Below are 288,358 nucleotides of genomic sequence, written 5' to 3'. Positions count from 1 at the left end.
CTGCCAGCGCAGATTCATTCCATTGAGTGAGCACGGACCACTTTCTAAATTTCTGACAATATACCTCTATCTCATCCTGACCCTGACAAAGAGCCAGCAAATTTTTCTCTGCCTGATCCACTGAATTAGGTTCATCGTACAGCAATCCGAGCGCCAGGAAAAACGCATCGATATTACTCAATGCAGGATCTCCTGGCGCAAGAGAAAATGCCCAGTCCTGAGGGTCACCGCGCAAAAAAGAAATAACAATCAAAACCTGTTGAACTGGATCACTAGAGGAGCGAGGTTTCAAGGCCAGAAATAATTTACAATTATTTTTGAAACTCAGAAACTTAGTTCTATCTCCAAAAAAAACAAATCAGGAATAGGAATTCTTGGTTCCAACATAGCTTTCTGATCAATAGTGTCTTGAATCTTTTGTACTCTTGCCGAGAGCTGATCCACAAATGAAGACAGACTTCTAATTTCCATCGCTACACCTGTGTACTGAACCACCCAAATGTCTAGGGGAAAAAAAAGGCAAAACACAGTGCAAAGAAAAAAAAATGGTCTCAGAACTTCTTTTTTCCCTCTATTGAGAATCATTAGTACTTTTGGCTTCCTGTACTGTTATAAAAGGCAATTCAGTACTACAATGGACATAGCGGTCAGAGCACATACAGTGATCTGACAATAACCCAAAATCATAGAACGAGCTCTGAGACGTGGGAACTCTGCAGACCGCAATCCCTAATCCTCTCCAAACAACACTAGAGGCAGCCGTGGATTGCGCCTAACTCTGCCTAGGCAACTCGGCACAGCCTGAGAAACTAACTAGCCTGAAGATAGAAAATAAGCCTACCTTGCCTCAGAGAAATACCCCAAAGGAAAAGGCAGCCCCCCACATATAATGACTGTGAGTTAAGATGAAAAGACAAACGTAGAGATGAAATAGATTCAGCAAAGTGAGGCCCGACTTTCTTAACAGATCGAGGATAGAAAAGGTAACTTTGCGGTCTACACAAAACCCTAAAGAAAACCACGCAAAGGGGGCAAAAAGACCCTCCGTACCGAACTAACGGCACGGAGGTACACCCTTTGCGTCCCAGAGCTTCCAGCAACAAATTAGACAAGCTGGACAGAAAAAATAGCAAACAAATAGCAAAGAAGAACTTAGCTATGCAGAGCAGCAGGCCACAGGAATGATCCAGGGAAAAGCAAGTCCAACACTGGAACATTGACAGGAAGCCAGAATAAAAGCATTAGGTGGAGTTAAGTAGAGAAGCACCTAACGACCTCACCAGATCACATGAGGGAGGAAACTCAGAAGCCGCAGTACCACTTCCCTCCACCAACAGAAGCTCACAGAGAGAATCAGCCGAAGTACCACTTGTGACCACAGGAGGGAGCTCTGCCACAGAATTCACAACAGTCCACCCATTTCTTCTGATACATGTTGGCACCAATGACACGGCAAGGAAGGACCTACCGACAATCTGCAAAGACTTTGAAGAGTTGGGGAAGAAAGTAAAGGAACTGGATGCACAGGTAGTTTTTTCTTCTATCCTTCCAGTAGACGGGCATGGCACCAGGAGATGCAACAGGATCCTTGATGCAAACAACTGGCTAAGACGATGGTGCAGACAACAAGGATTCGGATTCCTGGACCACGGTGTGAATTACTGGTACGATGGACTCCTCACCAGAGACGGACTACACCTCAACAAACCTGGGAAACACACATTCGCCAGAAGACTCGCTACACTCATCAGGAGGGCGTTAAACTAGAAGAAGAGGGGACGGGAAGAAAAACATTAGACTTGAACAAAGAAGATCCAGGAAAACATACTCAGATGGGAGGTAAAAACATTTCTAAAACAATCCACAGTGAGGAGATTGGAACAAAACAAAATCCTCTAAACTGCATGCTCGCAAACGCCAGAAGCCTGACAAACAAGATGGAAGAACTAGAAGCAGAAATATCTACAGGTAACTTTGACATAGTGGGAATAACCGAGACATGGTTAGATGAAAGCTATGACTGGGCAGTTAACTTACAGGGTTACAGTCTGTTTAGAAAGGATCGTAAAAATCGGAGAGGAGGAGGGGTTTGTCTCTATGTAAAGTCTTGTCTAAAGTCCACTTTAAGGGAGGATATTAGCGAAGGAAATGAGGATGTCGAGTCCATATGGGTCGAAATTCATGGAGGGAAAAATGGTAACAAAATTCTCATTGGGGTCTGTTACAAACCCCCAAATATAACAGAAACCATGGAAAGTCTACTTCTAAAGCAGATAGATGAAGCTGCAACCCATAATGAGGTCCTGGTTATGGGGGACTTTAACTACCCGGATATTAACTGGGAAACAGAAACCTGTGAAACCCATAAAGGCAACAGGTTTCTGCTAATAACCAAGAAAAATTATCTTTCACAATTGGTGCAGAATCCAACCAGAGGAGCAGCACTTTTAGACCTAATACTATCTAATAGACCTGACAGAATAACAAATCTGCAGGTGGTTGGGCATCTAGGAAATAGCGACCACAATATTGTGCAGTTTCACCTGTCTTTCACTAGGGGGACTTGTCAGGGAGTCACAAAAACACTGAACTTTAGGAAGGCAAAGTTTGACCAGCTTAGGCTACGTTCACACTAGCGTTGAGCGCCGCTGCGTCGGCGACGCGACGCACAATGCACCGAAAAACGCGTGCAAACGCACGCAAAAACGCTGCGTTTTTTGACGCGTGCGTCGTTTTTTGACGAAAATCGGACGCAAGAAAAATGCAACTTGTTGCGTTTTCTTGGTCCGACGCTAGCGTCAAAAAAGACGCACGTGTCGGAAAACGCAACAAGCAAAAACGCATGCGTCCCCCATGTTAAACATAGGGGCGCATGACGCGTGCGTCGCGGCTGCGTCGCCCGACGCTAGCGCGACGCACACTAGCCGAACGCTAGTGTGAACGTAGCCTTAGAGATGCCCTTAATCTGGTAGACTGGGACAATATCCTCAGAAATAAGAATACAGATAATAAATGGGAAATGTTTAAGAACATCCTAAATAGGCAGTGTAAGCGGTTTATACCTTGTGGGAATAAAAGGACTAGAAATAGGAAAAACCCAATGTGGCTAAACAAAGAAGTAAGACAGGCAATTAACAGTAAAAAGAAAGCATTTGCACTACTAAAGCAGGATGGCACCATTGAAGCTCTAAAAAACTATAGGGAGAAAAATACTTTATCTAAAAAACTAATTAAAGCTGCCAAAAAGGAAACAGAGAAGCACATTGCTAAGGAGAGTAAAACTAATCCCAAACTGTTCTTCACCTATATCAATAGTAAAAGTTTAAAAACTGAAAATGTAGGCCCCTTAAAAAATAGTGAGGAAAGAATGGTTGTAGATGACGAGGAAAAAGCTAACATATTAAACACCTTCTTCTCCACGGTATTCACGGTGGAAAATGAAATGCTAGGTGAAATCCCAAGAAACAATGAAAACCCTATATTAAGGGACACAAATCTAACCCAAGAAGAGGTGCGAAACCGGCTAAATAAGATTAAAATAGATAAATCTCCGGGTCCGGATGGCATACACCCACGAGTACTAAGAGAACTAAGTAATGTAATAGATAAACTATTATTTCTTATTTTTAGGGACTCTATAGCGACAGGGTCTGTTCCGCAGGACTGGCGCATAGCAAATGTGGTGCCAATATTCAAATAGGGCTCTAAAAGTGAACCTGGAAATTATAGGCCAGTAAGTCTAACCTCTATCGTTGGTAAAATATTTGAAGGGTTTCTGAGGGATGTTATTCTGGATTATCTCAATGAGAATAACTGTTTAACTCCATATCAGCATGGGTTTATGAGAAATCGCTCCTGTCAAACCAATCTAATCAGTTTTTATGAAGAGGTAAGCTATAGGCTGGACCACGGTGAGTCATTGGACGTGGTATATCTCGATTTTTCCAAAGCGTTTGATACCGTGCCGCACAAGAGGTTGGTACACAAAATGAGAATGCTTGGTCTGGGGGAAAATGTGTGTAAATGGGTTAGTAACTGGCTTAGTGATAGAAAGCAGAGGGTGGTTATAAATGGTATAGTCTCTAACTGGGTCGCTGTGACCAGTGGGGTACCGCAGGGGTCAGTATTGGGACCTGTTCTCTTCAACATATTCATTAATGATCTGGTAGAAGGTTTACACAGTAAAATATCGATATTTGCAGATGATACAAAACTATGTAAAGCAGTTAATACAAGAGAAGATAGTATTCTGCTACAGATGGATCTGGATAAGTTGGAAACTTGGGCTGAAAGGTGGCAGATGAGGTTTAACAATGATAAATGTAAGGTTATACACATGGGAAGAAGGAATCAATATCACCATTACACACTGAATGGGAAACCACTGGGTAAATCTGACAGGGAGAAGGACTTGGGGATCCTAGTTAATGATAAACTTACCTGGAGCAGCCAGTGCCAGGCAGCAGCTGCCAAGGCAAACAGGATCATGGGGTGCATTAAAAGAGGTCTGGATACACATGATGAGAGCATTATACTGCCTCTGTACAAATCCCTAGTTAGACCGCACATGGAGTACTGTGTCCAGTTTTGGGCACCGGTGCTCAGGAAGGATATAATGGAACTAGAGAGAGTACAAAGGAGGGCAACAAAATTAATAAAGGGGATGGGAGAACTACAATACCCAGATAGATTAGCGAAATTAGGATTATTTAGTCTAGAAAAAAGACGACTGAGGGGCGATCTAATAACCATGTATAAGTATATAAGGGGACAATACAAATATCTCGCTGAGGATCTGTTTATACCAAGGAAGGTGACAGGCACAAGGGGGCATTCTTTGCGTCTGGAGGAGAGAAGGTTTTTCCACCAACATAGAAGAGGATTCTTTACTGTTAGGGCAGTGAGAATCTGGAATTGCTTGCCTGAGGAGGTGGTGATGGCGAACTCAGTCGAGGGGTTCAAGAGAGGCCTGGATGTCTTCCTGGAGCAGAACAATATTGTATCATACAATTATTAGGTTCTGTAGAAGGACGTAGATCTGGGGATTTATTATGATGGAATATAGGCTGAACTGGATGGACAAATGTCTTTTTTCGGCCTTACTAACTATGTTACATGTTACTATGTTACTATGTTACATGATGAGAGCATTATACTGCCTCTGTACAAATCCCTAGTTAGACCGCACATGGAGTACTATGTCCAGTTTTGGGCACCGATGCTCAGGAAGGATATAATGGAACTAGAGAGAGTACAAAGGAGGGCAACAAAATTAATACAGGGGATGGGAGAACTACAATGCCCAGATAGATTAGCGAAATTAGGATTATTTAGTCTAGAAAAAAGACGACTGAGGGGCGATCTAATAACCATGTATAAGTATATAAGGGGACAATACAAATATCTCGCTGAGGATCTGTTTATACCAAGGAAGGTGACGGGCACAAGGGGGCATTCTTTGCGTCTTGAGGAGAGAAGGTTTTTCCACCAACATAGAAGAGGATTCTTTACTGTTAGGGCAGTGAGAATCTGGAATTGCTTGCCTGAGGAGGTGGTGATGGCGAACTCAGTCGAGGGGTTCAAGAGAGGCCTGGATGTCTCCTGGAGCAGAACAATATTGTATCATACAATTATTAGGTTCTGTAGAAGGACGTATATCTGGGGATTTATTATGATGGAATATAGGCTGAACTGGATGGACAAATGTCTTTTTTCGGCCTTACTAACTATGTTACTATGTTACTATGATACTACGTGGCTAGGCAATATACTACGTGGCTCTGTGCTGTATATTACCTGGCTGTGCAATATACTATGTGGCTGGGCAATATACTACGTGACTGGGCAATATACTACGTGACTGGGCAATATACTACGTGGCTGGGCAATATACTACGTGACTAAGCAATATACTACGTGGCTGGACAATATACTACGTGGCTGGACAATATACTACGTGGCTGGGCAATATACTATGTGTCTGCTGTATACTACGTGGCTGGGCAATATACTACGTGTCTGTGCTGTATACTACGTGACTTGGCAATATACTACATGGCTCTGTGCTGTATACTACGTGGCTCTGTGCTGTATATTACGTGGCTGTGCAATATACTACGTGACTGGGCAATATACTACGTGACTGAGCAATATACTATGTGGCTGGGCAATATACTGCGTGGCTGGGCAATATTCTAGGTGGCTGGGCAGTATTCTACATGGCTGGGCAATATACGACGTGGCTGGGCAATATACAATGTGGCTGGCCAATATACTACGTGGCTGGCCAATATACTACGTGGCTGGACAATATACTACGTGGCTGGGCAATATACTACGTGGCTGGGCAATATTCTACGTGGCTGGCCAATATACACGTGGCTGGCCAATATACTACGTGACTGGGCAATATAGTACGTGGCTGGGCAATATACTACGTGGCTAGGCAATATAGTATGTGGCTGGGCAATTAGTATGTGACTGGGCAATATAGTATGTGACTGGGCAATATACTACGTAGACATGCATATTCTAGAATACCCGATGCGTTAGAATCGGGCCACCATCTAGTAATTTAATAATTATCTATTTATTATTGTGAAGTTAATTACGGCTTGGAATAAATGTCTGCAGTCACTTCATGTGACTGCAGACTGCCAAATCATGACAGGGAGCACCTGCTGCATGAGCCCCTAATATCACAAGCGTTATCAGGCGGTCATGAGACCCCATGTTTGATTTGTGCATGTATCGACTAGAAAGGTTTAATTTCTCACAATAGAACTGAGAGAAGCCGAAAGAGTCGTCACATGACCATCTGCTTGAATCTGTGATACTGGGGCCATTATTACTATACATGGGGAGACTCAGGGGACATTATTAAATGTTAAGTGGGCACTTAAGTATTATTGTTATAGGGGCACTCAGAGTATTGTGACCATGAGAGTTGCATATGGGGTATTATTACTTTTTAGGGTCAAAATGTGGAGGGCACTAGCACAGGGCATTAATATTTTTTTAATTGGGAAATTTACCATCTAGAGAGGCCAAAGATGGAATTATTACTATGTAAGGGGCACAGTGGTGGCAGTATTATGTGGGGCGGTAAGAGGAGTAGTTATTGTACCACACAGCAGGTACAGTAATAAGGATGCATATGGCAGCAGTGGCTCAGCATTGTGGTATCAGCAGAATGAGTAGTTTGCACAGGTTGGGCATAGATATGGACGGTGCAGGAAATGTGAGAAGTCATACATGTATACTCTGCAGATGAGTCCTGGCTGGAGAAGTCGTCATGTCGGTCTGGGCCAGATGGAAAATAGGGGAAAAGTGAACTATTCCTTCAGAAAGAACGTCAGTGGTAAGTTACCATCTGTAACTGTGCTGTGATCTCTTATATATTGTGTAAGACTAGTATCTACCACTATCTTGTCTCCATATAGTAATATCAGTGTTCACTTTTGTATAAAGATCTGTTTTCAATCACAGCGCAGTCATCTGCTGATGTTTTTCTATACTCACAATTAGGGCGCGCCACCGTAGCTGTAGTCAGGATTACCTGGTTAGGGTCCCACTCAGATTTATCACTCCCCCTAAGCTGAAACCCTAGCTACGCCTCTGACGGGCTGCACCATGTATCCTGATCTGTTCCTGTACTAACTTCTGCAGACAAAGTTTAACCCATATTCAAAGAGAGTCATCCGTTCTCAGTTCGTTGGATGGGTTGGAAAAGAAGTGGATGAAAAGTAAAGAAAGCTGCATGTGTCCTATAAAAAGATACAAAGACTTTTTTGTCTTTACTTGTATACTAGTTTAAAAAAAGTTTAGTTACTCTTTAAAATATTTTAACAAGTTCTTTGTATGGCTCTGAAAAAGAGCACCTATCATATTACTCAGAATTGGATTACATCTTCATGAAAACTAATAGAAGGTAGTGACAGACACATAAATGAGGATCAGGCTAGAACAATTAGTGCATCTTTCATCCTCGACTCTACTTTCATTGATAGGGATAGAATAAACCATAGACAATCATGTAAATGAGACGTGGACAGTAATATAGTATAAGGGCTTGTTTTCACTTGCGAGGAACACGTCCGTGTCTCGCATGTGGAAACGAAGCTCTGGTGCCGGCACTCCAGAGCGGAGCGTGCGGCTGCATGTGTTCCTATGCGGCCGCACGCTCCGCTCCACAGTGCCGGCACCAGAGCTTCGCTTCCACATGCGAGACACGGACGTGTTCCTCGCAAGTGAAAACAAGCCCTTAGAACGGTACACCACAGACATTTTAATCCAGAATGAAAGTCGGAGATTCGAGGAAGATCAGAAGTTCGTAGTTCGGATCATAAATGATGCCAACTGGCGATCCGGCAGCGTTATTCCAATGACCCGCCGAGCAGCGTCCGGGAAACCTAAGTCTTTGGGTTCCGGGGAGAGTATGGTTGCAAAGCTGAAACTTAAACTATTTTAACAATTCAAACCCCTAAACAAGCTCTGAAGTGTTTAATATTATTAAAGAAATATTTAATCAGGAGTGAAACAATCATAGGAGATATACACTGTGTGCAGAATTATTAGGCAAGTTGTATTTTAGAGGATTATTTTTACTATTGATCAACAACTATGTTCTCAATCAACCCAAAAGACACAGAAATATCAAAGCTTAATATTTTTGGAAGTTGGAGTGGCTTTTTTTTTTAGATTTGGCTATCTTAGGAGGATATCTGTTTGTGCAGGTAATTATAAGGCTGCCGTCACACTATCAGTATTTGGTCAGTATTTTACATCAGTATTTGTAAGCCAAAACCAGGAGTGGAACAATTAGAGGAAAAGTATAATAGAAACATATGCACCATTTCTGCATTTATCACCCACTCCTGGTTTTGACTTAGAATTACTGATGTAAAATACTGACCTAATACTGCTAGTGTGACGGCAGCCTTAAGGTACCTTCACACATAACGATATTGTTAACGATATCGTTGCATTTTGTGACGTAGCAACGATATCGTTAATGAAATCGTTATGTGTGACAGCGACCAACGATCAGGCCCCTGCTGGGAGATCGTTGGTCGCTGAAGAAAGTCCAGAACTTTATTTTTGTCGCTGGATCTCCCGCGGACATTGCTGAATCGGCGTGTGTGACACCGATCCAGCGATGTCTTCACTGGTAACCAGGGTAAACATCGGGTAACTAAGCGCAGGGCCGCGCTTAGTAACCCGATGTTTACCCTGGTTACCATCCTAAAAGTAAAAAAAAACAAACACTACATACTTACCTACCGCTGTCTGTCCCCGGCGCTGTGCTCTGCACTCCTCCTGTACTGGCTGTGAGCGTCGGTCAGCCGGAAAGCAGAGCGGTGACGTCACCGCTCTGCTTTCCGGCCGCTGTGCTCACACAGACAGTACAGGAGGAGTGCAGAGAAGCAGAGCGCTGGGGACAGACAGCGTTAGGTAAGTATGTACTGTTTGTTTTTTTTACTTTTAGGATGGTAACCAGGGTAAACATCGGGTTACTAAGCGCGGCCCTGCGCTTAGTTACCCAATGTTTACCCTGGTTACCGGCATCGTTGGTCGCTGGAGAGCGGTCTGTGTGACAGCTCTCCAGCGACCAAACAGCGACGCTGCAGCGATCCGGATCGTTGTCGGTATCGCTGCAGCGTCGCTTAATGTGAAGGGGCCTTTACTGTGCAGAATTATTAGGCAACTTAATAAAAAACAAATATATTCCCATCTCACTTGTTTGTTTTCACCAGGTAAACCAATATAACTGAACAAAATTTAGAAATAAACATTTATGACATGCAAAAACACAACCAAAAAAATTAGTGACCAATATAGCCACCTTTCTTTATGATGACACTCAATAGCTTTCTATCCATATATTCTGTCAGTTGCTTGATCTGTTTACAATCAACATTGCGTTCAGCAGCCACCACAGTCTCCCAGACACTGTTCCGAGAGGTGGACTGTTTTCCCTCCCTGTAGATCTCACATTTTATGAGGGACCACAGGTTCTCTTTGGGGTTCAGATCACGTGAACAAGGGGGCCATGTCATTTTTTCTTCTTTCGGACCTTTACTGGCCAGTCACGCTGTGGAGTAGTTGGAGGCATGTGATGGAGCATTGCCCTGAATGAAAATCTTGTTTTTCTTGAATGATACCGACTTTTTCCTGTACTACTGCTTGAAGAAGTTGTCTTCCAGAGACTGGCAGTAGGTCTGGGAGTTGAGCTTCACTCCATCCTCAACCCGAAAAGATCCCACAAGTTAATCTTTAATGATACCAGCCCATACCAGTACCCCACCTCCACCTTGCTGGCGTCTGAGTCGGCCCATCAAGAGTCACTCTCATTTCATCAGTCCATAAAACCTTTGAAAAATCAGTCTTAAGATATTTCTTGGCCCAGTCTTGACGTTTTATCTTATCTTTCTTGTTCAAAGGTGGTCGTTTTTCAGCCTTTCCTACCTTGGCCATGTCCCTGAGTATTGCACACCTTGTGCTTTTTGTTACTCCAGTAACGTTTCTGCTCTGAAATATGGCAAAACTGGTGGAAAATGGCATCTTGGCAGCTTCACGCTTGATTTTCCTCAATTCATGGGCAGTTATTTTGCGCCTTTGTTGCCCAACACGCTTCTTGCAACCCTGTTAGCTATTTGCCATGAAATGCTTGATTGTTTGATGATCACGCTTCAAAAGTTTGGGAATTTCAGGACTGCTGCATCCCTCTGCAAAACATCTCACAATTTTGGACTTTTCAGAGCCCGTCAAATCTCTCTTCTGACCCATTTTGCCAAAGGAAAGGAAGTTGCCTAATAATTAAGCACACCTTATATAGGGTTTTGATGTCATTAGACAACACCTCTCCTCATTACAGAGATGCACATCACCTGATTTACTTAATTGGTAGTTGGCTCTCAAGCCTGAACAGCTTGGAGTAGGACAACATGTATAAAAAGTATCATGTGATCAAAATACAACTTGCCTAATAATTCTGCACACAGTGTATAATAGAAACTAGTGCACCACTTTTGCATTTTTCACCCACTCCTGGTTTTGGTTTATATATACTGATGTAAAATACTGACCAAATACTGAACGTGTGAATGTGGCCTAATTATATTATGGTGTAGGACTGTTTTACAAGGTTAGAAACTGGGATTTGTGCTTATAGCCCCCTTCATGACCTTGCAATTTTCAATGTTTTGCACTTTTGTTTGTTCCTCCTCTTATTCTAAAAGCTATAACTTTTTATTTTTTCCATCCTCATAGCCATATGAAGGCTTGTTGTTTGTGCGATGAGTTGTACTTTTGAACGACACCATACATTTTATCATGTGATGCACTGTAAAAGGGGGAAAAAATCCAAGTGCCTTGAAATTGCAAACAAAAATGCAATTTCACAATTTTTTTAAATTTTTTTATTAACCACGTTCACTATATAGTAATACTGACCTGGCAATGTGATTCCCCATGTCTGTATGAGCATGCAGATTCCAAACATGTATAAGTTTTTTTTAAGTCATGAAAACAGAATTTGGCAAATTGTAAGAACAAAAAGATTGCTTATGTCGCCATTTTCTGACACATTTTCATTTTTCAGAATCTGGGGCTGGGAAAGGGCTTATTTTTTGAGCCTTGAGCTGACATTTTAGCGATACCATTTTAGGGTAGATGCAATGTTTTGATCGCCACTTATTGCATTTTATTGCAAGGCTGTGGCGGTGCGAAAAACATAAATCTGGCATTTTATTTTTTTCTCGTTATGCCTTTTACGGATTGGATGAATTTATTTTATATTTTGATAGATCAGACTTTTACAAAACCAAACGTGTATTTTTTATTGTTTTATCTTACATATTTTTAAAACCTTTTTTTTAAATCACTTTTTACTGCATTGAATAGTCCTCTTGGAGGACTTAAAGCTGCGATCGTCCAATCGCTTGAGCTATACACAGCACAATATATGTGGTATATGCTATATGTATAGCAGAAATCACAATCTACTATGAATTCCAGCCATGGGCCGGCGTTCACAGGAGGATTGTGATGACAGGCATGGCAGTCATCAGCAGACATCATCAGCTGCCATGACAACTCATTGGCGCTCCGAGATCATGTGACGGGTATGCCGATGGGTGCGATGAATGACGTGATTCCATCTGGCACATGTTAAATCCCGCTATACCTGCAGCTGTTAAAGGGACATCATGGCTGCGTAAATCAGCCCCTATATACTGGGAAAGATGTGGGCTCCACGTGCTAGAATAAAAGGCAGGGGCACGATCTTTAACATAAATGTACTTCAAAGGTCGTGAAGAGGTTAATGTCCTGTCTTCAGGAATATATCACTCCCCTACCTCACAAAGTCCTGCTTGCCTGAAGATAGTGTGCTCATTATGATTGACAGTTTAGACCAACCACATGGCTGCTCCGCTAGCCTAAATTGTACACTCTCCGATGCTGCAGTCAGAAGAGCAGCTATACCTCTGCAGGCGCACAGGGGCAATCCAGTGATTCAGCCAGTTTCAGGGCAATACTTACAATCCCTATAGCAAAGAGTTGGGCTGAAGCCCTGCTATGTGTAGCACAGGTGATCGGATGATGGCAGCTTCAAGTCTCATAAAGAAACTATTGAAGCAAGTAAAAAGTAAAAAAGAAAAAAAAATGGTTTAAAAAATATAAAAAAATCAAAAGACATAAAAGTTCAAATCACCCTCCTTTTCCCATTCAAAATGAAACAATAAAATAACACATATTTTGTATCGCTGCGTTCAGAAATGCCCAATCTATCACATATCAATATAAAGCAAATGAATCTGGTCGGTAAACGGCGCAATGAGACCAAAAAAAATCTAAACGCCAGAATTATATTTTTTGGTTTGCTACAACCTTGCAAAAAATGCGATCAAAACATCATATCTGCACCAAAATGATATCCATAAAAATGTCAGCTTGTTGTACCAAAAATAAGCCCTCACCCAGCCCCAGATCACGAATAATGGTGACACTACTGGTCTCGGAAAATGGTGCCATTTTTTTCACCACTTAAATAAAAAAGAACCCATACGTGTTTGGTATCTACATACTCATACTGAGCTATATAATCATAATGGCAGGTCAGTTTTAGCATTTAGTGAACATGTGGAATTGCATTTTTTTTGCCACTTCACCGCATGTGGAACTTTTTTCCCATTTTCTAGTACACAATATGGTAAAATCAATCATGTCATTCAAAAGTACAAATCGTCTCGCAAAAAAACAAGCCCTCAAATGGCCATATTGAAAGAAAAATAAAAAAGTTCTGATACTGGGAAGAAAGGGAGGGAAAAACAAAAATGCAAAAATTGAAAATTGCAAGGTGGTGAAGAGGCAGTGCACTAGTGGACAACGCCTTCTTAAAGGGGTTCGCTGGTGAAAACATGCTATCACCAATCTACAGGACAGGTGATAACTTATTGATCAGTGGTGGTCCGACTGCTGAGACCCACAGTGACTGGCAGAACGTGAACCTTTTACACTCATTAGATTGCAGTGGCATTGTGTCTGCTCCACTGCTGTTCTGTTCATTCACTATGGGGCTGCTGAAAGCCGCACTTAGCTTTTTCTGGAAGCCCTGTAGTGTCTGAATGGAGCTGTGGTCGCGTTATCGCACAACTGCTCCATTCTAATGGGGGGAAAAGTGCGCCATCGGGTATAAGAACTCCCTGTTCTGTTAATCGGTTTGGGTCCATGAGTCGAACCCGCACCGATCTATCAGTTATCATCACCTATCCTGTGGGTCGGTGATAATGGGATTCTCCAGTGAAAACAAGTTAACTGATAAAAGTGCCCTATATAAAAGAAAGAAAACCTTCAGACCGGCGCCGTTATCGCGATGTTGGCGCTGAGTCTCCCACCAGTCACGTGACATTCTTGTCACTACATGACATTTTTTCTCTTTTATATGGGGCACTTTAGTAATTGAGAAGGAGCTGTCCAATAGTGGACAACTATTGTAATAAGAAAAAGAAAGCAGAAGTCGGTTCAGCTGTAACATTTTACCAATTGACACAAAATGGCTAAAAATAAAAAAAATACACAAATAAGAAATAAATATGTAAAAAACTAAGTATACATAATTCTAGTCTATAGAGAAAGTAATCTCTGTGTGAATAATATATGATGGTGGCAGACCGCATACTAAGCATATAGTCCGGAAGCTTCTGCTGCACTGCGTCAGCCGGGAAACCTCTGTGCAGCACATAAACACTCAAAAGAGAAAACGGCAGGAAATGCATGAGCAGAAAACTGCAAGTGTGAATGGATGGTTATGCTTACTCACCGGTTACGCAGATAGATTCCAGCATTTTGTCGCCCCTGCTCCTTGCTGGCTGTACTGTGTGATGGTGGCTGTGATAGCTGTGCGTACAATGAGCATTAGTGTGAGTGTGGCCAGTGGTCCAGCATTTTGCTGTATACAGACATTTGGACGATGGGTTTGGTGCAGTGCACGAGAATTCCTGGTTTATTTCCAATAGACAGATGGAGATCCGAGCTCTCTCCTCGCATTCAGCCTGTGGCTATTGTTCCTCTCCTGGTGACAGCAGTGGTGGAGCGCTGTATTCTCTACCTTGGTCTCCATGACAACAGCTGCACTACGTCACACATCAAATAAAAAGGAATTCATTCCAGAGCTGAACTTTTACAGGCGGCCAACTCCCACCAATCCAGGATCAGATAGTATGAAGAATAGCTATGCAAGTAGTGGCCTACAGGGACATGCGTCACAATGCTCAATGCACCCTCTCAGGGACTTATACTTCCAGAACCATAATTGAATATGTCATACATACATGCAGACACATCAGATTTTGTTATTTAATACAGAAAAAAAGCATAAATCAAATAATAATAAGCACTGCAAAATGCAGATCACGAAAAGTGCAGCTGCTAAAGCTGAGACGTGTAGCCGGCAGCTGTCACTGACGATAACACCTCATTGCTGGGAGCTAGAAAAGCCACATCCACTGCTATGATCTCTGAGCTTATCTTTTAGTTATTTTTGTTATGATCTCCTTAAAGGGAACCTGTCAGCAGGATTGTGCACAGTAACCTACACACACTATCAGGTTGGTGCCGTTATACTCATTAAAATGATCCCTTGGTTGATGAAATCCGTCTTGTGGTTGTTGTTTAATCTTTATTTTCAGTTTTGAGTTAATTGATATGCTTGTGCTCCGGGCGGCCTGTGGGGGCCTTCATGTGGTGCTCTGCTTAGCTATTCATGTGTATGGCTTCTGATAGGTCACTGATCCCTCACTGACCTGCCCCCTATTTTACATAATGAATATCTTTACATACTGCAAAATAGAAAAAACCCTTCTGCAGGTAGTCGTGGCACCTGCACTGCAGCATAATTGCATGATTACTGTGCTGTTAATAAATATGCTTGAGGTTTTCCTGAGGAATATATATATATATATATATCAATTTTAAAATGGCATCCATCATGCCTGCGCAGTAGCAGCTATCAGTGGCACCATCTTGGAGGAGGACATTTTTTTTCTTCTCCAGAAAGATTGCGCCGAGTGCGCCTACACAGTATGTACATATATTCATTATGTAAACTAGGGGGCAGGTCACTGAGGGATCAGTCACCTGTCAGTAGTCTTCATTATAAATACCTAATCAGAGCACCACATGAAAACCCCCACAGGTCACCCCATAGCATGAGCATATCATTAACTCTAAACTGAAAATAAAAATTAAATAACCACAAGACAGATTTCATCCACCCAGGTATCATTGTAATCAGTATAAGGGTATGTTTCCACATTCAGGAAACGCTGCGTGTTTGACGCTGCGTGGGGCCGCAACGTCAAACACGCAGCGTCCAGATGTTCCAGCATAGTGGAGGGGATTTTATGAAATCCCGTCTCCACTATGCGTGGTAACACGCATCCGGCGGCCCTGTGACTCCGGACATGGGGTGCGTCTTTTAAGATTGCAGCATGTCCGTGTACCTTGCAGCGATGCTGCGCCGCCGCAAGGTATAACACAGGGCCCTATGGTGGGGTGTGATGATCCCGGATGTGTGCTATGAATACATCCGGTATCATCACGTCACAGAAGGGGGCGGAGCTTAGCGCGGAGCGGGTTTGCCGCTCCGACCAAACCGCCGGCCATCCTGAAGGTGGACACGTACCCTAACAGCGCCGACCTGACACTGTGTGTAGGTTACTGTGCACAATCCTGCTGACAGGTTCCCTTTAAGCACCATATCTTTCTTTCTTTTTTTGCCACTGGCGCTATGTAGTTCAAAAAGCACTCCTTCCATCAAAGTTTTTCTCCTCCTAACATTATTATTATTATTATTATTTATTGTTATAGCGCCATTTATTCCATGGCGCTTTACATGTGAGGAGGGGTATACATAATAAAAACAAGTACAATAATCTTAAACAATACAAGCAGGTATGGACTAGGGCTGAAATTCAGCCCTGGCATTTGAAATCACACAGGCCCTTGCGGTCCCCATCCCCAACCACCAGATGAGATATATTATGCCAACATAGTTATTAAGGTTGAAGGAAGACTATAAGTCTATCTAGTTCAACCCATAGCCTAACCTAACATGCCCTAACATGTTGATCCAGAGGAAGGCAAAAAAAACCCATGTGGCAAAGAGTAAGCTCCACATTGGGGAAAAAAATTCCTTCCCGACTCCACATACGGCAATAAGAGTCATTCTCTGGATCAACGCCCTATCAAGGAATCTAGTGTAGATAACCTGTAACATTATACTTTTCCAGAAAGGTATCCAGTCCCCTCTTAAATTTAAGTAACGAATCACTCATTACAACATCATACGGCAGAGAGTTCCATAGTCTCACTGTAAGTAAGTAGGTAAGTAAGATTACCCTGGGTGGAGGAATCAAGAACTACTACAACACCAATATTTCTAATGTTCCCTATGGCCTGCTGGCACTTTGTGCTTTGTCACACCTCTTAACAGTATGGGTGTCTTGAGAACACAGATTCTATTAACAACATAGCAGACAATGCGGCCCACGACCAGACAGGCCCTTCTGGTATTTGCCAGAATTGCCCAATGGCAGTCTGGCCCTGAATACAAGTCATAACTGGTACAGGAGGAGAGAGGACCCTGTCCGCGAAGGCTCACAATCTACAATGGATGGGTGAGAATACAGTAGGCGAGGATAGAGGTGGCTGTGCAGTGGTTTGGTCGATCGGTGGTTACTGCAGGTTGTAGGCTTGTCGGAAGAGGTAGGTCTTCAGGCTCTTTTTGAAGGTTTCGATGGTAATGGTAATATTGTGCAATCATCATATTATACAGCACTGTGTACTTAAAATTGCTCATTTTCGCTTCTACTCAGCTAATTCTTCTGTTTTCCATTAGGTCTATGACATCAAGTGATTAAAAATTGGCTAGCTGAATCCTTCTAAGCTCTATGTTGAAACAGGAAGTCAATGTTTCTTGTGTGAGTTATCAGTCACTGAAAAAGCCAATGGCAGGGGAAGGACCAGCTGGGAGAAGAGACTTCCTGTTTCTACATAGATCAAAGAAAAGAGAAGAATTATTTGGGTAGAAAGTCAAAATGAGAGCATAACTTTGATGGGAGGAGTGCTTCCTTAACCCCTTACTGACATCGGATGGAATAGTATGTCCGACATCAGTACCCCTGCTTTGAGATGGGCTGCGGCGGTGAGCCCACCTCAAAGAAACAACTTGTCAGCTGTTTTTGACATGCGCCCGCAATAGGTGCTGGTGGAATCGTGATCCGCCCGCACCTATTAACTAATTAAATGCCACTGTCAAATTGACAGTGGCATTTAACAAGCGCATCCAGCCATCGGGCCGGAAATACGCGCACTGCTGACCCCATCATGTGATCGGGGGTCAGCAGTGCATCGGCATGACAACCAGAGGGCTCCTGAAGACCTCTATGGTTGTTGATGCCAGGTTGCTGTGAGCGCCACCCTGTGGTCGGCGCTCATAGCAATGCTGTAATTCTACTACATAGGAGCGATCTGAGCCACTCCTCTATGTAGCAGAGGCGATCGAGTTGTGGCAGCTTCTAGCCTCCCATGAAGGCTACTGAAGCATGCCAAAAGTAAAAGAAAAAGTATTTCTTTTATATATGAAAAAAATAAAAACCCATAAAAGTTCAAATCACCCCTCTTTTGCTCCTTTCAAAGTAAAACAATAAAAAAAAACACATATTTGGTATCGCCGAGTTCAGAATCACCCGATCTATCAATAAAAAAAGGATGAACCTGATCGCTAAACGGCGTAGTGAGAAAAAAAATCAAAATGCCAGAATTACGTTTTTTTGGTCGCCGCAACATTGCATTAAAATGCAATAACAGGCGATCAAAAGAACGTATCTGCACCAAAATGGTATCATTGAAATGTCAGTTCAGCACACAAAAAATAAGCCCTCACCCAACTCGATATCACAAAAAAATTTTTTTAGCAAGTTTGGAATTTTTTTCTTACCACTTAGATAAAAAATAACCTAGACATGTTTGGTGAACTTGTAATGATCTTGAGAATAATAATGGCAGGTCAGTTTTAGCATTTAGTGAACCTAGCAAAAAAGCCAAACAAAAAACAAGTGTGGGATTGCACTTTTTTTGCAATTTCACCAAACTTGGAATTTTTTTCCCGTTTTCCAGTACATGACATGCTAAAACCAATGATGTTGTTCAAAAGTACAGCTCTCCCCGCAAAAAACAAGCCCTCACATATTAATGGAAAAATAAAAGAGTTATGGCTCTGGGAAGGAGAGGAGCGAAGAATGAAAACGCAAAACCGAAAATAGCTGCGGGGGTTAAGGGGTTAAAGCCAGTGATGTAATGGGCTCAAATTCACAGTGGGTGTCTGCTGCATATTTTAGCTGGCAGTCTGCCGCAATGGTCAGGTTGGTATCAAAGATAACTCCAATGCTATCTGATCAGCTTTAGGTGTCAAATCGACCACAGCATCTGATTGGCTAGACAGGTAAGGTGTAACCTATCAATGCAGCACCCTAAAACAGCTGGGGCCTAATATTCACCCTCTTCTGCCATGTATTTTTGTTAGTCCCTGAAAGGCATATAAGGCCGGGATGACACATGCGAGAAACACGTCCGTGTCTAGCATGTGAAATCCAAGCTCTGGCGCCGGCACTCCAGAGCGGAGCGTGCGGCCGCATAGCAACACATGGAGCTGCACACTCTGCTCTGGAGTGCCGGCGCCAGAGCTTGGATTTCACATGCGAGACACGGACGTGTTTCTCGCATGTGTGATCCCGGCCTTAAAGGGACACTGTCACCTGAATTTGGAGGGAACAATCTTCAGCCATGGAGGCGGGGTTTTGGGGTTTTTGATTCACCCTTTCCTTACCCGCTGGCTGCATGCTGGCTGCAATATTGGATTTAAGTTCATTCTCTGTCCTCCATAGTACACGCCTGCGCAAGGCAAGATTGCCTTGTGCAGGCATGTACTACGGAGGACAGAGAATGAACTTCAATCCAATATTGCAGCCAGCATGCAGCCAGCGGGTAAGGAAAGGGTTAATCAAACACCCGAAAACCCCGGCTCCATGGCTGAAGATTGTTCCCTCCAAATTCAGGTGACAGTGTCCCTTTAAACTATAAGGCCGGCTTCACACTCAGCGTATGAAAATACGGTCCGTATATTACGGCCGTAATACGCTGAAAAGTCCCGAAAATAGTGGTCCGTAGCTCCTCCGTAGGCAGGGTGTGTCAGCGTTTTTTGCGCATGGCATCCTCCGTATGTAATCCGTATGGCATCCGTACTGCGTGGTTTTCTCGCAGGCTTGCAAAACCAACATACCGCTATAGAAGTGATCCATGTGTCCCAAAAAGAAAAAAAAATATATATATACTGTCTATATATATATATATAAATATATATATATATATGTCAGTGAGACACATATATGTATATATATTAATATTTATTCCAGCGCTATACAACTTGAAAGCCGGTAATTCAATTACCGGCTTTTTCTTTCTCCTTCCTAAAACCCGACATGATTTGAGACATGGTTTACATACAGTAAACCATGTCTTCTCTCCATTTTTTTGCAGATTCCACACTACTAATGTCAGTAGTGTGTATCTGCAAAATTTGGCCGTTCTAGCTCTTAAAATAAAGGGTTAAATGGCGGAAAAAATTGGCGTGGGCTCCCGCGCAATTTTCTCCGCCAGAGTAGTAAAGCCAGTGACTGAGGGCAGATATTAATAGCCTGGAGAGGGTCCACGGTTATTGGCCCCCCCCTGGCTAAAAATATCTGCCCCCAGCCACCCCAGAAAAGGCACATCTGGAATATGCGCCTATTCTGGCACTTGGCCACTCTCTTCCCATTCCCGTGTAGCGGTGGGATATGGGGTAATGAAGGGTTAATGCCACCTTGCTATTGTAAGGTGACATTAAGCCTAATTAATAATGGAGAGGCGTCAATTATGACACCTATCCATTATTAATCCAATTGTAGTAAAGGGTTAAATAAAACACAAACACATTATTTAAAATTATTTTAATGAAATAAAAACAATGGTTGTTGGAGTATTTTATTCTACGCCCAATCCAGTCACTGAAGACTCTCATTCTGTAAGTAAAAAACATAATAAACCAACAATATACTTACCCTCCGCAGATCTGTAACGTCCAACGATGTAAATCCTTCTGAAGGGGTTAAAACATTTTGCAGCAAGGAGTTCCGCTAATGCAGGCTGCTCCTTGCTGCAAAACCCCGGGGAATGAGGCTAAATATAGATCAATGATCTATATTTAGCTTCATTTGCGGTGAGTCGCCCTCTGCTGGCTGTTCCTAGATCGTGGGAACTTACCTAGAAAGCTCCCTGGCTTTCTAGGAAAGTTCCCACGATCTATGAACATCCAGCAGAGGGCGCCTCACCGCAAATGAAGCTAAATATAGATCATTGATCTATATTTAGCCTCATTCCCCGGGGTTTTGCAGCAAGGAGCAGCCTGCATTAGCGGAACTCCTTGCTGCAAAATGTTTTAACCCCTTCAGAAGGATTTACATCGTTGGACGTTACAGATCTGCGGAGGGTAAGTATATTGTTGGTTTATTATGTTTTTTACTTACAGAACGAGGGTCTTCAGTGACTGGATTGGGCGTAGAATAAAATACTCCAACAACCATTGTTTTTATTTCATTAAAATAATTTTAAATAATGTGTTTGTGTTTTATTTAACCCTTTACTACAATTGGATTAATAATGGATAGGTGTCATAATTGACGCCTCTCCATTATTAATTAGGCTTAATGTCACCTTACAATAGCAAGGTGGCATTAACCCTTCATTACCCCATATCCCACCGCTACACGGGAATGGGAAGAGAGTGGCCAAGTGCCAGAATAGGCGCATATTCCAGATGTGCCTTTTCTGGGGTGGCTGGGGGCAGATATTTTTAGCCAGGGGGGGGCCAATAACCGTGGACCCTCTCCAGGCTATTAATATCTGCCCTCAGTCACTGGCTTTACTACTCTGGCGGAGAAAATTGCGCGGGAGCCCACGCCAATTTTTTCCGCCATTTAACCCTTTATTTTAAGAGCTAGAACGGCCAAATTTTGCAGATACACACTACTGACATTAGTAGTGTGGAATCTGCAAAAAAATGGAGAGAAGACATGGTTTACTGTATGTAAACCATGTCTCAAATCATGTCGGGTTTTAGGAAGGAGAAAGAAAAAGCCGGTAATTGAATTACCGGCTTTCAAGCTGTATAGCGCTGGAATAAATATTAATATATATACATATATGTGTCTCACTGACATATATATATATATATATATATATATATATATATATATATATACCTATTCTATGTGTACACATTTATTCTACCTATTGGACTGTAAGCTGTCAGTGTGATTTTACTGTACACCGCACTGAATTACCGGCTTTTCTCTCTAACAGCGCTGCGTATTTCTCGCAAGTCACACTGCTTGTCCGTGTGTAATCCGTATTTTTCACGCTTCCATAGACTTTCATTGGCGTATTTCTTGCGCAGTACGGTGACAAACGCAGCATGCTGCGATTTTGTACGGCCGTAGAAAGCCGTATAATACTGATCAGTAAAATACGGCAGATAGGAGCAGGGGCATAGAGAATAATTGTGCCGTATTTTTTGCGAGTTTTACGGACGTAGTTTCTGCGCTCTTACGTCCGTAAAACTCGCAAGTGTGAAGCCGGCCTAATACAAAAGCATTTCAGCACCCATAGCATCAGTCCAGTGATCAAATAATACTAAATAAAGTGTTTCTGTTGAGAAAAGTAGTGAAAAAATTCTAACATCAGTATTGCAATGAAAAGCAGAAACTCCAAGTTTTTGAGGAGGATTTGGAGAATTTGCTCTCCGTTTCTGCACCCCAAAGGCTCAGTGTGCACATATCCTAAGACTGGAGAGCCCATTAGAGGCTTGTGATGGGCTATTAGTAGCATGTATACTGTTAGTGGCTGTCCACACTGGAGATAAGCAAATTGATTCAAAGCAAATTGAATTTGTGTCAAATTTTTAGGAATGCTCAAGCCGGTAAATTCAAACAATTTTTGATATTCATTTTGCTGCTACTTTCACGGCTCAACGTCATTTTAAACATTTTATCAGCCAGACAAGGATCCCATGACTGCGAGTGCCGCCAAGCAGACTTCCACATAATGATGTGATGGTCGTGGGAAGGTCACCTGGCAGTCCGGACTAATTATGGGTGAGCATACACTTTATCTCATTAATATGTACTGTTGCTAGGTACTCTATATAAGGCCGGTTTCACACGTCAGTGGCTCCGGTACGTGAGGTGACAGTTTCCTCACGTACCGGAGACACTGACTCACGTAGACACATTGAAATCAATGTGTCTCTGCACATGTCAGCGTGTTTTCACGGACCGTGTGTCCGTATGCAAAACACGGAGACATGTCAGTGTTCGTGGGAGAGCACGGATTACACGGACCCATTAAAGTCAATGGGTCCGTGTAAAACACGTACCGCACACGGACGTTGTCCGCGTGCAGTCCGTGTGCCGTGCAGGAGACAGCGCTACAGTAAGCGCTGTCCCCCCACATGGTGCTGAAGCCGCGATTCATATCTTCTCTGCAGCAGCGTTTGCTGTAGAGAAGATATGAACAATCCTTTTTTTTGTTTCTCGTGTTTAAAATAAAGATCCCTGTCCTCAACCCCCTCCCACCCCCTGTGCGCCCCCCCGCTGTTATTAAAATACTCACCCGGCTCCCTCGCAGTGTCCTGTCCTGGCCGCAGCTTCCCCTGTATGCGGTCACGTGGGGCTGCTCATTACAGAAATGAATATGCGGCTCCACCCCTATGGGTGGAGCTTATCTCTAGCGCTGTCTCCTGCACGGTGCGTGTGGTACCCGGGCGACACACGGGCGGCACACGTGTGCCACACTGATGTGCCACAGAAACGCACGGGCACACGGACACGGATAATTCCGGTACCGGAATTATCTGGACGTGTGAGACTGCCCTAAGATATTACCATAGGAGAATAACATATGAAAGACATTTGCACATGACTATTTATATCTAAGTATCCTTATTTGCTCACCCTGGTCATACAGTGGACCTGTGCCCTATCCTCAATGTTTTTCTCTTTTTTTCTTTTATTTTGTTTATTGGTAGATGTGATATTGATTGATTTTTTATCGTAACGATTTAATAAAGCCTTACGTTTTATTTATTTGTTTAGTGTACATATTACTCCGTTTCGCTGGTTTTCAATATGACTCAATTGGAGTAGCGCACCCATCATAATTTATTATTGACTTCTGGGAGAGCTAGACTTTTGAATTATGCTCTCGGCTGTTGATATAAGTACGTTTTTTTTTATTATTGTGTTAACATATGGATGTCATTTGTGTGCTCTCCGTGTTTTTCATGTAGAAAAAACATAAACGGCACTCCAGTGTAAATGGATGAGGTGCCGGAGAAGGGTTCCAATCCATACCAGTAGTAGTAAAATTTGCTTTATCATGAGCTATTGGACTGCAAAGGGCCCATATATTGTTCTTGCACAGGGGCCCTCTTTTTTCTGTCCGCCACAGAGTCACTGGCTTTATCAGCACATATGCCCGAATCCCATTTTTCAGCAGTTCAGACATGAGCACCAACAGAGCCACTGAATGTAGGGGAAACTCAATCTACAGTATATCCCTTTTTGCTGTTTGTTTGTCCCAGTGTTTCCCAAACTCCAGCCCTCACAGCCCCCAGTAGGTCATGTTCTCAGGATTTCCTTAAGGCCCCTTCACATTAAGCGACGCTGCAGCGATACCGACAACGATCCGGATCGCTGCAGCCTCGCTGTTTGGTCGCTGGAGAGCTGTCACACAGACAGCTCTCCAGCGACCAACGATCCCGAAGTCCCCGGGTAACCAGGGTAAACATCGGGTTACTAAGCGCAGGGCCGCGCTTAGTAACCCGATGTTTACCCTGGTTACCAGCGTAAAAGTAAAAAAAAACAAACACTACATACTTACCTACCGCTGTCTGTCCCCGGCGCTCAGCTTCTCTGCACTCCTCCTGCACTGACTGTGAGCACAGTGGCCGGAAAGCAGAGCGGTGACGTCACCGCTCTGCTTTCCGGCTGACCGACGCTCACAGCCAGTACAGGAGGAGTGCAGAGCACAGCACCGGGGACAGACAGCGGTAGGTAAGTATGTAGTGTTTGTTTTTTTTTAACTTTTACGCTGGTAACCAGGGTAAACATCGGGTTACTAAGCGCGGCCCTGCGCTTAGTTACCCGATGTTTACCCTGGTTACCAGTGAAGACATCGCTGGATCGGTGCCACACACGCCGATCCAGCGGTGTCCATGGGAGATCCAGCGACGAAATAAAGTTCTGGACTTTGTTCAGCGACCAACGATCTCCCAGCAGGGGCCTGATCGTTGGTCGCTGTCACAAATAACGATTTCCTTAACGATATCGTTGCTACGTCACAAAAAGCAACAATATCGTTAACGATATCGTTATGTGTGAAGGTACCTTTAGTATTGCCAAGGTGATAGATTATCATCAAGGCATCAGGAATACTCTCCCCTGTGCAACCCTATGGAAATGCTGAAAACATGACCTGTTGGGGGCGTTGAGGACTGGCTTATGGGAAATACTGCCAAACTTTTAATTCTGAATGTTTGAAAATGTCCTGTATGTAAATGTACACTGAGAATTGTAAACTATTTAACCCCTTCGCGCCACGCGCCGTACTAGTACTGCGCTGCCGACACTGCATTTGTGCCAGCAGCAGTACTAGTACGGTGCACCGATCACCGCGGTCTCGCGCTGAGCGCCGCGGTGATCGGGTGCGGGTGTCAGCTGTATATGACAGCTGACACCCCGCAGCAATGCCCACGATCGGCGCTATCGCCGATCGCGGGCATTTAACCCCTCAAATGCCGCTGTCAGTAGTGACAGCGGCATAGAGGGGGATCGCGCAGGGACGGGGGCTCCCTGCGCTCTCCCACCGGAGCAACGCAATGAGATCGCGTTGCTCCGGTGACCCGGAAGGAGTCCCCGGATCCAAGATGGCCACGGGACTCCTTCCGGGTCATGAAATGACCTGGCTAGCCGGCGCCTGCTGAGAGCAGGCGCTGGAAAGCCAGCTAAACTGCCTGTCAGATCGTTGATCTGACAGTGTGCTATGCACAGTGTCAGATCAACGATCTGATCTAATACAGAGATGTCCCACCCTGGGACAATGTTAAAAAGTAAAAAAAAAAAAAATCCCCAAATTAAAAAAAAAAAAACATTTCCCAATAAATCCATTTATGTATGTAAATTAAAAAAAAACAATAAATGTACACATATTTGGTATCGCCGCGTCCGTAACGACCCGCTCTATAAAACTATCCCACTAGTTAACCCCTTCAGTGAACACCGCAAAAAAAATAAATAAAAAACAAGGCAAAAAACATTGCTTTATTATCATACAGGCGAACAAAAAGTGGAATAACACGCGATCAAAACGACAGATATAAATAACCATGGAACTGCTGAAAACGTCATCTTGTCCCGCAAAAAAAAAGCTGCCACACAGCATCATCAGCAGAAAAATAAAAAAGTTATAGCTCTCAGAATAATGCGATGCAAAAACAATTATTTTTTTATATAAAATAGTTTTTATTGTGTAAAAGCGCCAAAACATAAAAAAATTACATAAATGAGGTATCGCTGTAATCATACTGACGTGAAGAATAAAACTGCTTTATCAATTTTACCACACGTGGAACGGTATAAACGCCCCCCCTAAAAGAAATTCAGGAATTGCTGGTTTTTGTTCATTCCGCCTCCCAAAAATCGGAATAAAAAGCGATCAAAAAATGTCATCTGCCCGAAAATGTTACCAATAAAAACGTCAACTCGTCCCGCAAAAAACAAGATCTCACATGACTCTGTGGGCCAAAATATAGATAAATTATAGCTCTCAAAATGTGGTGATGCAAAAACTATTTTTTGCAATAAAAAGCGTCTTTTAGTGTGTGACAGCTGCCAATCATAAAAATCCGCCAAAAAAACGCTATAAAAGTAAATCAAACCCCCCTTCATCACCCCCTTACTTACGGAAAAATAATAAAATGTAAAAAAATGTATTTATTTCCATTTTCCCGTTAGGGCTAGGGTTAGGGCTAGGGTTAGGGTTAGGGCTAGGGTTAGGGCTAGGGTTAGGGCTATGGTTAGGGCTAGGGTTAGGGTTAGGGGTGTGTTTGGATTAGGGTTTCAGTTATAATTGGGGGTTTCCACTGTTTAGGCACATCAGGGGCTCTCCAAACGTGACATGGCGTCCGATCTCAATTCCAGCCAATTCTGCTTTGAAAAAGTAAAACAGTGCTCCTTCCCTTCCGAGTTCTCCTGTGTGCCCAAACAGTGGTTCCCCCCAACATATGGGGTATCAGCATTCTCAGGACAAGTTGGACAACAACTTTTGGGGTCCAATTTGTCCTGTTACCCTTGGGAAAATAAAAACATAGGGGATAAAATATCATTTTCGTGGAAAAAAATTTTTTTTTTATTTTCACGGCTCTGCGTTATAAACTGTAGTAAAACACTTGTTGGTTCAAAGCTCTCACAACACATCTAGATAAGTTCCTTGGGGGGTCTAGTTTCCAATATGGGGTCACTTGTGGGGGGTTTCTACTGTTTAGGTACATCAGGGGCTCTGCAAATGCAACATGACGCCTGCAGACCAATCCATCTAATTCTGCATTTCAAATGGCGCTCCTTCCCTTCCGAGCTCTGCCGTGCACCCAAACAGTGGTTCCCCCCAACATATGGGATATCAGCGTTCTCAGGACAAGTTGGACAACAACTTTTGGGGTCTAATTTGTCCTGTTACCCTTGGGAAAATAAAAACGTGGGGGCTAAAATATCATTTTCGTGGAAAAAAATTATTTTTTATTTTCACGGCTCTGCGTTATAAACTGTAGTGAAACACTTGTTGGTTCAAAGCTCTCACAACACATCTAGATAAGTTCCTTGGGGGGTCTAGTTTCCAATATGGGGTCACTTGTGGGGGGTTTCTACTGTTTAGGTACATCAGAGGCTCTGCAAATGCAACATGACACCTGCAGTCCATTCCATCTAAGTCTGCATTTCAAACGGTGCTCCTTCCCTTCCGAGCTCTGCCATGCACTCAAACGGTGGTTCCCCCCCACATGTGGGGTATCAGCGTACTCAGGACAAATTGGACAATAACATTTGTGGTCCAATTTCTCCTGTTACCCTTGGGGAAAAAAAATTGCGGGCTAAAACATCATTTTGTGGAAAGAAAAAATGATTTTTTTATTTTCACAATGCTACATTCTAAACTTTAGTGAAACAATTGGGGGTTAAAAGTGCTCACCACACATCTAGATAAGTTCCTTATGGGGTCTTCTTTCCAAAATGGGGTCACTTGTGGGGGGTTTCCACTGTTAAGGCACGTCAGGGGCTCTCCAAATGCGACATGGCGTCCAATCTCAATTCCAGCCAATTTTGCATTGAAAAGTCAAATGGCACTCCTTCCCTTCCGAGCTCTGCCATGCGCTCAAACAGTGGTTTATCCCCATATATGAAGCATCGGCGTACTCAGGACAAATTGCACAACAACTTTTGGGGTCCAATTTATCCTGTTACACTTGGGAAAATAAAAAATTTGGGGCAAAAATATCATTTTTTGTGAAAATTAATATAAATTTTTTTTTTACGGCTCTACATTATAAACTTCTGTGAAGCACTTGGAGGTTCAAAGTGCTCACCACACATCTAGATTAGTTCCTTAGGGGGTCTACTTTCCAAAATCGTGTCACTTGTGGGGGTTTCCACTGTTTAGGCACATCAGGGGCTCTCCAATCGTGACATGGGCTCCGATCTCAATTCCAGTAAATCTTGCATTGAAAAGTCAAATGGCGCTCCTTCCCTTCCGAGCTCTGCCATGTGCCCAAACAGTGGTTTACCCCCACATATGGGGTATCGGCGTACTCAGGACAAATTTTACAATGACTTTTGTGGTCCAATTTCTCCTGTTACCCTTGGTAAAATGAAACAAATTGGACCTGAAGTAAAAATTTTGTGAAAAAAAGGTTAAATGTTCAATTTTTTTAAACATTCAAAAAATTCCTGTGAAGCACCTGAAGGGTTAATAAACTTTTTGAATGTGGTTTTGAGTACCTTGAGGGGTGCAGTTTTTAGAATGGTGTCACTTTTGGGCATTTTCTGTCATATAGACCCCTCAAAGTCACTTCAAGTGTGAGGTGGTCCGTAAAAAAATGGTTTTGCAAATTTTGTTGCAAAAATGAGAAATCGCTGGTCAACTTTTAACCCTTATAACGTCCTAACAAAAAAAAATTATGTTTCCAAAATTGTGCTGATGTAAAGCAGACATGTGGGAAATGTTGTTTATTAACTATATTATGTGATATAACTCTCTAATTTAAGGGCATAAAAACTAAGAGTTTGAAAATTGCTAAATTTTCATAATTTTCGACAAATTTTTGTTTTTTTCACAAATAAATGCAAGTCATATCGAAGAAGTTTTACCACTATCATGAAGTACAATATGTCACGAGAAAACAATGTCAGAATCACCATGATCCGTTGAAGCGTTTCAGAGTTATGACCTCATAAAGTGACAGTGGTCAGAATTGTAAAAATTGGCCCTGTCACTTAGGTGAAAACAGGCTTTGGGGTGAAGGGGTTAAACCGTTTAATCCAGTAAAACAAAATGCAATTCTGACAAAGCGCCAACTACCTGTTAAGACTAAATACACTTCTCACTGAGACTTATTGTCTCTCAAGGTTACGTGCCACAGGTTATTTAGTTGTACTAATTATATGTGACTGGGAAATCCTATTGTATTATATAACTACACATTTAATAGTTTCACATGAGATACGGTAATACAGTAAAGAACTAAACAATGACTGTAAACAATGGCGCTGAGCAATTCACTGCATTTACAATTGAACTGAGAAGAGTGGACAAACAAACAGAAGTTGCTAAGTGACACTTTTTCCTATTGCATGTATGTGCTGAACTATGGACTCTGAAATAACCTCAGGGCCAGTCTGGGATTAATATACCGTATATAGGGTTTGTAGTTTGTACTTTACAACGGCTACACTTTTCGCTTGTGATAGTCTGTAAATATATGGATATAGTATTGAGTGGGAAAGCTTAACCCCTTAGTGACAGAGCCAATTTGGTACTTAATGACCGAGCCAATTTTTACAATTCTGACCACTGTCACTTTATGAGGTTATAACTCTGGAACGCTTTAACGGATCCCGCTGATTCTGAGATTGTTTTTTCGTGACATATTGTACTTCATGTTAGTGGTAACATTTCTTCGATATTACTTGCGATTATTTATGAAAAAAACGGAAATATGGCGAAAATTTTTAAAATTTTGCAATTTTCAAACTTTGTATTTTTATGCCCTTAAATCAGAGAGATATGTCACGAGAAATAGTTAATAAATAACATTTCCCACATGTCTACTTTACATCAGCACAATTTTGGAAACAACATTTTTTTTTGTTAGGGAGTTATAAGGGTTAAAAGTTGACCAGCAATTTCTCATTTTTACAACACCATTTTTTTTAGGGACCACATCACATTTGAAGTCATTTTGAGGGGTCTATATGATAGAAAATAATGAAGTGTGACACCATTCTAAAAACTACACCCCTCAAGGTTCTCAAAACCACATTCAAGAAGTTTATTAACCCTTTACGTGCTTCACAGGAACTGAAACAATGTGGAAGGAAAAAATGAACATTTAACTTTTTTTTGCAAACATCTTAATTCAGAACCTGGTTATAAATAAAGACACTGGCGCTCACCCAAGTGAGTAATTCAGAACCATTTTTTTTTATTTTCACATGTGTAAAAACAGAAATGTAACCATAAATTTTGTTATGCAATTTCTCCATGTCACGTTTAGAGAGCCCCTGATGTACCTAAACTGTGGAAACGCCCCACAAGTGACACCATTTTGGAAACTAGACCCCTTAAGGAACTTATCTAGATGTGTGGTGAGCACTTTGAACCCCCATGTGCTTCACAGAAGTTTATAACGTAGAGCCGTGAAAATAAAAAATCGCATTTTTTCTACAAAAATGATCTTTTTGCCCCCAAATTTTTATTTTCACAAGGGTAACATGAGAAGTTAGACCACAAACGTTGTTGTGCAATTTCTCCTGAGTACGTCGATACTCAATATGTGGGGGTAAACCACTGTTTTGGCGCACCGCAGAGCTTGGAAGAGAAGGAGTGCCGTTTTACTTTTTCAATGTACAGTAGAATTGTCTGGAATTGAGATCGGACGCTATGTCACGTTTGGAGAGCCCCTGATGTGCCTAAACTGTAGAAATCCCCCACAAGTGACCCCATTTTGGAAACTAGACCCCCCATGGAACTTCTCTAGATGTGTGGTGAGAACTTTGAATGCCCAAGTGCTTCACAACAGAAGTTTAGAATGCAGAGTCGTGAAAATAAAAAATATTTTTTTTCCACAAAAAAGATTTTTTAGCCCCCAAGTTTTTATTTTCACAAGGGTAACAAGAGAAATTGGACCCCAAAAGTTGTTGTCCAATTTGTCCCGAGTATGCTGGTACCCCATATGTGGGGGTAAACCACTGTTTGGGCGCACGGCAGAGCTCGGAAGGAAGGAGCTCTGTTTTGGAATGCAGACTTTGATAGAATGGTCTGCGGGCGTTATGTTGCGTTTGCAGAGCCCCTGATGTACCTAACCAGTAGAAACCCTCCACAAGTGACCCCATTTTGGAAACTAGACCCCCCAAGGAACTTATCTAGATATGTGGTGAGAACTTTGAATGCCCAAGTGCTTCACAGAAGTTTAGAATGCAGAGTCGTGAAAATAAAAAAAAAAAATTTCCACAAAAAAGATATTGTAGCCCCCAAGTTTTTATTTTCACAAGGGTAACAGGAGAAATTGGACCACTAAAGTTGTTGTTCAATTTATCCTGAGTATGCTGATGCCCCATATGTGGGGGCGCACGGCAGAGCTCGGAAGGGATGGAGCGCTGTTTTGGAATGCAGATTTAGATAGAATGGCCTGTGGGCATTATGTTGCGTTTGCAGAGCCCCTGATGTACCTAAACAGTAGTAACCCCCCACAAGTGACCCCGTTTTGGAAACTAGACCCCCCAAGGAACTTATATAGATGTGTGGTGAGAACTTTGAATGCCCAAGTGCTTCACAGAAGTTTATATTGCAGAGTCATAAAAATAAAAAAATAAAATTTTTTCCACAAAAAAGATTTTGTAGCCCCCAAGTTTTTATTTTCACAAGGGTAACAGGAGAAATTGGACCCCAAAAGTTGTTGTCCAATTTATCCCGAGTACGCTGATGCCCCATATGTGGGGGTAAAACACTGTTTGGGCGCACGGCAGAGCTCAGAAGGGAGGGAGCACCATTTGACTTTTTGAGCGCAAAATTGGCTGTCGTGTTTGGAGACCCCCTGATGTACCTAAACAGTGGAAACCCCCCAATTCTAGCTCCAACCCTAACCCCAACACACCCCTAACCCTAATCCCAACCCGATCTATAATCCTAATCACTAACCCTAAAGATAATCACAACCCTTACCCCAAAACAACCCTAATGTCAACCCTAACCATAACCCTAATCAAACCCTAAATCCAACACACCCCTAATCCTAATCTCAACCCTAACCTCAAACCTAACCCTAATCCCAATACACCCCTAATCACAACCCTAACCTTAACCCTAATCCCAAACCTAACCCTAATCCCAAGCGTAACCCTAATGCCAACCCTAACCCTAATCCAAACCCTAACCCCAACTCTAACCCTAACTTTAGCCCCAACCCTAGCCCTAACTTTAGCCCCAACCCTAACCCTAGCCCTAAGGCTACTTTGACACTTGCGTCGTTTGGCATCCGTCGCAATCCGTCGTTTTGGACAAGAAACGGATCCTGCAAATGTACCCGCAGGATGCGTTTTTAGCCCATAGACTTGTATTGCCGACGGATCATGACGGATGGCCACACGTCGCGTCCGTCGTGCACTGGATCAGTGTTTTGGCGGACCGTCAGAACAAAAAAAGTTCAATGTAACGTTTTTTTGTACGCCGCATCCGCCATTTCTGACCGCGCATGCGTGGCCGTAACTCCGCCCCCTCCTCCCCAGGACATAGATTGGGCAGCAGATGCATTGAAAAACTACATCCGCTGCCGACGTTGTGCACAATTTTCACAACGTGCGTCGGTATGTCGGGCTGATGCATTGTGATGGCCCCATACCGACGTAAGTGTGAAAGAAGCCTAAACCTAAATTTAGCGCCAACCCTAACCCTAAATTTAGCCCCAACCCTAACCCTAAATTTAGCCCCAACCCTAAATTTAGCCCTAACCCTAGCCCTAACCCTAGGCCTAACCCTAGCCCTAACCCTAGCCCTAGCCCTAACCCTAACCCTAGCCCTAACCCTAGCCATAACCCTAGCCCTAACCCTAACCCTAGCCCTAACCCTAACCCTAGCCCTAACCCTAGCCCTAACCCTAACCCTAGCCCTAACCCTAACCCTAGCCCTAACCCTAGCCCTAACCCTAGCCCTAACCCTAACCCTAGCCCTAACCCTAATTTTAGCCCCAACTGCTCTTCTCCTGCCTGCCGGCAGATGGAGACAGATGGCGGGAGCACTGCGCATGCGCCCGCCATTTTCTTTTCCCCGGCGGCCAGGAGGAGCAGCAGGAGGACCCAGGGACACCGGTGAGTATGATAGGGTCCCCGAATCCCCCTATTTCTCTGTCCTCTGATGTGCGATCACATCAGAGGACAGAGAATTACACTTTTCTTTTTTTTTTTTTTTTGCGGTCGCCGGTAAACAGTTAATTACCGGCGATCGCAAAACAGGGGTCGGTAAAACCGACCCCGATCATGCTCTTTGGGGTCTCGGCTACCCCTGGTAGCCGAGACCCCAAAGATTCTCCCGGGGCCGGCCGGCGGGCGCACAGTGCATGCGCCCGCCATTTTGAAGATGGCGGCGCCCATCAGGAGCCACGAGGAGCACCGGGGGAGACAGGTGAGTATCGGGGGCGATCGGGGACCCCTTTTCTCTGTCCTCTGATGTGCGATCACATCGGAGGACAGAGAAATTAACAAGAAATCGCTTTTTTTTTTTTGCGATTGCCGGTAAACGGTTAATTACCGGCGATCGCAAATGTGGGGTCGGTACAAAACCCCCCGAATCATGTTCTCTGGGGTCTTGGCTACCCCCGGCAGCCGAGACCCCAGAGAAAATCCGACTCTGGGGGGCGCTATTCACTTTTTCCACAGCGCCGTCAATTAACGGCGCTGTGGTTTAAGTACCCTTAGTGGCCGTCGTTAAAAGGCGTATCGGCGGTCGCTAAGGGGTTAAAAAGGTAGTCCAACACCAATATATTGATTATGTGACACTAGTCACTACCTACGGACGCATAGAGTATTGGGGAAGTCCGGGAGTCCAGGGTCAAAAGCCAGGAGAGCTCATCATATGCAGATTGGTGAGGCAAAGGTGTAGTCTGGTCACAGTCCAGGGTCAGAATTCCAAGAAGATAGCGGATGTAGACAAAGGGGCTGTTACGATCCATTTTTTTAATTCTTGGCAGCTCTGGTTCCACTCTGTTTTAAATGTAGCTTTTTTCCTTTCAGGACCAGCGGGGGTTAATGTCGGTTTTTCCCTCGCTGGCAATCTACTGCAGGTACAGAGTTGTTGGGTCAGCTGATGTGGGTGGTGACCACTTCCACTCTCCTTTAAATGGTCACCTGATGCATCAGCTGACTGTTGGTGATAGTTTCTCTATGGAGACCAGCTGTGCAGCTGCAGCTCTCTGGGGTCAGCTGCTTCTGGTGTTTGGAGTCCTGTTTCTGTGTCATCTGCGGTGTGGAACTTGGCAGCGGTGTCTTGAAAGTAAGTGTTGTGTTTATTTTTTGTCCCTTTCGTGTTTGTCACTGTCTCCTGTGTGGTACCAGGGCTGCCACTAGGAATTTTGGGGCCCCATACTGGCAATTTTCGGGGCCTCCTTAAGACTCTGCCCAGGCTCCACCCCAAACACACTTCATCATTTGCAGCCCCCTATCATTTCATCATCTGCAGCCCCCTATCATTTCATCATCTGCAGCCCCCTATCATTTCATCATGCGCAATGCCCCCTCAAAAACACTTCATCATCTGCAGCCCCTATCATTTCATCATCTGCAGCCCCTATCATATAATCATCTGCAGCCCCCTCAAACACACTTCATCATCTGCAGCCCCCTATCATTTCATCATCTGCAGCCCCTATCATATCATCATCTGCAGCCCCCTCGAACACACTTCATCATCTGCAGCCCCTATCATTTCATCATCTGCAGCCCCCTATCATTTCATCATCTGCAGCCCCCTATCATTTCATCATCTGCAGTCCCCTATCATTTCATCATGCGCAATGCCCCCTCAAAAACACTTCATCATCTGCAGCCCCTATCATTTCATCATCTGCAGCCCCTATCATATAATCATCTGCAGCCCCCTCAAACACACTTCATCATCTGCAGCCCCCTATCATTTCATCATCTGCAGCCCCTATCATATCATCATCTGCAGCCCCCTCGAACACACTTCATCATCTGCAGCCCCTATCATTTCATCATCTGCAGCCCCTATCATATCATCATCTGCAGCCCCCTCAAACACACTTCATCATCTGCAGCCCCCTATCATTTCATCATGCGCAGTACCCTCTCAAACACACTCCATCATCTGCAGTCTCACTCCCCCCCACCTCACCCATTTAAAAAAACAAAAATGTTTTTTATACTTTACCTCAGTCGTTCCCGTGCTGGCTAGTGTTTTCAGCAGTGAAGCAGCAGCTAGAATGTATGGGCTGCTGAGAGGACCTGACAGGAGCCCATACATTCTAGCACATTCTCTACTGAGACTGTTAGAATGTATGGGCTGTAGTCAGGACCTGCAGGGAGCCCATACATTCTAGCTACAGCCGAGCAGGAGCTGCGCAGCCGACTAGGTGAGACGGCTGTGCACAGCTCCAAGAAGGCTCCCGGGCCCCAGCGCCGACGTGTGCGCCGCAGTGCACAGTATTTTAGTGCACGATGGGGCCCGATCAGTAGAAGCACAACAGTGGTGCCCCGGATCTGCTGACTGGGCCCCATACAGCAGTAAGGTCAGTAATGCCCTGTGTGGTACTATCTGCAATGGTGAGGCGCTAGCCCTTTGCTGGCCAGTGCACTCTTCAGGGCAGTATTAGGTGACAGCAAGAGAAGAGGTTCTTGACGGCCGTGAGGGGGAAGGATCCACTTAGGGCATTAGGGGAGTGCAGGGACAGGCTCAGGTTTGAGCTCAGGTGGTGACCATCCCCCATTTCCCTATCAGTAGGGCCTTCCTCTCCCCTATACCATCCAATTGTGTGTTTGTCGTGCCATACGCTGACCCGACCCACTGTGAGGTCATTATATATTCCATGAACTTATCACCAACCCTACTTTTTTTCTGGTGAACCCATGGCTCAAGCTCAGGCTTTTGCTCAGCTGATCCAGACCCTCACAGATGAGGCTAAGGAGCTGAGATGTCAGGTGGTGCAGCAGCTCCAGCAGTTGTCAGAGTTCTGACACTCAGCTCATGTGCAGGCTCAACAGGAACCCAAGATTTCTCTCCCTGACAGGTTTTCTGGAAGGAGAGATAAAGCTCTGGCAAAGATTAAGAGGCCAAGACATCAAAACCCTGTCATGGGCAGCCCAATCTCCAGACCTGAACCCCATTGGAAACCTCTGGAATGTAATCAAGAGGATGATGTATAGTAACAAGCCATCAAACAAAGAAGTGCTTAAACTTTTGCGCCAGAAGCAGTGTGAAAGACTGGTGGCAAGCATACCAAGACGCATGAAAGCTGTGATTAAAAATCATGGTTATCCCAAAAAATATTGATTTTTGAACTTTTCCTGAGTCAAAACATTAGCGTAACAGGGATATCATGCCAAAATGCAGCATTTTAATCCTTATGATCTAGACATTTAACAAGATATACTGTATATCCAGGGCCGGACTGTTCATCTGGCAATTCTGGCAAATGCCAGATGGGCTGGTCCAAGTGTGGGTTACATGAATTATGACTTAGTTACTTTTAGCAGCTGTGGAGGAGCATACAGCCTCTGGCTCCATACTCCATCGGTTACTCTGGGAGGCCTCAGGTTCCTTCCTGCCTGCTGGAGGCCGGCCCCATACAGGTGTAATTCTGCAGCGCGATGTTGTCACTACCATGACTGAGGTGGAAGCAAAGGCTAGATTAGGTATTAGTATTTATTTATTTTGTGGGCCGATAATACTGTATGGTACATCATCATACTATATAGGGGCCTGTGAGGTGGAAATACTAAATGGAAAGCTGTGGGAGGCGCAGCATACTATATGGAAAGCTGTGGGGGACCATTGTACTATATAGGGTTCTATACGGGAGCCATCATACTATATGAAAAGCTGTGGGGGACCATCATACTACATAGGGTCCTATGGGTAGGACAATTATACTGTATAAAAAGCTGTGGAGGATCATATAGGGGGCTGTTGGGGGACAATCATACTATATAGGGTTCTGTGGGGGCCATCATACTATTTGAGGGTGTATGGGGGATTCCCATACTGTATTGGGGCTGTGGGAGACCATCATACTATATAGAGGCCTAAGGGAGTCTATAATAATATATGGTGGGCTGTGGTGATCATCATATTGTTTCAGGGTTATGGGGCACCATCATTCTATATGAGGGACCATCACCATATGGAAGGCTGAGGGGGGCCATCAAATCGTGTTGGGTCTGTGGGGGACCAATATACTACATGGTAGGATGTGGGGGCACATAATACTGTGTTGGGATTTCATCCCACTGTATTGGGGTTGTGGTGGGACAATCATACTGTATTGGGGTTGTGGGCGAATTATCATACACTATATAGGGGGCCTGGGGGAATCATATTATATAGTGGTGTGGGGGGACCATCATACTATATGGGGGTATTGGGAAACCATCATACTGTATTGGGGTTGTTGTGAACCATCATGCTGTATTGGATCTTTGGAGAACCATCGTACTATCCAAAGGGTCGTGCTGGGACCATTTTACTGTGTGGGTGGATCATCATACTATATGGAAGGCTGTAGAGGGGGCCCACCATTATGTGTATGATGACCATCATACTATGTGTAGTGACCATTAAACTGTGTTGGGGCTGTGGGATAACCATTATAACGTGTGGGGAAACCATCACACTGTGGTGGGGGCTGTTGAGACCATCATGCTGTGTAGGGACCATCATACTGTGTGGGTTGGGGGCAGGGGTAACTATCTTAATGTATGGTGTATATGGAGGAATGTGGGAACATTATTCTGTGTTGGGGCATTCTTTGGGGTATCATACTTCATCGTAGCAATGGAAAGGATAACATAGTGGGCAAGAATAGTAAGAGGATTGAATAGGGGCAAAATAACTGTGTAAGGGCCGAAATACATTTGTTTCTCCTAAAGTTGGAAAGTCTGCTCTACTGTTACTGAGCCTATGTTCTGTGAGGACTTTGCAAAGAGTTCCTATGATTTGTACAGTATGTGCACCTATAATATTATAGGGAGAGCACAGGCGGTATAATTCTTAAAAGAATGTACAGGGGTGTTTGTACTATAAGGAATCAAGGGAAATTATTATAATGAGGCACACCAGGACATTATTACTATAGGGCGCTGTATAACTGTGAGGACTGGCATTGTAACTATGATGAACTCTATCGTAAGGCAATTGTCTATGCTGTGAAGATACAAGATGTGAAGCATCTGAAACAACAGATGCTGCAAGCCTGTGCTAGCATTTCTTCTTCAGTGTTGCTATCAGTGTGTCAAAAGTGGGAGAAGAGAGTTGCATTGACAATCCAACACAATGGGCAGCACTTTGAACACATTTTATAAGTGATATAAGAAAAACACGGCACTCCGTTGTTGAAATTCTGTTGGTGTTCAAGTAGGGTATCCGGCCCGTAATCAATAACTTGGCACTCAAAATTCAAAGAAAAAAATGGTTCATTTATTATGCATCCAGACAATAATAGTTGAACTTTTTCGGGCCTTCTTCAGAACAAACTATTTCAGCGGTGTGGATCTATCCTTAATTATACTGTCTCAGTGGGAGATAAAAAGTGCCTGTTGCCTGGGTTAAATGCATATGGGAGCTGAGTGTCCACGTGATATGTTAGCCCGGGTTCTGTACTGTGTGTCCAGTAAGAGGAGTCAGCGCTTCTGTTTGCTGCGAGCGGTGTTGTTGTGGGTCCACCCCACCGTGTAGAGGGAATATTATTATTGTGTAGGTACATAGATGAGCCACTGCTATTGTGTGAGGCACAAAAGGAGAGTAATATTATTGTACAGGGCACAGATGGGAACTACAGTATATTGTATATTCGAGTATAAGCCAACTTGAATATAAGCCGAGGCACCTAATTTTAACACAAAAAAATGGGAAAACTTTTTGACTTGCGTATAAGCTTGGTATGCATGGCCCCTCCTCCCTATCCTGGTATGCATGGGCCCCTCAGCCCTAAAATACTATGCATGGCACTCTCATCCCCATCCTGATATGCATGGCCCCTTTATCCCTATCCTGGTATGCATGGTTTCCTCATCCCCATTCTGGTGTGCATGGCCTCCTCATCCTTATCCTGGAATGCACGGCCCGCTCATCCCCATCCTTGTATGCATGGCCCCTTCATCCCTATCCTGGTATGCATGCCCCCCATCAGAAAAACAAAAAAATAAACCATCCTACTTACCTTCCCTGCACTCCCTCACAACGTTCTGTTCCCATTTTAGCTGCTGATTTATATTTGTAAGCAGGGACATCATGTGCCTGCTATTAAAGAGAAATTAATGTTTTTATGAGTGCAGTTAACCCCTTCCCGACCCATGACGCCACGTAGGCGTCATGAAAGTCGGTGCCAATCCGACCCATGACGCCTATGTGGCGTCATGGAAAGATCGCGTCCCTGCAGGCCGGGTGAAAGGGTTAACTCCCATTTCACCCGATCTGCAGGGACAGGGGGAGTGGTAGTTTAGCCCAGGGGGGGTGGCTTCACCCCCTCGTGGCTACGATCGCTCTGATTGGCTGTTGAAAGTGAAACTGCCAATCAGAGCGATTTGTAATATTTCACCTATTATAACTGGTGAAATATTACAATCCAGCCATGGCCGATGCTGAAATATCATCGGCCATGGCTGGAAATACTAATGTGCCCCCACCCCACCCCACCGATCGCCCCCCCAGCCCCCCGATCTGGCCGGTACACTGCTCCGGCTTCCCTCCGTCCAGTGCTCCGCTCCCCCCCGTGCTCTTGTCCGCTCCCCCCGTGCTCCAATCACCCCCCCGTGCTCCAATCACCCCCGCTGCACTCCGATCCACCCCCCCCGGTGCTCCGTTCCACCCCCCGTGCTCCATTCCAGCCCCCCCGTGCTCCGTTCCACGCCCCCATGCTCCGTTCCACCCCTCCCGCGCTCCGATTCCCCCCCCGTGCTCCGATCCCCCCCCCCCCGTGGTCCCCCCCACCCCATCATACTTACCGATCCAGCCGGGGTCCCGTCCGTCTTCTCCCTGGGCGCCGCCATCTTCCAAAATGGCGGGCGCATGCGCAGTGCGCCCGCCGAATCTGCTGGCCGGCAGATTCGTTCCAAAGTGCATTTTGATCACTGAGATAGATTATATCTCAGTGATCAAAATAAAAAAAATAATAAATGACCCCCCCCCCCCCCTTTGTCACCCCCATAGGTAGGGACAATACAAAAATAAAGAAATTTTTTTTTTCCACTAATGTTAGAATAGGGTTAAGGTTAGGGTTAGGGGTAGGGTTAGGGGTAGGGTTAGGGGTAGGGTTAGGGGTAGGGTTAGGGGTAGGGTTAGGGTTAGGGGTAGGGTTAGGGTTAGGGGTAGGGTTAGGGTTAGGGCTAGGGTTAGGGTTTCGGTATGTGCACACGTATTCTGGTCCTCTGCGGATTTTTCCGCTGCGGATTTGATAAATCCGCAGTGCTAAACCGCTGCGGATTTATGGCGGATTTACCGCGTTTTTTTCTGCGCATTTCACTGCGGTTTTACAACTGCGATTTTCTATTGGAGCAGTTGTAAAACCGCTGCGGAATCCGCACAAAGAAGTGACATGCTGCGGAATGTAAACCGCTGCGTTTCCGTGCAGTTTTTCTGCAGCATGTGTACAGCGATTTTTGTTTCCCGTAGGTTTACATTGAACTGTAAACTCATGGGAAACTGTTGCGGATCCGCAGCGTTTTCCGCAGCGTGTGCACATACCTTTAGAATTAGGCTATGTGCACACTGTGCGGATTTGGCTGCAGATTGGCCGCTGCGGATTCGCAGCAGTATTCCATCAGGTTTACAGTACCATGTAAACATATGAAAAACCAAATCCGCTGTGCCCATGGTGCGGAAAATACCGCGCGGAAACGCTGAGTTGTATTTTCCGCAGCATGTCAATTCTTTGTGCGGATTCCGCAGCGTTTTACACCTGCTCCTCAATAGGAATCCGCAGGTGAAATCCGCACAAAATACACTGGAAATCCGCGGAAAATCCGCAGGTAAAACGCAGTGCCTTTTACCCGCGGATTTTTCAAAAATGGTGCTGAAAAATCTCACACGAATCCGCAACGTGGGCACATAGGGTTAGGGTTGGAATTAGGGTTGTGGTTAGGGTTGTGATTAGGGTTATGGCTACAGTTGGGATTAGGGTTAGGGTTGGAATTAGGGTTGTGGTTAGGGTTGTGATTAGGGTTATGGCTACAGTTGGGATTAGGGTTAGGGGTGTGTTGGGGTTAGTGTTGGAGTTAGAATTGAGGGGTTACCACTGTTTAGGCACATCAGGGGTCTCCAAACGCAACATGGCGCCACCATTGATTCCAGCCAATCTCGTATTCAAAAAGTCAAATGGTGCTCCCTCACTTCCGAGCCCTGACGTGTGCCCAAACAGTGGTTTACCCCCACATATGGGGTACCAGCATACTCAGGACAAACTGCGCAACAATTACTGGGGTCCAATTTCTCCTGTTACCCTTGTGAATCTAAAAAAATGCTTGCTAAAACATAATTTTTGAGGAAAGAAAAATGATTTTTTATTTTCACGGCTCTGCGTTGTAAACGTCTGTGAAGCACTTGGGGGTTCAAAGTGCTCACCACATATCTAGATAAGTTCCTTGGGGGGTCTAGTTTCTAAAATGGGGTCACTTGTGGGGGTTTCTACTGTTTAGGCACACCAGGGGCTCTGCAAACGCAACGTGACACCCGCAGACCATTCCATCAAAGTCTGCATTTCAAAAGTCACTACTTCCCTTCTGAGCCCCGACGTGTGCCCAAACAGTGGTTTACCCCCACTCATGGGGTATCAGCGTACTCAGGAGAAACTGGACAACAACTTTTGGGGTCCAATTTCTCCTGTAACCCTTGGGAAAATAAAAAATTCTGGGCTAAATAATTATTTTTGAGGAAAGAAAACGTATTTATTATTTTCACGGCTCTGCATTATAAACTTCTATGAAGCACTTGGGGGTTCAAAGTGCTCACCACACATCTAGATAAGTTCCTTTCGGGGTCTGGTTTCCAAAATGGGGTCACTTGTGGGGGGTTTCTACTGTTTAGGCACATCAGGGGCTCTGCAAACGCAACGTGACGCCCGCAGAGCATTCCATCAAAGTCTGCATTTCAAAACGTCACTACTTCACTTCCGAGCCCCGGCATGTGCCCAAACAGTGATTTACCCCCACATATGGGGTATCAGCGTACTCAGGAGAAACTGGACAACAACTTTTGGGGTCAAATTTCTCCTGTTACCCTTGGGAAAATAAAAAATTGCAGGCTAAAAGATCATTTTTGAGAAAATAATTTTTTTTTTTTATTTTCATGGCTCTGCGTTATAAACTTCTGTGAAGCACTTGGGGGTTCAAAGTCCTCACCACACATCTAGATTAGTTCCTTTGGGGGTCTAGTTTCCAAAATGGTGTCATTTCTGGGGGATCTCCAATGTTTAGGCACACAGGGGCTCTCCAAACGTGACATGGTGTCCGCTAATGATTGGAGCTAATTTTCCATTTAAAAAGCCAAATGGCGTGCCATCCCTTCCGAGCCCTGCCGTGCGCCCAAACAGTGGTTTACCCCCACATATGGGGTATCAGCGTACTCAGGACAAACTGGACAACAATATTTGGGGTCCAATTTCTCCTATTACCCTTGGCAAAATAGGAAATTCCAGGCTAAAAAATCATTTTTGAGGAAAGAAAAATTATTTTTTATTTTCATGGCTCTGCGTTATAAACTTCTGTGAAGCACCTGGGGGTTTAAAGTGCTCAATATGCATCTAGATAAGTTCCTTGGGGGGTCTAGTTTCCAAAATGGGGTCACTTGTGGGTGAGCTCCAATGTTTAGGCACACAGGGGCTCTCCAAACGCGACATGGTGTCCGCTAACAATTGGAGCTAATTTTCCATTCAAAAAGTCAAATGGCGCGCCTTCCCTTCCGAGCCCTGCCGAGTGCCCAAACAGTGGTTTACCCCCACATATGAGGTATCGACGTACTCGGGAGAAATTGCCCAACAAATTTTATGATCCATTTTATCCTACTGCCCATGTGAAAATGAAAAAATTGAGGCAAAAAGAATTTTTTTGTGAAAAAAAAGTACTTTTTCATTTTTACAGATCAATTTGTGAAGCACCTGAGGGTTTAAAGTGCTCACTAGGCATCTAAATAAGTTCCTTGGGGGGTTTAGTTTCCAAAATGGGGTCACTTGTGGGGGAGCGCCAATGTTTAGGCACACAGGAGCTATCCAAACGCGACATGGTGTCCGCTAACTATGGAAATAATTTTTCATTCAAAAAGTCAAATGGCGCTCCTTCCCTTCTGAGCCTTACCATGTGCCCAAACAGTGGTTTACCCCCACATGTGAGGTATTGGTGTACTCAGGAGAAATTGCCCAACACATTTTAGGATCCATTTTATCCTGTTGCCCATGTGAAAATGAAAAAATTGAGGCTAAAAGAATTTTTTTGTGAAAAAAAAGTACTTTTTCATTTTTACGGATCAATTTGTGAAGCACCTGGGGGTTCAAAGTGCTCACTATGCATCTAGATAAGTTCCTTGGGGCGTCTAGTTTCCAAAATGGGGTCACTTGTGGGGGAGCTCCAATTTTTAGGCACACGGGGGCTCTCCAAACGTGACATGGTGTCCGCTAAAGAGTGGAGCCAATTTTTGATTCAAAAAGTCAAATGGCGCTCCTTCCCTTCCAAGCTCTGCCGTGCGCCCAAACAGTGGTTTATCCCCACACATGAGATATCAGCGTACTCAGGACAAATTGGACAACAACTTACATGGTTCAGTTTCTCCTTTTACCATTGGGAAAATAAAAAAATTGTTGCTAAAAGATAATTTTTGTGACTAAAAAGTTAAATGTTCATTTTTTCCTTCCATGTTGCTTCTGCTGCTGTGAAGCACCTGAAGGGTTAATAAACTTCTTGAATGTGGTTTTGAGTACCTTGAGGGGTGCAGTTTTTAGAATGGTGTCACTTTTGGGTATTTTCAGCCATATAGACCCCTCAAACTGACTTCAAATGTGAGGTGGTCCCTAAAAAAAATGGTTTTGTAAATTTCGTTGTAAAAATGAGAAATCGCTGGTCAAATTTTAACCCTTATAACTTCCTAACAAAAAAAAATTTTGTTTCCAAAATTGTGCTGATGTAAAGTAAACATGTGGGAAATGTTATTTATTAACTATTTTGTGTCACATATCTCTCTGGTTTAACAGAATAAAAATTCAAAATGTGAAAATTGCGAAATTTTCAAAATTTTCGCCAAATTTCCGTTTTTATCACAAATAAACGCAGAATTTATTGACCTAAATTTACCACTAACATGAAGCCCAATATGTCACGAAAAAACAATCTCAGAACCGCTAGGATCCGTTGAAGCGTTCCTGAGTTATTACCTCATAAAGGGACACTGGTCAGAATTGCAAAAAATGGCAAGGTCTTTAAGGTCAAAATAGGCTGGGTCATGAAGGGGTTAATATTCATTTCTCTTTAGCAGCGGGAACAGGTGTTAGCTGCAGCAGCTGTCTCCTGCCTCCTGTAACCTGCTGCTCTGCCGCTGCCACTCCCCCTCCTTCTGGTGGGACCCTGACTCAAGTATAAGCCGAAGCCGAAGGGAGCTTCTTCAGCATAAAAAAGTGGTTAAAACCTTGGCTTATACTCGAGTATATACGGTATTACTGTCTAGGACATTGCTTATAGCACTATGTGGCTTGGGAAGAGGTGGGGGAATGTGAGGAGGGGGCTGTGTTACATTTTGCTGGAATGAGTTATAGATGGAAGAAGAGCTAATAGCTGTCTGGGACGATTTAAAAAGAAAAAGGATAATGAATGACAACAATCAGTAAAAACGTAACTTCTGAGAACCTCTACAGTACACATACTCTATATATGGTCTGCAGAGCATGGTGTATAACTGATATTAATAATATATTGTCATTGTATGGTCTAGTACAAATATTTTGATTAATGAACAGTATAGCGGTATTATCACCACCAGGGCCAGACTGGCCATCTGGCAAATGCCAGAAGGGCCTGTCTGGTCATGGGCTGCCTTGTCTGCTATGTTGTTATCAGAATCGGTGTTCTCCAGACACCCATAATGTTAAGAGTTGTGATGGAGCTCAAAGTCGCTGACTCCATCACTTACCCCAGCAGGCCACGGGTATCATTAGAAATATTGGTCTTGTAGAAAATCTTGCGTTCTTCCATCCAGGGTAATATTAGTAATATATCCCATCTGGTTCTTGGGGACGGGGACACCATGGGCCTGTGTGATTTCAAATGCCAGGGCTGAATTTCGGCCCCAGTCCGTACCTGATCACCACTGTATATTTGGTGATATTTATCTGTTACATTGCAATGTTATTAAATATTACATAAAGTTATTATTGGAAATATAGATAGTAGTCTTGATTTCCTGTAGGCAGGGTGCTATAAGTAATAGATACCTTAATCTGGGGAAGGTGGCAGGTACGAGATGGGCCTGTGTGGTTTCAAATGCCAGGGCTGAATTTTAGTCCCAGTCCATCCCTGTATATATCCATCTTGTAAATGGCCCTAAGGCTGCCGTCACACTATCAGTAATTGGTCAGTATTTTACCTCAGTATTTAGAAGTCAAAATCAGGAGTGGAACAGTTAGAGGAAAAGTATAATAGAAACATATGCACCACTTCTGCATTTATCACCCACTCCTGGTTTTGGCTTACAAATACTGATGTAAAATACTGACCAAATACTGATAGTGTGACGGCAGCCTTAAAGGATCTAGTGCAGGAGACCTTGTGATAGGAAACAACGAAATCAATTATTACAATAACAGGTAGTAATGAGCGAATATATTCGTTACTCGAGATTTCTAGAGCACGCTCTGGTGACCTCTGAGTATTTTTTAGTGCTCAGAGATTTAGTTTTTCTTGCCGCAGCTGAATGATTTACAGCTGTTGGCCAGCATAAGTACATGTGGAGGTTGCCTGGTTATTAGGGAATCCCCACATGTACTTATGCTGGCTAACAGATGTAAATTATTCAGCCGTGGCAAGAAAAACGAAATCTCCGAGCACTAAAAAATACTCGGAGGACCCCCGACTAGGCTTGAGCGAAACGGATCGGACAAATTCAAAAGTCGCCGACTTTTGGCAAAGTCGGGTTTCATGAAACCCGATCCTAGTGTGTGATCGGCCATGCGGTCGGCGACCTTCGCGATAAAGTCGCGTTTCGTATGATGCGTTTGGTGCCATTTTTTCAGCCAATGAAGGAGCGTGGGCAGAGTGATGACATAGGTCTTAGGGGCGTGGATGCTTATCGCCATCTTCTCACTGTAGCACTGTAGCACTGTTTGCAATGTGTAACACCAGTTTTCTGTTCAGGGACGGAGGGGGGAGAGAGAGAGGGGGAGGGGGAGGGGAGAAGGAGAAGAAGATTTCCCACCCGACTTTTCGCCATAGTCGGCCGATTTCACTCGACTCGACTTTTGAGATAGTCGGGTTTCGCGAAACCCGACTCGACCCTAAAAAAGTAAAAGTCGCTCAACCCTACCCCCGAGCATGCTCGAGAAATCTCGAGTAACGACTAACGAGTATATTCGCTCATCAGTAATAACAGGACATCCTCAACAGCCAGGAATATGATGCAAGATTATGATGTCAGAGTCAATAAGAGAGTCATCAATAGCGACAAGATAATATTGATGACAATACAGGTGAACACGACGAATCCTATGGGAAAAGAATGTGAGTGATGTGATTTACAAAATCCCTATTAACCCCTTCAAGCCGCAGCCCTTTTTCGTTTTTTCATTTCTGATTTTCGCTCCCCTTCTTCCCGGAGCCATAACTTTTTTATTTTTCCGCCAACATGGCAAGTTGAGGGCTTGTTTTTTGCAGGATGAGTTGTACTTTTGAAAGACATCATTGGTTTTACCATATCATGTACTCGAAAATGGGGAAAAAAGTTCTAAGTGCGCCGAAATTGGAAAAAAGTGCAATTCTACAGCTGTTTTATTTTTTTTACCATGTTCATTTTGATGTGGATACAATCTTTTGATCGCCCGTTATTGCATTTTAATGCAATGTTGTTGTGACCAAAAAAAACGTAATTCAGGCGTTTTGACTTTTTTTTTCACGCCGTTTACTGATCCGATTAATTCTTTTTATAGCTTGATAGATCGGGCAATTCTGAATGCAGCGATACCAAATATGTATATTTTTAATTTTTTTTATTTATTTTATTTTGAATAGGGCGAATGGGTGTTGATTTGAACTTTTATATATTTTTTTAATTTTTTCTATTTTTTTTTACTTTTTGCATGCTTTAATAGTCTCCATGGGAGACTAGAAGTTGCCTGATGTCTGATTGCGTGTGTAGCAGAAATGCTCACTTGCTATGAGCGCTGACCGCTGGGTGGCACTCATAGCAATCCGGCACTGACAACCACAGTGGTTTCCTGCAGACCCCGGTTTGTCATGCCAACCCATCAGTGACCCACGGTCATGTTACACTGGCGCCGATGGGCGGGATTAGTGACGTTCTTCCGGCGCGATCATAATAAATGCCTCTGTCTAAGATTGACAGCGGCATTTAATGGGTTAACAGCCATGGGTGGATCGCTATTCCAACCACAGCTGTTATGGGCCCATGTCAGCTGTTCATTGCCGGAGCCCACATCAATGGGAGGGACAGAACATGCGCTGAACATGTACGGTGTATGCCATGAAGGAGTTAATATACTGAACTATTCACTTCCTAACGCACCCCCCACCTTACCCTTGTTCCAGACTATCCTAAAGGAAGGAAGCAAAAGTAAGCTGTTCATTAAGTCCATTAGGATTCATGGTTTGTAGATGGAAAATCCATTTTGTCTCTCTTTGTAAAGGCCCCGTCACACATAGCGAGATCGCTAGCGAGATCGCTGCTGAGTCACAAGTTTTGTGACGCAACAGCGATCTCAGTAGCGATCTCGCTATGTGTGACACGTACCAGCGATCAGGCCCCTGCTGTGAGATCGCTGGTCGTGTCGGAATGGCCTGGGCCATTTTTTGATCGTTGAGGTCCCGCTGACATCGCTGAATCGGCGTGTGTGACGCCGATTCAGCGATGTCTTCGCTGGTAACCAGGGTAAACATCGGGTAACTAAGCGCAGGGCGGCGCTTAGTAACCCGATGTTTACCCTGGTTACCATCCTAAAAGTAAAAAAACAAACGCTACATACTTACCTACCGCTGTCTGTCCTCGGCGCTTTGCTTCTCTGGTCTGGCTGTGAGCGCCGGTCAGCCGGAAAGCAGAGCGGTGACGTCACCGCTCTGCTTTCCGGCCGCTGTGCTCACAGCCAGACCAGAGAAGCAGAGCGCCGAGGACAGACAGCGCTAGGTAAGTATGTAGCGTTTGTTTTTTTTTACTTTAACGATGGTAACCAGGGTAAACATCGGGTTACTAAGCACGGCCCTGCGCTTAGTAACCCGATGTTTACCCTGGTTACCGGGGACCTCGGGATCGTTGGTCGCTGGAGAACGGTCTGTGTGACAGCTCTCCAGCGACCAAACAGCGACGCTGCAGCGATCCGGATCGTTGTCGGTATCGCTGCAGCGTCGCTATGTGTGACGGGGCCTTAAGATATGTTTGTCCCAGTTGCCTCCTTCTTTAAAGAATGGGTAGATCCTATCTATCCCCATGAATTAGATAACTCCTACATCCTCTCAATGTGTCAAGTTGATGTGATTTGCTACAGGTGTGTCCCTTTTGTTCAGGGTATCTCTCAGATGTTCGCCCACCCTTTTTCTGAGCTCTCTCCTGGTTTTCCCAATGTATTCCAACCCACAAGTGGCCTTGTAAACTATTCCTTTTGTGTGGCAATTAGTGAAATGGTGGATGGGGTATGCCATACCAGTTACACTACTTTTGAACTCTTTTCCCTGAGAAATAGCTTTGCAGTTCTTGCAGCTACCGCACCTGTAGCATCCTTTGGTATTGTTCTTTTCTTTTTTGGGAGTAGGAATGAGGAATTGTTTTCTGTCCTTCCCAATTTTTTAGAGCAGACCCTCCATATATTTCTGGTTTGCATGATTGGACCCAATAGGTCTATAGGACTATTGAAGGGGAATTGTAAGCCCCATGCCAGATCAGGGAGTTGGGGTGAGATGGTGTGGCACCTCAGGAGTCCAGTTGCATTGGCTTCCTCACGGGGGGGGGGGTGATGTCATGCCTGGAGGTAAGAAGGGATCCACTTAGCAGGTAACACAAACATATGACACCTTCCTAACTCCAGACCAGAAGGGGGAGCTCTAAACCCGGTTTCAGGGTAGCTTCCCTATAAGTTCTGGTCTGGAGGGGGGGATTAGGGAGTTTAGTGTGAGACGCTAAAGGGAAAGGAAGCACATGAGGAGAGAGACTGGGAATGGAGCTATAACTGAGCTCTTCCCAGGATTAAGCGCGAAAGAAATCGGACACCGGAGTACTAAAGGCCCAGCAACTAGAACCGGAGGGCAGGAGATTGCAGGTTTCCTGGCCCATCTAATATCTGGAGGCACCACAGCAAGTCAGGAGCCTGGGGCTGCCAGTGAGAAGATAGTGCCCATGCAAGGCTCATGCTGTCAACCATATGGGTTAGGAGAAACAGACACTGAAAGGAACTTGTTTAAGGCTATGTGCACACGTTCAGGATTTCTTGCAGAAAATTCCTGAGAAAAACCGGACATTTTCTGCAAGAAAACGGCATGCGTTTTTGCCGCGGTTTTGACGCTTTTTTGCCGCGTTTTTTCCGGACACTTCCCAATGCATTTTGTAGTGGGAAATCCGCAAAAAACCCGCAAAATTAATGAATATGCTGCGGTTTTTACCACGATGCGTTTTTTTCGTGGAAAAAACCGCATCATGTGCACAAAACATGCGGAATTCATTCTAAATGATGGGATGCTTATTGTATGCAGTTTTTTTGCGGTTTTATAGCGTTTTTATCGGGAAAAAACCGCAACGTGTGCACACAGCCTAAAGCTTCAGGCAGCAAGGGACAGAGAATTCAGCGCAGAAGGAAGGCCTCCGAACTCACCTGGCTAGGTGAGTCCCAAGTTACCTCCAGGCTGCACGGACCCCATCAACACCTGCAACCTGTGCCCCGGACTGCACCTGCACTTCACCAGTAAAAGGTAAAGGAAACTGCAATCCCTGTGTCCTCCAATTATTTCCAGCCCCCTCAGACCTGCACCCCACCATCTATCATCCCTTATCAACTGCATCGGTAGCCCTGGGGACTAAGCTCTACCTGTGGGGAGCTATACCAACTTTGCTGCAACACCATCAGCCCCAGTGGTCCCCTTTGAGCAGCGTTGGCCATCCCTGGCCGAGTACCACAGGTGGCATCACGAACATTTCCCCATAGACTTTATTGTTCACTACACTTCATCCCCTTTAATTGGACGCCCATGGCCATGGACCGGGTCACCGCTTCCGTGACCACCCCTTTAAGTACCGCCAGACCCAGTACTGAGCACCCCACGGTCCTAGCCGGTGCTCTAACCGGAGTAACCATCATTTTTCAATCCCCATCCATTTTGTATTGTCAGATGTAGAAGACCACGATGGGGTCCTGCAGAGGTGCGATGCCCAGTAGTAATGAACAAAGTTAGGTGCCACTAGACTTCCCATCTTTGTATCAGCTAACATTAGTGACTTTTTAGAAAAAAAACCTGAGTTTCTTGGTTGGAAACAATAATTTTTGGAACTCTTTGTTGATGTGTAATGTGTTTGTTGAATTGCTTACTTACGGTTTGGGAGTCGGGTAAGTTAGATAAACGGACAAGGTGAAACCGTTTACTAAATCTGTCCTCCACCCAAATAATAATTTTCTCCTTGCAAGATACAATATGATTTAAATTTATGGAGAGGTAGGTCCAAGGATTTAGGATTAGGAAAAAAACTGGAACAATCCAGCAGGACGGGATTAAGGCATTTTGGTTAAGGCAGAGATTTCCCATGCTATTACATATTACCTACAATCATGAACAATGGCTGCCACCAAAAGTTCTTAGTTAGTATTCTTACTCCCATGGTGAAAGTACTAAATGATGGGATTCCTGAAAAACCTGCAGACGAAATTGAGGTGGAACAAACCACTACCATATTTTACAGATTATAAAACACACCTGATTATAAAACGCACCCCAAATTTTGGATATAAAAATAGGAAAAAATATTATTTTAATAAAAAATCTTTGTACATTTGATAATACGCTTTTACCGTAGTTTACCGGTGGGTGGGTGGCCACTGCAGTAGAGCGGGGTCACAGGAGGCAGAGTTCCAGTGGCAGAAAGAGGGGGGCGATGCTGTGGACCCCAGGCTGGGAGGAGGGGTTCTTTGGACGTGAGATGTTGTGCATCCCAGACTGGTAGAAGGGGGTGTTCGGCGGTGCTGGGTTTCCACTAATATTATGTGAATGCTTGGAGCTCTGCACTTTCCATGGTTCTCAACACAGTGGACTTCGGGAAAATGGCCATCGGAGGCGGCGCATGTGCAGAATGAGATCTCAATCTGCCCATGCACCGCCTTTGGCACCCATTTTACCTGAAGTCCATCTCATTGAAAAACATGGAAAGTGTCATGGCTCCAGGCTTTCACAAAATACCGTCAGAGCCCCCACACCACCGAATACTCCTCCCTCTCTGAATCTTTAAGGTATATGCACACAATAAGTAAACGCTATGGGTTGGATGCTGCGTACTTGTGCAGTGTTCCACCTGCAGCGGACAGATGTTACAACATAGTAGATGGGATTTCAAGACATCCCGTGCCGACTATGCATCCACAGATGCCTGCGGCTCACCCGTGGAGAAAGAGAAGTGGCGCGTCCCTCCAGACCACAGCATGTCAAATTCTCTTGCTGAGAAATTTCACCCATAAAAAGGCTCAAGTCACCAGTCATACAGGTTATGTCCTATCCTGTATTGGGGACAGAGAGAAGAAATGTGAGGACCTTATGTAAAGCCATAGGCAGTAAGGGACTACAACACCACCACGCTAGAGGAAGGCTTTTAACTCCACCTGGTAAAGGGGACTCTGGATTCGCTTCCAAACCGGCTGGACTCTGCCTGCCCTGTGATCTGGTACCCTGGACTGTGGCTGCCTGAAGTCTTCAGTAAACCAGGTAAACAGACTGCAAAATGCTGCAAATCAGCGGTAATTCCGCAGGAAATCTGCAGTGCGGATTACCTGCGGATTTACAAAAATCAGTCCGGAAAAATCTGCAGAGTAATTCGCAGCGTGTGCACATAACCTTAGTCCTTCACAGGACACAACATCAACTAGCAAACCAAACATGTGGCATATTGTTACACCTGTCTTGGGATTAGCCCCCTGGATGGGAAGAAGTGCTTATACCCACCCCCTTAACCATCCGTTGCATTTAATTCAGAAAGGAAGAATATCCTAGAAGTCAAGTCTCCAGCTAGTCTGAAAAGTTTTGCATCAGCAAGGCACCTTGCAGAGAGGAACAAATACACAAGTGACCCCACCAGATGCAGGAAATGCTAAAGGTACCGTCACACTAGACGATATCGCTAGCGATCCGTGACGTTGCAGCGTCCTCGCTAGCGATATCGTCCAGTGTGACAGGCAGCAGCGATCAGGCCCCTGCTGGGAGATCGCTGGTCGGGGAAGAAAGTCCAGAACTTTATTTCGTCGCTGGACTCCCCGTAGACATCGCTGAATCGGCGTGTGTGACACCGATTCAGCGATGTCTTTGCTGGTAACCAGGGTAAACATCGGGTAACTAAGCGCAGGGCCGCGCTTAGTAACCCGATGTTTACCCTGGTTACCATCCTAAAAGTAAAAAAACAAACAGTACATACTTACCTACAGCCGTCTGTCCTCCAGCGCTGTGCTCTGCTCTCCTCCTGCTCTGGCTGTGAGCGTCGGTCAGCCGGAAAGCAGAGCGGTGACGTCACCGCTCTGCTTTCTGGCTGCCCGGCGCTCACAGCCAGACCAGAGAAGCAGAGCGCCGAGGACAGACAGCGGTAGGTAAGTATGTAGCGTTTGTTTTTTTACTTTTTAGGATGGTAACCAGGGTAAACATCGGGTTACTAAGCGCGGCCCTGCGCTTAGTTACCCGATGTTTACCCTGGTTACCGGGGACCACGGGATCGTTGGTCGCTGGAGAGCTGTCTGTGTGACAGCTCTCCAGCGACCAAACAGCGACGCTGCAGCGATCCGGATCGTTGTCGGTATCGCTGCAGCGTCGCTATGTGTGACGGTACCTTTATGTAGGCATGATTACAGTAAGGTGCATGAAAACTGGCTGGGGATGACACTCTGTTGCAAACCCCTTCCTCCTTCAACTTGTGTACTGATAAGCAGCAGGTCAGTTGTCAAGGGAATGTTTAGCTTGCAAAAAGGAAGGCTAAGAGGAGACTTCGAGATGTAATAGCTGTGTACAAATATCTGAAGGGCTGTCACCGTGTAGAGGGATCATTATTCTTATTTGTACATGGAAACACAAGAAGCAATGAAATGAAACTGAAAGGGAGAAGATACAGATTAGATATTAGAAAAAACTTATTGACAGTGAGGGTGATCAATGAGTGGGACATGCTGCGACAATAGGTGGTGAGTTCTCCTTCAATGGAAGTCTTCAAACAGAGACAGGACAGACATCTGTCTGAGATGGCTTAGTGAATCCTGCATTGAGCAGGGGGTTGGACACGATGACCCTGGAGGTCCCTTCCAACTCTAACATTCTATGATTCTATGAAGTACACGTAGATATGACTTATAGCTCCTCCTATCTGAACAATTCATCAGCATTTTGATGTTGGTCTCCTCTTCTATATTATATGTTAAAGTTGTAGGGTACAAGGGCCGGGCTCCATTTCACATCTTCTTTGACTTAAAGTATGCTTCCTGCACCCACAAATCAGCACTGTAGATCTCCCACATAATTTTCTAGAATGTTAATCGGGCAGATCACGCATGAGCTCAACCACGAATTGCTTGAACGCAAAAGCCAAAGTCCAGTTCTACACTTGCTTTTGGGATATTCAGCCATTGGGCTCGAGCAAATTCAATGGTAATCCCAGGGCCTTGCTGTTTCGCCATTGGAACATACAGCTATGGCGAGAATTGCCCCAGAGACTCAAAAACCAAGAACTCTTGGGCCGTCCAGCACAGCCGCCTGTGTTTTCTTTGATGATTAGAGGAACTCATGGCTGTGTCCGCACCCCATAAACCCACAATAGTCAAACATGGGTTTCTGAGTTATTTGGCAAGTTAACTTGTAGTGGTCACACCTCTTCCTCCGTTGTTGGCTGCAGATAATTAATAGGCTAATTTGGTGCAGGTTCATTTGTCAATCGACAATAAAGGCAGGTGTCTTACAGATGCCCAGGCCCACTTCCATAACATCTGCACTGTGTCGCATTCCTTCCCATTTGCATTCTGGAGAAGGAGGTAAGGGAACCTGGAGGCTGATATCAATGTGACGGTGCATGAGCTAGTTGTTGGGCTTGAGGACAACTCCTCCATTGAAGAGCTGGGCATGTGGCCAGCAGATGCCCTGGATGCCTACAACTATAATGTATGAACTCTACTACTTTCTCTTCTTGTCACATTAGAGGATGAGGTAGGGCTAGCTGGAAGGAGATTCACATGGTTATCAACATGAGGTGATGGATTAGTGGGACAATGAACCTTGGTGACTGAACAACAAGGTACTGGTATTTTTTTCTCCATCCCCATTACCTTTTTTCATTGATGCTTGACCGTGTATGGCCAATATGGCTCCCTTCTTACCCAAAAACACCACCCACCACCGAGTAAACAAACACCATAACTACAAATAAAAACATAACACAAAACTTCTTTTGGATAATTATGGCCACAATGGCCAGCTTATTAACAAACAAAACAAAACAAAACAAAACATTTTATTTAAACATTAGCATAATTTATGCAAAAATTTGAGGGGAGGGTTCTTGGAGCCACACAGGGAAACTTCTGGCTTAAAAATATTTTGGCAAAACCAAAAAACATAACTCCAACACCTCAACTTACCCTCAGCCGTGCCACCAGCTCGAGGGCACCATAATTCCCGTATTGGGAACAATTAACCACCACCAGCTCCCAGGGTAAACACCCCGTCCAGAGCCTGTAACCAAAATGCCAGAACACCAAACTCGTTTAACTGTCTGGAATTTCCTTCAAATTCTTTCACCGCTTAACCCGCATCAACTCCAAGAACCCCACCCACAGCCACTGTGACAAGATAATAATAACCCTCACATCTGTCGCAACCGTGAAACCATGTTCCCAACTAAATATGACCCGTGATCAATAACTACCTCAAACCATATAACAAAACAAAAAAGGGGAGGGCGGGTGGGTCTCTGTCCGAGGCTTCCTTGGCAAGCAAGTGTGCCCTTTTCCCGCACTTTTCCTGATATAGCCCCACGCCTCCCACTAACAACCCCTCCCACACCTCCTATCACCCAATCATTTTGACCCAGCACCATTTTTAAAAATATACAAGCCCATGTCCAAGCACAGTCATGGGGGGCTTCCATATAGCCCTGCTTATTCCTGCCCCCTCCTATATGGTGAGAACCTCATCAAGTAAAGCGGCAGTTTGTTCTACCATCACTGGTTTTCTCTTACGCATCCATTCCCTGATCTCAATGGGACATTTGGCAAATGACTGTTCTTTTAGGATGACCTGGAAGATGGTTTCCCAAATTAAGGTCCTCTCTTCCTCCAGCCAGCAATGACACACCTGTTTGATTCTATGGGTATACAATTGAAAAGAGCTTACCCTGTTACAGGCATACGCGGAACTGAGTCCTGTAAGTGTCAGGAGTGTCCGCATAATGTTCCAGGATGGTTTCCTTAATGTCCTCATATGTGTGGTTCCACCAAGGATCCATAGCTCGATATGCTTTCGCAGCTCCATCCTATAAGAACCCCACCAGATGTCTGACCCACTCCATTTCTGGAACTTCCATTAACTGACATTGAGGATTCTTCTAAGATTTTGAACACCAATGTCCCCTGAAACCACATTAAATGGCCTTGCGGGACACTCTTGGGAATTCCCTCATGGTGGGTGTTGTGGTGAATATCTGCCTGGAGCTTCTAGCTGCTACCACAGCGATCTGCCTTTCATGAGCTCTCTGAATGGCCTATGGTGGCTTCATCCTCAAGCAATGCCACCTCCTACTCACACCACACAACCCACTTACTTTTACTGGTATTTACCTCCAGGTCCCATCTTTCCTCTAATTTCTCTAGGAATCCTTCTCCAGTGTCATCTTGAAGGCTACCTCATTCCAAAAGCTCAATTAGTTGATCTTTGGACAGTCCTTTGTAACAGTTAATTTGCGTGCCTTTGTTTGTAGGTTCCTTACAGTCCAATTCTTGTATTCTGTGTTACAGGTTCCATTCGTTGCCAGGCAGCTGTTTTCCATTCCCTCTGCTCTGATGTATCTGCTGCCAACCAGTTTGTGATATGGTGTGACAGAGCAGGCAGAGACAGCACAATGGTGAACAATCCAAAAGACATTTATTAAGACAGGAAGAATACAGCAAACATAGATATGGTTCTTGCAATGTGGCCGCACAAAAGGAAAAAAATTTGGGAGGTGCCACCCAGTAATCTGAAGCCAAGTAAAATGCAACAACAGTCCTTAGACTAGTTCCTCAAATCTACTGTAGAGGGTGGGCAAGACATCACAGTCCCATGTAAAACTGATCTCCAATCTCTTATTGTCCATGCACTGGCATCAGGATCTGGCCTCAGCAACAGATCCTGGATCTTCACAGGACACAACACCAACTACCAAATCAAACATGTGGCTGATTGTTCTACCTCTCATCAGCCCCCTGGAAGGGAATCAGCCCCATAGAAGGGAATCCGTGCTTATACCCACCCCTTAACATCAGATACAATTAATTCAGAGGGAAAAAATGTCCCAGAAGTCCAGAGTCCAGAGAGTCTGAAAAGTTGTGTATCAGCAAGGCCCTGTACAAAGACTCATATGCCCCCATCAGATGCAGGTAAGAAAATGCTAATGTAGACATGACTATACTATGGTTCATGAAAACAGTGACACCCTGGGCATGACACTCTTTGTCACAATACCTAAGGCCGGTTTCACATTTGCGTTTGGCTGGTCTGCGTATGGCTGCGTACTTCCTCCCTTAAACTCCGCCTACGCTCTGCCTACTTCCGCATGCATTTTGCGTACCTATCTTTAACATTAAGTATGCCGGGACATGCGTTGTATGTGGCATTTTGACATGCCCACCGACCGCACGGGAACGCAAACAGATCAGATCTCCAGAGCTGTGCTTGTGTTAAAGCTGAACCTTGTTTTTTTTCCCTGAGCGGGTGGATCCCCGCAGCCACACAGACTGTAGTGTATGCTATTTTAATTTCCCATTATATAAACCTAATTTTGGACTGGTTTATGCAGTACGATTTTCATAAACCAGTTGAAAACTTAAACTTAAAGTGTTCCTATGATAACATCTTTGAGCAGCTGAGTGAGTCGATCTACCACAGTTGATGTAGAAGAGCAGGCAACTTCCCCAGGAAGCACGTTTGACGGCTGTGGACAAACTGCATGTCTTGGGTGAAGGCGGCTACAGGATTAAAACAAAAAACATGGAGGAGATGTTAAAGCTTAATCTCCAGTGGCAACAGAAACAGCAGCAGCTTCAACAGAAACAATTCCAGCAGCAGTTAACGCTCCTGATCAAGGTGATCTGTGGCAAAGCGACCACCCCTCCCGCAAATGCAGGTGACATCTCATATGTGCGGTTGAGTGCCTTGTTATGGACAGATTTATCCGCTTCCTTCCTAGGCCGGTGCAGACCTGGTTTGCGAAGAGAGCCCTCCAGAATGCGGATGATCTGGTTGGCCTATTGGAAATATACCAGGTGGTTGAAAAGTCCTTAAGTAAACTGGTTTTTGTCACATCACTGTACTGAGGTACTCAAAAGGGGCCTGACTCTCAAAAGAAGGAAATATGGAGGACACATGAAGGTACGCTGGTTTAGGTAGGAAGAGCTAAGTACATCCAGAGCAAGTTATCTATCAATGACCGTAATTACATAATACCATCCGCATCAAAAGCTTGACCGCTAAACGCGCGTCAGGGGGCTGCTGGGGCAAGTGGGAGAGCCATCCACTTGCTTATGGTTAAGCATGTATGAATGACCAATTGACTGGGAGTGATTTGCGGGATACTGCCTTCGGCACCCATTTAGATTGTCAAACCTTTCTGCCATGCGGATGGTATTATGTAATTACGGTCATTGATAGATAACTTGCACTGGATGTACTTAGCTCTTCCTACCCAAACCAGCGTACCTTCATGTGTCCTCCATATTTCCTCACTGTATGGGCTACAATGTTTGTTAATTATTGTTTTGTATTCATAATTGTATTAATAAATTCCCTTTTTTATGATTAGTATGTTTTGTGGGATTTTTATACTCCGTTTCTTCGTTTTATTAACTGATGACACACAAATGGGAAAAGCCAACACATGGACCGTACACTGATGACACACTGATGGGAAAAGCCGACCCATGGACCGTACACTGATGACACACTGATGGGAAAAGCCGACCCATGGATCGTACACTGATGACACACTGATGGGAAAAGCCGACCCATGGACCGTACACTGATGACACACTGATGGGAAAAGCCGACACATGGACGGTACACTGATGACACACTGATGGGAAAAGCCGGCCCATGGACTGTGCACTGATGATACACTGATGGGAAAAGCCGACCCATGGACCGTACACTGATGACACACTGATGGGAAAAGCCGGCCCATGGACCGTACACTGATGGGAAAAGCCGACACATGGACCGTACACTGATGGCATACTGATGGGAAAAGCCGGCCCATGGACCGTACACTGATGGCACACTGATGGGAAAAGCCGACCCATGGACCGTACAGTGATGGCACACTGATGGGAAAAGCCGGCCCATGGATCGTACACTGATGGCACACTGATGGGAAAAGCCGACCCATGGACCGTACACTGATGGCACACTGATGGGAAAAGCCGACCCATGGAGCGTACACTGATGACACACTGATGGGAAAAGCCAACCCATGGACCGTACAGTGATGACACACTGATGGGAAAAGCCGACCCATGGATCGTACACTGATGAAACACTGATGGGGGAAAAAAAGATACATGGACCATACACTGATGGTAAAAATGGGCACAAGGACCATATGACACTGATGACATACTGATGGTAAAAACAGACACACCGACCAAACACTAATGGTAAAAATGGGCACATGGACCGTACACTGATGACACACTGAGGGTAAAAATGGAGACACAGTCCATACACTGATGGTAAAAATGGACACAGGGACCATACACTGATGCAAAACACTGATGACACCGATACCATTTTTTCATGTACGTGTTTACATACAAACGTGTGAATGAGGCCTTGCACAGGATTGATAACTAGCATCAGAGTCACAGATACATGGTACGAGCACACAGAAATTATATACATAACTAATATATGTTCATTTTTTCCATCTTCAACCCATGGAGTATAGTAACTGTCAAGTTCAGTGCAGTGAATGACATATCCCGAGGTTATTCTCTTACTTCATATTCTTTCATCTGTACATTTCTAGATGGAATTGTCCTTAGTTTCTGTTTTGTCCTCACCTTTTTTCTTTGCTGATGACCCTCTTCCATCCTGTATCATTTCTTATCTGCCATCTCCACTAGACCATGAGTATTGACATTATCACCTATCACCACTAGGTGTCACTATTGTATATATATTATGTACCAAGTCGAGTGGGGCAACATGGATTGGTTTCTGCTCTGCAAATGTTTTCGATGTAAACTCAAGAACACATAGAACCTGTCACAGTCAGACTATGATCCAGTGATGGGTCCTGGCTGCCCGATCTGCAAAATCCAAGTAGTCAGGATGTTTTAATCCACATATAAAATTAAAGGATCGTTTACATGGACCACCCAGCAACATAAGACCGCCTAACAGTAAACTTTTACCGATCAGCGGTCCTTTAAATGCCTATTTTCACAGTCAGACCAAAGTGAACGATGCACACTGAGCGACCTAAACTAGACCGCTCAGTTCACATCGGCTGCCATAGTTTTTGGCAGTGAGAGTGCCATTTACATAGGACAATGCAGAGCTGAGAACTATGATCTCTTGTGCTGCTCAAAAGAACGTTTTGCTCCTTCATCGGATGATCGGAAGCTTGTGTTTACACAATATATTCGTGAGACTAGTGCTTTTAACAATTTCACGTATCAGTGTTAGTCTTTGAGTATAGAAAAGATATACCTATATCACTATGTACAATCAAATAACATGGTGGACCTTTACTGTTTACTTCCGGGAATTATAAATTTGGTCTCATGTAATAGACAATTTTTTACCTTGTTAAAAACAAAGCTCTAAAATCCATCAGTCTTGCACAGAGGCGTAGATAGGGGTTCAGCCCAAAGTTAGGGTTGGCGTGGAGATCACTTATGAGTGGTCTGCCAACCTGGTAATGCTTTTTTACAACTGCAGAGGCACACCAATTAATTTGCACAGGTTATGGATGACATTAAAGGTGGAAAAAGTTTAGAAATTATTCTTGGCATGTTTTTTTTTTTTCAAGACAAAAGCCCGACATTTTAACAGGGGTATGTAGACTTTTTAAATCCATATTTTTTGGACTATTGGAAACACTTTTTAGCAAGAAAAAAACTTGCTTATAAGTGTGTGCATCTTATAGTTCAGAGGCAACTTCCTGTGATGGGGAAGGACGCTGACAGTCTCCATCCCAATCACTGAGAGAAATATATATACAGTATAGTTCCTCAGTTTTTCTTTTTTGTGTACATATCTCCCTGTGAATAAGGCCAGTTTCAGGTGACTGTAATTACTAGTTTGTGTAAAGACCGCAATGCCCAGAGTGACCTTACCTTACATTAGCTGAGATCTCAGAGCCTCATATGTGTACCTATGAGGCCAAGTGCGGACATACCGCCGTTGTAGCCATTGCAACTGCATTAGGGCCCGGAGGTGGAGGCAGGCAGGGGCGTACTGCCCATAGTGGCAGACCACGCAGCCTCTATGGGGCCGCTCAGTCAAGATTATGGGTGGCAGTGAGAGGGGCCTGGTGTCGAGCAGCTCCAGGCCCCCCTCACTCCTGCTCGTAATCATTCTGATACCTAGAGCCAGCGAGAGAGGGCGGTGTGCAGAGTGCAGGAATTGAAAAAGGGGGCGTGTCATGTAGGGAGAGAGACGCTGGCCAATGAACGCTTTCCCCTCCAGACTGATGAGAGCACTCGCTGGCTGCCAGCTCTGTCCTCCTGCATGGCGCCCCCCAATGGTGAGTACTCACCTATAGTCAGCGGGCCCAGGCCACACAGCACACAGGAGACATTAGTGGAAGAAGAGCAGGACTTCCAGTGTGTATTCTGCTCCCTCCACTGTTCCATTCCAGCAGCATCTCACAGAGAAGAGGTCAGGGGAGGAGGGCTCACTGTATGGGACAGCACTGCAGCAGGGGGCTGATATCAGTCCTCTCTGCTGTGTCCCCATCCCCCACAGTGGTTTCTGCAGCCCTATCCAGCTGATCTTTGAACTTTGTGGCCGACCTCCTCCACTGTTCATCTGAACACCTGATATTATAGATTAATATGTGTGCTTTTGTATGTGTATGTATATGTGTATATGTATGTGTCTGTGCTTGTTTTTTATGTGTGTGTATGTCCACGTGCATCTCACAAAATTAGAATATCATCAAAAAGTTAATTTCTTTCAATTCTTCAATACAAAAAGTGAATCTCATATATTATATATAGTCATTACAAACAGAGTGATGTATTTCAAGTGTTTATTTCTGTTAATGTTGAAGATTATGGCTTACAAAACTCATACATCATTATCTCAGTAAATTAGAATACTTTAAAAACACTAGCATAAGGAAATGATTTTAAAATCCGAAATGTTCGCCTATTGAAATGTATGTTCAGTAAATGCACTCAATACTTGGTCGGGGCTCCTTTGACATCAATCACTGCATCAATGTGGAGAGGCATGGAGGCGATCAGTCTGTGGCACTGCTGAGGTGTTATGGAAGCCCAGGTTGCTTTGATAGCAACATTCAGCTCGTCTGCATTGTGAGGTCTGGTGTCTCTCATCTTCCTCTTTACAATACCTCATAGATTCTCAATGGGGTTAAGGTCAGACGAGTTTGCTGGCCAATCAAGTACAGTGATACTGTTTGTAAACCAGGTATTGGTACTTTTGGCAGTGTGGACAGGGGTATGTAATCTTTTGTGCACAACTGTAAATAAAAAGCATCATAAGGAGGTGGAGTACTACCAAAATCTCAAAGCAAAAGAACAAAAGATATATTAACATGAACCACCAGTTAGAATAATAAACAGTAATTTTATTAATAAAAGCACTTACAAATACATTACATATTAAAGTGCGGTCACATCCAGGAGGAAAAAAGGGGACACTATCCATGTACCATATAGTCCTTTCGTCCAAGTATAATTTGGGCACAACAGATTAAAAAATACAGAGTGTATAACCAAGATAGATTGTGAGCTAATAACCAGCAATGTGGTTATAATAAACCAAATATCATCTTACCATAGCATATACACAAATTATAATCAAGCAGAAGGAACAGAAAAAGGAAGCGTATTTTGTCACAAACTTTGCCCACAATTGTACCCCTTACAAATAGAAACAGATGTGAGTCACATTAATGTACTAGAGCTTACCCATGGTGCATAAGATAGGGATTCCCCGCGCTACCCGGTATATGTGTGTGTGTATATGTGTGTCTGTGTATGTATGTACTATGTGTGTGTATGTATGTAGTATACTGTATATGTATGTATATGTGTTTAAGGCCAGCTTCACACTTGGCGTATGAAAATACGGTTTGTTTTTTACAGGTGTAATATGCAGAAATTATCCCAAAACAGTGCTTCGTATGTCATCCGTAGGCAAGGTGTGGCTGCATATTTGCACATGTAAACCTCCGTATGTAATCCGTATGGCATTCGTAATGCGTTTTTTTTCATGCAACCTTACAAAATGGACATTTAACGGTTTTGAGGCCTGAAATTAATTTAAATCTTCAGCATAAACCTATTTAAGGCCTCTCCAACAAGTGGAACCCTCCCACATGGCCATTTTGTTGCCGTGCTTGTGTAGGTTATTTGGTGGTAGTTGGGCAACATGTGTGACCTCCTGCATTTCACACCAACTCAGCGAGTGTTATTTAATTGGGTCTTGTCACGCAGCTTTGGGCAGCCATACCCCCCCGTGATAGTTGATCCGCGAAGGAGGAGAAGAAGAATGTGGGTGCATCCACTTTTGGGGCAACGCCTCACTAAAGGGCATTTTCACCGTCTCTATTCATCTCTGCGGACACATTCGGATAAATTCTTCCAGTACTGTCGCATGACAATACCCACCTTTGATATCTTGTTGGAGTCAGTACGTCCAGGAATAACGTATCAGGATACCAGGATGCGGAAATGCATATCCGCAGAGCAGCGTCTTCTCCTTACCTTACGGTATGTATTCACCATCCTCACATACTGTATGTTAATGATGTTTTTTGTACTATTTTGATTTTCCTAGCATCAGATTTAAATTATATTAATCAATTTGTACAAAATCAGATACAAATATGTAGTGTGATGCAGTGACCCCTGTAACAGGTAGGGGGCGCTGCATAGTCTGCGCACAGAGGTGTATTGAGAGTGTCACATCATCAGTCATTCCTGTGATTCCTATGCAAAGTCCGGCATTGTGGTGAATGGCCGATATATGTGTCGCAGAGGAGGGGACTCTGCGCTGCCAGTCTGAAGCGATATAGTGTTCTGGGACCTGTAGTCCTATAGTTATAGTGTTGTATAATAGTCATGGGAGGTTTGGCAGGGCTAGTTATGTGAGATGGGCGGGACAAACTAGCCACACACCCACACTCCCACCCAGGGGAGTGGTTTAAGGGTATATAATGTGACCAGGGTGTGGGTCACATGGTCCTGTTTATGTTCCTGTGTTGTTAGACCTGGGAGTAGGCTTCCTGAAAAGCACATGCTGGTGTTGGGAGGTCCTGGGAGTAAGACCGGATCCCTGAGCAACGCACAGTGACACTGAGGACCTGTATAGTCTGTGTTGGGGAAGCTACTGTCCTTCGGTGGGTCTGGACTGACTAATGTGTGCCGACCAGGCAAGTTGGTGATCCCCGTAAGGCAGTTTCCCGGAGGAGAGGACTGACGAGTCATCAGGTGGAGCAGGAGCTCCCATAAGGTACCATTGATTGTTGGTGCTTCTTATGTTATATGAACTGCGTGGTAACCCACGGCAACTGGTCAGAGGAGGCCCAACATGACTAGTTGCTGCAACCTGTTAATGTGAAGACAATGAGTTAAACCATATCTTGCTGTGCTAAAGAATGGGCTACATGTAAGTAAGTGATATGCCACTTGGCTTACGATGCGGTTTATGCTGTATAAAATAAACCATATGGACTGTTTTTGTGTTCAAAAATCGTGCCCGTGTGCTTGATTCCCGTGCCAAGCGAGTAATCCCCTACCCGTTAGTAAGTGCAATCTTACAGTAGTTAATATTAAATGTTAGTAGCCAGTGTACATTTTGTAAGCTACACTGGTCTCCTGCCTTTTTATATCCTCATATTACTTTGCTTTACTATGGTTTTTAACAAGCATTGTAACATTGCTAATATTTTTTTGTGTGTGCTTTCAGATTCCTGTCAACTGGATTGTCTTATGCCGGAATACATCTGGAATTTCTGATGGGGCGGTCCACAATTTCCGGCATTGTGCGTAATACATGTGTTCAAATATGGGACAAACTACATGAACTTGTGATGCCGGAGCCCAAAAGGGAGGATTGGCTGAAAATAGCCGGTGGATTTACTGACTCTTGTGAAGTTCCTCACTGTATAGGAGCCCTGGATGGGAAGCATATCAGGGTGCATAAGCCGCCGAACTCGGGCTCCCAATTCTACAATTATAAGCAGTTTTTCTCTGTAGTTCTGTTAGCTGTAGCTGACAGTAACTACAGGTTTATAATTGTAGATATTGGGGCCTATGGGCGAACTGGAGACTCTAGAGTCTTCAATTTGTCCATTATGGGTCGGCGGCTACGTGAAAACTTGTTGGACCTCCCACCACCACAACTCCCAGGCTCCAATGCTGAAGCAGTCCCTTATGTACTTGTGGCAGATGAGGCCTTCCAATTGATACATATATATGTATGTAAAAGACTGTAGACTTAGGTGTTTAATAAATATTTTTTACTCAGTATATAGTGTATAATTAATATAATTAGTCTCAGCACATAGTGTAAAGAACAGATAACGTTAAGTCATCACTAATATTTGTATATTAATTAATGGTCAAGTTCAACATTAATAATGAACATTGTACCCCAATACCCCAATAGAGATGCAGTCATTCCCCTGAACATTGTGTGGCAGGTTTTACCCCTATTACACTGACTTACATTGGTTGAAACATTCTCAAGACTGCACAAACAATCTCATGTCAAGGGATGATATCTTATTTGTTATAACTCTTAGGTGAGGGTAATGGAAAGTGTCTGATGGCATTGGAATCTCTTCTGTTGATTGGTATTTGGCTTCACTCGATGGGTGTGTCAGGTTGTGCTCAAGAGAAACTAATATGAGACATCTATAATACTATTACTTGTACCATAGGTGTCAGGGTAAGCATTTTGCCTTAAAATTAAACAGATCTAAGAGTTCTGATCTTGCAAGTGAACAATTTGCTGTGACCATGCATGATGGCATACACCTTTAAAATTCTTACTCGTTGACTCTTGAGGTATACATTGACTGGACCAATCTTTGTGCAGGACTTTTACCAAAGAACTTCTGTGCATCAAAAACATACTTTGTTAGGATCTGATGCTTAATCTGGATTGTCACCACAATGCTGTGTTGCAGATGAATGTGTAGGCGGTGCAGGGCTGAGTTGAGTAGGATTGAGCCTCTAAACATGGTTCAAACAGCAATACTCTATAGACTTAATAGCAGCTTTACAGTTGTTAGGAAAGTGTTCAGTAGAAGCACATCATCTGAAATATACCCTATTTGACGACACAGCATTTTATTTTAATTAACCAGACGTCTATTTTCAGGAAGCCAGGAGGAATAGACTGTTATCTATATGTTGACTTTTGAATCTATGCGTTTCTTTCTTGTTGGTCAAGAGTCTGAAATGTTAACTCGTCTTGTAGATTATATTGATATGTGAATGACTAATGTTTGCATCTTATATCAGCTCCTACAACTTATTGTCTGCTATCTTTACAAAACAGTGATACAGGGTAATTGAACAATGATGTTTGCTGATATGTTGATTGCACATTGTCAAGGCCAGTCAGTTTGTTGACTTGAAAAATAGAAAAACTATGCAATAGATTAAATAATTAACCAATGTGAGTTGATCTTGTCACCATTCTTCCACTTAACCTCTGGATGCTGACTTGAAGGACAGTTAACTATAAAAAGATGATATACGCCTGTGTAACATATAATTTCAAAAAAGAAGGCAGCACTCCATTTTCTCAGTAAATATGCAGGTTTTAATCAGACCCAAATGTCTGGGCAACGTTTCGGCTCCAAATGAGCCTTTATCAAGGCTTGAGAAAGGCTCATTTGGAGCCGAAACGTTGCCCAGACATGTGGGTCTGATTAAAACCTGCACATTTACTGAGAAAATGGAGTGCTGCCTTCTTTTTTGAAATTGTATGGACTAAGGGATAACGAGTGGACAGGTTACCTGGGGGATTTGCACCCAGAGATAAGTAGAAGATTTGTGCTGTTCCATTTTTTTGAATATGTGTAACATATAGAGATACATCCAGTCATCCAAAAAATCCAGAGATCCAAAGATTCTTTACAAGACAGCAGTTATGGCTCCAGCACGAGGGACACAAATTTGACATTCTACAGGATGCCAGCTTAGGGGACCACTGCTAAGGCAGAAAGAATACAGATCTGCTCCATAGACCATCATTGAACCATGGATATGTTTTGTCAGGATTTGGACCCACCAGTCACCTGAGCCCCATGGATATGTTTGGGAAAGCCAGGAATGGGACCCACAGGTCTAACTTTGCATCATCTTGGGTATTTTGCTGGGGCAGTTATATGTTATTTGCCTGTTTTGTGGTTCAATGAAGTATTGCTACACTGTTTTACCTTCACTCCGTCTTGTCTGAGCAGTATTGTGCCCACGGTAAAAGGACAGCAGACGTTCGGTGGGATGATCCCTGGTCCATGCGGTTTCGGCTACCGGCCTATGGCACCAGCTGACCCTGTTTCCACACCCTATATTTCATTTGCATTTCTGAATCGATTTCTTTTCTAAGCCAATGCATTTCTTGAGGGAACATGGCTTCTTATGAAAAGGACATAAGCAATTAGGATTTTCAATTGCACGATATTAGTTGATCTAGCCCAAAGCTGATATGTCCATCACTGGACCATAGTGGCTTCTTTAGTTCTCTTAAACTTAGGAGATAAACTAGAACTGTTGAGCTCACTGTAGGAAAAGCCTGGGTAGTGCTTGACTCTGCAATGTTGCTGATAAAGCACAGAAAAAATAACTTGTTTTTCGTTTTTGCTACTTGTCACAAGTCTAGCCCACCTTTTTTTGGAAAATGGAATAGTTGTTTTGATACTATTGGGATTACAACACTCTGTCTAAGTAACTGAGGTCAGGCAGATGAGTGTTTGCCTTTGATAGCTGGAGATTAAAGGTTTTATTCAGATATCAGTGATTTTTCCCATGTGAAAAAACAGGATGATTTTTATCAATGTTTGGTCAATGTGTCAATTTTTATCAACAGTTTTTTTATCAGTGATTATTCTAATAAAAATTAAAGAAATTTCAAAGTTTCTCCTATCTGTTGCACTGTTAACGACAGACCGCACATGGGCAACACAGTGATGGTATCCATGTGCTGTCCATGATTTCATAGACCCATAGACTTCTACAGGTAATTCAGATAAAAATGAATTTGTTTCCATGATTTCTTTACGGACACACAGCCTGCAAAAAACACAGACATGTGAACAGCTCAATAGATTATTATGGGTACAAATGGGTGTGGAAATAAGTTAAAAAAATGCAGAACACATACAAAAAAATGGACTTCTAAATGAGTCCTAAGAGTAGGTTATTGTGTTCTTGAGATTTCAGTCTGTCCTTCTTGCAGCTGCTTGAATAGAGCATTATGTATGGCTTCAATACTGTGAAAGCTTAATTCTGGTCACACCCAATCATCTATAGACCCACGGCTGGATTATATGAGTTTCATGACACGCTCTGGGGATTGTCAGCCGAAACACCTGATCAGCAGGTGCTACTGAAGCAGTGACTCGTCGCCTCCTGAACAGAAGAACAATCAAGCCAATGCCAATAGAAGGGTGGAAAATGTAAGTGTTATAACGCAAGTGCAGGGTGCAGGCGCAGGATTCTGGGGCCACCAGTACATATCACAGGGTCCTGTGATGCTAATGAAAGGGAGATGGTACGTAAATGGACACAAGAGGCAGAATTTTCTTCCAGTAACCACAGGCCTGGGAGCCTGGAAGACGTCATTAACAAACATTTTTAAAAGATGATTTCTCAACAACAAGACAGCAGCAATAAGGCTTACAGGTGAACAATTCTTGCACCTGTATGCCCATAGTAATATCTTAAAAACTTCCCAGAATATCCTTGCTGTCCATAGGTCATAAATAAACTTTGACCAGGACAGTGATGTCGGCAATAGCGCTTATCTGTGCTTTACTGTGCATAAATCACTAATATCACATTTTTTCTTCAATACAGTTGTGCTCAAAAGTTTACATAATCCAGCAGAATTTTTGCTTTCCTGACCTTTTTTCAGAGAATATGAATGATAACACCAAAACATTTTCTCCACTCATGGTTAGTGGTTGGGTGAAGCCATTTATTGTCAAACTACTGTGTTTTTTTTCTTTTTAAATTTACTGAAATAATGACTTTTGGGATTTAATTGGCTGTAAGCCATAATCATCAACAATAACAGAAATAAACACTTGAAATAGATCACTGTGTTTGTAATGTGTCATGATCCAGGCCAGGTTTTGAATCGTGTTTTCCCCTTACCGATCTAGTCATGTCAGGGGTTAACTTTTCGCTGCCTCGTTCTGGTGACTGGTCGGCTATTTCTCTTCACTGCATCCTGCAGGCAGTGTCAGTTATAGATTCTGCCTACAGCGTGAGTAGCTGACCCTGTTTAAACCCCGATTTGTCCTGCTGCCTTTGCTGACTGTGCCTGTCTGTTTACTCCCCTCTTCCCATCCCAACACTGTGTTTCCCCTTCGTGTGTGGACTCCCAGGTACTTGATTCGGCTTGGACCCGGACCTGCTTTTGTCTCTTGTCTTTGGTATTTCTGCTACTGACCGGGTATTGACCTTTTTTGGCTTGTCTCTGACTGTTTGTTTATTCCTTTGGTACTGCGCTACTGACTAATATCGACCCGGCTTGTTTGACTATCCTGCTGCCACCAGGTTGTAGCCTTGCTGCTTTGCTGCAGGTCTGCTCTGGCATTGTGCAGTCCTCCCCCTACTCTATTGCCATCTAGTGGAGCTTGCATCTCCCTGCATTGCAGCAGCATGACATAATGACTCTATATAATATATGAGTTTCACTTTTTATATTGAAGAACTGAAATAAATTAACTTTTTGATGATATTCAAATTTTGTGACAAGCACCGGTATGTCTGTATTAAACCAATGCTCACAGCAAGAAATTTTGTCAGACATTGTCAACTCAGCTGCAGAAGATGCATCTATGAAGATTCCAGGAGAGGTTTATTTTAAGGACTGGCGCAGACGAGTGTATTTTTGGTCTGAGTGTGATCCAACAAAACATCGGATCGCACTCAGACCAATGTTCGTCTATGGGGCTGTACGTATGTCTGATTTTTTTCCTCTCAAAGTCAGAGGAAAAAAACATTGCTGCATGCCCGAATTTGATCCAATATTCGGATTGCACTCTGCCTTGAATGTCGATGAGTGCGTTGAAAACAACAGACTGTGACTGGATGACATCTGAGTGCAGTGCGATTTTTCACACACTGACTGAATAGAGACGATGGATACATTTTTTTCGTCCATCATCTCATCCGAGAGAATCAGATTAAACTACGGTCACACTCTAATGAGAGTTTGATCAGAGTGTTATTTGCATAACCGACTCGATTCTCCCAGGTGAAGAGAATCTACAGTGGTCTTCTCCGGCCCTAAGGCTGAATTCTAGCAGATATGCACTTAACAGAGGGTAAAAAGATGATACTTTGCCAGAGTTGAACAGATAATGAACGCCCTCCCCTGAGTTTATCTTAGGGGGGTCGCATGAGAACACAGCCCCCTTACAACAGGTTTATTTATTGGTTGTATGGTAAACATTAAAGGGTTAATATGGTGGTTTTTCTTCTAAGTAAGCTGTGCAAGGCACGAGCAGGTTTAAACCGGTTTATGCAGGTTCATCTTCTGTGAGTTTCCCGCAATTTTTAAGCATTTTGATTGGTTATCTGATTTTGTGCGGGAAGAATTCGTTGATATATAATCAGCTGTTTTGGGACCGTTTCATCAATCGACCTCAGGAAGATCTGAAGACCGGAAGACGTCAGATGGAAGCACTGATGGAACAGCTGCTGAGGAGGGCCGAAGAGGAGGGCGGCGCCGAGTGGCTACAAAGCTGCCTGGCTATAAAACCTGCTATATTACCTACCTCCGCTCCGGAGGCTATCGCAGCTTGTGGTCCTCGGTCTCCGCTCTCTCCAAGTGTCCCTCCAGCGTCTCCAGCACCTCAACGTTCTTCACGCAGCTCCGCAAGGAACCGACAGCCGAGGAGATCTTTTTCGCCGCCGCCATCTTCGTCAGCTGACCGGACCCGTGACAGTCGGAACAGGAACAGGAAGCCATCGCGTCTGAACTCTCGCAGCCCACTGCGCGACTCTGCCGGAATTCATCAAGCGACGCCCCCGTCATCATCTTCCATGGCCACTTCCGCCTTAACTCACGGTGGAAGCCGGCCGGCAAGCAGAGGACACATCGGCGGGGATCCATCTAGCTATCGCACCCATAAAAGAGGTGCGATAGCCCAGGGAGTGCCGGCGCCTGAACCACAAAGGATGAAAAAAGCCGCTACAAGAAAACCGAATGCTGCCTGCGCTGCAGCGGCCGCCTGGAGATCCATATCGCCTGGCTCGGATGAAGAGCAGGAGCTCCCTTTGCAGCAGCATTCGCCCTCTGATACGGGCTTGAGTGCTTCTGCTCCCACAGACAAGGACGACATCAGACCGGATAGGGGTGAGATTTTAAATGTGCCCCTGTCTGTCCCCCCTATTGATCTAAAATCGATGGTAAAAGATATTATTAACGAATATTTATCTAAAGGGTCTCCTCAGATCTCTTCAGCACCTGCTGCACAATGTGTTGCAGGTAGGGTTAATCTTATACAAAAACCTGGTCTACCTGAGGTATTTTTAAAGGAGTCCCTTACATGTGAATTGTCACCACTTGGATTCCATCTGAGCTCTGCGTTAAAAGAGCAGATATGGAATAGGGAGTATGTTGATTTATTCTCATTACTGCCATCTGTAAAAGAACTGCAGCATAGATATGAGAGGAAGGATGAGACAGAGGACAAAAGGAAATATTCTCAAGTTAAATCATTTAACAATTGGCTTCAAGCCTTTTCTATCTATGCTGCAGTTCTTGGAGAAAAATTCCCTAACATATGTTCAGGTCTCTTTCAGCATTTGGATACTATTTTAGAAGCCTATAGGAATTTTGGGGGCATGGCTTGGCTCATCTATGATGAATCTTTTAGGCAAAAGCTAGCCATGCACCCCGATTTATCCTGGGGCAAGAAGGACATAGGACTTTGGATTAACTTGATGCTGCCCCAAAAATTCTCGTCATCTAGACAGGGAGTGGCTGCTCCCGCTAAAAAAGGAGTCTGCTTTGCATTTAATGAAGGCAATTGTAAATGGGCCCTTAATTGCCGTTTTCGGCATGAATGCTCCTTTTGCGGAAACAGCCATTCCATGTCCAAATGTTATAAAAAGCAATTCCAATCTGGTCAACAAGCCCTTAAGGAATCCATTCCAAAGGGCCCCGACTCCGGTGAAGCTACAAAATATGGTGCCGTGCCTAGAGGTATTTCCAGATCGGGAGATTAGCTCAATGATTTTTCAAGGTTTTTACTATGGATTTTTTGTTCCGCAGTTTAAAGGGGTTGGTTGTTCTTTTGTTCGGAACTTACCATCTGCTTCCGAATTCCCTTTAATTGTGAAAGAAAAAATCTTTAAGGAAGTTGAGTCGGGTAGGGCAGCTGGCCCCTTCGATTTTCCTCCCTTTGTTAATTTTAGGATCTCCCCTCTTGGGGTAGTTCCTAAAAAAGAGCAAGGCTCCTTTCGATTGATACACCATTTGTCGTATCCGAAAGGAGCGTCACTTAATGACGAAGTTGACTCATCTTTATGCTCTGTTAGGTATTCTTCTTTTGATGAGGCTTTGGAATTATTACAAAAATTTGGTTCTAATGCTTTGATGGCTAAATCAGACATAAAATCGGCATTTAGACTCTTACCAGTTAATCCAGATGGGTTCAATTCACTTGGTTTTTGTTTTAATAATAAATTCTTTTTTGACAAATGCCTCCCTATGGGTTTTTCGTTATCATGTTATTATTTTGAGTCATTTTCCTCGTTTTTGCATTGGGTGGTCCAATTTTCCCTTTCTGATGGCGGGGTTCTTCACTACCTAGATGACTTCTTGTTTATAGGCCCTAGTAGTTCAAATATATGTAGTTTCCTTCTTGATAGGTTCCTTAAAATTTGTCTCCATTTTGGCGTTCCTATTGCCGTAGAAAAAACAGTCTCTCCCTGCACTTCGTTGGAATTTTTAGGCATTCATATTGATTCCTCCAGCATGACATGTTCCCTCCCTTCTGACAAGATAGGTAAAATGTGCTCCTTAATTAATTTATTTTTAACAAGGGAAAGTGTTACCCTTAGGGAGCTTCAATCTCTTTTGGGTATGCTAAATTTTGCGCTTAAAATCATACCTATGGGTCGTGTTTTTTCCAAGCGTCTTTATGAACTTACATCCAGTCAGTCTTCTCCTCGCTCTCTCATATTTTTGAGTAAAGAGGTTAAGGATGACTTACGGATTTGGCTGCAATTCCTGCGTAACTTTAATGGAAAAAAATTATGGCAAACACCTTTTGCCTCTGATGAGGATCTGGGTTTGTCCATTTTTACTCATGAGCACTTAGGTATGAGCCTTTCATTTTTTTCTTACTGGGCCTTTGAGTCTTGGCCCCAGTCATGGGTGAATGCTAAGGTCACTAAAAACCCATCATTTTTGGACCTGTTTTCCATTTTTTTAGCTATTCAGTTTTGGGGCGCTCATCTTTCCAACAGGCAAATCTTATTTCACTCTGACAAACAAAACTTGGTTTTCATGTTGAATACCCTTTCATCAAAGAATAGGCAGTGTTCCATCATCCTGAGGCATCTTACTCTTATTTGTTTGAAATTCAATATCTGGTTGAAGGCTGTTTTTTCTAGCAATATTAATATTTATAATGCGCAGTTTATTTGTCACCGCCAGGCGTCTCGTTCTTTGGATCAAGTTCCAGAAGAGGTCATGGGAAGATCAATTTGTCCTCGGCAGTTATGGGACTTGATTCAGGTTTAATTCAACATTTTGTGAAAAATTCTTTGGCAGAAAAAACTTGGGCCGAATATTCGGCTGCTTGGAAGTTATGGGTTAATTTCTGTCAATTACACAATTATCTCTTCAACGAGTCAGACCCGGCTGTCGCATTATTTTTTATTGAGCAATTAGTAATAAATGGTTCATCTTATTCTGCCATATATAAGAATTTAGCGGGAATATCGTTTTTTCTTAAGGCCTTAGGTAAGAAACCTTTAACTGAGTATTTTTTAGTTAAGCAGTTTTTAAAGGGTTTTAAGAAAGCTACGTTTTCTGCAGATCGTCGCCGCCCGATATCAGTTAACATTTTAAGAGACATTTGTCTAGCCCTTTTCACAGTATGTGATGATCAATTCGAGGCCTTCCTTTTTTCTGCGGCTTTTTCTCTTTCATTTTTTGCAGCTTTACGGGTGTCTGAAGTTGTTTCTTTAAGTAAATCCTCCCCATCGGGTTTGTTTTTTGAGCATGTACAAATAGTAGATCGCTGCTTGCACTTATTTATTAAAAAATCCAAGACAGATCAATTGGGCAGAGGGTCATCGGTAAAGCTAAATTCTGTGTCAGATTCGATTATTTGCCCAGTTTTTAATGCTACGAGATGGTTAGCTCATCGGCCGAATTTTCTCGGCCCATTTTTCGTACACAGGAATGGGCAACCTGCGACGGTGTTTCAATTTAACTTTATCCTTAAAAAGGCATTAGAGCATTTAAATCTTGGTGGTCAAAATTTTTCTTCCCATTCATTTCGTATTGGTGCGGCTACAGAAGCAGCCAGTTTGGGCCTAAATGAAACCACTATAAAGAGAATTGGTAGATGGGAATCTAACCGCTTTAAGCTGTATGTCCGTCCAAATTTATACTATCATTAACGTGTTATTCATTTCTTAGGTATCATCACAATATGGATCATCGGACATTCCTTTGTTTATTGGGCGGAGAAGAGGGCTACCGTAAGATGTTATACACAGAACTTATCATTTGATAGTTCCTCGTTACAGATTTTTTGGCATAGCAGGAGGGGTATGGTTTGGCGGGACTTAATTTTGGAAATGCATAGACTAGCAGAAAGAAGCCCTCATCCAAATTTAGTCATTTTTCATTTGGGGGGTAACGATTTGGGGAAAATAGCTACTCTTGACCTTTTAGCATTTATTAAAAAGGATCTTTGCTTGCTAAAAACAGAATTTTTTGATTCAACTTTTGTTTTTTCGGAGATCGTACCAAGATTTTTATGGCTTCAAAATAATACTCGTTTTTTGGAGCGTATAAGGAAGAGGGTTAATAGAGCGGTCCAGAAATTTATGCCTTTGATTCATGGGTTTTCTTTTAGGCACTCTAATCTTGAGGATCCGGTTCCTGGGCTATATAGGAGGGATTGGGTGCATTTGTCGGATGTTGACCTGGATATCTTCAATTTAGATCTCCAGGCCATTATTGAACTTTGGCTGCGGCGTTTTGGGGGGGCCATCCCTCAATGAGGTCTGGCTTTTGGGAAAATCGCCCTTTTGGGTGGATTTGGACAATTTCATGGTATTTGGCTTTTAAATTCATGGAAAGCTTTTTAAAGATTTAGTTAGTTATAATTTATTTAAATTATTATTCTGGTTACTCAAAATAAACGCCACGGCCAAAAAATTTATTTATTCCAAACCTATATTTTGTCTCTTTGTTTTTATTTATTAGCAATAAGTGGGGCTTGTGTTACCATGAACGCCCTCCCCTGAGTTTATCTTAGGGGGGTCGCATGAGAACACAGCCCCCTTACAACAGGTTTATTTATTGGTTGTTTATGGTAAACATTAAAGGGTTAATATGGTGGTTTTTCTTCTAAGTAAGCTGTGCAAGGCACGAGCAGGTTTAAACCGGTTTATGCAGGTTCATCTTCTGTGAGTTTCCCGCAATTTTTAAGCATTTTGATTGGTTATCTGATTTTGTGCGGGAAGAATTCGTTGATATATAATCAGCTGTTTTGGGACCGTTTCATCAATCGACCTCAGGAAGATCTGAAGACCCCACCCGCCCTCCCCTTTTGGACTGTTAATTCCCCTTTGCCGTGTCGTTTGTTTGTGGGCAAATCGCCCTTTTGGGTGGATTTGGATAATTTCATGGTATTTGGTTTTTAAATTCATGGAAAGCTTTTTAAAGATTTAGTTAGTTATAATTTATTTAAATTATTATTCTGGTTACTCAAAATAAACGCCACGGCCAAAAAATTTATTTATTCCAAACCTATATTTTGTCTCTTTGTTTTTATTTATTAGCAATAAGTGGGGCTTGTGTTACCATGACTGTAGACAAATGAGATTTAACACAAGAGTGAAGCTAGACACAGAAAGAATGGGGGGGCTGACGGCAGCAGAGCTTGACTAGAGGGAGGTTGACAGAACAAAGCCAATAGATTACATAGCAATGAAAACAACTCCCACGTCATTGAACATGACAGCTTCACATCATCAGAGACCATCATAAGTATATATTGGGAACGGGAGTATTATTTTCTGTATATACTCTTGACAGAAGGTTGCAATGTTCCCCTATGTGCTTGAAAATCCTTATGCAGGAATTGAGCCGATTTCAATAGCTGACAGCTCTGTACGACTATATTGGTTGTCACTGTAGTAATAACCATATGGACAAGAGCCGATATCTACCTACCTGGTGCTATTTATATTAGACTATCTAGGAAAAAGATCATTTCATTTTGTCCAAAGACATCGTGTTAAATAAACATATTCTGAGCGTTTTTTATTTGTAGCGCGGTTTCATCACATTTTCTAGCCATCTGGCTCCAGTAGCTTTACAGGGGTTAAAAGTGCATAGTTAAAAAGTTGAATACGATCTTAACACATATAAAAAAAAAGCATGCCAGGTAACCATATTAATTTAGCTAATAATCACTGACAGTGTTAAAGGTCTTCTTATACAGTCTTGAGTTATTGCAACACTTTTTTTTTTTTTCAAGAATCAGTTCAAAAAGTTTCTTTCTCTTCCATTCGTTGCCTGCGCATGGCACACAGGTTGGCAGGAGCAGGCGGTTAGAGCAAGCGGCATTCTACAACATCCGGTTGGTAACCTCAGTGGTGATGGAACGTGTGCATCCAAATGGTATCACTTGGGCTATGCGGGTGCAGCAGTTCTGGTTCACAGTACAGTCCGTATAGAAGTAAATATTTCTTGCTTCTGAGATGAAAGAGGTACATTCATTTTTTATCTTTCATGCTTAGAATTAGCTACATTACGTTCCACACTGACACCATTGGCTTTAGATGTGAGCTCCTTCTTATTGCAGTCTTTTTCTAGGTAAAACTCTGCTAGTACAGGGCAGTGCTCTGATGCCACTCCTCCCCATGACCAGTTGTCTGGAATCCATGGATTTGTTAGGCCTTCTCTCACCACCAGAGAATAACCTGCATAAAAGAAAGAGAAGGTCAAGTACTGCCTTAGGAACCACCTAAAATAACATATAGGCCCAGAAGCAGGAGTTTTGCTAGTGTAGGTTCCCATTTATAGAGGTTACCTTTTCACTAGCACATGGGCTCACAAAATTTTATCAAAATATGAGATAAGAATCTGATATCTAAGTATAGTCTAAATAGCAGTAATATAATCCCAAATTCCACTATTCACTGTTTGCATATATCTTAGCATAGTCAGAAAGCGGCTGCATCTCTTTGTATGCTACGAAAACAGGGTTTTATCATTACCCATGTCAATGGGGTTTGACTCCAGACACCTGACATTGCTCAAATTAAGGTAAGTGCTGATGCTAAACGATCAATGGTAAGGTGCGTTAGTGATGGTTCATGAATGGTCCAAGTCATGTAGGTGAATCTCTGGTAATGCCACTTTATGCTTCCCATAGTTCGAATCAAAACTGTAAAGTTAATATCTCTGCAGTGGAGAAGAGAAATAAAAAAATAAGATGTTTTATTCAGCTCTGCAGCCACTATTCCATGATGTAGCCAGTTCAGCATGTTCCAACTGGTGAAAGCTATAAGGAACTGGTTGCAGCTTTCAACTGCTGTGTGCCACAACCACAAATATTGCTTCCCTCAAGAGTACATTTCTGTAATAATTTATGCCACTTGATTGGCCATCCCCCATCTTTAAAAAAAAATTGGCAAAATAAATGTCTGACATTTCAAGCAGTTTTACTCGCAAAGACTGGCAAAATCTGAATAGTTGTCTTATATACCTATTTTATTTATAATTGTGGGCAGAAATATACATCAGCCTAGCTGTCCATTTGTGAAATTCTGCAGGATACAGATATAAGGTGCAGCCACTTACCATGTGCCATCAAGTGAAAAATATAAACCAAGCGTAACAATACGACTAAGCTTCAGAGAGCGGAAATATAAGGAAGGGTACAACTAATGGCACTGCTGGGATAAGTAGGAGTATTGTGGACAATTCTCAGGCCGGGACATTTGGAAGTTTACTGGTAGAGGAAGGAACTTCCCACACCAGAATGAACACAACTGCATCCTGTCCCTGAACGTCAATTAGTTTAACGTCTGGTAAAATAACACACAGTTCTGAAACCGACCTGTGAACACTTTCTTCAAGCTCTTGCTGATCCAGATATTGTCTAATGACTTGTTGCCCTGTGGACTTTTTGTGCTGATATTCGTATGTGTGTTTGCTGGCAGCAAGCTCTGAAACTTTTCTTTTCTCAGAGAATCAAAGTAATTGCTATCTGGTGGTTGGCTGAATCCTCCTAAAATGATCACATCTTTTTCGCCTGAAACAAATAAAATAAACATCAACCACAGAGAATCAAACAATCGTGCATGGGGTAAATATTATAAGACACACAGAAAGATACATGCGCACAAGTGATGAACACATTACTAAATGAATTGCTTATTGATGTGCATTTGTACTAGTGTTAGTACCTCGTATTATTCGCATACGCTCCGCCACCTTGCCTCTTCACTCACAGACATTAGCACACAAAATTATTTTGATGCGACACTCACCTCACCCCTCATGGGCACATCATTTTTGCCTATCATTGCTCTTCACTCCCAAGAACTATTCTCATTGCTCCCGCCGGTGGTGGACATCCTCACCTCTCACATAACTTCTCTCTCACACGGGACAAACTACACAGACGGTAGAATAAGCTGGAGCTTCCTGCTTTGTTCCTCTATGTCCCTTATTATAGTCCTGGTGAGCACACCATAAGTAGTGAGTACCACTCACCCCAACTTCTAGATTGCTATTACGCAGACACATTGTACTGAGCTCAACTCTGTCTCATGTATGTGATCTCTACTTGACAGCAACATGTCTTTTTTAACTACTATGTTAGGTTACTGGGGGTAAGGCCACAGATTCTAAACCAGACCCCACGCTGCACTTTGACCAAGCTGTGTCACCATCAGCTCAGTGCATTAACTTTTTAAAGACACAGTGAAACTTTCACTCCTAATGAGCAGCTTTACAGACATACACTACGGACAACTTTCTTATAAATTGTTATTGATTGTTATTTACTTGCATCACTCATGCGTCACTTCATCTGTCTGCCACCCAATAGGACATACCACATTTCGAATTAACATCAGTCAACATTATAAAATATAAGCATGCATATACTGTATATACAGTGTAGGCCATTTATATTGATACACCTAAATAAAATGGGAATGGTTAGTGATATCAACTTCCTGTTTGTGGCACATTAGTATATGGGAGGGGAAAACTTTTCATGATGGGTGGTGGCCATGGTGGCCATTTTGAAGTCGGACATTTTGGATCCAACTTTATTTTTTTCAAAAGGAAGAGGGTCATGTAACACATCAAACTTATTGAGAATTTCACAATGGTGTGCTTGGTTTTAACTTTACTCTTTTATGAGTTATTTACAAGTTTCTCTTTGTTTACAGCCAGTGACATGTTGCAGAGGTTAACACTAGTGTTGAATTGGGGCGTGATTAACGAATGTTCGTTGAACATTCGACGAACACCATCGAACCCCATTGAAACCAATGGCAGGCAAACACAAACACATACAAACACATAGAAAACACATAGAAAACCCCTTAAAAGGTGTCCAAAAGCTGGCAAACTGCTCAGAAGACACAAAAAAACACATGGAAAAGTCACAAGTACACATAGTCATGAGAAAAGAAAAGAGTTGGAGGAGTAAAAGGAGGAGTAAAAGGAGGAAGAGACACAGATATAGGCATGTCATGCCCTTCTAAAATCAAGAAAAGCTGGAGCAAAAATCTAAAATCAGCCTACCAACACCCAGACGTCGTGACTCGTGACAAAAAAATTTAAAAAAGAAATATCTTTAGGTAGAATGGAGGGTCCATTTAGAACACTTTCCACTTTCCTTAGAAGATGTAGTGGTATCCCCATTGGGAGTCGTGCCAAAAAAGGAACCCAATACATTCAGACTAATCCACTATTTGTCATATCCAAGGGGCAGGTCAGTAAACGACAACATCGATGCGGAACCAAGTACAGTACTATATACTGTACCTCCATTGACGAGGCAATCAGGCGGGTCAAGAAGTTGGGAAGGGGTACCCTAATGGCCAAAACAGACATTGAGGGGACGTTCCGGTTACTGCCTTTGCCTCCGAATGGTGTTCGCCTATTGGGCTGCTTCTGTGAAGGAGCATACTACATAGATCGCTGTTTGCCCATGGGGTGCTCCATATCCTGCTCACTATTTGAGGCATTTAGTTGCTTCCTCGAATGGGTCGTCATGGACATTTCTAAGGGGGCACATATTTTCCATTACCTCGAAGACTTCTTATGCCTGGGCCCAAAAGATTGGCCACAGTGTGAATACATGCGGTAGTCCACCTGTGAGAAGGAGAGAGCTGGAGGAAGAGCGGACACCCCAGAGCCGAGGGGTTAGACTGAGAAAGGAAGAAGGCGGTGTAGCTTGCTTCATGGGTGGGGTACTCAGCTGAGTAGCAGACACTGCTACTAGGCCCAAAGTATTGCCTGGGCCAGATGCTGTTAAAAATTAGTAATTAGATAAACAGATGGTGTAGCTTGCTTCATGGGTGGGGTACTCTGCTGAGTAGCAGAAACTGCTACTAGGCCCAACGTATTGCCTGGGCTAGATGCAGTTAAAAATTAGTACTTAGATAAACAGGCGGTGTAGCTTGCTTCATGGGTGGGGTACTCTGCTGAGTAGCAGATACTGCTACTAGGCCCAAAGTATTGCCTGGGCTAGATACAGTTAAAAATTAGTAATTAGATAAACAGGCGGTGTAACTTGCTCCATGGGTGGGGTAGTCTGCTGAGTAGCAGATACTGCTACTAGGCCCAAAGTATTGCCTGGGCTAGATGCAGTTAAAAATTAGTAATTAGATAAACAGGCGGTGTAGCTTGCTTCATGGGTGGGCTACTCTGCTGACTAGCAGACACTGAAGCTTTGGAGCAGGCCTCTGAATCTCAGGCCACAGTATGAGTAAACAGCTCTGCAGACTCAACCATCTGTGTTACCTTAAGCCATAGTGTATGTAGTTTCTAAAGGTTAAAAGGGGGGGAGCGACCCCACCCACCTGGAATTGACGATACCAACGTCATGTAAAACAGCAAGGGGACTCCAAAAAGAGTCGCCATTTTTTCCAAAAATTGGGCCACAGACACCACTTAAGTGGCATCAATTTCGCCAGAGTTTCTTAAAATGGTTGGTGAGATGATTTTCAAAAATCATCAAGCTTTTAGTTTCCCCAGGATGACACAGGGGGGGGGTGAAGGAAAGTCCTTGCGGATACAGGATTTGTTCATTTTGATGAACTTTAGTCTGTCTACTTTGTCAATGGACAGCCGCGTGCACTTATCTGTCAGCACATCACCAGCAGCGCTGAACACACGTTCAGAGAGAACGCTGGCTGCAGGGCACGACAAGATCTCCAAGGCGTGAGTGGCAAGCTCAGGCCAGTTTTCCTGTTTGGAAGCCCAAAATAAGCAAGGGTCCAGTTCCACAGTCATGGCATCGATGTTAACTTGGAGATACTCATGTACCATCCTCTCTAGGCGTTGGTTATGCGTCAGACTTCTTGTCTCCTGTGGCCTTGCAAAGGATGGTCTAAAAAATTCTTGAAACGATTGGAAAAAATTGCTGTTACCACCAGATACGATGTTACTGTTACGGTTTGAGTGATGACTCGACAGTCCCACGGTTGGCAAGTTAGAACTCAGAGATTCACTACGTGCACCACTGGTGTTTTGTGGAAAAGCAGAAGTAAGATTCTGTAACAGCCTCTGCTGATACTCCTGCATGCATGAATCCCTTTCTATGGCAGGAATTATTTCACCAAATTTACTTTTGTACCGGGGATCTAAGAGTGTGGCAACCCAGTAGTCGGCATTACTTCGGATTCTGACAATCCGAGGGTCATGTTGCAGGTAGTGCAAGAAGGCACTCATGTGTCTTGCACATCCAGGAGGACAAAGTCCTTGTTGTCATGCTTCCTTCCTCTGCCCTCTCCTCCCCAACATCGCACAACAGAAATTTGATTAAGGTCTCCCTCATCTGATGAGTCTTCCATGCCCAGCGCCAGTTCGTCCTCCACTTCTTCCTCGGCTCCTGCACCTTCCTCAACAGTTTGGCTGCTACCATGCGTCCTCGGTAATCCCTCTCCCCCACCCTCCAATGCCAGCCACCTTGGTGCTGCCGACCGTCTGGACCTTGGAGATATTATCCCTTCCGCATACCACTCCTCCTGTTCCTCCTCCTCCTCCTCTTGTCCCACCACCTGACTCCGAATACTGTTTAAGGTGTGCTCCAGCATGTAAATGACCGGAATAGTCATGCTGATAATGGCATCGTCAGCACTAAACATCTTCGTCGCTATTTCAAAACTGTGCAGAAGGGTGCATAGGTCCCTGATCTGAGACCACTCCTGCAGCGTGATTTGACCCACCCCTGGATCTCGTTGGCCCAGGCTATACGTCATAACGTTTTGCACCAGGGCTCGTCTGTGCTGCCACAGTCGCTGCAACATGTGCAGAGTTGAATTCCACTGTGTGGGAACATCGCATTTCAGCTGGTGAACTGGCAGGCCCAATGACTTCTGTAGAGATGTAAGTCGTTGAGCTGCGAGATGTGAACGGCGGAAGTGAGCATACAGCGACCGTGCCCTCTGCAGAAGCCCATCTAGTCTGGGATAGTGGGATAAAAATTGCTGGACAACCAGGTTCAAAACGTGAGCCAGACAAGGCACGTGTGTGACATTGCCCCAGCGAAGGGCCGCACCCAGGTTTGCAGCATTGTCGCACACGGCCTTCCCTGGCTGCAGGTTCAGTGTAGACAACCATTGATGGAACTTGGTTTCCAGAGCTGACCACGACTCCTCAGCTGTGTGACTCACATTTCCAAGACATTTCAAGGTAAACGCCGCCTGATGCCGTTGAGCCCTGGTAACAGCATTGTAAGGAGTTGTGCAGGATTCCTTCTGTGCAGTTAGAACACGGGTGGCATTACCAGACAGGCTTTGGGTGCAGGTGGAGGACCGAGAGGAGGTTGAGGAGACAGAAGCAGTGGAGGAACTTATAGATACAGAGGATTGATGCACAACTCGTGGGGACGGCAAGACTTGGACAGCAGCCCCTTTTGCTGTCACCATAGTTACCCATTGCCCAGTCAACGACATGTAACGCCCCTGTCCATGTCTACTCATCCAAGTGTCTGTGGTGAAATGCACCCTGTCACACACAGAGTTTCTCAAGGAAGCAGTGATGTTGTGTGCGACATGCTGTGTACCACAGGCACAGCTTTCTTTGAGAAGTTGCGACTGGGCATCTGGTACTGGGGCACTGCGACGGACATAAGGTCTCGAAAATCCTCTATGTCCACCAGGCATAAAGGCAGCATTTCTGTAGCCATCAGCTTGCAGATGGTGAAATTCAACCTCTTAGCTTTGTCATGGCTAGGAGGAAATGGTCTTTTACTTGTCCACATCTGAGGGACCGAGGGCTAGCTGCCGTGCTTAGACAGGGTTGAGTAGGGTGTCCCCGGCAAACTGCTGGTCTGTGTGGAAGGTGCAGGCGGAGATATTATGTTGCCTTGATCAAAATGTGGTGGTCTCGATGTTGGAGAGCGCTCAACACCAGCAGGTGTTTCCACTTGCAAATCTACTGATGACCTGCCAATCACACTGGCTGTTGCGGGTAAAGAGGTGGAAGGTCTGCCTCCAAAACCATGTGCAACTGCTGTCCCCACAGTCACAGAGGATGAAGAGGCCGCGGATGCACTTGATGGGGCAGACGGTGGTTGGCCCGGCCCACTAGGCCGCATTGTAGCACAGTGAGCTTTCCACTGCAACTTATGCCTCATATCCATGTGACGGTTCATGCATGAAGTACTAAAAGTATTCATTTTTGGGCCTCTACTGAGATTTTGGTGACAAATCTTACCGACAACATGAGTTGGGTCATCCTTTTCGATCTCAAAAAATGCCCAGGCTATGCAAGGCTTAGAGCCCATGCGACCTGAAGAGCCACCACGAGTTGTGCTTAGAGGCACAGTTGTGGTTGAGGATGCAGTTGTTGACGTGCTTCCAGTACTCCGTCTCTGTCCAGGAAGGTGCAACCTAACCTCGTCGTCACTAGCATCCTCCTCCACCTCCTCTGCTGACCTCATGGACTGGCGGACTGTGGGTTGACAGTAAGTGGGGTCTCCAACCTCGTCATCATCACCCTGTGTGTTCTCACACCCGTTGTCCTCAGAGCCAACCTCTTCCTGCCCTGACCGAAAAGTCAAGTTTTTGTTCCAATCAGGTATCTCAGTCTCATCATCATCTTCCTCATTGTCTCCACCAACAGGAGTTAAAGTTTGGGAACGAGGGTCTACATTATGCTCAGAACCTTCTTCATCTAGGCCTGGATCCGACTCACAAAGATTCTGGGCATCAGTGCAGATCCTTTCCTCATCTGGATTCAAAGAAGCTCTGGAGCAGACCTCTGATTCCCAGGCTATAGTATGAGTAAACAGCTCTGCAGACTCAACCATCTCTGTTACCCCATACCCAGACGGGCGGCTGGAGACTTGGGAGCTGTGAGGAAGCAAGTGCGATTGGGGTGACACCTCTGAGGACTGGAGTATTTGTGATGTTGAGGTGGAGGAGAGCCCACTTGAACGAGCACTTGATATCCATTCAAGCACCTGCTGTTTTTGTGCCTCATCTGGAATTTGTAGCGATGCTCGTAGCGATGGTCGTAAGAAAGGGATCATATCAGACTGTCCAGTAGACATCTTACTTTGGCTGGAAGATGGTCTTTCTTCTGCAGATGTTACTGTTGCTTTACCACCTACCCCATGGACACAACCTTTTTTTCCCTTTCCAACACGCCTATTCCCCCTTTCCACCAGCAGCAGGCCTTTTGCCACTCATTTTGGTGCTTAACTAATTGGCAGCTCTGTAGTTGTTGGCCCAAAAAAACGATGGATGGAAACCGAGCAGAGCTGAGTGGCCAAACTGTGGTACTAGCCCAAAACGATTTACTGGGTTAGATCCAGTAAAAAATTAGATACACAGGTGGTGTAGCTAGCTTCACAGGCGGGCTACTCCGCAGACGTGCACACTGCTACTAGGCCCAAAACGATTTACTGGGTTAGATGCAGTAAAAAATTAGATACACAGGCGGTGTAGCTAGCTTCACAGTCGGGCTACTCCGCTGTGCTGACGTGCAGACACTGCTACTAGGCCCAAAACGATTTACTGGGTTAGATGCAGTAAAAATTTGAAAACACAGGCGATGTAGCTTGCTTCACAGGCAGGCTACTCCGCTGACGTGCAGACACTGCTACAAAGACAAAGCCCTAAACGATTTACTGGGTTAGATGCAGTAAAAATTTAGATACACAGGCGGGCTACTCAGATGACTACCAGACAATGCTACTAGCCCAAAAGGATTGGCTGAGCTAGATTACACCAAATGCTGTGACAAACACTTGAACAGCACTGGCACAGACCTGCCTGGCAAAAAGTGCTATGAACTGCTGTAACCTACCCTGAAAGGGGCTGATATTACAACTAGTCCCGACTCCCTAAACCTATCTCTCTCTAACTGCAAATTCACTCGCAAAAAACACTCATAGGCACACGTTGCAGATTAGCCTTAGGAATTCCTGGTGTGGATTCTGCCTCTCCTGGCAGAAAATGCACCTGCGGATTTGTCGCGTTTTTTGTGTTGATCCGCAGCATTTTTTGTGTGTTTTTGCTGCGGTTTTCTTGTGGATTCGCTGCGTTTTTTACCCCTGCGGTTTTCTATAATGGAATGGGTACAAAAACGCTGCAGATCTGCAAATAAGAAGTGACATGCTGCTTCTTTTAAACCACAGCGTTTCCGCAGCGGATTTTCCGCAAAGTGTGCACAGCATTTTTTTTTTTTATTGATTTACATTGTACTGTAAATCAATTGCGGATCTGCAGCGTTTCTGCACCTCAAAAAATGCTGCGCATCCGCAGAGAATTCGCAACGTGTGCACATCCCCTTAGACTGTATAGCGCCAACAGCAGCAGCGGTTTTTGGTCAGTATTTTACATCAGTATTTGTAAGCCAAAACCAGGAGTGGAACAATTAGAGGAAAAGTATACTAGAAACACATCACCACTTCTGTATGTATCACCCACTCCTGGTTTTGGCTTACAAATACTGATGTAAAATACTGACCAAATACTGCTAGTGTGACGGGAGCATAACACTAAGCTGCCGCAGTGAGGAAATGGTGGCGACGGGGAAAATGGCTCGTTCTTATAGGGCAAGGACATGTGACATACACAGCCAATGACACGTGCCCTTCAGCACAGATCTATCTCCCGCCCCCCGCCCACTATACACTGAAACAGTCTATTAACAATGATAAACAGTTTTACTGTGAAAATCAAGTTAGGCTTTTGGTGAACGAACAGTTATCGAACAGAAACTCGAACAGCCGAATTTTAAGCAAATTGTTCGAGTTCTTCGAATGACTCGAACACCGCCCAAAACAGCTCGAATTTGAAATTGGCGAACAGTTCGACTCGAACACCGCTCATCTCTAGTTAACACGTGAGGAGCGGATAGAAATTGTGTTGATGTCTGGTGAATGCAGTACCCGGGTCATTGCAGCAGATTTCAATGCAAGACACCCTACGCAAGAAAACTGTCACCATTCCCATTATATTTAGGAGTAACCATATAAATGGCCCATCCAAAAAGTTCGCCTCATCACTGAACATAATGTTCTGTGTAAACTGAGGGTTCTGTTCCAAGTTTTGTTTCGCCCATTCTGCAAATTCAGCACGCCGATCTGGGTCACCAACCATTCCCATTTCATTTAGGTGTATCCATATAAATGGCCCACCCTGTATATGTATATACAGTGCCTTGCGAAAGTATTCGGCCCCATGGAACTTTTCAACCTTTTCCCACATATCATGCTTCAAGCATAAAGATACCAAATGTAAATTTTTGGTGAAGAATCAACAACAAGTGGAACACAATTGTGAAGTTGAACGAAATGTATTGGTTATTTAAAATTTTTGCGAAAATTCAAAAACTGAAAAGTGGGGCGTTCAATATTTTTTGGCCCCTTTAAAAGGAACCTGTTATCCCCAAAATGGAAGGTGAGCTAAGCCCACCGGCATCAGGGGATTATCTACAGCATTCTGTAATACTGTAGATAAGCCCCGATGTATCCTGAAAGATGAGAAAAAGAGGTTAGATTATACTCTCAGGGGCGGACCCGCTGCGGTCCGGTCCGATGGATGTCGCGGTCGGGTCCGAGGCCTCCCATCTTCATAGGATGACGTCCTCTTCTTGTATTCACGCTGCGGCTCCGGTGCAGGCGTACTTTGTCTGTCCTGTTGAGGGCAGAGCAAAGTACTGCAGTGCGCAGGCACTGGGCCTCTCTGACCTTTCCCGGCGCCTGCGAATTGCAGTACTTTGCTCTGCCCTCAACAGGGCAGACAAAGTACACCTGCGCCGGAGCTGTGGAGTGAAGACAAGAAGAGGACGTGATCTAAGAAGATGGGAGGCCCCGCACCACGACGCCCATCGGACCAGACCGCAGCGGGACCGCCCCTGGGTGGGTATAATCTAACCTGTTTTTCTCATCTTACAGGATACATCGGGGGCTTATCTACAGCATTACAGAATGCTGTAGATAAGCCCCTAATGCCGGTGGGCTTAGCTCAACTTCCATTTTGGGGGTGACAGGTTCCCTTTAACTTAATACTTTGTTGCGCCACCTTTTGTTGCGATTACAGCTGAATGTTGCTAGGGGTATGTCTCTATCAGTTTTGTACATCGAGAGACTGAAATTCTTGCCCATTCTTCCTTGGCAAACAGCTCGAGCTCAGTGAGGTTTGATGGAGATCTTTTGTGAACAGCAGTGTTCAGCTCTTTCCACAGATTCTCGATTGGATTGAGGTCTGGACTTTGACTTGGCCATTCTAACACCTGGATACGTTTATTTGTGAACCATTCCACTGTAGATTTTGCTTTATGTTTGGGATCATTGTCTTGTTGGAAGACAAATCCTGTCCCAGTCTCAGGTCTTTTGCAGACTCCAACTGCTTATTTTTTGCACGCCGAGCTGACGTTTTTAAAGATACCACTTTTGTGCAGATACTTTCTTTTGATCGCCCGTTATTGCATTTTAATGCAATGTCGCGGCGACCAAAAAAACGTATTTCTATCGTTTTGAATTTTTTTTCTCGTTACACCGTTTAGCATTCAGGTTAATCTTTTTTTTTTAATTGATAGATCGGGCGATTCTGAACCCGGCGATATCAAATATGTGTATGTTTGATTTTTTTTTTCATTGTTTTATTTTGAATGGGGCGAAAGGGGGGTGATTTAAACTTTTATATATTTTTTACATATATTTTAAAACATTTTTTTTAAACCTTTTGACATGCTTCAATAGCCTCCATGGGAGGCTAGAAGCTGGCACAGCCTGATCGGCTCTGCTACATAGCAGCGATCATCTGATCGCTGCTATGTAGCTGAATTACAGGCTTGCTATGACTGCCGACCACAGGGTGGCGCTCACAGTAAGCCGGCATCAACAACCATAGAGCACTCAAGGAGACCTCAGGTTGTCATACCGACGCATCGCTGACGTGATCATGTGACGGGGGTCGGCGATGCGTGCATTTCCGGCCCGATGGCCAGAAGCGGTAGTTAAATGCCGCTGTCTGCATTTGACAGCGGCATTTAACTAGTTAATAGCAGCAGGTGGATCGTGATTCCACCTGCTGCTATTGCACGCACATGTCAGCTGTACAAAACAGCTGACATGTCGCGACTTTGATGTGGGCTCAGCGCAGGAGCCCACATCAAAGGGGGAGACACGACATGCGCCGCACTAGTACGGCGCATGTCGTGAAGGGGTTAAAGGGGCTGAATAATATTGCACGCCCCACTTTTCAGTTTTTGAATTTCCACAATCATTTAAAATAACCAATAAATTTCGTTCAACTTCATAATTGTGTTCCACTTGCTGTTGATTCTTCACCAAAATTTTACATTTGGTATCTTTATGTTTGAAGCATGATATGTGGGAAAAGGTTGAAAAGTTCCAGGGGGCCGAATATTTTCGCAAGGCACTATATATGGCTATAACGTTTTTTTTTGAGGATTTGCATCAGTTTATGTAAATAACATGCCTGCAACTGTGAACATTTTGTTTTCTTTTTTGGTTTACCTTTTATTGTGAAGCAAAAAACAAATAGGACAAAATAACTTAAATCTTAAATGTGTATAACTATTCACCCATAGTGGGAGTAACTACAGTACAGTATGTGTAAAGTAAATAAAAAATAAACAACCAAAAAAAACAGGTAAAAAATAAATAAAAATGTGACCATCAATCTAAGTTGCTGCTACTAGCCCTACCCCTGTAAAAAAAATAAGAAAAAAAATAATATGTAAATATATTTGTTACAGAATGGGGAATAAATGTTCAAATGTATTTTCGTATTTCTATTTGGTCATAGAAATAAAAAAAAGTAAAACAATGGGAAAGTAGACACTTATTTCCTTTATTTTTCCACTGATATGGCTTGATATCAGAAAAAAAGAGAATATGACAGTGACATAAAAATGAAGCCAGGAAAAAAGAGGAATATTTGAACAAGAAAAAATGTACAACTCTTTAAAAAAAAACAAAAAAACACAAAAATGTGCCTGGTCAGGAATGGGGGTGAATGGCCCAGTATTGAACTCGTTAAGCTGTGGTTTGTCCAAAACCTTTAATGTCATCAATTATGTGAAGTGCACAATCATTTAAACTAACTCAAAATTTGCAGATGGCAACTAAATCCCTAACTAAGGACTCCTAAAATTAAAGGTACCGTCACACTAAGCGACGCTGCAGCGATACCGACAACGATCCGGATCGCTGCAGCGTCGCTGTTTGGTCGCTGGAGAGCTGTCACACAGACCGCTCTCCAGCGACCAACGATCCCGAGGTCCCCGGTAACCAGGGTAAACATCGGGTAACTAAGCGCAGGGCCGCGCTTAGTAACCCGATGTTTACCCTGGTTACCATCCTAAAAAGTAAAAAAACAAACGCTACATACTTACCTTCTGCTGTCTGTCCTCGGCGCTCTGCTTCTCTGGTCTGGCTGTGAGCGCCGGGCAGCCAGAAAGCAGAGCGGTGACGTCACCGCTCTGCTTTCCGGCTGACCGACGCTCACAGCCAGAGCAGGAGGAGAGCAGAGCACAGCGCTGGAGGACAGACGGCTGTAGGTAAGTATGTAGTGTTTGTTTTTTTACTTTTAGGATGGTAACCAGGGTAAACATCGGGTTACTAAGCGCAGCCCTGCGCTTAGTTACCCGATGTTTACCCTGGTTACCAGCAAAGACATCGCTGAATCGGTGTCACACACGCCGATTCAGCGATGTCTATGGGGAGTCCAGCGACGAAATAAAGTTCTGGACTTTCTTCCCCGACCAGCGACAGCACAGCAGGGGCCTGATCGCTGCTGCCTGTCACACTGGACGATATCGCTAGCGAGGACGCTGCAACGTCACGGATCGCTAGCGATATCGTCTAGTGTGACAGTACCTTAAGTTTTATTTGTGCTATTAAAATGGAAATAGATAGATAAAAAAATTGCACTTGTCAGTGTGTACAAGATGGGTACAAGCTTGCTATTATCAAGACAGGTGTCTAATGAAATTGCTCATAACCCTATTCATTGACGGTATCCAGGGGTATGGAGTAGGGTGCGGCCGCTACCTATATCCCATTAAATCCTCCTACACATTCACTGGTTAGCGCTATTAAAATTTGCTCCTATGCCTCCCCAACATGTTTCACCAGCTATACTGGCTTCGCCAGGGGGTTGAGGCTGCAGTTGATAAAAGTTAAAGTTTTAGAGTCCTTAGTTAGGACTTCGAGCAGTGCACGGGTATTAAAATTTGTCGGATCCAGCCAGCGTCAGGGCCATGCAAGCGGGCTGTAAAGCATAGAGCCTGTGTGCACCCCTTACTTAGGTAACCCGCCAGGCTGGGACTGCAGGGTGGTCGGTAACCTAGGCAACGAGCTGTAGACTACAGATTTAAAATCTCTACGTTCTTGGAAATTGAAGACATACAATAAAAGCAAAATTGCAAAGTTGTTAGATTTTAAGAACTTAAACAACCCCTATAACAGAAGGAACACTTTAAAGGTCACAATAAAAAAAAATGTATGAGTAAGGGAGTGTGCATGTTTTTCTTTTTATTTTCTGTTTGTTTTTTAATCTTAACATGCTTAGGCCACGTTCACACGTTCAGTATTTGGTCAGTGTTTTACGTCAGTATTGCTGAGCAGCTAAAAGGGTGCCCAAACTTTTGAATCTGCCCATTTTCCTTTTTGTAATTTTTAAAACGTTAAAAAATGACAATATATATTTTTTTGCCTTAAATGCAAAGGAAATGTGTCATCTTTAACTGTAGCCCTTTTAGAGGTAATTTCATCTGCAACTTACTTAACTGTTCACAATAACAGTCATTTTGACCAGGGGTGCCCAAACTTTTACATGCCACTATAAGTATCTTATAAATTGCAGGCTCCTGACTATAAGTCTAGAAATTGCGCAGTCATTGATTTGTCTACAGCCAGAGATAACATTGCCTGTACCAGCAAGCATTCCAGGCATGACTCCCAGGGACAGGCTAGATCATGCCCAGGTTGCCCGGACCTTGCTGCGCTGCATACCTCTCAGGGTCTCCTGCAGTGTTTGTCCAAAGGTGGATGATTTGTGGCTGTCGCTGTGCTGCTTTCCACCTTCATGTGAGGGAGGGCGCAGATGAATATTCACCAAGGTGACATCACTCGTTCCAACCTACGTAACATGGAGAAAACAGCATTAGCCAGTTCTATCAGTAGTAAAAGAATTAGATCAATGACAAGTAATAAATATAATAACACCAAAATGACCTGTGCTGTGCGCCTGCTCAATATAGATTTAGGTTGCGAAAAGTAAAGATTTAAAAAATCATTAGTCGTCACAACATTAAAAAGTAACTGTCTGCTTAATTTTTGCATCAATGGTACACATAAGAAACTATGTAATTTATCTCATTGGAGAAATCCGCTTCTTTCTCCTTCATTCATTCTTAAAATTCTTAACTTCACAGGTAAAATGTGTCTTTAGTGAATACAGATTTCCCCATTACTAAGATAAGAGATGACGGTTGGTGCTCATAAAGTTCTATGGAGAACTGTAACTGTGGTTTCAGGAGAACTTGCAGCAGATTGTCTGCGTCTACCTCTAGCTCCTCCTCCCTCAACTTGCTCCTCCCATCTGCATAGAATTTTAAAAATACCAACTGTCATCTCTTATTTCAGCAATGACAATAGATAATCCAGGAGAAAGAAAAAGATTTATCTGATTAGATATATTACAAAATTGCCTATTTTCTTTTGTAGTATTGTTTATGAAGTAAAGATTAAAATGACGGTTACTTTTTAAGCTGACATGTTTGCCAGTCTTTACCGTCACTATTTCAACCAAGGTAGTAAAATAAGTGGAAAGGCTGACAGCTTGGCGTCCTAGATTGGATTTCTACAGTGAACTCTTCTGATCTCATTCACTAATTTTTCAATTAAAATATGTTCCTTCATCCTTTACAGCTCTGTGTGCTGCTCAGAATTTCCCTGTTAGTCCTCATCCTATGAACATGTACGGGTTCAGGTCATACAGAGCAAAACACATGATGTTCCTTCTGGTGTTACTGAAGGAGTACTTAAAGAGCGATAGCCACAACAATTTTTTATTTCTTAAATGCATCACTTTAAGACTAAAAATTCATACTTGCAATTGTATTTCATTAATAATGTTTGCACTATTTGGCTTTTCCGGGCTCTTTGTTTCCCTACATATTCAACTTTGAAGTTGTCTTTGGCTATAAATCAAATGAGAGCAGGTCTGAAAAGACAGATGAAACAGTTGCAATCTCTCCCATCAGGCCTTTACAAAGAGCAAGGCAAATGATGCAAAATGTTTAAGAAAACCATTTGCAAAAGTGAATTTTTAGCCTCAACTACACGTACTTTAAAGAAGCACTTCCATCAAAGTGTTTATCCTCTTAATATATTGCAGTCATCATATTATATAGCACTGTGTACTTACAATTGCTCATTTTGCCTTTCTACTTAGTGAATCCTTCTCTTTTCTTTGCTCTGTGTAGAAACAGGAAGTCTCTTGTCCCTGCAAAAATCATTCCCCTCTTCAACTTCTGACCCACTTTCTCCCTCCTCCCCCTGCCATAAGCTTTTGCAGTGGCTTATGACTTGTGCAGAGCTAGTAAGTTTTTAATCATGTGATGTCATAGACATAATGGAAAAGAGAAGAATTATCTGGGTAGAAAGGTAAAATGAGCAATTGTAAATACACAGTGCTATATAATATGATGATTGCAATATAGCAAGAGGATAAAACTTTGATGGGAGGATGGCTTCTTTAAGGCCCTTCCAGGGGTTAAAGGACTGTAGCAAGTCTTTACATATTGTGATGTACCAACTAGTTGTATCATGAGAGACATGTATGTATCGCACAGAGGGCTGCTGCGATCTAAATCCAGGACAGTTTGCTGGATCTTGTTGTCCCACAAACCTGTATATTTGATTAGGGCTGGATTTAAGGGTTAACCTGAAAGTGATGTGTGGGTGAGGTTAACCACATACCTCCCAGGGGGTGCGGACCAATATGAAGCTAGTCGCTGAAGCCTGAAAAGCTGTTAAGCGTGGGGAATTATGTGCACTGACGGGTGTCAGTTACTGAACTGTGCGGACACAACCGTACTGGAAATGGACTAATAGGACAGATACGTATCTGTAAAGTGACCGATGTATCCGCTGAATAGAATGGACTGTATGTCGCTTATGTGAGGTTTACATGGCCTACAGTGGTTTATGGTTGTGTAATAAACCAGAAATGGACTCACTTAAATGAAGAAACTGTGGCTGTATGTTTGAATACCGCTGCCAAGCGAGTGTACCCCAACCCGCTTCATGATCACAATATGTACAGGATAAGTAATAACATCTCAAGTGCCAAGTATCAAATCATTAGTGCCCAAACTCATTCAGGGAAGGGGGTTCTGCAGAACCCTTATGACGACAGCAATATAGTAAGAGGATAACAATTTTAATGTGAGGAGTGCTTCTTCAATCACAGGCTAAGTTTCTTGCTTATTTGACTCTATACTTTACAGAAGCCATCATTTTTTTTTTTTCATTTTCAACCAGTGTGGCTGTATGAGGCTTTGTTTTATGCATACAAACTATTATTTTGTCTATAGGTACATATAAATGACTTGCCTTGGGCGTGGCTTAGCGAGGAATGTGAGCGGACGTGCGACTGATCTCTCTCCCCGCACCGCTCTGAAAACTTACTTTTGAAGGCGCCGAACGCCAAAAATCGGGCAGAGAGGCCCCGCAAGTCCCCGGCGAGGGGGAGAAAGCACCGGTGATAACGAGCGGTGAGGAGCGGAGATGCCGCGCCGCAAGCAGTCGGCGCCCGCAGCCGGCATGAAAATCCAAGATGGCGCCGTGGCTGAGGAGGAGGCGGCCAGAGCCAGCGCTTCATACCGCTGGAGGTAATAGCCCAGCTGGAGCGATTTGCCCGCACGGAGGAGGGGGAAGCCCTGCTGTTGGGTCCAGAAGGACTTGATGAGGTGGAAGCCCTGATGAGGCAGAAAGGTGGAGGGGAAGTTAGCGCCAGTGAAGTGGAGGTGCAACGTTCCCCAGGGAGGGCGCAGGGAGTGCACAGTGCAGAAAATGTGACACCTGCTGATAGCCCTGTGCAGATCAATGATTCTGATGAGGTGCAGCAGCCAAGTATGGGGGAACCAACACTGCAGGACATTTTCTCTGTCGTTATACACTGCAAATCTGCTTTGGCCGCGCTGAACCTAAGGGTGGATGATCTCACAGTTGAAATGAAGTCCCTTAACTCTGCTATGCGCAAAGTGGAAAAAAGAGTGGAGGTGGTGGAGGAGCGTGTGGGCAGTGTGGAGGATCAGACAAACGAACTGTTAAAAAGAGAAAAGAAATATATTCAACGAATCGCAGAGTTAGAATTTAAGACAGATGATTTGGAAAATCGATCTCGGAGAAACAATTTAAGAATAATCGGGGTGCCGGAGAAGGTGGAGGGAAACAACCCCACTGAATATATTGAGGCATGGCTTAAGAACTCGGTGGGAGGAGCAGACCTTACCAACCATTTCTCGGTGGAGAGGGCTCATCGGGTCCCCACTCGTCCTCTGCCGCCTGGCTCTGCCCCTCGAGCTATATTGGCAAAAATTTTAGACTACCGGGATCGGGAAACTCTACTGAGGAAGGCTAGGCTGAGTGATGGCCTGAGCATAAACGGAAATCGGTGGAGACCTGGGAGAGATGATTCTCATCTTATATCTTTCTTTAAGGAAATGGGAGGGAATGTTAATATTATAAGTTGGAATGTTAGGGGGCTAGCGGATGCCACTAAGCGTGCGGCAATATTCCAGTACCTATTGAAACAGAGGCCCTCGGTGATATGCCTGCAAGAAACTCATTTAGTTGAGGGAAAAGTTGATATGTTGCAGAAAAAATGGGTGCGCAGGGCGTATCACTCGACGTTCTCTAATTATGTAAGGGGGGTATCTGTTTTGATCCATACAAGTACTCCATTTGAGGAAATTGAGGTAAAAATTGATAAAGATGGTCAGTATGTCTTTTTAGTGTGTAAAATTTTTAACCGTTTGATTTGCATTGATTCACTATATATACCCCCGCCGTATTCTGGCAAGAAAATTCAAGAGATTTTGGAGCATATGAGAGGGTGGGTCGGGGTTCCCTTTCTGGTGGTGGGAGATGTGAACAACATTGCTTACGATCATTGGGATAAGAGTAATCACGCTCCGCTACGCGGGGACGGGAACGGCACTCCTTTTGGGAACTACCTTAGAGAAATAGGCTGGATTGACTTATGGCGGGTTCGCAATACTAACACATATTCTTATTCTTGTTACTCGACCACGTATGGTTCTATGTCTCGAATCGATGTCGCCTTGGGTAATGATGGGATGAACGAATTACTAAGTGGGGGGGAATATAATCCCAGGATTCTATCAGATCATAGTCCGGTTCGGGTCTCATTAAAGCTATCTGAACAGGTTGGGTCACGGAAGATGGGATGGAAGGTTCACCCCTCCTGGCTACAACTCCTGGACATGGAAAGTGTGGGGGCAGAGATAGAGGAGTTTTTTAAGATTAATGAGGGTAGTGTGGAATGCCATGTAGTATGGGACACTATGAAGGCGTATTTGAGGGGTATTTTGTTTCGGGACATTTCACGACACAAGACTAGGACTAGTGCACAGGATCAAGCTGTCCTGGAGGAACTGAAGGCAGCTGAGGAGGCATTGGGGGCCCATTGCACTAAGGAGTCTCAGAGTCGGATGAGGAAGGCTCAACAGGAGGTCAATCAATTGTATCTGAGAAAGGCGGAGAGATTGCGGGCTTTTCAAAGAGCATCTTTCTATTCAGAGGGGGAAAAGGTGGGGCATTTACTTTCGGTAGTGGCGTCCGCACAAAGGGACTCCTCGCACGTCTACTCCATTAAGAGGGAGGATGGAACATTGGTTACTCGGGGGGAGCAGATTCTGGAAGTGTTTAGGAAATTCTACGATAAATTATATACTTCTAGTGTGGAGAGGGGGGCTGAGAACATGACGGGCTACTTGGAGAGAATTGACCTGCCTAGGTTGAGCAGAGAAGAATGTGAGTTGTTGGAGGAGCCTATTGGGGAGGAAGAATTGGGGGCCGCTTTGGCGGGGGTTGCTGGGGGTAAGGCTCCGGGGGCGGACAGTATTCCAGCCGAGGTGTACAAGGTACTGAAAGAAACATTGTTGGCCAAATTGTCGGAGGTGTATAATAGCTCACTGGAAAGAGGGGAGCTACCTTTATCAATGAGAGAGGCTATTGTGGTCATTATCCCTAAGGCCGATAAGGACCCACAACTACCAGAATCCTATAGACCAATCTCACTTTTGACGGCCGACATTAAGATTCTGGCAAAAGCTCTGGCAAATAGGTTATCCAGGGTGATTGACAGACTGGTTCACCCGGATCAGTCAGGCTTTATGCCTGTGGAGACCAGACTGAACCAAAGAATCCATCTTGTCTTCCTCCTGAGAAATCTGCTTCTAAACAGCAAACTTGACATTTCCTTTTATGGAAGTAATCACACGCGCATTCCTTCTTGTTATCATAGTCCTTCACCCACATACCAGATATTGTAACATTTCACTAGTATAGACTTGTTTTGTAAGAGATTGTGAAATATGTGCGCATGTCTGTAAATGCCTAACTTTTTACTATATAAAGAAGGGACAGCACCCAGTGAGGCAGGCGTGCTCCGGGGCTACCCCTGTTTATGACCACACAACCTTTGTGCTGCGTGTCATTTACTTGGATCCCTACATCCAGGAAGCCAGGGACGGAAAAGGACTCAACATTTCTTGGCGCCCGAAACAGGGACCCGAGGCGAGAGTATCTGCTCAAGATTCACCTGCGGATACGGACAACGGAGATCTGGGATAATGGACGGCAAATGAACTGAAAAACCTGGCCAGGTAAGAGACATTATTAGTTCTCTTTTATCTGCCCTGTATTATCCGAAAGATCTCTACGAGCCGTGTCACGCTGGGTTAGTCTAGTAGTGAGTAGATACCTATAAAACTCGGGTTACCATATTGTATAGATTTATGAGTCCTGTCCCTGGCAGTGTGTGAACAGTGTGAAGGTTGTGGCATGTTATGAAAGAAGGATAAAAGTACGTAAAACAATAAGCCGAAATTGTTAGGACAAGTCTTATTAGTGAAGTCAGCCTAACTGGGTCATGTGGTTGCGTCCTTTCGGGGAGACCTCCGCCCATGCTTGACTCTCTTTAAGAACTTGTTTCTTCATTTCTGGATAAGAGTTTGATAGAATGAGCCCAGGACACGGGTCCATGAGCCTGGGACAAGTATGATAACAGAGACGGAAAGTTTGGTGATCTGTTTGGTGGTGCTGATCCTGTTTGCGTGCATTGTAGGAATAAAGTTTATTCTGCATATTAGAAAGAACGGAGCAGATCAGCCCTTCAATATTTTAGCTCCCTAGGAAGAAGGCAACGAGACATCACTCCAGAGAGGTGGTTGTCCAAACGTCACCTAGGATAAGTGTAGCTATTATTGAAAAGAAAAAATGGGAAATAAACAGACAAAAACCGTCTTAGGACAAGTAGAAGCAAAAGATATCATACAGGAAAGATGTGGAAAGACAGTCAGAAGGCAGATCAGAAGGGTAAGAAAAAAATTGGGAATTTCAGAAGCACTTATGTTTAGCACTGAATGGGAAAGATTGAGTAAAGAACGAGGTGGAATTATCAGGGATAATGGGTGGGAAGAAATCATACACTGTATGATAAAGGTCTCAAAAACAGCTAAAGAGGAGAATTGGAAGTATGATCCAGACACTTCCAAATGGAGTATGGGTACGAGAAAATGTTGTGCTACGACTCATTCAGTTCCTCCTCCTTATCTAGATCCGAATGTTCAACCATTTGTACCTTCAGGAGGTACAGAGGAAGGGAAACCCATACCAAATTTATATCCTGGGTTAAGCGGGGTGGAAGGATGGGTATGCCAAAATTGTGGCCAGCAGAATCCGGATTGGAGAACTGAGTGTTCCGCCTGTGGGGCCCCTAAAGGCCATCAGTTATTAGCACCTGTTAGGATAATAACAAAGGGAGTGAGAGAAGCTGATCCCGAGAATCCTAATCAAAGAATTACTAGGCAAATTGAAACACAGCAGTATTTTCCATGGACACCAGCTGAGGGTATGTCTCTTCTTATGAATGCACCAGATCCAACTCGATACCCAAATAGATTTGCTAGTTATATAGAGCAAATAATTCGCACACATAATGGTTCATGGATGGATGGAATGGAATTATGTAGGCTAAAAATGCCATCGGGAATGTTTCAGGAGCTGATTGTAGCAACACAGGCTCAAAGACCAGCAGGAGAAAATGTAAGAGCACCTTTTGTGATAGAGTCAGGAAACCGGTTTGTAGAGGCTCTAAATCAGTTCATGCAAGGAAAACAGAGGGAGAGAGGATCCACAGGCATAGTTATGCAGAAAGCAGGTCAATCCATAGATGAGTATTCCCGGGAGCTGGAAGATAGCTTTAGGGATGAGGGATTAAATATTGCTGATCCAGGAGTCCTCCGGCTCTATACTAAACAATTGATTGAGGGACTTGAACCAGGCATTAAGGAAAGATTCAAGTCAGCTACGCCAGATTGGAGAACTCTAGAACAACCACAGATAGTGAAACAAAGATGTATGGGCATTGCTATGGATTTAAGAGAAAAGAAAAAACCTGTCAGAATAGCGCAAGCAAACACAACAGGTGGAAGGGCAAGACATAATTTTCCCTGTCATTACTGCAAGAAACCAGGACATTTCCAGAGAGAATGTAGAAAGAAGCAGGCAGACATAAAATCAGGAAAATTTGTACCAAAGAATAAGCCCTCAGACACCCAACAGACATCCATAGTGGATGGTCCCATACCAGACTCAGATTGACTCAATGTGTTACAAACTTCCCTACCAGCTAGAAGACCTGTAATACAGGTGAATGTGGGGGGAAGAGAGATTCCATTTTTGATAGATACAGGTGCAACTTCCTCAATTTTGAATCAAGATTTTCTTCCGAACCCAGAAGATGTTTCACAGCAAACAACTTTGGCTGAGGGTTATGAAGGGGTAATTCGAACACTACCATACACTGTGCCCCTAGAGGTCTCATTAGGACCTAAATGTTTTGCATCCAGATTTTTGTATGCCAGAGGTGCCCCAACATGTTTGTTGGGAACTGATGTCTTGAAGAAATTAGAAGCTAACATCAATTTTAGGGAAGATGGCACAGTTATGCTGACTATCCCTGATGATGCAGAAATATTAGAACAATATGTCAGAATTCAGGCTTTTGAGGATTATACTGAAGAAAAAGAGTACACCACAGATCTAGACCTCTCAACGGTCCCAGAAACACTGTGGGCACAGGGTGACACTGATGTGGGATTATTGCATATCTCTCCTGTAAAACTATCTGTGCAACCAGGAACTGTTCTCCCACAGCTCAGACAATACCCTGTGAGTGCCCAGCAGGAACTAGCGATTACAAAACAGATAGAGGGATATAGAGAGAAAGGAGTTTTGGTAGAGATACAATCACCTGCTAACACTCCTCTGTATCCAGTCAAGAAGAGAACTCTTGATAAGGGTTCTATGCCCAAATATTGTATGGTACATGATCTAAGAGAAATAAACAAAGTTCTAGATCCAATCACCCCAGTTGTACCCAATCCTCATACGTTACTATCACAGATACCAGCCAGTTCTCAAGTGTTTACTGGAATAGATCTCTCAAATGCATTTTTCTCGGTTCCTTTACACCAAGACAGTTGGCATTTGTTTGCATTTACATTTAAGGGCAAACAGTTGGCGTGGACACGCCTTCCACAGGGAATGATACACTCCCCTACTCTTTATTCAAATGCCCTACAAACAGTCCTCCAGAGGTTTGAACCCGAACCACAGGTAGTAATTTTGCAGTATGTGGATGACCTACTACTTTGCTGCCCAGATCTAGAAACTGCAGAAAGGTCCACTGTGAGTTTACTATGTTTTCTAGAAAAAGAAGGGTGTAAAGTGAATAGACAAAAGCTACAAGTTTGTCAGACCAAAGTGGTCTTTTTAGGTCATTGCATTTCTCAAGGTAAAAAGCATCTTACACCTCAAAGAACTGAAGCAATAAGACAGATGAATGAGCCTAGAAATCATAAACAGCTACGAGCATTTTTAGGAATAGTGTCTCATTGTAGACAATGGATTATACATGCCAGTCAACTAATGCAACCACTGTATGACTGTGTAAAAAGTGAACCTTATTTGTTGACAAAAGAAGGTCAGATTTCGTTCCAACAATTAAAAGATGCCCTTGTTTCAGCTCCAGCGTTAGGGCTACCAGACTACACCAAACCATTTCAGCTTATGGCTGCAGAAGTTGATTCCCATGCTACAGGAGTTCTTACCCAGAAGCATGCAGGGAAACAAAGACCAATTGCATATCTTTCAGCAAGGTTAGATCCCGTAGCTAGAGCAGCGCCAACCTGTGTACGTGTAGTTGTTGCTGTCTCACTATTGTTGGACAAAGCATCAGAAATTGTCCTAGAGCATCCACTCACAGTTCAAACTACACATGATGTTTATGGGATATTAAACCAGGTTCAACCAAAACACATTTCCATGGCCAGACATTTGCGGCTGCAGTGTTCTTTGCTGCTCCCCTCTACTATCACATTTGCTAGGCTTCAGACTCTCAATTTAGCTACACTGCTACCTCTCGAGTCTGAAGGGGGGAATAAGGACACTGATCCATACGCAAATTTTTTCCCTACAGACACACATGATTGTACAGAGCTCATTTTACAAGAAACGGTAGGCTTACCCAATGTATCCGAAACACCACTTCAAAATCCAGATTTAGAGCTGTTTATAGATGGTAGTAGATTTGCAGATGACACAGGTAACTTCCATACAGGGTATGCAGTTGTGTCAGAATCTGAAACTCTCAAAGCAGAACCGCTTCCACCGAAACAATCTGCACAAGAAGCAGAACTAACAGCATTGATTGAAGCTCTAAAAATAGCTGAGAATCAGACAGCTAATATATACACTGATTCTAGGTATGCACATGGTATTGTGTTTGATTTTGGAGTAATCTGGAGAGCTAGAGGTTACATGACAGCGTCAGGACAACCTGTAAAACATGCTTCTCTGATCAAACAGATCTTAGAGGCTGCACAAGAAACAAAAGAAGTAGCAGTAATCAAGGTAGCTGCACATGTGAGACTCGACACTAGGGAATCTAGGGGAAATGATAGGGCTGATAAAGCAGCCAAAGCAGCAGCAGTCAAACCCTTACAACAGGTCCATACTGTAAATCCCACGGAAAATACTGAAGATAGACTGAGACAAGCACAGGAAGATGCAGGAGAAGAGGAGAGGGACAGGTGGAAAAAGGAAGGGGCAGAAGAACAAGCGGGAATTTGGAAGAAAGATGGACTAATATGTCTACCTAGAGCCTGGTACCCGATTGTAGTTGGTGGATTGCACCACCCTACGCATGTGTCTGCAAATGCAATGACACTACTGGCAAAGCAAGTCTGGTTGGCTCCAGGTTTTGGCAACTACGCAAGAGACTATTGTGCTGCATGCGCTATATGCCTGACACATAATCCCGGACAGACAGCAAAGACCCCTATGAAGCACCATGTCCGACCTCTCTACCCGTTTCAACGGTTGCAGATAGACTTTATCCAGCTGCCAAAGAGTAATGGGTATGAGTATGTGTTGGTGTGTGTGGACATGTTCTCGGGGTGGCCAGAGGCCTATCCAGTTCGGAAGGCTTCAGCTAAAAACACTGCTGTAAAGCTAGTTGCCGAACTGGTGCCCCGTTATGGTCTCCCTGAAGTGATCGAGTCAGATAGGGGTACTCATTTCACTGGAGAAATATTTCAAAATGTACTGAAAATGTTGGGTGTTGAAAGTCAGTTACACACTCCGTATCATCCTCAAAGTTCTGGTAAGGTGGAACGCATGAATGGAACTTTAAAATTAAAAATACAGAAAGCCATGGCTGAAACAGGAAAGCCTTGGACAGAATGCCTTCCACTGGCCCTTTACTCAATACGCAATACCCCAAGGGGTAAGACTAAACTGTCTCCATATGAAATTTTGTTTGGCAGGACTGCCAATTTAGGATGTTATTTTCCACAGCAACTTGTGTTAAATATTGAGTCATTGACTTCTTATGTGCAAAATCTTCAGAAACAATTAACTAAGGTGCATGCACAAGTTTTTGCTTCCCTTCCAGATCCTGACAACACTGAAGGAAGTCACAAGTTGGAACCAGGTGATCAAGTCTATGTAAAAAGACACACCAGAAAGGCTCTTGAACCAAGATTTGACGGACCCTTCCAAGTCCTATTGACAACACCTACATCAGTCAAGCTTGAAGGAAAGGCATCATGGATACATGCAAGTCATTGCAAAAAGGCAGTATAAGACTCATGATATTGATGTTAATAATGTTAACCTCAACGGAGGCATGGGAAAGACTGAATTCTCTAGCCCCTTTTAACAATAGATTCGTGCAACATCATAGAAAATTAGTGCATGACTTGTTAAATAATACGCAACCCCTGGCAGATTGTTGGATCTGTACCCATTCACCAGTATAGCTGTACAGAATCAGCTTATAATAGTCACTAACCAACATACCCTGGTATTGGATTACCTAACTGCCTCACAAGGGGGTATGTGTCAAATCATCGGACCCACCTGCTGTCATTATATAGACCCTAATAGTACTATGAGTATGATATTTAAATTAAAAGACGTACAACGACTCAGGGATCAGTATGACAAAGACAATGACCAAAATAAGGATAGCTGGTGGTCAGATACCTTTTCTTTTCTTAACCCGGCCAATTGGTTCAGAGGGATCGGTGGGTGGGTTACCGGAATTATGCAAAGCCTAATACATATAGTTATTGTTATTGTAATTATATATGTATTGTTCAAGGTTGTACTCAAGGGTATCTCGGTATGCACAAATAAATTTTGTGATACGAGAATATAAAGTTTTTTATATGTTTCCGATCGTCATATTAATCCTTGTCATTTTTTTTTTATGCTTGAATTTGTAATGTTTTAGTATACTGCCGTATAAAGAAGAGAATGCACAGACTTCATGCAAGAATTTATGATAGATTATAAAAGAATATGTCAAAGGGGGGAATTGTGGAGACCAGACTGAACCAAAGAATCCATCTTGTCTTCCTCCTGAGAAATCTGCTTCTAAACAGCAAACTTGACATTTCCTTTTATGGAAGTAATCACGCGCGCATTCCTTCTTGTTATCATAGTCCTTCACCCACATACCAGATATTGTAACATTTCACTAGTATAGACTTGTTTTGTAAGAGATTGTGAAATATGTGCGCATGTCTGTAAATGCCTAACTTTTTACTATATAAAGAAGGGACAGCACCCAGTGAGGCAGGCGTGCTCCGGGGCTACCCCTGTTTATGACCACACAACCTTTGTGCTGCGTGTCATTTACTTGGATCCCTACATCCAGGAAGCCAGGGACGGAAAAGGACTCAACATGCCCAACAAATCAACGGCACTCAATCTGAGAAGGTTATTTTTAAATTTGCAAATCCCTTCTGACAATGTCGGAAGACGGGTTGTGATATCCTTAGACGCCCATAAGGCTTTTGATTGCGTGGAGTGGAGCTATTTGTGGTCAGTACTGGAACGAATGGGGTTTGGACCTAAATTTATTTCATGGGTGCGGCTGTTGTACTCTTCTCCGGTAGCCAAAATTAGAGTGAATGATGCTCTCTCTGAGACCTTTTCTTTGTCTAGAGGTACTAGACAGGGCTGCCCTTTGTCCCCACTGCTCTTTGCGTTGGCGGTGGAACCCCTTGCTGCGAAGATCAGAGGTTCCCGGGAGGTGAAGGGTTTTATGTACGGGGAGGCAGAGGAAAAAGTAGCGTTATACGCTGATGATATTCTGCTATTCTTGGAGGATTCTGAGGAAACCCTGGTTAAGACGGAAGCCATTATTGAGGAATTTGGGAGTTACTCGGGCCTAAGGATCAATTGGGACAAATCGAATATGATGTTGATAGATGGGGATAGTGGCGACGGTGGTGGGGGGGACTCTTTTACAAGGTTGAAGCTAGTTGATAAATTTAAATACCTGGGGATTCAGATCGCTCTCCCTTTGACTAGTTTTGAGGAACTGAATTTGGCACCTCTTCTGCGTAGGATACGTACTTATGTCCAGGCGTGGAGGAAATTACATTTATCAGTAATCGGCAGGATAAACTTGATAAAGATGATTGTGATGCCGCAGCTACTTTATGTGCTGCACAACTCCCCTATATGGATATCGCAGAATAGATTTCGGAGGATTAGATCTTTGTTTGGGGAGCTGATTTGGGGTGGAAAGAGCCCCAGATTTAAACAGGAAACCCTACAGAGACCAAAGACGGAAGGAGGGGTGGCACTGCCTAATCCGTGGTTGTACTTTTTGGCTTCACAGTGTCAGCATTTCAAGGGATGGGGAGATGTGTTAGGTGGGACGCGGGCACCTTGCAGCCTGAGATCACTGATTGGGACGAAGGTATTGAGTGAGGGTCTGGAGGGGGGACATTTCCGAGAGAAGGGCTCTAAATTTTGTACTATCAGGCTCATTCACAAGGTTTGGAACAAAGTTAAGGGGATTAGGGGTGTGCACGCACTCACTAGATTCTCACCCATTTGGAATAACTGTGTCCTACAGGAGTTTAGACAGATGGAGGGATTTCATATTTGGAGGGAGGCAGGCATCTCTCGGATGGGCCAGATTCTACATCAGGGCAGAAATAGAGACTTTGAGGCATTGCAGGAGGAGTTTTTACTACCGGGCTCTGAGTTGTTTCAATACCGCCGTCTTTCTCATGCGCACCGGGCACAGTGTAGGAGAGGACCCGTTGAAATCCAGGTGGACCTTATGCTGGATTTTATCCTTGTAGGGGGTGGCACGAAGGGGGTGATCTCGGGAATATACGAATTCCTTTTATTCTCTTTCTTGGAGGAACACCCTATTAGAGCAAGGGCGAAATGGGAGGCTGACCTGGGGGCGATTGATAATGATCATTGGGAATCAGTACTGGACTATGTGCCCAAAATATCAATGAGCGAGCCTAGGAGGCTGTCACAATTATTTGTTATTCATAGGGCATATAGAACTCCGGATATGTTATTCAAAGTTCAGAATGCCCCAGTTCAGTTCTAGTTCAGAATGCCCCAGATGCTCGCAGTCCGAGGCGGGCATCCTTTATATGCTGTGGCAGTGCCCCAGGTGGTCCTCCTTCTGGGTGGTGGTGCTGAATAAAGTGGGACTGGCATATGGTTGCACTGTGCCGCGTGATCCTTTGGTATGTGTTTTGGGCTATGTTGAGGAGATTATAACTGATAAGTTGTATAAAATGGTTATTGCTAGACTGTTATTTATCGCGCGAAAGTTGATCGCCAAATTCTGGATTAGAGAAGAGCCACCAACAAGGAGAGACTTTATGAAGCAAGTGGACCATATTATTGCTTTGGAGAGGAGTATCTACGTTAGGAGGAACAAGACTGACCTCTTTTTGACAGGTTGTGGAACCCGTGGCTTGAATCAATGTGATCTAAAGACCTTTTGCCCCATTGGGAGGATTATTGACAAGTCATCTTCCTTTTCTTGTACTTTTATATATGACAAAGTAGGGGGGGTCGACTCTTGACAGGTCTCTAGAGGGGGGGGGGAAGGGAATTGGGAGTTTGGTTTGGGACTAAATATGTTTTCTTTAAAAAAGTATTGTACATTGGTATATTGCTGATAACAAAGTATCCCTTTTATTGTTTATGTGCAATATTTATGGTTTAATAAAAAATATCTGATTTAAAAATAAATGACTTGCCTTTGCTCGTTATCAGGTCCATAGGGGGCAGTGACAGCTAAAGGCAGCCTTATATTTGCCAATTACATTGAAACTTACAAAGAACTCTCTCAGAGTTCTTGCCCTGATCTGCTGAGTACACAGGGTGGGGGAAGTCAATCGATCAGATTGGAAAAGCTTGAAAATCCGTAAGTTAGGTAGTAAAATTAGAGGTGGGGACAGAACCAGTGGGGACAGGACTTAATACATTCTGTGTACAATGCAAGATTATCCATTGGCAATAAATATACAGTGCCAAGCGCTCTGCCAGAACCGAACCGTGATGAACTAGGAAAATCTCCAGCAAAACTCAAAAACAGTAACTCATTGAAATTATTCATTGCAAAATCTTTTAGGAATCCCAGTGAATCATTTTCTTAAGGGTATTCGGATTGGTAAGCAGGGACTCACAGGACTATAAAGACACAGAGAATATGCCATATACCATATGTTTGCTAGAGACAGGGAACCAAATCACAGGATTGTAAACTTCCACAGTTTATATGTGTATATTTTGGAGGGGGCTGGTGGTGGGCCAGCAGGGAAATTAATGAACAAATGCATATAAGTTTTACTTTTGACTGAATTTAATGGCTAAAAGCCCCTATGGGTCGGCAGTCTAATATGTATGGAAGCCTCCTGATGTTCTCCGACAGATGATATTCGGGAAGAGAATGAACAGGCCTGTTGTATTTCTAATAGCCAATGCTTTTTTTTATATCAGGAGATAAGCCACAGCCAAAAGAATATTAGAAAGAACAGAGGAAAACTAAGTATTGCTGAAAGTTCTTGTGTATAGGGGAAGACGGTGGACAAAGCTGTCAACCAAACAATAGTTAGGCTGACAGCTATGTAAGCCAGTGGTCCCTAAACTTTTCTACCTCGAGAGACACATTCAGCTCTGAGACAGTATCACGAGCCACATCCAGAGCCCCCGACCCACCCCCCAATAGTGACAGAGCCTCAATTTTCGGCATAATGGGAGACAAAGCTTCTCCACAGAAATCATACCAAGGCAGTGTACTTACATCCAGGGGATCACACCTTACCCTCATTTGGTATTCGTTCGGCAAGTACTCCCACCACACTATCACATCCAGCTTCAAGCGCCCCCTATTTCTGTATCATCCTATGTCCACCTTAGAATTTACTTAATCTCTCCAAATACAAGACTGGTATATGTGCATCCAGATCTGCTCTTCTATGTGAGCCTACTCACAAAAGTCACCATCTGGAGACCTTCTCTTCATAGCTTTTTGGTAGACCTGGTGCGAATACAGCAAGTTGGAAGAGAGTTGTGAGTCACCCATCATAGCCTCATGTATCACAGGTTGGGAATCCCTGATCTAGGCCAACAAGTGAAGAAACTGGAAACACAAAGAGTCTTTGTATTTCAATTGTTTGTAAATTTATGAAACCTAAAAATATCTTCCACGTTTAGAACTTCTGATATTTCTCTTATCAATTCTTCATCAACAGGATACAGTTGTTTCACAATAGGAAGCGCTATCAACAAAATAAAATTCTTCTATTTTAATTATGGTCCAGAAAATAATTCAATATTTAATCAGCAGCTTCCAAAATGTGATTCCTACTGTGCACATAAGAAGCCAAGTCGATATCTTAAAGTGCACCAGCAGGTTTATATGGTATCAAGGTCTCTATATGCTGAGCACTGTGAAGCATTCAGTTCTTCAGAACATGTGAATATATAAATGCAAATATACATATTATGATAGAGAGGATGCTGCCATAAGCTGACATATGGTGCTCAAAGTATGGTTTGTAGATGGCACCTGTTCTCTGCTGTTGGAATTATGATATATTGCATTCTCCTAATATCTAAAGTTATCCCAAAAGTAGAGATTCAGTTTCTTAATCTTATTAGATAAAGGCTGCCATCACACGTTCAGTATTTGGTCAGTATTTTACATCAGTATTTGTAAAACAAAACTAGGAGTGGAACAATTAGAGGAAAAGTATAATAGAAACATATGCACCACTTCTGTATTTATCACCCACTCCTGGTTTTGGCTTAGAAATACTGATGTAAAATACTGACCAAATACTGATAGTGTGACGGCAGCCTGAGTCTTAGAATTGTGTGCATCACCCAGTGCCCTGTTGTATCTGATGTACATTAGTGGCAGTGGTCTCTTACCTTGAAATGTGCAATGTAGGGTAGTGAATGCAAGTGCTTGCCGTTGCCATTGGTTTGATGGGCTTCATGTAAACTAACATTCTTCAGTTCAATGCCAGCCGTTGTATCCCACAGAAATCCAGAATAAATTACTTTCTGCAACAGAAAATTGGAGAAGCAATTAATGACCAGAACAGTTTCTGATAAACATTATTTACTACCTAAACCCATCGACAAATGTGTAGATGAAAAAGAAACATTGGCAAAGGATATACATGAAGATAGAAATAAGACACACTCATGGGATAGAATCATAGAATGTTAGAGTTGGAAGGGACCTCCAGGGTCATGGTGTCCAACCCCCTGCTCAATGCTGGATTCACTAAACCATCTCAGACAGATGTCTGTCCAGCGTCTGTTTGAAGACTTCCATTGAAGGAGAACTCACCACCTATTGTCGCAGCATGTCCCACTCATTGATTACCCTCACTGTCAAAAAGTTTTTTCTAATATCTCGTCTGTATCTTCTCACGTTCATTTTAATTCCATTGTTTCTCGTGTTTCCATGTGCAAATGAGAATGATGATGATCCCTCTACACTGTGACATCTCTTCAGATATTTGTAGACAGTTATTAAAGGGAACCTGTCACCCCGAAATTCTGTAATGCTGTAGATAAGCCCCCGATGTTACCTAAAAGAGGAGAAAAAGACGTTATATTATACTCACCCAGGGGCAGTCCCGCTGCTGGTCAGGTCGGATGGGTGTCTCCGGTCCGCTGCGGCGCCTCCCATCTTCATTACAAGACGTCCTCTTCTGATCTTCAGCCACGGCTCCGGCGCAGGCGTACTTTGCTCTGCCCTGTTGAGGGCAGACGAAGTACTGCAGTGCGCAAGCGCCGGGCCTCTGACCTTTCCGGCGCCTGCGCACTGCAGTACTACCCTCTGCCCTCAACAGGGCAGAGCAAAGTACGCCTGCGCCGGAGCTGAAGATCAGAAGAGGACGTCTTGTAATGAAGATGGGAGGCGCCGCAGCGGACCAGAGACGCCCGTTTGACCTGACCAGCAGCGGGACCGCCCCTGGGTGAGTATAATATAACGTCTTTTTCTCCTCTTTTAGGTAACATCGGGGGCTTATCTACAGCATTACAGAATGCTGTAGATAAGCCCCTGATGCCGGTGGGCTTACCTCACCCGCAATTTTCGGGGTGACAGGTTCCCTTTAAGTCTACTCTAAGCCTTCTTTTTTTGCAAGCTAAACATTTCCAGATCCTTTAACCGTTCCTCGTAGGACATACTTTGCAGTGCACTCACCATCCTGGTAGCTCTTCTCTGAATTTGATCCAGTTTTTCAATATATTTTTTTTAAAAAGAACTGGACACAGTATTCCAGATGAGGCTTGACCAAGAAGGAGTCAAAGGGGATAATTACTTCACAGATAGCTGACATGATGCGTTGTTTCCCACTTGTGAAAGTCGTTCACATCCCTACTAGTGATGAGCGAATATACTCGTTACTCGAGATTTCTCGAGCACGCTCGGGGGTCCTCCGAGTATTTTTCGTGCTCGGAAATTTAGTTTTTTTTGCCGCAGCTGAATGATTTACATCTGTTAGCCAGAATAAGTACATGTGGGGATTCCCTAGCAACCAGGCAACCCCCACATGTACTTATGCTGGCTAACAGATGTAAATCATTCAGCTGCCGCAATAAAAAATAAATCTCCGAGCAGTAAAAAATACTCGGAGGTCACCCGAGCGTGCATGAGAAATCTTGAGTGTCGAGTATATTCGCTCATCACTAATCCCTACGTCTGCCCGTTTTTTCCCAGCTTCTAACACATCAACTTCAAGAACTGTCTGTTTATAGTTTTTGTTTTTTTAATATAAAAACGATGAAAAAACAAACTCCCAGGTCCACACGGACAGAATGTGAACTTCTCTTGTTACATCATACAAATATTTGCCTGACTGAAGTTTAGCTTCGCTGCCTGTCATATTGAACTGACATATCTGTTACATGCCAGACTGAATCAATATCACCAGGTGACGTCCAAGGACTACATGAAATAAATGTCACTGGCCCCGGCATGAACTCATATGCTTCAATCGATGAAAAGTTTATGCAAACTTCTAAAAAGGAAAGCGCACTTTTCCTAACCAATTTATGTTGATGGAACATTTGTATGTTTTTTAAGTGTAACAGTCACCTATGTTGTAATGTAGTCAGCAGAAAGGAGAGAATACATTCAAGTGGAACTGAATTCTACTTGAATTTTACAAAAAACCCACATTCGCCAAACTGCAGTTTTTTTTGCAATTTGTGAAAATTCAGCAAAATGGCAGCTCCTGACGGAGAAGTAGGCAAGCTGGGTTACTGAAATTAGCTAGTCAGCCTGTCCCATCTCAGGGCAGTCTCACACGTCCAGATAATTCCGGTACGGGAAAAATCTGTACCGAAATTATCCGTGTCCGTGTGCCCGTGCGTTTCTGTGGCACATCAGTGCGGCACATGTGTGCTGAATGGGTACCACACGCACCGTGCAGGAGACAGCGCTACAGATAAGCACTGTCCCCTGCATCTGGTGCTGAAGCTGCCATTCATATCTTCTCTGCAGCAGCGTTTGCTGTAGAGAAGATATGAATAATCCCTTTTTTTTTTTGTTTCTCGTGTTTAAAATAAAGATCCATGTCCCCACCCCCCTCCCACCCCCTGTGAGCCCGCCCGCTGTTATTAAAATACCCAGCTCCCTCACTGGCGCTGCTTCCTGTCCTGGCCGCACCTTCTACTGTATGAGCGGTCACGTGGGGCCGCCCATTACAAAAATGAATATGCGGCTCCACCCCTATGGGAGGTGGAGCTGCATATTCATGACTGTAATCGGCGGCCCCACGTGACCGCTCATACAGTAGAATATGCGGCCAGGACAGGAAGCAGCGCCAGTGAGGGAGCTGGGTATTTTAATAACAGCGGGCGGGCTCACAGGGGGTGGGAGGGGGGTGGGGACATGGATCTTTATTTTAAACACGAGAAACAAAAAAAAAAAAGGATTATTCATATCTTCTCTACAGCAAACGCTGCTGCAGAGAAGATATGAATGGCGGCTTCAGCACCACGTGGGGGGGACAGCGCTTACTGTAGCGCTGTCTCCTGCACGGCACACGGAGTGCACACGGACAACGTCTGTGTGCGGTACGTGTTTTACACGGACCCATTGACTTTAATGGGTCCGTGTAATCCGTGCGCTCCCACGAACACTGACATGTCTCCGTGTTTTCTAAACGGACACACGGTCAGTGAAAACACGCTGACATGTGCAGAGACACATTGATTTCAATGTGTCTACGTGAGTCAGTGTCTCCAGTACGTGAGGAAACTGTCACCTCACGTACCGGAGCCACTGACGTGTGAAACCGGCCTCATAGAGGACTTTCCATGTGCTGACGCAGGTCACAAGGAGCAGCTAATGATTCCTAGAAGATTGGGGGAAGCCTTGGTTACCTGAAGTGTATGAATAAGCTCAAATCTGTATGAAATAGCAAGATATACAAGGTTGTATTTCTCAAACTGGACAACCCCTTTTATGTGTTGTATTTTCTGCAACCATGGTCATTGCTCGTATGCGTCCAATTTTTATTTTCATTGTTTTACTCCAGAGAAAATATCATTGTCTTGTAAACACTCACATTTTTATAATTATGTCCCAAACTGTTTCTTTGTTTGCTTGAAAACACATTTTAGGGCTTCAAGCCCCTTTTTATGACATGGTACAGAAGATGACCTGGAGCTAACAGTATAGTGCAGCTCTCTGCTATGGAGGACAGTCATAAATGGAGTACAGTAATTCGGCTGTAATAATAATATACTTATTGACCAGAAATGCTCTAAGGAAGGTTCAGAGGAGATCCAAGGTACTGTAATGAGACTCTGTCAGTGACCACCTGGCAGCTCTAAAAATGGTTACCACTGACAGCCTTAGTGCTAGCCACTCTATTTAACAGATACAAGGGGTTTCCGTGGCCTTCTTCCTTTATCCTCTGTACGCGGATCTGGACCTACACAGGGGCCCCTTGGCTGGTGCCATGGAGTAGGCTGCTGTCATTGGTGGTAAGTTCGTCAGGTCAGAATCAGGTACAAAAACACTAGACAGAAAGATATTCAGTAAACAGGCCAAGGTCAGAACAACAAACCTACAGCTAAAAGTAGGAGCTGAGAAGCAGAAGCAAACCAGGGGAAGAACTAACTATATTTGGCAGATATCAGCAGTACACTGGATGCTTTAGCAGGGAGTGGTGCTGTCCAGTGGGCCAAAGCTGGACTGCACATCCATACTGCCAGACAGTACAGCACTACAGGTCCCAGCTACATTAAGACCTCGTTCACACTGGTTTATAACACGGCTGAGTGCTATCCGATGTTGGAGAAACTCGGTAGGCGGAGAAGAATTATGAAGAAACTAAGGCTCCCAATTGTCGAACTTTCCTTCATTTATCTATATGTACAACAGTAACTGCTGATTGATCTGTGAATGGGTAAACCAGCCATTAGTTTTCCTATTAGAAATATCCTCTAACCAGCATGGTGGACTGTGGGTTGATTTTCTGGTGTTGGATGGGGCACCTTTAGTTTGCCCCGTTCTCGGACACTGATAGGGGCCAGGTCTTGTCCCTTGTCCACGTACGCCTCCTCTCTTACTCCGAAATGTGTATTCCTTTTCTCCCTTTGGTGTCATGATTACAGTGACACACTATGGGAATATTTCGGATATCAGAACGCTTTCTGGTTTCTGATATAATTTGAAACCCTACTTGTTAAATTGTCTCTACCCTATGGCTATATTGCATACACTTCTCATTATTGGGGCATATTAAAATGTCACGATTGACACTGCTTTGATTAAGGATTGGTTCTGACTTTGTCTGCAACATTGGGTATATCCCATTTGACCCCCTCACACACTGTGTATGGGGGTTACCAATACACCCTCAGATTTGTGTTAGTAGGGTTTCCTGCACTATACTACTGACATATGGCGGGATATTTTTGCGGTGTCAATTCTGATATAGCCCTTTGACTTTGTATTGGGTGGATTTAGTAGCTAAAGAAAACCAAACAACTGAAAAATATGGAACCCTAGAGCAAGAGAAAACCAAACCAGAAAACACAAGGATCCCTAAAAAATAACTTTTAATCACAATAGTTGAAAATAGAAGACTTTATATATCACATATAGTAAAAAAGTACAAAGTGTACCTAAAGAACCCTATAACGGACTACAATAAATCCTGCCTGTCAGAGACAGGCAGGATTTATTGTAGTCCGTTATAGGGTTCTTTAGGTACACTTTGTACTTTTTTACTATATGTGATATATAAAGTCAAAAGTTATTTTTTAGGGATCCTTGTGTTTTCTGGGTTGGTTTTCTATGGATTTAGTAGCTGCATTTAATAACTTGTTGCGCCATATGCTTTCTGGGAGTGCGAAGATGTACAGTGGGGCAAAAAAGTATTTAGTCAGTCAGCAATAGTGCAAGTTCCACCACTTAAAAAGATGAGAGGCGTCTGTAATTTACATCATAGGTAGACCTCAACTATGGGAGACAAACGGAGAAAAAAAAATCCAGAAAATCACATTGTCTGTTTTTTTATCATTTTTTTTGCATATTATGGTGGAAAATAAGTATTTGGTCAGAAACAAACAATCAAGATTTCTGGCTCTCACAGACCTGTAACTTCTTCTTTAAGAGGCTCCTCTTTCCTCCACTCATTACCTGTAGTAATGGCACCTGTTTAAACTTGTTATCAGTATAAAAAGACACCTGTGCACACCCTCAAACAGTCTGACTCCAAACTCCACTATGGTGAAGACCAAAGAGCTGTCAAAGGACACCAGAATCAAAATTGTAACCCTGCACCAGGCTGGGAAGACTGAATCTGCAATAGCCAACCAGCTTGGAGTGAAGAAATCAACAGTGGGAGCAATATTTAGAAAATGGAAGACATACAAGACCACTGATAATCTCCCTCGATCTGGGGCTCCACGCAAAATCCCACCCCGTGGGGTCAGAATGATCACAAGAACGGTGAACAAAAATCCCAGAACCACGCGGGGGGACCTAGTGAATGAACTGCAGAGAGCTGGGACCAATGTAACAAGGCCTACCATAAGTAACACACTACGCCACCATGGACTCAGATCCTGCAGTGCCAGACGTGTCCCACTGCTTAAGCCAGTACATGTCCGGGCCCGTCTGAAGTTTGCTAGAGAGCATTTGGATGATCCAGAGGAGTTTTGGGAGAATGTCCTATGGTCTGATGAAACCAAACTGGAACTGTTTGGTAGAAACACAACTTGTCGTGTTTGGAGGAAAAAGAATACTGAGTTGCATCCATCAAACACCATACCTACTGTAAAGCATGGTGGTGGAAACATCATGCTTTGGGGCTGTTTCTCTGCAAAGGGGCCAGGACGACTGATCCGGGTACATGAAAGAATGAATGGGGCCATGTATCGTGAGATTTTGAGTGCAAACCTCCTTCCATCAGCAAGGGCATTGAAGATGAAACGTGGCTGGGTCTTTCAACATGACAATGATCCAAAGCACACCGCCAGGGCAACGAAGGAGTGGCTTCGTAAGAAGCATTTCAAGGTCCTGGAGTGGCCTAGCCAGTCTCCAGATCTCAACCCTATAGAAAACCTTTGGAGGGAGTTGAAAGTCCGTGTTGCCAAGCGAAAAGCCAAAAACATCACTGCTCTAGAGGAGATCTGCATGGAGGAATGGGCCAACATACCAACAACAGTGTGTGGCAACCTTGTGAAGACTTACAGAAAACGTTTGACCTCTGTCATTGCCAACAAAGGATATATTACAAAGTATTGAGATGAAATTTTGTTTCTGACCAAATACTTATTTTCCACCATAATATGCAAATAAAATGTTAAAAAAACAGACAATGTGATTTTCTGGATTTTTTTTTCTCAGTTTGTCTCCCATAGTTGAGGCCTACCTATGATGTAAATTACAGACGCCTCTCATCTTTTTAAGTGGTGGAACTTGCACTATTGCTGACTGACTAAATACTTTTTTGCCCCACTGTATGTGTGTGAACTTGTACCCTGGCCAGGGTGGTTGGATGGATACATGTTTGTGTAATGAAGCTCTAATATTCTGCTACAGCCATGACGTGGAATGGATGCAAGTCCCCATATACTGTGGGATGCAGGTACACGATGCCTGAGTGTCGCACCTATGCTTTTGGACTTGTGTGCACTTGAGAGATGTGTAATTGGGCGCCATGGGCGCCATGAATATGATGGGTACTGATGGTTCGCATGGTTACCGGAGTAACCATACATTTGTTTGACGCATGCGCATTAGTTTGTGTAAAGCCGACTGGGACGTCCCCCAGCCGGAGTGTACCTTGTGAATGGGGGTGGTAGTTTCCCTTTCGGGCGCCTGCGTGGCCCACTGTGATGAGGGACATGCTAAATTCGCTCGAGCTTGTCTGATATGGCTGCTCCCACGTCTGAGTGCCATACCGGCGCTGTTGGACTCCTGCATTATCATTGATGGACACTACGAACATTGTGAACGCTGGCGGTTCCTATGGTTACCGGACTTGAGACTTAGCCACTCTGCGCATGTCCTGATTACCGTGAGTAGCCCTTTGGGATTTTTTGCAAGAGCTTGCGCAGTTAGTCCATTACCACGCTGAGCTGAATCACTGACGCCGCCATTGCCCCTACACAGCTGGTAGGTGCTGTTGCTGTTATCTGATTATAAATACTTGGGAACAACTTGAGGACTATCATACTGACCTTGAGAAAGACGCCTTGAGCGTCGATACGCGTGGGTCTTGGCACCCACACAGCTTTTCTGACCTGATATGCCTGCCGGCTTAGGATTGTCCTTAAGAGTTGTTTGCACTGGGTCGGGTAAGGGACACTTTGGAATCTAGCAGGAGGGTGAATTGGTGGTAATGATTGGGGACTAGTGCCTCTATACCATACCCCCTAGCAACCACGCTAGTTAGTGGTATATTTGCTATATCCATGATACAACATGGTCTTTACTGCACCCATTTTCAATACTCAAATATTTCTGTATCATATAATTGTGATTATATAGCTGGATTTGTTGTTTCTAATTAATTGTAATATTGCTAGATGTGCATTAATAAATATTAAATTTTTATCTGTACTATTTGAGTTGTTATACTTCATGTTTTTTGGTTATTGATTAGTGGTATATTTGTATTAATCCGACTGCCTGGCATTTTGGAGCATTTATTTATACAGTGCGCACTATTTTGTATTATGTAGGCTATTGGGATCAGATGTTGTTTATGTCTAATAGTAACGGAATATTTGCATTAGATGTGTAGGGTGCTTTTGTTTGTCAGCAGTTATCTGTTATTACGGTGGATCCATTATTCTTATCTATGTTTTTAGATGTTTTTAATGTTTTTGTGTATGTTGTTCTCTCAATAAAGATTTTTTTGTTATTCTTAGTTATTTGTGGTGATCCCTATTTTTATGCATACGCTTGCTCTTGTTTGCTGCTACTGTTGTTTGGTATGCATATGGTGATCCCCGTTTGTGCTTTAATATTTGGATGGTGCCCGCTCAACAAAGTGTTTATGTGAAAAACGCAGGTTTAGGTGCATTTTTGGTGTGCTTTTTTGCGGTGTTTTGGCAGCATTTTTGCCACGTTTTTTTCATGCGTTTTTTTTCTTTGTGCATGCTAATAAAGTTGAGTGTACACAGAGAAAAAACTTCCTGTAGATAGAATGAATAGATAGAATAGAACGAATAGATAGATTAATAGAATAGGTAGAATAGAATAGATACATTACCTGCGGTATCCTCTTCCCTGGCGTTTTCCCACGGTGCAGAGGTTACCTCTGGTCAGGCAGTGAGGGAGCGCAGGCTCGGTGACATCACTGCTCATTACTGAGCCTGCACCCGCTGCGTCTCATTCATTCCCCAGTACTGACAGCCGGGAGCGGTCACATTAGCAGCGCTCCCGGTTATAAGCTTTATCTCCCCCAGATACTGCGTGGGACACTCAATATATCGGACTGCGACGGATCAGGGAGTATACTGTACTTTTGCTTTTTCATTTTATTTTTATTACTGAAGATCGATGGCTTCACTTTGGAATGGCAGAATAATAAAAAGACGGTCAAAACTGTGTGGTGTTTTATTTCATTAAAATACTTTTTTCTGCATGTGTGTGTTTATTTAACCCTTTAATTACTATAGGATTAGTAATGGATAAGTGTCTTATTGACGCCTTTCCATTACTAAGCCGGCTTAATGTCACCTTACAATAGCAAGGTGACATTAACCCCTCATTACCCCGCTTGCCACCTCTACAGGGCAAGTGGGAAGAGCCAGGCAAAGCGCCAGAATTGGCACATCTAATAGATGCGCCTTTTCTGGGCAGCTGCCGGCTGCTAGATTTAGGCTGGGAGGCCTATATCAATGGCCCCTTACCAGCCTGAGAATACCAGCCCCCAGCTGTGAGCTTTAGCAAGGCTGGTTGTCGAAAATGGGGGGACCCCATGCCGTTTTTTTTTAATTATTCATTTAAATAATTTAAAGCGTGAAGACACCTCTATTCTTGATAACTAGCCTTGCTGAAGCTGGCAGCAGGGTATTGCAGCCCCCAGCTGTGAATTTTTTCTGACTGGTTATCGAAATTAGGGGGGAACCCAAGCTGTGTTTTTTTAAAGTATTTATAGCGCAGGAGCAGCAGATGAAAACTCCTATCCACCGCTCTTGCTGTCACTGTAATTAGCATTAGCACGTGTCTGATGATGGGAGCAGTAGTCCCATCACCTGACACCAGTGATCAGAGGTGAAGTTACATCTCCGATCACAGCTGAGCTCTCCCTCTGTCTTCTCACAGCGGGGAACCGCGGCTCTCTGACTGGAGGGGAGGATTTCCCCATGGATCAGAAGCGGTGTTTGCTGCGCTATCATGCATATGACAGCGTGGCAAACACTAATGTCGGACCCCCCAATCCAGGTAATTAGGCTTCAGGTCCGCTCTGCTGGATGACAGGCTTCATGGACGCATCATGCAGCCTGCCACCTAGATGTAGCAAAGCCGAGTGTGACGTCACATCCGGCTGTCCTTGACGTTTCTGCAGCAAATACGCTGCAAGAAAAGTCAACCTAGCGTATTTGCAGCGTTTTTTCACCACCCATTCAAGTCAATGGGTGAAAAACGCTGAAAGAACGCTAAGAAAATGCTGAAAGAAGTGACATGCCCTATGTGAAAGAAACGCTGCAAAGCACAAAATACTGATCACACAAAAACCCAATGTGTGTGCATGAGATTTCTGAAATCACATAGGCTTTGTTTGTACTGTAAAAAGCAGCTGAAAATTAGCATTAAAAAAAAAACGCAGCAAAAACGCCCTGTGTGAACTTAACCTAGTAATTCTTTCCTGTGTGACTGCAATGCTTGTACAAGGGTAATGAGGTACCGCAAAGGGGTTACAGATAGCTGAAAGTGAATATTCTGAAAATAATACATAGTCTAGCAGACCATAATGTTATGTCCATTTGTCCCCATACAGACGATCGCAGGCACTTTGTAAACTATTAAAAGAAATGATGCCGCTGCCAAATGCTAAAACAATATAGTTGCTTAATCGATAATATTCCATTAAAGTGGTATTAATGACAAGCAAACTTCCTGCCAAGTTAGAACACTCATCAACAATGCATAGATTGCATCTCATCTCATAAATGACGGCAGCTTGAAATAGCATTGCTGGCAGTTGTCTTTCCATGCAGGTTATATGCAATTCTATGCAAGTAAAGACTTTTTAGTTGATCATTTCACTGGATCATAGTGCTGAAGAAAGGGATAAATGGAGAGGACGAAGTACTAAGAAATATTTATCATTTATTATACTTTCATTATATAGCACCATCATATTCCACAGTGATTAAACAGACCTCATCATCCCCATCCCCACTGGGGCTCACAATCTAAATTCCCTATTAGGCCGGTTTCACACGTCAGTGGCTCCGGTACGTGAGGTGACAGTTTCCTCACGTACCGGAGACACTGACTCACGTAGACACATTAAAATCAATGTGTCTCTGCACATGTCAGCGTGTTTTCACTGACCGTGTGTCCGTTTGGAAAACACGGAGACATGTCAGTGTTCGTGGGAGTGCACGTATTACACGGACCCATTAAAGTCAATGGGTCCGTGTAAAACATGTACCGCACACGGATGTTGTCCGTGTGCAGTCTGTGTGCCGTGCAGGAGACAGCGCTACAGTAAGTGCTGTCCCAGCCATTCATTTCTTCTCTCCAGCAGCGTTCGCTGGAGAGAAGATATGAAAAATATTTTTTTTTTGGTGTTTAAAAAAAAGATTCCTGTCCTCAACCCCCTCCCACCCCCTGTGCGCCCCCCCGCATATTCATCACTGTAATGGGCGGCACCACGTGACCGCTCATACAGGAGAAGCTGCGGCGAGGAGAAGAAGCAGCGAGGGAGCTGGGTAAGCATTTTATTAACAGCGGGGGGCACACAGGGGGTGGGAGGGGGTTGGGGACAGGGATCTTTTTTTAAACACCAAAAAAAAAAAAAAAAAGATTTTTCATATCTTCTCTCCATCGAACGCTGCTGGAGAGAAGAAATGAATGGCGGCTTCAGCACCAGATGCAGGGGACAGCGCTTAACTGTAGAGCTGTCTCCTGCACGGTGCGTGTGGTACCCAGTTGGCACACGGGCGGCACTTTGATGCCGCACGTGTGCCACGTGAGCACACGGACACATGGACACAGATAATTCCGGTACCGATTTTTCCGGTACCGGAATTATCTGGACGTGTGAGACTGGCCTTATTATGTCTTTGGAGAGGGGGAGGAAACCAGAGATCCCGGAGTAGCCACACATGGGATGACACACAAGCGTCTCGCAGATGTTGTCCTTGGTGGGATTTGTACCCAGGACCCCAGCTCTGCAAAGCAACAGTGCTAACCATTGAGCCACCGTGCTGGAGGAGCCTATGATATATGAAGCTTCCTCATAGGCTTTAGCGTACACTTACACAAGACATTTTTGAACATGCAGTCAAAACATCATTACATACTACTTGTAAATCCAGAACTGTTGTCTGTGTGGCCTCTGAAGAGGTAATTTGCATATTTAATTTCCCAGAGGTGCATGCATGGTGTATAAGTCTCATCAATCTGACATGCCAGGCCTGACTTGTCCACAAGGAGAAACGTTACCCCTTAGATCCCATTCAGAGGCCTCTCATGCAGCCAAATCAGATCTCATGCTTTGCACTGATGAGGGGCAATACTCCGAAACACTGCATCTGCAAACACTGAGAATTTGATTTGGCTTTTATCCGGAGTCGTGTGACAAGACTTGGTAAACAGTCGATATTGACTTTTAGGATTGCTACTTCCCATAGGAGGCACTAGTCCTCACTAGGGTTGAGCGACTTTTACTTTTTTAAGATCGAGTCGAGTTTCGCGAAACCCGACTTTCTCAAAAGTCGAGTCGAGTGAAATCGGCCGATTATCGCGAAAAGTCTGGGTTCGACCGAAACACGAAACCCAATGCAAGTCAATGGTAAAAATTCTCTTTCTCTCTCTCTCTCTCTCCTCCGTCCCTGCACCGAAAAGCTGGTGTTACACATTGCAAATCGCTACTACAGCACACAAGCAATAAGATGGCGATAGGCACACCCCTAAGACCTATGTCATCACTCTGCCCATGCTCCTTCATTGGCTGAAAAAATAGCGCTAAACGCATCATACGAAACGCGACTTTGGCGCGAAGATCGCCGACCGCATGGCCGATCCCACACTAGGATCGGGTCGGGTTTCATGAAACCCGACTTTGCCGAAAGTCGGCGACTTTTGAATTTGTCTGATCCGTTTCGCTCAAGCCTAGTCCTCACCTCTCTGAAAAGGAAATTTGCATATCTCTTTAGGTTGAAACACTTTTTCAAAGAGGTTATTTGTCGTTCCATTTTTACTGATGATTTTTTCTAAATGTGTCAACAGTAAAAACTATGACATTTGGCAGTAAAACATGTGGTATTACATGCAGTTTTGATTCCATTTAATGAATTAAACTCTGAATTTAAGTAATTCAATCTCAGTTGCCAAATGTCAATGTTTGCTTCATTTCTTGTCCAAGGGCAGCAGAGGAACTCCTGACAATCTGTGAGGAAGAGTAGACTTCAAATTTGGCATCCATAATTGATGGTTGTACTCTTGTGAGCAGTGAGCCATCATAATGTTCACCTTCTCATGAACAGAACCTATTACAACTGATAAATGATGCTTCCATCCCATTTCTCTTGCAACGTGTTGTAAAACAGTATATTATAATGGTCATTCTATTAGTCAATGAAATTGCCACTATTGGTAAAATAGCAGAAGAAAAAGCAAATAAAAATTGAAGGTAGCTATAAATGAGTAAAACATGTAAAATCCTTTGTTATAAAAAGCTATGGCGACAACACACAGATACCACAGGTGGGATTAGACAGGTGAACCAGGTTGGAGAAAGGTATTTCAATTCAGCTATGTCTAATTAATAATCGGTTTCATTGGCTTCTGGCTACAGATTGACATTAACCGGCATTGCCTTTATAACGCTGGGGATGGGCAGACAATGAGAAAGGTTCTCGTACACATGTTGGCTGAACTTGCTGATATTGATGGGTTTGGCTCACAATCTAATGTGTATGAGGACCCTGCACAACTGTTCATTGGTCAAGATGTTGATTTCGGACGGCCGATTGCTTTGTTCTCTTGGAGATAAGACGTAAGGGAAAGCTGGCGGCGGGGGTTGCTGGCCAAACCATCACTAATCCAATAGCCATCTGATGTATATGGCGGGCTTTATGTATTACTTCAATGAAATTCATCATTTTTTTCTGAAGTAGATTCCAGAAACCCATTAGTAAATCGGCATGAATTACCAATTTAATACACTGTGGAAAACATATCATAAAATTATTTCAGATCTGTTGAAAGTACATTTTAGTGTGGTTCAATTCCATGGCGATTCTGTGGTTTGTGAAACCAGCCCTACAAAATCCGCAGAAGCGATTCCAGCTTTCTACAGAATATGAACATCATATAAATCTGAAACTAATATGACATGATATTAGTTCATCGTTTGTGTCTGACGTTTTACACACAAACCCAGAAATGGTTCTACAAGGAAAACTATACATGAAAGATTCATACTTCTGTTTCTTTTGTATACAATCCTTGTTTTGTCTTTAAAAAAAATTGTCAGATCTAATGACATGATCTAAGGGCTGCTTTAGACATCTGTGGTCCGCAACACACGGCCTCCCTACCCGAGAGTATATCAGGCTGTGACAGTCGGGTTGGGAGAGCCATGGCCAGTCCATACATTGTGGTCCATGCTCGGACCGATTTGCATAGATCTCGTCAGTGATGTTTTCATAAATAAAAATATGCCAAAAAAATGATTCCCTTACCAATTAAGATAAGTTCACACAAGCGTATAAAAAAAGTTACATTTTTATCCAGAAAAAAGAATGATTTTTTGTCTATTGTCATTCGTATGTCCATTTTTTACATCCATATGGCATCCGTTTTTTATACATGCGAAGTTAATAAGATTTACAAGACCAAATAGTTCCCTGTATTATACAGTATAATTACAAAGCATCTGTAAAAATGTTATGCTACACGGATGATCTGTTTAGATCTCATTTTTGGGGGCTCCCATAGACTTGAATAGGTGAGTCTCATGTAATTTACGGAAGCGACTAGTACATGCTGCAATTTTGTTTTCAGACGGACATTATGTCCATGAGAAAAAAACTGTCATCTGAACCACCCTATTAAATAACATTGGCCCTAGTGCTGTCCGTGTGAGGAGGCACTTGGACCAAAAATATGGTCGTGTGAACTTAGCCAAAATTTGTTCTGTGACCTTTATCAAAAACAGATATTAATTTGCGATTTTTTTTGAAGAGACTATAACAGGTATTAGCTTTATCCATGAAAAACATGGATAGAACACAAACGTGAAAAACAAGGCTTTACATTGAGCAGGTATGGGGTTATTTAATTAAGGAGAATATCTTGAATGCCTACCTATCAGTTTGGGAATACAATTACAAAACAAAGGCGGAGGACTCTTAGGCTGCCGTCATACTAGCAGTATTTGGTCAGTGTTTTACATCAGTATTTGTAAGCCAAAACCAGGAGTGTGTGATAAATACAGAAGTGGTGCATATATTTCTATTATACTTTTCCTCTAACTGTTCCACTCCTGATTTTCTAAATACTGAGGTAAAATACTGACCAAATACTGATAGTGTGACGGCAGCCTTAAAGTAACAAAACATAGTTGAAAACGTGGACGCACACGATTATTTGCGCTACTTCAGATGAAAGCTGGCTCAGATTTCCAGGACTCGAAAAAGAACAGCCAGATAACTATCCTATGCCAAAATATTATGAGAACAACAATACTGGAGAGAGAGCTGCCAAAACAAATTAAAGCCAACTCCCATGTAGCAGAGGAAATATTCACATAATAGAAATAAAAGTGTTGCATACCTCACCGGGGCTGGATGATGGCTTTTCTGAAACCACGCACTTCCACGATCCTCTGATGCCTTTCCACTTGCGAATGTTGGGTAACGATGGTTGATTCAATTCTGAACAAAACTGCAATAAAGAAATAAAAAAGCTGACTTAAAGGCAAGTTATAGGCACGAGCATATAACATACAGTACAGACCAAAAGTTTGGACACACCTTCTGATTTAAAGATTTTTCTGTATTTTCATGACTATGAAAATTGTACATTCACACTAAAGGCATCAAAACTATGAATTAAAGTGTGAAATTATATACTTAACAAAAAAGAGTGAAACAACTGAAATTATGTCTTATATTCTAGGTTCTTCAAAGCAGCCACCTTTTGCTTTGATGACTGCTTTGCACACTTTTGGCATTCTCTTGATGAGCTTCAAGAGGTAGTCACCGGAAATGGTTTTCACTTCACAGGTGTGCCCTGTCAGGTTTAATAAGTGGGATTTCTTGCCTTATAAATGGGATTGGGACCATCAGTTATTTTGTGCAGAAGTCTGGTGGATACACAGCAGATAGTCCTACTGAATAGTCTGTTAGAATTTGTATTATGGCAAGAAAAAAGCAGCTAAGTAAAGAAAAACGAGTGGCCATCATTACTTTAAGAAATTAAAGTCAGTCAGTCTGAAAAATTGGGCAAACTTCGAAAGTGTTCCCAAGTGCAGTGGCAAAAACCATCAAGCGCTACAAAGAAACTGGCTCACATGAGGACCGCCCCAGGAAAGGAAGTCCAAGAGTCACCTCTGCTTCTTAGGAGAAGTTTATCCGAGTCACCAGCCTCAGAAATTGCAGGTTAAGGCCATGTTTACACCATCCTTTTTTTAATGCGGAACCGCCGCGATTTTCCCGCTGCGGGTCCGCAGCTGTTTTCCATGCAGGGTACATTACAATGTACCCTATGGAAAACAGGAACTGCTGTGCCCACATTGCGGAAAATCCCCAAAAAAGCCGCGCTGAATAGCTGCGGTAAAAATGAAGTACCACGTCACTTCTTTTTGCGGAACTGCAGCGGTTCTGCACCCATTGACCTCCATTGTGAGGTCAAACCCGCAGTAAAACCCGCAGACGAAAAAAATATCTGCGGGTTTTCTGCGGTTTGTGGTGCAGAACCGCTGCAGTGTGGCTGCCCCCCCGTGCTCCAATCCCACCCCCCCGTGCTCCGATGCCACCCCCCCGTGCTCCGACGCCCCCCCGTGCCCTAATCTCCCCCCCCTTATACTTACCGGGCCTCCCGGTGTCCGTCCGGCCGTCTTCTCCCTGGGCGCTGCCATCTTCCAAAATGGCGGGCGCATGCGCAGTGCGCTCGCCAAATCTGCCGGCCGGCAGATTCGTTCCAGGCACATTTTGATCACTGTGATAACCTCACAGTGATCAAAATAAAAAAAAGGTAAATGCCCCCCCCTTTATCACCCCCATAGGTAGTAACACTAATAAAATAAAGAATTTTTATTTTATTTTATTTTTTCCCCCACTACAGTTAGAACTAGGGTTAGGGTTAGGGGTAGGGTTAGGGGTAGAGTTAGGGGTAGGGTTAGGGGTGGGGTTAGGGGTGGGGTTAGGGGTAGGGTTAGGTAGGGTATTTTCAGCCATTTTAACCCTAAAAAACTTCCTAGACTCTGCAGAGAAAACTGCATAAAAAACTGCACTAAAAACCGCATCAAAAAACGCATCAAAAAACGCACCAAAAAACGCACCTGCGTGTGGACATGGCCTAACAGCAGCTCAGATTAGAGACCAGGTCAATGCCACAAAGAGTTCTAGCAGCAGACACATCTCTACAACAACTGTTAAGAGGAGACTTTGTGCAGCAGGCCTTCATGGTAAAATAGCTGCTAGGAAACCACTGCTAAGGACAGGTAACAAGCAGAAGGGACTTGTTTGGGCTAAAAAAACACAAGGAATGGACATTAGAACAGTGGAAATCTGTGCTTTGGTCTGATGAGTACAAATTTGAGATCTTTCGTTCCAACCACCGTGTCTTTGTGCGACGCAGAAAAGGTGAACGGATGGACTCTACATGCCTGGTTCCCACCATGAAGCATGGAGGAGGAGGTGTGATGGTGTGGGGGTGCTTTGCTGGTGACACTGTTGGGGATTTATTCAAAATTGAAGGCATACTGAACCAGCATGGCTACCACAGCATCTTGCAGCTGCATGCTATTCCATCCGGTTTGCGTTAGTTGGACCATCATTTATTTTTCAACAGGACAATGACCCCAAACACACCTCCAGGCTGTGAAAGGGATATTTGACCAAGAAGGAGAGTGATGGAGTGCTACACCAGATGACCTGGCTTCCACAGTCACCAGTCCTGAACCCAATCGAGATGGTTTGAGGTGAGTTGGACCGCAGAGTGAAGGCAAAAGGGTCAACAAGTGCTAAGCATCTCTGGGAACTCCTTCAAGATTGTTGGAAGACAATTCCCGGTAACTACCTCTTGAAGCTCATCAAAAGAATGACAAGAGTGTGCAAAGCAGTCATCAAAGCAAAAGGTGGCTACTTTGAAGAACCTAGAATATAAGATATAATTTCAGTTGTTTCACACTTTTTTGTTAAGTATATAATTCTACATGTGTTAATTCATAGTTTTGATGCCTTCAGTGTGAATGTACAATTTTCATAGTCATGAAAATACAGAAAAATCTTTAATTAAGAAGGTGTGTGCAAACTTGTGGTCTGTACTGTATATGGCACTAAACACCCTCTCTAAGGGCAGGTTCACAAGACCAATTTCTCCACATCCGGAAAAATGGTCCAATTATTCTAATCAGACATTGATGAGCGTTTGATCAGAGAAGTGTTAGTTATTCTCAGAGATGGAGACAGAAAAAAATAAGTTTCTCCATCTTCTCCATTCCATCAGTCTGTGAAAATGTCAGATGTGATCTGAGTGTGGTTAGATTTTTTTCACAGACCCATAGACTTGCACTGCCAATTTTGATTGGGCATGGCTCCGTTTTTTCCTCTGACCACTTGGTCCAAGGAAAAACATGGGATATCTGCACAGCCCCATAGAATATCATAAGTACGAGTGTTATCTGTGAAAACCATGGTTAGCATTTGTAGGAGAAAACCGGTCGAGTACACGAGCACAAAGCTCCAGCAACACATTCTCACTACGGACAATGAAGTGTCCCCACCACTGTGGTCAGCCCAGCAGTTCTTCTTGTATTTTTTGTTTCTTTCCCCATATATTACCAAGAACAGAGCATAAATGTTGTTATTAGTGGTATATCATACGGTGTCATATGCAGCATGAATTTCACTATGGATATTTTCCACTGAAGTCACCTTAGAAGTGGAACATTACACTTGACTTGCTATTTACACATAAAACTTGAAGACAGCTTTGACTAAAGCTCTGACGGAGAAGTTACCACCAGAAAAAAAGTTCTGTTCTTGTATCCTAAAGGACAATTGGAAATGCAATGGAAAATCAGTGTCAGGCCATCACATTCAGACCTAGTGATGATGGCGTGTAGTTGTGCAAGGATGGGCAAACAAACAGTCCAACCCCTCAACGATCATTCCTGGAAGAACCGGTCAACGTTTTTTATCTTTGCCGCTCTGTTTTACAGCAGCCGTAACGTTTTATATTTTCCACGCCAAGGCTGTATGAGGCTTTGTTTCATGCAAGACAAAATCTATTATTTTTTAGCACTCTTTTTTTTTAGCAATGCAATTCTAAAAAAAAATATGATTTTAGTGTTTTTTTTTTTTGTTGCTTATGTTTTTTTTTAAATTCTCCAGGTTCTTATGGTCATTTGAAAACCAAATAACGGTAGGTTTTTGTGCATTTTATTATATGTATACAATAAAAAATATTTGATATGAAAAAATATATATATTTTTTTGCAGACGTGACTTTATATTTTTTTACTGCTATTTTTTATTATTTTGCACAAGTGACAGAAGGCACTGCCAGAGCTGATCTGGTTCTGTTAGGACCCAGTAGTTTTGCTATGCCAGCAGACACCCAGCAATCTTGTGATTCGAAGGTCCTACAGAAGCATCAGTAGTACCAATGCTTCTATTAATTCCATATTGCTCCCTCAGCACTATGTAAGGCCTGTCCCACACGTCCAGATAATTCCGGTACCGGAAAAATCAGTACCGGAGTTATCCGTGTCCATGTGCTCACGTGGCACATCAGTGTGGCACATGTGCGGCAGCCTTGTGCCGTCCGTGTGCCGACTGGGTACCACACGCACCGTGCAGGAGACAGCGCTACAGTTAAGCGCTGTCCCCTGCTTTGGGTGCTGAATCCAGAATTCATTCCTTCTTCCCAGCAGCATTCGCTGGAGAGAAGGAATGAAAAATCATTTTTTTTTTGTTAAAATAAAGTTCCCAGTAATCTCTCCCCTCCCTCCCCCTGTGCGCCCGCCCGTTGGCATTAAAATACTTACCCAGCTCCCTCGGCGCTTCCTCTTAGCGTCGCAGCTCTTCCTGTATGAGCGGTCACGTGGTGCCGCTTATTACAGTGATGAATATGCGGCTCCACCCCTATGGGAGGTGGAGCCGCATATTCATCACTGTAATGTGCGGCACCACGTGACCGCTCATACAGGAAGAGCTGCGACGCTGAGAGGATGCATCGGGGGAGCTGGGTAAGTATTTTAATGCCAGCGGGCGGGCGCACAGGGGGAGGGAGGGGGGAGATTACCGGGAACTTTATTTTAACAACAAAATTTAAAAAAAAAAAATGATTTTTCATTCCTTCTCTCCAGCGAACGCTGCTGGAGAGAAGAAATGAATGGGGCTTCAGCACCACAAGCTGGGGGGACAGCGCTTACTGTAGCGCTGTCTCCTGCACAGCACACGGACTGCACACAGACAGCATCCGTGTGCGGTACGTGTTTTACACGGACCCATTGACTTTAATGGGTCCGTGTGATCCGTGCACTCCCAGGAACACTGACATGTCTCCGTGTTTTTCAAACGGACACATGGTCCGTGAAAACACGCTGACATGTGCAGAGACACATTGATTTTAATGTGTCTACGTGAGTCCGTGGCTCCAGAGTCTAGCGTCATGTACCGGAGCCACTGACGTGTGAAACCGGCCTAACAGGCACAAGAGAAGACAGAAGGGGTAATAAACTGATCCTGTCTTCTCCCCAGGGTCCCCTGCTGTGTCTGATACCTGGAGACCTCACCTGCTCCTGCACAAGAAGTGATTCATTATTTTGGTGAAGCATGTGAACAAGGAGTAAGTTTTTTTTTTAGAACAAACTGATACTGTGAAAAATCAGATTATTGGCCAACTACTTTGTAAATATGACAAACAGGTATAAGTGAAATCAATGTGTTTATTTACTGGCAGAAAGAACATATTAATGCCAGCAAAATGACTTAGAAAGCAAGAAAAGCTTGAAGAAGAGAACATGAGACTAAACTGAAAAAAAAAAAAAAAAAGAGAACACGCTTTGACACAGTAACCCCACAATTCAGGAAATGTCTCTTATAATATTATTTGACATATTAGCATTATGTCATAATATGCTTTTAAAAGACTCTTACCAGATGGCCCCATTAAATATTAGTACTTTATAACATCCTATTGACAGTGAATCAAGATCAGTTCTTTATGCTTCCTTGATATATTCAGGATTTTGGGCATTTTTTCTGGCTCATTAAAACGACAGAATTTTAAGAGTTTTTTTTCCTATACAGAAGCCTATCAGAAAATCCATAAAAAATGCCACACCTAGAGCATGCTGGGTTTAGTAGTAAAATGCCAAGAAGTCCCCAAAATCACTTAGGCTATGGGCACACGCTGTGGAATGGTGTGCAGATTTTTCCGCACTGTTTTTGCAAAATCCGCGGGTAAACTGAATTACCCGCGGATTTCCCACGGATTTACCGCGTTTTTTCTGCAGTGTTTGTGTGAATTCCACCTGCGGTTTTATACCTGCGGATTCCTATTGAGGAGCAGATGTAACCCGCTGCGGAATTGACATGCTGCGGAAAATACAACGCAGCGTTTCCGCGCGTTTTTTTTCTGCAGCATGCGTCAAGTCCGCTACGGATCCGCAGCAAAATCTGCAACGTGTGCCATTAAATGTGAAGAAAAAAGAAATAAAAATTGCACTTTTTAGTAGTGCGGCTGAGATATCCACTCTACAATCAACATCTGTATGCAATGTTTTTGCAGAAAAAGAGTAAGAAAAATTAAAAGTGGCATTTCTGAATAAAACCCAAAGTAGGAAGCTGCTCTTAGGTCGGTGTCACACGAGCGTATGTTGTTTCATGCGAGAGAATTGAGACGATTGTGCAAATAACACTTGTTTCAAACTTTGTCAGGGTGTGATCTGTGAATCCATTTCCTCCATTGCTGACATCAGAAGAAATCCGAGTGCAGTCCGATAACTATAAACTTGTATAGGTGTGTGCGTCCTGATTCTCGGATGCACTCGCTGCATGCTGCGGTTATTCTCTCATGCCGATTCGCAGATCTGAACTGTCCCATAGAATAATAGTGGTCCGAGTGCCATGCGCTAAAACATCAGATGGAATTCAGCCGTGTTATACGCTAGTGTGAGCGATCCCTTAGAAGAAAACACTATTTTTTATGTTTTGTAAATCATAAATGCTGAGAAAATGCTCAAAAAGCCTCCCGGGTATCTTCTACATGTCTTTATAGACTTCCCATTGATATCTATTGCAAAGTGTTTAGAGCCTTCGAAGAAGAAAACCTTTGAGGGATGGTCTGCTAACCATTATTTGCATTTTTAGAAATCAAAAGTGGTTAAAAGACGCCCATATGTACAGCAAGTGTTTGGGGTTTTCTTTACCTAGAAATTAATGTTCTCAGTTTTTTTATCGTTTTGGGGGAGTTTTCGCAGCAGATTCACTACAAATCTGCCTGAAAAAGCGTTATGTGAACAAACCATTAAGAAGGATTCCTTATAAAAGAGCATTTCCCCCAGTAATTAGGTCTTGTATCACTGTAGAGCAATAGATTAGACTAGGTTATCCCAGAACATTACCATTCCAGCTTCCACTTTGCTTATCCCGAGTCCTGGAGGACATTGAGGATTAAACATTAATGGACTAACAAACGCTACTTGTTCTTCCTTGTTTGTGTATGTAGCTATTGATTGTACAGAAATGTAGCACCATGGAATTAGTAGATGCCTACAAATAGCAAATTAGAGCGTAATGTAAAACCTTGACATAAAAGGATGGGTTATATGGACAACTTGGGAAATGTCGAGATTACAATGCTCACCATTAATAGTTATTGGAGAAAGTTTTTGTACTTCAGGCCGAAGAAGGAGATTTATCAGTAGCGAATTGTTAATTTCTATCATTTATGAACTGGCATAAAAATGTTGCAAATGGCACAAAACACCACACAATAAATAATATTTTTGGAGCAACTCACCCTTAATATACTGCCATACATATATGCCAATATTTGCACCAAAAAACATGCACAGCTTTTATAAATATGCCACATTCATAGGGTATATGCACACGTTGCGGAATGTTGTGCGGATTTTTCCACACTGAATAGGTAAATTCGCAGGAAATCCGCAGTGCGGATTTCCTGAGGAATTACCGCGGATTTCCCACGGTTTTTCGACGGTTTTTGTGTGGATTCCACCTGCGGTTTTACACCTGCGGATTCTTATTGACGAGCAGGTGTAAACCGCTGCGGAATCCGCACAAACAATTACCATGCTGCGGAATAAACAACGCAACTTTTTCGCGTGTTTTTTTCCACTGCATGTGAACTGCGGATTTTGTTTTCCATAGGTTTACATGGTACTGTAAACTCATGGAAAACTACTGCGAATCCGCAGCGGCCAATCCGCTGCGGATCCGCCGCAAAATCTGCAGCGTGTGCACATACCCTCACTCACCTTGGCTTGAATGGGTGAATCCGACCCATCATACGGATGAAACTTTGATATTTTTTTTTTCGCAGGCAAATTCAAACAATGAAAAATAATGGTCATCTGAACAGCCCAATTGAATCACATTGGTCCTAGTGATGTCCCTGGACAGCAGTTAGACTGAAAAGAAACTTGTGTGAACCTATCTTTTGCTACACTTTTCTACATGCCTAAAGTTGTTGTAAAAGGATAGCACACGGATGTCATGTAAAATAAGTACACACAGATGACAATATGGATGAAAATTGTTGGAGTTTTCTAGATGAAAATCAGATAATTTTTTTCATACTCTCATCTGATCCTGGCCTAAAATGATAGGACCAAGATGGAGGACAGCAGGGAAAGTGACTATGCATGCTAAATAGGATGGGGAGAGGGTCACTTTAATGGGTCATTGCTTATAGAATATCAACCTCCAAAGCACAAGTATCCACCTGCTGGCCAATACGTCGCAAGTGAGATCAACTTGCTATATTGTGATAAGTGATCCACCTACTATGGGGACTGAATCATTTGCTAAAACTTTCCCTAAATAATATATACTGTAAATTCCAATGTAACATATTTATAATGTAATTCTTGACTTGAAATCAGACTTACTGCAAAATGTACTGCCAAATTAGTATAGATGTTCTATTTAATAGCTAGGACTGTAACAGTTTGTATTAGTACAGAAAACCTTGCTGGCCAGAGACTTGCTGTGCAGAAATTCCTTTAAAAGTGACTTTCAGAATGAAAAACTGTTTTATAGATTAAGTTCAAAGTGACCTTGCGAAGCTAAGGCCCACAGGGTATTATTAACTGGATATGTCATGCTGTAAAATGAAACACTGCCTAAGGCCGGTTTCACACGTCCGTTTATTTCCAGTACCTGAAAAAATGGTGCCGGAGATATCCGTGTCCGTGTGTGTAACACTTGCGGCACACATGTGGCAACCGTGTGCCACATCAGTACCACACTGCTGGCTGCCGGGAAGAAGCGCTACAGTAAGCGCTGTTCCGCGGCACCAGGTGCTGAAGACGGCTGTCATCCTTCCCTGCTCTGCCGGCAATCGGCGCTAGCAGAGGAGAATGATGAGAGTTATATTCAAATCATAACAATGACAGCAGGTGGGGCTTTTGGGACTATTACTACCATCAACCTATATCTGCTGTCGCTAATAACAGTGACAACAGGAGTGGATGATGGGGGTATTCCTAACCCGCCGACGGCGATATAACTAAATGAATGAAAAACCCGGCGTGGGTTTCCCCGTATTTTTGATAGCAAAACTCTCACCTGGGGGCTGCAACCCTCAGCTGTCAGCTTCAACAAGGTTATTTATCAAGAATAGAGGGGTCCCCATGATGTTTTTTTTCAATTGTTTAAATAATTTAAAAAAAAACAATGTGGGGTCCCCCCTCATTTTTGACAACCAGTCTTGCTAAATCTGACAGCTGGGGGCTGGTATTCTCAGGCTGGTAAGGGGCCATTGATATAGGCCCCCACAGCCCAAAAATAGCAGCCCACAGCTGCCCAGAAAAGGCGCATCTATTAAATGCGCCAATTCTGGTGCTTTGCCCAGCTCTTCCCACTTGCCCTGTAGCGGCAATTGGGGTTCATATTTGTGGGGTTGATGTCACCTTTGAATTGTCAGGTAACATCAAGCCCACAGCTTAGTAATGAAGAGGTGTCTATAAGACACCTATCCATTACTAATCCTATAGTTACATGGTAAATAAAGACACAGCCAGAATAAAGTCTTTTATTAGGAATAAAACAAAGTACACTTTTCCTTTTTTATTTAAAAATAACAAACACAGTTATACTTACCTAACACCTATTCCACCAAAGCCCTCGTTCTCCTGTAAAGAAGAAAAATATAAAACAACAATATACTATACCTGTCAGTCATTCTCTCCCACGCCGTAAACCATGTCTGGATTATCACTGGCATTTTCCACGATCCTGAGGTTACCGTAGTTCAGCCCGGCTGAGAACACAGCCTCAGTGACGTCACTGAGGCTGTGCTCATCATGTGATGTGTGTCACACGGATAACATCCTTGTGTGTTCTCTGTGTGCATGATGTTTTGCCAACCGTGCTGACGTAAAAAATGAACATGTCTACGTGTGGGGCACAATGACACATGGTCCTTGGAAACACACTGACATGTGCACAGACCCATTCATTTGAATGGGTCTACGTGTCTCCGGTACATGTGAAAACTGTCACCACACGTACCGGAGACACAGATGTGTGAAAGAGGCCTAAAACTCCATTTTTTTCTCCATAAGGCCCCCTTCACCTGCAGTGTCTCCAGAACGTGTGGTGACATCTTGTGCGCACGTCAGTCACAGACACTGTGCGCATCTCTGTGTTTCCACGGACTGTGTGTCCATGTGCAAAACAACTAAACAAGTAGTTTTTTTTCTGGTAGCGCGGTCTGCAATATGTCCAGCACATATGCACACTAATGACACATGGATAACATCTGCTCTCTGCAAGTCAGAGGAGATAATACGGCGCCATGCTACTGGTAGACCATTGCAGCAGCAGCTACTCGTGTTTCTTTTGTCTCTGTATGTTGTCTGTTCTTTTGGACATTCTTTTGGACTTTCTACTGGTTTTGGTACCTTTATGGACTCCTAATTTGTAACCGTGGATTGATGGATGGTTTATACTCTGTGGATCGCACTGTTCCAGTATGACGGACCATTGTGGGAAGGCGGAAACCATTCACCCATACAACCAACTGCCTCTGGACACACAGCACTGGATCAGCACCCGGATCTGCCACTACTTCGTACATCCCCCTACAGGTACATGCAGCTCCTAAATGGATACCAGTAATGCGACGCACCCATGGACATGTATCTAATGCAACCACTACCAGCTACAGTTCCCTAATACACACAGCTTCTACCTTGTTGGTTAGTGATGCAGCCATCCGTGTACAGAGGAGAACACTGGAAACAGTCAGATACGGCGCGGACTGGAGCAAAGGACAAGGACACTGATCTGCTGGTTACCCCTAAGTCTGTCACTAAACATGTTGTGTATTCAAGGGATCGACCTCTGGAGCTGAGCAGGATGAAGGCTACTCCAGCCGTGGCCATACCACTTGTTCCCCGTGAAGTGTGGAGACCTTTCAGAGGCTGCAGAGCAGGAAAAAAGGTGAAGTCCAGGAGAACAAGGTTTAAACCAGCAGTCCCATCCATTATCATGGGTAATGTACGCTCGCTGGGAAATAAGACAGATGAACTGTTAGCTCTGTGTAAAACCCAGATGGAGTTCAAGGAATGCAGTCTCATGTGCTTTACAGAAACCTGGTTACATGGGGAGGTCCCTCATTCAAGTGTCTCGATTCCAGGGTTTCACATGGTCCGGGCTGATAGAGACAAAGCTAAGTGTGGTAAGAGAAAGGGTGGTGGGGTGATATTATACAATATGCAATCAGCGTCATATTACTGTTAAGGAAAGTCACTGCAGTCAAAACATTGAACTCTTAGCAGTTGGCCTCAGGCCCTATTATCTACTTAGGGAATGTTCCATTTGCATTACAGTGGTCATGTATATACCTCCATCCGCAAACCAAGGGGCAGCAGGGGAAGTATAGTCTGGGGTGTTAGACCGCATTCGGACAAAGCACCCAAACTCGTTAACTGTAAACTCTGGGGACTTTAACAGAGCCATGATCTCAAAGGCTCTTGCAAAGTTCTATCAATATGTAAAATGTGCCACAAGGGACAACAGTATATTGGATCTCCTCTATGCAAATGTTAAAGACGCCTATTTATCGTCTGCACTGCCCCCCCCCTGGGGAAATCAGACCACAACCTCATACTATTGTTTCCATCATACCAACCTGTTGTCAGTAAAAAACCTGCGACAATAAAACTAATTAGGAAGTGGTTCCAGAGGCAGAGGAGGCTCTACGAGACTGCATTGACCTCACAGACTGGGAGGTGATATGCGACAGGGGAGAGCATGATGATGTAAATGATATTGTTGGGCGAGTAATGGATTATATAAAGTTTTGTACTGACACTGTTGTACCAGCTAAAATGATTCGATGTTATGCAAATAACAAGCCTTTGGATTACAAAAGAATTGAAAAACTTACTAAACAAGAAAAAACTGCCATTTAAAATGAAGGATACAAAGAAACTGAAATTGATACAAAGGGATTTAAAGGGGAAAATTAAGAATGCCCGTGAGGCGTTCCGAATTAAATTAAAAAATAAATGGTCATACAACAATTCCTTGGAGGTGTGGTCAGGCATGAAACAGCTAACTGGGTTTAAGGCAAAGCCGGAGCATGGGGAAGTGGATCTGCCCTTGGCTAATGAAATGAATTTTTTCAACAGATTCACCAACATACGTACAGTGTCATCAGGAATGGGGGATGGAGCTGGGAAAACATCGGCAGCATTGACATTGGGGGATAAGCTGACTGCTTTCACTGTCTCCCAAAGCAACGTGAGAAGACAGTTTAGTAGACTTGTTATTGGCAAAGCAGCTGGGCCTGATGGCCTCAGTCCACGTGTCCTCAGAGCATGTGCAAACCAACTGTGTACGGTCTTCCAGCACCTGTTTAGCTGGAGCCTTCAATCACAGGGGGACCAGAACTGTGGAAGACCACCTGCCTGGTGCCGGTTCCTAAGACCACTTTTCCTACTTCCCTACAAAACTATCATCCAGTGACCTTAACATCACATGCTATGAAGTCCTTGGAGAGAATAATACTCGACTACTTGTGTCTGAGGATGAGGGCTTTTACTGACCCCCTGCAGTTTGCATACCAGCAGAGATGGTGGGTGGATGATGCTGTAGTGTCTCTGCTACATACAGTACATTCATTCTTGGACAATGATGGAACTGCAGTGCGCGCCATGTTTTTTGACTTCTCAAGTGCTCTCAATACCTTAAAGCCGCCCTTACTACGTAATAAGTTGACTGATATAGCGGTAGATGAGGGGATGGTGAACTGGATAAATGACTATCTGACGGACAGGCCACAGTTTGTAAGGATGAAGGAGGTGGTATCTGGCAGTGTACTATGGCAGTGTACGGAGTAGTGTTGGAGCACCTCAGGGTACAGTGCTGTCATCCTTCCTCTTCACATTGTATACAGCTGACTTTCAGTGTAAATCAGATTTTTGTCACCTCCAAAAATTCTCAGATGACTTTGTGGGGGGCCGGGGGGAGGAGGAATATAGAAGGGTGGTTTCTGACTTTGTGGATTGGTGCTAGACTAACTGTCTAGAACTAAATGTAAAGAAAACCAAGGAGTTGGTGGTAAGTTATAGAAGCAAAAAGGAGGATTACTTACCGATCAATATTGCTGGCCAGGAGGTTGAGATTGTTGAGAGCTACAAATATTTGGGGGTTCACCTTGACAGTAAACTCGATTGGAAGTGTCATACAGAAAAGGTTTACAAGAAGGGAATGAGCAGACTGTACTTTCTTCGGAAGCTCAGGTCATTCAATGTGTGCAGTAAAATGCTGGAAATGTTCTACCAGTCTGTTGTGGCAAGTGCCATCTTTTTTGCTATCATATGCTGGGGCAGTAGTGTGCGAGTAGCTGACACTAATAAGCTCAAGAAACTTATCAAGAAGGCAAACGCGGCTGTTGGCCTCCATCTGGACTCTTTTGAGGAGGTCTTGGAGGATAGAATTCAGAAGAAGTGTAGGGCTATAATGAACAATACTACACACACTATACAAGCTGTTCTTGAAGCAGAAGAGTACATTCAGCAGCCGCCTAATCCTACTAAGGTGTAAAAAAGAGAAATTCAGGAAATCGTTTGTACCTACTGCTATGGGGATGTATAATAACTTCCTAAGGGTTGTAGACAATAATGACTGATTGCTGGTGTACTAATGTCAATTAACAGTGATTTATCTACCTGAACCACCCACATTTATTTGTTATGTAATGTTGGTATACTTGTGCAAGATTTGTGTCCAAATATTTTATGAACTGCTGTTTGTATTGCTGCTGTAATACTATAATTTCCCCCCGGGATCAATAAAGTGTATCGTATCGTATCTGCCCGCATCTGGGAAAAGCAGTACTGTTAGCACTATTCCCAGGCGACGAGTGTTGAATTCAACTCTCATGATTGTTGCCTGGTCTCCCTGTGAGCAGTGTGACCAGGTGATGCTGATGAGAGTTGGATGGATGCCCTATTTCTTGGGTGACTGAGGGCTTAGTCTGGGAGAGGGGTCAACATCCATGGCCCATTCCCAGCCTATCATTATATCAGTCCGATGCTGTTTATCCTTTGCTGGTTAGTATATATAGGGGGGACCCCACGTCAATTTTTTTGGTCCCCCTTTAATAGCCAGGAGAGGCTAAACAAACAGATTTGAGCTGTTATTAATAAGCTGGCAACATTTATGGCTATTGGCCCCTTCCAAGAATATCAGAATATTAACACCAGCCCCCAACTGTCAGCTTTCTCTCAGCTAGTTAGGAAAACTAAAGGGAACCCCACGCCATTTAAAAAAAATATATTTAACATGAGCTATACTCAGACGGCGAGTGCTACCGCCAATTCTCATCAGCGTCGCCTGGTCGCACTGATTGCAGTGAGATCAAGCAACAATGATGAGAGTCAGATTCAGCACCTGGCAGCTGGGAACAGCACTAGCTACTGCTTTTCCCAAAAGCCGACTCGTGTCACACTCATGGTGCACAAAGAAGGCACATGGATGCTACAAGGATGTTACAAACGGGCACGGATAGCACCATTACTGGGTCATTCCATGGTAGCTTACGTTACAACAAAATATAGTAACTTACATTATAAAGATGATGGTAACTTACCTTACAATAAGTTTAATCCTTTTGATGGTAACTTACTGTAATTGTTTGTCTGGTGGCCGGAGACAACGGACAAAGCAACGTTTTTTGTGTATGTTAAAAAAACGGACAGCGACAGATCCGTCGCTGTTGGCCCGTAGCAGATGCGACAGATCCATTTTTTGGATGATTCCAACTAGCGGATCTGGCTAATTGGATTGGAGCATGTTCAGTTCAAAAAACAGAATCTGTCGCCGGATTCCATCATTAGACGGATCCGGCGCCATAGGCTTCCATTCTAGCAAATGACAGAATCCGGCGATAGATTCCGTTTTTTTAACTGAACATGCTCCGATCCAATTAGCCAGATCTGCTAGTTGGATCCATCCAAAAAACGGATCCGTCGCATCTGCAACGGGCCAAAGGATTGTGACTGACGGCAAAAAACTGATGTGTGAAAGGGGCCTAAGCTTGTAAGCACTACCCTGAGGCTGGCCAGGATCACTAGACAGTGATGTTACTACCTAATCCCGGCTAGTTCCAGTGTCTAGTGACATAGTAACATAGTTAGCAAGTCCGAAAAAAGACACTTGTCCATCCAGTTCAGCCTATATTCCGTCAGAATAAATCCCCAGATCTACGTCCTTCTAAAGAACCTAATAACTGTAAGATACAATATTGTTACGCTCCAGGAAGACATCCAGGCCTCTCTTGACCCCTTGACTGAGTTCGCCATCACCACCTCCTCAGGTAAGGAATTCCAGATTCTCACTGCCCTAACAGTAAAGAATCCTCTTCTATGTTGGTGGAAAAACGTTCTCTCTTCCAGACGCAGAGAATGCCCCCTTGTGACCATCACCTTCCTTGTCACATCTTCTCACTGTGTTCCCGATGCTGCAGAAGCAAAACCTCCTCATATACCAACATTGAAGCACAAATAGATCAGGTCAGCAGCGCAACAATGATACTGGCTTAAACTGAGGAGAAACCCTTTAAGAGAAGTGGCTGGGTACACACAGAAAATGCAGTAGTTAGGAATGGTCTCTTAGAGACTCTGAGAAGCTGTAATTGTGTTTTGTGTGGGGCTGGGCACTAATATGGGACCCTGACAATGTTTAGTTGGTAGTCAGACAACCGAGGATTTATTTTGCATGATGTACTTGTTTTGCCGATTGTATACAGATAATAAAACTGGTAATGGACTATTTAAACCTAATTCACTGTGTTGGAGTGAATGTTCTTGTGTCAACAGTCTTACCTGGAAGACAGCAATCCCTCGAGCTAAGTTGGCCCAGAATTACCACAAGAAGTACACATTCACTTGCACCTACTTGTTATTATGTTCCTTAAAATAAAACCTAATGTTCTTACATATGAGTACAAGAAGACCACTTGAACATTTTTCAGCTACTAAATAAAGACTCACAAGTCAATGCCAAAAAGTAACACGCCTGCTTTCAAGGACAACACAAGTCTCTGACAAGCTCCATGGGCCACAGTGGATCTTGAGATTTTTCCTTAAGGCCAGGAAGCCCTTTGAACAGACCAAACTATCTCTTAGAGATCAGTGTTCTGCTAGAATACTATTGCTTTGCGAATAACAAAATTCTTGCCAACACTATATGTACAGCTAAAATTAGTCTAAACATTGCTTTAAAACATGGGAACACATTGTTTAGTTAGTTTCCATCAGCAGGGGTCCTATTGTGCTATGACCTGTCATGGTAGGTAAACAAGAGCATACTCACCGGCGCTCCATGTTGTCTAGGCACCGTGCCACGTTTTGCCAGAAATTTGTCCCTCAATGGTTCCGGTTTGCTTTATGTAAATTTACTTTCTAAAATTAGTTTTATTGCAAGCTAGAATAAACAGTTACCACAATGCGTTCAAGAATTACTAATTTACAGTTTATTTAATAAGGGTCATCTGACATCAAATACCACATTGTGCCAAAATTGTAAATTGATTTCTCCCGGAAATAGCTGACAGCTCATGGCACACATTTGCTGAAAAGGAACCATAGAATTGGGTGTTCATTTTCAATCCCTAGCAAGGGTGTCACTCCACTTACACTTGGTGACACATGATCCATTCAAGTATCAGTTGTATTTTTAAAACATCTTTCCTTTTTTTCACTCAATATGAAAAGTAATGCTTCTATTTTTCTGAAAAGAAGCATATGTTTAACCCCTTCACCCCCAAGGCTGTTTGCACCTTCACGACCTGGCCAAATTTTACAATTCTGACCAGTGTCACTTTGAAATAATAACTCTGGAACATTTCAATGGATCCTAGTGATTCTGTTTTTCATTACATATTGTACTTCATGATAGTGGTAAAAATGTCTTTGATTTGACGTATTTATTTTAAAAACAAATGTAAATTTGGCAAAAAATTTTTAAACTTTTAATTTGTATGCCCTTAATTCGGAGTTATGTCACACAAAATAGTTCATGAATAACATTTCACACGTCTATTTTACATTAGCACACTTTTTTAAACAATTTTTTTCTTAGTAGGAAGTTATAAGGGTTAAAAGTTGGCCAGCGATTTCTCATTTTTACAACAAAACTTACAAAACCATATTTTTATGGACAACAATAAATTAGGAGTGACTTTGAGGGGTCTATATAACAGAAAATACCCAAACGTGACACCATTCTAAAAACTGGACCCCTCAAGGTACTAAAAAACACATTGAAGAAGTTTATTAACCCTTCAGGTGCTTCATATGAATTTTAGGAATGTGGAAGTAAAAGATGAACATTTACCTTTTCTTCACAACAATTTTACTTTAGACCCATTTTTTTTTTACGTTCACAAGGTTAACAGGAAAAAATGGACCCCAAAATCTGTTGTACAATTACTCCTGAGGATACCGATACCCCATATGTGGGGGAAAATACTGTTTGGGAGCATGGCAGGGCTCGGAAGGGAGGGAGCACCATTTGACTTTTTGAATAAAAAATTTGCTGGAATAATTCATGGACGCCATGTTGCGTTTGGAGAGTCCCTGATGTGCTTCACAGAAGTTTATAACATTGAACTGTGATAATAAAAAAATCTAATTTTTCCCACAAAAATGTTTTTTAGCCCCAAATTTTGCATTTTCATAAAGGGTAACAGGAGAAATTGTGACTTGTATTGTTTAAGATTACTGTACTTGTTTTTATGTATACTCCTCCTCACATGTAAAGCGCCATGGAATAAATGGCGCTATAACAATAATAATAACAATAATAATAATAATAATAATAATAAATTGCACCATACAAAACCACATTGAAGAAGTTTATTAACCCTTCAGATGCTTCACATGAATTTTTCGAATGTGGAAGGAAAAAATTAACAGTTACCTTTTTTCACAAAAATGTTACTTTAGACCCAAGGTTACAGGAAAAAATGGACCCCAAAATCTGTTGTGCAATTTCTCCTTAATACGCCAATGCCGAATATGAAGAAGAAAACTACTGTTTGGGCGCACAGCAGGGCTTGGAAGGGAAAGAGCGCCATTTGACTTTTTGAATGCAAAATTTGCTGGAATAATAAGTGGGTGTCATTTTTGGGCACATGACAATTTTTGATCTCTTTCTAATCCAGTTTTCGTTTGGCGGTATGATGATAAAGGATAATTTTTTTTTCCTTGTTTTTTTATGGTGTTCACTGAAGGGGACAACTGGAGGCACAGTTCTATGGGTCAAGTCATTGTAGATGAAGCGATACCAAATATTTGTACTTTCTTTGTTTTTCAGAAAAATATTTATTTATAGGTAAATTATTTCTTTTTTTTTTTTTTTTTGTATTTTGTGATTTCTAATAAAAAATATTTCTACAACTTTTTTAAATTTTTTTTTGGTCCCACTATGGGACTATCACTTTCTGCAGTTTGATCGCTGTTAAAAAGCACTACAATGCGGGCGCATACCTTATAACCTGTCAGCCCTGCAAATGCAAGTTAGTTAGATCATGCACTGTGCATTATCTATTTTACTAGTGCCAGGTGACCCGGATTTTGTCATCACGACATTGGGTCACCATGGTATTGATTGAGTCCCTGCGATGATGTCGTGGGGGCGCCGATCCAAGGCAGAGGGGCTTTCTTCCCTCTGACTGGTCACTAAGTCCTGCGATTGTAGCATTTAGGGGGTTAAAGTGCCGGGTGTCAGCTGCCTGACGGTGATCGCACACACAGTCCCTGTGTGTGCAAAATCGCCTGGACGTAGGCATACGTCCAAGGTCAGTAAGTATCTAGCAACCTAGACGTATGGATATGTCAAAGCTCATGAAGGGGTTAATACTATTATGATCAGACCATGTTCCTGTATGGTTAGACATGGCTATTACACAGCACACAGCAGGGGCACATTTATAAGATTATCTCAGCACAGGAACATTTGTTTTAAACACATCCAATTGTGGAAATGATTATTATTCCAAGATCTACAGATTAAAATTTACTTTTGTTTGTGGGAAAATCCCTTTCCGATGTTGGGCCTAATAGTAAGCCCACGTCGGATATTCTCACTTTGATGTGGGCTCCGGCGCTGAGCCCACATCTTTCCTGGCACATGTCAGCTATTTTGAACAGCTGACATGTGCCTCTAGCAGCTGCGGGTGGAATCGCGATCCACCCGCTGTTGTTAAAGGGACACTGTCACCTGAATTTGGAGGGAACAATCTTCAGCCATGGAGGCGGGGTTTTCGGGTGTTTGATTCACCCTTTCCTTACCCGCTGGCTGCATGCTGGCTGCAATATTGGATTGAAGTTCATTCTCTGTCCTACGTAGTACATGCCTGCACAAGGCAATCTTGCCTTGCACAGGCGTGTCCTATGGAGGACAGAGAATGAACTTCAATCCAATATTGCAGCCAGCATGCAGCCAGCGGGTAAGGAAAGGGTGAATCAAACACCCGAAAACCCCGCCTCCATGGCTGAAGATTAATCCCTCCAAATTCAAGTGACAGTGTCCCTTTAATCCACATCTATAAGCCTCATTCACCTGACGTGGTGAAAAGTCCTTTTGGCCTCTGTTGGGCTAGCACTATTTTCTATCTACTTGATAGAAAAGAAGATAGGCACCCTGCAAATGACAGCATACTATGCCGCACACATTTACGTTTTGTTGTTTGTTTTTTATTTGACTGGGTGACTAATGTCTTCAGCAGGAGGCTTACGGACAATGTGAGCAGAGCATTACTTGGACTCTGTTCCTCATTTCTTTTTGCAGGATAACAGCACAATTGTTAGCAGTACATTATTGGGATTTAGGGTTTAATTTCAGTCAATAAAATATGCAACGTACAGACCCAATAGATGTAACTTGGGGGATCTACTGATCTTTTATGGGCCCAATATAGTACTTAGGGTCTCAGCTGATCGTCTTTGTTACTTGTTTGGGTACTTATCGCCTCCTAAAGTCTGTTACTCTGCAAGAGGAGAGAAATATTTGTATTATATTCAATATGTATCTACTGTTGTGTAAGAGGGATTGGGATGTAGTGAGTGTAAATATTTTTGTACAAGGCATAGCGGAATCATAAATATTAAAATGGAACTGTACTTTCAACAAATTGTGCATAGATCAACAGTAGAGGACAATGTAAGCACTTTGTAATATATCTAATCAGCTAAATCTGCTTCTGTCTCCACTTATCAGCCACTTCTTCCTTCCCCGCTGCCTCCTGAACTTGTCATTCACTGTGAAAAAGCAGTTCATATCTGACTTGCTGAGACAAGACAGGGTCACGTGACACAGTCCAAGATACTATGGAGAGGGGATGGGCGAGGAATGAGGAGCAGGGAGAGGAAACAGGCAGAGGGATGAGTAGAGCTCAGCTGTGCTGTATAATTTCCACAATGCTGTTGCAGCTTGTCTCCCTGGGCTAAAAAACGAATGAAGAGCAGGAATCCCTGTTTGTGTCCTGTGCCTAGGAGACTCACTGCAGCTAATCTCCTCTCACCATCTCTTAGGCCGATCCGCATACGTCTTGCGTACATAAATTTAACATTGTGTGCGCAGGGAATATACGTTAACATGCGTTTGCCTGGGGATGCGTACGCATGCATTGTTTCGCGGTGTGCAGCGAACGCGACATGTTGCATTTTTCAAGGCGTCAATTTAGTGCAGACATACGCATGCGGATGAGTGCGTCAAAACAACGCAACACTGTCTATGGGAATGCATTGATACGCAATGACATGCGTATGCATGCGTTCGATATGCATGCGTACTTCACACTAATCATGTCCAGGAAATGATGTCACCACCTGCAAAATCCCTGCTGTATAAAAGGGGGTCTGGAGACAGGAAGTCCATTACTCTCAAGACTCTGCATGCGAGCACAAGGCTCTGGATGTAAGTATAGAAGCTTTGAAAATGTCTGTCTGTCTCACTGCATTCTGTACTCTGTACGTATGTTGTGTTTTCTGTTACTTCTAGACTGTGTTTTCCTATCCTGGACTCCTTGCCTGGCTTGATGATTCCTTTTCCGTGATTATCTGTTGTGGATTGCTCCTGTGGCCCTGTGTAAGTATGAGTGTGTGTACTATGTTGCTCTGCCCAGTCTTACACCCTTCATCACTTTGTGTCTTATTTTTTTCTTTTTGTTCTTGTAGACTGTGGTGCTGCTGTCACCGTGTTGAGCTACTTTTCCGCTGCGTTGCTTCTGTCCCTGTGTTGTGCTGCTGTTCCGGTGTAACAGGCCAGATTAACCCCCCCGCCCAGAATATATACAGGATTAAAGTGGCCTAGGCCAGATTATACCCCGGGTATATTCTGGTCTAGGCCAAACTATACCCCGAGCTATGAATTGGACAGGGCCAGTTTATACCCCTCCAGGTCAAAAAATACCCCAGCTGCTGTAGATCAGATTTTTTAGGCTTTTGAGAACCACTGAATGATATACTCAATAAAGGGCACAGGCAGCACACGGGGCCCTAGGTAGCACATAGGGAGGCAGAGACAGCGAACAAGATCCCAGGCAGCACACGGGACCCCAGGCAGCACACAAGGGGCAGAGACAGTGAACGGGGCCCCAGGCAGCGCATAGGGTGCCAGGCATTGCACAGTGGCCCCAGGCAGCATACAGGGGCCCCAGGCAGCGCACAGGACCCCAGGCAATACACGTGGGCCCCAGGCAGTGCACAGGGCACCAAGCAGCACACTGAGGCCCCAGGAAGCGCACAGGGCCCCAGGCAGCACATGGGGGGCAGAGACAGCGAACGGGGCCCAGGCAGCACACAGGGCACCAGGCAGCACACGGGGGCTCCAGGCAGCGCACAGGGCCCCAGGCAGTGCACAGGGGCCCCTGGCAGCACACAGGGGCCCCAGGCTGCACACGGGGGCCCCAGGCAGTGCACAGGGTCCCAGGCAGCATACAGAGGCCCCAGGCAGCATACAGGGGCCCCAGGCAGTGCAGAGGGGCAGAGACAGCGCATGGGACCCCAGACAGTGTACAGGTGGCAGAGACAGCACGCAAGGGGGAGGGACAGAGCACAAGGGGGGAGAGACAGCGCGCAGGCGGACTGCGACTGTCGCTGATTGTTCGTGGCCAATCAGTGAAGCCAGGGCCGGCCTCCGGGCGAAAGAATCTCAGTGGGCCCCCCTCTTTAACACATACCACGATTCATGATGCACAGATACAGCAGAGAAATACAGCACAGCCAAGTAGAATATAACACAGCCCACGTAGCATATAACACAGCAACGTAGTATATAGCACAGCCCACGCAGTATATAACACAGCTCACATAGTATATAACACAGCCACATAGTATATTGCCCAGCCACGTAGTATATTGCCCAGCCACGTAGTATATTGCCCAGCCACATAGTATATTGCCCAGCCACATAGTATATTGCCCAGCCACGTGGTATATTGACCAGCCACGTAGTATATTGCCCAGCCACATAGTATAAAGCAGACACGTAGTATATAGCACAGACACGTAGTATATAGCACAGACACGTAGTATATTGCCCAGCCACGTAGTATATAGCACAGAGACGTAGTATATAGCACAGAGACGTAGTATATAACACAGGCTACGTAGTACATAGCACAGGCCACGTAGTATATTGCCCAGCCACATAGTATATAGCACAGCCCACATAGTAAATAGCACAGACACGTAGTATATAGCACAGACACGTAGTATATAGCACAGCCATGTAGTATATAGCACAGCCACATAGTATATTGCCCAGCCACGTAGTATATTGCCCAGCCACGTAGTATATTGCCCAGCCACGTAGTATATTGCTCAGCCACGTAGCATATTGCCCAGCCACGTAGTATATAGCACAGACACGTAGTATATTGCACAGCAACGTAGTATATAACACAGAGACGTAGTATATAACACAGCCAAGTAGTATGTAGCACAGGCCACGTAGTATAGAGCACAGCCATGTAGTATATAACACAGCCCATGCAGTATATAGCACAGCCCATATAGTATATAACACAGCCCACGTAGTATATAGCAATGTGGGCACCATATCCCTGTTAAAAAAAAAGAATTAAAATAAAAAATAGTTATATACTCACCTTCCGTTGGCCCCCCCCCCGAATCCAGCCGAGGCATTTACCGATGCTCCTTGCGACGCTCCGGTCCCAAGAGTGCATTGCAGTTTCGCGAGATGATGACATAGCGGTCTCGCCAGACCGTTACGTCATCATCTCGCGAGACCGCAATGCATGGACCGGTCACCGGAGCATCGCGTGGAGCAGGAAAGGCCACAGCTGGATCCGGGGGGCCGACGGAGGGTGAGTATATAATGATTTTTTTTTTATTATTATTTTTAACATTAGATCTTTTTACTAATGCATAGGCAGCATCAATAGTAAAAAGTTGGTCACACAGGGTTAATAGCAGCGTTAACGGAGTGCGTTACACCGCGGCATAACGCGGTCCGTTAACGCTGCTATTAACCCTGTGTGAGCGCTGACTGGAGGGGAGTATGGAGCGGCCATTTTGCCGCCAGACTGTGCCCATCGCTGATTGGTTGTTGCTGCGGGATTTAAATCCTGCACCAATGTCGCTGATTGGTCGTGCCGGCCAATACTTATTTTTGTAAGTATTGCAATGTGGTCTCTGTTTTGCTGCAAATCTTTTTGTCTTTTTTTTTACAATTAACTTTTTTTTTCTTCCCTCTTCACAGTGAAGAGAGTAAAATTTCGTTAGCGTTCGATGAAGGATCGCTTCAATAAGGATATTAGACAAGAGATGCGGGTTAAAAGTGGTGCTGCTCCAAAGTGTTCGAAGTATAAATATAATCGTATGCTGACTTTTCTGAGGCCTGCGCTTGCTCAGTGAACGTGAGTATCTTTTCTGTTGTCGGACTATTATATAAACTTTAAAAAAAAATTTAGTAATGTTTTTCTTTTATTTTACACACAGAACCTGGAGCAGCACTATAGAACCTGGATCTTCCTCTGTTGGAGCGACCCCTCATCGAAAAGCCAACGAACAGTCTCAACAGTCCCAATCATCCACCAGCGATGTAGCAACCGGGCAGGCTTCACAGGCTGGGGATCAGGCAGCCGGTCCATCAGGTTTTCACCTCTCCCAGCTCTCTGCCACTGCTTTTGTTGGGACTTCTCGTCAGTGGCAGAGGGCCTGGGAGAGGTCAGTCATGCCCGAGTTTATCCTCTAAGGCTATGTGCACACGTTCAGGAATTTTTTGTGTTTTATTGCTATAAAAACGCGAAAAAAATGCATACATTAAGCATCCTATTATTAGAAGGCATTCCGCATTTTTTGTGCCCATGCTGCGTTTTTTTCCACGGCGGAATCGCATTCCGGAAAAAAATGCAGCATGTTCATTCTTTGTGCGGAATCACAGGGATTAAGCACACATAGGAATGCATTGATCCGCTTACTTTCCACATGTAGCTATGCTCACCATGCAGGAAGTAAGCGGATCATGTGTGGTTGGTACCCAGGGTGGAGGAGAGGAGACTCTCCTCCAGCCCCTGGGAACCATATAATTGTTAATAATTATAAAAAAATATAATAAATCGTGATATTCTGACCTTCCGGCATCCCCGGCAGTCTTCCCGCTCCTCGCGATGCTCACGTTCCCAAGGATGCTTTGCGGCATTGACCTTTGATGATGTGCGGTCTTGCGAGACCGCTACGTCATCTGGGGTCATTGCTGCTAGGCATTACTGGGAACATGAGCATCGCAAGAAGCTGCAAGCCTGCTGGGGACGCCGGAAGGTGAGAATATCACTATTTTTTTTTTTATTATTATTTTTAACGTTAGATCTTTTTACTATTGATGCTGCATAGTCATTATCAATAGTAAAAAGTTGGTCACACTTATCAAACATTATGTTTGACAAGTGTGACCAACCTGTCACTCAGTTTTCCAAGTGATGCTACAGATCGCTTGTAAAACGTTAGCATTCTGCAAGCTAATTACGCTTGTAAAACGCTAGTGTTTAGCGGGAAAATGCATGCCAATTCCGCATGCGTTTTTCCCGCCGCAGGGAGTTCCGAAATTGCCGCAGAAATTTTTGAGGCACTTCTGGACGTGTGCACATAGCCTTAAGCTTGGTCTTCCAGGATGGGATGAAGGTGATTAGAGATAGACTGGACAGTGGGTTCACTCAGGTGAACACACTTTTCCAGAATATCAACAGACGCCTTGACCGCCTGGAAGCTGACCTTCAGAGCCCGGTGAGAAATTTTTTTTTCAGCAATAGAGCGGGACGTGTCGGAAAACCTTACGCCTGAACTCCAGCTGAACATCATGCAGACCTGCCAGGCTGCTTACAGCCAGGCACTACAGCAGCAGCAGTCCCAAAGCTATCAGTCGCAGGTCAGATTTTACCAGCATCAACAAGCACAGCATCATTGGCCTGTTCACCTAGTTCACAGCTACACCATGCTCCAGAGTGCAGCACCCCTGCAGCAAGCAGCATCCAGCACGCTCCAGAGTGCAGCACCCTTGCAGCAAGCAGCATCCACCTCACACCAGAGTGCAGCACCCCTGCAGCAAGCAGCGCCCAACACTCTCCAGAGTGTAGCATCCACCACGCTCTAGAGTGCAGCACCCCTGCAGCAAGCAGCATCCACCTTGCTCCAGAGTGCAGCACCCCTGCAGCAAGCAGCATCCAGCACGCTCCAGAGTGCAGCACTCCTGCAGCAAGCAGCATCCACCACGCTCCAGAGTGCAGGACCCTTGCAGCAAGCAGCATCCACCTCACTCCAGAGTGCAGCACCCCTGCAGCAAGCAGCGCCCATCACTCTCCAGAGTGTAGCATCCACCACGCTCTAGAGTGCAGCACCCCTGCAGCAAGCAGCATCCACCTTGCTCCAGAGTGCAGCACCCCTGCAGCAAGCAGCATCCACCACACTGCAAAGTGCAGCACCATGTGCTGCTTCAGAGGCCAAAACAAAGAAACTCAGAAGGACTCCAACTGTTGACTTGGCGCCGCACTGTAAGACCAGGAGCAAGAAATCTCCACCAAAAATGCTCGTAACAACCTCCACCCTCACCTCCCAATGTGTCTCTGTTGTCTAATATCTCACTACCTTCACTTGGTTGTCCCCCTTCCAATTTGTCTATCCCTTCCCACAGTTCAACTTCTAATGTGTCGTCTACTCCCAATGTGTCCAGTCCCATCTAGGAGCCAATCCTTCAATTAATTGCCCCTTCCCCTGTAACCCCTTCATCATCAAATGTAACTCAATCATCCCAGCTCAACACCCCCAAGGTCCACAATATATCACCGTCATACAGACCCCGGACATAAAACCCATTGTTTGTTGTTAGATAAAATTTTTATTTTGTTTGCACAATCTCTGTTTTCTTGGTCTCTTTATGTGAAAACACACACGTGTGTATTGTATTGTTAAGTCAAGTTGTAACGGGTGTTTAACTGGAGGTGTTTTATTAGTATTAAAGTCAGCAAACATATGTAGTAAGTCAGCAAACATACAACATTTACATGTTATATTAAAGTGTATTAACCCCTTCCCGACCTTTGACGCATACGCTGCGTCATGAAAGTCGGTGCCATTCCGACCCATGACGCAGCATATGCGTCATGGAAAGATCGCGTCCCTGCAGGCCGGGTGAAAGGGTTAACTCCCATTTCACCCGATCTGCAGGGACAGGGGGAGTGGTAGTTTAGCCCAGGGGGGGTGGCTTCACCCCCTCGTGGCTACGATCGCTCTGATTGGCTGTTGAAAGTGAAACTGCCAATCAGAGCGATTTGTAATATTTCACCTAAAAAACTGGTGAAATATTACAATCCAGCCATGGCCGATGCTGCAATATCATCGGCCATGGCTGGAAACACTTATGTGCACCCACCCCACCCCTCCGATCGCCCCCCCAGCCCCCCGATCTGTGGTCCGCTCCCCTCCGTCCTGTGCTCCGCTCCCCCGTCCTCCTGTCCGCTTCCCCCGTGCACCAATCACCCCCCCCGCGCTCCAATCAAACCCCCCCGCACTCCGATCCCCCCCGCACACAGCGACCCCCTCCCCGTGCTCCGATCCACCCCCCCCGCACAGCGATCCCTCACCCCGTGCTCCAATCCTCCCCCGTGCTCCAATCCTCCCTCCTGTGTTCCGATCCACCCCCCCATGCTCCGATCCACCCCCCCGTGCTCCGACGCCCCCCCCGTGCCCTGATCTCCCCCCCCTTATACTTACCTGGCCGCCCGAGGTCCGTCCGTCTTCTTTCCTGGGCGCCGCCATCTTCCAAAATGGCGGGCGCATGTGCAGTGCGCCCGCCGAATCTGCCGGCCGGCAGAATCGTTCCAGAGTGAATTTTGATCACTGAGATATAACCTATCTCAGTGATCAAAATAAAAAAAATAGTAAATGACCCCCCCCTTTGTCACCCCCATAGATAGGGACAATAAAAAAAATAAAGAATTTTTTTTTTTTCACTAAGGTTGGGGTAAGAACTAGGGTTAGGGTTAGGGGTAGGGTTAGGGTTAGGGGTAGGGTTAGGGTTAGGGGTAGGGGTAGGGGTAGGGGTAGGGGTAGGGTTAGGGGTAGGGGTAGGGGTAGGTGTAGGGTTAGGGGTAGGGGTAGGGGTAGGGTTAGGGGTAGGGTTAGGGGTAGGGTTAGGGTTAGGGTTTCGGTATGTGCACACATATTCTGGTCCTATGCGGATTTTTCCGCAGCGGATTTGAAAAATCCACAGTGCTAAACCGCTGCCGATTTATCGTGGATTTACCGCGGTTTTTCTGTGCATTTCACTGCGGTTTTACAACTGCGATTTTCTATTGGAGCAGTTGTAAAACCGCTGCGGAATCCGCAGAAAGAAGTGACATGCTGCGGAATGTAAACCGCTGCGTTTCCGTGCAGTTTTTCCGCAGCATGTGTACAGCGATTTTTGTTTCCCATAGGTTTGCATTGAACTGTAAACTCATGGGAAACTGCTGCGGATTCGCAGCATTTTCTGCAGCGTGTGCACATACCTTTAGAATTAGGCTATGTGCACACGGTGCGGATTTGGCTGAGGATCCGCAGCAGTGTTCCATCAGGTTTACAGTACCATGTAAACATATGGAAAACCAAATCCGCTGTGCCCATGGTGCGGAAAATACCGCGCGGGAACGCTGCGTTGTATTTTCCGCACCATGCCAATTCTTTGTGCGGATTCCGCGGCGTTTTACACCTGTTCCTCAATAGGAATCCGCAGGTGAAATCCGCACAAAAAACACTGGAAATCCGCGGAAAATCCGCAGGTAAAACGTAGTGCCTTTTACCCGCGGATTTTTCAAAAATGGTGCTGAAAAATCTCATACGAATCCGCAACGTTGGCACATAGCCTTAGGGTTGGGTTGGAATTAGGGTTGTGGTTAGGGTTAGGGGTGTGTTGGGGTTAGGGTTGTGGTTAGGGGTGTGTTGGGGTTAGGGTTGTGATTAGGGTTATGGCTACAGTTGGGATTAGGGTTAGGGGTGTGTTGGGGTTAGTGTTGGAGGTAGAATTGAGGGGTTTCCACTGTTTAGGCACTTCAGGGGGTCTCCAAACGCAACATGGCGCCACCATTGATTCCAGCCAATCTTGTATTCAAAAATTCAAATGGTGCTCCCTCACTTCCGAACCCCGATGTGTGCCCAAACAGTGGTTTACCCCCACATATGGGGTACCAGCATACTCAGGACAAACTGCGCAACAATTACTGGGGTCCAATTTCTCCTGTTACCCTTGAGAAAATAAAAAATTGCTTGCTAAAACATCATTTTTGAGGAAAGAAAAATGATTTTTTATTTTCACGGCTCTGCGTTGTAAACGTCTGTGAAGCACTTGGGGGTTCAAAGTGCTCACCACATATCTAGATAAGTTCCTTGGGGGGTCTAGTTTCCAAAATGCGGTCACTTGTGGGGGGTTTCTACTGTTTAGGCACACCAGGGGCTCTGCAAACGCAACGTGACGCCCGCAGACCATTCCATCAAAGTCTGCATTTCAAAAGTCACTACTTCCCTTCTGAGCCCCCACGTGTGCCCAAACAGTGGTTTACCCCCACACATGGGGTATCAGCGTACTCAGGAGAAACTGGACAACAACTTTTGTGGTCCAATTTCTCCTGTAACCCTTGGGAAAATAAAAAATTCTGGGCTAAAAAATTATTTTTGAGGAAAGAAAACGTATTTATTATTTTCACGGCTCTGCGTTATAAACTTCTGTAAAGCACTTGGGGGTTCAAAGTGCTCACCACATATCTAGATAAGTTCCTTTGGGGGTCTAGTTTCCAAAATGGGGTCACTTGTGGGGGGTTTCTACTGTTTAGGCACACCAGGGGCTCTGCAAACGCAATGTGACGCCCGCAGACCATTCCATCAAAGTCTGCATTTCAAAAGTCACTACTTCACTTCCGAGCCCCAGCATGTGCCTAAACAGTGGTTTACCCCCACATATGGGGTATCAGCGTACTCAGGAGAAACTGGACAACAACTTTTGGGGTCAAATTTCTCCTGTTACCCTTGGGAAAATAAAAAATTGCGGGCTAAAATTCATTTTTGAGAATATAATTTTTTTATTTTATTTTCATGGCTCTGCGTTATAAACTTCTGTGAAGCACTTGAGGGTTCAAAGTGCTCACTACACATCTAGATTAGTTCCTTTGGGGGTCTAGTTTCCAAAATGGGGTAATTTGTGGGGGATCTCCAATGTTTAGGCACACAGGGGCTCTCCAAACGCGACATGGTGTCCGCTAATGATTGGAGATAATTTTCCATTTAAAAAGCCAAATGGCGTGCCTTCCCTTCTGAGCCCTGCCGTGCGCCCAAACAGTGGTTTACCCCCACATATGGGGTATCTGCATACTCAGGACAAACTGGACAACAACATTTGTGGTCCAATTTCTCCTATTACCATTGGCAAAATAGGAAATTCCAGGCTAAAAAATCATTTTTGAGAAAAGAAAAATTATTTTTTATTTTCATGGCTCTGCATTATAAACTTCTGTGAAGCACCTGGGGGTTTAAAGTGCTCAGTATGCATCTAGGTAAGTTCCTTGGGGGGTCTAGTTTCCAAAATGGGGTCACTTGTGGGGGAGCTCCATTGCATAGGCACACAGGGGCTCTCCAAATGCGACATGGTGTCCGCTAACAATTGGAGCTAATTTTCCATTCAAAAAGTTAAAAGGCGCGCCTTCCCTTCCGAGCCCTGCCGTGTGCCCAAACAGTGGTTTACCCCCACATATGAGGTATCGGCGTACTCGGGAGAAATTGCTCAACAAATTTTAGGATCCATTTTATCCTGTTGCCCATGTGAAAATGAAAAAATTGAGGCGAAAATAAATTTTTTGTGAAAAAAAAGTACTTTTTCATTTTTACGGATCAATTTGTGAAGCACCTGAGGGTTTAAAGTGCTCACTAGGCATCTAGATAAGTTCCTTGGGGGGTCCAGTTTCCAAAATGGGGTCACTTGTGGGGGAGCTCCAATGTTTAAGCACACAGGGTCTCTCCAAACGCGACATGGTGTCCGCTAACGATGGAGATAATTTTTCATTCAAAAAGTCAAATGGCGCTCCTTCCCTTCCGAGCCTTACCATGTGCCCAAACAGTGGTTTACCCCCACATGTGAAGTATCGGTGTACTCAGGAGAAATTGCCAAACAAATTTTAGGATCCATTTTATCCTGTTGTCCATGTGAAAATGAAAAAATTGAGGCTAAAAAACTTTTTTTGTGAAAAAAAAGTACTTTTTCATTTTTACGGATCAATTTGTGAAGAATCTGGGGGTTTAAAGGGCTCACTATGCATCTAGATAAGTTCCTTGGGGCGTCTAGTTTCCAAAATAGGGTCACTTGTGGGGGAGCTCCAATTTTTAGGCACACGGGGGCTCTCCAAATGTGACATGGTGTCCGCTAAAGAGTGCAGCCAATTTTTCATTCAAAAAGTCAAATGGCGCTCCTTCCCTTCCAAGCCCTGCCGTGCGCCCAAACAGTGGTTTACCCCCACATATGAGGTATCAGCGTACTCAGGACAAATTGGACAACAACTTACGTGGTTCAGTTTCTCCTTTTACCATTGGGAAAATAAAAAAATTGTTGCTGAAAAATCATTTTTGTGACTAAAAAGTTAAATGTTCATTTTTTCCTTCCATGTTGCTTCTGCTGCTGTGAAGCACCTGAAGGGTTAATAAACTTCTTGAATGTGGTTTTGTGCACCTTGAGGGGTGCAGTTTTTAGAATGGTGTCACTTTTGGGTATTTTCAGCCATATAGACCCCTCAAACTGACTTCAAATGTGAGGTGGTCCCTAAAAAAAATGGTTTTGTAAATTTCGTTGTAAAAATGAGAAATCGCTGGTCAAATTTTAACCCTTATAACTTCCTAGCAAAAAAAAATTTTGTTTCCAAAATTGTGCTGATGTAAAGTAGACGTGTGGGAAATGTTATTTGTTAACTATTTTGTGTCACATAACTCTCTGGTTTAACAGAATAAAAATTCAAAATGTGAAAATTGCGAAATTTTCAAAATTTTCGCCAAATTTCCGTTTTTATCACAAATAAACACAGAATTTATTGACCTAAATTTACCACTAACATGAAGCCCAATATGTCACGAAAAAACAATCTCAGAACCGCTAGGATCCATTGAAGCGTTCCTGAGTTATTACCTCATGAAGGGACACTGGTCAGAATTGCAAAAAACGGCAAGGTCTTTAAGGTCAAAATAGGCTGGGTCATGAAGGGGTTAAACCATATCATCTTGCCATGCAAGACGTCCAATATTGGAAACAACGTAAGCAGCAAACTTGTCCCTCATGTGGGCAACTTTCACTGTAGTCCTCAGAGGGTGATCACGGTAATTCTGCAAAGTGGTATCAACAGGTTTGTCAAGTTCTAATTGTAGTCGCTCTTTTGCCAGGATGTATTTGTGCATAACAACACACGCTTTGATCACATCATCAACTGTCTCAGTTTTTAGATTGATTGGTATTCAAAAAAACACGACATTTTGATGTCAGCAAACCAAAGGCACACTCCACAGTTCTTCGTGCCCTTGTCAGACGGTAGTTGAAAACCCTTTTAGTGTGATTCAAGTCCCGACTAGAGTAGGTTTTTATGAGGTTGGCACACATTTGAAATGCCTCATCTCCAACCATAACAAACGGCATTGGCGGTCCTTCAGTGTTCGGAAGAGGCTGTGGTGGTGGAAAATTAAAATTATTACCATACAAACGTTGTCCCATGTCAGAGTTTTTGAAAGTCTGTGAGTCATTTCCTCGTCCAAATAAGCCAATGTCAACGGTGACAAATCGATACTCAGCATCTGCATTCACCATGAGAACAATCAAAAAGTATTTTTTGTAATTGAAATACTCGGATCAACTTCCAGCAGCTTTCAGAATCCGAATATGTTACCGTTCACAGCCCCCACACAGTTAGGCAAATTACAAATTTCATTGAATTTTGCTGCATTTTTCAGCCAGAGATCAGTTGTGGGAGGAATTCTGCACGCAGAATGTCACATAAAGCACCGCAGGTTTCTCCAACAATCCCAGAAAAAATATCAGTACCTGGCTTTTCTAACAATAATACAAACGACATCTTTATTTTTCGAAATTACATACCTCAGGGTCACCAACAGACAATCCTCAGCAGGAATTGCATGTCCTGTCTGGTGATGGATCCTCGCACACCTTGCAGCAATTCATCGAAGCTCTGTTCAGACATCGTCATGTAGTCCAAAATCTTCTCTGGGTTTGCACACAGCTAGGTGTGCAACGAGTGGTAGGCTCCACAGCTCTCTTGGACTTCAACGATGGGGTGTTGCCAGTAGCGATGACGATGTCTTCTCCGTCTTGCTCTTCTTTCTTCTTTGCAAGCCACAGCAAAGGCAAAAGCCAATTTCAATTCCAAATCCAGATTCCGATAGAAGCTCTCCATGCCAAGATCCATCTTGTAGCTGTATATTGCAGCAAAGGCCGGGATCACACACAGCAAGATACGGCCGAGTCTTGCAGGTTAAAACCAAGATCTGGCACCGGCACTCCAGAGCGGAGCGTGCAGCCGCATAGCAATACATGGAGCCGCACGCTCCGCTCCGGAGTACCGGTGCCAGAGCTTGTTTTTAACCTGCGAGACTCGGCTGTATCTCGCTGTAGTGTGACTCCGGCCAAAAGGTGAGGATTACATCTGTGTAGGGTCTACATATACAGAATCCCCATGAGACACGCACGCCCATTGGGTGTGGCTTTTGTCAAGGAAATTGTCCTGGAACAGAATTGGCCGCAAAACAAAATTCTTTGAAACTTTGAATGCATGCGCTGAAGAAACGCAAATGCATGCAAAACACATACTAACGCATGCATAGGCAGCATTTTTTTGCGTCATGCGTAAGCTGATGTGGATAAAAACGCTGGGTAACCATGCGTTTGCATGCGTTTTGGCATGCTTTTGCACATGCAGATGATACGCTGTGTACAGAGACAAAACTAATGAGAATTTAGCCTTATTAGACTGCAAATTAGAGGAAGACCATGCAAAGGGAAAAACTGTAGAAAAAAGCAGGATACAAGACATCTAATGGCTAGCTTATCAGATTTTTCCTCATGTACTCACACAGCACAGCTGATACTGAATAGTTATGATTAGTTACCCTTTAAATGATCATATACCAGTACATTTTCACTATAAAAGGCCTTTATATAATGTACAAGTCTGGAACAGCTTAGGACATATACCTGTGATGAAAGCGTGCAATGTATACCATTTTATAGTCATGAAGTTGGATAAGTTGGACATGCAACCCAATTGGCTGATAAAATCTACAATACACCTTTCTATAATTTCTTTTCTTTGCAGTGTATCGGCATACACCTTCTTCTTTTGGCATCTGTCTAGTTAATAAAGACCTGTTTTCTCATCGTATAATGTGTAGTGAACAGGGTCTTTCAGGAACTTTAATTTTATATCAGGAATACATATAGGGTTATAAGAAGTGTATGAGAAATATCAGCTTCTAATACACCAGAAGCCAAATATTTAAAGCATCTAGATTGGTTTTATTAAGGGGTCAGAACTTCCTCAAACTACAGGTGTAGGAGGTGTCATAGTCATAGCTACAATAATAAAGATTACATAACTTGGAGGTACAGTGACATAAAGATTATACGTCTGGAAACCAAGGCTCATGTAAAATGTATGCAACTCATCTGATCTGCTACTTAATCTTTAAACCACAAGATTAGAAAGGTAAATCGCATTACATATTCAAGTGACTCAATAAGATCCAATTTTCCCCTCCTGAAACGAAGCCTTGAGAACAGTTCCTTGTGAACAAGAAAACAATGGTTGGCTGAAGATCTGTGCTACATGGAGGTCACCCTCTCTTGGCAAGCTTTGTTTCACCAAGGCTCTCTGCCAAAAGGTATGTTTAGTTTTCACCCAGTGCAGCTGTGAAATCCAAACCTCCACCTAACCTGACAATAGATCTCAGAGGTGCTGACGGATTTAACCTTAACAACAGCAAGCCCTGGATTGTTCATTTATTATTATGCCGATCCCATCGAATAAAGAGCAGTAAAAAAAAAAATAGCATAACAAAACAATATTATGTAACGTGAAGTATGTCCATAGTTTTGACAAAGAGCAAATACATCGTGTAAGTTAGTAATTATATTTATATAGCAAATAACTAAATAAACTGGATGCATTTGTATATTAATTATGAGTGCTGAGCCCACTAATAAGCTCTTTGGATTGCAGAAAAATCAAAGAATATGTATACTTTTACATCCAATTTTATTAGCTACTAATTCTGTATATATAGTGTACACAGTTGTGCTCAATGGTGACTTGTCATGGGATTAATGGGCGGTATGTGTTATGGACCTGGTGGTTAGGAGCACCCGGAACGACCTGATGGTTAAACTCACACAGGACAAGCTCTGGGAAGTGGGAGCTCTGCCGACCGCAACCCCTAATCCTATCACACAACTAGAAATAGCCGTGGAGCGTAGCTAACACGACCTAGACGCCTCTTCACAGCCTAAGAGCTAACTAGCCCTAAAGATAGAAAATAAAGCCTACCTTGCCTCAGAGAAATTCCCCAAATGAAAAGGCAGCCCCCCACATATATTGACTGTGAGTTAAGATGAAAGTCACAAACACAGAAATGAAACAGGTTTCAGCAAAGGGAGGCCAGACTTACTAAACAGACTGAGGATAGGAAAGGTATCTTTGCGGTCAGCACAAAAAACTACAAAAGACCACGCAGAGTGTGCAAAAAGACCTCCGCACCGACTCACGGTGCGGAGGTGCCACTCTGCATCCCAGAGCTTCCAGCTAGCAAGACAAAATCATGATAGCCAACTGGACAAGGAAACAATGAACAAATAATAACTAGCAGGGACTTAGCTTCTGCTGGAATAGACAGGTCACCAGAAAGATCCAAGAGCGAACTGAACCAGTACAAGAACATTGACAGCTGGCATGGAGTAACGATCTGAGTGGAGTTAAATAGAACAGCCAGCCAAAGAATAAACTACGTCACCTGTGGAAGGAACCTCAGAAGCAGCAGCTCCACTCAGAGCCACCAGAGGAAGTCCATGGACAGAACTCGCCGAAGTACCATTCATGACCACAGGACGGAGTTCGAAAACAGAATTCACAACAGGTATGTATCACAGAGGTGGGTGGCTGTTATGATAAGGTAATTCAGTACCACGATGGACATAGAAGTCAGAGCACATACAGTGACCTGACAATAACCCAAAAACATAGAATGAGCTCTGAGACGTGGGAACTCTGCTGACCGCAATCCCTAATCCTCTCCAACCACACTAGAGGCAGCCGTGGATTGCGCCTAACGCTCCCTATGCAACTCGGCACAGCCTGAGAAACTAGCTAGCCTGAAGATAGAAAATAAGCCTACCTTGCCTCAGAGAAATACCCCAAAGGAAAAGGCAGCCCCCACATATAATGACTGTGAGTTAAGATGAAAAGACAAACGTAGAGATGAAATAGATTTAGCAAAGTGAGGCCCGACTTTCTGAACAGAGCGAGGATAGGAAAGGTAACTTTGCGGTCAACACAAAACCCTACAAAAAACCACGCAAAGGGGCAAAAAGAGCCTCCGTACCGAACTAACGGCACGGAGGTACACCCTCTGCGTCCCAGAGCTTCCAGCAAGCAAGAAAAAAACAAATAAGCAAGCTGGACAGAAAAAACAGCAAACAAAATAGCAAAAGCGGAACTTAGCTATGCAGAGCAGCAGGCCACAGGAACGATCCAGGAGGAAACAGGTCCAATACTAGAACATAGACTGGAGGCCAGGATCAAAGCACCAGGTGGAGTTAAATAGAGCAGCACCTAAGGACTTCACCACATCACCTGAGGAAGGAAACTCAGAAGCCGCAGTACCACTCTCCTCCACCAACGGAAGCTCACAGAGAGAATCAGCCGAAGTACCACTTGTGACCACAGGAGGGAGCTCTGCCACAGAATTCACAACAGTACCCCCCCCTTGAGGAGGGGTCACCGAACCCTCACCAGAGCCCCCAGGACGACCAGGATGAGCCATATGAAAGGCACGAACAAGATCCGAAGCATGGACATCAGAGGCAAAGACCCAGGAATTATCTTCCTGAGCATAACCCTTCCACTTAACCAGATACTGGAGTTTCCGTCTTGAAACACGAGAATCCAAAATCTTCTCCACAATATACTCCAACTCCCCCTCCACCAAAACCGGGGCAGGAGGATCAACAGATGGAACCATAGGTGCCACGTATCTCCGCAACAATGACCTATGGAATACGTTATGTATGGAAAAAGAATCTGGAAGGGTCAGACGAAAAGACACAGGATTAAGAACCTCAGAAATCCTATACGGACCAATGAAATGAGGTTTAAACTTAGGAGAGGAAACCTTCATAGGAATATGACGAGAAGATAACCAAACCAAATCCCCAACACGAAGTCGGGGACCCACACAGCGTCTGCGATTAGCGAAACGTTGAGCCTTCTCCTGGGACAAGGTCAAATTGTCCACTACATGAGTCCAAATCTGCTGCAACCTGTCCACCACAGAATCCACACCAGGACAGTCCGAAGACTCAACCTGCCCTGAAGAGAAACGAGGATGGAACCCAGAGTTGCAGAAAAACGGCGAAACCAAGGTAGCCGAGCTGGCCCGATTATTAAGGGCGAACTCAGCCAAAGGCAAAAAGGACACCCAGTCATCCTGATCAGCAGAAACAAAGCATCTCAGATATGTTTCCAAGGTCTGATTGGTTCGTTCGGTCTGGCCATTAGTCTGAGGATGGAAAGCCGAGGAAAAAGACAAGTCAATGCCCATCCTAGCACAAAAGGCTCGCCAAAACCTCGAAACAAACTGGGAACCTCTGTCAGAAACGATATTCTCTGGAATGCCATGTAAACGAACCACATGCTGGAAGAACAATGGCACCAAATCAGAGGAGAAAGGTAATTTAGACCAAGGTACCAAATGGACCATCTTAGAGAAGCGATCACAGACCACCCAAATGACTGACATCTTTTGAGAGACGGGAAGATCTGAAATAAAATCCATAGAGATATGTGTCCAAGGCCTCTTCGGGACCGGCAAGGGCAAAAGCAACCCACTGGCACGAGAACAGCAGGGCTTAGCCCGAGCACAAATCCCACAGGACTGCACAAAAGAACGCACATCCCGTGACAGAGATGGCCACCAAAAGGATCTAGCCACTAACTCACTGGTACCAAAGATTCCAGGATGACCAGCCAACACCGAACAATGAACCTCAGAGATAACTTTATTCGTCCACCTATCAGGGACAAACAGTTTCTCCGCTGGGCAACGATCAGGTTTATTAGCCTGAAATTTTTGCAGCACCCGCCGCAAATCAGGGGAGATGGCAGACACAATTACTCCCTCTTTGAGAATACCCGCCGGCTCAGATAAACCCAGAGAGTCGGGCACAAAACTCCTAGACAGAGCATCCGCCTTCACATTTTTAGAGCCCGGAAGGTACGAAATCACAAAGTCAAAACGGGCAAAAAACAGCGACCAACGAGCCTGTCTAGGATTCAACCGTTTGGCAGACTCGAGATAAGTCAAGTTCTTATGATCAGTCAAGACCACCACGCGATGCTTAGCTCCTTCAAGCCAATGACGCCACTCCTCGAATGCCCACTTCATGGCCAGCAACTCTCGATTGCCAACATCATAATTTCGCTCAGCAGGCGAAAACTTCCTGGAAAAGAAGGCGCATGGTTTCATCACCGAGCAATCAGAACTTCTCTGCGACAAAACCGCCCCTGCTCCAATCTCAGAAGCATCAACCTCGACCTGGAATGGAAGCGAAACATCTGGTTGACACGACACAGGGGCAGAAAAAAAACGACGCTTCAACTCTTGAAAAGCTTCCACAGCAGCAGAAGACCAATTGACCACATCAGCACCCTTCTTGGTCAAATCGGTCAATGGTTTAGCAATACTAGAAAAATTGCAGATGAAGCGATGATAAAAATTAGCAAAGCCCAGGAACTTTTGCAGACTTTTCAGAGATGTCGGCTGAGTCCAATCATGGATGGCTTGGACCTTAACAGGGTCCATCTCGATAGTAGAAGGGGAAAAGATGAACCCCAAAAATGAAACCTTCTGAACACCAAAGAGACACTTTGATCCCTTCACAAACAAAGAATTAGCACGCAGGACCTGAAACACCGTTCTGACCTGCTTCACATGAGACTCCCAATCATCCGAGAAGATCAAAATGTCATCCAAGTACACAATCAGGAATTTATCCAGGTACTCTCGGAAGATGTCATGCATAAAGGACTGAAACACTGATGGAGCATTGGCAAGTCCGAATGGCATTACTAGATACTCAAAATGGCCCTCGGGCGTATTAAATGCAGTTTTCCATTCATCGCCTCGCTTAATACGCACAAGATTATACGCACCACGAAGATCAATCTTGGTGAACCAACTAGCCCCCTTAATCCGAGCAAACAAATCAGATAACAAAGGCAAGGGGTACTTAAATTTAACCGTGATCTTATTTAGAAGGCGGTAATCAATACAAGGTCTCAGCGAACCATCCTTCTTGGCCACAAAAAAGAACCCTGCTCCTAATGGCGACGATGACGGGCGAATATGCCCCTTCTCCAAGGACTCCTTCACATAACTCCGCATAGCGGCGTGCTCAGGCACAGATAAATTAAACAGTCGACCTTTTGGGAATTTACTACCAGGAATCAAATCGATAGCACAATCACAATCCCTATGCGGAGGTAGGGTATCGGACTTGGGCTCATCAAATACATCCTGGTAATCAGACAAGAACTCTGGAACCTCAGAAGGGGTGGATGACGAAATAGACAGAAATGGGACATCACCATGTACCCCCTGACAACCCCAGCTGGACACAGACATGGATTTCCAATCTAATACTGGATTATGGACTTGTTGCCATGGCAACCCCAACACGACCACATCATGCAGATTATGCAACACCAGAAAGCGAATAACCTCCTGATGTGCAGGAGCCATGCACATGGTCAGCTGGATCCAGTACTGAGGCTTATTCTTGGCCAAAGGCGTAGCATCAATTCTTCTCAATGGAATAGGACACTGCAAGGGCTCCAAGAAAAACCCACAACGCCTAGCATACTCCAAGTCCATCAAATTCAGGGCAGCGCCTGAATCCACAAATGCCATGACAGAATAAGATGACAAAGAGCAGATCAAGGTAACGGACAAAAGAAATTTTGACTGTACCGTACCAATGGTGGCAGACCTAGCGAACCGCTTAGTGCGCTTAGGACAATCAGAGATAGCATGAGTGGAATCACCACAGTAGAAACACAGCCCATTCAGACGTCTGTGTTCTTGCCGTTCAACTCTGGTCAAAGTCCTATCGCACTGCATAGGCTCAGGTTTATGCTCAGATAATACCGCCAAATGGTGCACAGATTTACGATCACGCAAGCGTCGACCGATCTGAATGGCCAAAGACATAGACTCATTCAGACCAGCAGGCATAGGAAATCCCACCATGACATCCTTAAGGGCTTCAGAGAGACCCTTTCTGAAAATAGCTGCAAGCGCACCTTCATTCCATTGAGTGAGTACGGACCACTTTCTACATTTCTGACAATATACCTCTATCTCATCCTGACCCTGACAGAGAGCCAGCAAATTTTTCTCTGCCAGATCCACTGAATTAGGTTCATCGTACAGCAATCCGAGCGCCAGGAAAAACGCATCGATATTACTTAATGCAGGATCTCCTGACGCAAGAGAAAATGCCCAGTCCTGAGGGTCGCCACGTAAAAAAGAAATAATGATCCTAACTTGTTGAACTGGGTCACCAGAGGAGCGAGGTTTCAAAGCCAGAAATAGTTTACAATTATTTTTGAAACTCAGAAATTTAGTTCTATCTCCAAAAAACAAATCAGGAATAGGAATTCTTGGTTCTAACATAGAATTCTGAACCACAAAGTCTTGAATATTTTGTACTCTTGCCGTGAGCTGATCCACACATGAAGACAGACCTTTAATGTCCATCGCTACACCTGTGTCCTGAACCACCCAAATGTCTAGGGGAAAAAAAAGGCAAAACACAGTGCAGAGAAAAAAAAATGGTCTCAGAACTTCTTTTTTCCCTCTATTGAGAATCATTAGTACTTGGGGCCTCCAGTACTGTTATGATAAGGTAATTCAGTACCACGATGGACATAGAAGTCAGAGCACATGCAGTGACCTGACAATAACCCAAAAACATAGAACGAGCTCTGAGACGTGGGAACTCTGCTGACCGCAATCCCTAATCCTCTCCAACCACACTAGAGGCAGCCGTGGATTGCGCCTAACGCTCCCTATGCAACTCGGCACAGCCTGAGAAACTAGCTAGCCTGAAGATAGAAAATAAGCCTACCTTGCCTCAGAGAAATACCCCAAAGGAAAAGGCAGCCCCCACATATAATAACTGTGAGTTAAGATGAAAAGACAAACGTAGAGATGAAATAGATTTAGCAAAGTGAGGCCCGACTTTCTGAACAGAGCGAGGATAGGAAAGGTAACTTTGCGGTCAACACAAAACCCTACAAAAAACCACGCAAAGGGGCAAAAAGACCCTCTGTACCGAACTAACGAAAAGCGGAACTTAGCTATGCAGAGCAGCAGGCCACAGGAACGATCCAGGAGGAAACAGGTCCAATACTAGAACATAGACTGGAGGCCAGGATCAAAGCACCAGGTGGAGTTAAATAGAGCAGCACCTAACGACTTCACCACATCACCTGAGGAAGGAAACTCAGAAGCCGCAGTACCACTCTCCTCCACCAACGGAAGCTCACAGAGAGAATCAGCCGAAGTACCACTTGTGACCACAGGAGGGAGCTCTGCCACAGAATTCACAACAGGTGGCCCTGTGATGGAAGCCTGGGCGTGTTTTGCTCAGCGGATCTACTGCTGGGGGTTTTACTACACGTTGAAGGCTTCTAGGTGATGTGGAGAGATGGGTGGGTCCAGTCACCTACATACCCACCCAGAGGGGTATGTCTGAACACCTAAGATGGTTGTGTGTTTGCGGACCTGCGGTGAGGTCACAATCACCTGACTGGCCATGTGATAGGTACCTGGGTGTGGTTACAACTATGTAATGGAGGTGTGTTTGGCAAATGTGTGTGAGTGTTTTGGAGTCAAGTCAGTGTGGACAGATTTCCATCTGTCCAGGCTGGAAACTACAGAGTGGTCTGTGTGCAGTGAAAGAGAAGTGTTCCGGTGTGTGTGGCTCCAGACCAAAACCTGCTTGCTGGACATCACACAGCCTGGGAAGCAGTGCTGGCTAGTCTGAGCCAGAGGAAGGAGGTCTGTGAGATACCTCCGGAGTGGACGGTCTGAGAACCGTGAGTGATACTGACCGGGGTCAGTGAGAAACTGTGTTTATGATATAGAGCGAAATGTGTAACGGACTGTGTACTGGCTGCTGCATACTACTTGGTTCCTGAGGAGCGGTTTATGCTCCTTACTAATAAACCGAATGGACTTTTTTAACCCTGAGTGTCCCAGCGTATGCCCCAGTGACCAGCAAAGCAAGTAATCCATGTCCACAGATAGTGTGCGACATTACAATACATATAAACTTTTTCTTCGCTCATGGTTACTGGTCGGGGTATGTAAACTTTTGAGCACTACTGTATATGTGTGTGTATATATATATATATATATATATATATATACATATACACACACTGCTCAAAAAAAATAAAGGGATGAAGGGAACACTAAAATCCCACATCCTAGATATCACTGAATGAAATATTCCAGTTGTAAGTCTTTATTCATTACATAGTGGAATGTGTTGAGAACAATAAAACCTAAAAATAATTAACGTAAATCACAACTAATATCCAACGGAGGTCTGGAGTTGGAATGATGCTCAAAATCAAAGTGGAAAATTATTTTACAGGCTGATTCAACTTCAGTGGAAATGCCTCAAGACAAGGAAATGATGCTCAATAGTGTGTGTGGCCTCCACGTGCCTATATGAACCCCCTACAACGCCTGGGCATGCTCCTGATGAGGCGGCGGATGGTCTCCTGAGTAGTGATGAGCAAGTATACTCGTTGCTCAGGTTTTCCGGAGCACGCTTGGGTGACCTCCGAGTATTTGTGACTACTCAGAAATTTAGTTTTCATAGCGGCAGCTAAATGATTTACAGCTACTAGCCTGCTTGATTACATGTGGGGATTCCCAAGCAACCAGGCAACTCCCACATGTACTCAGCCTGGCTAGTAGCTGTAAATCATTCAGCTGCCGCGATGAAAACTAAATCTCCGAACTCTAACAAATACTCGGAGACCATCCAAGTGTGCTCGGGAAAACCCGAGCAATGAGTACACTCGCTCATCACTACTCCTGAGGGATCTCCTCCCAGACCTGGACTAAGGCATCCGGCAGCTCCTGGACAGTCTGTGGTGCAACGTGACGTTGGTAGATGATGCAAGACATTATGTCCCAGATGTGTTCAATCGGATTCAGGTCTGGGGAATGGGCGGGCCAGTCCATAGCTTCAATGCCTTCATCTTGCAGGAACTGCTGACACACTCCAGCCACATGAGGTCTGCCATTTTCCTGCATTAGGAGGAATCCAGGGCCAACCGCACCAGCACATGGTATCACAAGGGGTCTGAGGATCTCATCTCGGTACCTAATGGCAGTCAGGCTACCTTTGGCGAGCACATGGAGGGCTGTGTGGCCCTCCAAAGAAATGCCACCCCACACCATTACTGACCCACTGCCAAACCAGTCATGCTGAAGGATGTTGCAGGCAGCAAATCGCTCTCCACAGTGTCTCCAGACTCTGTCACGTCTGTCACATGTGCTCAGTGTGAACCTGCTTTCATCTGTGAAAAGCACAGGGTGCCAGTGGCGAATTTGCCAATCCTGGTGTGCTGTGGCAAATGCCAAGAGTTCTGCACAGTGTTGGGCTGTGAGCACAACCCCCATCTGTGGACATCGGGCACTCAGACCATCCTCATCGAGTCGGTTTCTAACTGTGCAGACACATGCACATTTGTGGCCGGCTGGAGGTCATTTTGCAGGGCTCTGGCAGTGCTCCTCCTGTTCCTCCTTGCACAAAGGCTGAAGTAGTGGTCCTGCTGCTGGGTTGTTGCCCTCCTATGGCCTCCTCCACTTCTCCTGGTGTACTGCCCTGTCTCCTTGTAGAGCCTCCAGCCTCTGGACACTATACTGACAGAAAAAGCAAACCTTCTTGCCACAGCTCGCATTGATGTGCCATCCTGGATGAGCTGCACTACCTGAGCCACTTGTGTGGGTTGTAGAGTCCGTATCATGCTACCATGAGTGTGAAAGCACAACCAACATTCAAAAGTGACCAAAACATCAGCCAGAAAGCATTGGTACTGAGATGTGGTCTGTGGTCCCCACCTGCAGAACCACTCCTTTATTGAGTGTGTCTTGATAATTGCCAATTATTTCCATCTGTTGTCTATTCCATTTGCACAACAGCATGTGAAATTGATTGTCAAACACTGTTGCTTCCTAAGTGGACAGTTTGATTTCACAGAAGTTTGATTTACTTGGAGTAATATTCTGTTTATGTGTTCCCTTTATTTTTTTGAGCAGTGTTTATATATAATGTTGGAAATGTTTTAATTAACACTAATTGCAAAATTTTTTGATACTTCATATTGTATGCCCTGGAGCAGGTTGGAAAATTGAAATTCCTGAGGGGCCAGCCACATGACTGTTGTGAAGGGCCGAACCAATAGGTTAAAATTATTTCTGCTCAATATTACTATTAACATATTAATTATAATTATTTTATATTATTATTAATTGAATGACTGAATATAGAGAAGAATTAAGTATGCAGGTATACTGTATGAGCCCGCACACAGACGCCCTATTTACAGTAGGAGCCCACACATAACTCCCTATACAGCGCAAGAGCCCACACAGCATTCTATATATAGTATGAGCCTTTTATATACAGTATGAGCCCCCAACTAGACTCCCTTGTACACTATGAGCCTCATGTAGCCTTCCATGTACAGAATGTGTCCCACGTAGCCTCTGATATACAGCATTTGCCCCACATAGGCTCTGATATACAGTATGATTCCCACACAGCTCCCTATGCACAGAATAAGCCCCATATAGCCTCGTATAGAGCATATGCCCATACAACCTGCTGGCTCACACACTGATTGATTGAAGATGTAGTCAGCGGCACGTCCTCCACCAATGTATTCACAGCTGTCTGCATCCACAGAATGTGGAGAACGGTGACAGCGAGCAGGGGATGGAAGACAGGCGTGAGGGCATGGCACAGCCCGCGGGCCACTGTTTCAGTTCTTCTTCTGTCTTCATCCATGGGCCGGACTGGAACAGCCAGATGTGGCTCGCGGGCCACACTTTGCCCAGGTATGCACTGAAGCATTGAAATGGTTGCAACAGTGTAGCTTACCATATCTTTATATTGGGGTTTATTATTATTATTATTTATTTATATAGCACCATTGATTCCATGGTGCTGTACATGAGAAGGGGTTACATACAAGTTTCTAATTTTATGTAGAAAACAGAATATTCCTTGTGTAGTGAAAAATTAAAAACTTTGAATATAAATGTTTGCATTCCGTTACAGCAGGCAAAGATATTGAAAATTGTGAAAAAATCGGAAAAGGTAATGAACTGATGTTGAGCTGTTAAAGGGGTTTTATACATTCAGGATAGTGGACCCTTAACACTATGAAATAGCAGAAGTAAATACAGCAGGTACTCACCGTCTCCGGATCCAGCACCGGACGCATTTGTGCCTCTACTCTGGTCTTAGTGTTTTGGTTTCATCTGAGTGAGATCGACAGCGTGTATCACCACTGTAGCCGATCACTGAGCTTTCCAGCTTGTGCCATCTGGATCAGCATAGCTACTGAGCTCAGTGATTGTCTGCAGCAGTGATGCGCACTGTTGATGTGAAGTCACCGTTGCAGCAATAACACAGCAGCGGTGAGGATCCAGTGTTGGACCTGGTGAGGGTGAATACCTGCTCTCTTTGTTATTTTTGGTATTAAACAGCATTTGGGTTTACTTTTTGGAAAATGGAAAATCTACAGTATGTACACGGTCATACATGGGCAGCTAAGGGACTTTATTTATAATAGGCAATAAGGCATCTATTTTTTTCGATTCCCCTGCACATATTCCGCTCAGGCGCGTTCCAAATAGGGAGAAAGGAAAAAGCATTGCATATGTTGAAACCCAACATGACCACTGACATCCATGGGAAGTCAGCACAGCGCTATGCACTACAAACTGATTCTATCACAAGATTGATAATGACCCCATTCATTTTGCCATTTGTCACATTGATCATTGATTCATTAAAGGTCTTTCTTTCCTAAAAGAAAGTAGGTGTCCAAAAAGGTCACTCCCTTTTATTTTCTACAAATAAACTTGCTACATGCTACAAGCCTACAACCTGCAGTAACCACCGATTGACCAAACCGCTGCACGGCCAGCTCTACCCTCACCTACTGTATTCTCACCCATCCCTTGTAGATTGTGAGCCCTTCGCGGGCAGGGTCATCTCTCCTCCTGTACCAGTTGTGACTTGTATTGTTCAAGATAATTGTACTTGTTTTATTATGTATACCCCTCCTCAGATGTAAAGCGCCATGGAATAAATGGCGCTATAATAATAAATAATAATAATACATAAAAATCAGTGATTTCAGAACCTGATATGTTTACAGTGGACTTTTACTAACAAGAAGCTATGTGACCCCAACAATGAGGTTTTATTCATGGGGTCTATTGAGCCGATAATGTATTTTAACAAGGATATGCCACTAAAGCAACCGAACCAACACAAAGACCAGCCGATGTGTCACTTCTTATTAACAGCACTGTATCATTTCCTATCTGCATAGTGACAACCACAAGTAATAGCTCAACGTCCACATCCTGCACATATTTTAAATGTAAAAAAGTGCAGTGGGAGAAAAACATGGGATGTCTGTTTTAGGTTTCCAGAGTAAAATGTAAATCCATCATGATGCACTATACTGTGTGTGCAACGCAGCTGGATAACATGATATCTGCTGGCGGGACACATTATGATTTGGCTCATTGTGCAAATCCTTCAGGCTATGGTCACACATTCAGAATTTAGTCAGTATTTTCCATCAGTATTTGTAAGCCAAAACCAGGAGTGGAACAATCAGAGGAGACGTATAATAGAAACACGTCACCACCACTTCTGCATTTATCACCCACTCCTGGTTTTGGCTACAAATACTGATGGAAAATACTGACCAAATACTCAACGTGTGCACATGGCCTTGCAATTTGGAATATTCTGTTTAAAGTCATCAGTGCTGCATCAAAATCCATTCTTTTACCTTTACATTAATAAATTAGAATTGAATAGTATATTATCATTTGTTTGGATCATATACACTTTATGGCTAAAAAGTATACATTGACCTGGTATTTAGACTAAGACTAGACAATCCTTATGTAAAAAAATGCTTTACCAGTACATAATAAACAGTTCTCAAACGTTCTAAAATTATGTTTATTCACATCTGTTTAACTTTGTAGTATAGAAACAGAAATGTTTCCATTTACTAGGGCAGAAAACGATGACAGCTGCCGCTCTGTATTCTCAGAGCAGTGACTGAACTCACACCGGCACCGTCCCCATGACTGATACCGTAACACTGCCAAGGGAATAAAGTTAATTTTCTTCCTGCAGCGTTCTGCTAAGTGCGGCCGCAGGGCAGGTTAGTAAGGCCTTTTTCACACTTCAGTCTTTTTGCGTCAGTTTGAAACCGCCATTTTCGTCAAATAGCGGATCCGCCATTTTTTTGGCAGATCCGCTATTTTCCCATAGACTTGCACTAGCGACGGATTGTGGCGGATGGTCGTCCGTTCCATCCGCCATGTGACGGATCCGTCGAAATTTGGCGGACGTCGTCTAGACATTGACGGACATTGCAACATTTTTTGTCTGCGTCGAAATGGCGGTTCGCGACAAATCCGTCGCGTCCGCCATTTCCTAGAATGGCCGCCTATGGGAGATGGATCCATCGCGACCGTCATTTGGCGGATCCGTCACCCCAATCCGCTTTTTCAATTGAGCATGCTCCAAAAAGTAAATACTTTTCCCAGATACACGGATGCATCAAAAAAAGGGATCCGTTTGAACAGTTTTCTCAACAATTTTGACGGATCCGTCGAGATGTCGGAGCAGTCTGACGCCAAACAACTGAAGTGTGAAAGAAGCCTAACACTATTAACCTGCGGATTAAACCCATATCTGCAGGTTAATGCAGATTTTTTCTGGTGACAGGTTCCCTTTAAAATACAAAAAAGTGGCCAAAGAAGTGGCACAAAGTCAACCAAGAGGCAGTAAAAGTTTTACAAAAATGCAAAACTGTGTGATTAACTTGTCACATTTTTTAGACTGCCTAAATACAGTATTTTACATAATTAGCAAACCTTCCCCATGTGCTGTCCCCAGACATCCTGGTTAATTTATACTAAATGAAAGTGATTTGTGCCTTATAACCACTGTCATTTCTGACAAGCTTTGTAGTCTTCTGCTTTCAGAACACATCATGCGATCTTAATAACAGTCAATTATAAGTACGAATGTAATATGAGAATGGCATAATTACTGTCAGCTGATATTACAGAAATTTCTGGAGTCATCTCCTATAATATCCAAGGAATTAGGGCATATTTATAACATACAAACAGGGCCGGCTCCAGGTTTCTGAGGGCCCCGGGCGAAAGAGTCTCAGTGGGCCCCCCCCCTCTAACACATACCATGATTCATAATGCACAGATACAGGAGAGAAATATAGCACAGCCACGTAGCATATAGCACAGCCACGTAGCATATAGCACAGCCCACGTAGCATATAGCACAGCCCACGTAGCATATAGCACAGCCACGTAGTGTATAACAGCCCACATAGTATATAGCACAGCCACGTAGTGTATAACAGACCACATAGCATATAACACAACCCACGTAGTATATAGCACAGCCACGTAGTATATAGCAAAGCCCACGTAGTGTATAACAGCCCACGTAGTATATAGCACAGCCACATAGTATATAGCAAAGCCCACGTAGTGTATAACAGCCCACGTAGTATATAGTACAGCCCATGTAGTGTATAACAGCCCACGTAGTGTATAACAGCCCACATAGCGTATAACACAGCCCACAAAGTATATAGCACAGCCACGTAGTATATAGCACAGCCACGTAGTATATAAATAGCACAGCCACATAGTGTATAGCACAGCCCACATTGTGTATAGCACAGCCCACGTAGTGTATAGCACAGCCCACGTAGTGTATAGCACAGCCCACGTAGTGTATAGCACAGCCCACGTAGTGCATAGCACAGCCCACGTAGTGCATAGCACAGCCCACGTAGTGCATAGCACAGCCCACAAAGTATATAGCACAGCCACGTAGTATATAGATAGCACAGCCACGTAGTGTATAGCAGAGCCACGTAGTGTATAGCACAGCCCACATAGTGTACAGCACAGCCCACGGAGTATATAACACATCCATATAGTATATAGCACAGCCAGTCATGTAGTATATAGTCTATAAGTCCCACCCACACCCAGCATCACTCAGATGCCATACTGTAGGTCTGTGGTGGCCCCGTACAGTCGCACCTTGTCCTCTCCCAGGCTGCATCCCCCGCAATGCTTTGGGACCAGCCTGGAACTTGGAAGGAAGACTCACTGCTTTCACCCTCACTCACATTGTACAGGGACGGCCCGGGTGCACCGTTCACTGACTGCTGGCTGCTCGTGCTTGTCATCGTCTTCCTGCTTGGCGCTGGACCTGGCTGGACAGTGGACGATCGCTGAGCGCCTGAGCTCACCTGGAAGTGACGACACAGACGACCGCCGGCCCGGAAGTGACTCTTCATATCCATGGTGACGGTGTGGTGAGTATTCCAGCACCTGCGCAGCGAAACTCAGTCACAGAGAGAGCTCTGTGCCACGCCTGCTGCCAGGGATGGCTCCGCCTCCGAGTCCTGGCTGGGAGACGGAGATCACGGAGCTCAGCTGATCTTTTAATACACACACAGCACAGCCGGATGTAGTCTGGCTGCGGGGGCCCCCCGTCTCCAGGTCATCAGTGTAGTACCGTCCGTGTCTGTACTGCTACTACCTTAAATGGGCCCCCCCGTCTCGCCAGGGCCCCGGCACTTGCCCGGGTACGCCGGGTGCTGACGCCGGCCCTGCATACAAATATAATATAAATCATCAGTACAAAAATATCAGTTACCTTTTCCAGAGCGTCTTTATCTGTCAGCTCCTGAACAGCTACAAGCTTGATGCTGAGGATGAAATGAAAGATTAATAAGTAATGGATATAGAGAGTGGTCTATAAAATAGCAGCATAACCCTAACTGTCAACTAGGGCGGGTTGTCCATAGTTAGGAAAAAAGGGTCAGCGTCTGTTTCTAGAAACAAAGCCAGTTCCAAATAAGAATAGTAAAGCTATCCCAATAGTAAGGGTTTGAAGTAGAGTATTTGTTAGAGCTATAGCACATTTTGCACCAGTTATTCATTTATTTTACTCGCTTACATAGCACCATTAATTCCACAGCGCTTTACGGACCTTTTTGGCATTGACCCCAAACAGGCTCAGAATCTAGATTCCCTATCAGTATGGCTTTGGAATGTGGGAGGAAACTGGAGAACCTGGAGGAAACCCACGCAAACACGGGGAGAACATACAAACTCCTTGTAGATGTTGTCCTTCGTTGGATTTGAACCCAGAACCCCAGCGCTGCAATGCTAACCACTGAGCCAATATCTGTCCATGGAGTGGATTGGCACCATTCACTTTTTCATCAACATTCTGTTAAATATTTTAACACCTTTGTATACCTTTGTAAATACATTTATTTCATGTGTATCTTTCTAGCACAATTTTTCCACTTCCCAGGACCTTTTTGCTCTCTAGACAAAGGCTGGAAAATATTGCACTAGACTAGACTATGCTCACAGTGCTTAGAAGAAGGGAGAGTATAGCACAAATCAGAGTGTACATACAGTAGTCTAAGAAGCTGGAAACCATTGTACAGAAATGAAATGGACTTGGGATAAGGAAACTCTATTAGAACGATTGGAAAGCTGGCCACTGGGTATTTTACCAAATGTGGACCACTCAACATGTTAAAACATCAGGCTGGTCAACATATGATGATACAATGGCGTAAAACATCATGTCAGGGGCAGAAGCTGCGCAAAGATCAAGCACCCGCAGGATGAGGGAGCCAGCTGAGACCGCCGACTCCCCATAGAGGAAGCAGAGATGGTTTATTACCATCTCTGTCTTCCTGACTGTTGTATACGCAGTGCTGGGTATACAATTCAGGCAGCAATAACAGCTCTTACTGTCCCAGAAATAATGTGATCAATGGGTGCCAGCGGGAAGGATGAGTTTCTGGGTCTTAGCATATCCAGATCAGCTCGGCAATACAAACAGGAGGCTGAGTTCATCCTGAAACTAAGTCTGATATACCAGCCCTAGTTGCAGAGGAAATTAGTAATAATAAAAAAGTAATTAAGTGTTGAAATGCTATCCTAAAGCTCTTTATGTCCATATAGGGGGAGGGGAATTACGTGTAAAATAAAGGAAAAAAATACATAGATAAGAAAGCATAGAAAAAAAATAAAACAAAATGAATAAAGAAAGTCATTACCAGTCTACAAAGCCAAGATGTTGATTTAGCCACAATTTTTTCATTTTCACAACAGGGGATAAGGGTAAATGGACCCCACAATTTATTACGCAATTCCTCATGAGAACACTAATACCGCATGTGTGAGGTGAGAAATCACTGCTTGGTCACCCGGTAGGGCTCAAAATGACAGCAGTGCCATTTGACTGCATTAAATTATAGATGCCAAGCTGAAGGTGCAGAGCCCTTGAGGAGCCAAAGCAGCAAACAAATAAAGGTACACTATTAAGGAAACTATACCCATCAAGGAATTCATCCAGGGGGGTAGTGACCATTTTTAATACATGGGACTTTTACAGAATGTTATAATGTTGGCCATTGACAATGAAAAATTATTTTTTTTTTATGCTAAAATAACCTCATATATGGTGGTACACTTCTGTATTGGCATAGGGAGAGGCTGAAACTGTTGATAGACACCATTTACAGAGCGTCTGAGGTGACAGAATAGCAGAAAAAAAACAAAAGTAACCCCATTTTGGAATTTACACCCCTCAGGATCTAGTCCCGATCTAGTCACTATTTTAATTCCACACACGTTATTCAGAAATAAATACGCAATTGGTGATGAAGTGTGAAAATCGCAAATATGCCAACATAGTGCGGATTACACTGTGCTCAGCTTGTGCTTCTACAAACATGAACGCCATACATTTTAATTGTTATTTTGTTCTGTTCCCTACAGCAATGCCACACATATGGTTGGTGACTGTGCTGCGGACACTGTGTGGCTCAGAAGGTAGTGCAGGCGTTTGGCTTTGGGAGCACGGAGTTTCCTGGATTGGTGTTTGACTACCATGCTGTTTGTCTAGAGCTTATGAGCTACTAGCTGCTATTTGTAAACTCCCTATTTTGCCATTCTCAAAGCCATGCAAAGGGAACTATAACTTTTTTATTGTTTCACCGACACCGCATGAAGCATTATTTTTTTGTGAGACGAGTTGACGTTTCAATGATGCTATTTTGGTGTACGTACAATTTTTGAATATATTTTTATGCCATTTTTTTCTGTGGCAGTATGATGAAAAAAACATTTTGGCATGTGTTTCTATTAAATCGTGTTCACTATAGGTTAATTAATGTGACAGATTTACAGATCAGGCCATTATGGATGAAGTGATAGACAATTATTTGTATTAGTTTCTAAACTTTTTTTTCTACAGAAAACTTGTGTTTTTAATGACAAACTTTCTTTTGTTACTTTTCACACCTTTGTATTTTTTTTTACAGATTTTACTGTTTTATTTAGTCCTATCATGGGACTTGACCATTTACTTTTCAGATTGCTAATGAAGTACACCACATACCTTATGTATTGCAGGATATTAGAACTGTCAGACTAACCCATGACCACCGAACAGAAACTTGCACCTCCCCACCCAAGTCCATGACTTGGTCTTCAACTGCCATGGTGATCATGGGGTGCTGATGAGGTGAAAAGGGGAGCCTCTTACCTCCATCATTCATCTAGATGAACAAGATGGGGTGTGACTTAGCCTGCCCGGCAATTTCATCAAAATTTACGCCAATCTTGACTGGGGCAACATTTCTGGCAGAGGTGCAAAGAACTTGTATGATGTGTCTAATTAATTAATGGTGTGTGCATCCTACTGCAGAAGTGTCTTAATTAAGAATGGTGTACAAAAGGCTAGTCTTAATGAATTGGGTATACAATTATGGAATCATCTCTATCGCAAAGTACATGAACTTCACTCCATTCATGATCCTGAGCAGCAACCGATGGTCATCCTGTTCAAAGAGTTGAATATAAAAGTTGTCCGTTCAATGTGGCTCTTGACAGCGCACTAGCAGAATAATAAATTAACAACAAACAGGCGTAAGGACATGATAATACTTATAACACAAACAGAACGCCCAAACATGAGGAAAACAAGGGTTAAGTGCAGATTAAAATCATATACATAACATACCACATGATAACGTAACCACAACCTGCATGAGCCAAATAAATCCAGTCTAAGTTGTTTTCCAAGTTCCATGCAGCAATGTAATGTGTGTACTGTACAGCCCCAGAGCACATGTACGGCTCTGGATCATCTGCATACACTATAAACCATTGTTTAAAATACATAAGATTTGTTTTAGGACTTTTTAACAGTAAAATTAGTTTTGCTGTAAATCAGTTTCCTTTCTTTTCTCTAATATGGAACATATAAGCAGAGAATGCATGTCTCCCTGGGGACTGGTTTTCCCAGAATTACTCTCTTACCAATAACTGAAGAAATTACAGGCCTCCACACTAAACAAATGGAATATTTTCATGTTAGTGACATTGCTCAATTCTATTTTTCGGAGGAACTGTAAAGTTGTGAAATTGCTAAAGCTCTTAACTGAAAAATGTCTAATGTTTCTGAGATGGTCAATGACCATGTAGCTTAGCTCGGCATAGTGTTAGACAGACCATTCTACTAAGCCATGAAGGGAAGTGTTCAATTGTCAGCATTTCTTATAATAAAACTAGAATAGGGATCAAATGTTATTTCAGTAGCTCCTCTCTAAGGTATTGATGTCTTAGCAAAATGCAATGTAACAGATGGGAGCAAACAAATGTTGCAGGGCTTGAATAATGCAACAGTGGCATCAGACAGTGACTTTGCATTGCGTCAAGTACATTGCGTTAAACGGATCCGTTAAACGCATGTACAGAAAAAGAGCCAAATTTGTCGAAAAATCGGCTTCACGTTAACGCTTGCGTTAACGCACGTGACTGCGTTTTTGTCATTTGGATGTCCGTTCGAGAAGTATCCGTTTGTCACTGTCAATAAAGTTCTTCTTTTTTTCTCCTTTTGTCAGCGTCGGTTGTGGGTGCATACACATCACATTCTCCATTTTGGAAGCATCGAGTGAACTTCTGCTAGCAAGATGTTTGTGTCTGAGCTCGTTAGATTTCGCTTGATGCAGTTGCGACGTCGGCAGAGAAAGCACAGTTCTCAAAGGAGATATTGGATCCACGAAGTGAATTTCTTACGGAATACATATGGTGCCTTTCACACCCTGTATGTTCAGCTTCGGGATCATCCCTTCAAATTCCAACGTTATTAAAACGTATGGTTCTATTTGGAAATTTTTCCTGATTTGCATCTGGCTGCGTTTGCAATAGCCTTCTATGGCAGAATTAACGCTTCCGTTAGTCTTGCGTTAGCTTGGCCGGACCCGAAAACGCTGCAAGCCGCGTTCCAAGGTCCATCAGAAAAAAACGTTATGTGACAAACGCATGCCAATTTTGGCATGCGTCACGATGCGTCAGAGAATGCAAGTCTATGGCTGCGTTAGTATGTCCGTTATATTGCGTTTTCACTGCTTAAAAACGTGTCCGTTAGACGGACTCACCTAGCGCAATGTGAACCTAGCCTTAGAGAAATGGGGCCCAGATTCAGTGCCTTGAGAAAGTATTTGGCCCTGGAACTTTTGAACCTTTTCCCACATATCATGCTTCAAACATAAAAGATACCAAATGTAAATTTTTGGTGAAGAATCAACAACAAGTGGAACACAATTCTAAAGCTGAACGAAATTTATTGGTTATTTTAAATTTTTGTGGAAATTCAAAAACTGAAAAGTGGGGCGTGCAATATTATTCGGCCCCTTTAACTTAATACTTTGTTGCGCCACCTTTTGCTGCGATTAAAGCTGCAAGTCGCTTGGGGTATGTCTCTATCAGTTTTGTACATCGAGAGACTGAAATTCTTGCCCATTCTTCCTTGGCAAACAGCTCGAGCTCAGTGAGGTTTGATGGAGATCTTTTGTGAACAGCAGTTTTCAGCTCTTTCCACAGATTCTCGATTGGATTGAGGTCTGGACTTTGACTTGGCCATTCTAACACCTGGATACGTTTATTTGTGAACCATTCCATTGCAGATTTTGGTTTATGTTTGGGATCTTTGTCTTGTTGGAAGACAAATCTCCGTCCCAGTCTCAAGTCTTTTGCAAACTCCAACAGGTTTTCTTCAAGAATGATCCTATATTTGGCTCCATCCATTTTCCCATCAATTTTAACCATATTCCCTGTCCCTGCTGAAAAAAAAGCAGGCCCAAACTATGATGCGGCCACCACCATGTTTGACACTGGGGATGCTGTGTTCAGGGTGATGAGCTGTGTTGCCTTTATGCCAAACATAAAGTTTGATTTTGGTTTCATCTGACCAGAGCACCTTCTTCCACATGTTTGGTGTGTCTCCCAGGTGGCTTGTTGCAAACTTTAAACTACACTTTTTATGGATACCTTTGAGAAATGGCTTTCTTTTTGCCACTCTTCCATAAAGGCCAGATTTGTGCAGTGCACAACTGATTGTTGTCCTATGGACAGACTGTCTCACCACAGCTGTAGATCTCTGCAGTTCATCCAGAGTGATCATGGGCCTTTTGGCTGCATCTCTGATCAGTCTTCTCCTTGTTTGAGATGAAAGTTTAGAGGGACAGCCGGGTCTTGGTAGATTTGCAGTGGTATGATACTCCTTCCATTTCAATATGATTGCTTGCACGGTGCTCCTTGGGATGTTTAAAGTCTTAGAAATCATTTTGTATCCAAATCCGGCTTTAATCTTCTCCACAACGGTATCACAGACCTGCCTGTTGTGTTCCTCGGTCTTCATGATGCCCTCTGTGCTTCAAACAGAACCCTGAGACTATCACAGAGCAGGTGCATATATACGGAGACTTGAATACACACAGGTGGATTATATTTATCATCAGGCATTTAGGACAACATTTGATCATTCAGAGATCCACAATGAACTTCTGGAATGAGTTTGCTGCACTGAAAGTAAATGGGCCAAATAATATTGCACGCCCCACTTTTCAGTTTTTGAATTTCCGCAAAAATTTAAAATAACCAATAAATTTAATTCAACTTCACAACTGTGTTCCACTTGTTGATTCTTCACCAAAAATTTACATTTGGTATCTTTATGCTTGAAGCATGTTATGTGGGAAAAGGTTGAAAAGTTCCATGGGGCCGAATACTTTCGCAAGGCACTGTACATCAAAACTGGTGTTTTTCATGCAGGTTTTGATGAGGACATGGTCTAGAGTCAGATGCTTCTGATTCATGGAGAGGAATACCCTCACTTCACACACAGATTGGGGACTATAGCATGCTCTATTGTTTTCTTTTATTCATTTATAAATTTTGAACACGTCTGAGCATAAAATATTGTTTATTGGACAACTTTAAAGTGTAACTGTGGTTTTATGAGAATTTGCAGCAGAATGTCATTGTCTGAGCCTTGCTCCTCCCCATCTCCTCCATAGAAGACAGTTGCTGCTTATAAGATTCTATCTCAATAATGTGAGAATATGTAGTAATTAAATAAAGATTTTGCAGAATTTACTCAAGATCAAAACATCAATCCAGGAGGAGAAAGAAACGGATTTGCACAGCCCCATGCGGGAAGTAAGCGGATCAATGCATTTCTATGGGTGCAGAATCGCTGCGATTCTGCACAAAGAAGTGACATGGTCCTTCTTTTTTTTCCGCAGCAATTCTGCGCGTTTTTTTTTTTGGGATTTTCCGCATCACGTGCACTGCGGTTTTTGTTTTCCATAGGGTAACATTGTACTGTACCCTGCATGGAAAACAGCTGCGGACCCGCAGCGGCAAAATCGCGGTGGTTCCGTAGTTAAAACCGCATAGTGTGAACATACCCTTAGGGTATTAATACCTCTGCCAATTATAGTGAACAATAAAGTTTTGTCCTGTTTCAGGGGGGGCGGTAGATGCTCCAGAGAAGTGAGTGCAGCACTCCTCTCCAGTGAAACATCACATAAAGTGAATTAAAAATAAAACTTCCAGGGATTAACAGGATAGGGAGTGTAGAACATTTTATAATAAAACCAATTACAAAGGTGATTAGGGTGTAAAAATATTTAGAAAGGACATTTTAGGAACTGGGCCAACTCTTTTTTATATGAATTATTTGAATTAAGTAACTATCTCTAGACAAGCAATTGTTGCATTCCTTTCACTCATTTTTTGTGTACTTTATTCATAGTACTCTTTACCCCAGGGTCTAATACAGTACTTCCACTAGAATATACCTATATACCGCTTCAACCTTCAGGTTTTCTTGAATATCGGTACGCTTTGTTTAGCAATGGTAACTCGGTTCCTTGCTCCTCTTACTTTATTCATAGATTTACCGTAACTTTTTAAACCTCTGCAACATTTGCAAACTATGTAATTTTATATTGCCACTGTAAATACTTCTATTGCATCTTATTTATTGCAGCTAAGGGGATAATTCCTCCACTTCAAACTAATTCACCTTCATGCAACCTGAAGAAATGAGTCATAGAATACAGGATCCCGTCATCTGCATATATAAATATTCAACCACTCAAGGTGTCTTTAGGAATACTACTGTACTATGGAACAGGATGCGATTTCCTACATTTCTGTACATCACTGCATCAGTATCAGTTTGTGCTCCTCTCTGTGCAAAAAAACAGCCGAGAGGTGCTACTGCGCAGGCACGGGTGGCGCTATCTTGGAGGAGGAATTTTTTTCTCTTGTCCAGGAAGATGTCGCCGTCAGCGCATGCGCAGTAGCAGCTATCGGATCACAGCTATATACACTGATAGCTGCTACTGCGCCATTTTCAAATTGATTTTTACTTTTCTCCAAGCTGAATAACATGAATAAAATGTATTATTGGCACACTAAACATGCGATTATGCTGCAGAGCAGGTGCCACGGCTAGCGCCTGCCAACAGAAGTTTTTTTTTTTTTAAGTATATACAAATATTCATTATGCAAACTAGGGGGCAGGTCAGCAAGGGATCAGTGACTTGTTAGCAGTCTTCAGTATGAATACTTAATTAGAGCCCCACATGCATATCTCCCCCCAGACCCGACCCCGGAGCATGAGCATATCATTAACACAAAACTGAAAATAAAGATTAAACAACAACAGGATGGATTTCATCAACCAAGGGATCATTTTAATCAGTATAACGGCGCCGACCTTACACTGTGTGTAGGTCACTGCGCACAATCCTGCTGACAGATTCCCTTTAAGTAGCATCTGTCTACAAAATAATTATATTCTTCATGAAATAACAAATCTGGAGCATCTTTTCTTAGAACTTTACACTGTGCCTTACCTCTGTATTTCCTCCTGGAAATGTATAAGTAAATTAACAATTGGTAGTTACTAGTCGGATGTGTGTCCTCATACACACTGACCTTGTCCTACCAGTGCCAGAATATGAAAACACCAAAGAGAAGGAGTATAAGCACCATAAAAAAAATATTTTATTAAATACATTAAAAAAAAAATACTATATGTATGAAATATAAAATTGTAATGTCAGAGGCTGCAAAAGCCATATACAAATCAAGAGAGGCCAAATCAGATGTATTTTACCCAGAACGGGTTCTTCTACATGTGCACAGGATTTAAATCATTAAATAATAAATTAATGCTGGTGAGAGTGCATATAGTACGTAAAGCTGCATTGAAGCATGCAAAAAATAATAATAAATATCAATGAAAACATTACATTGAAGAACAAGGGTATAGTGATAGTACTCCCGCCGCCCCAATGCACGTTTCGTTATGTAACGTCCTCAGGAGAATGCCTCCAATTTTTAATAAAATCATTTTTTATGGTACTTATTCTCTTTCTTTTTGGTGTTTTCATGATGATCAAGAGTTAAATGTACATTTTTCTATATTTTGGGGGTAATTTTTGTTGTTTTCAGTGCCAGAATATGTAGGGATGCACCACTTTTCACAAGGAAAATGGTTCCTAAATAAAAAATATAAATATAATGCATATCCCTATGTACATTGGAAATGTAATTGCACTTTCCTTGTTATAAGATATCCTAACAATTCATTAAACTGATCTAACATTATGTTGTTATCTTTTTAATGCAAGAATTGTGCTTTAGCAAACTGGACTTGAATTGTATTTCCACTTTGATTTTTCAAAAATGTCCTCTGCAAATCCCTTCCAGGCCGACAGGTCAGGGCAGCACATTGGACATTGACGGAAAAATGGGGCAATCACCTAAGTCAACACAGCAACAAACGAGACACAGTTTACAGAGGTGAATATTTAACTTTATCAGATATGAGTAAATGGAAGAAGACGACAAATTTGATGTTTACGTAACATTTGCATGGCTGAGCACTCAGACAGATATCATAGGAAGCGCATAATCCTCTCCTATTCAGCAGGGCATTAAGAAGTGGCTTAATCCATTTTATCTATCCAGTAATACATTCCCTTCTAGAACACAGCTTGGCGCTGTGGCAAATGCCACACATTACTGTATATTAGTGCTAAACCAACAGGAACATGTGCTGAGAGAAGACATCACGCATGTTACCTGCTTATAATGAACATACATTATTAACAATATGTCATTAAAATATTTGAACATGTTTTCATTGCAAACACATTACTTTAATTTCTGACAAGCTTATCATGCAAGAATTGGCAATTAAATAATAAATAAGATAAGAAAAATGTATATACTGTACATACACTATTCTGCTAGGACAATAAAGCGGTGGACATATAAAGAGAATAAAATGGCAAATGGCATCTTGTCATGGGTTGTATCTTGGTTACATTGGTTGTATCTTGTATCTTGGAGCCATGATATATGGGTAAGGTGAAGATCTAAGCGATCTCGTCAAAGTGCAAATTGCATCAATAAAACATATTTGGAGAGAGTACGTGTTCAAGGGGTTCTATCAAATTTGAAGCTTATCCCTTTCCAGTAGATGTGGGACAACTTCCAGATTGCTGGGGGTCTGACCACTGGGACAACCTCTGATCTTAAAAAACAGGCATCTGAAGAGCCCTGTTGGAATTGAGCCATGGTTTATCGGGGTTGTACCAAGTTTCCAAAGGAGATGACTTTCTGTTCTCTAGGGGTCCGACGGCTAGGAGCCCCACTGATTCCGAGATCCAGGGCTTTTCATCCAGTGTGAATGGAGCTGTGGTTGATCTTTCCCACCTCCGCTACAAACATTCACTATAGGACCACCAAATATAGCTGAATTATGCATTTTGCTTGTCTTTGGTACTCCCATTAACAATGAATGGAGTATTCATTGTTAATGGGAGTACCAAAGACAAGCAAAATGCATAATTCAGCTATATTTGGTGGTCCTATAGGGGTACTTCACACTGAGCGAGGTCGCTAGCGAGATCGCTGCTGAGTCACAAGTTTTGTGACGCAACAGCGACCTCAGTAGCGATCTCGCTATGTTTGACACGTAGCAGCGACCAGGCCCCTGCTGTGAGATCGCTGGTCGTGTCGGAATGGCCTGGACCTTTTTTTGATCGTTGAAGTCCCGCTGGGTATCACACATCGCTGTGTTTGACACCTTACCAACGACCTCGTTGACGACTCAGACACCGACACATAGGCGTGCATTTGCGTTGCCTTTTCCGCGCCCATTCAGTTCCGATTGGTGGTCGCTTCTGCGTTCTGATTGGCGGTCAACAGAAGGCGACATAGTAGCGCTTCCATCCTTTGTTCCTGACCGCGTGGTGGTTTGCAGATCATTGTAGAGTTCTCCGGCCTGCGACTCCTCTTCGATTTATCTATTCTTCAACGATTCTTCTGGCACCTTTTGTGCACGGTAGGTATCACTTGGGGTCTCAAATGCGTTCCCACCGAAGGGCTATTGTGTCGCCTCATAAGGCAAGGCCGCCAATCAGAACGCAGTAGCGACCACCAATCGGAACTGAATGGGCGTGGAAAAGGCAACGCAAATGCACGCCTGTGTGACTACAACGTCACACAGGACGTCCCTCATCGAGGTCTGAATCGTCATAATAGCTGCCATGTGACAGGGTCACAACGACCAACGACATCGTTGTACAGGTCGCCGCATCGCTGCTGCGTTGTTGGGAAGATCTCACTGTTTGACATCTCACCAGCGACCACATAGCGACGCAGCAACGATCCCTGACAGGTCGTATCGTTGTCGGGATCGCTTTAGCGTCGCTAAGTGAGACGGGGCCTTTAGTGAATGTTTGTAGCGGAGGTGGGCAAGATCAACCACGGCTCCATTCACACAGGATGAAAAGCCCTGGATCTCGGAATCAGTGGGGCTCCTAGCCGTCGGACCACTAGAGAACAGAAAGTCATCTCCTTTGGAAACTTGGTACAACCCCGATAAGATAAAATCGAAAACAAATGCTTCATCTGTCACCTTTAGTTCTATATCCTTATATCCCAAGAACCACCCAAAGTCATTTTTTAGAGGACAAATTAGTTACCTTCTCATTTACATATTTTATTTTTCAACTACACTTCACAGCATATATTGCTACAAAACAAAGAAAGTCTTAGAACCGTAAATGAATAATTAGAGGACTCCAGACATTATAACATATTACTGATTTTAAATAAACGTTTTCTAACCAATATGAAATTTAGTGCGACAGGGTCGTGAAAATAATACTAATTAAAAATAATAATAATTGATATGCAGCTCCCAGACTGCCACTGCTCCACTCTACTCAGTGCTGCATTCCTGTCCAGACCGAGAGGTGAGCATCAATTTTTTATCACCTGCTTGGACCCATTAACAAAACTGTCCAGTTGTGGTCAACCTCGTTACATAAAGTAATGAAGAAACCGGTAAAGACTCTGAAGCGGACCAAGTGATGGACAAATAACATAGTAACATAGTAACATAGTTAGTAAGGCCGAAAAAAGACATTTGTCCATCCAGTTTAGCCTCTATTCCATCATAATAAATCCCCAGATCTACGTCCTTCTACAGAACCTAATTGTATGATACAATATTGTTCTGCTCCAGGAAGACATCCAGGCCTCTCTTGAACCCCTCGACTGAGTTCGCCATCACCACCTCCTCAGGCAAGCAAATAGTAACATAGATGCCAATGAAAGCTAATATAGCTAGAAATGGTAATGATTATACAGCTACTATCTGTCCCACGAACACAAACAGATGGGCTTACAAGAACAACTGGATAAATAAGTCCTGAGAACCGCAAAGAGGTTTAATTTATGGTCAGATCTAGATTTTGAAGCAATGGTTGTGACAGTATGCAATGAATTTAGATAATATTATTGGTATAGAACAGCAAAGATGAAGAAATTGTTTAAAAAGAAAAATTGCAACTTCACTGTTGTATTCGGGAAGAAAGCACACTTTCTCATCTTTATACACGCATATTGATATGTTGTTGGATTTTGGCGTTCTTTATGTTTATGTTAATTCAGCTTCTGCTTAATAGGTCATTTAGTGGTCAGAATATAGTTAATAACGGAAATCGTCTTACTGCTTTTTATTCCTAGTCACGTGGAAGTGCTTACAAAACAATGGTTGCATTTGTCAGTTAAGATGGAGGAAATCTTAGAAAATCCATGATCAAAGTAAATCCAAAGTACAGCTGAAATGGTTCAAGCTTTTAATGCTATCGATTAGAACTGTTATAGGAAGAGAGCTGCATAATTTAGAAGAGAGGAATAGGGGCAAATATACAAAAAGTCTATAAATGTAATCTCAGCAGCCTTGCTACAGCTATTGATATTTCCATTAGTAACAGATGATCTATATTCAGAAAATGAAAATTTTGCAACATCTTCTGTAACTTTTCTATCATCACCACTTAGCCATCATTCAAATTGTTTATTATCTAGTCTGAAAAATTATCTTGCTACTGGAAACCATCACCACACAGATGTTTACAGATATTTTCCGCTCAAGGAGATTTTCAATGTATAATTTTTTCTTGTTCTGATTCGTTTCCACTAGGTTTTGGATGCACAACCTGCAGTTCAGTTGCTGAATTCACCCTTCAATGCCATTTGGTGCAACTCCCAACCATATGGATACAAAAATGGGTTAACTATATGGCTATGGCTATATGGCCACACACACAGATTAGTGGCAAGTAGTTGGGGAGCAAGGACTGGCAAGTACTAATTTGGATGCCTCATACATTGACATTTGGGTCACCCATTTATCAGTTCAGAAAGGAGTATGGAATTGGACATGTTAGGGCATGTTAGGTTAGGCTATGGGTTGAACTAGATGGACTTAAAGTCTTCCTTCAACCTTAATAACTATGTTACTATGTTACTATTCTAGTTTATGGGGGTTGTAGAAAGCAATGAACATGCATAAGTTCTACCTCAATCATCAGGGTTCACATCATATTTGACCCTATGTTACATCCGAACCCCAGTAAAACGGAATTTGGGTGTATACCGCACTGGAGGGGGGTCATTGACTGTAATGATTCAGATGGAGTCACCTAGAGGAAGCACGGCAGTATAAAATACTTGTACAAACATATTAATCTTCAAATACTGATTCAGTCTAGATCTGGCAAATATTAAAAATATTCTACATATATATTTTGACTTACCATTTTACCATACACTCTATTTCAGACGGTGCACAAGTCATCAACGGGTTATCCTCCACAAAGTGAAAAAGTAACCAGGGTAGTGGAGTAGATAAGACAAGATTCCGACTCAAAATCCTTCATAAATGTCCATTAGTAATATATTTAGAAATGGACTATAATTAATAAAAAAAAAATTATCTGTAATAAAATAGTAACTTGACTATTTCACTTTTTTTTTGTATAAACAAGGGCCTTTGATTGATAAAAAATATTTCTGTTAACATATCTAAATTCTAATCAACATTTAGAAATCAACCAATATAAAGCCGGAGTCAGAGTTCTTACATTTCTACCGACTCTACAACTCTGACTCCACAGCCGTGGAAGTAAGCTCATCCGTCATCAGCAAAAGAACCATAAAGGCAATTGTGTCTGTAAAGCTGCTGAAATACTGCAGTTTACAAAGCAACACCACTAAATTTTTTATCATGTGGAATAAAAATTCTCCATGACCTGACTAAAGATGGAAGTTTACAGTCATTTACAGTTTGCTTGTATAAAATTCCAATGGGCTTTAAATAAGGATTAATTATAAGTACTGATAGGCAAAGTGTGGAGACAGGAACAAACATGTACTTGTATGCTAAAGTGAAGAAACTTAAGTTTCATGTAAACATCGCAGTCAATCACTGACTTTAGTGGCCATGAACCATATATTTTGGGCCACCATCAGAGAATTACAGCCCTTACTGGTGTAGGGGGCCCGAGGAACAGAAATAAAGTGCTTCTGCTCGACAGGCACCAGGGTATAATAAAGAGTCGTGTGCCGGCGCGCAAGCATCTGTGGCGCACATCTCAGTGCAGGGAGTCTTCTGTTGTGAATTCTGTTGTCGAGCTCCCTCCTGTGGTCGTGAATGGTACTTCGGCGAGTTCTGTCTATGGGCTCCCTCTGGTGGCTATGAGTGAAGCTGCTGCTTCTGAGGTTCCTTACACAGCTGACGTGGTTTATCCTTTGGTTGGCTGCTCTATTTAACTCCTCTCAGATCTTTACTCCATGCCAGCTGTCAATGTTTTTTGCATTGCTTCAGTTCGCTCCTGGATCTCTCTGGTGACCTGCCTTCTCCTGCAGAAGCTAAGTTCCTGATAGGCTTTATTTGTTCACTGTTTTCTTGTCCAGCTGGTTATCATGATTTTGTCTTGCTAGCTGGAAGCTCTGGGATGCAGAGTGGCCCCTCCGCACCGTGAGTCGGTGCGGAGGTCCTTTTTGCACACTCTGCGTGGTCTTTTGTAGGTTTTTGTGCTGATCGCAAAGTTACCTTTCCTATCCTCTGTCTATTTAGTAAGTCTGGCCTCCCTTTGCTGAAACTTGTTTCATTTCTCCGTTTGTGACTTTCATCTTTACTCACAGTCAATATATGTGGGGGGCTTCCTTTACCTTTGGGGAATTTCTCTGAGGCAAGGTAGGCTTTATTTTCTATTTCTAGGGCTAGATAGTTCTTAGGCTGTGACGAGGCGCCTAGATCTGGTCAGGAGCGCTCCACGGCTATTTCTAGTGTGTGTGATAGGATTAGGGCTTGCGGTCAGCAGAGCTCCCACACCCCAGAGCTCGTCCTGTATGAGGTTTAACTATCAGGTCATTCCGGGTGCTCCTAACCACCAGGTCATAACAGTACAGCTGGCCAAAGTATTAATGCATCTCAATAGAGAGATAAGAGAACTTCTGAGACCATTTTTTTTTCTTTGCACTGTGTTTTGTCTTTCTTTTCCCCTAGACCTTTGGGTGGTTCAGGACACAGGTGTAGATATGGACATTCAAGCTCTGTCCTCTAGTGTGGATCATCTCACTGAAAGGGTACAAAACATTCAAGATTTTGTGGTTCAGAATCCTATGTTAGAGCCTAGAATTCCTATTCCTGACTTATTTTCTGGGGATAGATCTAGGTTCTTGAATTTCAAAAATAATTGTAAATTGTTTCTAGCTTTGAAACCCCGCTCCTCTGGTGACCCCGTTCAACAGGTAAAAATCATTATTTCTTTGTTGTGTGGTGACCCTCAAGACTGGGCATTTTCCCTTGCGCCAGGAGATCCTGCATTGCGTGATGTTGATGCGTTTTTTCTGGCGCTTGGATTGCTTTATGATGAACCAAATTCAGTGGATCAGGCAGAGAAAATATGGCTGGCTTTGTGTCAGGGTCAGGATGAAGCGGAGGTGTACTGTCAGAAGTTTAGAAAGTGGTCTGTGCTTACTCAGTGGAATGAATGTGCCCTGGCGGCAATTTTCAGAAAGCGTCTTTCTGAAGCCCTTAAGGATGTCATGGTGGGATTTCCCACGCCTGCTGGTCTGAATGAGTCTATGTCTTTGGCCATTCAGATCGATCGGCGCATGCGTGAGCGCAAAGCTGTGCACCATCTGGCGGTATTCTCTGAGCATAGGCCTGAGCCTATGCAGTGTGATAGGACTTTGACCAGAGCTGAACGGCAAGAACACAGACGTCGGAACGGGCTGTGTTTTTACTGTGGTGAATCCACTCATGCTATCTTCGATTGTCCTAAGCACACTAAGCAGTTCGCTAGGTCTGCCATCATTGGTACGGTACAGTCTAAATTTCTTTTGTCCGTTACTCTGATTTGCTCTCTGTCGTCCTATTCTGTAATGGCATTTGTGGATTCAGGCGCTGCCCTGAATCTGATGGACTTGGAGTTTGCCAGGCGCTGTGGTTTTTTCTTGGAGCCCTTGCAGTATCCTATTCCATTGAGAGGAATTGATGCTACGCCTTTGGCCAAGAATAAGCCTCAGTACTGGACTCAATTGACCATGTGCATGGCTCCTGCACATCAGGAGGATATTCGCTTTTTGGTGTTGCATAATCTGCATGATGTGGTCGTTTTGGGGTTGCCATGGCTACAGGTCCATAATCCTGTGTTGGATTGGAAATCTATGTCTGTGTCCAGCTGGGGTTGTCAGGGGGTACATGGTGATGTTCCATTGCTGTCAATTTTGCCTTCCACTCCTTCTGAAGTCCCTGAGTTCTTATCAGATTACCGGAATGTATTTGAAGAGCACAAATCTGGTGCCCTACCTCCTCATAGGGATTGCGACTTTGCTATTAATTTGATTCCTGGTAGTAAGTTTCCTAATGGCCGTCTGTTTAATTTATCTGTGCCAGAGCACGCTGCTATGCGGAGTTATATAAAGGAATCCTTGGAGAAGGGTCATATTCGTCCGTCGTCATCATCACTGGGAGCAGGGTTCTTTTTTGTGGCCAAGAAGGATGGTTCTTTGAGACCTTGTATTGATTACCGCCTTCTTAATAAAATCACAGTCAAATTTCAGTATCCTTTGCCGCTGCTGTCTGATTTATTTGCTCGGATTAAGGGGGCTAGTTGGTTCACCAAGATAGATCTTCGTGGTGCGTATAATCTTGTGCGAATTAAACAGGGTGATGAATGGAAAACAGCATTTAATACGCCCGAGGGCCATTTTGAGTACCTGGCTATGCCATTCGGGCTTTCTAATGCTCCATCAGTGTTTCAGTCCTTTATGCATGACATCTTCCGAGAGTACCTGGATAGATTCATGATTGTATATTTGGATGACATTTTGGTCTTTTCGGATTATTGGGAGTCTCATGTGAAGCAGGTCAGAATGGTGTTCCAGGTCCTTCGTGCGAATTCCTTGTTTGTGAAGGGGTCAAAGTGTCTCTTTGGAGTTCAGAAGGTTTCATTTTTGGGTTTCATTTTTTCCCCTTCTACTATCGAGATGGACCCTGTTAAAGTTCAGGCCATTTACGATTGGACTCAGCCGACATCTGTGAAGAGTTTGCAGAAATTCCTGGGCTTTGCTAATTTTTATCGTCGCTTCATCGCTAATTTTTCCAGTATTGCTAAACCGTTGACTGATTTGACCAAGAAAGGTGCTGATGTGGTCAGTTGGTCCTCTGCGGCTGTAGAGGCTTTTCAGGAGTTGAAGTGTCGTTTTGCTTCTGTCCCTGTGTTGTGCCAGCCAGATGTTTCGCTCCCTTTTCAGGTTGAGGTTGATGCTTCTGAGATTGGAGCAGGGGCTGTTTTGTCGCAAAGAAGTTCTGATGGCTCGGTGATGAAACCCTGTGCCTTCTTTTCTAGAAAATTCTTGTCTGCTGAGCGCAATTATGATGTGGGCAATCGGGAGTTGTTGGCCATGAAGTGGGCATTTGAGGAGTGGCGACATTGGCTTGAAGGAGCTAAACATCGCGTGGTGGTCTTGACGGAACACAAGAATTTGACTTATCTCGAGTCTGCCAAACGGTTGAATCCTAGACAGGCTCGATGGTCGCTCTTTTTCTCCCGTTTTGATTTTGTGGTTTCATACCTTCCGGGATCTAAGAATGTGAAGGCTGACGCCCTGTCGAGGAGTTTTGTGCCTGACTCTCCGGGTGTTCCGGAGCCGGCGGGTATTCTTAAAGAAGGGGTAATTTTGTCTGCCATTTCCCCTGATTTGCGGCGTGTGCTGCAAAAGTTTCAGGCTGATAGACTTGACCGTTGTCCTACGGAGAAACTGTTTGTCCCTGATAGATGGACTAGTAGAGTTATCTCTGAGATTCATTGTTCAGTGTTGGCTGGTCATCCTAGAATCTTTGGTACCAGAGATTTGGTGGCTAGATCCTTTTGGTGGCCGTCTTTGTCACGGGATGTGCGTTCTTTTGTGCAGTCCTGTGGGACTTGTGCTCGGGCTAAGCCCTGCTGTTCTCGTGCCAGTGGGTTGCTTTTGCCCTTGCCGATCCCGAAGATGCCCTGGACGCATATTTCCATGGATTTTATTTCTGATCTCCCTGTTTCTCAAAAGATGTCGGTCATTTGGGTGGTTTGTGATCGCTTCTCTAAGATGGTCCATTTGGTACCCTTATCTAAATTGCCTTCCTCCTCTGATTTGGTGCCATTGTTTTTCCAGCATGTGGTTCGTTTGCATGGCATTCCAGAGATTATTGTCTCGGACAGAGGTTCCCAGTTTGTTTCGAGGTTTTGGCGGTCCTTTTGCGCTAAGATGGGCATTGATTTGTCTTTTTCTTCGGCTTTCCATCCTCAGACTAATGGCCAAACCGAACGAACTAATCAGACTTTGGAGACATATCTGAGATGCTTTGTTTCTGCTGATCAGGATGATTGGGTGTCCTTCTTGCCTTTGGCTGATTTCGCCCTTAATAATCGGGCCAGCTTGGCTACTTTAGTTTCTCCGTTTTTCTGTAATTCTGGTTTCCATCCTCGTTTTTCTTCAGGGCAGGTTGAGCCTTCGGACTGTCCTGGTGTGGATGCGGTGGTGGACAGGTTGCAGCAGATTTGGACTCATGTGGTGGATAATTTGACATTGTCCCAGGAGAAGGCTCAACGTTTCGCTAACCGCCGGCGTTGTGTTGGTCCCCGACTTCGTGTTGGGGATTTGGTTTGGTTGTCATCTCGCCATGTTCCTATGAAGGTTTCCTCTCCTAAGTTTAAGCCTCGTTTCATTGGGCCATATAAGATTTCTGAAGTTCTTAATCCTGTGTCATTTCGTTTGGACCTTCCAGCTTCTTTTGCCATCCATTATGTGTTCCATAGGTCGTTGTTGCGGAGATACGTGGCGCCTATGGTTCCCTCCGTTGATCCTCCTGCCCCGGTGTTGGTCGAGGGGGAGTTGGAGTATGTGGTGGAGAAGATTTTGGATTCTCGTGTTTCGAGATGGAAACTCCAGTACCTGGTCAAGTGGAAGGGTTATGGTCAGGAAGATAATTCTTGGGTTTTTGCCTCTGATGTTCATGCTGCCGATCTTGTTCGTGCCTTTCATTTGGCTCATCCTGATCGGCCTGGGGGCTCTGGTGAGGGTTCTGTGACCCCTCCTCAAGGGGTGGGTACTGTTGTGAATTCTGTTGTCGAGCTCCCTCCTGTGGTCGTGAATGGTACTTCGGCGAGTTCTGTCTATGGGCTCCCTCTGGTGGCTATGAGTGAAGCTGCTGCTTCTGAGGTTCCTTACACAGCTGACGTGGTTTATCCTTTGGTTGGCTGCTCTATTTAACTCCTCTCAGATCGTTACTCCATGCCAGCTGTCAATGTTTTTTGCATTGCTTCAGTTCGCTCCTGGATCTCTCTGGTGACCTGCCTTCTCCTGCAGAAGCTAAGTTCCTGATAGGCTTTATTTGTTCACTGTTTTCTTGTCCAGCTGGTTATCATGATTTTGTCTTGCTAGCTGGAAGCTCTGGGATGCAGAGTGGCCCCTCCGCACCGTGAGTCGGTGCGGAGGTCCTTTTTGCACACTTTGCGTGGTCTTTTGTAGGTTTTTGTGCTGATCGCAAAGTTACCTTTCCTATACTCTGTTTATTTAGTAAGTCTGGCCTCCCTTTGCTGAAACTTGTTTCATTTCTGCGTTTGTGACTTTCATCTTTACTCACAGTCAATATATGTGGGGGGCTTCCTTTACCTTTGGGGAATTTCTCTGAGGCAAGGTAGGCTTTATTTTCTATCTCTAGGGCTAGATAGTTCTTAGGCTGTGACGAGGCACCTAGGTCTGGTCAGGAGCGCTCCACGGCTATTTCTAGTGTGTGTGATAGGATTAGGGCTTGCGGTCAGCAGAGCTCCCACATCCCAGAGCTCGTCCTATATGAGGTTTAACTATCAGGTCATTCCGGGTGCTCCTAACCACCAGGTCATAACAGTCTTCATCAAAACTGAACGGCCGTGCAGCTCCAAGAGAATCCCTTCCGCCTTTTCTGTGATGCGCTGGTGACGAAGCGTATGCCATGACATCACTGTGTATGCGCCATCATGTACACACGCCACTTGCCAGGATACCAGTCCAGAAGTGGAGCTGTAGGGGATCGTATGAGAAGTATGAAAAACTTTTCTTTCTAAATAAAATGAATTAAATGGGCTTGGGGGAAGCAAATGAAGATGAATTGAGGGTGTTGGAAGGGGGAAAGTTAATGATGTATTGAGGTGGGTGGGCATATAGTAATAAATTGGGGGAGGGGACAGCAAATGATGAATTGACGGTGGGAGATGGGGGACAGCAAATGATGAATTGAGGGTGGGGAGGGCAAATAATGATGAACTTAAGGTGGGGAGAGCAAATGATGAATTGGGGGTGGAGGGAGAGCAAATGATGATGAATTGAGGGCGGGGGAGAGCAAATGATGATGATTTAAGACGGGCACAGGAGACAGCAATTGGGGTGGGGAAGAGTAAATAATGAATTGAGTGTTGGGGAGAGGAATTGATGATGAATTGAGGGTGGGAGAGAGAGAGGGCATGACATATTGAATTGGGGCAGAGGGGGCATGTAAATATATTGAATCGCGGAGCAGGAGGTACACAGTGGTAGGCATTGAGGATGCAGGAGTATGACTGGTAATGAATTGGGGGAAAGAGTACAGGGACTAATTAATATAATTATTGGGTGGGGAAAGTGGTTATTTATAGTTAGTGGCGGACACAGTGCTGGATTACAATTTATATTTGGAATGGTGGGTTGCATAATAACAAATGATATATTAAATGGTGGGTGCATGTCTGTATTCCATTGCGTAGTGTAGAAGTTGGGAATATGCTCTTGAATTGGTGCTCTAGATAACTGTGTTATTTTATGCAGAGAATATGAGCTTCTGTGTAAAATGTCACTGGTGTTCACTGTACTACCTGCATAGTTACACTATACACTGTATACTATGTACAGAGCTCCTGTGTATAATGGCATTTATGGTAATATTAGTATTGTAGTTTTTATTAATGATCAGTATTGTCATATTTGGTCACTATGTGGTGGTAATATGTGGTCTGGTCATGATGTGGAGGAATTTGTTCCTTGTACTGTAAGTATCATTTGGTCACTATGTGGTGGTAATATGTGGTGGTATTTGTTCCTTGTATGTTTTATTATTGGTCACTGTGGTGGTAATATGTGGTCTGGCCATGGTGTGGCAGTACTTGTCCCTTGTATGTGGTATTATTGGTCACTATGTAGTGGTAATATGTGGTCTGGTCACGGTGTGACGGCATTTCTCCCTTGTACATGGTATTATTCAGTCACTATGTAGTGGTAATATGTGGTCCGGTCATTGTGTGACAGTATTTATCCCTTATATGTGGTGTTATTGGTCATTTTAAAAAATATATGTGACACATTCCCTTAAAGTAAAATAAACAAAAATATACCTAAAAAGCATATTGGATATTTTTAGAAATGTTTAATAGGTTAGAGTAGAGTAGGCCGCTGCCAAAAGAGACTACCTTGTCATGGTGGCAGGCTTAAAAAATCTTTTGACAAAAACAAAAGCTGATGGCTATATATGTGATGTGGAGTCAAATGGGAACTGTTAATGTGTGATTGGTGATGACATGGTGCAGAAGTGGAGTTTTTCCAAGAGTGGGCGATGGGACTGTGGAAGGTTTGAGGGGTGGAAGCGGAGCTGGGGTGGAGCCTCAAGGGTGTCCAAAGATTTTGCCGGTATGGGGCCCTGAAATTCCTGGTGGCAGCTCTGCGTAGATTAAATATACGACTGCTGAGACAAGCAATTGGCTGTATTCATTCTGTAAGTGATCTAAAGCTAGGGATTTTCTCAGGACCACAATGAACCACTTTGGAGTGAATGTTAAGTGAATCAGCAAAGAAAGAGGTCATGTATGGAACTTTGCTATAGTATCCCCCCCTTCTCCATGTAAAGCTGCATGTCCATTGCAACTGTATCTTTCATAATCACTTTGCACTAGCGACATATTTATCCACACCTTTCAACCTGGCAGATTTATAAAAATAATTCAGAAGAGTCACTTAAAAGCTGAGTCTTCTATGAAGACTAATGTTCAAATATTCCAGCAACGCTTAAAATAAAAGTCTATAAATACTTGTGATTTCACGGAACAGATGGTCTCCATAGACAAGAGGAACACATTTAGTAAGAAAATAATTATAGGTAATTATATCTTACTCAAAGCTAAATATTGAGGCTTAAACAAGAATCCTGGCATAGATCTTCAGTCAGTAATTACATGAGAAAGTTCAGACTTGACTATAAGAATTCTAGAAAATCTTTGCCCAATCCTCTCTGCCTGACATCTGCTACTTGATGTCGCTCTGAGAGGGATGGGGAATGTTGAATTTTAAACTCCAGATTCTTTATTCCTACAGAAGGTAAACTGATAGAGTTGGATGACAGCAATGTATTCCACTCTGCCTTTTGAATGCAGAGGCAAGCTTGGCCATACATGCATGTTTTATGGTGAAGTTGGCATAAATAGTTATCAGTTGAACAGCTATGTGCATGCAAGGCCTTGTATTAAGGGCTCGGCCTTGTTAGGTGAATTTTCTAAGCTCTGGGTGGGCACACGGATGTTGGGAGTTTATTTAGCAGAGAAAGGCACGTATAGAGCGAGAACTTGAAGCACTGGAGACCGCAGGCGGGCATGACCCAAGGAAAGCATGCATGGAGCAAGAACTTGAAGCACTGGAGACCGCAGGCGGGCATGACCCAAGGAAAGCATGTATGGAGCAAGAACTTGAAGCACTGGAGACCGCAGGCGGGCATGACCCAAGGAAAGCATGTATGGAGCGAGAACTTGAAGCACTGGAGACTGCAGATAGACAGGACACAAGGAAGTCCAAATAATGTTGGCAGAGGCAGGCCAAGAGCAGCTAATTGTGAAGAGTGAAATAAACAGAACTGAGAGTCTTAATAACAAGTCACCGCTGTGTCTCTTGGGGAGTCTTATATAGACCAAGGCAGATGATGTCATGGGAGCACGCTGGGCCACTTGTAAAACCTGGCGTGGGGTATACACATGACATCAGTGAATCAGCAGGTATTGGGAGGCTTGTCAGAATTTTTGACTCATCAGAATGACTAGATTTAGCCTTTAGAAAACTAATGGGAATAAATTACGAAATCATTTTGATGCCAATTTTTGTGGAAATCCAATAATACATATGTAGCGGCATGATCAAATTCAAATACCTGGGTTTTGCCGTATATATCCAACCACAGATTAAACAGTACACTCAGATCCTGGGCAGCACTTTTTAAAATGTCTTGAACAGAATTCCATACAGGTCATGATACACACTGCTCACAATCTGAGAGGATTAGCTGACTGCATGAGAATCATACAAAAAGACCCAGAAAGATCTCTTCAATGGAAGGTCCTGAGTAGATAGAACTTTGCTCATGGTACATGCTTCTCAATTTATGGGGTTCTACAAAACCGAGCTTACAGCAGCATAGATCCTTATAGTGCTAATGGTTCAGTTTAGTGCAACCAAGACAAGTCTGGGTGCTACTTCAGAAATAACTAGGACATAACACATGGTCCCAGGCCAGCTTTTCAAATATTTTTTTTTCTGAAAATCTGCAGTGTTTCAAAGAAATACATTCCTGGCAACAATCACACAGCCAGGCTCCGATTCATGCTGCCCCAAACCGTGAATCTAATGATCGGCTCCCTTCTAATATAATTATACTTCATTTAGAAAACTCAGATGAACACAAGTCATACAATACAATATACATAAACATTCTTGAGATCATGCAAAAGGAAAAATAGAGATTAATGTACTGTTGTTGGGCTATAAAACTGATGGCCTATCCTTAAAATATACCATTAAGATAAGATTTGTGAAGGTTTCCAACTCTCAACAACAATGACTACTGTATTCAGGTCCATTTTCTGAAATCTTACATCGTCATCAAATAGTATTTTTTTAAACAAGTAACAAGTAAATGTGTTAAGAAATAGATTTTGTGTATGAAACCTCAAATTCACTCATGTTTGAAGCTACCGTCTGATCAATGCATATTAGTCTAGAGGGGTTTAAAAGAGGCAGAGTAGAAACCTCCAAGGATTATGCTGACCTGCAGGCACAAGACAAGAAACAAGTCTACAAACTGCCAATCAACACCCTGTGAACCGAGCCCTTCTACCAGTTCCTAGTTAAAGAGCTGCAATGAATGTGAGGCACAGTTTGTTTTGTCACAGCTTCCTTCTTGGCTCAGCTGGAGCTCCAGATAAAAAGGAATGTCCTGTAGTAACCTTTGTACATGGTTAAAATGTTGAACTCTGATAAACTGGCAAGACCAATAACCCAAGAAAACATCAGGGACTTCTGTGGTTCTATGAAGACAGAGAGCGTAGACATCAAAGGGCGGCAAATATTGTGGAGTCTGCATTAACTGAATTCATCAGAGTGGACAGTTACTAAAGTTCTTTGAACTCAGAAAAGAACCCGACTTACGTTTAGGACTGCGTAAAACAGTCTTCCTTTTGAAACTGCTCAGCTGATTAAGTACTTACAAAATAATCAATTCGTTTCTATGTTCCTAGTTGGGTGAATTGCGAGACAATGTCCCTGTTTGTACCATGCTCATATTCTTAAAACTGGATTTTATCAGCACAAAGTTCATTTTTATATAATAGGTATTTTGTGTCCACTATTTAATGCGTGCAGTACTTTAAATTGACTGCATGTAATTTCATAGAAATTCTACCATAAATGAACACATCCTAATTGCATTATACTAAAGGTACCTTCACACATAACGATATTGTTTTTTTTTTTTTTGATTTAAATAGATTTTTATTAACAATATAAAAAAAAAGGAGAACAACAGAATGCCATTTACATTGCATTATATCAGATACACATTTTCTTACTTTAATAAACCCCAACATTACCCCAACTACCCCCCTCCCCCATAAGACAGCTCAGTCTCAATCTCCACCCCACCGAGGCATTATCTGCCTCTTGTAATTTATCCTCTTCCAGGTCTTAGGAAACACGACGCCTATACTCCTCAATCCAAATCAAGCCAAGGAGACCATATTTTATTAAAGAGTTCTATTTTCCCCCTTTTACTGTACACCCCCTTTTCCAATTTTAGACCATGTTGAACATATTGGAGAAATTCCCTTCTCACAGGTGGTTCCGCGTTTATCCAGTTTCGTGCTATTACTTTCCTGGCCATGTAGAGTAGCCTAGCAATTGCAATCTTCCAAGTATTGTCAACTCCAATTTCTTCCACATATCCCAGCACACATACTATCGGGTCTCTAACAACTCTGCACTTATACGCTGCTTCAACTCGGCTCAAAACCACCACCCAAAAGGCAGCCAGTCTCGGACACGTCCACATCATGTGATATATTCCTGCCTTCTCACTCGCACACCTCGGACACCCAGAATTGGCACGCAATCCCGCTTTGTATAACACTTCCGGAGATTTATATACCCTATGCAAAATGTATAGCTGCGAGAGCCTATATGGTTCACTCAAGGATAGTCGCGGAACCCACTCCATCACCGATTCCCAGGTTTCATTTTCCATCGGCCCCACTTCTCTCTCCCACTTAGCTCTCGCCTTTATAGGGAAATCTAGCAGAAATGTGTGCATAAGGTCCTTATACAGAGTGGAAATAACTCCCCTTGTAGTACCCTCACCACACACATACTCCAACACTATATCATCTTGAACCCTGATATCAGCCTTCTTATTCTGAGCTCTAAAGGCATGTCTCATCTGCGCATACTGATATTCCCCTGTGGAACGCAAACCAAATTCTTCCTGCAATTGGGAAAAGGACTTCAGCTCCTGCTGCTGGATTATCTGGTGAACAAAGCAAATTCCCTTATTCTGCCATTCCATCAATCCTCCCAGGGCCTCAAAATCCTTTAAGTTGTGGTTAGACCATATCGGTGTGAATTTAGTCAACCCTGTAACCCCACGAATCTGCCTTAATCTATTCCATAATTTACGAATCAGGAACAGGGTTGGGTATATTTTCCCCAGCGCGCCCAATGAGCCATCCTCCAAACACCTGGCCATCGGTCGTCGGTCCGTCACCTCTTCCAATAGCTGTTGTACTGCACTGGATGACGCCCCTCGCGCCCAGCCCTTCAAATGCTGGCTCTGGGCCGCAAGGAAGTATATTTCCGGGTTGGGCAAAGCCAAACCACCATCTTCCTTGGGTCGTTGAAGCGTCTCCAAGCTAATACGTGGATATTGTCTACCCCATATCAAACTTCTAAAGAGGGCATTAATCTGCCTGAACTTCCCCCGAGGGATCCAAATTGGTGCGTTATGCAGAACATAAAGAATTTTGGGCATAAGGACCATTTTAATAAGGTTTACCCTACCGACGACCGATAGATGTAGCTTATTCCAGGCGTCTACCTTTGCCTTGAGTACCCCCATAACAGGAGTCAAATTTCTTTGCAGAAACTCCGCCACCGGCACCGAAATCCATATTCCAAGATATTTAAATTGGGAAACCACCTTCAGCCTCTCATCCCCAACATCCTCACTCACATTCTCTCCTACGTCATCCACTCTAAAAAGAACCGTCTTATCCCAATTAATTGTTAGTCCCGACACAGTACCAAATCTCTCAACAATTTCAACGGCCCCTCTTAGTGAATTGTCTGGATCCTCCAGGAACAGCAAAACATCATCCGCATATAACGCTATTTTTTCCTCTACTTTGCCATACCTAAACCCAGGGACCCCATCCGACTGCCGAATCTTAGCAGCAAGAGGTTCTACAGCCAACGCGAACAGGAGGGGTGAAAGCGGGCATCCCTGCCTAGTACCCCTAGCCAGCCCTATAGGACGAGATAGCTCCCCATTTACTCTAATTCTGGCGGATGGTAATGAGTACAACAGCTGTATCCAGGCCACAAACTGCGGGCCAAACCCCATACATTCCAGCACCTGCCAGAGGTACCCCCATTCGACGCTGTCAAACGCCTTGTGTGCATCTAGCGATACAATCACTCTTCGACCACAGTTATCAGACTCTACCTGCAAATTTACATATAACCTCCGCAAATTGATCGCCGTTGATCTATCCGGCATAAAGCCAGATTGGTCCGAATGCACCAGACTCGCAATAACACTAGAGAGGCGGAGAGCCAACACCTTGGCCAGAAGCTTGACATCAATTGTTAGTAAAGAAATTGGGCGGTACGACTCCGGTTTCCCCAAGTCCTTATCCTCCTTTGGAATGACCACTATTATGGCCTCTCTCATAGAGGCTGGCAAGCGCCCACAAGACCTAGCTTCCTCCAATACCATTTTTAATCTAGGAATCAACACTTCTGCCAACCCTTTATAGATCTCAGCGGGTAACCCATCGACCCCAGGCGCCTTCCCATTGGCCATAGACATCAATGCCCGACTCAATTCCTCCTCAGTGATAGGGGCCTCAAGGCTCTCCCTATCTGCCTCACTCAGTCTCGGCAAATCCAGACCTTCCAAGAAAGTCAGTGCATCCTCGACCGATTCACCAACCCGAGAGGAATACAAATCTGCATAGAAGTCCGCAAAGGCTCTCAAAATTTCAGGTGTTTCCGTTATTTTACCTCCACTAGCAGAATCCAAAGAGTGTATATATGAAGAACCTCTCTGAGCAGCAGCCACTACCGACAGCATATGTCCCACTGTTTCTCCCTCCTGATAGAACAATACCCTTTGGAAATCTCGTTTCCTCTCAGCTTTGCCTAGCAGAATTTTTTCCAAATGATTTTGTGCGTTTTTCATTCTTCTCTCTGCCTCAGGGGTTCCCAGTGTGGCCATCCCATCCTCTGCTTCCTTCAACTCCTCAACTGCCGCTTTTTCTACCTCTCTCGTCCTCCGCTTACACCTACTAATGTCCCTAAACAGTAGTCCCCTCAGGTACGCCTTCATTGCATCCCAAATTGTAAGAGCGTCGGCGCTTCCATCATTTAAGAGAAAGAATTCCGCCACCTCCCGTCCTATACTTTCCAACTCAATACTCTGTAACCAATTAGGATGAATCTTCCATTCTCTCCCACTTAGCGAGCGAGCCCCCTCCAATCTAACCTCTACTTCAATTGGACTATGGTCCGACAAGGCCCTTGGCAGATATCTCACCTCCCCAACCAATGTGTCCAAAATCCTGTTACCCAGAGCCATATCAATCCTAGAGAGTGTGGCATGTGCCGGTGAATAACATGAGTACCCTCTCTCCCCCACATGTCTAACCCTCCACAGATCAATCAAACCTATCTCCTGTATATAGGTGCCAAATGTTGTTATGTGTCCCTCCGACCTATTCTGAGTATTTTTATTTTTATCCCAATATTCATCACAGATGTTATTTAGATCTCCGATAATTATTAACGGTGTCGGTCCCCATTTTTCCACTCGCTCCATTACTTCTCTAATCTTCCTGCTAGAGTAGGGAGGCGGAATATACATCGCGGCAACACACAGCATCACTCCATACAGTATACACCGTAATAGTACATACTGTCCCTCCACGTCCACATATACCTTCACCTCCTCATACTGAACTCCCGCTGGAACCAAGATTGAGACTCCTCTTGCATACGTGGAGAAGGTAGAATGATATCCCCTCTGGATCCATCGTCTATTCAAAACATCCACTTTTTCCCTTACCAAATGCGTCTCCAGCAAGCATATCATTGAGGCCCTTTGGTCTCTTGCATATTGCAAACACGCAGCACGTCTAGATTTCTCCCCTAGGCCTCTCACATTCCAGCACAAAATCTTAAAACGGGTCCCCATCACTTGGCTCATCTTCACTATAAGTATCATCAATTTTGAGCTCAGGCTGTCTAACTACCCTCCCCCCCCCCTCCCAACTCCCCCTCCCACCCTTCCCCCCTCACATCTAACCATTCCACCTCTTTCCAAGAGTGGGGCATCATCGCCCATAGCGAACACTCCGTTTGGCATTACCTTCCCAACCCTCCTCCCACCACTGTACATAACAGGATTTCAGACATTTTGAAAAATAACGTTCTCAAAACATTTTAACTTAGAATTATTTGCACACACAAGAAGCCTGCATAAACTTAAAATATGTCGCAAGCCCTTCCTCCCCCTTTCCCAGCAGCCATTACACCATCCCTTTAACTTTAACTGGATATAATCCAGCTCCCTTCTTCCCCCCCCATACCCCTTGGCTTGTCAATCACATGACTCTTTTCCAACTGACAGATAAGTAAACAACTTCAGACTCTTCCCACAGTTTCAGTCTCCTTTTCCTTTAAGCTTTTTAGCATTAATATCGATCCACTGGGTAGCGTCCTCCGGCTTCTGGAAAAAATGAATTTTATCAAACGCCACCACCCTCAGTCTTGCTGGGAACATCATGGAATACTGCACACCCAATTCCCTCAGCCGTCTCTTGATACCCGTGAACATCATCCGTTGTTTCTGCACCAGAGTAGAATAGTCTGGGTATATAGCAATCTTTTGACCTTCAACTGTCAGATCCGTCATGTCTCTGGCCTTCCTCAGGATATTGTCTCTGTCTCTATAGTTTAGAATTTTGGCGAGCATGGTACGGGGATTCGCTCCAGGGACAGGTGGTTTCGGCGGGACCCTATGCGCTCTTTCTACCGCGAACACTTTTGTTAGCGCCATATCTCCAAATGTTTCTAACAGCCATTTTTCAATATATTCCGTTGGATTCCTCCCTTCAGCTTTTTCAGGGATGCCCACTATACGAATATTATTTCTTCTGGACCTGTTCTCAAGGTCCTCATTTTTCGCAGCCAATTCAGCTATTGCTTGAGTGAACTTTTTCTCTGCTTTTTGCAGCTGCACTATATGGTCTTCTGCAGTGCTCACTCTCTCCTCTACCTCCCCCACACGTTTGTCAATCTTCTGCATGGCTGCGTTTATCTGGGCTGTGTCCCCCTTAACCTCCTGTATCTGTATGGTCAGAGATTGTTTACATGAAGAGACTAGCGCAAAAACGTCTCTTAGGGTAGGCTCAGCTTCTGGCGCCATTTCCTCGGGTCCCCCTTCTGCCACCGCCATTTTACTCTCCTTTCTCCCCTGTTGTACCTCATGTTCTCCTGCTGGGCTCTCCTCCTCCTCCTCCTCTTCGGTATCAGCTCCGGCTCCCTCCTCTGCGGCCTCCGCTCTCGCAAACTGCTGGAGCTTTGCCGCTACCTCCATGCGCTTTCTGCATGCGGCGTTCTCCTTGTCTGCCTTTTCCCTCAAGTCGGCGCCATCTTGGATTGCGCCTGCATCCCCGGCTCCCGCGTCCTTCTGCCGTCTCCTGGTCATGTTCGTCGGTTCCAGCGCTACCGAACAGCACCGCCGGCCTCTCCAAGTCTCCCCGCAGCCAGTAAGCCCCCGCAGGGACCAAACAGCAGCGGCTCTGCAGGATTTTACAATATACAGCGGCGGGAGCTCACAGCCGCACGTCCGCTCACATGGACTCTCAGGCCACGCCCCACATAACGATATTGTTAACGATATCGTTGCTATTTGTGACGTAGCAACGATATCGTTAATTAAATCGTTATGTGTGACAGCGACCAACGATCAGGCCCCTGCTGGGAGATCGTTGGTCGCTGAATAAAGTCCAGAACTTTATTTCGTCGCTGGACTCCCTGCTGACATCGCTGGATCGGCGTGTGTGACACCGATCCAGCGATGTCTTCACTGGTAACCAGGGTAAACATCGGGTAACTAAGCGCAGGGCCGCGCTTAGTAACCCGATGTTTACCCTGGTTACCATGCTAAAAGTAAAAAAAAACAAACACTAGATACTTACCTACAGCTGTCTGTCCTCCAGCGCTGCGCTCTGCACTCCTCCTGTACTGTCTGTGAGCCGGAAAGCAGAGCGGTGACGTCACCGCTCTGCTTTCCGGCTCACAGCCAGTACAGGAGGATAGCAGAGAAGCAGAGCGCAGCGCTGGAGGACAGACAGCGGTAGGTAAGTATCTAGTGTTTGTTTTTTTTAACTTTTAGCATGGTAACCAGGGTAAACATCGGGTTACTAAGCGCGGCCCTGCGCTTAGTTACCCGATGTTTACCCTGGTTACCGGCATAGTTGGTCGCTGGAGAGCGGTCTGTGTGACAGCTCTCCAGCGACCAAACAGCGACGCTGCAGCGATCCGGATCGTTGTCGGTATCGCTGCAGCGTCGCTAAGTGTGAAGGGGCCTTAAGTCTTCCTCAACCACTGACTCATGACCCCAGCTGATTGGCTTGCCACAGGAGCCTGAATCTTGACAACATGCGCTTGCTACACAATTATATCCAAATATAAAAATACAGACAAATCCCATTCCCAACACTGCCACTTTGTTAGAGACTTCTTCCTTTAACCATGAACTTATTAAAAGTATTTGCATAATTTGGACATTTATTTGTAAACTATAGTAACATAGTAACATAGTTAGTAAGGCCGAAAAAAGACATTTGTCCATCCAGTTCAGCCTATATTCCATATTAGTGTTTAATTAATTTTTGTCAAAAGTGATCTAAATACATAATAGTTTGCCAACACATTATATATTGTTTTACCCTAAAGTGGCAGCCATTAGACGCCAATAGATGAGTCACTTCTGTGTAACTTGAGTTCCACTACTGCCTGTTGTGAAGTGTAATCCATCACTAGCAGCAGAAACACCTAGACAGATTACAGGAATTGGGGTGGGGATTTGGACTGGAGGACTCTCCGCCACTACTCTGTCCATCAAGCTGCACACAGGTATAACAGAGAGGCCGCCTTTTCGTTTAGGGTATTGGACAATGTCAGACACCCTACATCCTGGAGAGAGTTAGCAAAGGGAAGTTTCAGCACTTCTTGTTCAGGTGGAACGTGATGGTTACAGGCCATCAGCAGCAATTATTAGGCTGCAGCCATCAAGTGACAATAGTTTATTCCAGAAGATCGAAGGGTGGTACAGAAGCCAATGGAGATGGACGGCACTGACTCAGGAGCTATGCACGGGTTTTTTAGTTATAATTCCTCAACCCCAGCCCATACAGAATACATTTTAAAATAGGGAAAATACTTTCATGCTGATCAACCTGATGATGGCTGACTAAAAAGCTAGTAAAGTATGTGTACATGAGAACTCTTGATTACAAGTTTGTGTCACAAGAGAACATAATGCAATGCTTTCACCAATAGCGCATTTTCCCTGGGAACATTAAGACACATTAGAACTTAGCAATATATTATTGTGGATAACCCTGATACTTGTCCTTAGAACCCTGCAATATATAGAGAAAACACACCAGACAAGGAACATTAGGTAATATAAGTAACAGGATATATATTGCAAAACGTGTATTATGTAAGTTCCTTGTTATGCAACTGTATAGAGAATCTAATGTATTTCAGTTTATCCATTACCACCTGTTACATTAATAGCAATCTAAAGCACAAAGCAAAATTTGGCTTTTGCCCAACATGGAGAATATACATGCAAATGTTCATTATACAATAACTTCGTGCATAACGAGTGCAATGTAGCAGACAGAAGCTGCTCAGATCATCTATTAACAAACCCAATTTCAAAAAAGTTGGAACGCAGTGTAAAATTTAAAGAAACCAAGAATACAATGATTTGTAAATCTCTTAGAGATAAAAAAAAATGTATTCATAACAGAACACGGATCAGAAAATGACATTTAAATGTTTTTCTATTTCATTTTAAAAAAATAACACGTGTAGAATTTAATGGCAGCAAGACATCCTAAAAAAGTTAGGTTAGCAAAAGGCTGGCTAAGTAAGTGGTACTAAGCGCTTTAGATTGTAAGCCTGCAAGGGCAGGGGCCTCTTCCCCCCGTATCAGTCTGTCATTGTTAGTTTCTTTACTGTAAGTGATATCTGTATTTTGTAGGTAAACTCTTCTCATGTACAGCACAATGGAATCAATAAATACATAATAATCATAAATAGCTGGAGGGTAAATTTCCTACAAAGTCACTTGTTTGTGTATTAAAAAGCATGTAAGAGAGGCAGAGTCTCTCAAGAACAAATATGGTCAGAGGGTCACCAATCTGGGAACAGCTGGGTCTAAAAATTGTGCAACAACAACAAAAAAATGTTCTGCAATGTAAAATTGAAAAGACTTTGACATTATGCACTATAAATGGTGGGATATTCAAATTACTACTAGAGAAATGCATGTGCACAAGATACACTATTGCATGCTTGTCATCTATGGCCCTCAAGTAGCACTGCATTAAAATCTAGCATGAATCAGTCATGCAAATCACTGCATGGGCTCAGGAATACTTCCAGAAATCATTTTCTATGAACACAGACCACCATGCAATCCACAAATACAAGCTAAAGGGGTGTTCCACTGCTAATACCACCCCTTCTCAATAATACCTATAGTCACCTCCAGTGCAGTCGCCATTCCAGCGGAGTCAGCACTGGCTCTCCAGGGACTCGCGTGACATTGTTATGACACGTGAACCCTGCAGCCAATCAGCAGCTGCTTCACTCTCCACTCCTTCGGGCGTAATTGATATCCCGAGGAAGTGGGACCTGCAACTGCTCTCACTTCCTCTGGATGTCGGATTGGTCCAAAAGAGTGGAGAGTGAAGCATCCGCTGATTGGCTGCAAGGTTCACATGACATAACAATGTTATGCAAGTCCCGAGAGTCCCAGTACTTACAACGCTGGAAATGTCACCGATTGATTCAAAATGTGAAATTCTTTATGGAAAACATGAACGCTATTTCCTGCGGACTCAAGAGGAGAGAGAACATACAGCTTATCAGTGCACAGAGCAAAAGCCTGCATCTCTGATAGTATGAGGTTGCATTAGGACCTATGGCTTGGGCAGCTAATATATCCTGAAATGCTGAGCACTACATACATGCTCCCATCCAGATAACATCTATTTCAGACAATGCTAACCACATACTGCATCCACCATAACAGCATGGTTTAGCAGAAGAGTTCGGGTGATGAAGTGGCCACATGTAGTCTAGATCTTTCACCAACAGAAAACATTTGACTCATTATGAAATGAAAAATCGTGCAAAGACCCAGAATTGGTGCGCAGTTACAATCCGACATCACACAAGAATGGGACAAAATTCCTCTCCCAAAACTCCTGCATTTGTCCCCTCCCTTCTCAGCCTTTTAACCCAACTTTTTAGAGATCTGTTGCTGCCATCAAATTCAAAATGAGTACATGGTTACAAATTAAATGGAAAAGCGTCTAAGTTTCAACTTCTGATCGGTGTTCTATGTTCTGTAATGAATAAAATATGGCTATGAGATTTCCAAATCATTACATTCTTGTTTTCTTTACATTTTACATAATGTCCCAACTTTTTTGGAAAATATTGTTGTATTTAAAGGGAGTCTATCACCTCAAAACACTATATGCCTTCTGTGTAATACCTTTAATGTCCATGGAAACTGTCTGACATGTAAATGAGGGTGTTTGATGCTCCACCGGTTCACCCTATATAGAGAGAGTGTTGCCTTAAAAAAAACATAACAGGGGCCCAAAAGGTAAGAGGGGCCACTTTCACCTCTAAAACATAAGGAATTATACATTTTGATGAGTTATTTGACTGCAGAGTGCCCATATACTTCTTACACAGGGGCCCATTTCTGTCTGCCAGTGGGTTTTGGCACCATGAATTTAGTCACCAGTTCCCTTCAAATATAATTAGTTCATATAGGAACATACAACTTAAAATATGGAACAATTGGTTACTATTACAACACAGTCTATTTTGTATACATATGTAAATAAAAATATAAAAAAATATAAAACTAAAAGAATAAACTCAATTTTTCCTATTATTTTCAAATAATTACTGGTAAACATAAAAACTATACATATTTGGTATCCTGTAATCACAATGGGATACAAAGAAGAGTTCATATATTATTTAAACTGCACAGTGAATAGAGTAAAAGAACAACCATCCGAACAATGGTGTAACTGAACAGCTCAATAGAATACTGCAAAAAGTATATGCTACAAATGGAAAATTTCAAAGTGAGAGTTCAGTCTAAGGCATCGTTCAGACGTCCATGAATCACATCCATGTGGTATTAGCGTTTTTCACAAATAGAACACCTAACCAATACAGTCAGTGTGGATGTTCACTCATCCGTGTTATTTTGTGGATGTTCACACATCCATGTTATTTTGTGGATGTTATTTTCGCTATCCGTGGCCTCGGGGTAACTCTTGACTCTGCCCTGTCCTTCAAAGAGCACATCCAAACTCTTGCCACCTCCTGTCGCCTCCAACTCAAAAATATTGCCAGAATCCGTCCCTTCCTCAGCCCTCAATCTACTAAAACTCTTGTGCATGCCCTCATCATCTCCCGCCTCGATTACTGCAACACCCTCCTCTGTGGCCTCCCCTCTAATTCTCTTGCACCGCTCCAGTCTGTCATCAACTCTGCTGCCCGGCTAATCCACTCTCTCCTCGCTACTTCCCTGTTTCTCCCCTCTGAAAATCCCTCCACTGGCTCCCAATTCCCCAACAAATCCAGTTCAAACTACTAAAACTGATCTACAAAGAAATCCACAACCTGTCTCCTCCCTATATCTCTGAACTAATCTCCCAATATCTTCCCTCACGTAATCTTCGATCTTCCCAAGACCTCCTACTCTCCTCCACACTTATTCGATCCTCACACAAACGCCTCCAAGATTTCTCCCGAATATTCCCCATCCTCTGGAATTCTATGCCTCAACACGTCCGATTATCTACCCCCCTCGGATCCTTCAGATGGAACTTGAAACCCCATCTCTTCAGGAAAGCCTCCAGCCTGCAATAACCATTCTTCCGCTTCACCACCACCCGAGCTGCCGCCTCACCAACCACCCGAGCTGACGCCTCACTAACCACCCGAGCTGCCGCCTCGAAACCACCCGAGTTGCCGTGTCACCACCGCCAGAGCTGCTGCGTCACCACCGCCAGAGCTGCCGCCTCACCTGCGCCAGATCTGCCGCCTCACCTGCACCAGAGCTGCCGCCTCACCAGCACCAGAGCTGCCGCCTCACCAGCACCAGAGCTGTTGCCTCACCACCACCAGAGCTGCTGCTTCCTCGACCTTCTGTCTCCTCCCCATTATCCCGTAGAATGTAAGTCCGCAAGGACATGGTCCTCTCCCCTCTGTACCAGTCTGTCATTGTAAATTTGTTTACTCTAAAAGATATCTATAACCCTGTATGTAACCCCTTTTCTCATGTACAGCACCATGGAATTAATGGTGCTATCTAAATAAATAATAATAATAATTTTGTGGATGTTCACACATCCGTGTTATTATGTGGATGTTGATGCATCCATATTTCTTTTATGGACCAAGTGGTCTGCAAAAAAAGTGGAGACATGTTTGTACTTGATCTGAGTCATAGATCAAAATTACCACTACAAGTCTATGTTTCATGAAAAATTACGGTCTGCAAACATTGTCATACATGTACAGTCCATGTGCTGTCCGTGATTAACACTGCAATGAATAGGAGAAGCTTTGTAATGTATTTCTTTTTTCATACCGGAAAATAACTGATGAAACGCTCATGGTAAAATGAGACACACTGACACACGGACCAAATACTGATGGAAGTCTAATCCAAAACACCGATGAACAACAACCTTTTTTTTTTCACGTACGATATAAAGCACTGACATCTGAATGAACTTAACAGGCTGGTTTTCTTTTACTCAAGTATTTTATTAAAAAAAAGGTAGTAAACACATTGACATCATATAAAGCTTACTGATATTTTCTGATTTTCTTAAAAGGGCACTGTCAAAATAATTTTCTTAGGACTTTGGAAAAACAGTATAAATGTAACAGCATCAACCAGCTTATCGTGAGTTTAAAAAGACATTATCTCATAACAAAAGCCTTATTAAAAGTCTCAACTTTTCATATTGGGCTCCTTATATTACTTCGTTTAAACTGATTCTTTTTAGGGTCATGAAAACAACTTCACTGGTGAGTAGGGTAGTAAAAGACCACAAGTGGATATCACTGAAAAAAACAACTAATATTTATGTAAATGAGGAATCTACACCAAGGGAGGACCAAATCCCTGGCAAGTGCACAGACCCCCACATTATTTCCCACTTAATGCCACAGTTGAATGCTTAAAGGGAATCTGTCAGCAGGTTTTTGCTATGTAATCTCAGGACAGCACGAGGTAGGGGCAGAAATACAGATTTCAGGCATGTGTCACTAACTAGGCTGTGTGCTGTTGTTTTCATACAATGAGTGTTTTATCAGCAGAAAATGATCACTGCCTATGAATCAGTTGTATGCGGTGAGGCCACAAATAGTGATTTTAGAATAGTGGAGTGAATCAATCAAATCCCTTACTGATGTAGATAAAAATTTGTTTTCTTGTGACTCATACACCAGATAATTACTATAATACATGCAAACTATTTTTTATTCCCAATGTTCTAACTGATCCATATTTTTGTTTTAGTTGATGATCCTGAAGACAAGACGAGACTTTAAAAGAGCTACAAGTCATTTTAGTTGTGCGACTTTCAATTAGAAATGGAAAAACAATTGTGGTTTACACCTCTGGTCCAAAATACAAGGATAAGCGCCTCGAGGAAGAGGCACATTGGTATAATTAGTAAACATCACAATGATCTCATGGCTGGAGTTAAATGCATGAGTCATAAAATATAACTGAATCACGTTGTCTCGGTGCCTGGACACGCACAGGTACAGTACATACTGTATGAGCCGGCCCTTTTGGCTTCATCTTATATTGGGAAAGTTCTAAGAGTTTTATTCCTATTTATTACTAAAGCATTTTAATTACAAATACATACTCATTTACATTTTTCATAATACGGTACTTCATTTTTATGTGTATTAAGAGATTTTGTCGCATCCTCATTATAGTCGTTCAAATACTCTTACTATGTCATATACAGCAAAAATGTAAAAGATGTCTCCATAAGAGAAGAAAAAAATGTGGTGCTTGGGCTGTTAACACAACGACAGCCATACAGTAGCCAAAGTGCATGGCGTTCTATATACATATATCCATCCAGGCCAATAAGCAAGCACTGCAGGCTCAGGGTACTTGCGACTGATAGTGTAACATGGCGACATATAGATAGGTGGGGTCCACCTAATGTAAATGTACCCGGTGGCTCCACATCTTAAAAAGGGTGTTGGAAGGTTATAGTCAGCTCAAAAGGGGCCAATTAGATTATTACATGGGATGGAAAGTTAGAAAAGCGGGGCTTGTTTGCCTTAGAAAAAGGGCGTCTTTGCGAACATAAAGAACTGGCCCAGAAATTATTACTTTCAAGGACCCATTGCACATACCTTACTCAGAAGAAAACAGTCTACATGGATAGAATTAATTTAAGGGAACGTGTGATGTCCGATTACGCTATTAGTCGATATGGGTTTAATCTTCAGGTTGATAGCGTTAAAATATACGAGAAAATGGCAGGGAAAAAATTTTTTTATTCCTCCAGGGATCCGATGGATTTCAGTCGGGGCGGCTACAGCCATCACTCACTATACTGTGAGCAGCGGCTGTACGCACGCCCCAACACATTGATTGACAGCCATCAACGCAGTTCATCAGTGCTCCTGGGAGGAATAAAGTTAATTTTCTCCCAGGTGCCGCAGTTTCAGTAACGTGGCCGAGCATCTTCATAACACTACTAACCTGCGGGTTAACACAGCGTTGTCAGACATGACAGGTTCCCTTCAAAAGAAATCAGCTTTTTACTGTAAAATGTGAACAGTAATTAAAAAACTATAATAAAACAATCTCTCCTATATAATACGGCAAAAAGAAACCAACAAAAAAAACCATGCCATTAAAGGGGTTATCCAGTCACAAGATATCCTTAGCATAGGTCATCGATGTCAGACTGGTGGTATCTCGTGACTGCACAATCCCTTTAAGCTCTTATAAGACTAGGGTAATTAAAGATGGGAAAACCACCAAAAGTTGTCTGCTGGCTACCAATAAAAAACAAAATGCTGTCCGTAAAACCATATCAGGGGAAGACATGCTGTAGTAACTGTATACAGGGCATAGTAAGTAGAAGGTCAGGCGATTATGGTAGATGGTTTACGTACAAATTAAGGCTGAAACACATGTAGTAAAAAAAATATGGCACCTACATTAAAATAGTAATAAACCAGAGAAAGCTTTCCCTGACCCGCTCGCCTTGGAGTTCATTGACCGGCAATTACTGTAACCAGTCAAAGCAGAGAAGAGGAAAGCAGTTTGCAGCCTCCATGACGCCACAGACATGTGACTGACCTGCTGCATGCTGAATACAGAAAAGCCTAAAGGGCTTAGCTGACAGGAAAACCATGGGCAAAACACAAGCGTCACATACAACTCTAAATAATACATTCACCTCTGGATCCCAGAAGCAAATCTCGCCAGATGACTCATACGCAATCTATTCTGCTTGACATGGCTGCGGAGTACAGTATAGGACATTTCCAGACAAAATACTGCAGAGCATAACGACCAGCAATCCTAATATGTCACATAACGACCAGCAATCCTAATATTATGTCACATAACGATCAGCAATCCAAGTATGTATGTCACATAACGACCAGCAATCCTAATATTATGTCACATAACGATCAGCAATCCAAGTATGTCACATAACGACCAGAAATCCAATATTATGTCACATAACGACCAGCAATCCTAATATTATGTCACATAACTACCAGCAATCCTAATATTATGTCACATAACGATCAGCAATCCAAATATGTCACATAACGACCAGCAATCCTAATATTATGTCACATAACGATCAGCAATCCTAATATGTCATATAACAACCAGCAATCCAAATATGTCACATAACGACCAGCAATCCAAATATGTCACATAAAGACCAGCCATCCTGATAATATTATGTCACATAACGACCAGCAATCCTAATATTATGTCACATAACGACCAGCAATTCTAATAATAATATCACATAACGACCAGAAATCCTAATAATATTATGTCACATAATGATCAGCAATCCTAATATTATGTCACATAATGATCAGCAATCCTAATATTATGTCACATAACGACCAGCAACCCTAATATGTTACATAACGACCAGTAATCCTGATATTATCACATAACGACCAGTAATCCTGATATTATCACATAACGACCAGCAATCCTAATATTATGTCACATAAGGACCAGCAATCCTAATATTAGGACACATAACAACCAGCAATCCTAATATTATGTCACATAACGACCAGCAATCCTACTATGTCACATTATGACCAGCAATCCTAATATGTCACATCCTAATAATAATATCACTTAACGACCAGTAACCCTGATATTATTACATAACGACCAGCAATCCTAATATTATGTCACATAACGACCAGCAATCCTAATAATAATATTACATAATGATCAGCAATCCTGATATTATCACATTATGACCAGCAATCCTAATAATATCACATAAGGACCAACAATCATAATATGATACATAACGACTGTTATGGCTGGCGGAACGCACCGAGTAAATACATATGTTAACTAGGTGCATGCGCAATCCGGGGTCCACCGTGCAGGAGAGAAACCTGTTGCTAGCAAATGGCGTTATAAGCGAACTCTGTTACTTCACAGAATCGCAAAGATATGAAAACGCTGTGCCCTGTTAACCTCACAGAGGATCACAGCTACCTAACTGAGCAAAAGCAAAGAGTGGTCATGCAGTCAGCCCAGCACACGAACCACTCCTCTCCTGTGGAGCGGGAATTCTAGTGGCTATACGCCAGCCCTGAATCCATACACACAAAACTCATCGGAGGTGCCAGTATTCTAGTGGCTTATTTCAGCCAACCCTGACCACATGCATACATGACCACAAGATAGCAAAAGCTCATAACATAGGTTGATACTAGCGCATGGCTGTGCAGCCATGCAAACCTTTTATAGCTGCAGCAGACAAAGACCATCCTAGTGGTCCAATAGGAACCGCTAAAAGACCTGAGCGTGTGACCCCGACCTCCAATGAGTGGTCCTCCCGTGGGCATGCTCAGTGTGTGCAAAGCAGGACTTAGTCTTAGAAAAGCCTGCTTGCCGCTGACCAGTGCTGGCTACAAAAGCAGAGCCTGGAAAGGCAGCAGTAACCCTTTGCACAGTATCAGGCTGAGCGAGACGCTGGGACCGACAGGCTTCACTGCGGCTGATGCAGAATGGGAGACCACAGCAGACATGGTTCGAGATTACCCCTGTGCAGCGGCGGGAGTTCGACACCCAACATTCTCCCCCCCCCCCAGGGCCTTGCTACGCTCCAAGGCTGCAATGAGCAATGGAGCCCGAATATGCTCCACAGGTTCCCAGGTTCTGTCCTCTGGGCCGTGACCCTTCCAGTCTACCAGATAGTATTTTTTGCCACGTACCACCTTGCACCCCAAGATAGAATTCACCTAGTGAATCTGTGGACGAACCCGATGTCCTGGCAGATGACTCGGAAAACCGGGTCATATAGACGGGCTTTAAGACGGATACATGGAAAGTGTCGATGATACCAAGGCGCGGAGGAATAGCCAAACGGTAGATCACAGGGTTGACCTGTTCCAGAACCTTGAAAGGGCCTATGTAGCGAGCCACAAACTTAATGGACTCAAATCGCAGCCTCATGATACGGGTGGAGTTCCACACTAAGTTGCCAGGAGCAAAGTTCGGAGTAGGCCGCCGGTGTGCATCAGCAGAAACCCTCATTCTCTCCTTGGAGGCCTGGATGGCATCCTGATCCTATGTGCGGTCCCAAATGTCACGTGCCTCCACCGCCCAGTCTGCCACCCTAGAATCGGTGGATGACACGGGCATCGGCACAGGAATATGCGGATGCTGGCCGTAATTAAGCAGAAATGGAGTCTGCCCGGTAGAGTCGGCTACGGTGTTGTACGAAGCAAATTCTGCCCAAAGTAGCAAAGATGCCCAGTCATCCTGCCTGGAGGAAACAAAATATCGCAAGTATGTGACCAGAGTCTGGTTGGCCCTCTCTACAACCCATTCGTCTCGGGATGGTATGCAGAAGAGAGATTCAGCTCAATGCTGAGTAAACGACAGAGCTCTCTCCAGAACCGAGATGCAAACTGAGGACAATTTTTCAGGCATGCCATGTAAACGGAAAACATGTTTGACAAACAACGCCGCTAAAGCCCGTGCAGAAGGAAACCGTGGAAGCGGAACCAAGTGCACTATCTTAGAAAAATGGTCGGTGACTACCCAGATAACTGTACAGCTACGAGACTTGGGTAAGCCTACGACGAAGTCCATCCCGACCATCTCCCAGGGCCTGTCTGCCATTGACAGGGGGTAAAGTAGCCCAGCAGGCCATTGCTGAGGAGACCGATTCTTGGCGCAGGAGACACACGCCCGAATATAGTCCCCGACGTCACGGGTCATATGCGGCCATCAGTACGTCCTCGTCAAAAGCTCAGATGTCCTCTTGGTAGCAAAATGTCTACCCATCCTGGACGAGTGAGCCCAAGAGAGAACCACCGGTCGCAAATTAAGGTACCGTCACACTAAGCGACGCTGCAGCGATACCGACAACGATGTCGATCGCTGCAGCGTCGCTGTTTGGTCGCTGGAGAGCTGTCACACAGACAGCTCTCCAGCGACCAATGATCCTGAGGTCCCCGGTAACTAGGGTAAACATCGGGCTACTAAGCGCAGGGCCGCGCTTAGTAACCCGATGTTTACCATGGTTACCAGCGTAAACATTAAAAAAACAAACACTACATACTTACCTTCAGCTGTCTGTCCTCCGGCGCTCTGCTTTCCTCTGCACTGTCAGCGCCGGTCAGCCGGAAAGCAGAGCGGTGACGTCACCGCTGTGCTTTCCGGCTGGCCGGCGCTGACACAGGATGCAGGAGGAGTGCAGAGAAGCAGAGCGCCAGGGACAGACAGCTGAAGGTAAGTATGTAGTGTTTGTTTTTTTAACGTTTACGCTGGTAACCAGGGTAAACATCAGGTTACTAAGCGCGGCCCTGCGCTTAGTAACCCGATGTTTACCCTGGTTACCAGTGAAGACATCGCTGGATCGGTGTCACACACGCCGATCCAGCGATGTCAGCGGGAAGTCCAGCGACGAAATAAAGTTCTGGACTTTCCTCAGCGACCAACGATCTCCCAGCAGGGGCCTGATCGTTGGTCGCTGTCACACATAACGATTTCCTAAACGATATCGTTGCTACGTCACAAAAAGCAACGATATCGTTAACGATATCGTTATGTGTGACGGTACCTTTAGATGGAACGAAAGTCTTGCCTGGGGGCACAGACTGTAGCAAAACCGGAGCCACAGTTCTCAGGCTCTCTGAAGGGACAATAAGCCGAAGCTCCTCCTCCTCCTCCTCCTCAGATGACACTACAGAGCAAGAGAGAGCGTCGGCACTAATGATCTTCTCCCCGGAAAGATAATGGATTGTGAAATAGAACTGGGAGAAGAACAGGGCCATATAGCCTGGCGAGAATTTAGCCGCTGGGCTGTCTGCAAAACACACCAAGTTCTTGTGGTCTGTGAACACTTGGAAGGGAAAGTGAGCTCCCTCCAGAAGGTGTTTCCACTCTGAGAAAGCAAACTTCATGGCTAGCAACTCCTTGTCCCCGATGGAATAATTCCTCTCTGCTGGTGAAAAGGTTTTGGAGAAGAAGAAGCAAGGATGCTTCCGACCTTGAGCATTCTTTTGGAAGAGGACTGCTCCAGCACCAATGGATGAGGCATCCACCTCCATAATAAATGGCTTATCTACATCGGGGCGATGTAGGATGGGAGCGAAAGCGAAGTGTGACTTAATCGAGACAAAGGCCTTGGAGACCTCCTCCGACCACGACTTGGGATTTGCTCCCTTCTTGGTGAGGGCAACCAAGGGAGCTACCAAAGTTGAGAATTGGGGAATGAACTGGCGATAGTAATTAATGAACCCCATAAAGCGCTGCACCGCTTTGAGAGACTGGGGTTCCTGCCAGTCCATCACAGCCTGTAGCTTGGCAGGATCCATAGCCAATCCCTGGGCAGAGATGATATAGCCAATGAAAGGTAAGGACTCCTGCTCAAACACACACTTCTCCAACTTGGCATAGAGGGAGTTAGCCCGTAGGAGGTCGAAGACCTTGCAAACATCTCTCCGGTGGGAGTCAATATCTGGAGAGTAGATTAGAATATCATCCAGATAAAGTACGACCGAGGTGGAGAGCATATCCCAGAAGATGTCGTTTACAAAGTCTTGGAAAATGGCTGGCGCATTACAGAGCCCGAAAGGCATCACCAGATATTCATAGTGCCCATCCCTGGTGTTAAAAGCCGTCTTCCATCTGTTCCCCTCACAGATGCGAATAAGGTTGTAAGCACCTCGCTGATCTAATTTAGTAAATACCCTTTCTCCCCGTAGAATATCAAAAAGCTCAGATATCATGGGTAGTGGGTACTTATTCTTAATAGTGATGGTGTTAAGACCCTTGTAGTCTATGCATGGACGCAGTTCTCTACTCTTCTTCTGTACGAAGAAGAACCCAGCCCCTGCGGGTGACACTGACTTCCTAATGAATCCTCTTGCCAGATTCTCTCGGATATACTGGGACATTGCCTCCATCTCCGGAGGAGATAATGGATAGACTCGACCCCGGGGAGGCTTTGCACCAGGCAAGAGGTCAATAGGACAGTCATAGGGATGGTGAGGTGGAAGGGTCTTTTCAGCCCTTTTGGAGAACACGTCTGCATAAGACCAATAGTGCTTGGGAAGAGAGAAAAGATCTGCGGGTACCTGAATTGTAGCAACCTGAACGCACTCCCTCTGACATCTACCCTCACAGGATTTACTCCATCCCAGAATTCTTCCTGAGGACCACTCTATATGAGGAGAGTGGTACCGTAGCCAAGGTATCCCTAACAGGTCCTCATCAATTCCGTCAGAAATGATGAGCAGAGATATAATCTCCTGATGAGATGGCGACATGGATAGAATAAAAGGGATGGTCTGGTGTGTAATGTGTGAGGGTAGTGTCGACCCATTCACCACTCGTACGGTCACTGGTTGGGCGAGCATCACCAGAGGTATTGCGTGCCGTTGGGCGAAGGCAGATGACATAAAATTGCCCTCCGCCCCAGAATCCGTGCAAAGCTCTACCGAATGAGTGGATGAGCCTATTGTAATTGTCCCCTTAAAGGACAATTTGGAGGCAAACATCGCAGTGTCTAGTGTACCTCCACCTACTACCACTAGACGCTAACGTTTCCCCGACCGCTGGGGACATCTGGTAGCAAGATGTCCTGACTGCCGGCAGACATGAGAGATCTTGGGTGCACGAGCAGTCCGGGACTTAGATCCTGCTCGTGACACCTCCATGGCCTCATGTGACTCGGTCGCCTGGACCGGAGATTCCAAAGGGCTCATAGCAAATGAGAATTTCTGCTACACACAGGTGATTTGATCATCACCAGTATGTACCAGAGGAGATCAGCGGACTGCAGCTTCTAGTCTCCCATGGAGACAACTGAAGCATGCAAAAAGTAAAAAAAAAGTTTTTAAAGATACAAAAAAATTATAAGTTCAAATCACCTTCCTTTCGCCACATAAAAAAACATTACAAAAAGCTCAAATGAACACACATTTGGTATCGCCGGGTTCAGAATCGCCCAATCTATCAATATTTAAAAAAAAGGCTATGCCTTGAATGGGCTGCTTTAACGCAAGGTGAACCTGGCCTAACACTTATCAGTAAAGACATGATGAAAGAACCTTCTTATCCATCTCACAAGAAGCACATTGGCCACATATCGACTTCCAAAAATATACAGTATATTAACTGTAATAAAGGCATTAACTAATCAAGAATTTTTGGCTCTTAAAATACATTTATAATTAATATTTGTAGCTGCAGCAAAAAAGATAATTATTTTTTCCAGGAGTTAAGAAGAGGTTCTAAAAAAATAGCAGATTAAGACGTCTATTGGGCAAAGATTTAATTACGGATGAAAGGAGCAGAGCGGGTTTAGGACACGTCAGGCTCAAATCCCTATGTACGGTAATCATATACAGAGCTCTCCCACTGTGTCAGGAGTTCTCAGCGCTCATCTCATGTAGGTGCTTGTATATATTTCCATGTGCTGTTATACAAGGATTGCTGCACATGGCAGCGCTACCAGGAGGATGCACAGCAGCACACATACTACAGAGCCGCCTCGACCCAGGGAACACACAGACATTACCGTATGTTCACTCTTATACATGTGCTCCTCCATTGTGTTACTCTGCTTTTTTACCTCCAGTGTTTTTTATTTATTATTTCAGTAAAAGCTATGTTTTCAAGGTACAGGTCTAGACAGAGATGTCCTGACCGACCACGGATCTCCTAATCTGAACTCAAAGGGTGGACAACATGGTCTATACTCGGACATCAAAGTCAGATATGTGGTGCAATACATTTAAAGGGAATCGGTCAACCCCTGGACGAATTTAAGCTATTACTATGTGCATACAGGTAATAGAATGGTTAAACCAGTCTTGCCTGTATTCCTGAAAGGTGTTGTGTAGATGTTGAGAAAAGCAGTTTTAATATTATATGCTAATGATTATTTCCAGGCTCCGGGCGTATGGTGCTCCTTGCTACATAATAATGGCACCCCCTGCCGTCAGCGTCGCACTGACCTGTAACGTGCAGTTGTGGCGCTGTAATCCCGCACATGCGCCGTTCACTCTCGCGGTTGTGTGGACCTTATCCGCTCTTCTATGGGTAGAGTCTTCTATAGGAGATCTCCTATGCAGGCACCGGCAAGTCACTGCACAGTAGCCGAGACTCGCCGGCTACTAGATTCTTGGTAGTGATGAGTAAACGTGCTATGATAAGGTGTTATCTGAGCATGCTCGGGTGCTGACCGAGTGACTCGTGCTACACATGCAAGGATTGCCTAACAAACAGGAAATCCCTACACATGTTGCGGCTGAGACATGCAGCCTCGGTGACTCTACCATATTTTGCGAGCGCCCCGAAGTCACTCAGTTAGCACCTGAGAATGTCGGATAACTTCTTGTCTGAGCACGTTCGCTCATCACTAGTCCTTGGCTAAATACTTCACTATTGGTGGGTTCAGCCGACATTAGTATAATGTGTAAGGGGGGAGCTTTAGACTTCTACTAAACAACAGATGCAGAAGTGAAGGCTCATGGTTGTCATCACGGATGTTGACTGTTTCCATTAGCAACCAACAGAATTGTAACTGCAGCTCTACACAACAATATAGACAGTAAATGGATGTGCAAAGTTGCTCAACTGTCTACGTAATTTTTTTTTTCTTCAACTACCGATGTATTGTTTATACATCGTGCATATAAAATGTATACTTGCAGGCTAAAATACTCCAGGAGCACTAATTTGTTTTTAATTGAGCGATCTGTCATTTTATGTACTCTGCAATCACATGCCTGAACTTGTAAGCTTTATTACCCTGTTTACTGAAGTAGTTAATACTGTATATGCCATGTAAAGGTGCGACTTTCAGAAAACGCCATTCTTCAGTTTAAATTGAAGTTGTGAATCAGCTCGGGAACAGGACCGGTAAAGGTTAAATCAATTTAAAGCAAGAAGGTTCAAAACATTCTGACAAATACCTGCCGGGGACAAATGGTCGTCTCCTCTCACATGGGAGCGATGAGACTCTGACAATGGTGTATCAGTATTTCCATCAAACCTGGACTTGGGATCTGTAGCTCTACGAGTGTGCCGACGCTCCTGGCAAAGCTGTTGGGCGCTCGGAGCCACGCTCCAGACTTCTATTGTGAACCTTTGTCTGGGGCTCATCAAGCTTTCCAAGTATTTCTGATAGACTGATAGAATATTTTTACCATTAAATAATAAAGAGTCTCAAAACCCAGTAAAGTCAAAATAATGTGTTTGTGACTGTCTGAAACCCATCAGATAAAGGATTCATCATTATTACAAATGGAAGCCTTGACGCTGGTGAGAGCAGACAACATGCTGCTTTCTAATTCATCTACTGAAATAGGTCATTTAAATATTTATTTTCTCTTCACCACACGCAGAACTTCATCTGCGTAGCTTCATCTTCAGTGCACTTCCAGTTAGTGGACACAGGGTTATAGATAAACTTGTGCTAATATTGCAAAGCCTTCAGTAAATGATTACAGAATTATTGTCCTTTGCAAAAAAATCAAGGTCATCCAGGCCTTTTCTATGACTAGACAATATGCATAAACTGTTGCTATTTTCATGCTCTGCAACTTGTCATCCATTATATTTCAGTGGACATTTTGTCTTCATCAGTATTCTACCAGCACTATAGTTGCTGGAACTTCCTATCACTTCCCAGCATTTATTGCACCTGCTAATGTTCAATAGTCTTCCTGACAGATGTAAAAGCCTCCATTTCCAGTATGCATCCATACAATTAGACAGACAAGAGTGCAGAAGAACACCCTCCCCAGCACACACACACCTCCTATACTAAGGTTTAGAGTTTCTGATGCTATATACAGATTATACATGTCAGTGGACAACAACTTAGACAGAAGTGGAGTACAGAGTAGTGGCCGACATCTTAGAGTGATTTTTTTGGAGAGTAAAAACATAATTTTTAAAGGCGCACTCCTCCCATCAAAGTTTTCAGACTGTAAATATATTGCACTCATCATACTATATAGAACTGTGTACTTACAACTGCTCATTTTGCCTTTCTACCCACTTATTTCTTCTCTTTTCTCTCTGCTCTGTGTAGTAATAGGATATATCTTGTCTGTTTTTAATCACGTCATTGAGAAGCAAAAGTTTTTCCACGCTGTTGAAGATTGAAGAAAATTCACTGCCAAGAGTTATTAATAATGCGGTTTTTATTCGACATGTTTCGAAATATATCACACTTCTTCAGGAAGTATCCACATAAGAACACATCAACATAGAAGACCTATGTGGTCTTATGTGGATACCTCCTGAAGAAGAAATGTGATATTCTTCAAAACGCGGCAAATAAAAACCGCAGTGAGCAAAAATTCCACAAATGTTTCCTTCTCAATCTGCTATCGGTCTGGTTACCAGTTGATCTGCAGCAGCTGATCACCTGGTTATATGCATATTTATCTACTGTATCAGGTTAGCATATCCTGTTTTAATATAAGTCAAGAGTGTTGGATAAGACCCTATTTGCGATTTTTGGTTTCCAGCTTTTTTACTATTTTAATCACGTGATGTCATAGACCTAATGGAGAAGAGAAGAATTCGCTGGGTAAAAAGGCAAAATGAGCAATTGGAAGTACACAGTGCTATATAATATGATAACTTCAATATATTAAGTGGATAATATAAAATCTTTGATGGGAAGAGTGCATCTTTACATAAAGTGATTTTCAGATTGTCAATTTATCACATTACCAAATGAGATCACGTTGGCAATTACACTAATCATTTAGCAAAGAAGATGGCTGAATGCCTTGAATTGAAAATCAGGAATGACCGCATTCTTCTCTTATAAACATCACATTAAATAACTCAGTACAATTATATATTGGTCACTCATTAGCCCCAAGTGACAACACAAGAAACTTCACAGAAATAAAAGATCTGAGTATAGCGAGCAGATAAGGAGTGTTTGCTAACTATGGTGCATTGCCCAAGGAAGCATAGCCTCTGAACACATTTCCACCCTGTATCTCCAATGTAAATATCAGGCAAGCAGAGGCCATCTGTTAAGGTTAATGATTTAAAATGACAAACTAACAAAAGCAATTTTTATTATCATAAGCCAAGAATCACAATTGCAATATGGGGCATATTGATTCAATTGGATGTGAAAAACAATACAGCTATTGCTCATGTTTTTCTCTTTTTTTAAGACCGTTATATGTTTCATATTAAAGTCTGGATGAAAAGAACAGGTAAAAATGTGGTAAAGACTAAAACTGTCATTCTACAAGCTCCTTAGACCATAATTAAAAAATAAAATAAAAAACAACAACAACATAGAGCGCCGAGTCATCTAGTGATAAAAATAAATGTTTGCCGGCAAAGTGAATGCAAACTGATCAAAATGAGTATGTTGGCAAAAACTAAAAGAACAAGAGGACAATGATGGTGTGACCAAGGTCCAACCGTTCAATGCTGGCGTATTTGTGTAACAGACATTTATGAAGTGAACACACTCAACATACATATTTTACAGTAGGCTTTCACATTTCACGAAGTCTTAAAAGGCAGCAGAATTGCAAAACCTTGAAGATGGGGCAATAATAACGAGTGGAAGCGTAAAGGAAATTACAAAAGCTCTTTAGAAAAATTAAAAGGCTTTTCCGATCTTTTGAAAATTACATATATTTGCAAAAACCTTTTTCTTTTTCACCACACACTGCAAACTAGCATGAGAAAAACATAATGGAAGAGATTAATCAAGCAAATAGGTACCAGAATTCTGATGCAATTTGTGCCGAAAACCATGACTTTTATTATTTGCATCATTTTTATCATGTGTTTTAGACACATGCTATCAGTATTCAAACAATGAAAATGTCAGGAGTAAAGGTTCATTCAGATGTCCATGAATATCGGACAGAAATGCTCATCCACTGACTTCAAAACAAATAACTCCAAAAAGTATGACGCTATGTGCAGTACTGGGAAAAAGTTTTAGGCAGGTGTTGGAAAAAGTGCTGCAATGTAAGAATACTTTAAAAAAAAGGTGTTATTTTATTTTTATCAATTAACAAAATGCAAAGAGAATGAACAATATATAAATTTAAATCAATATTTGTTATGACCCTCCTTTGCCTTCAAAACAGATCCAAAGCCTTAAACTGTACATCTGGGACTTTGTAAAAAAAAAAAGTGCCTAAGCATTAACAGGCAGGTAGTTACTAACAGGGTCGGCTGCAGGTTTTCGTTGGCCATAGGCAAAAGAGTCTCAGTGGGCCGCTTTAACACATACTATGATTCATGATGTGAGAAGATAAGAAATATAGGTATAGTACAATGCCAAAGATTTCACTTACTTCTTACCTTCTTACATTACATGAGTAGTGAAGTCATCACGCCCTGAGATGTCACAGACAGTCAGAAGAGGATGAAGATACTACAGCTGAGGGGAAAGGGGAGAGGTGAGTATTTGAGGAGGGCCATTGCCAGTGCTTGCTCTGGGCTACCCATTTTCACGGACCTCATAGCGTGCTGGTGTCCCCGACAGCGAGTCCCCCCCCCATTTGTCCAGGGCCCCGGCACTTGTCTGAGTGAGTCGGGTTGTAACACCAGCCCTGGTTGCTACCTTCCTGTTGTGCTGGGCACCATTCTTCGCTGCCATCACGTCAACAGAGCGATGGCTGCTTTTCCGCACTGCTCTGTCAATGGGGCTTGACTGCTAATGTCATGCTGAATCATAGCCAGTTCCCCCAGTTAGGCAGCGAAGATACGGATGTCAATCAGAATGACATAGGCAGTTCCACCCTTTTAACAGAGCAGAGCGGAAAAGAAGCCACTGCTCTGTTGACATTACGTTAGAAGAGGCAGCTGCATCGTCAGCAGTAGTGGTCTGTGACCCCTTTGTGCTGGCGAAGAACGGCACCTGGCCCAATAGGCAGGAAGGTAGCAACTAACTTCGTGTTAGTGTTTAGGCACATTTTATTTTACAAAGTCCTGGATATACCCTTTAATTCTTCTATGTACACATGGCATTTGAATGAACTCAGCAGGGAGATTGTTCTAAAAATCTTGGCGATCTTATATTAGATCTTCTGTGGATGTAGTCTTGCACAAGCAATCCTGGTTCTTCATATTTTGACTCATCAATCTAGAACATCTACTGCCATTGTCTGCATCCTAGTTCAAATGTTTTCATGCATAACTGAGTAACTTGGCCTTTTGTTTTCATGTCAAAGGTGTGGCTTTTGGCTCTGAACACTAGATGGGTATAGCTGGGTTCCAATGGTTGATTCCAGTTCTGAACTGAAGGCACTGCTAGACATCTTCCGATTTTGAGGGAGAGTATGCATGATGTGTCTTTCATCTGCTGCATTAAGTTTCTTTGGTCATCCAATATGTCTATGGTCCTCAATATTGCCAATTTCTTGGTGCTACATCAAAAGAACTTGTACAGCACATCTTGAAACTCCATTCTGCTGGGAGAAACCTGGCTGATGCAGTATAATTATCGCATGTCTTCTTGCTGTGCTTCATGTTTTGCGATATGAAACTGTTTTCCATAACATCACGTTTGTTGAAGTGATGAAGTCCTAACCCAGCTTAAGCCTCCTACACAGCTGTGTCTGTTTCAGTTAATGACAGAGTTTAAACCTACATATGAAAATGATAATTATCATCATTGGTTTGGTATAATTGGTAACTCATACACCTGACTATAATCCTACAAAATCCCTGACTTTGTGCAAGTGCACCTAGAAGAACTGATGCTGCTTTGAAGGCAAAGTGTTGTCATACTAAAAATGTTTTTGATTTCGATTTTCTTCTGTTTACTCACCTTGCATTTCATTAATTGACAAAAATAAACTAATACTTTACTTTTAAAAGCATGCTTACTTTGCAGCATTTTTTCCACACTTGCCTAGAACTTTTGCACAGTACTGTGTATCTAGAGATCTATAGATCTGTATATACAGTTGTGTGAAAAAGTGTTTGCCTCCTTCCTGATTTCCTATTCTTTTGCATGTTTGTCACACTTAAATGTTTCAGATCACCAAACAAATTTAAATATTAGACAAAGATAACATAAGTAAACACAAAATGAAGTTTTTAAAATGAAGATCTTTATCATTAAGAAAGAAAGAAGTCCAAACCTATAGGACCCTGTGTGAAAAAGTGATTTCCCTTCCCCCATTTAAAACATAAATTACCTGTGGTTTATCACATCTTTGGGAGGCTCAGTTCAAATTCTCTAGCCACACCCAGGTCTGATTACTGCCACACCTGTTCTCAATCAAGAAATCACTTAAAGGGAACCTGTCACCCCCCAAAATCGAAGATGAGCTAAGCCCACCAGCATCAGGGGCTAAAATAAAGCATTCTGGAATGCTGTAGATAAGCCCCCGATGTATCCTGAAAGATGAGAAAAAGAGGTTAGATTATACTCACCCAGGGGCGGTCCCGCTGTGGTCCGGTCCGATGGGCATCGCGGTCCGGTCCGGGGCCTCCCATCTTCTTACGATGACGTCCTCTTCTTGTATTCATGCTGCGGCTCCGGCGCAGGCGTACTTTGTCTGCCCTGTTGAGGGCAGAGCAAAGTACTGCAGTGAACAGGTGCCGGGAAAGGTCAGATAGGCCCAGCAACTGCGCACTGCACTACTTTGCTCTGCTCTCAACAGGGCAGACAAAGTACGCCTGCGCCGGAGCCGCAGCATGAAGACAAGAAGAGGATGTCATCATATGAAGATAGGAGACCCTGGACCGGACCGCGATGCCCATCGAATCAGACCGCCCCCCCAGGTGAGTATAATCTAACCTCTTTTTCTCATCTTTCAGGATACATCAGGGCTTATCTACAGCATTCCAGAATTCTGTAGATAAGCCCCCGATGCTGGTGGGCTTAGCTCATCTTCGATTTTGGGGGTGACAGGTTCCCTTTAAATAGGCCCTGCCTGACAAAGTGAAGAAGACCAAAAGAGCCTCAAAAGCTAGACGTCATGCCATGATCCCATGATCCAAAAAAATTCTGGAACAACTGAGAAACAAAGTAATTGAGATATATCAGTCTGGAAAAGGTTGTAAAGCCATTTCTAAAGGTTTGGGACTCTAGCGAACCATGGTGAGAGCCATTATCCACAAATGGCGATAGCACAGAACAGTGGTGAACCTTCCTATGAGTAGCCAGCCGACCAAAATTATCCAAGAGTGCAGTGACCACTCACACTCACAAAAGACCCCACAACAACATTCAAAGGACTGCAGGCATCACACTTGCCTCAGTTACGGTCAGTGTTCATGACTCCACCATAAGAAAGAGACCAGACAAAAATTGCCTGCATGGCAAAGTTCCAAGACGAAAACCAGTGCTGAGTAATAAGAACATAAAGAGTTGCCGCAGATTTGCCAGAAAACATCTTGATGATCCCCAAGACTTTAGGAGATTACTCTGTGGACTGACGAGACAAAAGTTGATCTTTTTGGAAGATGTATGTCCCATTACATCTGGCGTAGAAGTAACACAGCATTTCAGAAAAGTAACATCATACCAACAGTAAAATGTGGTGGTAGGGTGATGGTCTGGAGCTGTTTTTCTGTTTCTGGACCAGGAAGACTCGCTGTAGTAAAAGGAACTATGAATTCGGCTTTATACCAAAACATCCTGAAAAGAAGGTCCGGCCATCTGTTTGTGACCTCAAGCTGAAGCGCACTTGTGTTTATGAAGCAGGACAATGATCCAAAACACACCAGAAAGTCCACCTCTGAATGGCTTGAAAAACAAAATGAAGACTTTGGAGTAGCCTAGTCAAAGTCCTGACCTTAATCCGATTGAGATGCTGTGGCATGACCTTAAAAAGGCGGTTCATGCTCAGAAACCCTCCAACAATGATGAAAAGAAGAGTGGGCCAAAATTCCTCCAGAGAGTTGGAAAGGACTTATTGCCAGTTATCACAAATGCTTGATTGCAGTTGTTGCTGCTAAGGGTGACACAACCAATTAGGTTTAGGCGGCAGTCACTTTTTCACACAGGGCTCTGTAGGTTTGGATTTCTTTTTCATTCAGTAATAAAGAACCTCATTTACAAAAAGCATTTCGTGTTTACTTGTGTTATCTTTGTCTAATACTTAAATTTGTTTGGTGATCTGAAACATTTAAGTGTGACAAATATGCAAAAGAATAGGAAATCAGGAAGGGGCCAGATACTTTTTCACACAACTGTATATACATTCACAAAGTGAGATTGTTTTACCCAGCTGCCTAACTTATATACCATGCTTGACACCCTGATTTGTACCTATGCATACAGCTGGTGAGCAAGTCACAGATGCTAACAAGTGTAATATATCTAAGTTACTTTCCATACTCATTAGGGCTATTTTGCTTATCTTGAACATCAGGGACTTTTCCATTAAAGTTGTAAAAAAAAGAACAAATGTAAAATGTTTCCCTGTGATGAAATAGAAAAAAAATGATATGACAACAATGCTGTGTTAAATGACTTTATATTCAAGGAAAATGAAAATAACCTGACATTCGAGATGTACTCTCCCCCCACCCTCAGAGCCACCCCCCACCAAAAAAAACAACTACAACTTTGCAACTTGTTTTGGGATTTTACAATTCCTCATTTCAAAACAAGAACATTAATAGTGATCCAGTCAGTAAGTTTTTACATATGCAAGTGGTGGTATGAATGTATTAGCCTTTGTCTCCCCCACTAAAGATGGGGCATTTAATCACATCCAATTGTAGAAATTATCATTATTCCAAAATCAATTGATTAAAATGAGCTTTGTTCATGGGACAACCCCTTTAAGCACAACATTACCATTCAACGTAGGATCCCACATAGCGATTGCTATACGTCCCCAGAGCGACTCAGTCATGGAAGTCACAGACTCTTTCCAATGGATTATTTAAAAAAAAAGGTAAATTGATTGGGTATTGTTGGTTAATAGTCACCTAGTTGTATAAAAAATACAGTGCCATTAAAGGGAACCTGTCACGTAAAATAATGCTATTAACCCCTTAGTGATGTGGCCAAATTTTTAAAATCTGACTTGTGTCACTTAACATGGTAATAACTCTGGAATGCTTCAACAAGTCCCAGTGATTTGAGACTTTTTTTTCGTGGCATATTATACTTTATGATAATGGTAAATTTAGGTTGATATGTTTTGTGTTTATTTATAAAAAATATCAGAAATTTTACAAAAATGTAAAACAATTTTCAAACTTTGAATGATTATCCCTTTAATTCAGATAGTCATGCTACATAAAAACATTAATAAATAACATTTCCTTCATGTCTGCTATACATCAGCACCATTTGTAAAAAGCGTGACGTTGCAACGATATCGTTAACGATAGCGTTATGTGTGACGGTACCTTAAGGCCGCTATTTTGCCGTGAATTGCCATGGCAAACATCAGGACCTCACAATCATGATCTCAGGGTGCCGATGGAGATAAAGAGGAAGCCCACACTCTGTTAACCATTTATATGACAGCAGCATCTAAGGGGTTTAACAGATATGGACAGTGTCAACACTGATCATGGCTGATTAAGCAAGTTGTCAGCTATAGTGTCCAGCCGACAGCTGCTGGATTGTCATCTGTATGGGGAGGCTACTCTCTTATAATGCAGGTCAGTAAAAAGTCGTATTGGTGGTCACTAAGGGGTTAAACTGCAGGTATGAGGTTAATCTGAAGGTTACTAGCATGCTGAACCTGCCTGGCACCGGCACCTAAATCCCAGCTGCCGAGAGGAAATCAACTTTATTCCTCTCAGCTGCGTTTGGCGCTCAGTCACAGGGGTCGGCTTGTGCTGGTTACCGCTCTGTGTATAGAGAGTGGCGGCTGTAACCGCACCCCCAGCACTGACTGACAGCCGGCCCTTATGATGAGCTGCTGTTAGTGCCATTACAGTTGCCACTCTCTATACACAGAGTAGTCACTGTACCTGTGCCAGCCACACCCCGAGACTGAACGCCGAACACTCAAAGAAGAAAAGAGAGCAGCATCCATCTCAGGTGAAAACGATTTCCAAAAACGTGCTTTAATCTGCCATACAAAATTACAACGTTTCGGCCAAGGTGGCCTTTGTCAAGTGGCCTTGACAAAGGCCATACAAAATTACAACGTTTCGGCCAAGGTGGCCTTTGTCAAGGCCACTTGACAAAGACACCTTGGCCGAAACGTTGTAATTTTGTATGGCAGAATAAAGCACCTTTTTGGAAATCGTTTTCACCTGAGATGGATGCTGCTCCCTTTTCTTCTTTGAGTTTTCCTGGTATGATTGGATCCTTGGACTTTGGAGCGTGCATCCTTCAAGCCGAGTGCTGATGGTTGAATTTACCTACTTGTGAACGCCGAACACTGTCACGAGAAATAAAATGAATTTCCTCCCTCAGCGGGGCTTTGAGTGCGGCCGATGGTCAGGTTCAGAATGTTATTAACCTGCAGATTAACCCCATATCTATAAGTTTATAGCGTTTTTTTCACGTGACAGGTTTCCTTTAATGACAAGCAAATGTTTTACCCAATTTATGACGGGGTCACATCATGTGGTGAATTTGTAATGTCTGCTGAAATTGTTGGACACTGAAAACTTTTACTAATGTGCGGGAACAGCAATAGAAGTCGATTCCTACTAAATTATTATTAGCAGACCTGTGCCCATGTTTTCTTCTGTAAAGCGTTGCCCCCTTGTACAGTCTGCTAGAAGGTATAACTCGTCAGCGACCTCCAATGAATAACACTGCATATGGTGCAGAACACGAGGAACATGAGGTGCCACGCACAATGTTACTCAATGGAGGCTAGCATTAACAGGATCATGTAATTACCTTGAAGGGTTGATACGCGTGCGACCTTTTATCAGAGCCCTGCTGATTGTTATGAGACACTGCTAGGAAAGCCTGAAAGGTTGCGGTGCTCTTAGGTTATTTTTTCAAGGTGCAGCACAATAATCGCCTTTTGTGCTTGTAGTAGGAACACCCCAGTTGTAGTTCACTTTTTGCTGGCATTTTTCATCTCTTTTCATCAAGCTAAATTCCATTATGTGGGCAGAATCAACCTAGTGTGTTACTTCTCTATACATAGCAACTGAAAATCCCAATTTCCTAATTAGTCACTTGCCTCAGAGAGAAAGTGATCTGTAGTGATCCTTCAGGAGAGAAGCAGACCCTGTAGTGATCCTTCAGGAGAGAAGCAGACCCTGTAGTGATCCTTCAGGAGAGAAGCAGACTCTGTAGTGATCCTTCAGGAGAGAAGCAGACTCTGTAGTGATCCTTCAGGAGGGAAGCATACTCTGTAGTGATCCTTCAGGAGAGAAGCAGACTCTGTAGTGATCCTTCAGGAGAGAAGCAGACTCTGTAGTGATCCTTCAGGAGAGAAGCAGACTCTATAGTGATCCTTCAGGAGAGAAGCAGACTCTGTAGTGATCCTTCAGGAGAGAAGCAGACTCTGTAGTGATCCTTCAGGAGAGAAGCAAACTCTGTAGTGATCCTTCAGGAGAGAAGCAGACTCTGTAGTGATCCTTCAGGAGGAAAGCAGACTCTGTAGTGATTCTTCAGGAGAGAAGCAGACTCTGTAGTGATCCTTCAGGAGAGAAGCAGACCCTGTAGTGATCCTTCAGGAGAGCAGACTCTGTAGTGATCCTTCAGGAGAGAAGCAGACTCTGTAGTGATCCTTCAGGAGAGAAGCAGACTCTGTAGTGATCCTTCAGGAGAGAAGCAGACTCTGTGCCCTGTTCAGTATATGCAAATCTATACAACACCAGGAACAAGGTCTTGTCCAGAACAAGGTCTTGTCCTTGGAAAGGGTAGATACGTGCACAGGAGGACTGCAAGCCCCACATATAGCTATGGCTTGCTCGTTTGGGAGCTATTCCTCACGCTCTCCAATTCACATGCATGCTCCATCCAGCCGAGTGTGCTCATCTTCCTATTGGGAAGAAGAGAAATAGCTGCAGCCAGACATCTCCAGCAGAGTCTTATCTCCTATGAGAACCAGCAAGTTCAAATCCAATATGCCTGATCCATGTACAACATCGGCCATTGGAGGAATTACCATTAGATGGACAAACAATTGGCTGACATTCATCAGATGCGTGAAGGAACTCTTCTGTTTTCTTTAAAAGGTGAAACTGAAGTTACGGTACTTTTTTTTCCCTGATTCGGGCTGATCCTAACCTGTGATCCGACACTCACGTTTCACAAAATTCTGTCCCTCAGATCATGGTGTTTTTGGGACTTTCATAAAATGGCATGACATTCCCATTAATGTACTTGTATGGCGCTATCACATTTTCACAGCACGGGACAGGCATTATTATCATTTTCCCAACTGGGGCTCACAATTAATAAATTCCCTATCATCTATACAATGTGGTAGGAAGCCCAGCCACATACGGGGAAAAGATACAATTCATTGAAGATCTTACTTTTGATGGGATTTAAACCCAGGAACTTGGCACTGCTAAGGAACAGTGTTAACCACTGAGCAATTTTTTTATTAAATAGAAAATATAAGATTTACATTCAGAAAGCTATAGGTGAATAACAACACCCTTTAGTACAAGAAAATATACTGGGACCATAGCTGTTTCCTTTCTCAGTAGTGTCAGTCATTTAATTAATTCCCAGGAAGGATAATGGAGGAACGTTACAGCACAAATCCAGTGCAATAGTCTACTAGATGAGGTACAACTATAAAGCAGATCTGTCACCAAATTTCACAAATCAAACCGCATACATTGTTTAAGAGAACTCTCATACCTGGTGAGGCTGGTGTACTTACTATGAAAATCCATGTATGAATAGCTGAATAATCCTTTGTAAAATTTCCCCTGTCCAGTATTAAAATAAGCATTTTATGAGTTCTGATCGACTCATAAAATGCTTGTTTTACTTACTCAGAATTAAACAGCCAATCTGACATGGATTATCAAAATAACTACACTAGCCCCATTAATACATGTAGTTTGCACTATAGTATCTGGTGACAGATCCAATTTACGTGGGGTATCTATTCTTTACGAATGATACATTTTGTAACAACAAATTATCAGAACCAAATACAGTACTGAATGGGGGGCATCACACCCGAGCCCAATGTAAAGTAATGGTTTTGATAGGCATGCTTATTACTTAGTAAAATGTAGACAGACATCATTGCTTTCTTCTGCTGACGATCATCGATGCTGAAAGTCTACATCTAAAGGACTACCTTGAGAGAAGAAAATTAGCTTTTTTTGCTGTGAATTGAACTTTGAAATAAATTCCCCATGGAATCTTCCTAGTTTCCATGATCCTAAAATGTTCAAGTTTATGGTCCCAAAATGTCGCTCTTGGGATAGAAATTATTCTGCGTTATCACGCATTTTGTTTTGCTTAGCTGTGAAAATGCCAGCGAGCGTTAATAGTACATAAGTCAGCACTGATATGGCACAAACACATCCTTGTATTTGACTCAGCAGCAAATGATTCACAATTTCTTACTCTTGGCATTTGGCATTTTGTACAGTCTAAAAATGCAACACTAAATGGAAAATAAATGGTCAAATGTATTTAAGCATTTACAATAGAAAAACACAGTCTACCTGTAATTCTGATACATGCATCAATGTTTCGCAGTCAAAATGATGAACACATTAGCAGAACCCAATGTACCAGATTTCAAACCAAAGTGTTTTGTTGGTAGCCGACAGTGTCCATCATACTAAGGCTATGTGCACACGTACAGTTTTTTTTCGCGTTTTTTTCGTGTTTTTTCACGCTAAAAACGCTATAAAAACTCATTAAAAACACATACATTATGCATTCTATCATTTAGAATGCATTCTGCATGTTTTGTGCACATGGATGCTATTTTTTCGCGAAAAAAAACGAATCGCGGTAAAAAAATGAGCATGTTCATTATTTTTGTGGATTTTCTGCGTTTTTCCCGCAATTCTATGCATTTGGGAAAAAACGCACAAAAAACGCATCAAAAACGCGTCAAAAAAGCGTCAAAATCGCAGTAAAAACGCATGCGGATTTCTGGCAGAAATGTCCGGTTTTTGTCAGGAGAATTTCGGCAAGAAATCCTGACGTGTGCACATACCCTAAGGCTATGTGCACAGGTTCAGGATTTCTTGCAGAAATTTCCTGAGAAAAACCTGAAATTTTCTGCAAGAAATCTGCATGCGTTTTCTGCGCGTTTTTGGTGCGTTTTTTTGCAGATTTTTCCGGACATTTCCCAATGCATTATATAGTGGGAAATCCGCAAAAAATCCACAAAATGAATGAACATGCTGCGTTTTTTACCGCGATGCGTTTTTTTCGCGGAAAAAAACGCATCATGTGCACAAAATTGCGGAATTCATTCTAAATGATGGGATGCATAATGTATGCTTTTTTTGCGGTTTTATAGCGTTTTTATAGCGAAAAAACGTGAAAAAAACGTGAAAAATCAGCAACGTGTGCACACAGCCTAAGCATCCAGCACAGTGTGGTAGCTTCTGTTATAAAGAGATCCCACCACGATGATGTGAACAGAGCACCCATACATGTACAAATCTGCCTTGATGTGCAGTGGTGCACAGATATATAGCTTCAACATTGCAAAGTCAGATAAAGCTGAGTAATCAAACCTGGTGACAGTAAAAGTGACCATGATGGTTGGCACATGGCTCTTATAGAAACAACTAAAATCAGCTTTTATTACAGCCCTTCCACCTACACATGCGCAGTCAACTTTCTCGCTAAACAACTGTGACACAAGCTCCCTTGATCTCAGCAATGATGGGGTACCAGAGGACAGATGCTTAAAGAGGACCTTTCACCAAATTTTTCATGTTGAAGTGGACACATAATGTAATTGAGCCCGAATAAAACTTTTTTCTTTTATTTTACTTATCTGGAATTTTCACTAGGGGGCGTGTACTTCTTTCTCCTGTATCATTCTGACCAATAACATGCGGACAGCAACATAGCAGAAAAAGAACACACCTCACAATAGCTTGGAGCAGGTTTCTCAGAGTGTAAGACATATGCAGACAGCCTGATCTCCTGGTCTATCCTCCTATAGGATTAGAAAGCAGATTACTAACACCATTCAGATAAAGTCCTTTTGGAGGAGGGGCAGCACAGATGAGTTTAGCTGTGTCACATTACAAACCCTTCTATCAGCTCTCCTCCTGTCATAGCACGATCACCTCTGATGTACTACCCCATCCCCACACTGCCTGTCCAGAGATGTGATAGTGATCACACTTATGTCTGTTGCACTCAGGGCAACTTGTTCTGCAGTGAGATTGGAACAAGGTCTCATTAGATCTTGCATAAGAGTAGCCCAGAACAGCTCCTGTGTGATATGTATTGACAGCCTGCCCTGATCTCACTGCAGAGTGGTTACAAGTTGTTTGAGCACAACAGACATAAGTGTGATTACTTACACATCTCCGAACAGGCAGAGTGGGGGAGAGGTAGTACAGCAGACATAAGATCTCACAGACTGAGACACCTTCTCTAAGCTATAATGGGGGGATGTTCTTTTTCTCCTTAGAGGTGGGCTTCCTGCTTATGATTGGACAGTGTCAAACAGGGAAAAGAAGTTCACAATCACAGTGAAGATTATCTGATAACACCACTAAAGGTACCGTCACATTTAGCGACGCTGCAGCGATACCGACAACGATGCCGATCGCTGCAGCGTCGCTGTGTGGTCGCTGGAGAGCTGTCACACAGACAGCTCTCCAGCGACCAACGATCCCGAAGTCCCCGGGTAACCAGGGTAAACATTGGGTTACTAAGCGCAGGGCCGCGCTTAGTAACACGATGGTTACCCTGGTTACCAGTGTAAATGTAAAAAAAACAAACAGTACATACTTACATTCCTGTCGCGTCCCCCGGCTTTCTGCTTCCCTGCACTGTGTAAGCGCTGGCCATAAAAGCAGAGCAGTGACGTCACCGCTGTAATTGCTTTACGGCTGGCCGGCGCTGACACAGGATGCAGGAGGAGTGCAGGGAAGCAGAACGCCGGGGGGACGCCACAGACACCGGAATGTAAGTATGTAGTGTTTGTTTGTTTTTTACATTTACACTGGTAACCAGGGTAAACATCGGGTTACTAAGCGCGGCCCTGCGCTTAGTAACCCGATATTTACCCTGGTTACCAGTGAAGACATCGCTGGATCGGCGTCACACACGCCGATTCAGCGATGTCTGCGGGAGATCCAGCGACGAAATAAAGTTCTGGACTTTCTGCTCCGACCAACGATGTCACAGCAGGATCCAGATCGCTGCTGCGTGTCAAACACAACGATATCGCTAGCCAGGACGCTGCAACATCACGGATCGCTAGCGATATCGTTGTGAAGTTGGTCAGTGTGACGGTACCTTTAGACTTAACAAAAATGAATTCATTAGGTGCCAAATACCATGATTGATAACACCCTTTGATCGCAGTGAATTTCTTTAATGTGTCATGAATCCAATTACAGGCATTCCATAAAACACGACTGTAGGTTGTAATTTGAATGGACGTCTGCATAAGCCTCACATAGCACTCACATTAGGCCGGAGTCACATTAACGTAGAATACGGACCAGTGCTATGCGAGAAAACATCGCATAGCACTGGGACCAGTGTTAATCTATGGGGCAGTTCACATCACCGTTTTTTTTGTACGTGCGAGTGAAATTGCAGCATGCTGCAAATATACGTGTATATCGGCCAAGACTCACCAATGCAAGCCTATGGGTGCGAGAAAAAAAAAAATCGGACACCGCACGGACCATCAATGTGACTTGCGAGAAATACGCACACACTTTCCTCATTTCAGCCCATTGAGCCATTAAATTCATTGGGGAAAAGCAATGAGAAATAGAAAGCCATATGCACGTCATACGGATACATAGATGCGAGGAAAACGCATCATCGCATTGCAAATGCATTACACACGGATGACCATATGGAGAATATTTGTGCGACTCTCGGCCGAGGGAATCGGACCGATTTTTCATACGTTAAGTGTGACAGCCGGCCTTAGAGTGAGCCTTGTATGTACTGAAACTGCAGGAGCTTGTTCTCATTGCTCTGCCATGTGTACGGGCCACCTGTTGCACACAGGATGACACAGCAGCGGACAAAGCTGCCCGAAGAGGGAGATGAGAACGCACACAACACACCGACATTGCGCATGTTCTCATCTCCCTCTCCTGTTAGCATCTCCACCCGCTGCTTTGTGGTCCTGTGTGCAGCGAGAGGCCGCTACACACAAGAAAGGGATGAAAATGCACCTGCACACACTGACAATGTGTGCTATTAGTCTTTGTAGTGTCAGTATGTAATGGACTGAGGATTTATATCTGGTAGAATTTCAAAGCAAGTGCTGTCAATCATAAGGGGATATGAAGAGGATGGTAATTTAGAGGGAGCAACGCTGCGCTAAGCCAAGGATGCACCGAAGCCCCCTAACATGTAATAAAATTGTTTTGATACAAAACATAATTAGTAAAATCTACAATACAAATATGATTTTATAGAGTCTAAGTTCCCTATATGAATAGATATTTCAATTTGAATTCTGGGTATGACCGTTTCCCTTTAAATTGCAAAATTTGACTTTATCAGATTACCATCAGTAAAGAAAACTAAAACTGAGGCTACAATATTTTTGTGATGTACAGTACAGACCAAAAGTTTGGACACACCTTCTCATTTAAAGATTTTTCTGTATTTTCATTACTATGAAAATTGGACATTCACACTGAAGGCATCAAAACTATGAATTAACACATGTGGAATTATATACTTAACAAAAGAGTGTAAATTAACTGAAATTATGTTTTATATTCTAGGTTCTTCAAAGTAGCCATCTTTTGCTTTGATGACTGCTTTACACATTCTTGGCATTTTCTTGATGAGCTTCAAGAGGTAGTCACCGGGAATGGTTGTCACTTCACAGGTGTGCCCTGTCAGGTTTAATAAGTGGGATTTCTTGCCTTATAAATGGGGTTGGGACCATCAGGTGTGTTATGCAGAAGTCTGGTGGATACACAGCTGATAGTCATAGTAACATAGTAACATAGTAACATAGTTAGTAACGCCGAAAAATGACATTTGTCCATCCAGTTCAGCCTATATTCCATCATAATAAATCCCCAGATCTACGTCCTTCTACAGAACCTAATAATTGTATGATACAATATTGTTCTGCTCCAGGAAGACATCCAGGCCTCTCTTGAAACCCTCGACTGAGTTCGCCATCACCACCTCCTCAGGCAAGCAATTCCAGATTCTCACTGCCCTAACAGTAAAGAATCCTCTTCTATGTTGGTGGAAAAACCTTCTCTCCTCCAGACGCAAAGAATGCCCCCTTGTGCCCGTCACCTTCCTTGGTATAAACAGATCCTCATCGAGATATTTGTATTGTCCCCTTATATACTTATACATGGTTATTAGATCGCCCCTCAGTCGTGAATAGCCTGTTAGAACTGAATAGCCTGTTCGAATTTGTATTATGGCAAGAAAAAAGCAGCTAAGTAAAGAAAAACAAGTGGCTATCATTACTTTAAGAAATGAAGGTCAGTCAGTCCAAAAAATTGGGAAAACTTTGAAAGTGTCCCCAAGTGCAGTGGCAAAAACCATCAAGCGCTACAAAAAAACTGGCTCACATGAGGACCGCCCCAGGAAAGGAAGACCAAGAGTCATCTCTGCTTCTGAGGAAAAGTTTATCCAAGTCACCAGCCTCAGAAATCGCAGGTTAACAGCAGCTCAGATTAGAGACCAGGTCAATGCCACACAGAGTTCTAGCAGCAGACACATCTCTACAACTGTTAAAAGGAGACTTTGTGCAGCAGGCCTTCATGGTAAAATAGCTGCTAGGAAACCACTGCTAAGGACAGGCAACAAGCAGAAGAGACTTGTTTGGGCTAAAGAACACAAGGAATGGACATTAGACCAGTGGAAATCTGTACTGGTCTGATGAGTCCAAATTTTAGTCCTTTGGTTCCAACCACCATGTCTTTGTGCGATGCAGAAAAGGTGAACGGATGGACTCTACATGCCTGGTTCCCACCGTGAAGCATGGAGGAGGAGGTATGATGGTGTGGAGGGTGCTTTGCTGGTGACACTGTTGGGTATTTATTCAAAATTGAAGGCATACTGAACCGGCATGGCTACCAAAGCATCTTGCAGCAGCATGCTATTCCATTCGGTTTGCGTTTAGTTGGACCATCATTTATTTTTCAACAGGACAATGACCCCAAACACACCTCCAGGCTGTGTAAGGGCTATTTGACCAAGAACGAGAGTGATGGGGTGCTATGCCAGATGACCTGGCCTCTATAGATGGTTGGGGTGAGCTGGACCACAGAGTGAAGGCAAAAGGGCCAACAAGGGCTAAGCATCTCTGAGAACTCCTTCAAGATTGTTGGAAGACCATTCCTGGTGACTACCTCTTGAAGCTCATCAAGAGAATGCCAAGAGTGTGCAAAGCAGTCATCAAACCAAAAGGTGGCTACTTTGAAGAACCTATAATATAAGACATAATTTCAGTTGTTTCACACTTTTTTGCTAAGTATATAATTCCACATGTGTTAATTCATAGTTTTGATGCCTTCAGTGTGAATGTACAATTTCTATAGTCATAAAAATACAGAAAAATCTTTAAATGAGAAGGTGTGTCCAAACTTTTGGTCTGTACTGTATATATTTGTGTTCGTTTTTTAAGCATTTAATATACAGTATGTCCTGACATGGCTCCCGAACAGGCTTTCAGATTGCAGAGTGCTTTTCTCCTCCTTTGCATACAAACAAGGCCCGCTATTGTTCTGTACTCTGATTCCACAGATTCCAGACAGAGAGACAGTCACTGGCCGCTCTTCCAGAGCCGGTCATTGCTCTAATACCATAATATGGCTGCAAGTCCTACAGCGCATGACATCCTAATTATATTATTATGGATTATTATGGATAATATGGTTTTCAGTTCGAGTTCTTTCATTTTGGCTCCAGACAAAAGTTGTCAATAAGTGGTGATTTAGTAATAACGTCCCTCAAAACAATTTTAAAGGAAATCTATAGGAGGACAGCATAAAGTAGTGATAAAGATCCTGATTTAAGTGCTTTATTACTTATTTTCTTGCAGCCGGTTCATGATTCAGTTATTTGCTGCAGCATTGGAGTTCTGTTCACTATGTGTATGCGCGGACGCGTCTGCTATATTCATGGTCCGTAGCTCCCCACGCCTGCCAATGACTGTCGGTGTTATAGGAAAAGGAAGCTGTTAATCAGTGATAGTGTTAGCTGCGCCTCATGAATACGCAGACTCCAGGAAAAAAATCAGAGGTCTTATCTGAATGGCAATACGAAACAGGTACGCAATATAGAGATGTCATCAGGGTCCATGTCACTAATAGGTAAAGTTCCCCCCGTCAGTCACTAGGGTACTCTGTCCCGAAAAAGAGTTTTCCGTGAGTTGAAAATGTGAAAATCTGCTATAAAATGAAGTGTTGTTTTTAGAGATAACGTCTGATCGAGTACCTTTAGGTCAGTTTTGCTATTTTTCTCGGTATCTGATATGTGTCAGGAGCTTCTGCACTTTCTTGTTCATGATGTGACAATAATTTCCCACACGGCCCCAATAGTGCATTGCTCCCGCTTCCCTTCCAGCTCCCATCTCTTTCACAACCTATCAGTTTAGATCTAGGTTAGCTTTGCAGTCTTTTCCTACATAGTTGGGGCATCCACACCACCAGCTCCGCAGGGCACTGTGGCACTGCCCCATTTACTTGAGGCAGTGCTGGGCTTCCATGTGCAGCGGGTGGCCGGACGCTGCAGCCTACCATAATCTGTAAACTAGCGTAAGATCCTCTTAAATTCTCATGATTATTACAGATCGCAGCAGTCAGACCTTCACTGATTAGAAAGTTACTATGTTCTCTAGTGATATGTCCTCACTTTCTCCCCAAAACACTAAATTGTATCTGTATTGGTATATCCACAGCAAGAAACCAGGAAAGTAAATAAGTAAATAGGTAAAGATCATTTACAGAAATATTTGGTCTAGATCAGTGGTGCAAAACCTGTAGCCCAGTGACCACATTTTGCCCGATATGCCATTCTGTGTGCCCACCCGCCAACCAGCTGGTAACAGAAATGCTTGCCTGTGTTTGGCTGTTTGCATGTAGTTTACATAACATAGAAAAGTGGGGCAGCATATAGTCATGTGTCTCCCATACATTTTAGGAGAACTGAGTCCCTTTACCCCCATTTCTTACTCCAGAAGGATGTGTATGTGCTTTACCGGTGTGTTCACCTCTGCTTGTAGCTCTCTACATTGCAGTTTATGGCATTTAAGTTTACAATGCGGAGAGCCACATTCACGCATGGCCTTCCCCTCTCCTAAGTGCTCACTGTGGGTATGGTATTATTCCCATAGGTGCATGTTCCACTTTACGGATTCCTATCTATTAGGCATTTCTAGCATATACTTTAGGTATTCCAGAAGTGTCTCACATGCTAATAACCACGCTTTCATGCTTTGCTATATACCCAACTGATGACTGCTGATTGGATTTATTGAACGCTGACTTCTGATAAGGAGTTAGTGATACCGTAGGGATTGGGAAATATAAGTGCAGACATATGCAATGCTCTCATAATGTTTGTGGCTTTTGAGCATTCAATTTTTAGACTGAATTAATGATAACAATAAACCTTCAATATATATGTACAGTCATGGTCGAAAGTGTTGCCACCCTTGAAGTTGTTCCAATGAATGAAGTATTTCTTCCAGAAAATTATTGCAATTACACATGTATTGTTATACACATTTATTTCCTTTGTGTGTATTGGAGTAACACAAAATACACAGGAAAAAAAAAGACAAATTGGGCATAATTTCAGACAAAAACCCTCAAAATGGGCTGGACAAAATTGTTTGCACCCTCAATTTAATATTTGCATCATTTAAAGAACCTCCAAAATTCTATTACAGTGAAGGGTAGGAGGAATCCATGTACTCTCACGTCGCCCAGAGTTATCCACCCAGGTTCATATAGGATTTCCCTTACACGTCACTTTAGGGAAATCAGCGATAAGACTACATTATCTGTGAGTGATGCCATGAATAAGTGTAGACTGCTTGGAGTTATTACCCTCTATCCTTATGTACAGGTCCTTCTCAAAAAATTAGCATATAGTGTTAAATTTCATTATTTACCATAATGTAATGATTACAATTAAACTTTCATATATTATAGATTCATTATCCACCAACTGAAATTTGTCAGGTCTTTTATTGTTTTAATACTGATGATTTTGGCATACAACTCCTGATAACCCAAAAAACCTGTCTCAATAAATTAGCATATCAAGAAAAGGTTCTCTAAACGACCTATTACCCTAATCTTCTGAATCAACTAATTAACTCTAAACACATGCAAAAGATACCTGAGGCTTTTATAAACTCCCTGCCTGGTTCATTACTCAAAACCCCCATCATGGGTAAGACTAGCGACCTGACAGATGTCAAGAAGGCCATCATTGACACCCTCAAGCAAGAGGGTAAGACCCAGAAAGAAATTTCTCAACAAATAGGCTGTTCCCAGAGTGCTGTATCAAGGCACCTCAATGGTAAGTCTGTTGGAAGGAAACAATGTGGCAGAAAACGCTGTACAACGAGAAGAGGAGACCGGACCCTGAGGAAGATTGTGGAGAAGGACCGATTCCAGACCTTGGGGAACCTGAGGAAGCAGTGGACTGAGTCTGGTGTGGAAACATCCAGAGCCACCGTGCACAGGCGTGTGCAGGAAATGGGCTACAGGTGCCGCATTCCCCAGGTAAAGCCACTTTTGAACCATAAACAGCGGCAGAGGCGCCTGACCTGGGCTACAGAGAAGCAGCACTGGACTGTTGCTAAGTGGTCCCAAGTACTTTTTTCTGATGAAAGCAAATTTTGCATGTCATTCGGAAATCAAGGTGCCAGAGTCTGGAGGAAGACTGGGGAGAAGGAAATGCCAAAATGCCTGAAGTCCAGTGTCAAGTACCCACAGTCAGTGATGGTGTGGGGTGCCATGTCAGCTGCTGGTGTTGGTCCACTGTGTTTCATCAAGGGCAGGGTCAATGCAGCTAGCTATCAGGAGATTTTGGAGCACTTCATGCTTCCATCGGCTGAAATGCTTTATGGAGATGAAGATTTAATTTTTCAGCACGACCTGGCACCTGCTCACAGTGTCAAAACCACTGGTAAATGGTTTACTGACCATGGTATTACTGTGCTCAATTGGCCTGCCAACTCTCCTGACCTGAACCCCATAGAGAATCTGTGGGATATTGTGAAGAGAAAGTTGAGAGACGCAAGACCCAACACTCTGGATGAGCTTAAGGCCGCTATTGAAGCATCCTGGGCCTCCATAACATCTCAGCAGTGTCACAGGCTGATTGCCTCCATGCCACGCCGCATTGAAGCAGTCATTTCTGCCAAAGGATTCCCGACCAAGTATTGAGTGCATAACTGAACATTATTATTTGATGGTTTTTTTGTTTGTTATTAAAAAACACTTTTATTTGATTGGATGGGTGAAACATGCTAATTTATTGAGACAGGTTTTTTGGGTTATCAGGAGTTGTATGCCAAAATCATCAGTATTAAAACAATAAAAGACCTGACAAATTTCAGTTGGTGGATAATGAATCTATAATATATGAAAGTTTAATTGTAATCATTACATTATGGTAAATAATGAAATTTAACACTATATGCTAATTTTTTGAGAAGGACCTGTATATACTGACACCAGAAATTCAGAAACCAAAGCAGGCGGAGGGAAAGTTTAGCAGCTCCGTGGCACGCCATTTACTGAATTAGATTTGAGGGTTACATTTCAGGTCATTCACAGGTTGTAAGTCTTATATTGCACTGTCAAATCTAATATAAGGCGTGTAGGAAAATACACAGCCCGCAAACAATATACTAGGCAAGCTGGTGATGAAAATGACAAGTCCAGATGGTCTTTCTACCCCAGATAGCAAATGAAAGATCCCACCACTTTAGCAATTACATTCCTATATTAACCTCTTAGGTGCTACACATTATTTTTATTTTGGGCATTTGATTTATACAGTTTTTGTCTTTTTTTGGAGGGGAGGAAGGGACGTGACAAAAAAACATTATTTCAGGCATTTTCATTTTTATTACTTTTTAGCATTAGCCACATGAGATAATGGTTTCATTAGTTTGTACAATTATGCTCACAGAGATTCCAAATTGAAACATTTTTTTTAGTTTTTTGATTTTGCTATTTGCATTATACGAAAAGGAAAGTGATTTAAATGTTTTAAACTTTTACACTATTATTTATACTATTTTACACTATTTTTTACATTTACATTTTTTGTTAGCCTTATGCTGCATTACTGTATACTGCAAGACTGTCATAAGAAGCAGCAGTCCTCCCCAAACTCCTGTTGATGAGTTTTCTCATAAGAGAATAGCTAAATAATACAGCACTAGTTGGTATACTGTTCGTAACCTAACCTGAATGCCGCTGTCACAATCAACGGTGGCATCTAAGAGGTTGAACGGTTGTGATCTGAGCTAGCTTCGATTCCAGCAGTTACTCTTGGGTGCTGGCTACATTACGCAGTTGAGATCCACGCTGTATACTTGGAGTGCACATGTACGTTGGTTGTCTTTAGTGGAGGTAGAACTCTTCAGCTCTCTAATATTACAACTTTCTGGAACAATGAAATAATACCATGGAAACCTTCAAAAGGAACCTGAAGACCCACCTCTTCTGAAAAGTCTACACCAAACCTCTGCACGACCAGCTCTACCCTCACCTACTGTATCTTCACCCATCCCCGTAGACTGTGAGCCCTTGCGGGCAGGGTCCTCTCTCCTTCTGTACCAGTCACTGACTTGTATTGTCTAAGATTACTGCACTTCTTTTTATTATGTATACCCCTTTTCGCATGTAAAGAGCCTTAGAATAAATGAAGCTATAATAAATAATAATATTAGTTAGGCCCCTATGTATCACAAGATAGTCTCCCATGTCCTCAAGAGATATGACACAGCAATGACGATGCAAAGCCCTAGAAGCGCTCTGCATCACACTACTACATCAGTAGTAGGCCTAACAACCCTACGGCCCCCATCGTGCATAGGTCTCACCTCCACTCATGGCCGGGCTGCAGGCTCTAATAACTATGGATGATGAATGGAGCAAGAACAAATGAAATCAGATCCATGGAAGAGCAAGACAATGTTTTATTCTTTTACTGTGCTTTCACCTTGTTTCTAATACCTGTACTGTAAAACCACATGTGCATTAATCCTCTGCTGTGATATCACATTGTGAATGATGTTTGTATCATGAATCAGCTCTTTTCACTTTATCATTATCGTGGTACATTATTTCTGTACTGTGATATACGGTGTACATTATTCCTGTACTGTGATATACGGCGTGCATTACTCCTGTACTGTGATATACGGCGTGCATTATTCCTGTACTGTGATATACGGTGTACATTATTCCTGTACTGTGATATACGGCGTGCATTATTTCTGTACTGTGATATACGGTGTACATTATTCCTGTACTGTGATATACGGCGTGCATTACTCCTGTACTGTGATATACGGCGTGCATTATTCCTGTACTGTGATATACGGCGTGCATTATTCCTGTACTGTGATATACGGCGTGCATTATTCCTGTACTGTGATATACGGTGTGCATTATTCCTGTACTGTGATATACGGCGTGCATTATTCCTGTACTGTGATATACGGTGTGCATTATTCCTGTACTGTGATATACGGCGTGCATTACTCCTGTACTGTGATATACGGCGTACATTATTCCTGTACTGTGATATACGGCGTGCATTACTCCTGTACTGTGATATACGGCGTGCATTATTCCTGTACTGTGATATACGGTGTGCATTATTCCTGTACTGTGATATACGGCGTGCATTATTCCTGTACTGTGATATACGGCGTGCATTATTCCTGTACTGTGATATACGGCGTGCATTATTCCTGTACTGTGATATACGGCGTGCATTATTCCTGTACTGTGATATACGGCGTGCATTATTCCTGTACTGTGATATACGGTGTGCATTATCCCTGTACTGTGATATACGGCGTGCATTATTCCTGTACTGTGATATACGGCGTGCATTATTCCTGTACTGTGATATACGGCGTGCATTAGCCCTGTACTGTGATATACGGCGTGCATTATTCCTGTACTGTGATATACGGCGTGCATTATTCCTGTACTGTGATATACGGCGTGCATTATTCCTGTACTGTGATATACGGCGTGCATTATTCCTGTACTGTGATATACGGTGTGCATTATCCCTGTACTGTGATATACGGCGTGCATTATTCCTGTACTGTGATATACGGCGTGCATTATGCCTGTACTGTGATATACGGCGTGCATTACTCCTGTACTGTGATATACGGTGTGCATTATTCCTGTACTGTGATATACAGCGTGCATTATTCCTGTACTGTGATATACAGCGTGCATTATTCCTGTACTGTGATATACAGCGTGCATTATTCCTGTACTGTGATATACGGCGTGCATTATCCCTGTACTGTGATATACGGCGTGCATTATTCCTGTACTGTGATATACAGCGTGCATTATTCCTGTACTGTGATATACAGCGTGCATTATTCCTGTACTGTGATATACGGCGTGCATTATTCCTGTACTGTGATATACGGCGTGCATTATGCCTGTACTGTGATATACGGCGTGCATTACTCCTGTACTGTGATATACGGTGTGCATTATTCCTGTACTGTGATATACAGCGTGCATTATTCCTGTACTGTGATATACAGCGTGCATTATTCCTGTACTGTGATATACGGTGTGCATTATCCCTGTACTGTGATATACGGCGTGCATTATTCCTGTACTGTGATATACGGTGTGCATTATCCCTGTACTGTGATATACGGCGTGCATTATTCCTGTACTGTGATATACGGCGTGCATTATTCCCGTACTGTGATATACGGCGTGCATTATTCCTGTACTGTGATATACGGCGTGCATTATTCCTGTACTGTGATATACGGTGTGCATTATTCCTGTACTGTGATATACGGCGTGCATTACTCCTGTACTGTGATATACAGCGTGCATTATTCCTGTACTGTGATATACGGCGTGCATTATTCCTGTACTGTGATATACGGCGTGCATTACTCCTGTACTGTGATATACGGTGTGCATTATTCCTGTACTGTGATATACGGCGTGCATTATTCCTGTACTGTGATATACAGCGTGCATTATTCCTTTACTGTGATATACGGCGTGCATTATTCCTGTACTGTGATATACGGCGTGCATTACTCCTGTACTGTGATATACGGCGTGCATTATTCCTGTACTGTGATATACAGTGTACATTATTCCTGTACTGTGATATACGGCGTGCATTATTCCTGTACTGTGATATACGGTGTGCATTATTCCTGTACTGTGATACACGGTGTGCATTACTCCTGTACTGTGATATACGGTGTGCATTATTCCTGTACTGTGATATACGGTGTGCATTATTCCTGTACTGTGATATACGGTGTGCATTATTCCCGTACTGTGATATACGGCGTGCATTATTCCTGTACTGTGATATACAGCGTGCATTATTCCTGTACTGTGATATACGGTGAGTATTATTCCTGTACTGTGATATACGGTGTGCATTATTCCTGTACTGTGATATACGGTGTGCATTATTCCTGTACTGTGATATACGGTGTGCATTATTTCACTGCTGTGATATACGGTGTACATTATTCCTGTACTGTGATATACGGTGTGCATTATTCCTGTACTGTGATATACGGCGTGCATTATTCCTGTACTGTGATATACGGTGTGCATTATTCCTGTACTGTGATATACGGTGTGCATTATTCCTGTACTGTGATATACAGTGTGCATTATTCCTGTACTGTGATATAGGGCGTGCATTATTCCTGTACTGTGATATACGGTGTGCATTATTCCTGTACTGTGATATACGGCGTGCATTATTCCTGTACTGTGATATACGGTGTGCATTATTCCTGTACTGTGATATACAGTGTGCATTATTCCTGTACTGTGATATAGGGCGTGCATTATTCCTGTACTGTGATATACGGTGTGCATTATTCCTGTACTGTGATATACAGTGTGCATTATTCCTGTACTGTGATATACGGCGTGCATTATTCCTGTACTGTGATATACGGTGTGCATTATTCCTGTACTGTGATATACGGTGTGCATTATTCCTGTACTGTGATATACGGTGTGCATTATCCCTGTACTGTGATATACGGTGTGCATTATCCCTGTACTGTGATACACGGTGTGCATTATTCCTGTACTGTGATATACGGTGTGCATTATTCCTGTACTGTGATATACGGTGTGCATTATTCCCGTACTGTGATATACGGCGTGCATTATTCCTGTACTGTGATATACGGTGTGCATTATTCCTGTACTGTGATATACAGCGTGCATTATTCCTGTACTGTGATATACGGTGAGTATTATTCCTGTACTGTGATATACGGTGTGCATTATTCCTGTACTGTGATATACGGTGTGCATTATTCCTGTACTGTGATATACGGTGTGCATTATTCCACTGCTGTGATATACTGTGTACATTATTCCACTACTGTGACATCACTTATTTCTTAGCTGTCAGTTTGCATAGTTAATTATTCCAATTCTCATGCTATCCCTAATTGCATTAGGTTTATGCAGTGACATCAACATGTGCATTATACTTGTACGATGTCATCACTATGTGCATCGTTCTTCAGCATTAGGAAAAGACACGTGGCACAGTCTGGAAACCAATTTAATGAATCTCTCTCTTCAAAATTTTTATCCTCTTAATATATTGCAATCACCATATTATATAGCAGTGTGTACTAACAATTGCTCATTTTGCCTTTCTACCCAGATAATTCTTCTCTACGACTTCACATTTAAAAAATGACTTGCTGAATTCTTCTAAGCTCTATGTAGAAACAGGAGTTCTCTTTTCCTGCACGAGGCATCATTAAAACTACAATTATACCTCACTGAAAGTCCATGGATGGGGGCAGGAGCAGAGCAACTGGATCAGGAGTTGAAGAGGGGGAAAAGAGTCTTCCTCTTTCTACATAGAGCTTCGAAGGATTCAGCTAATCCGTGTTTAATCACGTGATGTCATAGACCTAATGGTAAAGAGAGGAATTAACTGGGTAGAAAGGCAAAATGAGCAATTGTAGATGTCCATTAGGTGAACAATTAGTTGGCAGACAGCTATGTCTCCTGACTTCCCTGTAAACATATATGTACAACTTGGCAAAAAGCAGGTTTACACAATAGGGTCAGGGCTTTCACTACAATAGTGCACTAGTTTAATTCTTTGCATTTCCGCATTCAAATTCATCACATCGTCTTATAGGAGAATGACTGATATAATAAATCAATATGTGTTCATCAGCTTGGACAAAAGTACATTCACGAGACTATTGTGCCTAAACCAACACTTGGTGCTAGAGTACCCACCACATCTTTTTTCTGGAGGAACATAGAATTCTTGGTTATAGAGATTGCTGTTGACTTTGCTTACAAGCTGAAGTCTGGGGTGGCCAACAAATGTTTGCATTGCAGGAAACGGGGAACAGGATAGATTTCTAATAACCCAGTACAAATATTTCCTCCTTCCTATGTTCGGCGTCGTCAGAAGTCTACATTACAGATGTCTACCACCTTTACCTCCTGTCTCCTACGTTATGAGGGCTGTATGTCTTCTCCTATAACGCAATTACTAGGAAACATCTCAGTAATAGTGGGTCCAAAGGACCAGCAAAAATAGCCCCTTTTCAGAGCTAATCACTTACCACTAGGAAAGGAAAAGGATGGATCGACACATCCAAATAAAAATCTTTATTCCATTAGATTAAAAATCCTCATGAAAATAGTAGATAGAATCTCAATCTGGCGCAATTTGGGCGCCATCGTCCTTAGTCATAGACTCTACGGACTTAGGGCAATAATAACGCCAGAAACGCACCAGAATGAGTTTTCATCTACCGTTTTATTAATCTAGTGGAATAAGATTTCTAGATGGAAGTGTGGATCCATCCTTTCTCGCGCACTGTTGGTCAGCGGTTTGGATGGACACTATTAGCAGGCTCTTCTATAACACGGTGAGGTTATTTTTTACTTGAACTTTTCTTTTGACACTTGCCATTAGGATCTATTTGTACGGGCCGATTCACAATACTCCCTGATGACACGCTGTGAGTGTACGATGTTATGTACATGTTATGTAGAGATGAAGCGCGGCCCTCGGGGTGATTTCTCTGGTGGGCCCAGTATAACACGGGGTGTGTTTATGAAAATGCGAGTGATACACACAAGACAAGAGTTTGGATAATGAGCTACTTCCATTTTATAGGGAACCTGTCAGCTGATACATGCTGCCCAAACCTGGTGCTAGTCACCTGCATGGCTCGGACCCTGGCGGTGAGTACAGAGTAAAACATCCATGTTTGTGATCACACAACCAGGAGATGTTACATTCTGCCCACGGTTTGGTGGGCATGTAACAGCTGCCAGGTCCCTTTAACACATGTAAAGAAAGCTTACAGTAATAACTATACGGCTGACCAGTGAACAAGCACAATAGGAGTCTACATTACTAGGTTTAACAATGCGTCTGCCATTGACAAAAAGCCACTATCTGTCTGGATAGACGAAGACGTAACAATCCAAGCACTGGATCTTTATGCTTCTGTTTCTTTATCATGTTATTTACCAAAACTAAGAATCCATAAAGCCAACACTGCCCGAACAATAAGAACCGACTGCAACATTGGAGACATAACACAGTGTGGCCATACATGAGGTTCCCCAATGCCGGACTTACTATAAAGGCACAAAGGTAGCGGCTATTCCTAGGATGCCTCTGTATACAAACACGCAGCAGAAACGATACAATGTCAGGCTCTGTCTGATGGGGTCTATAAAGCTCTGCTCATATCTGCGATGGAGACCTCATTACAGATCCAGCCAAAAATACGGGATAAAATACCGCAACGTGCTGCACTGCTTTATGAGGACACCGTGACAGGAACCTAGCGGACCTCATCGTAGTCAGTAGGGTGCACTGGGTGCTGCTGGTGTGGACACATCGGGCACTTCCATTAATATCATTCTTCGCTGAGCAGAATACTGACATTAACAGATGCAGGTGTGAACAGCCCCTTACCTGCTGTACCTCAATGGTCTCCATTATACTGTAGTGCTTACACTGTTAGGTGTCAGGTTGAGAATGTCCCCGATCCGCAGGCAGAATGTTATATACTGATCAGATTGATAAACATTTTTATGTGGGAAAAGTATCAATAAGACTTGTACTTTATTCATTGGAAATCCCACATCAAATTCAGGCACATCAGAGCTGCCATTGACACCTGGAGTGGGTCATTTATTCCACCTCGCCAACCATGTAGTCACAGGTCCACTGGTGCTCGGGGTTACAGCCTTACAGTAACACTTCAGATTTATTGTAACATGTAAAACAATATTAAAGTAAAAAGCTGCTGGTAATTCCACTACTGGTAACCAGTAGATATATGACGTCTCGGAACATGAAGTTACGGGATCCAGTGAGCAGCTTCTATGTTTCTAGGAAATCCTAGGTTTCCGACAAGACGTACATTTATTTCTATGCAGCAGATGATGGTGACATGCTTTCCCTAATCCCCCAGAAAATGGGGTCAGAGACATTTACATAACTCCATGGGGTAGCTTAGAGAAAGGAGACTTACAACACGACCTATAAAACATGAACCCTCCGCAACTTACCAATTCTCCAAAATGGTCATGCACACCACCTCCCTCACACCCGGATTGCCGGCCTTGTCCAGGCTACAGTTCTGGAGGTTCCATGTAGCCAACCTAAGCACGGGCTTCCCTTCCCTGACCCCACCAAAGACTTCCACAGCAGGTCTGGTGGAGATAAGCTGGGTTGGTCCTCCAGGTGGGAAGTCCAGGTCTTCACTCTGTAAGCTTAGAGAGGTCGGACTAGGATGAGGTTTGGCCATGAAGTGTAAGCCTCCATTAGTGTGTGTGGATGGCGGCCTGGACCTCTGGACGTAGACTTGGGGCCTTACTTTATCCAGAAATGATATGGTAACGGAGTCCACCTTGGCCAAGTCCTCAATGCTTTTCAAGGGGCCATTCTGAGTGCGATAGTGGACGATGTCCTGAGCCATCTCCTCAGATACCCCTCTGAGGGTCATCAGCTGGGCAGCTGTTGCCGTGTTGATGTTGATCCTGGTGGCAGACAGGTGCCCACCATGGTGCCCATGCTCCATGTCCTTCCTTAGAGAGCTGGGTGAGTGCTGGGCAGAGCCACTCTTACTGCTCACACAGATCTCAAACTTCACCTGCTCCAGTTTGGCGGCCCCCACCCCACTGACCAGCGCCAGGTCCTCCACTTTCTTGAAGCCCCCGATATACTCCCTGTACTCCACGATGTTCTGCGCCACCTGCCTGGTCACCCCGGGCAGGGTCATCAGCTCCTCCTCGGTGGCAGTGTTGATGTTCAGCCTCTCCTGACTCACCAGGATGTTGCTGAAGTTACAGGCTGCGCTGAACTTGCGGTTCTTCTGACACAGGTCGGAGGGGTCCTTAGGGATGGAGCGATGACAGCCGAGGTTCCCCCCCATCCTGCGATCCAGAGCTGACCAGGTCCTGCAGTCGGGACGGCGCCGATCCCCTGATCCGAGGAGCTACATGCAGATGCGCACTGTATGGGAGAGCGGAGGGGCTGCAGCAGCGGCGACACCGGGAGCCATGGGCAGTGCTGTCCTGATGACGGATAACGGTGCTGTAGTTCCCCGCAGATGTGGAGCAGAGCCCCGGAGCAGCATCCCCGGCACAGACCTCTGCGCCCCGCCCTCCCAGCTGCAGCCGTACTAGTGCAGGACACGCCCCCTGCGCTGGCCCCTCCCACTGCCCGGCTCCGCCCCGCCCGTACCTCAGCCGCTCCAGTGTGTCTGTCTGCAGTCACTCACTGTCCCCGCTCCGTCCTGTGCACAGTGTGCGCCGCCGCTCATGTACCGGGCGCTGCCGTCATGTCTGCTCCCCTCACAGTATATGTATGTGTATACTTTTCACCAGCGGAGACGTAGCGAGGGGTTTTGGGCCAACTTCTGAGCGGGCCCCTAACCGGGTAGCCTTGTTTACAACTGGTGGCTGTGAGAGACCCTCAGCAGATGAGCGCGCTGCTGCTGAACACACTGTCTATACAAAGCCCAGCAGTGATGTTACCGCCATGGTCACTGGCACAGAAGGCCGGCGTCACACTCAGCGTATAAAAATACGGTCCGTAATTTACGGCTGTAATACGCAGACAAGTCCCCAAAATAGTGGTCCGTATGTCATCCGTAGGCAGGGTGTGTCAGCGTATTTTGCGCATGGCATCCTCCGTATGTAATCCGTATGGCATCCGTACTGCGAGATTTTCTCGCAGGCTTGCAAAACCGACACACGGACATACAATGGATCTATGTGCTCCCAAAAACATAAAAACATATATACTGTCTATAAATATATATATATATATATATATATATATATATATATATATATATATGTCAGTGAGACACCTTTTCACCTCTCTCCCTCATCCACATTGGTAAGCATGTAACTTAGACGTTTCTACTGTTGCAGGGGTCATCCCAGCCATCAGGGCGCACTGGCCCCACTTCCTGTGTTAGGTACCGGTATAGCTGTGACGCTTTTCATCTCATGTCATTATTCTTTACCACATGGTATGCTACATATAGCTTTAGATCAAAGAAAAAATTTTTATAATATACACCAGTCTAATATGATATCGGAAGCAGGGTGTGACCAATAGTATAAAAATTAACTTTTAATTCATATATACTAAAAAGTTGGTATATCCAACTGAGTAAAAAACATAGAAGACTCCACAAAGAAAGATTCCCAAACTAGGGGAATAGTATCAAAATCCAACCCCCAAAGTCTCTAAACACACCTTAGTGTGTCAGCAGCACGGGGGGTATGGTATACACTCCTGTGTGGGAGTATTTGAACACAAACATAAATCACAAGGTTCATATATCTGTGACCTATCGCATGTCAGCTGCCCCCACCTGTCATATGGAGATGCAGTAAATGCGAACGAGTGCCAAAAAAAAATTGGAACGATCTCACCTCGAAATATCCTGTAATGTGGGTGAGAGTTCTCGTGGTAACAGCATACAGAGGGGGGGGCCTGTGATTCTGGCCGCACATCAACCCGTCCACACTGTTTGAGCAAGTAGTATAGACCCCAATAATCACCGCATGTTTCCCTACGCGTTTCGTTATGATCAACTCATCAGGGGAAAGTAAGAAAAGGATCCTCGCCCGCTCCGTGGGGGATCTGCAATATAGGGGTATATCGGCAATCACTGTTAGTCAGCGTTGCGTGTGTTTTAAATAACCCGCCCTGAATCCTCTGGGCTGGGTCTCGTGACGTAGGTTCAAGGCGCCCCCTCTGGAACGCTAGTGCTGAACCGCACGCGTCACTTCCGGCGGCGCGTGCTCGTCAGGTTGCTACGGTGGCACACTATCCATTCGTGACGTAGGTTCAAGGCGCCCCCTCTGGAACGCGAATGCTGGACCGCACGCGTCACTTCCGGCCGTGCGTGCTCGTCAGGTTGCTGAGGTTGGCACACTATCCACTCCTATCGCAGCTCTTAGAGTTAGGTCCCGTACCGCCCACATCATTTCCGGCGGTGTATGTTAGGTAAGGTTGCTATGGTAGCGTGCTTTTTCGTGTCCTAAAGCAAACAATGGGGCCGTGTATATCACCAACTGGTGCCCTGGCCCTGTCCAGCTGCCATAACAACGTGACACCCGACCGTAACCTCAAGTCCAGGCGTTCACGTTGTAAGCCACTTTCCGGAGTCTTGTAATCACCCTGCATCAGTCTCTACACGAGCTCAGATGCAGTGATAAACACAGAATGTTATTAACCCCTCCATGGTTGCTAAGTACAATAGATAGCATCCCACCATTTGTACAGGGTATGGACTACAATTCATATCACCGATCCTAACATATCCTTAACATTGAAGGGAGGATCGCAATAAAAGAGCACATGCTGGTTGTCTCCTGCGAGCTGGAATGAAACCGCAGTTAGAGGTCAGTGAAGACACAAGCCCAACCTCTGTTGGGAAAAAGAGGGGGAGCAAAACGGCCAAACACAGTTACAAAAATAATGATAAGAAAAAGGAAAAATTGAGCATGGAATGGTTGACACGGAGAGATGAAGGGGGGACTCATGGGGGAGGTGCACCAGAAAAAACATAGATGGAGAGATAGGGTTATGTACACACCCAATGTCCCTAATTCACTCCTATCAATACCTGCCTGGCAATGGAGGTTGGCACCCTAGGATAGAGAAAACGCAAGATTGGCGCCCCCATTCCACGACGGCTGTCCCTGTTATTGGTCCTAAAGAAACCCTAATGTAAATTAAAGGAGGAAGAAACGAAAGGGTCCCTATGATGTATATTTGGGCTAATTTTCCAGGAAGCAGGTGTATGTGAGAATTTCGTTTAGGCCCTCCGGCGTTTGTGTTCGTAAGCGGAAGATCCATCTTGTCTCACATTGTAGTAACATCTGGTCCCAATTGCCCCCCCTCTTGGGTGCACCAATTTTGTCAATCCCCATGAATCTAATTCCTCGACTGTCACCATTGTGTTCAGTGTTAATATGCCTAGCCTGGGGTGTATCTCTATTAAGTGCAATGTCTCTCAGATGTTCCCCTACACGTCTCCTAAATTCGCGTATAGTCTTGCCAACATATTCTAAGCCGCATATGCACGCTGCTCTGTAGATTACTCCCTTGGACCTGCAATTAATGAAATGGTAGATTTCGTATTCTTTCCCAGTCACTCCACTTTGAAACTTTGATCCTACTGTGAGTACCGGGCAGGCTATACACCCGCTACATTTATGGCAGCCTTTAGGTGGATTAGGGAGCCATGTATCTTTTATCGGCGGGGAATAGTGACTGTGTACGAGTCTATCTCCAACAGATCTACCCTTTTTGAAAGTGATTTGTGGGGAATCCCCCACCATCTCTCCGATGTCCCCATCCATGCTCAAAACGGACCAGTGTTTCTGTAATATTGTCCGTACTTTTTGAGCCCCGTTGTTGTAGGTGGTGATAAATCGGCAAGTCGGCACTTCTTCTCCCTTTGGAGCTGGCACCAAGAGACTGTCCCTATTCACCTTCTTCACCTCATTATAGGCCTTCTTCAGAATGCCCTTGGGGTAACCTCTGGCCAAAAACCGTGTTTGCAGGTCGTCTGCCTGTCTCTTGTATTCCTCATCCGAGGAACAGTTGCGTCTTGCTCTGAGGTATTGGCCTTTTGGAATGCCTCTTTTCAGGGGTATCGGGTGGTGGCTGTCCCACCTGAGGAGGGCATTAGTAGAGGTAGGCTTTCTGTATGTCTTGGTGTCCAGATGTCCATCTGGTCTTTTTTGGATATACAGATCCAGAAAAGGTAATTCATCTCTGTGGCATTCAAAAGTAAAAGACAGTCCTAAATTGTTGTTGTTCAGTTTTGCCACAAAACTTGTTAGGGTGCCAATGTCTCCGTTCCAGATTAGCAGGACGTCATCTATATAACAGGACCAAAAGGCTATATTGGTCTGTTCCTCCGTAAAGGGGTCCCCAAAAACCTCAGTTTCCTCCCACCAGCCCAGGAGCAAATTCGCGTAGGCAGGCGCACAGGAATTACCCATCGCGGTGCCCCTGAGCTGGTGGTAGGTGGAGCCATTGAACAGGAAATAATTTTTGGTCAAACAAAACTCCAACAGGTCCAGAATAAATCTGTTATGTGCCAGGAATTGTTGACCCCTGCTTCTAATGAAGTATTCCACTGCTCTTAAGCCATCCCTGTGTCTTATAGACGAGTAGAGCGCCTCGACATCAATGCTGCAGAGGAGGGCCCCTGGTTCTAGGGTCATCCCCTCTATTTTTCTCAGCAAATCCATTGAGTCTCTGGTATATGAATTCAATGATGTGACATATGTTTTAAGAACCTCGTCCAGGTAGATTCCTACATGATGGCTAAAGCTATTGATTCCTGAGACTATGGGTCTCCCCTTCAGTGGGGTCAGACCCTTATGGACCTTTGGGAGGCAATAGAAAGTTGCCATCACCGAATGTTGTGGAAGTAAAAATTCAAATTCATTCTTGTCAATCAAATCATTGTTCAAACCTCCATCTAGAATCGTTTTAAGCTGTTTTTTGTATATAGCGGTGGGGTTTGAGGAGAGCTTTTCATAGTTCTCTGGGTCATTAAGAATCTTTTCACACATGTTTACATACTCCCCATGATTCATAACCACCGTGCTCCCCCCTTTATCTGAGGGTTTGATTGTGATCTTGGGGTCCTTCTCTAAGCCCTTTAAAGTCTCCATCTCTACTTTGGATAGATTATACTTCCTCTTCATTGGTTCTTTCTCTAGATCTTCCAAGTCTCTGGTCACCAGCTCCTCAAAGATGTCTATTGCCGATCCATCACCTTGTATTGGGGGCAATTTTTTGCTTTTAAGTTTGGTAAATGGGCCCTTCCCCGTGTTTTCTGGAGTGGAATCTGCCAAATTATACAAAAATCTAACATCTGCTAATAATGTATCCGGAATGTCCATCTCCCTACAAGTTCTCTTATCCTCTCTTATAAAAAACTTCTTCCACCTTAGTTTTCTTGTGAAGAGGTGCAAATCCTTCACACACTCAAAAGTTTGAAAGCTTGAAGTGGGTATGAAATTTAACCCCTTATTAAGGACCCCAATTTCCAGATCACTGAGACTCCTAACAGAGAAGTTAATTACTTGTGGAGCTAAAGGTTGAGTCAATTGGTGTTGGGGTTGGACCGGTTCCTCAGGAAGTAGTCTCGGTCTAAAAAACGAGCCCCTCCCGGTCTCTCGTTAGGCCGTCCCCTTTGGTTACCTCTACCTCTGTGTTTACCTTTCGTATTTCGTGGACGTGTATCTGAATCAGACAAATCTGTGTCTGTGGATGATATATCAGTTTCAAATGTCCTAGTGGTTTGTCTGTTTAGTGGAAGATGATATGCCTTGTTATCTTTAAACTCCTGCAAGTCTCTTACAAAGTTCCGGTGTTTCCTCTCTTTTAGATGGAACTGATACCTTTCTACAGAGTTTTGTAGAACAGTCTCCTTGGAGGAAAAGTCTGGTTCAGCAGAGAACTTTTTGGTAATGTTAATTTGTTCTCTGAGACTCTCATTAAGATTTATTAGAGTTTTTTTCTCTTCCTCCAAGAGAAGGTTCATAAACCTTAAGGAGCTTGCAGTGGCTTCCTTTTCCCACTGCTCACTCAAACTCGAATTTTTATACCTGAATCCGGGTTGAAGTGTGATTCTCAAATGGCGGGGAACTATACCCGCCTTTATGTAATTATCAAGGCTTTGTACCTCCCACCAACTGCAGATCTGATTTTTGTAAATTTTGGTCAACTCCTTGAAAGCATTGTTATATGTTGGTGTATATTTGGGCTGTACAAAATTACGCTCCGAGAAGACCTCCTTGGCCTCGACTGCCCACAACTCAGTATCAACTCCTCTCGCCAAGAAACCAGCCATGCCCCAAGAAAAAATAGATCAAAAATTTTTTTTTTATAATATACACCAGTCTCATATGACATCGGAAGCAGGGTGTGACCAATAGTATAAAAATTAACTTTTAATTCATATATACTAAAAAGTTGGTATATCCAACTGAGTAAAAAACATAGAAGACTCCACAAAGAAAGATTCCCAAACTAGGGGAATAGTATCAAAATCCAACCCCCAAAGTCTCTAAACACACCTTAGTGTGTCAGCAGCACGGGGGGTATGGTATACACTCCTGTGTGGGAGTATTTGAACACAAACATAAATCACAAGGTTCATATATCTGTGACCTATCGCATGTCAGCTGCCCCCACCTGTCATATGGAGATGCAGTAAATGCGAACGAGTGCCAAAAAAAAATTGGAACGATCTCACCTCGAAATATCCTGTAATGTGGGTGAGAGTTCTCGTGGTAACAGCATACAGAGGGGGGGGCCTGTGATTCTGGCCGCACATCAACCCGTCCACACTGTTTGAGCAAGTAGTATAGACCCCAATAATCACCGCATGTTTCCCTACGCGTTTCGTTATGATCAACTCATCAGGGGAAAGTAAGAAAAGGATCCTCGCCCGCTCCGTGGGGGATCTGCAATATAGGGGTATATCGGCAATCACTGTTAGTCAGCGTTGCGTGTGTTTTAAATAACCCGCCCTGAATCCTCTGGGCTGGGTCTCGTGACGTAGGTTCAAGGCGCCCCCTCTGGAACGCTAGTGCTGAACCGCACGCGTCACTTCCGGCGGCGCGTGCTCGTCAGGTTGCTACGGTGGCACACTATCCATTCGTGACGTAGGTTCAAGGCGCCCCCTCTGGAACGCGAATGCTGGACCGCACGCGTCACTTCCGGCCGTGCGTGCTCGTCAGGTTGCTGAGGTTGGCACACTATCCACTCCTATCGCAGCTCTTAGAGTTAGGTCCCGTACCGCCCACATCATTTCCGGCGGTGTATGTTAGGTAAGGTTGCTATGGTAGCGTGCTTTTTCGTGTCCTAAAGCAAACAATGGGGCCGTGTATATCACCAACTGGTGCCCTGGCCCTGTCCAGCTGCCATAACAACGTGACACCCGACCGTAACCTCAAGTCCAGGCGTTCACGTTGTAAGCCACTTTCCGGAGTCTTGTAATCACCCTGCATCAGTCTCTACACGAGCTCAGATGCAGTGATAAACACAGAATGTTATTAACCCCTCCATGGTTGCTAAGTACAATAGATAGCATCCCACCATTTGTACAGGGTATGGACTACAATTCATATCACCGATCCTAACATATCCTTAACATTGAAGGGAGGATCGCAATAAAAGAGCACATGCTGGTTGTCTCCTGCGAGCTGGAATGAAACCGCAGTTAGAGGTCAGTGAAGACACAAGCCCAACCTCTGTTGGGAAAAAGAGGGGGAGCAAAACGACCAAACACAGTTACAAAAATAATGATAAGAAAAAGGAAAAATTGAGCATGGAATGGTTGACACGGAGAGATGAAGGGGGGACTCATGGGGGAGGTGCACCAGAAAAAACATAGATGGAGAGATAGGGTTATGTACACACCCAATGTCCCTAATTCACTCCTATCAATACCTGCCTGGCAATGGAGGTTGGCACCCTAGGATAGAGAAAACGCAAGATTGGCGCCCCCATTCCACGACGGCTGTCCCTGTTATTGGTCCTAAAGAAACCCTAATGTAAATTAAAGGAGGAAGAAAGGAAAGGGTCCCTATGATGTATATTTGGGCTAATTTTCCAGGAAGCAGGTGTATGTGAGAATTTCATTTAGGCCCTCCGGCGTTTGTGTTCGTAAGCGGAAGATCCATCTTGTCTCACATTGTAGTAACATCTGGTCCCAATTGCCCCCCCTCTTGGGTGCACCAATTTTGTCAATCCCCATGAATCTAATTCCTCGACTGTCACCATTGTGTTCAGTGTTAATATGCCTAGCCTGGGGTGTATCTCTATTAAGTGCAATGTCTCTCAGATGTTCCCCTACACGTCTCCTAAATTCGCGTATAGTCTTGCCAACATATTCTAAGCCGCATATGCACGCTGCTCTGTAGATTACTCCCTTGGACCTGCAATTAATGAAATGGTAGATTTCGTATTCTTTCCCAGTCACTCCACTTTGAAACTTTGATCCTACTGTGAGTACCGGGCAGGCTATACACCCGCTACATTTATGGCAGCCTTTAGGTGGATTAGGGAGCCATGTATCTTTTATCGGCGGGGAATAGTGACTGTGTACGAGTCTATCTCCAACAGATCTACCCTTTTTGAAAGTGATTTGTGGGGAATCCCCCACCATCTCTCCGATGTCCCCATCCATGCTCAAAACGGACCAGTGTTTCTGTAATATTGTCCGTACTTTTTGAGCCCCGTTGTTGTAGGTGGTGATAAATCGGCAAGTCGGCACTTCTTCTCCCTTTGGAGCTGGCACCAAGAGACTGTCCCTATTCACCTTCTTCACCTCATTATAGGCCTTCTTCAGAATGCCCTTGGGGTAACCTCTGGCCAAAAACCGTGTTTGCAGGTCGTCTGCCTGTCTCTTGTATTCCTCATCCGAGGAACAGTTGCGTCTTGCTCTGAGGTATTGGCCTTTTGGAATGCCTCTTTTCAGGGGTACCGGGTGGTGGCTGTCCCACCTGAGGAGGGCATTAGTAGAGGTAGGCTTTCTGTATGTCTTGGTGTCCAGATGTCCATCTGGTCTTTTTTGGATATACAGATCCAGAAAAGGTAATTCATCTCTGTGGCATTCAAAAGTAAAAGACAGTCCTAAATTGTTGTTGTTCAGTTTTGCCACAAAACTTGTTAGGGTGCCAATGTCTCCGTTCCAGATTAGCAGGACGTCATCTATATAACGGGACCAAAAGGCTATATTGGTCTGTTCCTCCGTAAAGGGGTCCCCAAAAACCTCAGTTTCCTCCCACCAGCCCAGGAGCAAATTCGCGTAGGCAGGCGCACAGGAATTACCCATCGCGGTGCCCCTGAGCTGGTGGTAGGTGGAGCCATTGAACAGGAAATATTGATAGGAGTGAATTAGGGACATTGGGTGTGTACATAACCCTATCTCTCCATCTATGTTTTTTCTGGTGCACCTCCCCCATGAGTCCCCCCTTCATCTCTCCGTGTCAACCATTCCATGCTCAATTTTTCCTTTTTCTTATCATTATTTTTGTAACTGTGTTTGGCTGTTTTGCTCCCCTTCTTTTTCCCAACAGAGGTTGGGCTTGTGTCTTCACTGACCTCTAACTGCGGTTTCATTCCAGCTCGCAGGAGACAACCAGCATGTGCTCTTTTATTGCGATCCTCCCTTCAATGTTAAGGATATGTTAGGATCAGTGATATGAATTGTAGTCCATACCCTGTACAAATGGTGGGATGCTATCTATTATACTTAGCAACCATGGAGGGGTTAATAACATTCTGTGTTTATCACTGCATCTGAGCTCGTGTAGAGACTGATGCAGGGTGATTACAAGACTCCGGAAAGTGGCTTACAACGTGAACGCCTGGACTTGAGGTTACGGTCGGGTGTCACGTTGTTATGGCAGCTGGACAGGGCCAGGGCACCAGTTGGTGATATACACGGCCCCATTGTTTGCTTTAGGACACGAAAAAGCACGCTACCATAGCAACCTTACCTAACATACACCGCCGGAAATGATGTGGGCGGTACGGGACCTAACTCTAAGAGCTGCGATAGGAGTGGATAGTGTGCCAACCTCAGCAACCTGACGAGCACGCGCGGCCGGAAGTGACGCGTGCGGTCCAGCATTCGCGTTCCAGAGGGGGCGCCTTGAACCTACGTCACGAATGGATAGTGTGCCACCGTAGCAACCTGACGAGCACGCGCCGCCGGAAGTGACGCGTGCGGTTCAGCACTAGCGTTCCAGAGGGGGCGCCTTGAACCTACGTCACGAGACCCAGCCCAGAGGATTCAGGGCGGGTTATTTAAAACAGGGGTCCCCAACTCCAGTCCTCAAGGCCCACCAACATGTCATGTTTTCAGGATTTCCTTAGTCTTGCCCAGGTAATAATTGCATCACCTGTGCAATGCAAAGGAAATCCTGAAAACATGACCTGTTGGTGGGCCTTGAGGACTGGAGTTGGGGACCTCTGATTTAAAACACGCGCAACGCTAACTAACAGTGATTGCCGATATACCCCTATATTGCGGATCCCCCACGGAGCGGGCGAGGATACTTTTCTTACTTTCCCCTGATGAGTTGATCATAACGAAATGCGTAGGGAAACATGCGGTGATTATTGGGGTCTATACTACTTGCTCAAACAGTGTGGACGGGTTGATGTGCGGCCAGAATCACAGGCCCCCCCCTCTGTATGCTGTTACCACGAGAACTCTCACCCACATTACAGGATATTTCGAGGTGAGATCGTTCCAATTTTTTTTTGGCACTCGTTCGCATTTACTGCATCTCCATATGACAGGTGGGGGCAGCTGACATGCGATAGGTCACAGATATATGAACCTTGTGATTTATGTTTGTGTTCAAATACTCCCACACAGGAGTGTATACCATACCCCCCGTGCTGCTGACACACTAAGGTGTGTTTAGAGACTTTGGGGGTTGGATTTTGATACTATTCCCCTAGTTTGGGAATCTTTCTTTGTGGAGTCTTCTATGTTTTTTACTCAGTTGGATATACCAACTTTTTAGTATATATGAATTAAAAGTTAATTTTTATACTATTGGTCACACTCTACATATAGCTTTAGCCTCACTGTTGTCACAGGGGTTGTTCTGGCTGCCAGTGTGCACCTGTGTTTACTACTGGCTGGGTCCTGCGCAAGGCATTGTCCTATTTATGTTGGATACCGCCGCTGTAACAGGGGCTATCCTAGCTGTTAGTGTGCACTTGCCCTTTATCTTCCGCTAGGCCCTGTTGCTGTTGCAACCCCCCTCCCCCTTGTATTTTTTCTTCACTATATGTTGCTTACCGCTTATTGCCATATTGTGTATTAGTGTGGTGAGATGTGAGGTGTTTTATGGTCTTCTTCCCCCCTTTCGATGCTTTATTGTGGTATACATTGTGATCATTACTGATGTCCATAGTTTTATTTTTTGTACTAATAAAGATTGTCTTATTTATACCATCACTATATGCTCTCGGTTCTCCTCCTTTTCTTGTACTCATTTTTCGGAGCGATTATATTTATTATCTGGGTCATTACCATATATACTAGTACTCTTCCCCAGATTTTGTTGATATGTTTTCGGAATTTCGGTTGGCACACACACATATATATATATATATATATATATATATATATAAATATATATATATATATTAATATTTCATACAGCGCTAGATAGCTTTAAAGCCGGTAATTCAATTGCCGGCTTTTGCTATCTCCTTCCTAAACCCGACATGATATGAGACATGGTTTACATACAGTAAACCATCTCATATCCCCATATTTTTTTTTGCATATTCCACACTACTAATGTTAAGGTACCGTCACACTGGACGATATCGCTAGCGATCCGTGACGTTGCAGCGTCCTGGCTAGCGATATCGTCCAGTGTGACAGGCAGCAGCGATCAGGCCCCTGCTGTGATATCGCTGGTCGGGGCAGAAAGGCCAGCACTTTGTTTCGTCGCTGGACATCCCGCTGACATCGCTGAATCGGCGTGTGTGACGCCGATTCAGTGATGTCTTCGCTGGTAACCAGGGTAAACATCGGGTTACTAAGCGCAGGGCCGCGCTTAGTAACCCGATGTTTACCCTGGTTACCATCGTTAAAGTAAAAAAAACAACCACTACATACTTACCTACCGCTGTCTGTCCCCGGCGCTCTGCTTCTCTGCTCTGGCTGTGAGCGCCGGGCAGCCGGAAAGCACAGCGGTGACGTCACCGCTCTGCTTTCCGGCCGCTGTGCTCACAGCCAGAGCAGAGAAGCAGAGCGCCGGGGACAGACAGCGGTAGGTAAGTATGTAGTGGTTGTTTTTTTTACTTTAACGATGGTAACCAGGGTAAACATCGGGTTACTAAGCGCGGCCCTGCGCTTAGTAACCCGATGTTTACCCTGGTTACCGGCATCGTTAGTCGCTGGTGAGCTGTCTGTGTGACAGCTCTCCAGCGACCAAACAGCGACGCTGCAGCGATCCAGATCGTTGTCGGTATCGCTGCAGCGTCGCTTAGTGTGACGGTACCTTTAGTGTGTATGTGCAAAATTTGGGCTGTCTAGCTATTAAAATAAAGGGTTAAATGGCGGAAAAAATTGGCGTGGGCTCCCGCGCAATTTTCTCCGCCAGAGTAGTAAAGCCAGTGACTGAGGGCAGATATTAATAGCCTGGAGAGGGTCCATGGTTATTCCCCCCCCCCCCCCAGGCTAAAAATATCTGCCCCCAGCCACTCCAGAAAAGGCACATCTGGAAGATGGGCCTATTCTGGCACTTGGCCACTCTCTTCCCATTCCCATGTAGCGGTGGGATATGGGGTAATGATGGGTTAATGTCACCTTGCTATTGTAAGGTGACATTAAGCCAGGTTAATAATGGAGAGGCGTCAATTATGACACCTATCCATTATTAATCTAATAGCATGAAATAGTTAATAAAACACACACAATATTGCAAAGTATTTTAATAAAATAAACACAAAGGTTGTTGTAATATTTTATTCTACTCTCAATCCACCTGAAGACCCTCGACCTGTAACAAATTAAAAAAAATAAACCAACAATATCTCATACCTTCCGTCGATATGTCCCACGATGTAAATCCATCTGAAGGGGTTAAATTATTTTACAGGCAGGAGCTCTGCTATAATGCAGCTGTGCTCATGCCTGTAAAACCCCAGCAAATGAATGGAAAGTAGGTCAATGACCTGTAGTTACCTTCATTTGCGGTGATGCGCCCTCTGCTGGATGTCCTCATATGACCTCTAGGCTGGGAAAATATTCAGAAAGGTTCCCACGCTCGAGGTGATATAAGGACATCCAGCAGAGGGCGCATCACCGCGACTGAAGGTAACTACAGGTCATTGACCTACTTTCCATTCATTTGCTGGGGTTTTACAGGCATGAGCACAGCTGCATTATAGCAGAGCTCCTGCCTGTAAAATAATTTAACCCCTTCAGATGGATTTACAACGTGGGACATATCGACGGAAGGTATGTATATTGTTGGTCTATTATTTTTTTATTTGTTACAGAGCGAGGTTCTTCAGGTGGATTGAGAGTGGAATAAAATATTACAACAACCTGTGTGTTTATTTCATTAAAATACTTTGTAATAAGGTGTGTGTGTTTTATTAACTATTTCATGCTATTGGATTAATAATGTATAGGTGTCATAATTGACGCCTCTCCATTATTAATCTGGCTTAAGTTCACCTTACAATAGCAAGGTGACATTAACCCTTCATTACCCCATATCCCACCGCTACACAGGAATGGGAAGAGAATGGCCAAGTGCCAGAATAGGCGCATCTTCCAGATGTGCCTTTTCTGGGGTGGCTAGGGGCAGATGTTTTTAGCCAGGGGGGGGCAATGACCATGAACCCTCTCCAGGCTATTAACATCTGCCCTCAGTCACTGGCTTTACCATTCTGGCGGAGAAAATTGTGCGGGAGCCCACGCCAATTTTTTCCGCCATTTAACCCTTTAATTTAATAGCTAAAGCACCCAAATTTTGCACATACACACTACTAACATTAGTAGTGTGGAATATGCAAAAAAATGGGGATATGAGATGGTTTACTGTATGTAAACCATGTCTCATATCATGTCGGGTTTAGGATGGAGATAGCAAAGCCGGCAATTGAATTACCAGCTTTTAAGCTATCTCGCGCTGGATGAAATATTAATATATATATATATATATGTGTCTCACTGACAAATATATATATATACCCCTATACTATGTGTAGACATTTATTTTAGCTATTCTATTCTAACCTGTCAGTGTGATTTTACTGTACACCACACTGAATTGCCGGCTTTTCTCTCTAACACCGCTGCGTATTTCTCGCAAGTCACACTGCTGGTCCGTGTGTATTCCGTATTTTTCTCGCCCCCATAGACTTTTATTGGCGTATTTTTTGCGCAATACAGTGACAAAAGCAGCATGCTGCGATTTTCTACGGCCGTAGAAGACCGTATGATACGGATCAGTAAAATACAGCAGATAGGAGCTGGGGCATAGAGAAGCCAGCCTAAGGGCTCACAGCACGGTTATACGGTATATAGTGACTAAAGCTAAGTTCACATTAGCATTTGAGTCCGCAGCTTGGTGCTGCGACTTTTCCTTAAGCTCCACCTACTTCCACATGCGTCCAGCGTACCTATCTTTAACATTGGGGACGCAACGACATGTGTTGCATGAAGATGTGTCCACGTGTGTCGTTTTGATGTGCCCGCCGAACGTAAGAAAATGCAACATGTTGCTTTCTGCGGGCACGTCAAAACGACGCACGCAGACCAGGGGCTGACTGGCACTTTTCAGCCTGGGTAGCAAACACAAGGCAGTGGCACCCCAGTCGCAGTTACTTTTGCCCTGCTTATCTCTGGCCCATGCATCAAAGAGGAGGGAGGGAGGTTTCAATTTTTTTTTCTTTTAAATCTTGACTTGGGTAGTGCCGCCAGCAACCCACTGCCCTAGACATCGGACCTCCAATGCATAGTGGCAAATATGGGCCTTCATAACTGCTAACATTTTTTTCTGTCTGATACTAGCAGAAATCTATTTCAAAGGGATATTGTCAATTCATATAGGACAGCATAAGGTAGTGATAGAGACCCTGATTCTAATGTTGGGTCAATTCCGGGGCTTCTTCCTGTAGTTTAAAAAAGAAAAATCACTGTTTTATCTGCATCAGCTCTGTTGGTCCTCTCAATGATGAGCTTGTGATGTGTGTTCCTTTATATTCATGAGCACTGGCTTGCCCTGCCCATGTTGCTGGTTAACAATTTTTGCCTGTGTAGAGTATACAATGTTTTTTTTTTTTTTGCAGTATTCAATTATTTGATCACAATCTATGGTCATTTCCTAAAAAATGAAGGGGAAAAACTTTTTTAAATTGTTGTAGGGTGTTGTAGTATATGAATATAGTGCACTGAACTATTTTTTACGTACTCACAGGGTAAAAATTCCAGACTAGACCACACCAGTCAGCAGAAAGATCACTTACGGTATTTCATATTTTTAATGTGTTTTAAATACAAAATCTCTCAGTTTGAGAAGCAATCCTGTAATTTACAGGATTTACAGTCCCCTTTACATTGCCATTTTTCATATTTTGCTAACATTCTCTGGGAGTACCTTTGACCCTGTAGGAGCATTTCCTTAGTTTCATCAGAGAACATATTTGAGGATCATTTACCAATGATGACCTTTTTGATGATTATCTTGGCTGACTAAAATCTCGACATTGCACAAAGGCAAAAGTTCACTCCGTTAGGTGCTTTACACTTACAAGGACAGCATTACAATAAATAGGCTGTATAGAGGTAAGTTTACACATGGCAGTACTGAGGATACGCAGAGCATTTACATAGAAAGTTACAGTATCCATGTGACGTTTTCCCATTTCTAACTCTGCCACTACGTATACTGTGTGTATCTGATTAGTTTTACAAAAATAAACTGGAATTTTATTTTAAACTGTTTGTCAAGTTTTACTAATATTAATAGCAAGGTTTTAATTTCAACATAAGTGGTATTAGTTGAGGGAGAGGAATGTTGAATTTTTGAATTACAGCCCAAGAGCGTTTTTATATGCAAACCAAGAGAAAATAAACTTAGGCACTCAACTTTGCGGAATTTTATGATTTAATGTAGTCATCAAATTAAACGTTTCGGCCACAATAGACGGCCTTCTTCAATAACAATGTGCAGGGTTAGAGATATGCGTGAATGACCGCATGTAAAAGTGTCCCACATCAGCACTGTAGCAGAGTGAATCTGCAGGAAAGCGAAATGTCCAAAGACCGGGTAACCGGTAATGCATGGGAGCCCAGGTGGGCGGCGTGCCGGTGTGGCAGTTAGAGACGCAGTATCCACTGCTAGTCAAAGCTTGTCTAGACTATTGTAATTCTCTACTAATTGGTCTCCCTCTTACCAAACTCTCCCCGCTCCAATCTGTCTTGAATGCTGCAGCCAGGATCATATTCCTCACCATATGCCTCTACCTTGTGCCAGTCATTACACTGGTTACCCATCCACTCCAGAATCCTGTACAAACTTATTACCCTCACCCACAAAGCACTCCATGGCTCAGAACCACCCTACATCTGCTCCCTCATCCCAGCCTACCACCCTATCAGTGCCCTCCATTCTGCTAATGACTTGAGGTTAACATCCTCAATAATCAGGGCCTCCCACTCCGTCTTCAAGACTTTTCATGTGCTGGGCCAATTCTTTGGAATGCACTACCCAGGATAATATGATTAATCCCCGATCCACACAGTTTTAAGCTTGCCCTAAAAACGCATTTCTTCAGACTGGCCTACCGCCTCAACGCATTAACCTAACTATCCCTGTGTTGCCCATTCAAAATTTTTACCATAACCAGGTTCCTCGCATCTTGTTCTCTTATGCTTTATGCATTTAACAGCCCTCTGTGTCTGTACTGTTACATACCTAGGCTGATAACCGGTTCATGCATCATTACATGAACAGCCGATTCTTACACTATGGCTGGTCCGAACAATGAAAGCAGTTGTTACCATCCACCTCTCATGTCTCCCCTTTTCCTCATAGATTATAAGCTTGTGAGCAGGGCCCTCATTTCTCTTGGTATCTGTTTTGATCTATGTGTTTATTTTTATGCTGTAAAGTCTATCGTCTCTACAATTCCCTCTAAAATGTAAAGTGTTGCGGAATATGTTGGTGCTATAGAAATAAAACTATTAACCCCTTTACCCCCAAGGGTGGTTTGCACGTTATGGACCGGGCCAATTTTTACAATTCTGACCACTGTCCCTTTATGAGGTTATAACTCTGGAACGCTTCAACGGATCCCGGTGATTCTGACATTGTTTTCTTGTGACATATTGTACTTCATGATAGTGGTAAAATTTCTTTGATATTACCTGCGTTTATTTGTGAAAAAAACGGAAAAATGGCGAAAATTTTGAAAATTTCGCAATTTTCCAACTTTGAATTTTTATGCAATTAAATCACAGAGATATGTCACACAAAATACTTAATAAGTAACATTTCCCACATGTCTACTTTACATCAGCACAATTTTGGAACCAAAATTTTTGTTAGGGAGTTATAAGGGTTAAAAGTTGACCAGCAATTTCTCATTTTTACAACACCATTTTATTTTAGGGACCACATCTCATTTGAAGTCATTTTGAGGGGTTTATATGATAGAAAATACCCAAGTGTGACACCATTCTAAAAGCTGCACCCCTCAAGGTTCTCAAAACCACATTCAAGAAGTTTATTAACCCTTCAGGTGTTTCACAGGAACTTTTGGAATGTTTAAATAAAAATGAACATTTAACTTTTTTTCACAAAAAATTTACTTCAGCTCCAATTTGTTTTATTTTGCCAAGAGTTACAGGAGAAAATGGACCCCAAACCTTGTTGTACAATTTGTCCTGAGTACGCCGATACCCCATAAGTGGAGGTAAACCACTGTTTGGGCGCATGACAGAGCTTGGAAGCGAAGGAGCGCCATTTGACTTTTTAATGCAAAATTGACTGGAATTGAGATGGGACGCCATGTTGCGTTTGGAGAGCCACTGATGTGCCTAAACATTGAAACCCCCCACAAGTGACACCATTTTGGAAAGTAGACCCCCTAAGGAACTTATCTAGAGGTGTGGTGAGCACTTTGACCCACCAAGTGCTTCACAGAAGTTTATAATGCAGAACCGTAAAAATAAAAAATATTTTTTTTTTCACAAAAATTATCTTTTCGCCCCAAATTTTTTATTTTCCCAATGGTAAGAGAAGAAATTGGAACCAAAAAGTTGTTGCACAATTTGTCCTGAGTACTCTGATACCCCATATGTGGGGGTAAACCACTGTTTGGGCGCATGGGAGACCTTGGAAGGGAAGGAGCGCCATTTGACCTTTCAATGCAAAATTGATAGGAATTGAGATGGGACGCCATGTTGCGTTTGAAGAGCCACTGATGTGCCTAAACATTGAAACCCCCCACAAGTGACATCATTTTGGAAAGTAGACCCCTAAGGAACTTATCTAGAGGTGTGGTGAGCACTTTGACCCACCAAGTGCTTCACAGAAGTTTATAATGCAGAACCGTAAAAATAAAAAATATTTTTTTTTTCACAAAAATTATTTTTTCGCCCCCAATTTTTTATTTTCCCAATGGTAAGAGAAGAAATTAGAACCAAAAAGTTGTTGCACAATTTGTCCTGAGTACTCTGATACCCCATATGTGGGGGTAAACAACTGTTTGGGCGCATGGGAGACCTTGGAAGGGAAGGAGCGCCGTTTGACCTTTCAATGCAAAATTGATAGGAATTGAGATGGGACGCCATGTTGCGTTTGAAGAGCCACTGATGTGCCTAAACATTGAAACCCCCCACAAGTGACACCATTTTGGAAAGTAGACCCCCTAAGGAACTTATCTAGAGGTGTGGTGAGCACTTTGACCCACCAAGTGCTTCACAGAAGTTTATAATGCAGAACCGTAAAAATAAAAAATAATTTTTGTGAAAAAAAAATGATGTTTTCGCCCCCAATTTTTTATTTTCCCAATGGTAAGAGAAGAAATTGGAACCAAAAAGTTGTTGTACAATTTGTCCTGAGTACGCTGATACCCCATATGTGGGGGTAAACCACTGTTTGGGCGCATGGGAGAGCTCGGAAGGGAAGGAGCGCCGTTTGACTTTTCAATGCAAAATTCACAGGAATTGAGATGAGACGCCATGTTGCGTTTGGAGAGCCACTGATGTGCCTAAATATTGAAACCCCCCACAAGTGACACCATTTTGGAAAGTAGACCCCCTAAGGAACTTATCTAGATGTGTGGTGAGCACTTTGACCCACCAAGAGCTTCACAGAAGTTTATAATGCAGAGCCGTAAAAATAAAACAAAATTTTTTTCCCACAAATATTATTTTTTAGCCCCCAGTTTTGTATTTTCCCAAGGGTAACAGGAGAAATTGTACCCCAAAATTTGTTGTGCAATTTGTCCTGAGTGCGCTGATACCCCATATGTGGGGGGAACCACCGTTTGGGCACATGGGAAGGCTCGGAAGGGAAGGAGCGCCATTTGAAATACAGACTTAGATGGAATGGTCTGCAGGCGTCACATTGCGTTTGCAGAGCCCCTAATGTACTTAAACAGTAGAAACCCCCCACAAGTGACCCCATATTGGAAACTAGACCCCCAAAGGAACTTATCTAGATGTGTTGTGAGAACTTTGAGCCCCCAAGTGTTTCACTACAGTTTCTAACGCAGAGCCGTGAAAAAAAAAAAAATCCCCCCAAAATTATTTTTTAGCCCCCAGTTTTGTATTTTCTCGAGGGTAACAGGAGAAATTGGACCCCAAAATTTGTTGTCCAATTTGTCCTGAGTGCGCTGATGCCCCAAATGTGGGGAGGAACCACCGTTTGGGCGCATGGGAGGGCTCGGAAGGGAAGGAGCGCCATTTGGAATGCAGACTTAGATGGAATGGTCTGCAGGCGTCACATTGCGTTTGCAGAGCCCCTAATGTACCTAAACAGTAGAAATCCCCCACAAGTGACCCCATATTGGAAACTAGACCCCCCCTACGAACTTATCTAGATGTGTTGTGAGAACTTTGAGCCCCCAAGTGTTTCACTACAGTTTATAACGCAGAGCCGTGAAAATTAAAAAATCTTTTTTTCCCACAAAACTTATTTTTTAGCCCCCAGTTTTGTATTTTCCCAAGGGTAACAGGAGAAATTGGACCCCAAAAGTTGTTGTCCTATTTGTCCTGAGTACGCTGATACCCCATATGTTGGGGTAAACTCCTGTTTGGGCGCACGGGAGAGCTCGGAAGGGAAGGAGCACTGTTTTACTTTTTCAACACAGAATTGGCGGGAATTGAGATCGGACGCCATGTCGCGTTTGGAGAGCCCCTGATGTGTCTAAACAGTGGAAACCCCCCAATTATAACTGAAACCCTAATCCAAACACACCCCTAACCCTAATTCCAACGGTAACCCTAACCACACCTCTAACCCAGACACACCCCTAACCCTAATCCAACCCTATTCCCAACCGCAAATGTAATCCAAACCCTAACTTTAGCCCCATCCCTAACTGTAGCCTTAACCCCAACTGTAGCCTTAACCCCAACTCTAGCCTTAACCCTAACTGTAGCCTTTACCCTAACTGTAGCCCTAACCCTAGCCCTAACCATAACCCTAGCCCTAACCCTAACCCTAGCCCTAACCCTAGCCCTAGTCCTAACCCTAACCCTAGCCCTAACCCTAACCCTAGCCCTAACCCTAACCCTAGCCCTAACCCTAACCCTAGCCCTAACCCTAACCCTAGCCCTAGCCCTAACCCTAATGGGAAAATGGAAATAAATAAATTTTTTAATTTTTTTTTATTTTTCCCTAACTAAGGGGGTGATGAAGGGGGGTTTGATTTACTTTTATAGCGGGTTTTTTAGCGGATTTTTATGATTGGCAGCCGTCACTCACTGAAAGACGCTTTTTATTGCAAAAAATATTTTTTGCGTTACCACATTTTGAGAGCTATAATTTTTCCATATTTGAGTCCACAAAGTCATGTGAGGTCTTGTTTTTTGCGGGACGAGTTGACGTTTTAATTGGTAACACTTTCGGGCATGTGACATTTTTTGATCGCTTTTGATTCCGATTTTTGTGAGGCAGAATTAGCAAAAACCAGCTATTCATGAATTTCTTTTGCGGGATGCGTTTATACCGTTCCGCGTTTGGTAAAATTGATAAAGCAGTTTAATTCTTCGGGTCAGTACGATTACAGCGACACCTCATTAAGGCTACGTTCACATTAGCGTCGCGTCGCTGTTGCGTCGGCGACGCGCCCCTATGTTTAACATAGGGGACGCGTGCGTCTTTTTGCACGCGTTTTCCGACACGTGCGTCGTTTTAGACGCTAGCGTCGGACGCAAGAAAACGCTACAAGTTGCATTTTTCTTGCGTCCGATTTCGTCAAAAAACGACGCACGCGTCGCAAAACGCGCGCGTTTTTGCGCGCGTTTGCGCGCGTTTTTCCGTGCGTCGCCGCTGCGTCGCCGACGCAACAGCGACGCGACGCTAATGTGAACGTAGCCTTACATCATTTTTTTTATGTTTTTGCGCTTTTATACGATAAAAACTATTTTATAAAAAAAATAATTATTTTTGCATCGCTTTATTCTGAAGACTATAACTTTTTTATTTTTTTGCTGATGTTGCTGTATGGTGGCTCGTTTTTTGCGGGACAAGATGACGCTTTCAGCGGTACCATGCTTATTTATATCTGTCTTTTTGATCGCGTGTTATTCCACTTTTTGTTCGGCGGTATGATAATAAAGCATTGTTTTTGCCTCGTTTTTTTCTTACGGTGTTTACTGAAGGGGTTAACTAGTGGGCCAGTTTATAGGTCGGGTCGTTACGGACGCGGCAATACTAAATATGTGTACTTTTATTGTTTTGTTTTTTTTATTTAGATAAAGAAATGTATTTATGGGAATAATATTTTTTTTTTTTTTCATTATTTAGGATTTTTTTTTTCTTTTTACACACTTGTAAAAATTTTTTTTTACTTTTTTTCTTTGTCCCAGGGGGGGACAATACAGATCGGTGATCTGCCAGTTTGCACAGCACTCTGACAGATCACCGATCTCTCAAACAGCGCTGCAGCGTTACCAAGTGCCTGCTCTGAGCAGGCACTTGGTAAGCCACCTCCCTCCCTGCAGGACCCGGATCCGCGACCATCTTGGATCCGGGACTTGCTGCAGGGAAGAGGTAAGAGACCCCCGGAGCACCGCCGACACATCGCGATAATGTTTGATCGCGGTGTTCCGGGGGTTAATGTGCTGGGGGCGGTCCGTGACCGCTCCTGGCACATAGTGCCGGATGTCAGCTGCGATAAGCAGCTGACACCCGGCCGCAATCGGCCGCGCTCCCCCCGTGAGCGCGGCCGATCGCCTATGACGTACTATTCCGTCCTTGGGAAGTAAAGCCCACCCCACATGGACGGAATAGTACGTCTAATGGCAGAAAGGGGTTAAAGATAAAAATTCAATAAAGAGGAGAGAAAATCAAAGCATTTCTATCTCAGACTGCGATCTTAATCAGAGCTTACAACAGGGTCATGGACGCCCAGGGTTTATAGAACCAAGGCTTTCCCACCTTGTCAAATCCTGCAGAAAGGTTACTATTCTGTCCATTCTAATAATGACAGTGTAGCTCGTTTCATGCATTAAAGTTTTAGTACTATAGTGTTTGGTTTGCTGTGTTATAGCACCACCCAGTGGTGGCTAAAATTTATAACCTGTGTTTTAGTAATAATTAAATTGTTACATTATGGGATTGTACCAGGGTATGCTGGGAAAGAGAGACTCCATTACTTTCCGTGTACTTCCTGGGACACACATGTTTATGTGCTGTGCTGAACTATCTCACTTACTTGCCATCCTGGTTAAATTTATCCGGTAAGATTGTTACCTCTGTTCTTCAAATTTAGTGTTGTACAGAATGTGATTTACTGTATAGCAACGAGTACTCAGGAGATCTATTATCTGTGATTTACTGTATGTAGTTATATATAGAAGTTGCATCATCCTGTATACTTTTCTATTAGTTGTAAAGTATCAGCTGTGTTATTATTTGGTCCAATACTTATCCATATAATTTGTATTCTTATAGTTTTACCAGGCTCATATTTACCAATAAACAAGTTAGACTACAGAGAACAGTCTGCTTATTTGGAAGACAGAAGTGGTTTATGCCGTATGTCGGATCATACACTGTATCAACGTGTATGAAGACAGAACAGTTACTCTAGCCCAAATTACTGAAAAGAGACACACTGCTATTAACCCCTTCCCGACCTTTGACGCCACGTAGGCGTCATGAAAGTCGGTGCCAATCCGACCTATGACGCCTATGTGGCGTCATGGAAGGATTGTGTCCCTGCAGATCGGGTGAAAGGGTTAACTCCAATTTCACCCGATCTGCAGGGACAGGGGGAGTGGTACTTTAGCCCAGGGGGGGTGGTGTTGTGAATTCCGCTCTTGGGCTCCCTCCGGTGGTTGTAAGTGGCACTTTTGTGAGTTCTGCTCTTGGGCTCCCTCCGGTGGTTTTAAGTGGAATGGCTGCTCCTTAGATTTAGCAGTCAGCAGCTGCTTCCACTTGTCTATTCTGCTCGGCTATTTAGCCTGGCTCTTTCCTTCAGCTTGTGCCACTTGTCAATGGTTCCTGGTTGGATTCACATCTCTTTGGATTTCCCTGTTATCCTGACCAGTTCAGCAAAGCTAAGTCCTTGCTTGCTCTTTTCTGTCCACTGGTTGTGGACTTATCCGTTCTGTGCTTTCTTTGTTTGTCCAGCTTGTCAGTATGAATTAATTCTGTGTAGCTGCAAGCTCTGGGAAGCAGATTTACCCTCCACACCTTTAGTCAGGTGTGGAGATTTTTGTAAACTCTGTGTGGATTTTTTGTAGTGTTTTATACTGACCGCACAGTATTCCATCCTGTCCTATCTATCTAGCTAGACTGGCCTCCTGTGCTCATCCTGGTTTCATTCTGTGTATGTCTTTTCCCTCTCCACTCACAGTCATTACTTGTGGGGGGCTATCTATCCTTTGGGGATTTTCTCTGAGGCAAGATAGTTTTCCTGTTTCTATCTTTAGGGGTAGTTAGTTCTCAGGCTGTGACGAGGTGCCTAGGGAGTGTCAGGAGCATCCCACGGCTACTTCTAGTGTTGTGTTGAGCTTAGGGACTGCGGTCAGTACAGGTACCACTTCCTTCAGAGCTCGTCCCATGTTGCTCCTAAACCACCAGATCATAACAGGGTGGCTTCACCCCCCCCATGGCTACGATTGCTCTGATTGGCTGTTGAAAGTGAAACTGCCAATCAGAGCGATTTGTAATATTTCACCTAAAAAACTGGTGAAATATTACAATCCAGCCATGGCCGATGTTGCAATATCATCGGACATGGCTGGAAACACTGGTGTACCCCCCCAACCGCCACCAATCTCGTCCCCGGCCCTCCAATCTGTGCTCCGCTCCCCACCGCCGTCCTGTCTGCTCCCCCGTCCTCCTGCCCACTCCCCCCATGCTCCGATGCCACCCCCCGTCCTCCGATCCACCCCCCTTGCCAAGATCTCCCCCTTATACTTACCGGGCCTCCCGGTGTCCGTCCGTCTTCTCACGGGGCGCCGCCATCTTCCAAAATGGCGGGCGCATGCGCAGTGCGCCGCCGAATCTGATTCGGCGCATATGGACTCCTCTGCTGCCCGGGGCTTCAGGAAAATGGCCGCGGGATGCCGCGCGTGCGCAGATGGAGATCGCGGCGGCCATTTTCCTGAAGTTGAGATGCGAACTCGGCTTCAGGAAAATGGCCGCCACGATCTCCATCTGCGCACGCGCGGCATACCGCGGCCATTTTCCTGAAGCCCCGGGCAGCAGAGGAGTCCATATGCGCACGCGCGGCCTCAGGAAGATGGCCGCCCCCACAGATCACCAGGGAAATAGCGCCGATCGCGCGTTTTTTCTTCTCCTGCCCAGTGGATTCAGAAGATGGGCATGCGCAAACCACCAACGGAAATATATGCCACCAACGGAAATATATGCAAGATCTGGGGGAAGAACCAGCGATGTCGCCATGCCCATCTGACCTGACCAGCCTGATTGACAGGCGAAAACGGCGACTTTGGGTGGAATCAGGGTACACAAAATACACTATAGTAACGCACAGCTCAGGCCCTATTTAACAGTATTTTTATCTCGTACTGAAAAACCGGGGTGACAGGTTCCCTTTAAGTTCTTTATATCCAGCCTAAATACACTGCTCAAACAAATAAAGGGAACACTTAAACAACAGAATATAACTCCAAGTAAATCAAATTGTCCACTTAGGAAGCAACACTGTTTGACAATCAATTTCACATGCTGTTGTGCAAATGGAATAGACAATTATCAAGACACACTCAATAAAGGAGAGGTTCTGCAGGTGGGAACCGTAGACCACATCTCAGTACCAATGTTTTCTGTCTGATGTTTTGGTCACTTTTGAATGTTGTTTGTGCTTTCACACTCATGGTATCATGGTAGCATGATACAAATTCTACAACCCACACAAGTGGCTCAGGTAGTGCAGCTCATCCAGGATGGCACATTAATGCGAGCTGTGGCAAGAAGGTTTGCTGTGTCTGTCAGCGTAGTGTCCAGAGGCTGGAGGTGCTACCAGGAGATAGGCCAGTATGCCAGGAGACGTGGAGGGGGCCATAGGAGGGCAGCAACCCAGCAGCAGGACTGCTACCTCAGTCTTTGTGCAAGGAGGAACAGAAGGAGCATTGCCAGAGCCCTGCAAAATGACCTCTAGCAGGCCACAAATGTGCATGTGTCTGCACAAATGTTTAGAAACCGACTCCATGAGGATGGTCTGAGTGCCCGACGTTCACAGATGGGGGTTGTGCTCACAACCCAACACCATGCAGGACGCTTGGCATTTGCCACAGAACACCATGATTGGCAAATTCGCCACTGGCGCCCTGTGCGCTTCACAGATGAAAGCAGGTTCATACTGAGAACATTTGACAGACGTGACAGAGTCTGGAGATGCCATGGAAAGCGATCTGCTGCCTGCAACATCCTTCAGCATGACCAGTTAGGCAGTGGGTCAGTAATGGCGTGTGGTGGCATTTCTTTGGAGGGCCGCACAGCCCTCCATGTGCTCACCAGAGGTAGCCTGACTGCCATTAGGTACCGAGATGAGATCCTCAGACCCCTTTTGAGACCATATGCTAGTGCGGTTGGCCATGGGTTCCTCCTCATGCAGACAATGCCAGACCTCATGTGGCTGGAGTGTGTCAGCAATTCCTGCAAGATGAAGGCATTGAAGCTATGGACTGGCCCACCAGTTCCCCAGACCTGAATCCGATTGAACACATCTGGGACATCATGTCTCGCACCATCCACCAACGTCACGTTGCACCACAGACTGTCCAGGAGTTGGCGGATGTTTTAGTCCAGGTCTGGGAGGAGCCTCATCAGGAGCATGCCCAGGCATTGTAGGGAGGTCATACAGGCATGTGCAGGCCACACACAATACTGAGCATCATTTTGACTTGTTTTAAGGACATTACATTCCACTTTAATTTTGTGTGTGACTCCAAATCCAGGCCTCCATTGGTTAATAAATTTGATTTCCATTGATGATTTTTGTGTGATTTTGTTGTCAGCACATTCAACTTTGTACAGAACAAAGTATTCAGTGAGAATCTTTCATTCATTCAGATCTAGGAGGTGTTATTTGAGTGTTCCCTTTATTTTTTTGAGCAGTGTATTTCAACTCTTTAAATATCATGTAGTTCAACTTATGGTACATTGTCCCAGAGATTTTGAAGTTCTAGTAATATTATTAATAAGTTATTTTAAATAATACATTCAATATAATATCTGCTTGTTTATTTTTTTAAATACTTATTGGAGATGCCTTGTTCACACTTACCATTTCACTTTACCCTATTTTTACCTTTTTTTATCCCCCCTGGCCCTTTCCTAATCTTTCCTTAACTACTATTCTTTTCCCCTTGCTTTTTTATTCTGTTACTTCATATATAGAGAAAATCCCAAATAGAACAAAAATAAGGAATATGTCATCAGGAAATTACCTCTTGTGTAAATCAGAGTTTTATATTAATGTATATTTTTTTTTAAATTAATATATTTTTACTTCAATTTTCCTTAACCCCTCTGTGACCTTAGACGTACTATCCCGTCGAGGTGCCCTGGGCTTATCTGACCCTGGACGGGATAGTACGTCATAGCCGATCGGCCGCGCTCACGGGGGGAGCGCGGCCGATCGCGGCCGGGTGTCAGCTGCTTATCGCAGCTGACATCCGGCACTATGTGCCAGGAGCGGTCACGGACCGCCCCCGGCACATTAACCCCTGGCACACCGCGATCAAAGATGATCGCGATGTGCCGGCGGTGCAGGGAAGCACCGCGCAGGGAGGGGGCTCCCTGCGGGCTTCCCTGAGACCCCCGGAGCAACGCGATGTGATCGCGTTGCTGCGAGGGTCTCACCTCCCTCCCTGCTCCCTCCAGCCCCGGATCCAAGATGGCCGCGGATCCGGGTCCTGCAGGGAGGGAGGTGGCTTCACAGGGCCTGCTCAGAGCAGGCACTGTGAAGGCTGCAGCGCTGCTAGTCAGATCAGTGATCTGACAGAGTGCTGTGCAAACTGTCAGATCACTGATCTGTGATGTCCCCCCCTGGGACAAAGTAAAAAAGTTAAAAAAAATTTTTCCAAATGTGTAAAAAAAATTAAAAAAAATATTCCAAAATAATGAAAAAAAAAAAAAAATATTATTCCCATAAATACATTTCTTCATCTAAATAAAAAAAAACCAATAAAAGTACACATATTTAGTATCGCCGCGTCCGTAACGACCTGACCTATAAAACTGTCCCACTAGTTAACCCCTTCAGTAAACACTGTAAGAAAAAAAAAAAAAAAAAAACGAGGCAAAAAACAACGCTTTATTATCATACCGCCGAACAAAAAGTGGAATAACACACGATCAAAAGGACAGATATAAATAACCATGGTACCGCTGAAAGCGTCATATTGTCCCGCAAAAAAAGAGCCGCCATACAGCATCATCAGCAAAAAAATAAAAAAGTTATAGTCCTGAGAATAAAGCGATGCAAAAATAATTATTTTTTCTGTAAAATAGTTTTTATCGTATAAAAGCGCCAAACCATAAAAAAATGATATAAATGAGGTATCGCTGTAATCGTACTGACCCGAAGAATAAAACTGATTTATCAATTTTACCAAATGCGGAACGGTATAAACGCCTCCCCCAATAGAAATTCATGAATAGCTGGCTTTTGGTCATTCTTCCTCACAAAAATCGGAATAAAAAGCGATCAAAAAACGTCACGTGCCCAAAAATGTTTTCAATAAAAACGTCAACTCGTCCCGCAAAAAACAAGACCTCACATGACTCTGTGGACCAAAATATGGAAAAATTATAGCTCTCAAAATGTGGTATTGCAAAAAATATTTTTTGCAATAAAAAGGGTCTTTCAGTGTGTGACGGCTGCCAATCATAAAAATCCGCTAAAAAACTCGCTATAAAAGTAAATCAAACCCCCCTTCATCACCCCCTTAGTTAGGGAAAAATAAAAAAAAATGTATTTATTTCCATTTTCCCATTAGGGCTAGGGTTAGGGCTAGGGCTAGGGTTAGGGCTAGGGTTAGGGCTAGGGTTAGGGCTAGGGTTAGGGCTAGGGTTAGGGCTAGGGCTAGGGTTAGGGTTAGGGCTAGGGTTAGGGCTAGGGTTAGGGCTAGGGTTAGGGCTAGGGCTAGGGTTAGGGCTAGGGTTAGGGTTATGGTTAGGGCTAGGGTTAGGGCTAGGGCTAGGGTTAGGGCTAGGGTTAGGGCTAGGGTTAGGGTTAGGGTTAGGGCTAGGGTTAGGGCTAGGGTTAGGGCTAGGGTTAGGGTTAGAGTTGGGGCTACAGTTAGGGTTGGGGCTAAAGTTAGGGTTAGGGTTTAGATTACATTTACAGTTGGGAATAGGGTTGGGATTAGGGTTAGGGGTGTGTCAGGGTTAGAGGTGTGGTTAGGGTTACCGTTGGAATTAGGGTTAGGGGTGTGTTTAGATTAGGGTTTCAGTTATAATTGGGGGGTTTCCACTGTTTCGGCACATCAGGGGCTCTCCAAACACGACATGGCGTCCGATCTCAATTCCAGCCAATTCTGCGTTGAAAAAGTAAAACAGTGCTCCTTCCCTTCCGAGCTCTCCTGTGTGCCCAAACAGGGGTTTACCCCAACATATGGGGTATCAGCGTACTCAGGACAAATTGGACAACAACTTTTGTGGACCAATTTCTCCTGTTACCCTTGGGAAAATACAAAACTGGGGGCTGAAAAATAATTTTTGTGGGAAAACAAAAAGATTTTTTATTTTCACGGCTCTGCGTTATAAACTGTAGTGAAACACTTGGGGGTTCAAAGTTCTCACAACACATCTAGATAAGTTCATTGAGGGGTCTAGTTTCCAATATGGGGTCACTTGTGGGGGGGTTTCTACTGTTTAGGTACATTAGGGGCTCTGCAAACGCAATGTGACGCCTGCAGACCAATCCATCTAAGTCTGCATTCCAAATGATGCTCCTTCCCTTCCGAGCCCTCCCATGCGCCCAAACGGTGGTTCCCCCCCACATATCAGGTATCAGCATACTCAGGACAAATTGGACAACAACATTTAGGGTCCAATTTCTCCTGCTAACCTTGGAAAAATACAAAACTGGGGGCTAAAATATAATTTTTGTGGAAAAAAAAATATTTTTTATTTGCATGGCTCTGCGTTATAAACTGTAGTGAAATACTTGGGGGTTCAAAGCTCTCACAACACATCAAGATGAGTTCCTTAGGGGGTCTACTTTCCAAAATGGTGTCACTTGTGGGGGGTTTCTACTGTTTAGGTACATTAGGGGCTCTGCAAACGCAATGTGACGCCTGCAGACCATTCCATCTAAGTCTGCATTCCAAATGGCGCTCCTTCCCTTCCGAGCCCTCCCATGCGCCCAAACGGTGGTTCCCCCCCACATATGGGGTATCAGCGTACTCAGGACAAATTGGACAACAACTTTTGGGGTCCAATTTCTCCTGTTACCCTAGGGAAAATACAAAACTGGGGGCTAAAAAATAATTTTTGTGGGAAAAAATTTTTGTTTTATTTTTATGGCTCTGCATTATAAACTTCTGTGAAGCCCTTGGTGGGTCAAAGTGCTCACCACACATCCAGATAAGTCCCTTAGGGGGTCTACTTTCCAAAATGGTGTCACTTGTGGGGGGTTTCAATGTTTAGGCACATCAGTGGCTCTCCAAACGCAACATGGCGTCCCATCTCAATTCCTGTCAATTTTGCATTGAAAAGTCAAACGGCGCTCCTTCCCTTCCGAGCTCTCCCATGCGCCCAAACAGTGGTTTACTGCCACATATGGGGTATCAGCGTACTCAGGACAAATTGGACAACAACTTTTGAGGTCCAATTTCTTCTCTTACCCTTGGAAAAATAAAAAATTGGGGGCAAAAATATAATTTTTGTGAAAAAATATGATTTTTTATTTTTACGGTTCTGCATTATAAACTTCTGTGAAGCACTTGGTGGGTCAAAGTGCTCACCACACCTCTAGATAAGTTCCTTAGGGGGTCTACTTTCCAAAATGGTGTCACTTGTGGGGGGTTTCAATGTTTAGGCACATCAGTGGCTCTCCAAACGCAACATGGCGTCCCATCTCAATTCCTGTCAATTTTGCATTGAAAAGTCAAATAGCGCTCCTTCCCTTCCGAGCTCTCCCATGCGCCCAAACAGTGGTTTACTGCCACATATGGGGTATCAGCGTACTCAGGACAAATTGGACAACAACTTTTTGGGTCCAATTTCTCCTGTTACCCTTGGTAAAATAAAACAAATTGGAGCTGAAATAAATTTTTTGTGTAAAAAAGTTAAATGTTCATTTTTATTTAAACATTCCAAAAATTCCTATTAAACACCTGAAGGGTTAATAAACTTCTTGAATGTGGTTTTGAGCACCTTGAGGGGTGCAGTTTTTAGAATGGTGTCACACTTGGGCATTTTCTATCATATAGACCCCTCAAAATGACTTCAAATGAGACGTGGTCCCTAAAAAAAAATGGTGTTGTAAAAATGAGAAATTGCTGGTCAACTTTTAACCCTTATAACTCCCTAACAAAAAAAAAATTGGTTCCAAAATTATGCTGATGTAAAGGAGACATGTGGGAAATGTTACTTATTAAGTATTTTGTGTGACATATCTCTGTGATTTAATTGCATAAAAATTCAAAGTTTGAAAATTGCGAAATTTTCAAAATTTTCGCCAAATTTCTGTTTTTTTCACAAATAAACGCAGGTACTATCAAAGAAATTTTACCACTATCATGAAGTACAATATGTCACGAGAAAACAATGTCAGAATCACCAGGATCCGTTGAAGCGTTTCGGAGTTATAACCTCATAAAGGGACAGTGGTCAGAATTGTAAAAATTGGCCTGGTCATTGACGTGCAAACCACCCTTGGGGGTAAAGGGGTTAACTATTGCTGCCTATGTCAATGTGGCTGCTGAAAAGTCATCTGTACAGCACAGGAAGTCTGAGCATAAGAGCTTATACCCATATGTGTGAAAAAAAAGTTCTGATATCAGGAACGAAAAAACAGACGAGCATCATGCGAGATCAATCCAATTTTTCACACCAAGCAACCGATTTACATCCGAATGCAGTAAGATTGCTATCCGATTGCAATGCCATTTTAACATGAGCTTTTACATAGAGATTTGCTCTATGTAATTTACACATAGTTTTCAAAGGAAATATTCTTCAAAATACACACAAGAACACCACAAAGAGACAACCACATCAAAACCCTGTCATGGGCAGCCCAATCTCCAGACCTAAACCCCATTGAAAACATCTGGAATGTAATCAAGAGGATGATGGATAGTCACAAGTCATCAAACAAGGAAGAACTGCTTAATTTTTTGCTCCAGAATCAGTGTGAAAGACTGGTGGAAAGCATGCCAAGACGCATGAAAGCTGTGATTAAACATCATGGTTATGCAAAAAATATTGATTTCTGAACTCTTCTTGAGTTAAAACATTAGTTTTGTTGTTTCTAAATTATTATGAACTTGTTTTCTTTGTATTATTTGAGGTCTGAAAGCTCTGTTGTTTTTTTATTTTGACCATTTTTCTTTGTCAGAAAAAAAAGTACAAAAATCATTGCTTGGAAATTCGGAGACATGTTGTCAGACGTTTATAGAATAAAAGAACAATTTACATTTTACTCAAAAATCTAATATATAAAGCTGAATGTGTGTGTGTGTGTGTGTGTGTATGTGTGTATGTATGTATGTATGTATGTATGTCCGGGATTGGCATCTGCACCGTCGCAGCTACAGCCACAAAATTTTGCACAGTCACACGTCTGGACCCCGAGAGCGTCATAGGCTATGTTGTGAGGCGAAATTTTAACCCTGCGCATTCCAATTCACCAAACAATTTTGCCCCTATCTACATAATGGGGAAAAAAGTGAAAGGAAAAATGTTGGAGGCGTCGCAGCTACAGCCACAAAATTTTGCACAGTCACACGTCTGGACCCCGAGAGCATCATAGGCTATGTTGTGAGGTGAAATTTTAACCCCGCGCTTTCCAATTCACCAAACAATTTTGCCCCTATCTACATAATGGGGAAAAGTGAAAGGAAAACTGTTGGAGGCAAATTGACAGCTGCCAGATGTGAACAAGGGGGACTTAAAGAATGAGGGCGATGTCGCCAAAGAGTATATACCGTACAGTTGCTAAGGTGGGGCCCCGACATGGGATACTCACCACACACGGGAATATGAACACACACACAAAATGCGCCACACACTAACACGTGCTTGAACACATATTACCCTCAGCACACATTTCACCACACATACACCAACCTCGCCACATAAAAGTCGAAACACAAAAGTCGCCACTCAAAACTCGCCACACGCAAAACTCGCCACATGCAAAAACTAGGCTCACGCAAAACTCGCAACAAGTGCAAAACTCACCTCATGGAAAACTCGCCACACGCAAAACTTGCACACGTGGAAAAATTGCCACATGCACAAAAGTTGCAACACATGCAAAAGTTGCCTCACACAAAACTTGCACATACTCAAAAGGCACCACACATAAAACTCACCACGCGCAAAACTCGCCATGCGCAAAACTTGCTGCATACAACTTGCTACACTAACCTGTCACATGCAACTCGACACACAAAAAGTTGCTACACGCATGTTGCCACACAAAACTCATCTCACAAAAGTCGCTACATGCATGTCGCCACACGCAACTCAACACACACAACTTGACAAACGAAACTCGCCCTAAAACACACACAAGTCTGGTATTATCCTTCAAAAATAAAAATCTGATTAATAAGCAGACAAACTACAAGAGCAACAAATGTACCATATAGGAAATACGGCAGCTGTCAGTCACATGACCTGTCTATTATGTGTATGTGTGAGCTAATATATGCTGCCAGGAGGGAGGGCTTCCTGTTGGCTGGGGATTTATCAGGCTGCCAATTTAGCTTACAAATACTGAGGTAAAAATACTGAGCAAATAACGTGTGAATGAGGTCTAATACAGGAGGAGATGACACACAGGTATATACTATATAGAGGAGGAGATGACATACAGGTACATAGGGCAGTGAGAATCTGGAATTGCTTGCCTGAGAAGGTGGTGATGGCGAACTCAGTCGAG

General features: G+C 43.6%; 2 protein-coding genes across 2 annotated transcripts in view; both read right to left on the bottom strand.

The window, feature by feature from the left end:
- Positions 1 to 14,751, bottom strand: part of MATCAP2 (microtubule associated tyrosine carboxypeptidase 2) — a 69,280-nt gene extending 54,529 nt beyond the window's left edge. Inside the window, exon 1 of the mRNA XM_069730224.1 lies at positions 14,324 to 14,751. Coding sequence (XP_069586325.1) covers positions 14,324 to 14,348 — 25 coding nt within the window. The 5' untranslated portion in view covers positions 14,349 to 14,751. The remainder of the gene's footprint in view (positions 1 to 14,323) is intronic.
- Positions 14,752 to 76,741: 61,990 nt separating this feature from the next.
- Positions 76,742 to 255,144, bottom strand: EEPD1 (endonuclease/exonuclease/phosphatase family domain containing 1). Its single transcript, XM_069730223.1, has 7 exons — positions 254,044 to 255,144; positions 174,880 to 174,931; positions 124,859 to 124,969; positions 109,282 to 109,416; positions 92,203 to 92,329; positions 78,577 to 78,771; positions 76,742 to 77,434 (listed from the first exon to the last, which is right to left on the bottom strand). The coding sequence occupies exons 1-7, from the start codon at positions 254,907 to 254,909 to the stop codon at positions 77,235 to 77,237; spliced, it is 1,686 nt and encodes a 561-aa protein (XP_069586324.1). The 5' UTR covers positions 254,910 to 255,144; the 3' UTR covers positions 76,742 to 77,234.
- Between the last annotated feature and the right edge of the window lie 33,214 nt (positions 255,145 to 288,358).

Source organism: Ranitomeya imitator, chromosome 6, assembly GCF_032444005.1.
Source record: "Ranitomeya imitator isolate aRanImi1 chromosome 6, aRanImi1.pri, whole genome shotgun sequence".
In the NCBI taxonomy this organism is placed as follows: Eukaryota; Metazoa; Chordata; class Amphibia; order Anura; family Dendrobatidae; genus Ranitomeya; species Ranitomeya imitator.
The sequence above is the reverse complement of the archived record's forward strand: the minus strand, read 5'-3'. Positions and strand labels throughout refer to the sequence as shown.

Coding starts and splice junctions, on each gene's coding strand:
- EEPD1 (XM_069730223.1), bottom strand. CDS start 254,909: ATGGGGGGGAACCTCGGCTGTCATCGCTCCATCCCTAAGGACCCCTCC. Junction 78,772..92,202: donor ACTGCAGGAGACCCTGAGAG/GTATGCAGCGCA, acceptor TATTTGTTTCAG/GCGAAAAAGATGTGATCATT. Junction 77,435..78,576: donor CTTGAAGAAAGTGTTCACAG/GTCGGTTTCAGA, acceptor TCTTTTATGCAG/GTTATTCTCTGGTGGTGAGA.